The sequence below is a fragment of the Pongo abelii genome, chromosome 9 (assembly GCF_028885655.2).
Source record: "Pongo abelii isolate AG06213 chromosome 9, NHGRI_mPonAbe1-v2.0_pri, whole genome shotgun sequence".
Classification (NCBI taxonomy): Eukaryota; Metazoa; Chordata; class Mammalia; order Primates; family Hominidae; genus Pongo; species Pongo abelii.
Genome location: NC_071994.2, coordinates 11840179 through 12053730, shown reverse-complemented (window position 1 = coordinate 12053730; position 213552 = coordinate 11840179). Strand labels below are relative to the sequence as shown.

At 49.0% G+C, this 213552-nt stretch overlaps 17 protein-coding genes, 2 long non-coding RNA genes and 10 other non-coding genes across 66 annotated transcripts; 7 read left to right on the top strand and 22 right to left on the bottom strand.

The window, feature by feature from the left end:
- Positions 1–2913: 2913 nt before the first annotated feature.
- On the bottom strand, positions 2914–5568 carry UBXN1 (UBX domain protein 1). 2 transcript variants are annotated; one of them, XM_002821653.4, is made up of 9 exons: positions 5277–5568; positions 5101–5154; positions 4906–5012; positions 4751–4820; positions 4334–4525; positions 4188–4239; positions 3927–4043; positions 3221–3413; positions 2914–3053 (listed from the first exon to the last, which is right to left on the bottom strand). In XM_002821653.4, the coding sequence occupies exons 1-9, from the start codon at positions 5333–5335 to the stop codon at positions 3004–3006; spliced, it is 894 nt and encodes a 297-aa protein (XP_002821699.2). In that variant the 5' UTR covers positions 5336–5568; the 3' UTR covers positions 2914–3003. The 2 variants fall into 2 exon arrangements, with proteins under 2 accessions (XP_002821699.2, XP_024111532.1); XM_024255764.3 differs by lacking the exon at positions 2914–3053 and having other exon boundaries at positions 3117–3413; positions 5277–5505.
- Positions 5569–12450: 6882 nt separating this feature from the next.
- On the bottom strand, positions 12451–16203 carry LRRN4CL (LRRN4 C-terminal like). 2 transcript variants are annotated; one of them, XM_009246239.4, is made up of 2 exons: positions 15394–16203; positions 12451–14561 (listed from the first exon to the last, which is right to left on the bottom strand). In XM_009246239.4, exons 1-2 carry the CDS (start codon positions 15461–15463, stop codon positions 13840–13842), a joined length of 792 nt encoding a protein of 263 aa, XP_009244514.3. In that variant the 5' UTR covers positions 15464–16203; the 3' UTR covers positions 12451–13839. The 2 variants fall into 2 exon arrangements, with proteins under 2 accessions (XP_009244514.3, XP_002821700.2); XM_002821654.5 differs by having other exon boundaries at positions 15477–16203.
- A 105-nt stretch (positions 16204–16308) lies between these two features.
- On the bottom strand, positions 16309–33985 carry BSCL2 (BSCL2 lipid droplet biogenesis associated, seipin). Of its 9 annotated transcripts, none has more exons than XM_054523753.1 (12): positions 33890–33985; positions 30206–30421; positions 28416–28732; positions 27174–27255; positions 20632–20775; positions 18736–18870; positions 18449–18546; positions 17344–17485; positions 17139–17205; positions 16851–16931; positions 16676–16756; positions 16309–16585 (listed from the first exon to the last, which is right to left on the bottom strand). In XM_054523753.1, exons 2-12 carry the CDS (start codon positions 30290–30292, stop codon positions 16419–16421), a joined length of 1401 nt encoding a protein of 466 aa, XP_054379728.1. In that variant the 5' UTR covers positions 30293–30421; positions 33890–33985; the 3' UTR covers positions 16309–16418.
- On the top strand, positions 30208–32310 carry GNG3 (G protein subunit gamma 3). Its single transcript, XM_002821648.6, has 4 exons — positions 30208–30444; positions 30797–31022; positions 31405–31504; positions 31787–32310. Exons 3-4 carry the CDS (start codon positions 31406–31408, stop codon positions 31913–31915), a joined length of 228 nt encoding a protein of 75 aa, XP_002821694.1. The 5' UTR covers positions 30208–30444; positions 30797–31022; position 31405; the 3' UTR covers positions 31916–32310.
- A 1705-nt stretch (positions 33986–35690) lies between the features above and the next one.
- HNRNPUL2 (heterogeneous nuclear ribonucleoprotein U like 2) lies at positions 35691–50240 on the bottom strand. The gene is made up of 14 exons (XM_002821647.5): positions 49641–50240; positions 47314–47449; positions 46939–47015; positions 46611–46750; positions 45845–45935; positions 45633–45745; positions 45151–45414; positions 44854–44976; positions 44335–44463; positions 43090–43258; positions 40055–40255; positions 38931–39004; positions 38567–38674; positions 35691–38445 (listed from the first exon to the last, which is right to left on the bottom strand). Exons 1-14 carry the CDS (start codon positions 50176–50178, stop codon positions 38365–38367), a joined length of 2244 nt encoding a protein of 747 aa, XP_002821693.4. The 5' UTR covers positions 50179–50240; the 3' UTR covers positions 35691–38364.
- A 315-nt stretch (positions 50241–50555) lies between these two features.
- TTC9C (tetratricopeptide repeat domain 9C) lies at positions 50556–62125 on the top strand. Of its 2 annotated transcripts, XM_009246237.4 has the most exons (4): positions 50556–51762; positions 51849–52112; positions 58916–59098; positions 61772–62125. In XM_009246237.4, the coding sequence occupies exons 2-4, from the start codon at positions 51875–51877 to the stop codon at positions 61864–61866; spliced, it is 516 nt and encodes a 171-aa protein (XP_009244512.1). In that variant the 5' UTR covers positions 50556–51762; positions 51849–51874; the 3' UTR covers positions 61867–62125. The 2 variants fall into 2 exon arrangements, with proteins under 2 accessions (XP_009244512.1, XP_024111707.1); XM_024255939.3 differs by lacking the exons at positions 50556–51762; positions 51849–52112 and adding an exon at positions 56540–56719.
- A 12369-nt stretch (positions 62126–74494) lies between these two features.
- Positions 74495–81501, bottom strand: ZBTB3 (zinc finger and BTB domain containing 3). 5 transcript variants are annotated; one of them, XM_054524217.2, is made up of 3 exons: positions 81330–81501; positions 77523–78078; positions 74495–77273 (listed from the first exon to the last, which is right to left on the bottom strand). In XM_054524217.2, exons 2-3 carry the CDS (start codon positions 77619–77621, stop codon positions 75654–75656), a joined length of 1719 nt encoding a protein of 572 aa, XP_054380192.1. In that variant the 5' UTR covers positions 77622–78078; positions 81330–81501; the 3' UTR covers positions 74495–75653. The 5 variants fall into 5 exon arrangements, with proteins under 5 accessions (XP_054380192.1, XP_002821691.3, XP_024110874.2 ...); XM_002821645.6 differs by having other exon boundaries at positions 81334–81501; XM_024255106.3 differs by having other exon boundaries at positions 77797–78078; positions 81334–81501.
- Positions 81502–84812: 3311 nt separating this feature from the next.
- Positions 84813–90495, top strand: POLR2G (RNA polymerase II subunit G). Its single transcript, XM_009246228.4, has 8 exons — positions 84813–84984; positions 85119–85228; positions 86184–86343; positions 88954–89004; positions 89111–89176; positions 89424–89495; positions 90028–90061; positions 90279–90495. The coding sequence occupies exons 1-8, from the start codon at positions 84973–84975 to the stop codon at positions 90290–90292; spliced, it is 519 nt and encodes a 172-aa protein (XP_009244503.2). The 5' UTR covers positions 84813–84972; the 3' UTR covers positions 90293–90495.
- Positions 90496–94796: 4301 nt separating this feature from the next.
- On the top strand, positions 94797–110956 carry TAF6L (TATA-box binding protein associated factor 6 like). Of its 2 annotated transcripts, none has more exons than XM_063728105.1 (11): positions 94797–94953; positions 99265–99424; positions 99877–99963; positions 101471–101621; positions 101778–101828; positions 102394–102461; positions 105389–105463; positions 105608–105828; positions 106188–106320; positions 109875–110003; positions 110132–110956. In XM_063728105.1, exons 2-11 carry the CDS (start codon positions 99278–99280, stop codon positions 110909–110911), a joined length of 1842 nt encoding a protein of 613 aa, XP_063584175.1. In that variant the 5' UTR covers positions 94797–94953; positions 99265–99277; the 3' UTR covers positions 110912–110956. The 2 variants fall into 2 exon arrangements, with proteins under 2 accessions (XP_063584175.1, XP_024110873.2); XM_024255105.3 differs by having other exon boundaries at positions 94798–94953; positions 102367–102461.
- LOC129048581 (uncharacterized) lies at positions 94947–98362 on the bottom strand. Its single transcript, XR_008511020.1, has 3 exons — positions 98094–98362; positions 95551–95606; positions 94947–95473 (listed from the first exon to the last, which is right to left on the bottom strand). It is a non-coding gene; the product is annotated as an uncharacterized LOC129048581 (long non-coding RNA).
- A 17-nt stretch (positions 110957–110973) lies between the features above and the next one.
- TMEM179B (transmembrane protein 179B) lies at positions 110974–113866 on the top strand. 3 transcript variants are annotated; one of them, XM_002821641.6, is made up of 5 exons: positions 110974–111142; positions 112642–112829; positions 112911–113045; positions 113220–113298; positions 113505–113866. In XM_002821641.6, the coding sequence occupies exons 1-5, from the start codon at positions 111047–111049 to the stop codon at positions 113664–113666; spliced, it is 660 nt and encodes a 219-aa protein (XP_002821687.1). In that variant the 5' UTR covers positions 110974–111046; the 3' UTR covers positions 113667–113866. The 3 variants fall into 3 exon arrangements, with proteins under 3 accessions (XP_002821687.1, XP_054380189.1, XP_063584176.1); XM_054524214.2 differs by having other exon boundaries at positions 110999–111142; positions 113220–113318; XM_063728106.1 differs by lacking the exon at positions 112911–113045 and having other exon boundaries at positions 110999–111142.
- An 81-nt stretch (positions 113867–113947) lies between these two features.
- On the bottom strand, positions 113948–115654 carry TMEM223 (transmembrane protein 223). The gene is made up of 2 exons (XM_002821640.5): positions 115303–115654; positions 113948–114532 (listed from the first exon to the last, which is right to left on the bottom strand). The coding sequence occupies exons 1-2, from the start codon at positions 115616–115618 to the stop codon at positions 114240–114242; spliced, it is 609 nt and encodes a 202-aa protein (XP_002821686.2). The 5' UTR covers positions 115619–115654; the 3' UTR covers positions 113948–114239.
- A 100-nt stretch (positions 115655–115754) lies between these two features.
- NXF1 (nuclear RNA export factor 1) lies at positions 115755–129022 on the bottom strand. Of its 2 annotated transcripts, none has more exons than XM_024255103.3 (21): positions 128890–129022; positions 127348–127534; positions 127010–127163; positions 125770–125853; positions 125535–125639; positions 125332–125412; positions 125153–125222; positions 124920–125008; positions 124682–124789; positions 123967–124076; positions 122126–122162; positions 120900–120968; positions 120765–120820; positions 120050–120157; positions 119876–119934; positions 119650–119765; positions 119485–119527; positions 118515–118587; positions 117831–118013; positions 116216–116276; positions 115755–116093 (listed from the first exon to the last, which is right to left on the bottom strand). In XM_024255103.3, the coding sequence occupies exons 1-21, from the start codon at positions 128915–128917 to the stop codon at positions 116055–116057; spliced, it is 1860 nt and encodes a 619-aa protein (XP_024110871.2). In that variant the 5' UTR covers positions 128918–129022; the 3' UTR covers positions 115755–116054. The 2 variants fall into 2 exon arrangements, with proteins under 2 accessions (XP_024110871.2, XP_024110870.2); XM_024255102.3 differs by lacking the exon at positions 128890–129022 and adding an exon at positions 127642–128774.
- Positions 129023–130461: 1439 nt separating this feature from the next.
- Positions 130462–155504, bottom strand: STX5 (syntaxin 5). Of its 6 annotated transcripts, none has more exons than XM_003777732.5 (11): positions 155355–155504; positions 154423–154666; positions 151265–151335; positions 151047–151102; positions 150859–150929; positions 149123–149239; positions 148983–149039; positions 148737–148818; positions 148156–148262; positions 147863–147984; positions 130462–131232 (listed from the first exon to the last, which is right to left on the bottom strand). In XM_003777732.5, the coding sequence occupies exons 2-11, from the start codon at positions 154645–154647 to the stop codon at positions 131175–131177; spliced, it is 966 nt and encodes a 321-aa protein (XP_003777780.2). In that variant the 5' UTR covers positions 154648–154666; positions 155355–155504; the 3' UTR covers positions 130462–131174. The 6 variants fall into 6 exon arrangements, with proteins under 6 accessions (XP_003777780.2, XP_002821683.2, XP_009244501.2 ...); XM_002821637.6 differs by having other exon boundaries at positions 130462–131194; positions 155355–155503; XM_009246226.4 differs by having other exon boundaries at positions 130462–131194; positions 154423–154514; positions 155355–155465.
- On the top strand, positions 131190–149229 carry LOC129048580 (uncharacterized). Of its 2 annotated transcripts, none has more exons than XR_008511018.1 (5): positions 131190–131577; positions 142979–143096; positions 147429–148030; positions 148552–148689; positions 148972–149229. It is a non-coding gene; the product is annotated as an uncharacterized LOC129048580 (long non-coding RNA). The 2 variants fall into 2 exon arrangements; XR_008511019.2 differs by having other exon boundaries at positions 147429–147527; positions 148972–149129.
- On the bottom strand, positions 139573–139674 carry LOC112135590 (U6 spliceosomal RNA). The gene has a single exon (XR_002916853.1). It is a non-coding gene; the product is annotated as a U6 spliceosomal RNA (small nuclear RNA).
- A 215-nt stretch (positions 155505–155719) lies between the features above and the next one.
- Positions 155720–156312, bottom strand: TEX54 (testis expressed 54). Its single transcript, XM_054524215.1, has one exon. It carries the CDS (start codon positions 156221–156223, stop codon positions 155777–155779), a length of 447 nt encoding a protein of 148 aa, XP_054380190.1. The 5' UTR covers positions 156224–156312; the 3' UTR covers positions 155720–155776.
- On the bottom strand, positions 156312–164082 carry WDR74 (WD repeat domain 74). The gene is made up of 11 exons (XM_002821634.5): positions 163434–164082; positions 163249–163355; positions 163041–163162; positions 159355–159430; positions 159089–159235; positions 158825–158926; positions 157822–157922; positions 157671–157726; positions 157187–157332; positions 157013–157069; positions 156312–156532 (listed from the first exon to the last, which is right to left on the bottom strand). The coding sequence occupies exons 1-11, from the start codon at positions 163495–163497 to the stop codon at positions 156353–156355; spliced, it is 1158 nt and encodes a 385-aa protein (XP_002821680.2). The 5' UTR covers positions 163498–164082; the 3' UTR covers positions 156312–156352.
- A 1513-nt stretch (positions 164083–165595) lies between these two features.
- Positions 165596–165786, bottom strand: LOC112135682 (U2 spliceosomal RNA). The gene has a single exon (XR_002916930.2). It is a non-coding gene; the product is annotated as a U2 spliceosomal RNA (small nuclear RNA).
- A 9916-nt stretch (positions 165787–175702) lies between these two features.
- Positions 175703–179690, bottom strand: LOC100937762 (uncharacterized). Of its 7 annotated transcripts, none has more exons than XR_002916715.3 (10): positions 179113–179547; positions 178819–178902; positions 178572–178622; positions 178199–178231; positions 177704–177750; positions 177487–177519; positions 177238–177276; positions 176784–176824; positions 176523–176548; positions 175703–176394 (listed from the first exon to the last, which is right to left on the bottom strand). XR_002916715.3 is itself a non-coding variant. In XM_063728104.1 (9 exons), the coding sequence occupies exons 1-7, from the start codon at positions 179673–179675 to the stop codon at positions 176816–176818; spliced, it is 363 nt and encodes a 120-aa protein (XP_063584174.1). In that variant the 5' UTR covers positions 179676–179690; the 3' UTR covers positions 175703–176394; positions 176523–176702; positions 176784–176815. The 7 variants fall into 7 exon arrangements, 3 of the variants coding, with proteins under 3 accessions (XP_063584174.1, XP_054380182.1, XP_063584172.1); XR_010141717.1 differs by having other exon boundaries at positions 176523–176824; positions 179113–179155; positions 179279–179547; XR_010141718.1 differs by having other exon boundaries at positions 176523–176824; positions 178572–178654.
- LOC112135618 (small nucleolar RNA SNORD22) lies at positions 176619–176744 on the bottom strand. Its single transcript, XR_002916876.1, has one exon. It is a non-coding gene; the product is annotated as a small nucleolar RNA SNORD22 (small nucleolar RNA).
- Positions 177034–177104, bottom strand: LOC112135615 (small nucleolar RNA SNORD31). Its single transcript, XR_002916873.1, has one exon. It is a non-coding gene; the product is annotated as a small nucleolar RNA SNORD31 (small nucleolar RNA).
- On the bottom strand, positions 177349–177418 carry LOC112135614 (small nucleolar RNA SNORD30). Its single transcript, XR_002916872.1, has one exon. It is a non-coding gene; the product is annotated as a small nucleolar RNA SNORD30 (small nucleolar RNA).
- LOC112135610 (small nucleolar RNA SNORD29) lies at positions 177590–177654 on the bottom strand. The gene has a single exon (XR_002916868.1). It is a non-coding gene; the product is annotated as a small nucleolar RNA SNORD29 (small nucleolar RNA).
- LOC112135619 (small nucleolar RNA SNORD22) lies at positions 177847–177971 on the bottom strand. The gene has a single exon (XR_002916877.2). It is a non-coding gene; the product is annotated as a small nucleolar RNA SNORD22 (small nucleolar RNA).
- On the bottom strand, positions 178301–178375 carry LOC112135611 (small nucleolar RNA SNORD28). The gene has a single exon (XR_002916869.1). It is a non-coding gene; the product is annotated as a small nucleolar RNA SNORD28 (small nucleolar RNA).
- Positions 178696–178768, bottom strand: LOC112135612 (small nucleolar RNA SNORD27). Its single transcript, XR_002916870.1, has one exon. It is a non-coding gene; the product is annotated as a small nucleolar RNA SNORD27 (small nucleolar RNA).
- Positions 178979–179055, bottom strand: LOC112135613 (small nucleolar RNA SNORD26). The gene has a single exon (XR_002916871.1). It is a non-coding gene; the product is annotated as a small nucleolar RNA SNORD26 (small nucleolar RNA).
- Positions 179691–179696: 6 nt separating the features above from the next.
- SLC3A2 (solute carrier family 3 member 2) lies at positions 179697–211746 on the top strand. 7 transcript variants are annotated; one of them, XM_024254480.3, is made up of 12 exons: positions 179740–180073; positions 193643–193735; positions 194451–194543; positions 203893–204321; positions 204768–204941; positions 205818–205909; positions 207363–207431; positions 207538–207596; positions 208082–208262; positions 208370–208513; positions 210994–211077; positions 211190–211746. In XM_024254480.3, exons 1-12 carry the CDS (start codon positions 179962–179964, stop codon positions 211550–211552), a joined length of 1893 nt encoding a protein of 630 aa, XP_024110248.1. In that variant the 5' UTR covers positions 179740–179961; the 3' UTR covers positions 211553–211746.
- The last annotated feature ends 1806 nt before the right edge of the window (positions 211747–213552 follow it).

Sequence of the window (213552 nt, the reverse complement as noted above, 5' to 3'; positions counted from 1 at the left end):
TGAGGGGATGAAATAAGTGGGGTCAAAGCCCCACAGCCTAGTCAACGAAGTTGCTCCTCTTTTGTCTATCCTGTGGTTCCCAAGCAAGACTGCAATTGAAAAAAAGGCTGCTGTTATTAAAGTCAGAACACCAAATAAAGCTTTTTTTTTTTTTTTTTTTGAGACAGACTTTCTGTGTTGTCGCCCACGCTGGAGTGCAATGGAGCGATCTCAACTCAATGCAACCTCCGCCTCCCGGGTTCAAGCGATTCTCCTGCCTCAGCCTCTCCAGTAGCTAGGACTACAGGGGTGTGCCACTATGCCACGATAATATTTGTATTTTTAGTAGAGACAGGGTTTCACCATGTTGGCCAGGCTGGTCTCGAACTCCTGACCTCAGGTGATCTGCCCGCCTTGACCTCCCAAAGTGCTGGGATTACAAGCATGACCCACCGTGCCTGGCCCCAAATAAAGCTTTCTAACACTGGTGTGTAAACCCAGATATAAGTATTGGTGCTCTTGTCAGCTGCTGGAACACGTGTTACATGTGATCTTTACAGAGTAACTGTGGCCTCTTTCCTAGCCCAGGAAGGAGAGGAGTCAGGTGCAGTTTGACAGGACACCAGAGTGGGGTGATCAGCAGCCAGAGGGACTATCATAGAGAAGCTCATCAGTGCTTCTTGGTTGGTTTTAAAAAGCAGAAGCGCCAACATGGTGAGACCCTGTATCTACTAAAAATACAAAAATTAGCTGGGCATGGCGGCACGTACTTGTAGTCCTAGCTACTCGGGAGGCTGAGGCAGGAGAATCGCTTGAACTCAGGAGGCAGAGGTTACAGTGAGCCAAGATCGTGCCACTGCACTCCAGCCTGAGTGACAGAGTGAGGTGTTGTCTCAAAAAAAAAAAAAAAACCCTTTTAGCCCAGCATTTTGGGAGGCTGAGACAGGTGGATCTTGAGGTCAGGAGTTCAAGACCAGCCTGGCCAACATGGTGAAACCCCATCTCTACTAAAAAATGCAAAAAATTAGCTGGGTGTGGTGGCGCACACCCAGGTACTCGAGACGCTGAGGCAGAATTGCTTGAACCCGGGAGACGTTGGTTATAATGAGCTGAGACTGTACCACTGCACTACAGCCTGGGAGCTAGAGCAAGACTCCACTTCAAATAAGTAAATAAAATTATCCTTTTAGTAGCTAACGCTTAGTGGGGACTTATTAGGTACCAGGCAGTATGCTAAAGCATCTTATACCAGCATTATGTAACCCTCATGACAATCCCAAGAAACAGGCACTATTATCCCTATTCTATTAAGCAGCTGGGTTTTCTGGGTGAGATGTGAAATAACTTAAATGACATCACTAAGGTGGCAAAGCTGAAGGAAAAGTATAAGAAGGATGTTGCTGACTATAAGTAGAAAGGTTGGTTTGATGATGCAAAGGGTCCTGCTAAAGTTGCCTGGAAAAAGGTGGAAGAGGAAGATGAGGAAGAGGATGAATAAAGAAACTTTATCCGGCCAGGCACAGTGGCTCAAGACTGTAATCCCAGCACTTTGGGAGGCAGAGGCGGGCAGATCACCTGAGGTCAGGAGTTCAAGACCAACCTGACCAACAAGGTGAAACCCTGTCTCTTAAAAAAAAAAATTAGCTGGGCGTGGTGGTGCATGCCTGTAATCCCAGCTACTCAGGAGGCTAAGGCAGGAGAATCGCTTGAACCCAGGAGGCGGAGGTTGCAGTGAGCTGAGATCGCTCCATTGCACTCCAGCCTGGGCAACAAAAGCAAAACTCCGTCTCAAAAGAAAAAAAAAAAGAAACTGTTTATCTGCCTCCCTGTGAGTACCTTAAGAGTAGGGGAGCCCCATAATGGACACATCTCTTATTTGAGAAGTATCTGTTCCCCTCATTAGGCTTAATTACAAAATTTGATCATGATCATATTGTATAGTCTCTCAAAGTGCTCTAGAAATTGTCAGTGGTGGCTGGGCGTGGTGGCTCACGCCTGTAATCCTAGCACTTTGGGAGGCCGAGGTGGGTGGATCACCTGAGGTCAGGAGTTTCAAACCAGCTTGGCCATCATGGTGAAACCCCATCTCTACTAAAAATACAAAAAATTAGCTGGGCATGGTGGTGCACGCCTGTAATCCCAGATACTTGGGAGGCTGAGGCAGGAGAATCCCTTGAACTCAGGAGGTGGAGGTTGCAGTGAGCCAGTACTGTGCCACTGCACTCCAGCGTAGGTGACAGAGCAAGACTCCATTACAAAAAAAAAAAAAATTCTCAGTGGTTTACATGAAGTGGCCATGGGTGTCTGGAGCACCCCAAAGCTGTATCAAAGTTGTGCATATTTACAAACATTTTTAAAATGAAAAGGCACTCTCGTGTATAAAAAAGCAGCAGGCCAGGCGCGGTGGCTCATGCCTGTAATCTCAGCACTTTGGGAGGCCGAGGCAGGCGAATCACAAGGTCAGGAGTTCGAGACCAGCCTAGCCAACATGGCAAAACCCTGTCTCTACTAAAAATACAAAAAATTAGCTGGGCGTGGTGGCGGGTGCCTGTAATCCCAGCTACTAGGGAGGCTGAGGCAGGAGAATCGCTTGAACCTGGGAGGCAGAGGTTGCAGTGAGCTGAGACTGCGCCACTGCACTCTAGCCCGGGCAACAGTGCAAGACTCCGTCTCAAAAATAAAAATAAAAAAGCAGCAGCAGCTGGGCTTTTATGTTGTCTTACCATAGGAGTAAAAGGTGCCATCCAATGTACTCTCCACCCCTTTTAGCACCTCTCCTCCTCAACTTCCCCAGCAGTTAATCAGACCCAGAGATTAGAAATAAGTGTCTTTGTTGGAAACTAAAGATGAAGAAGAGGGTCTACTGTTCCCTTTTAGCCTCTTCCTCTGCCTTAGTTTTGTCCCTCCCAGCCATTCAGGAAGGAGTCAGGCATGTACAGAACTCAGGGTCTATTTATTAGGAAGAAGATGTCAGTGCTTTATCAAAGATGAAGGGGTCACAGAGGGACGATGGGACAAAGGCCCTCAGCTGGGACATTTCTTGGCCACAATGAGAACAGCAGAAGGCACAAGTCCTGAAGATGGAAGAAAACAGGCATGAACCACAAGGATACTTGGTTTTTGCTCCCAAAATTCCTGGCCTTGCACCACGTTCACAAAGCCCCTTCTCTTTGCATCCCTCCTTTTCCTAGGCATGCCTCCCTACTCCCCCAGGTCCTGGTTTCTAGTCTTGCAGCCATACCCAGCTCCTGCAGAGGCCGCTCCATGTCAGCTTCTGAGAAGGCCCGTCTGGGGAAGCCACTGAGCAATTGCACAGGGTCCTGGCCCCCACCTGGTTCCTCCCCACGGTGGAGCTCCACATAGAGCCTCACGGCTGCCAGCTGTTCCCGGGCCCGGAACGTCTGGGTCAGTGAGGTCCCATCTGGCAGCCTGACCTAAAGGGCAAGGGAGATACTCAGTATTGTGGGCATCAAAACTGAATGAGGTGCCCAAGTAAGGAAAAGAGCTAAAGCTGGCCCCCCCTTCTTCTTAGACTGAACAAGCACAACTACTATTTAAAGCATCAAATGAACAGCCACTTAGGCTCCGCTTTACTAAGTGTGGATGAGAGACTCCCAGCTCTCTCACAACCTAAAAAGACAAGGATAAGATTATATAAAAGAATCTGGATAAATACCACATCACCAGATAGCTGCATAATAAACCAAATAAAAACATGAACAAGTAAAAGGGTAACTGCTGAGTAAGAGGGAGGTATGGGTTTAAATACCACTGGGGCAGGTGAAATTTGATACCTTTCCCAAGAGTAGAGATAGGATTTCAAAAGTCATTTACAAAGAAGGGAGAGATTTGGCAAAGGGCACATTAACTGAAAAAAAGCTCTGAGCTGGGCACCTTAACAGGCAACAAAGGGGTACCAAGAGCAAGATAGGAATCAGAATCAGTACCTGTATGCGACACTGGTCATACTCCCGCTTGTTGGGAGGCTCCTGGCTGGGAGAAGAGGGAACAGGACCTGGCTCTGGTGCCGGTGGGGGTGGCTGAGAGCCCACACTGCCACCATACTAAAGGGCAAAGTAAAACACTCAATCAGGTACTCACCCATCCTCAAGTGAAACATCATATAAGCCCATGCTTTGCCTCTGAAGCTGGAACAGATTTACTAACCTGCCCGCTCCATTACCCGTGGCGTCTTCTCAGTCACCTACCTTCTTGGCTCTCTCTGCTTTGTCCCTCTCGATCTTTTCTCTAACTCTTTGTCTGAAATGTAGACAAGAAGAAATTAGGTCAGACATCAACAAAGCAAATCTTGATTTCTTTCTCATCTCCTATCCATCATTTCCACTGCCCAGACCTGGCTGCTAACTCCTCGGCCTTTTCCCTCCGCCTCTCCTCAGCAGCCCGGCGCATCTCATCTTCCTGTAGCCGCTGTCGTGCTGCTGACAACTCTTGCCCTTGTCTCCTGCGCTGCCGTTCCCGTTCCAATGCCTCCCGTTCCTCTCTCTCTTCACGCTCCCGCTGCTTCTGGGCCACCAGCTCCAACATCCTGTGTTGCCGAGGGAAAACAGTTCAAGAGAAATGGACAGAGTGGGAAGGTGCAAAGTTTACAATAAACAAAATTAGGCGACACATATCCCAAAGTAGATTAAAGAAAAGGAAAAGAAAATGCCAAGAAAGAGGAAATGTGGAAAGGTCAAGGTTCTTTGACCAGACGTGTACTGGGGAGAGGTGGAAGACGACTCTCAGAGATGTGAGATTGTTGTTACTGTACCTCTTAGTCTGTTCCTGTCTTTCCTCTTCACTCAAAACGGGTTTGCCTTCTCCGGCAGCAGAACCAGATCCTACAAACAAACAATCGGTATTATTATCCCTTCAGATTCTCCTCGGACCCTCCTGAATAATCACACCGTGACCCTCAGTCAGGACCTTCAAGGCCGCCTTGCTCTGAGGAAGTGGGCTCCCGTCCCAGGATATGTCCAAGGGGAGTCTCTAGAGGCTCGTCCACATCTGGGTCGTCTTCGTGCTCCATCAGCCTGGCAGGGAAAGTGGGCGGGGAGGTTAGCTTTGAGGCTGCCCCTCCCGCCAGCCCCCAATTCTCCGCCACCCGGGACGAGCGCTCACCAGTCCATCGCAGCCTCGATGCCCTGGTTCCCTGTGAGGGCCAGAGCCTTCTCCCTGGGGGCAGAAACACCATGAATAGCGCCCACGAGCCATGGTGACGGTCAGGCTGGGGCAAAGGCCGAGACAGGTCCGCGGCCCCCCCACCCCCGCAGGCCGGGGTTGGGGAACTCCCTTACGCGCGTCCCCTGGGGAAGCCCATCTCGATGAGACTCTCAAGAGCCGTCAGCTCCGCCATGGCGCCGACACCGCCGCTTCCGCGGGGACCTGGTGTGTAACGAGGGCGGGAAGGGTCAGCGCGAGGCAACCCGCCCTCGACGCCCGCGGACGGGCGCTCGCTCTCTAACCCGGCTCTATAGCAGCCGGGAATACAGACGAGAAGAAAGCCGAGGGGAAGCGGAAGTGCCGCATCTGTTTGGGTCACGTGGGGGCGGATGTCGACGGGTGCCGCTGAGAACCAGAAAACTCTTGGCCCTGTTGCCAGGACTTTACGTGGGCGGTAACAGGGAGGCAACCCACCAAGCCAAGGCGCCTGGCTGCTGTGGGGAAGAAAGCTGGTGCGGCTCTGAAACCCGTGGGCGGAATGAAGCCAGTTCCCGGAATTTCATCCTGCTTCACCCTCCTTAGAAATTGGAAGGAATATGGTCCCTTAGCGCAACGCTCTGGGAAGTTCTTTGGCAATGTTTGCCAGGAGCCGAAGAAATGTGCTTGCTCTTTGGCCCACTCATTCTCTTTAGGGAATTGAGCCATCCTCTGCCTGACTGCCAAGGGGATTTTTGCAAAACACAATGATCTAGTCCTGTCCTCACCTCCCTGCTTAAAACTCTGTGACACTTCCACCATCTAGGACAACTTGGTTTTTTTTGTTTGTTTGTTTGTTTGTTTGTTTGTTTTTTGAGATGGAGTTTCACTCTTGTTGCCCAGACTGGAGTGCAATAGTGCAATGGCGCGATCTCGGCTCACTGCAGCCTCCGCCTCCCGGGTTCAAGCATTTCTCCTGCCTCAGCCTCCCGGATAGCTGAGATAACACCACGCCCAGCTATTTTTTTTTTTTTTTAAGAGGGAGTCTCGCTCTGTCGCCCAGGCTGGAGTTCAGTGGCGCGGTCTCGGCTCACTACAACCTCCGCCTCCTGGGTGCATGCGATTCTCCTGCCACAGTCTCCTGAGTAGCTGGGATTACAGTCCCGCGCCACCATGCCCGGCTAATTTTTGTATATTTAGTAGAGACAGGGTTTCGTCATGTTGGTCAGGCTAGTCTTGAACTCCTGACCTCATATGATCCACCTGCCTCGGCCTCCCGAAGTGCTGGGATTACAAGCGTGAGCCAACGAGCCTAGCCATTTTTGTATTTTTAGTAGAGATGAGGTTTCTCCATACTGGTCAGGCTGTTCTCGAACTCATGACCTCAGGTGATTCACCCACCTCGGCCTCCCAAAGTGCTGGGATTACAGGCGTGAGTCACCACACCCAGCTATTTTTGTTTTTGAGACAGGATCTGGCTCTGTCGCCCAGGCTGAAGTGCAGTGGTACGATCTTGACTCACTGCAACCTCAGCCTCCTGGACTCAAGCGATCCTCCCACCTCAGCCTCCCAAGTAGCTGGGACTACAGGCACATGCCACCACACCCGGCTAATTTTTCTTTTAGTTTTTTTTCTCTCTCTCTTTTTTTTTTTTTTTTTTTTTGAGACAAAATCTCACTCTGTAACCCAGGCTGGAGTGTAGTGGCACGATTTCAGCTCACTGCAACTTCAACCTGCCCCGGGTTTAAGTGAGTCTCCTGTCCAAGTAGCTGAGATTATAGGTGGCTGCCACCGTGCCTGGCTAATTTTTGTAGTTTTAGTAGAGACAGGGTTTCACCATCTTCACCAGGCTGGTCTTGAACTCCTGACCTCATGATCCACCCACTTCGGCCTCCCAGAGTGCTGGGATTACAGGTGTGAGCCACTGCGCCCGGCCTAATTTTTCTATTTTTTGTAGAGATGGGGTTTCGCCATATCGGCCAGGCTGGTCTCCAACCCCTGAGCTCAAGTGATCCACCTGCCTCGCCCTCCCAAAGTGCTAAGATTAAAGGTGTGAGCTACCATACTCGACCATCTGGGACAACTTAAATGCTAGTGGTCTGACTTCCTTCTGCCCCCACCTTGGCTTTTTTTGCGGGGAGGGGGGTTAGAACCCCCTCTCAAGTGGAGATCACAATAGCACCTACTTTGGTGCCTGGCAAGGCAGAGTATGTAAATGCTGGCAGTTATTGTGCACTTTCATCACCCACCACTTGAGGGCAAGCTGTGCGTATTGCAAACCAGACTTCACCCTCCTCTTGGCCTGTGCACCCACCAGTCTCTGCCTGGGATGTCCTGTCTCTTCACTTAGTAAACTAACTCCCAGGAGTTTTTCAGGATTCAGGGTTTGCCTTCTAAGAAAAGCCTGCTTTGACCACTGCTCTCTGCCTTCCAGCTACAGTATTTAACCCATTAAGCATTTATCCCCGCTGCTGTGAGTCATTTTTGATTACTTTGTGCTCCACCACTACCCGGGCTGTTAGATTCCTAAAAGTGAAGCTCACTTTAAATGTTTATTAGAAGGTAGAGTAATGATGACAATAACAGTTACTGATATTGATAATATATGCACTAGAGACGTGTGTGTGTGTGTGTGTGTGTGTGAGACAGGGTCTCACTTTGTTGCCAGGCTAGAGTGCATTGGTGGGATCTCGGCTCACTGCAACCTTTGCCTCCCAAGCTCAAGCTATTCTCATGCCTCAGCCTCCTGAGTAGCTGGGATTACAAGCACCCGCCACCACACCGGGCTAATTTTTGTATTTTTTAGTAGAGAGGGGGTTTCATCATGTTGGCCAGGCTAATCTCGAACTCCTTACCTCAGGTGATCCACCTGCCTCGGCCTCCCAAAGTGCTGGGATTACAGGCGTGAGCCACCGTGCCCAGCCTACTAGAGACTTTTGTATGATTAATCCATATTTAATCATCACAACAATCCCTATGATGTAGAAACTATTTTTAGTCACAAAAAAACAGACTCAAAGCTAGGCATGGTGGCTCACGCCTATAATCCTAGCACTTTGGGAGGCCAAGGCGGGTGGATTACCTGAGGTCAGGAGTTCGAATCCAGCCTGGCCAACATGATGAAATCCCATCTCTGCTTAAAAAAACATAAAAATTAGCCGGGCATAGTTGCAGGCACCTGTAATCTCAGCTACTCAGGAGGCTGAGGCAGGAGAATTGCTTGAACTGAGGAGGCGGAGATGACAGTGACCCGAGATCGTGCCATTACACTCCAGCCTGGGCAACAAGAGTGAAACTCTGTCTCAAGAAAAAAAAAAAAAAAAAAAAAAAAAAACAGACTCAGAAAGATTTTTTTTGGCCAGGCACGGTGGCTCACGCCTGTAATCCTAGCACTTAGGGAGGCTGAAGTGGGCAGATCATGAGGTCAGGAGTTTGAGACCATCCTGGCTAACACGGTGAAACCCCGTCTCTACTAAAAATACAAAAAATTAGCCAGGCGTGGTGGCACACACCTGTAATCCCAGCTACTTGAGAGGCTGAGGCAGGAGAAGCACTTGAACCTGGGAGGCGGAGGTTGCAGTGAGCCGAGATTGTGCCATTGCACTCCAGCCTGGCAACAGAGTGAGAGGCCATCTCAAAAAAAAAAAAAAAAGGAAAGGTGGTTTTTGTTTTTTTTTTCTTCTTGAGACAAGCTCTGGCTTTATTGCCCAGGCTGGAGAGCGGTGGCACAATTTTGGCTCACTGCAATCTCCTTCTCCCAGGCTCAAGCCATCCTTTCACCTCAGCCTCCCAAGTAGCATGTACCACACCTGGCTAACTTTTGTATTTTTATTATAGTAGAGGTAGGGTTCTGCTATGTTGCCCAGGCGGGTCTCGAACTTGTGAGCTCAAGCCATCCCCTGCCTTGTGCTGGAATTACAGGCGTGAGCCACCATGCCCAGTGCTGGAATTACAGGCATGAGTGCTGGAATTACAGGCGTGAGTGCTGGAATTACCGGCGTGAGCCACCATGCCCAGCCAAGATGAGATAATTTACCTAAAGTCACAAAGTAAATAACAAAACTAGGATTCAACCTAAGGCAGTGTGTGTTCTCTAAACCACTATGCTATGTTGCCTCTCCACGGTAGAGTGACAAGCATGGGCTTTATTTTTTTATTTTATTTATTTATTTTTTGAGACAGAGTCTCCGTCTCAAAAAATGTAATAAATAAATAGTAATAATAATGAGATAGTATGACCTCTCGTTATTTGTAAATAAATGAATGCTAAGGAAGGCCAGGCACAGTGGCTCATGCCTACAATCCCAGCACTTTGGGAGGCTGAGGCGGGCGGATCACGAGGTCAGGAAATCTAGACCATCCTGGCTAACACAGTGAAACCCCGTCTCTACTAAAAATACAAAAAGATGGGCATGGTGGCAGGCGCCTTAGTCCCAGATACTCAGGAGGCTGAGGCAGGAGAATGGTGTGAGCCCAGGAGGCGGAACTTGCAGTGAGCCGAGATTGCGCCACTGCACTCCAGCCTGGGACACAGAGAGAGACTCCGTCTCAAAAAAAAAAAAAAGGAAAAAAGGCACAGGGTATTCACTGCAGTGTTATAACAAGTGTATTCTGGATAACATATGTATTCTTTTTTTGTTTTTAAAGACAGAATCTCACTCATTGCCCAAGCTGGAGTGCAGTGGCACGATCTCAGCTCACTGCAACCTCTGCCTCCCGGGTTCAAGCGATTCTCCTGCCTCAGCCTCCCAAGTAGCTGGGATTACAGGTGCCCACCACCACACCCAGCTATTTTTTGTATTTTTAGTAGAAATGAGGTTTCACCATGTTGGCCAGGCTGGTCTTGAACACCTGACCTCAAGTGATCTGCCCACCTTGGCCTCCCAAAGTCCTGGGATTACAGGTTGAGCCACTAAGCCCAGCCAGGATAACAGTATTCTAAATTTATTCTAGAGGTTCTATAATAGAATAAATTTTTTTTTTGAGATGGAGTCTCACTCCATAGCCCAGGCTGGAGTGCAGTGGCGTGGTGTCGGCTCACTGCAACCTCCGCCTCCTGGGTTCAAGCAATTCTCCCGTCTCAGCCTCCCAAGTAGCTGGGACTACAGAAGCCTGCCACCACGCCCAGCTAATTTTTGTATTTTAGTACAGATGGGGTTTCATCTTGGTCAGGCTGGTCTCAAACTCCTGACCTCAGGTGATCCAGCCGCTTCAGCCTCCCGAAGTGCTGGGTTACAGGCATGAGCCACCAGGCCTGGCTTTCTTTCTCTTTCTTTTTTTTTTTTTTTGAGATGCAGTTTCACACTTGTTGCCCAGGCTGGACTGCAATGGCGTGATCTGGGCTCACTGAAACTTCTGCTTTCTGGGTTCTTTTTTTCTTTTCTTTTTTTTTTTTTGAGATAGAGTCTCGCTCTGTCGCCCAGGCTGGAGTGCAGTGGCGCGATCTCCGCTCACTGCAAGCTCCGACTCCCGGGTTCACGCCATTCTCCTGCCTCAGCCTTCTGAGTAGCTGGGACTACAGGCGCCTGCCACCATGCCCGGCTAATTTTTTTTGTATTTTTAGTAGAGACGGGGTTTCACCGTGTTAGCCAGGATGGTCTCGATCTCCTGACCTCGTGATCCGCCCACCTCAGCCTCCCAAAGTGCTGGGATTACAGACATGAGCCACTGCACCCGGCCCCGCCTTCTGGGTTCCAGCGATTCTCCTGCCTCAGCCTCCTGAGTAGCTGGGATTACAGGCATGCACCATGCCCAGCTAATTTTGTATTTTTTAGTAGAGACAGGGTTTCTCCATGTTGGTCAGGCTTGTCTTGAGCTCCCGACCTCAGGTGATCCGCCAGCCTCGGCCTCCCAAAGTGCTGGGATTACAGGCATGAGCCACTGCGCCCGTGCTGATTTTTAAATTTTTTATACAGTTAAGGTTTTGATATTTTGCCCAAACTGGTTTTGAACCCCTGGTCTCAAGTGATCCTCTTGTCTTAGCCTCCCAAAGTGTTGGGTACAGGCATAAGCCACTGCACTGGGCCATATTATTCAGTATTAATTGAAATTTGTATGTGTTACTTTTATCTTTTTAAATTTTTATTTATTTATTTACTGTTTTTGAGACGGAGTCTTGCTCTGTCATCCAGGCTGGAGTGCTGTGGCATGATCTTGGCTCACTGTAACCTTCACCTTCCTGGTTCAAGTGATTCTCCTGCCTGAGCCTCCCGAGTAGCTGGGATTACAGGTGCCTGCCACCATGCCCAGCTAATTTTTGTATTTTTAGTAGAGGCAGGGTTTCGCCTTGTTTGCCAGGCTGGTCTTGAAATGACATCAGGTGATTTGCCCTCCTCAGCCTCCTCCTCGGCCTCCCAAAGTGCTGGGATTACAGGTGTGTGCCACTGCGCCTGCCTTATGCGTTACTTTTTTTTTTTTTTTTTTGAGATGGAGTCCTGCTACGCCGCCCAGGCTGGCGTACAGTGGCGTGATCTCGGCTCACTGCAGCATCCTCCTCCCAGGTTCAAAAGATTCTCCTGCCTCAGCCTCCTGAGTAGCTGGGATTACAGGCACATGCCACCAAGCCCAGCTGATTTTTTGTATTTTTAGTAGAGACGGGGTTTCACTGTGTTAGCCAGGATGGTCTCGATCTCCTGACCTCGTGATCTGCCCACCTCGGCCTCCCAAAGTGCTGGGATTACAGGCGTGAGCCACCGCACCTGGCCCATGTGTTACTTTTATAATTAAAAAAAGTTATAATGGCCTGTAATCCCAGCATTTTGGGAGGCCCAGGGGGGGTGAATCATTTGAGCCCAGGAGTTCAAGTCTAGCCTGAGCAAAATAGACCCCCCGTCTCTATAAAATATATACATATATATTATTTAAAAAGTTATAATTTCCACACAGGTGAGGATTATACTGTGTAGTAACACAAAACAGACTTTTCTACATTCACTTAATTAAAAAAAAAATTCAAGGCCGGGCACGGTGGCTCAGGCCTGTAATCCCAACACTTTCAGAGGCCGAGGCGGGCAGATCATGAGGTCAAGAGATCGAGACCATCCTGGCCAACATGGTGAAACCCCATCTTTAATAAAAAAATACAAAAATCAGCTGGGCGTGGTGGTGCGCACCTGTAGTCCCAGCTACTCGGGAGGCTGAGGCAGGAGAATCAGTTGAACCCAGGAGGCGGAGGTTGCAGTGAGCTGAGATCGTGCAACTGCACTCTAGCCTGGGCAACAGAGTGAGACTCCGTCTCAAAAAAAAAAAAAAAAAATCAGAAGTATGTATATTACTCTGAAAAATGGGTGTGTGGACAGTGACTTGAAAAAAATCATAAACAATAAAAATTACTTCCTTTTAAAAGTCCTTTAATGTTGTTATAGCGGATATGCAATAAATACAAATGGAGGGAAAAAGGGAGGGGGAAATTCCTTGGTATTACTGTCATTTTTGTTTTGTTTTACCTAGCAAGAATATAAACTTATTCTCAAAATCCCACTGAAGCCACTCACAGTGACAGAGCCGTTTTGAGGGTGCATGACATGGATCAACTAACTACAAGCAATGGGCCAGTGGCCTGATTTGTAAGGCCCACAAACTAAGAATGGTTTTTACATCTTTTTTCTTTTTCTTTTGAGAGGGAGTCTTACTCTGTCGCCAAGGCTGGAGTGCAGTGGCGCGATCTCTGCTCACTGCAAGCTCCGCCTCCCGGGTTCACGCCATTCTCCTGCCTCAGCCTCCCAAGTAGCTGGGACTACAGGTACCCACCACCATGCCTGGCTAATTTTTGTATTTTTAGTAGAGACGGGTTTCACCATGTTAGCCAGGATGGTCTCGACCTCCTGACTTCGTGATCTGCCCGCTTCGGCCTCCCAAAGTGCTGGGATTACAGGCGTGAGCCACCACGCCCGGCCAGTTTTTACATCTTTAAAGAAGGGTGTCTGCCTGGGCACGGTGGCTTATGCCTGTAATCCCAGCACTTTGAGAGACGAAGGCGGGTGGAGGACCTGAGGTCAGGAGTTTGAGACCAGCCTGACAACATGGTGAAACCGCGTCTCTACTAAAAAAACACAAAAATTAGCCGGGCATGGTGGTGGGCGCCTGCAATCCCAACTACTTAGGATGCTGAGGCAGGAGAATCGCTTGAACCCAGGAGGTGGACGTTGCAGTGAGCTGAGATGGCGCCATTGCACCCCAGCTTGTGTGACAGAGGGAAACTCCTTCTCAAAAAACAAAAAAACAAAACAAAACAAAATAAAAAACAAGGGCGTCTGGCTATGTTGCCCTAGCTGGACTGGACTCAAACTCCTGGGCTCAAGAGATCCTCCCATTTCAGCCTCTGGAGTAGCTGCTACTATAGGTTCGCATTACTATGTCGGGTGGTTTTTACATTTTTAAATGGTTACAAAGGTCATATAAGTACCCACATAATAATATCCTCCATTTTATCCTCTTAAACCGCAAAGGTTACATTATTTATTATCTGGCCGCTTAAAAAAAAATTGGGGGCCCCTTTCTATTCCTTCCCAGACCTCAGCCAGGAAACAAAGCGCCAAGTACCGGACCTAAACAAGCGCTCAGCCCGGAGAACCATGAGTCCGCCGTGGCCCTGGAGCCTGGGGCTGGCTCCCAGCTCGCCGTCCAGCCCTCCCTGGAGGCACCGGGTTTTCCTCTTTCCCGGGGGCAGGGCTGAGCGCTCCAGGTGGGGCTGTCTGTGCCCGAGATGCCCCCAGGCCCCTTTCAGAGCGCCCCTGCGGCTCGGGCGGCGGCTCGGCGCGGGCAGCCCCAGCGATCGCGCAGGCAGAAGTGCCACACCAGGGCGGCACAGCTCAGCAGGGCCAGGGCCGTGCCCACCCCGACGGCCGCGTGGACCAGAGTGCGGGGGTTGGGCGGCACCGCAAGGCGGCTGCAAGGCCCGAAGGCAGGGATGTCGGCCCCCTCGAGGCCCTCTCCTCCAGCCTGGGGCACGCGGCTTGCCCCGGCCTCGTTAGCGGCCACTACGCAAACGACATAAACGCCCCCTGGCTTCAGCCCCTTCAGTTCGGCTCTGCGGACCGTAGCGTTCAGCGGGGGCCCCTTCTGCGCAGCCTCGCTGCCGTCCCAAAGCAGCAGCCAGTAGTGGAGGACCGGGGAGAAGGGGGCACACCAGTGGACCACTGCACGGCCCTCTTCGGCCGCAATGCGCACTTCTCCCATGCGCGGCGGGTCGGGCGGCTGGGCAGGGCTGGAGAGTCCTGGGCACAGGCAGGCCGCCGGCCCGGCCCTCTGTAGCTCCTTGCAGGGCACCTGCAGGTGTCGGCAGTGGTCGTAGTCGCAGGGGACAGCCGGCAAAGGCGGCCACGCCGTCTCAGTCTCATCTTCCTCCTCTTCTTCAAAGTCTTGAGGGGCCAAGGGCTGAGCTCTGGGAACCAAGGAGGTCACGGCCAGGAGCCACAGAAGGCAGGGAGAGCCCAGCATGGAGACTGGAAGGGAAGGGATGGATAGATAAAGCCTGTTCAGCCCAAAAGCCTGCCATGCCCTCTGCCTGGACACAATCTCTGGAGACAGGAAAATGCAACTGGGGAGCAGAAGAGGAAAGAAGTTGGAATGAGGCAGACACACTCATTTGTCAACCAACTTCTGAGTCCAGGCTGTGTGCTTGGTTTCAGACAAAAAATAAAACATGATCTGACACATGAGACAGATGCATGATCAGCATGTGTTAAGTATTAGAAACAGTTAATGAATAAACAAAGTACTGAGGGAGAGAAGAGGAGGAAATGATTTACTTAGCCCAGGGAAGAACGGTAGGATATTTACTAGCTGCCACCCAGAGAAAAGATTTAAGCAAAGCAAGTAACAAAGCTGGGCCCCTAGGCTAATGCCTATAATCCCAACACTCTGGGGAGGTCAAGGCAAGAGGATTGCTTGAGGCCAGGATTCCAAACCAGCCGGGGGAACACAGTGAGACCCCATCTCTACAAAAATTAAAAAGTATTTAAAAATTAAATATTAAAAAATTAAAAAACATTAAAAATATACTGCACATGCCTGTGGTCCCAGCTACTCAGGAGGATCACTTGAGCCCAGGAGTTCAAGGCTGCAGTGAACCATGATCGCCCCACAACACTCCAGCCTGGGTGACAGAGACCTCAACTCAACAAAAACATGTATCCGTCAGTGACACAGGCAAAAACCCAGAAAGGAGACAGAAATGAGAAAAGAGAACAGAATGGAGAAATATTGTAAGCACAGCTGCATTTTTTTGAAAACAAGAGAGAAAAAAATAGGGACGCTGGAATCCTCCCTCCCCACCTGCTATCTGTGCAAATCCTGTCCAAGGAGTCCTGGCCCCTGCATGCCTCCCTCCTTCTCTCTGGCCCATAGCAGCTCCTCACCAGTGGGTAGGCCTTGATGCAGCGGGAATCCACCAGCTGACGTCTGTGGGTGTTAGGCTGAGGGATCCCCAAGATCCCAGGCTGTGCTGTCAGGTTGTATCTTCAACTTCAATGCTGTTTGGCTGGAAGCTTTTATAACCTTCGACTGTGATGTCACCACCTAGCTCCCCTCCTCCTCCCCCCACCTCCCCGGTGATTGCCAAAAAAGAGGGCTGCTCCCTTCAGAGGGACTGAGTCACGGGGCCAGGGATGGGGAAAGCCACATGCAATGATTTCAGTTGGAGCCCCAGGATGCCTGGGTTCTGGAAGGGGAGTGGAATGTGGAAAGCAGGCAGGAGCTTAGAATCCGAAGGCTGAAGTCATTCGAAGGGATGGGGAGGGGAACATAGGAGGCGGCCACCTGGCTGATATTAGAGGAAAACAGCTGCGAACAGCACGGGCCTGAGCTGCAAAATGCTGTTTTGGTAAAAATCATACCACATCCATGGCAGTCATTTCCTGTCTTCTGCCTCCCAGTGGAGAAAGGAAGGGAGGGGTGCAGAGGGGGCCAGAATGATGTCTCCCAGCTCTGCAGACCTGCCCTACACCATCCCCCTCCTCTGGGGGAGATGAAAGTCACATGCAGGGAGTAGGAAGCTTGCTAGGGGCCAGGATAGCTTCTCCCTCCTTGGACTTCCTAGGCTTATGAATGGAAACATCTGTGCTTAAAATAGCCCAGGTCTGGAGTTCTTCCCCTTGACAAGAAGACCTCCCCTCTAATGGCGGAAAGTGAGAGATGCCTGGGGGACACAGGGTTTTCAAACGGCCCTGAACTCATTTCAGAGTCAAGGAAGAAGCTGACACAAAATAGTTTATTGAAGGAAAAACTTCAATAAAGGGGAGTTTTTAGGGAGAGGAGTCAGGTGGGAAAGTGCTGGAATGTGAAGAGTCTGCCCCTTTTCTTCAGGAACTAGAGCAGGTGGGGCGCTGTCGGAGAGCACCCCCAGCGGGTTCAGAGCTGCCCAGAGTCTCTAGGACAGGGGCAGAAGCAGAAGCAGGAGCAGGAGCAGGAGCAGGAGCAGGCAGGTTGGCCTCCGTCAGCAGAGCTGCATCTTCCCAGGAGCCTGAACCTGGGCCAGGAAAGGGAAAAACAAAATCTCGAAGGGGATATTAGATTAACCGGGGGCCCCACCCAGGTCATGCTGCAGGACGCCCCTCACCATCACTGGCCTCAGGCTCTAGCTCCTCTTCTCCACTCAGGGGCTGCTGATCTGGTTTCTCCTCCTCGGACAGCTGACCCTCTGCAGCCAAAAGGGGAACGCAGGGGTCAGACCCAGACACTGAAGGAGAAAGCCAAGGAGTCAGGAAAGAGAGAGTGTGGCGGCTGCGCCATACCTGTCCCTGAGGGATCTTCAGGGCTCTCACCATCCTCTGTAACATCTGATTGCGGAGTTGACTCCTCCTGGCCTTCAGGCCCTGTACCTCCAAAGCGGGAGAGGACAGGTTAGGGTTAGGGTGGCTGTGCCTGGACGGCAGTGCCAACCTCACCTTCCTCGCCTTTCCTTTGACCCTTGTCTCAGTCGGTGATACCCTAAGCCTCATACTGGATGAAGCAGGGACTCCCTCTGGCCCAGCCCAACTCAACCTAGCCCACCTCAGCAGCTCCCCAGCCAACACCTTTACCTGGCTGATGAGCAGAGATCCTTCGTTGGACTTCCTTCTGGGAATTGTCTCTTTTTCGGATGTTAACCTGTGGAGGAAAAACTACTGAGCAGCCAGGACCGACTTCCCTCACTAACAATCAGGGCCCTCATGCCCTAACCCCCAACATACCCCTGACCTCCCACAAAGATCAAAGGGACAAAAGGGGGTCCTTGCCCCTTTCGACCTGCAAAGAGAAGCGGTGTCGGGGCCAGATGCCCCCCCACACCCACTGCATGTAGCTGAAGAGCACGATGACGCTGAGGAAGGTGAAGTTGCTGGCGACACCTATGAAGGCGCAGGTCATCGGGAAGTTGTATAGCAGGTATCTGAGGCAGGAAGTAGGGAAAAGAAGGGAGTAGCAGTTAGCAAAGAGCACCAGCCTTCTCATGTCCCAGAAATAATTTCTAGGGCAATTCAAGTGAGTTTGGTTACAGCCGGCTCTGCCGCCCCTGCCTCCCACCCACACAGTTCCCAGAACCTGCTATACCAGGTTCTAACAAAGGCCAAGGACCTTGGGAAGTCTCCTGTGGGAGGGCCATAGGCCACAGCCTCAGTGTTGCCTGTCTCTCAAGAGTCACCCCAACTCTTGCTGAGCCAACAGTTCAAGACAGTAGCTCTAAACTCTGTCAGCCCATCAGCCATCCTCAGGGTGCTTTAAAAAATTCTGCTCACAGGCCGGATGCGGTGGCTCACACCTGTAATCCTAGCACTTTGGGAGGCCAAGGCGGGCAGATCACAAGGTCAGGAGATTGAGACCATACTGGCTAACACGGTGAAACCCCATCTGTACTAAAAAATACAAAAAAAATTAGCCAGGTGTGGTGGCGGGTGCCTGTAGTCCCAGCTACTCAGGAGGCTGAGGCAGGAGAATGGCGTGAACCCGGGAGGCAGAGCTTGCAGTGAGCCGAGGTCGCGCCACTGCACTCCAGCCTGGGCAACAGAGCAAGACTGCCTCTCAAAAAAAAAAAAAAAAAAAAAAAAAATTCTCCTCACTTGGGTGGAGCCCTCAGCCCTGGATTTCTGGGTGGATGGCAGGGCGGAGGGAAGATGAACAGGGATGATGGAGGGTTGGGGGGGCAAAAAAAAACAAAAATTAAAAATTCTGATGCCTAGACAAAAGTTCCCCAGGGAGCTGATAGGCCAATATGTGGCAGCTTTGAGACCCTCTGGTCTATGTGAAACCCAACTCAGCTCTGCTCTGTAAACCCATTACCTCTGCTTGGGACCCTCTTGGTGGAAGGTTAGCCCCCGTGAGACTTGCCCAAGGTTCACTCCAGTTGGCCCCTCACCTGAGCCCAGTGAAGTGTGCGTGGATGCGGAGGTAGGCTCCATACAGCTGGATGCGCTTGCTGTGGATCTCAATGATCGCTCCAGTGGTCGGCACATACTGTGAGGGGGTGGGGTGAGGGTGGTGTCAGGCCAGGGCCCTACTGCTGGCATTCTTACCCGCCCCATCTGAGCCCCACTTCCAGCCTCTCAGTTGTGATGTCTCCTGAGCCTGGAGGCTCCTCAGGTAGAATCCTGGGCTAATGGGAGGGGGCATCTCCTAGTCACAGAGCTCGTTCACCTCACTCACCGAGTTCTCTCTATAGTCTGCGTAGAGTTCCACCTCCAGCAGCTGCTTCTGCTCTGCAAAGCCAAACAGCAGAAGGCTAGAGAAGACCAGCGTGTCCAGCATCTGGAGCAGGTCTGAGCGGTAATGTAGCATCACCTGCCGGGGGTGGGAAGCAGAGGCTGGGGACAGGTGCACACCAGATCCCCATGACCCTACCTACCCCTCAACCACCCCTGAGTAGTCTATGAAGGCGGCTTCTTCCTCAGGTCCCTGGCTCCCTCACCTTCACTTCCTACCCCTCAGTCTTCATCCAACCATTCCAATTGTTTGAGTACCTCTCTACCTACTCAACCACACTCTATCATAGAGCAAAGTCCCCTCCTTCCAAGAAACCTTCCTAGATTAAGCCCAACACTGTCTCCGATTTGCCTTTCCCACCAAGTAGTTCTGTAATCCAGTATGGGATCTAAGTCCCAGCTCACCGTCTGAAGCTTTCCCCCCACCATGCAGACATTAGGAATTTGCTTCATGATGAGGTTGTGTTGTTAATTAATGGAAGAATAGAGTCTTAACATTTATTAGGCCAGGTGCGGTGGCTCACACCTGTAATTGCAGCCCTTTGGGACGCTGAGGTGGTTGAATCATTTGAGATCAGGAGTTCGAGACCAGCCTGGTCAACATGGTGAAACCCCCCACCTCCACTAAAAATACAAAAATTAGCCACGTGTGGTGGTGAGCACCTGTAGTCCCAGCTACTTGGGAGGCTGAGGCAGGAGAATCGCTTGAACCCAGGAGGTGGAGGTTGCAGTGAGCCGAGATCACGCCACTGCACTCCAGCCTGGGCGACAGGGCGAGATCTCTGTCTCAAAAACAAAAAAACATTAAACAGCCACTATGTGCTAATAGGAATTTTACATTTCCCCATTGAATCCAAACTAGTCTTGCTATGAGGCAGTTACTATCATACCCATTTTATAATACTTTATACCCAAGAAGTCAAGTCAGGTGACCCACAGCTAGCTTGTTTCTGAATGAGGACACAAGCCCATGTCTGTCTGGCTCTAAAGCCTGTTTTCTGAGAGCAGCTCCACTCTTCACACTTAATCCCAAAGCTGGGCATGCTCATGAGATACCTGGGGTGTTTGGCAAAGGTTTCTGGTTTCGTAAGCTGATTCCTTTCTTTTTTTTTTTTTTTTAAGACAAAGTTTCGCTCTTGTTGCCCAGGCTGGAATGCAGTGGCGCGATCTTGGCTCACCACAACCTCTGCCTCCCGGGTTCAAGCAATTCTCCTGCCTCAGCTTCCTGAGTATCTGGGATTACAGGCATGCACCACCATGCCCAGCTAATTTTGTATTTTTAGTAGAGACGGGATTTCTCCATGTTGGTCAGGCTGGTCTCAAACTCTGGACCTCAGGTGATCTACCCGCCTCACCCTCCCGAAGTGTTGGGATTACAGGCGTGAGCCACTGTGCCCGGCCTTGATTCCTTTCTTTATCCTGATGTGTCTGTGACCTCAAAGCCAAGGGTGTTTTCTCCTGCAGAATCCATACCCAGACATCCTTTTTTTTGAGACGGTCTTGCTCTGTTGCCCAGGAGGGAGAACAGTGGTGCAATCTTGGCTCACTGCAGACTCAACCTCCCAGGTTCAAGCGATTGATCCTCCCACCTCAGCCTCTAAAGTAGCTGGGACTACAGCCGTGTGCCACCATGCCCAGCTAATTTTTTAAACTTTTTTTGTAGAGATGGGTTTCGCCATGTTGCCCAGGCCGGTCCTGAACTCCTGGGCTCAAGTGATCTGCCTGCCTTGGCCTCCCAAACTGCTGGGATTATAGGCCTAAGCCACCACACCCGGCCCCCTACCCATTCTGATCCTGCCATCTTCCTCCACACCTTCTCAGACAGGCCATGAACACTTACCGAACGCGAAGAAGTGGAGATGATTCGGCCACCTCTGGTGTAGCAGGAAATGGTGACCAAGAACATGCCCAAATCTTGATTCACAGGGGACTCTGGCAGCTCAAGCTCTAAGGTAACACGATACGGCTGTCCATACATCAGCACCTGCCGAAGGCAGCCCCCATTTCTTTTAAAAAAAATTTTTGTTGAAAATGTACTGTCCCTATTCCACCTCCCTCTTAGCCCCTCAACACCCCCAAATACTTGGCCACAACCCTCTTGGGTAGCCTAACAGGCCTTTCAGTCTGTCATCCCAAGAAGGTGCTGCCCGCTTCTGGTGGCTAGAGCCTCTCACGTCCAGGTCTTGGGTATCCTGTTGGCTCTCCTGAATCAGACTGGCTACCCTGTTCCCAGAAAGGCTGTGTCACGTTTGTTTTCCAAAAGTGAACCATCATGTTGCCAACTGGGCATCTGTGACTCTGGCCTATGGGCCGGTGAGGCTGTCCCCAGGGCCCCAACCTGCCCTCTCTTACATTATTAATTAATCAAGCACTGACAGTGCTCAGTCTCCCCAGCCAACTCTGGCGCAGTCATCCTCGCTCCAGATCATCTTTCTCCCATTCTAGGTCCCTTATCTTGGTTCTGTTGGTAGCACCCCAAGACTCAAGAGTAGGAAGGCTTCTTCACAGGGATCACCCTCAAGAGGTTAAAGATTTGCCACCAAACATGCACTAGTTTTTCCTATTAAAGCTTCTGTTTTTAATCAGAGGTAATGGGTTAAAAAAAAAAAAAAAAAGTTAGCCAGGTGTGGTGGCTCATGCCCGTAATCCCAGCACTTTAGGAGGCCGAGGCACATGGATCACCTGAGGTCAGGAGTTCGAGACCAGCCTGGCCAACATGGTGAAACCCCGTCTCTACTAAAAATACAAAAATTAGCTGGGCGTGGTGGCAGGTGACTGTAATCTCAGCCACTCAGGAGGCTGAGGCAGAAGAATCGCTTGAACCCTGGAGGCGGAGATTGCAGTGAGCTGAGATCACGCCATTGCACTGCAGCCTGGGCGACAAGAGCAAAACTCTGTCTCAAAAAAAAAAAAAAAAAAAAAAAAAGTTGGAAAATACTGCTCTAGCCCATAGTGAACTACCTCCATAACGTGGGTTCAGCCTTGGGGGTGCTTTCAGTGTTTATCACTAAGGCAATGGTTGAAACCATTGATAGGTGCCTTTCTTTGTACCTTCTTATTTCCAGTCAGAACTATCTGTTGGCCGGGCGCGGTTGGCTCATGCCTGTAATCCCAGCACTTTGGGAGGCTGAGACGAGTGTATCACAAGGTCAGGAGTTCAAGACCAGCCTGGCCAGGATGGTAAAACTCTGTCTCTACTAAAAATACAAAAATTAGCCAGGCGTGGTAGCAGGCACCTGTAATCCCAGCTACTCGGGTGGCTGAGGCAGAGAACTGCTTGAACCCGGGAGGCGGAGGTTGCAGTGAGCTGAGATCACGCCACTGTACTCCAGCCTGGGTGACAGTGCGAGATTCCGTCTCAAAAAAAAAAAAAACCAAAAAACTATCTGTTGAAGAAAATGGATTCCATGAGATTCCTACCCCCTGCAGAGACCAGATGATTAAGCCAGTTGCTTCATAAACTTTTTTGTGTGTGTGTGTGTGAAGACAAGGTCTTGCTCTGTCACCGGCTGGAAGGCAGTGGCATGATCATGGCTCACTGTGCCTGGAACTTCTGGGCTCAATCTATCCTCCTGCCTCTGCCACCTAAGTACCTGGGACCATAGGGACTATAGGCACATGCAACCACACCCAACTAAAATTTTTTTTCTTTTTGGAGAGACTGGGGTTCTTGCTTTGTTGCTCGGCCTATGAATTCTTCCCCTCAACCACTCCCCCAGTCTATTAATTCTTTTCTTTTTTGAGACAGGATCTCGCTCTTGTCACCAAGGCTGGAGTGCAGTGGTGTGATCACAGCTCACTGCAGCCTCAACCTCCTGGGCTCAATTGATCTTCCTGCCTCAGCCTCCCGAGTAGCTGGAACTATAGGCATGCACCACCACACCCAGCTAATTTTTTATTTTTTTGTAGAGACGGGGGTCTCATTATGTTGCCTAAGCTGGTCTTGAACTGCTGGACTCAAGCAATCCTGCCTTGGCCTCCCAAAGTGCTGGGATTATAGATCTGAGCCACTGCCCTTGGCCCAAATTCTTTGAAACATTAAAATAGGTAGTTCTCTTAGCCAGGTGTGGCGATGCATGCCTGCAGTCCCAGCTGCTGAGGAGACTGAGGCAGGAGGATCCCTTGAGCCCAGGAGTTTGAGGCTACAATAAGCTATGATTGGGCCACTGCACTCCAACCGGGGTGACAGAATGAGACCCCAACTCAAAAAAAAATAATAATCTCCTCCAAAGGGATCCACAGAATTTAATACTAAAACCTTGTGAATAAATCCATGCCGGCCGGGCGCGGTGGCTCACGCCTGTAATCCCAGCACTTTGGGAGGTGGAGGCAGGCGGATCATGAGGTCAGGAGATCGAGACCATCCTGGCTAATATGGTGAAACCCCGTCTCTACTAAAAATACAAAAAAATTAGCCGGGCATGGTGGCAGGCGCCTGTAGTCCCAGCTACTTGGGAGGCTGAGGCAGGAGAATGGTGTGAACCCGAGAGGCGGAGCTTGCAGTGAGCCGAGATCGCGTCACTGCACTCCAGCCGGGGCTACTCCGTCTCAAAAAAAAAAAAAAAAAAAAAAAAAAAAAAAAAAAAATTCCATGCCCTTGTCCACATTTGCCTGCTTGATGGGCAGATTCTCCCCCTTCTCTAACATTCCCATGTAATATTCACCCTTCCTTGAAAGATCCGCTTTGGGCCGGGCACAGTGGCTCATGCCTGTAATCCCAGCACTTTGGGAGGCTGAGGCGGGTAGATCACCAGGACAGGAGTTCGAGACCAGCCTGGCCAACGTGGTGAAACCCCGTCTCTACAAAAAAAAAAAAATACGAAAATTAGCTGGACGTGGTGGCATGCGCCTGTAATCTCAGCTACTCAGGAGGCTGAGGCAAGAGAATCACTTCAAGCCAGGAGGCAGAGGTTGCAGTGAGGCAAGATCACACCAGTACACTCCAGCCTGGGCAACAGACAGAGACTCTGTATCAAAAAAAAAAAAAAAAAAAAAAAAAAGATCCGCTTTGAACATCATCATCTCCACGGTCTTAGACTATCCCAGACAACACTGATCTAATTCTTCACAAATTCTTCTGGAATGCAGAATCCACATCCTTTTTTTATTTTCTTCCTTTTTTTTTTTTTGAGACGGAGTCTTACTGTGTCGCCCAGGCTGGAGTACACTGGCATGATGTCGGCTCTCTGTGACCTCTGCCTCCTGGGTTCAAGCGATTCTCCTGTCTCAGCCTCCCAAGTAGCTGGGACTACAGACACACGCCACCACGCCTGGCTAATTTTTGTATTTTTAGTAGAGACGGGGTTTCACCATGTTGGTTAGGATGATCTCAAACTCCTGACCATGTGATCTGCCTGCCTTGGCCTCCCAAAGTGCTGGGATTACAGGCGTGAGCCACCGTGCCCAGTCAAGTCATTTATTATTTTTTAACCATAGAAGCAAACTGAATAAATGTCTTTATAGAAGATTCTAGGCCAGACGTGGTGGCTCACACCTGTAATCCCAGCAGTCTGGAAGGACCAGGTGGGAGGACTGCCTGAGCCCAGGAGTTTGAGACCAGCCTGGGCAACACAGCAAGATCCTATCTGTTTTTTTTTTTTTTTTGAGACTGAGTCTCGCTCTGTCACTCAGGCTGGAGTGCAATGGAGCGATCTCAGCTCATTGCAACCTCCACCTCCCAGGTTCAAGCAATTCTTATGCCTCAGCCTCCAAAGTAGCTGGGACTACAGGTTCATGCCACCACGCCTGGCTAATTTTTGTATTTTTAGTAGAGATGGAGTTTGACTGTGTTGGCCAGGCTAGTCTCGAACTCCCGACCTCAGGTGACCCACCTGCCTCCTCAGCCTCCCAAAGTGCTGAGATTACAGGCGTGAGCCACCACACCCAGTTATAATCCTAACACTGTGGGAGGCTGAGTCGGGAGGACCACTTGAGCCTAGTAGTTTAAGACAAGCCTAGGCAACATAGTAAGACCTTGTCTCTACTAAAAATTAAAAAAAAAAAAAAAAAAAGTCAGCTGGGCATGGTGGCACACACCTATAGTCCCAGCTACTTGGGAGATCACTTGAACCTGGGAGGTCAAGGCTGCAGTGAGCCGTGATCGTATCACTGCACTCCAGGCTGGGCGACAGGGCAAAACCTTGTCTCAAAAAATAAAATAAAACCCCAGACTCTATAGGTTATGCTCCTCCCTTCAAAGGTGTGACATTCTATCATTACATCAGTTTCCTCCCAAGTACCACTTTTGAAAAATAACTTCAGGCTGGACATGGTGGCTCATGTCTGTAATTCCAGCACTTCGAGAGGCTGAGGTGGGCAGATCACCTGAAATCATGAGTTCAAGACCAGCCTGGCCAACATGATGAAACCCCGTCTCTATTAAAAATACAAAAATCAGCTAGGTATGGTGGCATACACCTGCAACCCCAGCTACTCGGGAGGCTGAGGGAGGAGAATCGATTGAGCCCAGGGGGCAGAGGTTGCAGCGAGCCGAGATCGTGCCATTGCACTGTAGCCTGGGTGACAGGAAAGAAACTTCATCTCAAATAAATAAATAAATAAAACTTCAGGCTGGGTGTGGTTGCTCACACATGTAATCCCAGAGCTTTTGGAGGCCAAGGTGGGTGGATCACCTGAGGTCAGGAGTTTTAGACCAGCCTGACCAGCATGGTGAAACCCTGTCTCTGCTAAAAATACAAAAATTAGCCAGGCATGCTGGTGGGCGCCTGTAATCTCCGGTACTCAGGAGGCTGAGGTGGGAGAATCGCTTGATCCCAGGAGTTGGAGGTTGCAGTGAAGCGAGATCGCGCCACTGCACTCCAGCCTTGGTGACAGAGCAAGACTGTCTTCAAAAAAACAAAACAAAACAAAACAAAACAAAAAACCTGTCCTTTATCAGAGGCTTCTCTAGCTTGCCTACTATAGAGGGCCCAGTCCCCATATGCATTTCTCAGGGTTCCCAGGTTTGTTGACGTCACACTGGCATCTGGCCAGTCCTCTGGCACAGTACCCTTTGTAAAGACAGGATGCACATATTTGACAACAGTTTCATAATTTTATATAAATGCTTTCAAAACTCTTGGGTAGATGCCCATCTTATTCCAATGTAATAGCTGATTTGTTCATTTAGGTCTAAAACATTGCTTACTTCACCTAGCAGATATTGCTTACTTTACCTAGCAGATAAATAGATCATACTTCACCTGATACAGATGGTCCTCAGTTTACCATGGGGTTACATTCCGATAAACTCATCTAAGTTGAAACTATCACAAGCTGAAAACGCATTTAGTACACCTAACCTAAAGAACATGATAGCTTACTTAGCCTAGCCTACCTTAAACATGCTCAGAACACTTACATTAGCCTACCTATAGTTGGTTACAATCATCTAACACAAAGCCTATACTTACAATAAAGTAGTGAATATCTCATGTGATTTATTGAATACTGTACTGAACGTGAAAAACAGGCTGGGCGCGGTGGCTGACACCTATAATCCCAGCACTTTGGGAGGCCGAGGCGGGCAGATCACAAGGTCAAGAGATCCAGACCATCCTGGCCAACATGGTGAAATCCCATCCCTACTAAAAATACAAAAAAATTAGCTGGGCGTGGTGGCGTGCTCCTGTAGTGCCAGCTACTCGGGAGGCTGAGGCAGGAGAATCTCTTGAACCCAGGAGGTGGAGGTTGCAGTGAGCTGAGATTGAGTCACTGCACTCCAGCCTGGCGACAGAGTGAGACTGTCTGGAAAAAAAAGAAAGAGAGTGAAAAACAGAATGGTTGTATAGGTACCTGAAGTACAGTGTCTATGGAATATATGTCGCTTTTGCACCACAGTAAGTTGAAAAATTCTTCAGTTGAATTATCGTTAAGTCAGGGACTATGTTGAGAGAGAATATTTCTAAACCTGCTGCAGAAAGATCCATCAATACACACAATTAATTTTAATTTCTTTTCCTGCAAAGCCTTCCTCTTAGTCTCCTTTTTTTTTTTTTTAAGATGGAGCTTCATTCTTGTTGCCCAGGCTGGAGTGCAATGGCGTGATCTCGGCTCACCGAAATCTCCTCCTCCCGGATTCAAGTGATTCTCCTGCCTCAGCCTCCCAAGTAGCTGGGATTACAGGCATGCACCACCATGCCCAGCTAATTCTGTATTTTTAGTAGAGACGGGATTTCTCCACGTTTGTCAGGCTGGTCTCGAACTCCCAACCTCAGGTGATCTGCCCACCTCAGCCTCCCAAAGTACTGGGATTACAGGCGTGAGCCACCGTGCCCGGCTAGTCTCTTATTACTCAATTCCTTCTCTCTAGGCCTTTCTCAAGTCTTCCTATTTTGAGTCATCAAAGCTCTAATGAAACCTCTCTCTAGTTCCCATACTCACCCGATCACGTCCACCCTTAGTCAGCGAGACATTGGCAACAGGGAAGGAGCAGAGTGAGGTGGTGGAGGAGTCACAGTCGGTCCTAAATGAGAATGGAGGAGGATACTCTGCTAAGTTAGTCTTACCAGTCCGTCCATACACCTTCTTGGCCCCCTAGGGCTCCCTCCTGCCCGCCTCCCTTCTCTCAGAACAGGCACCCTTCTCTCTGTTACAAAGATGAAGAACCAATGTGGCCAGGAGATTCAAAATACCAGAAGATTATTTCATTCTCTTCCTATGACTTCAGAGTATGTCCTCTCATTAGAGCAGATATTCTTAGATGGGAATCTACAGATACTTAAATAGTTGCATACTTCAGTGTTTATAAAGACTTAAGGAGCTTGATAAAAATGTAAATTCCAGGGCCAAGCAGCGGTGGCTCACGCCTGTAATCCCAGCACTTTTGGAGGCCAAGGAGGGCGGATCACCTGAGGTCAGGAGTTTAAGACCAGCCTGACCAACATGGAGACACCCCATCTCTACTAAAAATACAAAATTAGCCGGGGCGTGGTGGCGCATGCCTGTAATCCCACCTACTCGGGACGCTGAGGCAGAAGAATCGCCTGAATCTGGGAGGCAGAGGTTGTGGTGAGCCAAGATCACGCCACTGCACTCCAGCCTGGGCAACAGAGCGAGACTCCATCTCAAAAAAAAAAAAAAAAGAGAGAATTTGGCACTTGGCAGGGTTTGTAAAATGAGAAGGAACCTAAGGGGCCAGTCAAGATGCAAGACTCTCTGGGAGGCAAGTTTATGCACCTACTCATCTTATGTTTCCATAATCTCTATTGTGCAGCCGACTTTCAGGGACTGAGAGGCAGTAATGTAAAAAGCAAACTGCTGCTTTCCTAATAGCTCCTCTACTGAAAGCCAGGTTGGTTCTGCACTAAGGGTTGAGTTGGCTCAAAGTTCTACATTAGCCCTGAGAGAGGGGTGATCCAACCAAAATAGAATTGATCCTCATAATGATAGAAGTGGATTTTTTTTCCTTTTTTTTTTTTTTTTACCCAGAATTCAGTAATCAGAGGTAGAACTAGAACCCTAGCCCTGGCAACCCAAATCTAGCCTTGGGCTGTGAAAGTTGAGAGGCCCTGGAAGCACACCTGGCTCCAGTTTTCATCTGTAAATGAGGGGATTGAACTGAATGAGCTCCAAGGGCCTTACAACTCCCATAGGACTCCTCTATTTTGACAGAAGACCCCTCACCTGTAGTAGAAATGCACGGGGCTGAGGTGGCTGACTGTCGGCATGTAGGAATAGTAGAAGGAGCCATAGAGGAAGACAGACACCCAGAGCAAGAGGAGGATGGTGCAGAAGAGCACCCCAAACTGCAGCAGCAGCCTGCGGGCACGGCCTGCCAAGACTTGGCCCACCTCCTGGGCCCACAGTAAGGCAGGTACTGGAGGATCGTTGACCATGGCCGGGAGAGCAGGGTGTCTGGCCCCAGGTTCAGGCCTTGCGTTCCTAGCTGCTCTGCCACCTGGACGCCACCCCTGGCCATGGGATGCAGCAGCTGGTGGTTCCTGGAAAGGGGGGGGGGAGGGGGAAGAGTGACTCCTTTCCCCAGGGAGGTGGGGATAAAAAAGCTTACCGGACTGGCTTTGAGGAACGAGAGATAGCAGGATAGCAAAGTCATTGTTTCATATATATGGCCTTTCTCCAAATGATTATGCCACTCAGCCAATTATCCCTTCCCTTTCCTCCGCTGTGTTCCCTCCCGCCCAGTGCTAGATCTCCTCAGTGGAATTCCTTCTCCAGTCATTTGATGCTGGGACGAACCACCTTGATACTTATTCACAGCTATATAACAAAGAATAAGCACCTTACAATTCTTAGAGCTTTACACACACGGTGATACTGAATCCACACTGCTAGGCAGCTGCACGGAGAGAATGTGCGACTTGCCTAAGGTCGCACGGCCAGACTCGAAACCAGTAGCCTAAGAGTAGCCACAATTGCTTCCCGAGTTTCTCCTCTCCGCCTCGAGCTGAGCTCGCTCCCCGACACGGCTGCGCCCCACGCCAGGCGGAGCGCCCTGCAGCCAACCGCCGCTTCCCGCCAGTCCCCTCCGGCTCGGGGGTGGGCAAAGCGCCCGGAGCCCCTACCTAATAGTGCAACCATGGAAACCAGCCCGCCGGCTGCCACACGGCGGCCGACTCACCAGCCTCGCCCGCTGCTAGGGTAACCGTGAGAAGGAACTTCCGGCTCCCGGGGAAGTCCCGCCCCTCTCCGCCGGCCGCTTTTGTAGCCCTGGAGGCGGGGCTTCGGCCCAGGGCGGGGTCCAGCGCGGCGGGGCGGAGCCTTCCCAAGCTACGAGGCCGCTGTCTCCTCGCGCTCGCCACTGGCTCTCTCTGCGGCAGGTTTCCCTCCGGTTACCGTGACCAAAGGGGAAAGACGGCTGCTTCCCTGCAGGCCCCAAGATGTGCCCCAGGGGATGCGCTGATTGCAGCCTCCGCTCGGCCCTCCCTCGAGACTGCAATCACAGCCCTCCATGCACACCTTCACCACAGGCCATTTCACCCGCGAAGCGAGCGAGTGAGGCGGTCATCCAGCTGGCGCTGATTTTTATCGCCCACAGCTCCTAGGACCTGTAGGCATCTAAGGCGGGGGCATTCGCCTAGAGCATGTTGCAGTCTGCGGCAACCTGGGCCTCTTGCGTTGTTGCGCAGGCAGATTAGTCCCCTGTTCCCAGCGTGGTAGCATTGTGGACCTCCTCTGACCCTAACTGGATGCACTCTCCCTCAGAGTCCCCACAGCACATTATCTAGACTAGCTTTTGGCAGTCTTCTATTTTGTAGATGTCTAATCACTCCAGATAAAGTCCTTCAGAGGGCAAGGCCAGTGTTGTGTACATCTTTGCACACTGCTGCGGGCGTGGGAAGTAATCTATTCAAAATAAATGAAATTCTTAAAACCAATCCACCCCCCCGCCCCCTTCACACCAGCCCACCTATTTCCAGTATATTTCTGCTGACTGTCCCTACAAGGGCCCCTACCTCCTCTTTGTCCGGTCCTTTGATCTGGTCTCCGCACACCTCTTTTTCCCCAGCTTCCTCCTTTTGGTCTACCTTTTCCGTAGACATCTTCCTGACGAGCCTCTGTTGACGCTGGATCTTCCACTGAGTCACTTGTGGCTAAAACGTGAAGTGGCGATCCAGACGCTGATACCTGTGGCGCATCACATTTTCCTGGATATGGAAAATGGAGGGTCCCTGGGAGAGAAACGGAGATTCAGGTGCTGAGTGCTGTGTCAGGGTAGAGGGAGGAAGGGAGGAGGGGGGCGACTGCCCAGCTGATGTCAGATTTTCAAATGAGCAGGGTCCCCCGCAGCCAGTACAGACTCCACTGCAGGGGCCGTCATAGGCCCAGACCACCCCATTTGAGAGGGGGAGTCAGCCTTGGCCTCAGCTCTGTTGGGGAGGGCTCTAGCCCAGACTCAGGATGCCTGCAATGGGGGAGGGGCAGGCAGTGAACCAGCGACAGTGGGGATGTGCGCAGGGATGCAGTAAGCTAGGCTCCCCCACTGGCCAGGCAGTTGGTATGCTCCAGGATCTGAGCAGCTCCTTCTAGCATCCTTCATCCTTCAGGTACCAGCCATCCAGACAGTGCTTGAGCTGCAGAAACTGAGACCAGCCCTCGACGGACCTCTGGCCTGGCCCTCCCCAGGGGCCTCCTTCCCTATAGTCACTGCTTCTGCATCAGATACTTTCAGCTGCAACTCCCTACAGGGTGGGGCACCCATTTCAGGCAGAAGGTTTTGGTACCCTCCACTGACCCTACACCCAGGGCTGCTACTGCCGCTTGTGGCTTCAGGTGAGTAAGTAACGGCCTGTTTTTCTCCGTTGGGGCTCACTGGAGCAGATAGGGGTGATGTGCCCTCCTCATCAGGGTTGGTTGAGGTCTTCAGAGCTGGGAACACACATGGTTTGAAGGGCTGAAAAGCCTTAAATCATTTGTGTAAGGTTTAATGATCTGTGGCCCAGGCCATGAGGGAGTTTGGGGAGCACCTCATCCCACCCTGTTTTTTCCATGAGGAATACAAGGGATGAGACAGTCCACTGGAGGAGGTGGAGGAGGATAGGAGGGGAACAAAATATTGGGGTAGGACCACAGCCTTGTAAAGGTTGGTGTGGAGTGAGCATGGAGGGGGGCCTCCAGCTGAGACTGTGCTCTGAGAGGTCCCTCTTTTTTCCAGGATGAAAGGTGAGACCCCGGTGAACAGCACTATGAGTATTGGGCAAGCACGCAAAATGGTGGAACAGCTTAAGATTGAAGCCAGCTTGTGTCGGATAAAGGTAGGTGGGACCCTGGCTGGCTCCCATTAGTTGGCCAGGCTGTGCTGTGCTGCAGGTTCCCAAAGCTCAAGATAAGAGATGCGTTCTTTCCTTCACTCCCCGAGGTCAGGGGAGGAGTCTGGGGCTCTGTAGAGAGAGCTGTCCCCAGGCCTCTGTGGGGGATGAGGGAGAAGATAGTGGTAAGGAGCCCTGGAGATGGCAAAAGAGAACCCATTTGGGGAGGGAGGCTGCAGTCCCCTTCAGAGGTCCTGGCTAACAATACCCCTCCTGGCTGTGTCCCAGGTGTCCAAGGCAGCAGCAGACCTGATGACCTACTGTGATGCCCACGCCTGTGAGGATCCCCTCATCACCCCTGTGCCCACTTCGGAGAACCCCTTCCGGGAGAAGAAGTTCTTCTGTGCTCTCCTCTGAGCTCCCCTGTCCCTTCTCACAACTCCTCCCTTTTCCCTCTCCTGGGCCCTTCCTTAGGTCAATAATTGTCGTGAGCCCTTGAGGCTCCTTCCATCCCATCCCTAACCCTTGCCCGACCATGTGAGGTTATCTGAAGCACAAGGCCCACCCTCACCTATCTGTCGACCCCATTTCCTACCACCTTTGTGGCCGACCCCAAGCACCCCACAGATATGAGGCACCCTTTGCTCCACCCACAGCAGGGCCCCGTCAGACTCTGCCAGCGTCCTGCCCGCTTCCCTCGGTGACCTGCTCAGACAATGGAGAGAGGGATGGGCCAGGTTCTTGCTCTCAGTCTCACCTGGAGCTACTGGGAGGGTAAAGCCATTTGAAGAATAAAGTCATCCAGAGCCTCAGGACAGCTCCTGTGTTAGAATTCTTGGGGGGAGAGGATCATCAAGCAATAGATCTGCCATACCCAGGGAACACGGCCAATCAAAGCAAGCTAGACATTGTCAAGGATCGGAGATCATCGGGGTCGGGGGATGGTGGGCGCGAGAGCGCGTCCACGGTGTAAGAATTAAGTACAAAAGACGCTCAAGAGGCTGCGAAGAGCAAACACACACACACAAACGTGCAACGAAGCCAAGTTAAAAGGTAAACAGGCCGAAGAGGGTGGATTTAGGGGAGGGTGCGGGAGTGCAGTCGTACAGCAGACAACTCTTAGAAGGGTAGGGGCGGAGCTTGGCTTCAGTTACCGCGACTGGAGCCTATTTTATACCTAAGATGGCTGCGCCCACAGCCGCTCCCATTCCAAGATGGCCGTACCAACATGGCGGCCCCCACGTCACGGAGTTTACCGTACAGGGCTTCTCTTAAAATGGCGGCCTCCAGGCAACGGGCGTTCTCAATATGGTCCCTTCCGCCCTCTTCTGGTCTCAAAATGGCTGCCCCTGCCCTCACCAAGCCCGGGCCCGCGCCCTGCAACCCCGAAATCTGGATTTCGATGTCCTCCCGATTGAGCCGAAGGCACACGGGCGGCCATAACCAAGAATCACTAAACAAGGGGACCCCAGGAAGCACAGCGTGGCCGACGCTGGTCGCGTGGATCTTGCGAGGGAATCTAGGTTTCTACATCTTGCCAAGAAAGGAGAGGCTCCTTTGGGGCAGAAATATTAGCGGCAGGTGGTTAACCCCCGGCGCTGTCTGTCTCAGTGCACCGCTCCTCAGTTGCTTCCTGGTCTTCCCAAGAGCTGGGTAAGCCTGAAGTTGCTCAGTTTGGGTTTCCTAGTAGAACTGGGGCTTGTTTTTCCTTTCATTTTCCCCTCAGGCCGGTTCAGCCACATCAGCCAGAAAGCAGTGGCCCCACCCCTAATGTGCCTTGCAGGAGTCCAGCATGCTGTCTGGGCAGGGACCAAACTTAAGGCTTAACATGTCATGGTCATCGCCAGGACTCAAACATGGAGGAGGTTTACGAACACCAGAATGCCTCCTAGAATCTTTTCCTTCCAAGGGCGCACAGAGCCGAGATGGGACCAGGGCCAAGGCAAAGAACGTAACAATCCCAGTATGTGTGCTCCTCCTAGAGTCAAGGTCCCCTAAACTCAGAAGGACGCATCCTTCCCAGGAAAAGCTTAGGCTGGCTCCTGTTTTGTGCCTGGATATACTTCGGGAAGGGAGGCTGCTTTGAAATAGTAGGGACAGCTCATTACCTCCAGCTTCCAGGCATCTTTGCACAGAAGACAGCAAAGTGGAGAGAAGAAACCAAAGGAAGAAAGGTTGTTATCACCAGCAACTGAACTTAGCCTCCTAAAGATATCTTCATGAATTCCCGGGACACCCCATGAACATGGGTCACCTTAAGGTGTCCCAAGCAACTTTTTACTGTTGATGGAACTTCTGAGCTCTAAGAAGTCCTGGAGATTTTCTAATTAATTCCCTCATCCTAGAGATGAAGAAACAGGAAAAGTTTGCCCTCCTGGAGTGGGACCCTACCCTCATTCTGTTGCGGAGGAGCCTCAGTTCCTTCTTGGTACGGTGAAAATTCCAGGAAGGATCAATCATGTCCGTTTTAATCCCTGTATCCTGACAATGGCACGTATCAGGCACCCAAATACCCAATGAATGGATTGTACTGTACATACTTAAATGGCAAATGCAGCATGGCAGGGGCCAAGCACCTTGCCTCCCTCGTCCCCACTGTATCACGGTGTTGGGCAAATTCCAGGGGAGTAAGTGAAATTTTCCACAACAGCTCAGACATGGTAAAAACAAAAAAAAAAAAAAAAAAGTGTTTAATAAATGTAACCTTGATTTTTAAAAAAGCCTCTGTTCGGCCGGCCGGGCGTGGTGGCTCACGCCTGTAATCCCAGCACTTTGGGAGGCCGAGGCAAGCGGATGATCTGAGGTCAGGAGTTTGAGAACAGCCTGGCCAACATGGTGAAACCTCGCTCTACCAAAAAATACAAAAATTAGCCAGTGTGGTGGCGGGTACCTGTAATCCCAGCTACTTGAGAGGCTGAGGTAGGAGAATAACTTGAACCCGGGAGGCAGAGGTTGCGGTGAGCCGAGATCGTGCCACTGCACTCCAGCCTGGGCAACAAGAGCGAAACTCCGTCTCAAAACAAAACAAAACAAAGCGCCTCTCTTCAATTTTTCTGCACACTCAATGTTCCTACCCATCAGATTATAACTGCATGGTTGCAGCGCTAGTTGGGAAAATGGGGTTTAAGCAGTAACTAGAGACCAGGCATCAGCTATGATTAACCACTTAAAAAAATGATTAATTAGCTCTAACAGCAACTTAAATGTCCTAAAGAATAGATGGCTACCAAAATTAAGGGTGGCCTTCAGGGTACAAAGCTGTAAACCTGGGTATCTGAATCCGTGTCACAGACAGAGGATAGGAATTAGAGCAGTATCTACATCAATACTACTACCTCTTCAGAACACTGGATGTCATGAGCCTGTGGTAGGCTCAAGACCCTGACCACTTATTAGGATCACTTCAGTGCTAATAATGCAATGGTGACTGGGAGCGGTGGCTCACACCTGTAATCCCAGCACTTTGGGAGGCCGAAGTGGGGAGATCACAAGGTCAGGAGTTCGAGACAAGCCTGGTCAATATGGAGAAACCCTGTCTCTACTAAAAAAAAAAAAAAATTAGCTGGGCCTGGTGGCACACATGTGTAGTCCCAGCTACTCGGGAGGCTGAAGCAGAAAAATCGCTTGGACCCAGGAGGCGGAGGCTGCAGTGAGCCGAGAGCATGCCACTGCACTCCAGCCTGGGTAACAGAGCGAGGCTCTGTCTCCAAAAAAAAAAAAAAAGCAGTGGTGCCGTTGTAAATTTGTTACCGTCTCATTCTCCAAATTCACTGGAAAATAACCCCCATCAAACTTCTGTTGAATGAGTGGGCTTTCCCCCTAGCAGTAATTATTCAATATACTTATTTGGCTCCACAATGGAACTTTACATTTAACTTCGAGCATCCAACTGGTTTTTGTATAGGCCAAATACAGAGGTCATGAGTTATAATTTATTTTCGTATACTTCAATGGCTCGACTCTTGGCCTAATAGCAAGCACTAAATAGACTAATTACCCACCCATGTCAACTGAGTGCATGGCTGGCTCCCAAGTGAAGGCACGGTAGAATAGGGAGGGAACGGCAGCCACCATGCAAGAAGAGAGTCCTCCTTGGTTGGAGCCCATGCAACCTGAGAAAGAGGCATTAAAAAATGAATAAATAACCCAGTGACACCCTCCGCCCCAGTCAGTGCAGCCACAGGAGATAGGGTGAATTCAATCCAAACGGTTATTTATTCTAAAACTGGATGCTACTTTGCCTACATTTTCGCCAGAATGGTGTAATGAGAACAGGGGAGGAAAAAGTTACAGATGTAAACAATGACACAGTTACATTTTTTTTTTAAATGGTAAAACCCTTTTTTACTGGCCACTTCCAAGAATGCTTTACAGGTTGTGCAAAAACATTTACAGGCTCCATGTGGTGTTTTTCTCACAAGCTTTCCTGTCTACAACCACAACAGACGTCTGATAAAACACTAAACAAGTCTTCTAAGGAAAACAAGGCTAGGGATTCCTCTGGTTACCATAATCCACATTTTCCCCCTTAACATAGTTTTTCATAATAAAAAGACAGAAACAAAACCCAGACATCTACTGTTGTTGCAAATGATCTCTTGGACTAAACCAACAAGGATGTGGCAGTTTCACTTTCTACCCACCTAGAAAAACAGTTTTGTAAAAAAGATTACTTTCTAGTGTCAAATATCAACAGTGAGTACCTCCCCTAACCCCTGCTGGAAAAAAACTCAACTTGATTTAGTTTAGTCCCCTTGCCCCTGAGGGCCCTAGCATCCCCACCCATGTCACAGACTACAAGAAAGATGCTATTTGCTGGACTAAACATCTGAAAAGGGGTGGCAGCCACTGCCTCAGGAAATTCAATTTTCTATTATAACATAATCTTGCCCTAAGGGAATTTCTTTGGGCTCCAGTTTTTACCTCCTTGCCTTGACATTATAAGCAAAGCTTTCTCAAACTCCCTTAATAATAATACAAAGTTAATGTGTTACAGAAAAATTCATGCAATCACTCCACTGCCACACACAAATCCATTTGAGGACACTGCAGGGAAGCAGGTGCCAAGAGAAAGGACATGACTGAGTAAGCAAACTTATCTCCTACCAGCCCCATTCCAGCCTTAGGGTCAGAGGTATTTGGGCGGAAGGGTGTGTCATGACAGACAGGGACACTAGAGGCCAGAATAAGGGTCTGTACACCTGAACAAGGGCTGCAGGGCAGTAACAGTGGGAGGGAGGAGGAGAGGAAGACCAAATCAGCACACAATTTTAAACAGAGAACTGCCCAGGTGAGGAAATGGAAGTGAAGCATTTTCTAGTGGCACAACCCAGATTTTCTCACTAGGAAGTGCTGCAGTATGTGGTGTCTGCTGAGTAAGCTCTCGGCTGACAGTGCTGAGCAAGAAGATGAATGAAAACTGAAGCTAGACATTGAAAGGGCATTCCATATCCCACCCATATTCTTGAACCCAGCAACCTACAGCTGTCTATCAAGAACTGGGAGGGTATTGGTAAAGTCACAAATGAAACTATCCCAACTGAAGTCTCTTGGCTAGAGGCCTCTCTGGGGACACACAGGGAAAGCACCCCAAAAGGAATTTTGTATCTAGAAGTCGGGAAGGGGTGCTCCCTTTCACACGCACATTTACACACGTTCACACTCACACTCTTCCCAAGGTTCAGCAGCCCCACTGAGCTGCCTCCCACCCCCCCACCACCCTCCCCTCTTCTATTCATTCTCTACCTGTGTATCAAAAAAACCAGCAGGGCACGAGCCCTCCACACTGTAGAAAATAGTTGCTAGTTGCTATTCTCAGCACCTGGGCCTGGGAGCCCACAACACAGGATTCACCTATATACATATCCCGCTGCAGTGAAAAGAATCCTGCTGTGTTTTCGTGTGAGCTGAAACCCTGAGAAACGTTCCTTCTCTCGCACTGTAAGAGGACAGACACTCTAACAGGGATGATTTCAGAGACCTCCCACCTCTCTCAACCTTGGAAGACAGAGACTAGAGACTGGCAAATCACAATCTTTAGGCTGAGGGCTGCAATCCCATTCTCCCCAAGATTTTATGGGAATTAATCAATGGGTCTATAGAGGGGGCAGGCTATTCTGCTCGGCAATCAAGGACAGTCCCCAGGCTTTCTTGGCCTGGGAATCCTGTATAATAGAACCACCCACTGGCAGTCTCCATGCCTCAGCCAAACAGCACAAAGGCACAGGAAAATGGAGAGTTGGGACGCTGCAAGCCTCCCAGCCCACCAGACCACATATCCCAAAAGGGAAAGGTCGGTAAAGAAAATACAAACGGTTAGTTGGTGCAAGTGATTGATAAGAGCCAATCGTTTATTTTCACTGCCCCAGTCACAAGCTCTCCCTCTGTCCCCACTCCTGCCTCCTCCTACCTGCTGTGGAGAGCACCCTCGCGCTGCCTCCCCACCCTCCCCACACCACCTCATCACTCTCCTTTACTTGGCTGCCAGTCCAGCTGCCTCAGAATGTCAGAAGGGTGCCATTTTCAGTTCTTTTCCTGTCTGACTGCAGGGTATAGAACAGGCAGCCCTAAGTGCTGCTTTCTGCGCAAATGTTTTTTGATTACAAATCTCTAACTAGGTTTGAAATGTTTTATAGAATAAGACAATATTCTTTTCAACAAACTTTAAAAAAAATGTACAGTTTTGTTGTTTGTTTCCACCTCCCCCCTCCCCCACCCCTGCTTGAGCACCCTCCCGCCCCACCGCCCCTCCCCGGCAGCTCAGCCCCACCCCGACAGCCCCTGTTTTCCTTGGTTGTGTTTTGTGGGGGTGCCTGGCACCCCCAGAGATTCAGCTTCATGGCTGACAGGTGAGCATGGCAGGGGCTTCACCGATACCCTTGGTAACCGTAGTAATTCCTGTAGTATCGGTCTCTGTCCTGCGGGTGGTGGTAGTAGTAACTCTGCCACTAGAAGAGAGGGGAAACCCCATCACTTGGAGCCAGAGCTGGCTGAGGATGAAGAGGCACAACATTCATCCTTCTGCTCCTGCCCCCCTTCACCCTGTATCTATCCCAAGAAGATACTCACATCCCGATTGTATTGTCTGTAATAGTCTCTGTATCTGTTGTACTCATAATCTCGCCCGTAAAATCGATCATAGTCTCCCCTGTATCGATCATAGAAATTACGGTAACCCTGAGAAAGGAAAAGAAAAAGGAGTGAAGATTTATGGGTTTTTGGCAGCATGACCCACTGTGACCCCCTTTTAAATGGGACACATCTTAGCTCGATATTAGAAATTGGTTTAATTTTCCCATAGTAAATCTTCCAGAACATATCAAATGGGCAAAACCCTAAGCCCTAAGAAAACAGGCAAACCACTCTGCTCCCCCAAGCCAACAGAATGGCTCTCACAGCCCAGAGTGAGGAGCAGAAGGAGAGCTGCACTCACCCCTCTGTTTCCAGGCTGCCCCCAGTACTGCTGCCCGTAGGCCCGGTTGTCGTAGCCTCGGCGCTGCCCGCCCACTGGAAGAGAAATGGAGAGCGCGCTCAGACAGCTGGCATGGGGTCCTGGCTCCACATCTGGGTGGAAATCAAAAACTTGGAGCCAAAGGCAATTCTGGGGGAATATGAGGCCTGCTTCGGCCAGGCTCACACATGTTAATTAAAGCACCAGCCAGGAGCTTTTAAAAAGTCTGAGGGGGGAGGGCAGAGGAACAGAGACACAAGAAAACCAAGCTACTTTGTTTCTGAAGCTCCCCAATTCCTGCAAAACATTTAAGATGGCAAAAGGATACATGGCAGACTTAGAAACATAAGGAAAAACTGCCATTCATAGAATCAGACTTTCAGCCCTGGAAGGGATTTCAGATATCATATAACCCACACCTATCATTTTATGCAAAAGAAACAAAGTCTCTGTAATCAGCTCCTCAAGGGCAGGAACTGTCAGCATTTACAGTACCTAGCACATAGCAGGCACTCGAAAATTCTGCTGACTGAACAGTTACACACACATATACACACACATTTTTAAAGAGCAGTGAATGCACACTGGGGTTTTAACTGACAAACCAGACATTCAGGGGGAAAATTAATTCTACTAATAGCCTAACTTGCTTGGTTAACTTCTTCCCCCCAACAAAAAACACTGAATAAAGCATTCACTTTCTTGTGAATCGAAATGACAGAGGAGCAAGAAAACTGAAGATGAGAATTTGATTTCACTGCACAAATCCTTCAGATAGACAGGAACAGTGACACTGGGAACGCATATGTTAAAATGAAAACTAGACAGATGAGAAAGCCCAAAGCATTGCTTTTCAAAGAAACAAATACTTTTGTGAAAAGTAACTTTTTTTAAAAAGAGGATTTTTTTTGTTGTTGAAGAATTATGGAAAAAGCACAAGAAAAAGGCAGGGATAAAGAACACAGGAAGAAATAAGCTCCATGAAGAAGGCACTTCCGTATTGTTAATGACCTGACTTGGTTTCCTTGGCCTTCCCTTGCACATCTTGCTGTACTAAGCACAAAGAATGGACTGAAGCAGGGGGCTGGCAGGTCCCCAGCACTCACCATAGCCTTGGCCCCGGCTTCGGTTCTGCCGGTTACGCTTGTTTCGGTTGTTTCGGCGATTTGTCCGCTTCTCGGAGGGGGGCAGAAGCTTCCTTGCCTCCTCCTTGTACTTAGTGACAATGGGCTGAGCTTCCTCCTTCTCCAGCTCCCCATATGTCACCTCATCCATATAGTCGCACTTTTCAGGCAAAGAGAAGTTGGCTATAAGAGTAAGAGAGAAGCTTGTGGGCCTGAAAAGTGCATAGATGGGTAAGAACTCATTATGAAAACTCTACAAGAAGCATATGACTTTCTACGCCTCACCTATTACTGCACAAAAATGTGCATCATACCCACTCGCATCTAAATAATGACATTAACTTTTTCTGCTCTAAGTTTTCCCTAAATTGTAACAGACCCAGGCAAAGGGCTATGTAGATTTACAAGTTCTTAAGTGATCTATAATAAATTAGGAGTGAACTGGGTTAAAGTTTCTCATCAGGACAGAAGCAGGTAACCAGAGGCTAAAAGTAACTGAGAAAGTTCTGGTGTTGGTCAGATAAGATGCTAAGAAATAACATTTTAAAGAGACTCAGTGATGGCCGGGCATGGTGGCTCACGCCTGTAATCCCAGCATTTTGGGAGGCCAAGGCAGGCGGACTGCTTGAGGTCAGGAGTTCGAGACCAGCCTGGCCAACATGGTGAAACCCTGTCTCTACTAAAAATACAAAAATTAGCCAGGCATGGTGGCAAGTGCCTGTAATCCCAGCTACTCGGGAGGCTGAGTGCCACTGCACTCTGGCCTCGCTGACAGAAGAGAGACTCAATGAAAAACTGACCCAAGCCTAAAGGCATCTGCTCATCTATACAAGGAGAAGAGAAGACAAAAGTACAAGGGCTCTCATTTACCACCTGTCCATGATAGGCCAACATATCTGCTGGTCTCTGGACGTCAACTTCAGAAGCTGAGTCCCAGTGGAAATTCAGTTCAATGGGGCTCTCATGATTCTTGGATGAATCCAGTTGGCCCTCAATTTTATAAAACTGAGCTACATTTCTCTGAGTGCCTAAGTATGAGTTATGGACTGGCATAGTTCATTCTCAGTAAACTCTGAGGATCTGGCTCATAGGTGTGCAAACCAGTTCCCATGCCTGGGGATTATCAGAATTTGAAGAGCAAGCAGTTGATAGAGTCAGTGGGATGTCAGGAACTAAAGGCAGCAAGGGGAAAAAAAAATCACGTTTTAAGGGAATAGGAGGAGGATCAATCAAAATATTAATAATTAATATTAATATTTCTTGTGTAGACATTACTCTCTCTTATGTATTGCATTACAGACTTCAGCCAAATTAACAAACAAAACACAAACATAACGTGATACCAGAAATCAAGTTATACCAATGAGATCATTCACTACAACTGCCATATTTTAATCTGAACCATAATAATCTCTCCCTGCGGCCAGGCGCGGTGGCACACACCTGTAATCCCAGCACTTTGGGAGGCCGAGGCGGGCAGATCACCTGAGGTCAGGAGTTCGAGACCAGCCTGACCAACATGGCGAAACCGTCTCTACTAAAAGTACAAAAATTAGCTGGGCGGGCACCTGTAATCCCAGCTACTTAAGAGGCTGAGGCAGGAGAATCGCTTGAACCTGGGAGGCGGAGGTTGCAGTGAGCCGAGATCGCGCCACTGTACTCCAACCTGGGCGACAAGAGCGAGACTCTGTCTTAAAAAAAAAAGCAGAATAAGAAATGTAGACGAACAGTAGATGTACCAGAAATATTTACTTAACAAATAACTGATTCTCGGAAGGCTCTCCCTTGATCCCTTGAGTTTAAATTACCCTACGGTCACTATTTCCCTTTTTTTTTTTTCTGAGAGCGAGTCTCGCTCTGTTGTCCAGGCTGGAGTGCAGTGGCACAATCCCAGCTCACTGCAACCTCTGCCACCTAGGTTCAAGCAATTCTCTGCCTCAGCCTCCCGAGTAGTGTGATTACAAACGCCCACCACCACGCTCGACTAATTTTTTTTTGTATTTTTAGTACAGACAGAGTTTCACCATCTTGGCAAAGCTGGTCGTGAGCTCCTGATCTTGTGATCCACCTGCCTCAGCCTCCCAAAGTGCTGGGATTACAGGCGTCAGCCACCGCGCCTAGCTATTTCCCTTTCTGTATCTTTTTCAAAACGAGCCAAGGCGGCTGGGCACAGCGGCATACGCCTGTAATCTCAGCACTTTGGGAGACCAAGGCGGGCAAATCACCTGAAGTCAGGAGTTCCAAGACCAGCCTGGGCAATATGGCGAAACCCCATCTCTACTAAAAATACAAAAATTAGCTAGGCATGGTGGCACATGCTTGTAATCTCAGCTACTTGGGAGGCTGAAGCAAGAGGATTGCTTGAACCCAGGAGGTGGACGTTGCAGTGACCTGAGATCACACCACTGCACTCCAGGCTGGGCAAGAGGGTGAGACTCTGTCTCAAAACCAAACCAAAACAAACCAAGAAAACAATGAAGCAAAATTATTGCTTCTCTCTGCTGATTCATTTATCTACAAGGGCTCACAACCATTAAGTTCCTCTTCAGATTTATATTTTAGATGTAGAGTGTCACTCTAGTTGCTAAGAGGCCTCAATAAGGTGTGCACTGACCAGGGATAAGATCTCTTTAACTTGTACAATTTTAGCCCACTGCTATGGTTTGAGTTATGTCCCACCAAAGTACAAGTGTTGGAAACTTAATCCCCAATGAACAGTGTTGAGAGGGTGGGACTTTTAATGTGATTTGGTCATGAGGATTCCATCCTCATGAATAGATTAATGCCATTATTGTGAAAGTGGCTTTGTTATAAAAGCAAGTTCTCTCACATGCGCCCTCTTGCCTTTTGCCCTCCTGCCATGGAATGATGCAGCAAGAAGGACCTCACCAGATGCTAGTGCTATGCTCTTGGACTTCCCAGCCTCCAGAACCATAAGGGAAATAAACCTCTATTATTTATAAATTACGGTCTATGATATTCCGTTATAGCACCAAAAAATGGACTAAGACACCCACCTTTCATCTCCAGCATTATAGATTCAGGCACATCATCTCCCTCTACTTCCTTCCTCAACTCCAGCCTCTTCTTCCAATCTTCCTCATTAGGGACAACCACCACCACTTTCCGAGAGAAGGTCTTGAACAGCAACAGCTTCCGCCGTTGGCCAGAATTGTACACATTACACTAAGAACAGGAGGAATAACTGATGTTTAGTAAGAAAATTATCACTCAGATTTAACCAAAAGAATCGGTATCAGCTGGGCACGGTGGCTCACACCTGTAATCCTAGCACTTTGGGAGGCCGAGGTAGGCAGATCATCTCAGGTCAGGAGTTCAAGACCAGCCTGACCAACATGGTGAAACCCCATCTCTACTAAAATACAAAAATTAACTCGGCATGATGGTGGGTGCTGTAATCCCAGCTACTTGGGAGGCTGAGACGGAAGAATCGCTTGAACCCAGGAGATGGTGGTTGCAGTGAGCCGAGATCGCGCCACTGCACTCCAGCCTGGGTGGCGGCTGAGCAAGATTCCACCAAAAAAAAAAAAAAAAGGCCAGGGGTGACAGCTCATGCCTATAATCCTGTAATCCCAGCACTTTGGGAGGCTGAGGCAGGTAGATCACGAGGTCAGGAGATCAAGAGCATCCTGGCTAACACGATGAAACCCTGCCTCTACTAAAAATACAAAACATTAGCCAGGCATGGTGGCGAGCACCTGTAGTCCCAGCTCGGGAGGCTGAGGCAGGAAAATAGCATGAACCTGCAAGGCGGAGCTTGCAGTGAGCCGAGATAGCGCCACTGCACTCCAGCCTGGGCGACAGAGCGACACTCGGTCTCAAAAAAAAAAAAAAGACTCAGTATCTTTGATAACTTAGACACGAGATGAAGGGTCAATACACATGATCTTCTTTAACTTTTCAAACTACATGACAGGTATTATCCTGTTTTGCTCATCAGGGAAACTGAGGTTCAGAGAGGATAAGGGACTTATCCAAGATCACAAACCAGAATGTGGTGGAGCCAGGAATTCAAATGAGTTCCAACTCTTTCCATTGTCTTTATTACATGTTTTATAGCCTGGATCCATATATTTTCAGGTAAAAACACTAATTAGGGGTACCTCTGAGTTCAAAAAACATTGCAACCATAACACACAAGCAGATGGTCATAATTACGTAAGCTGACTCTGTTCCTTAATTCAGTCTCTCTTTATATACACACCCCACCTTGACTCTAGGCAATTTTATCAGATTAATACCTGATCAAGAATAAAGTTCCTCTTTGTCCGGGAAGCAATCTGGACCAGCTTACTAAGGCACTGGGAGGCTTGCTGAACTAAAAGGTCTCGGCTTTTGGGGTCCATCTCTGGCTCCTCGAGACCCTTCATCTGATTAGTTTGAGAGAAAAAAAAAAACAAAAACACAAGTTATATTGCAAGTTAGAGCCCAAGAGTTATTGGTAAATGTCACCTCTTCAAATACTGAATCTATGATATCACTCTATTCCTATTCTTCAGTGCTGTGAATGTTGTCCATTTCCTGCAGTAGTCATTTCTATCTAGTCTTAACCTGGATGTATTTCAGACCTCATCTGCTTTCAGAAATTTGACAACACAGCAAAGAAAAAAAAATCAATCCACCTAAAACACATAGAGAAAAATGTCATTTCTCTATTTATGGGACCCTTGTTCTCAGACACTTGAGACTAACTCTCCATTAAAGATAGGTTAGAAGAGTCTCCAAATACTGTATCTGACAAATCCCCAACAGCAACTTACCCTCATTTGATTGAGCACAGTCTCAGCTCCCAGGACATTGTATCTTTTCTCAGGGTTTTCTTTTGCATATTTCAGTGCCCACTGGGTCTTTCCAGATCCGGGTAGTCCCACCATTAGAATTACCTGCAAAAAACAGAACCAGAAATATAATGAAAAATAAATGAGGGTCATGTTTATCAAATCCAATTTAAGAACATCCTCCCATTCCCATTTGGTAACGCTCTGAGACCTTGAAGAGCATACGCACCCACCTCTGCAAAGCATACAACCTCAGTGTTTGTATACTGTTTGGCATACCTCACATTCCTCTATGGTCTTGGGAGGGACTGCAGTGCGTACACGCTCCTCAACAGGCACAGCATGAATGAACACAAACTCTTCTGGTGGTGGGAAGAAGGGCTCCTCCTTCTGACCAAAGTTTAATTCTACAACACAATTTTTGCAGAGGACATGGGGTAGAAGGGCCCGGTCTGCCAGGGAATCCTTGTTGATCCAGAATGCCACACCTAGGTCTTCTCCATTCTTGGAGAAGGAAAGTTCTACTTCTTCAGTCTCAAAATTCTACAATGACAAAGGACAAGAGCACTTATTGGCTGACAAGCCTTCGGGTTGATTAAACTTTACAATTTATTCTTTTTTCACACAGACTGCTGCACAATGTAACTAAGCGAGCCACACATCACATGCATAAAAGCCAGCAGTTGATGGGAAGCACAAGTGAATTCCTAGTGCCCTCTATCCACTCCTTGTTATGACCCACAACTTTCAGGGGCACTTACAGCAAAGCAGCCAATAACATCATTCTCCCCAAAAGTCTGGCCAAATTCCTCAAATTGTCCATTTTCTGCCTTGAGTCCTCGTCCATCAAAACCGTAAGAGAATTCATCTTCACCTAGAACAGTCAACAAATTAGTTACCTACAGCCAGACTTCCCATAGAGTAAGCAATATGGTAGTAAACACTAATGAGGAACTTAAAGAGATAACTTTACCAAGCTGTGGACGGGAAAAATCAACAGACCACCCAACTCGAAGGAGAGAGACCTCTGTGCAGCCTTCTTTCATTGGGAGATTCTGGGTTACCTGGCCAAGTCAGAAAGGCAACTATTAGATATCGTGACCAACTGAGTAGCAAACTCTGAGTTAGAAAGACAAGATTTTTATACAAACTGAAAACGACAATTATCTCAACATCAGAATAACAGTCACTGAATTTAAAGCCACAGGGATCAATTTCTTGGTTACTGAAACTAAGGTTCTTATTAAAGAACAGTGCTTTTACCTACCTGCACTAATGAAAGCCTGACTAGACAGAAGTCCAGTATACATAAGTAGTAGTTTAATGAATAAATGAACGGTCTTTTTAAAAAAATCTTTTTTCCCCGGCCAGGTGCGGTAGCTCATGCCTGTAATCCCAGCACTTTGGGAGGCCAAGACGGGCGGATCACCTGAGGTCGGGAGCTCAAGACCAGCCTGACCAACATGGAGAAACCCCATCTCTACTAAGAATACAAAATTAACCAGGTGTGGTGGCGCATGCCTGTAATCCCAGCTCCTCGGAAGGCTGAGGCAGGAGAATCGCTTCAACCCAGGAGGCAGAGGCTGTGGTGAGCCGACATGGTGCCACTGGACTCCAGCCTGGGTAACAAGAGCGAAACTCCGTCTCAAAAAAAAAAAGATAATAATCCTTTTTTCCCCCCTCTAAGAACCGTAAGCATCCAGTAATAAATGAATGAATTAATGGTCTTAATGAGCTACCTTTGCCTCAAAGCAGACTTTTCCCTTTGTCACTCCGTAAGTACTCCTTGCCCCAGACCAAAGGGTGGGGAACTTCTCTGAGAAAAGTGGCTGCCCTCCATAGCGGTCTTTGCTCACTTGAAAATGCAGATCCGAGGTATCTATAAAGAAAGAAACACTCAGTTTACTCCAATGTCCAATACTTGTAAGCCACCAACAGAGCATAAGTATAGCCAGTTGTTGTAGTGGATACAAAGTCTCATAGAATTTATAGGCTATGAAGTTTTAATCTCCAAAATCACTTTTAGGAGATTAGTTAAAAACCACAGTCTGTCTGCCTTATACATACACGTGTCCAGGTTCACAAGAGTTTGATCCTCCTCCTCATCTTTTGCCTCTTCTTCAGGAGGCAGTGGAGACTTTGAGCTATATATGTAAGATAGAAAAGAAACACAATGTAAACAAAGCCCTCTTCTTTGAGGGTTGTGTGTATGACATTATGTCCATTTTAAACTATCAGTGAATATCAAATCCCAGCAGACAGCTTTTTTCAATAAATGAGAAAGGGCAATAGGAGTTTCCATAGTAGATGCAATCTAAAACTCATGCCTATAAAAACCTATTCCATTTTGAATCCACCCTCCTTCCAGTCTCTCCAGTCAATACCAGGTATACCAAAATCAGAGCAGAGACTCCCTTCAAGGAAAGGGACTGTTTCCCTCACCGGCTGTGGTAAGCCTCCTCTCGGAATTCATAGTAAGCTCGGCCATGTTCATCCTTCTCATCCCGCTGTCTCTTTACCCCCCGCCGCTCACCATCTGAGCCTGCTGGTTTTGACTTTTCACTATCTTGGTCATCTCCTACAAAAACGAGGGAAAGAAAATCAGCAGTTTTCATACTGGAGTGTAGAATAAGCTTACAACTAATAGACACTAACAGGGAATCTGAGAATCTGTCTGATCAAAACAGCCAGGTTATTCCCACTACATTCACATAACATTTTATTTCTAAAGATCAGCTTTCTGTCATTGGCTGTGATTTTATTTTTAAAAAAAGGGACATTATGGGCTAATTACAGTCAAGCAGTAGATAAAAATTGGACAATTTTTGCATTCTAAATTTATCCACTTAAATCAGGTCAAACTTGCAGATTTTCCCATCAATATGACATAAAAAATATGCTCTAGGTCTCTAAAAAAACTTCAAAGGTTAATTTAATTTTGACTCGTCAGATCTAGATTTAAGGTAGTAGTTAATACATATTTTGTATCACTTTTCCACAACTTCATGATACAGAAAAGTCTCAATTTTTTTTATTTCCCTTTCCTGCATTGAAATGCACAGCCATCCATGGCTTTATTCATGTGGCAAATGGACTCAAGTGCATTATACACAGCTGTATTTTTATCAGGGACTTCTACTGAAAGTTGCAAGAGCAAACCACTAAGTCATAAGAGATCCATAAATAATACCGCATCTAGACTGCACATAATTTGGGGCAGAAAGGTGTTGTTGTATATTTAGCAACTTCTCTACAAGAGGAAAAAACCTGGAGTTTTTCCCTAGGCTTTTGTATTTTGCAACACTAGGAAGGTTTTTAATAATAATTTCTTTAAAGCAGTCTTTTATCCTTCAATATGTATATTTTTTGAGATGGAGTCTCGTTCTTTCGCCCAGGCTGGAGTGTAGTGGCGCGACCTCGGCTCACCGCAACCTCCGCCTCCCGGGTTCAAGCCATTCTCCCGCCTCAGCCTCCCAAGAAGCTGGGATTACTGGCACCCGCCATCACGCCCGGCTAATTTTTTGTATTTTTACTAGAGACAGGAGTTTCACCATGTTGGCCAGGCTGGTCTCGAACTCCTGACCTCAGGTGATCCACCCGCCTGGCCTCCCAAAGTGCCAGGATTACAGGCGTGAGCCACCACCCCCAGCCTATCCTTCAATAATTTTTTTATCTGTTCTTTGGGATATACATAAGTCAAAGGTTAGGTAATGGGATTTTTGCTCCAGGACACAGGACAAACAATCTGCAAGTTGCACGTGATTGTTGTACAATGGGTTCCGATTATACCATGACTCTCCGTAGTGGCCTAAAAAAATTACTAACAAAAGAACTAAGGCCACCCACTTTATAGTAAGACTTATCCTCCCTACTGGGACACACACTGTTATGGATCAGTTCTAACCATCCAATCACTTCAAAAGAAAGGAGAAAGGTCACTAACTCCCTGGGGCGATTCTACAACACACCTCTTCCACAAGGTTACTCAACGGACCCACCAGCACCTCAATCAATACCATTCAGGAACCGAGGGACCTGAAACGTAAAAGGCTAGCACCAGATGTTCAGCAAATCTACAAACATGCCCATCCACGGACTCAGTGCGACAATTAAAATTTAATCATAATCCAAGCAAGATAAAAACCCTGGCCAAGTAACGTTAACTAACTCTAAATGCACTAGATTAAGATTTTCTCTTCACTGGTTAACTATTAAACTCGACACTGTTACACCAGAGGCTTTCCCCTACAGCTCAAAGAGGAGCAAGGTTGGATTTTCAGATTCTCTGTGGCTCAAGCTCTGGTAACATGCTTTTAATGGAGCGGACTTTGACGGACTTCGATTTTTGCTTAACATTTTTACGGCGAAAAAGTTAGTCAGGTAGCCCAAAGGCCTGACCCTCTAACTGTGGGCCTAGTTCTGCATGTAATCCCCAATTGCTTAGCACGTTCTCAGCTAAGAAAAATACAACAAGCACCGTGGGAGACTGTTCCACAGGTAGTTCACAAGCAGTTCGCATGCAAAATCACTCACTGCCATCCACTATCACCAAAGAACCAAGTTAGGCAGGAACCTTCCTCCTGCAAAGAGTAGGGCCACGAGAGGCGGCCTAACCCCTCAGAAAGGCGGGTAGAGAATGAAAAGAGTTCCATCAAATGGCACTTTGAGGCAAGCGAGAACAAGGACTCGGACCCTGCGGTGCAGGGCGGGGTGCTAGATCAGGGGCGCAGCCGGCAGGTTGGAGCCGGGCTCGGCTGCCAGCTCCTCACCCTGTTCCTCGGCGGCCTTGTCACCCGGCACCTCGGATCCCGGCGTCTCGTCCCCGCTCCGCTCCTCGGGTTCGTCTTCCTCCCCCTTGCCGGGGCCCTGCTCTTCGCCACCATTTACCCCGCCTGACCCGGCCGTGGCCTCCGCCGGCTTCTCAGAAGCATCTGGCTCGGCCGCGGCCTCCATGGCTGCCGCCTCCGGGGGCTCCGGCGGCGGCTGCGCGGCCTGACCCAAGGCCTGAGCAGGGGGTGGCTCCTCGTCCTCGTCCTCAAGCAGCGCCTCCTCGTCCTCCTCCTCCTCCTCCTCGTCCTCCTCCTCGTCCCCGCCCGGGCCGCCGCCCGACGCGGCCACAGGCCGAGGCTCCGCCTTGCAGGCCCCGCCGGGCCCGGCCCCGCCGCCGCCGGCCTCGTCCTCGAGCATCTCGGCGTCCAGCGCCTCCTGCAGCCGCTGCGCCAGATCCACCTTGAGGCCGCGCGAGTCCAGGCCCCGCCGCTGCAGCTCCGACCGCAGCTCGGTCACTTTCAGCCGCTTCACCTCCATCGCCGCCGCCGCCTCCTCCGCCTCCCGCCGCCTCCTCCCCTGCGAACCGTCGACCGAGTCCGACCGCGCAGGCGCCGCCGCCGCCGCCGCCCGCCTCCGCCTCACGCGCCAGCACTGAGCCCGCGCGAGCGAGCGCACGCACGCAGGAGCGGAGGCCGCGCACGGTCCCACTGCGCAGTGTTTGCTTCTCCTTCGTCTGCCCTCCCACTTTGGGCTCACGGAGCCCAAAACAACGCAGCGGGGAGCTGTTTCCCCTCCAGGCCCTCGGTTCCCCAGCCGCGGGCAGGCGCGCGCGGAGGACGACGGAATTCCTCCCGCTTCCTCCCGCCCCCTGGCGTCCCCGGGCCAATCGCCGCCGGTGCTTTTATCGCGCAGCCGCAGTGGAGTCCAAGACGGGCAAGGCTGGCTGCGGCTCAAGTGCCTCGTAGCACGGAAGCGTGTGTGCGCCGGTCTTTCTGTACTTTCAGCTGGGGGGTTCTGCGCAGCCGCCCGGAGCTCCCCGATGCCATGCCCCTCCCACCACCCTTACTTCCGTCTGACTTCCAAGTGCTGTGGCGTCTTAGAGGTCGCTAATCTCTTTTCCCTATTGTCTGTGCTTGCAGCAGTAATGACAAAAAAAAGTCAGAAGAGAATGTGTTGCAACACGGAAGCCTACTAGCAATTGTTTTTCTGGCTAGGAAGCAAAACGGCTCCCGAGAACGAAAAAATACTGTAATTCGGACCCTCCTTTTTTCTCAACGCCTCAACTTCTACCCAGCAACAGAGGCCCTTGACCTCGCCCTTTTTCTCTTATTGGACAACTTGAATCGTCATTTGCCGTTCCGATTGGTCATCCGTGATCGTCCGGATTTTTCCAATTGGCGAAGTTGCCAGGGGTTTGTTTTTTTTTTTTTTTTCTTCCAGGTTGGTCCGCTGAGGAGGCGGGGTCGTATCTGCGGGATTATTTTTCCGGAGCCTCTTCTGATTGGGTGGTGTGGCGTAATGCGCGCGACCCTTCAAGATACTAAACTGTACGCATATTTGACCCTTTCCTCTCCTTGCTCCTGCTGGTAAATCGAAGCCCAGGAGACTTCCAGGCTTGGGCATCTGCAGAGGGCGAGGAACTGGTCGCGGCACCGGGTGGGCTTGCAGCTGTGACGCTTATGTGGACACCTCAGTCTCGCTAGTGGTTCACCTCGGCTTCCCAGTTTATTTACTGACGTCAACAAATAAATGTTGAATAAGGAAGAAGAGTTAGAATTGCTTCAAGCCCCTGGAGTTTTAGCACTAGTCCCGCCCACTCCGTTCTACTTCCAGGTCGGGGAGGGGGCGGGTCCAATAGAAAGGCGGAAGCCAGTGTCCCCGGCGTTCTCACGCCCGCAACAATTCCTGAGTAGGGCCTTGCTTGAGTTCTTCGGAAAGTCTCCTCACCTCCACATCGCCTCTTTAGGAAGTCACTTAATGTTTGGCTTCGTTATTCCCACATCCCCTTCCTAACTACTTGCCTGCACTTCTTGAGAAAAAGACTGCAGAAAGGAGAGGTGGGGCTGTGAGTAGAAACAAGCAAACCGCAGGTCCCTGTTGGGGGATCCTCCAGGAAGAAGGGTAATTTTCTGCCTCCTTAAATTGGCTGCTACAGTCAGTTATTTTGCTCCCAACCCCAGAGCTTCATTTGCTCCTTCACTTCCCAGTTCCGCAAGAACCGTGGGCGACAGTTATGGAGAAGCGTCTGCAGGAGGCTCAGCTGTACAAGGAGGAAGGGAACCAGCGCTACCGGGAAGGGAAGTACCGAGATGCTGTGAGTAGGTACCATCGAGCTCTGCTTCAGCTGCGGGGTCTAGATCCGAGTCTGCCCTCTCCGTTACCTAATCTCGGACCTCAGGGCCCGGCCCTCACGCCTGAACAAGAAAACATACTGCATACCACCCAGACAGACTGCTATAACAATCTAGCTGGTAAGAACGGGGCTAAAGGGTGGCTAGAGAGCATTAAGACAGGAACATGAACATCTGTGAACATTGGGGGAAAAAAACGCTTTTTTTTTTTTTTTTTTACTGTCATCCAGTTATTCTGCCATGAATAGGAATAATCTGCCAATCTGTGCGGCTGTAATTAAGTTGCCATAGAGGAGGGCTTTTCAGACTTCACCTGGGAGAGTTTGTTAAAACACAAATTCCTCGGCCCCATCCCCAGAGATTCGGATGGGTCTGACGTGGGGCCTACCAGTTTGCGTTTCTTTATTATTTTATTTTATTTTATTTTATTTATTTTTTGAGATGGAGTCTCGCTCTGTCTCCCAGGCTGGAGTGCACTGGCGCGGTCTGGGCTCACTGCAGCCTCCCCGTCCCGGGTTCAAGCAATTCTCCTGTCTTAGCCTGCCCAGTAGCCGGGACTACAGGCGCTCGCCAGCCACTATGCCCAGCTAATTTTTTTTTTTTTGAGACGGAGTTTCGCTCTTGTTGCCCAGGCTGGAGTGCAGTGGCGTGATTTCGGCTCACTGCAACCTCTGCCTCCCGAGTTCAAGCGATTCTCCTTCCTCAGCTTCCTGAGTAGCTGGGATTACAGGCATGCGCCACCACGCCCGGCTAATTTTTGTATTTTTAGTAGAGATGGGGTTTCATAATATTGGTCAGGCTGGTCTTGAACTCCTGACCTCAGGTAATCCACACGCCTCCACCTTCCAAGGTGCTGGGATTACATGCGTGAGCCACCGCACCCAGCCCCAGTTTGCATTTCTAACAGCCTTCTGGGTATTGCTGATAGCTTTAGGTAATTTTGCATGCTATAGGGAAAAACTATTCTTAAGGTCAGGCCATTGTTTATTTAAGGGACATTTAATATTTGTGAAACACGTTCATTTCTTTAGCTGGTAGTTTAGATCCCTTATATTTAGTGGGTCGTATAGCTTTTCCTCATTTTTCTTTTTCTTTTTCTTTTTTTGAGAAGAGCTTCGCTCTTGTCGCCCAAGCTGGGGTGCAGTGGCACGATCTCGGCTCACTGCAACCTCCTCCTCCCGGGTTCAAGTGATTCTCCTGCCTGAGCCTCTGAAGTAGCTGGGATACAGGCGCCTGCCACCACGCCCGGCTAATTTTTTGTATTTTTAGTAGGAACGGGGTTTCACCATGTTAGCCAGGCTAGTCTGAATTCCTGACCTCAGGTGATTCGCCCGCCTCGGCCTCGCAAAGTGCTGGGATTACAGGCATGAGCCACTGCACCCGGCCCAGTAATTTTTATTTATTGAGTGCCTATAACATGTTGGGCAGTCATTTATAGATATCTGCCATCTTCACAAAACTGCAAGGATTATCACCATTTTACAGATAAGGAAATCAGATCCTGTCACTGCCTGAAACACCCCATTGGCATCTCATCACACTTAGGAGAAAATCCAAACTCACCTCGAGGTCCCAGAACCAACTAGCTCTTTTATTTTTTTTGAGACTGAATTTTGCTCTTGTTGCCCAGGCTGGAGTGCAATGGCACGATCTTGGCTCACCGCAACCTCCGCCTCCCGGGTTCAAGCAATTCTCCTTCCTCAGACTCCCAAGTAGCTGGGATTACAGGCATGTGGCACCATGTATTTTGTATTTTTAGTAGAGATGGGATTTCTCCATGTTGGTCAGACTGGTCTCAAACTCCCAGCCTCAGGTGATCCACCCACCTCGGCCTCCCAAAGTGCTGGGATTACAGGCGTGAGCCACCACGCCTGGCCTTATTTTTTATTTTATTTATTAATTATTTTTTTTCAGACGGTGTCTCACTCTGTTGCTCAGGCTGGACTGCAGTGGCGTGATCTCGGCTCACTGCAACCTCTGCCTTCCAGGTTCAAGCGATTCTCCTGCCTCAGCCTTCCAAGTAGCTGGAATCACAGGCATCTGCCACCATGCCTGGCTAATTTTGGTATTTTTAGTAGAGACGGGGTTTTGCCATGTTGGCCAAGCTGGTCTCGAGCTCCTGACCTCAGGTGATCCGCCCACCTCGGCCTCCCAAAGTGCTGGGATTATGGGTGTCAGCCACCATGCCCTTCCCGAACTGGCCCTTTTATACACTTAATGTTCAAAGTACATTTCCACCTTCACGCTTTGTAGGCTGTTTTTCCAGCTAGAATGCCCTGTACATTGAATGACACTTATCCAGATTTGGACTCAAAAGTTGATTCCTTAGAGAAGCCTTCTGTAGCTGGTGCAGTGGCTCACGCCTGTAATCCCAACACCTTGGTAGGCCAAGGAGTTCAAGACCAGCCTGGGAAACGTGGCGCAACCCGGTCTCTACAAAAAATACAAAAATTAGCCCGGCATGGTTGTGCTTCTCGGTAGTCCCAGCTATTCTGGAGACTGAGGTGGGCCAATGTCTTGAGCATGGGAGGCCGGGGCTGCAGTGAGCCAAGATTGGGCCACTGCCCTCCAGCCTGGGCGACAGAGCAAGTAAGACTGTGTCCCCCCATTCCTCCTACCAAAAAGCCTTGCATAAGCAAACAGCACTCTGACTTCATTCATTCTCTGTCCCAGCGTAGTTTTATTTTTCTTAAAGCACTTTTTTTTTTTTTTGAGACAGAGTCTTGCTCTGTCACCCAGGCTGGAGTGCAGTGGCGTGATCTCACCGCAAGCTCCGCCTCCTGAGTTCATGCCATTCTGCCCCAACCTCCCGAATAGCTGGGACTACAGGCGCCCGCCACTACGCCCAGCTTATTTTTTTTTGGTATTTTTAGTAGAGACGGGGTCTCACCTTGTTAGCCAGGATGGTCTCGATCTCCTGACCTAGTGATCCTCCCTCCTTGGCCTCCCAAAGTGCTGGGATTACAGGTGTGAGCCACTGCACCTGGCCAGCACTTTTTTTCTTTTTTGAGACCAAGTCTCACTCTGTCGCCCAGACTGGCGTCAGTGGCACAATTCTGGCTCACTGCAAGCTCCGCCTCCCGGGTTCACACCATTCCCCTGCCTCAGCCTCCCGAGCAGCTGGGACTACAGGCGCCCGCCACCACGCCTGGCTAATTTTTTGTATTTTTAGTAGAGACGGGGTTTCACCGTGTTAGCCAGGATGGTCTCGATCTCCTCACCTCGTGATCCGTCTGCCTCAGCCTCCCAAAGTGCTGGCATTACAGGCGTGAGCCACTGCGTCCAGCCTCTTAAAGCACTTGAAAAATTAATTTACTTGGGCTGAGCACGGTGGCTCATGCCTGTAATCCCAGCACTTTGGGAGGCCGAGGTGGGCGGATTACCTGAGGTCAGGAGTTCAAGACCAGCCTGACCAACATGGAGAAACCCATCTCCACTAAAAATACAAAAAAATTAGCCAGGTGTGGTGGGGCATGCCTGTAATCGCATCTACTTGGGAGGTTGAGGCAGGATAATTGCTTGAACCTGGGAGGCAGAGGTTGCGGTGAACCGAGATCACGCCATTGCACTCCAGCCTGGGCAACAAGAGCAAAACTCCGTCTCAAAAAAAACAATTAATTTACTTGGGCCAGGTGCGGTGGCTCACGCCTGTAATCCCAGCCCTTTGGGAGCCCATGACAGGCAGATCATGAGGTCAGGAGATGGAGACCATCCTGGCTGATATAGTGAAATTCCATCTCTACTAAAAATATTTTAAAAATTAGCTGGGCATGGTGGCGGGTGCCTGTAGTCCCAGCTACTTGGGAAGATGAGGCAAGAGAATCGCTTGAACCTGGGAGGCGGAGGTTGCAGTCAGCCAAGATCGTACCAGTGTGCTCCAGCCTGTGCAACAGAGGGAGACTCCGTCTAAAAACAAACAAACAAAAAAATTCATATACTTGTTTCTTGTGTATTCCTCCACTTTTTTTTTTGAGACAGAGTCTCACTCTGTCACCCAGGATGGAGTGCAGTGGCGTGATCTCGGCTCACTGCAACCTCTGCCTTCCGGGTTCAAGCGATTCTCCTGCCTCAGCCTTCCGAGTAGCTGGGATTACAGGCGCCCACCACCAAACCCGGCTAATTTTTTTGTATTTTTAATAGAGATGGGGTTTCACCATGTTGGCCAGGCTGGTTTTGAACTCCTGACCTCAAGTGATCAGCCTGCCTCAGCCTCCCAAAGTACTAGGATTACAGGCATGAGCCACTGCACCTGGCCTCAACCTCTTTAATCATCAAGATGACTGCCTTGCTCCTCTCATGCTCTGCTTCTAGCTCAGTGACTGGCACATGGTCAATGCACAAGAACTGGTTGTTGAATTAATGAGCAAGGGTGATAGATTGGTTGACCTCTGAGGAAATAGCTAAGTATAAACTCCAGCCTGGGCAACAGAGGGAGACTCCGTCTAAAAACAAACAAACAAAGAAATTCATTTACTTGTTTCTTGTGTATTCCTCCACTTTTTGTTTTTTTTTTTTGACCACTTGGTGGGGATGTTGTAGAAGGGATACAGACATCAGCACAGGCCCTTTAATGTGCTCATCAGTGCTGATTCTTGGTCTTTCTCAGCACCATGATTTAATAATACTATGTTTAATTCCCACAGTTGTGAAATAGGGAGTGTGTTTCCCTTCTTAGTCGTAAAAAGGCAGAACATTGACCTGAATTGCCTGAATTGACTCCTCCGCAGGTTTGTATTTCAAGGTCTCATTAAGTCATCCAAGAGAATAGTGAAGTTATATACTGTATTGTTATTGAGAATGATGATTTTGGAGTTAGAGAACATTCAAATTTCATATTCATTCCACCTAGAACCTGTAAGATCTTGGACAAGTTACTTCTCTGAGTCTTGATTTCTTCATCCACTAAATGAAGATAGTAACACCTATTTAATAGTGTAGATGCGAAGATTAAACAAGACAGTTTATATCAAGCACATAGCACAGTGCTTGCCATTTCCTGACAATTAATGGCAACCATTATTAACAAAGCTGCAGTATAAGAACTGTGGTGAAATGGGGGATTCAGGACATAGAGCCTTAGGTAGAAGAGATACAATGAAGGTTTGTTTTTTAAAAAATTATAATTTATCTAATTTTTTTTTTTTTAAGATGGAGTCTTGCTCCATAGCCCAGGCTGGAGTGCAGTGGTACAATCTCGGCTCACTGCATATCTAATTTTATATAAAAAATTAATGGGTCCGGGCACGGTGGCTCATGCCTGTAATCCCAGCACTTTGGGAGGCAGAGGCAGGTGGATCACAAGGTCAGGAGTTTGAGACCAGCTTGACCAACATGGTGAAACCCCATCTGAACTAAAAAGACAAAAATTAGCCAGGCATGGTGGTGAGCGCCTATAACCTCAGTTACTCAGGAGGCTGAGGCAGCAGAATCACTTGAACCTGGGAGGCAGAGGTTGCGATGAGCCAAGATCACGCTACTACACTCTAGCCTGCGTGACAGAGCAAGACCTCCATCTCAAAAAAAAAAATAATAATAATGGGGGGCTGGGCAGGGTGGCTCACGTCTATAATCCCAGTACTTTGGGAGGCTGAGGCGAGCGAATCACCTGAGGTCAGGAGTTCAAGGCAAGCCTGGCCAACATGGTGAAAACCCATCTCTACAAAAATACAAAAATTAGCTGGGCATGGTGGTGTGTGCCTGTAATCCCAGCTACTTGGGAAGCTGAGGCAGGAGAATCACTTGAACCCAGGAGGCGGAGGTTGCCGTGAGCTGAGATCGCGCCATTGCACTCCAGCCTGGGCGACAGAGCGAGACTCCGTCTCAAAAAAAAATAGGGTCTCAGCTGGGCATAGTGGCTCATGCCTATAATCCCGGTACTTTGGGAGGCCAAGGTGGGCAGATCACTTGAGGTCAGGAGTTTGAGAACAGCCTGGCCAACATGGTGAAACCCCATCTCTACTAAAAACACAAAAATTTGCTGGACATGGTGGCACATGTCTGTAATCCCAGCTACTTGGGAGGCCGAGGCAGAAGAATTTGTTGAACCTGGAGGTTGCAGTGAGCCAAGATCATGCCACTGCACTCCAACCTGGCTGATGAGTGAGACTCTGTCTTAAAAAAATAATAATAAAGAATACATTTGTTATTCGGAATACACTTCTTATAACACTGCAGTGAATACCCTGCCAAAAAAAAGGGACAGGGGAGGGTGTCACTATGTTGCCCAGGCTGGTCTTGAACTCCTGGGCTCAAGCGAATCTCCTACCTCAGCCTCCCAAAGTGCTAGGATTGCAGCATGAGCCACCATGCTCAGCTGAGTTTTAAATAAATTTTAAAGTATGTTTTTACCAGCTTTATAGCCAAGCCTAACTCGGTACTAAATGTGTAGCAGAAAATCAGTAAATATTGAAGTAGATTACAAGATATGTGAGTTTTTTGTTGTGTTTTGTTTTGAGACGAAGTTTCGCTCTTGTTCCCCAGGCTAGAGTGCAATGGCACAATCTCAGCTCACCGAAACCTCTGTCTCCCAGGTCCAAGCAATTGTCCTGCCTCACCCTCCCAAGTAGCTGGGATTACAGGCATGCACCACCACACCTGGCTAATTTTTATTTTCAGTAGAGACAGGGTTTCTCCATGTTGTCAGGCTGATCTCGAACTCCTGACCTCAGGTGATCCACCCGCCTCGGCCTCCCAAAGTGCTGGGATTACAGGCATGAGCCACTGCACCTGGCCGATATGTGAAGCTTTTATTCACTGCTGCATCCCCAGAGTGTAGAAGAGTGTCTGGCATATGGGAGACACTTTAGCATTTGTTGACTGAATGTTGTTGTTACCACCCTGTTCGGTACTGTCTTGAGCTGGCCAGTGGAACCTGGTGTAACGAGCCCCTCCTCCCTCTTCTCTCTTTTCATTTGGCCCATTAGCCTGTCTCCTTCAGATGGAGCCCGTGAACTACGAACGAGTGAGAGAATATAGTCAGAAAGTCCTGGAACGACAGCCTGATAATGCCAAGGCCTTGTATCGGGCCGGAGTGGCCTTTTTCCATCTGCAGGACTATGACCAGGCCCGCCACTACCTCCTGGCTGCCGTGAATAGGCAGCCTAAAGGTAAGCGAGAAGGGCTTTGAAATGGTAAAGACAAAATTGTCTTGCTGGGGCGGATCTGTGGAAAGGGGGTTTTATTTTACTTTGCCAATGTATTATTTTCAATAAGTAATACATTCACATGATTGGGAATTCAAACTGAAAAAGTATACGATGAACAGACCTTTTTCCACTCTTGTGTTCTTGTCTCCACAGAAAAGCAGTATTATTAGTTTCATGTGTAGGGGGTTGATGCTTAATCAGGCATACACAATATATATGTTGATATGTCTGTTTCATATATATATGTATGCCTATTTTAATATATAAATATATATCAATGTGCTTTTATTTATAAATATACATAAATATATATATAAAATAGGCAGGCCGGGTGGGGTGGCTCACATCTGTTATCTCAGCACTTTGGGAGACCAAAGTGGGTGGATCACCTGAGGTCGGGAGTTCGAGACCAGCCTGACCAACATGGAGAAACTCTATCTCTACTAAAAATACAAAATTAGCCAGGCATGGTGGCGCATGCCTGTAGTCCCAGCTACTTGGGAGGCTGAGGCAGGAGAATTGCTTGAACCCAGGAGGCGGAGGTTGCGGTGAGCCAAGATCCTGGGCAACAAGAACAAGACTCTGTCTTTAAAAAAAAAAAAAAAAAAAAAGTGTTGTTTTTCTGGGCTGGGTACGGTGGCTTACACCTGTAATCGCAGCACTTTGGGAGGCCAAGGCGGGCAGATCACCTGAGGTCAGGATTTCAAGACCAGCCTGGCCAACATGGCGGAACCCATCTCTACTAAAAAAAATAAAAATACAAAAATTAGCTGAGTGTGGCCGGGCGCAGTGGCTCACACCTGTAATGCCAGCACTTTGGGAGGCCGAGGCAGGCGGATTACGAGGCCAGGAGATCGAGATCATCCTGGCTAACATGGTGAAACTCCGTCTCTATTAAAAATACAAAAAATTAGCCAGGCGTGGTGGTGAGGGCCTGTAGTCTCAGGTACTCGGGAGGCTGAGGCAGGAGAATGGTGTGAACCTGGGAGGCGGAGCTTGCAGTGAGCTGAGATCCAGCCAATGCATTCCAGCCTCGGGGACAGAGGGCGGCTCCGTCTCAGAAAAAAAGAAAAAAAAAAAAAAAATGGGCGTGATGGCAGGCCCCTGTAATCCCAGCTACTTAGGAGGCTGATGCAGGGAGAATCGCTTGAACCCAGGAGGCAGAGGTTTTGGTGAGCCGAGATTGTGCCAACCGCACTCTAGCCTGGGCGACAGAGCCAGACTCCATCCCAAAAGAAAAAACAGTGTTTTTCAAGTTCCTTTCCTGGTCTTTAAGAGTGATTGGAGGCTAGGCATGGTGGCTCATGCCTATAATCCCAGCACTTTGGGAGGCCAAGGTGGGCAAATCATGTGAGGCCAGGAGTTCGAGACCATCCTAGCTAACATGATTAAACCCCCTTTCTAGTAAAAATACAAAAAATTAGCTGGGCGTGGTGGCGGGCGCCTGTAATCCCAGCTACTCGGGAGGCTGAGGCAGGAGAATAGCGTGAACCCGGGAGGCAGAGCTTGCAGTGAGCCAAGATCGCGCCACTGCACTCTAGCCTGGGAGACAGAGGGAGACTCCATCTCAAAAACAGAACAAAACAAAACAAAAAAACAGTGATTGGAATAGGATGTGTGAATGCCAACAAATACACTTGATAATTCTCATTCTGCCAGTTCTCCAAATGGGGTCTGGCCTTTGGTTTAGCTATCATTTTTATCTTTTAGCTCAGCTAACCCCAGGTATGACCTAGAAAAAGGGCAGTCCTGCTGAGAGAGAATTTGGGACTTACTTTGTTTCCAAGGCAAAAAGGATATTGCGAAGCAGATGAGAGACTCATTTCTGTGTTGGTTGGTTGAGCACTGAAAATTGTCTCCCTTTTGCATTCTGGCTTACAATAGCCACTGGATGCTAGTAGCAGTCACCAAATGTATAGCAGTGCAGTAAAATCTCATCTAAATGAATGAGAACGCCATTATGAATTCATAAAGATATAAAATATAAGCCATTTGTTCATGTTTCTCACCATCAAATACATAAATTAACTGCCACCTATATGAATAGTATTTTTAGAGGCTCTATTTTAATGATAATTGCTTCATCGCTCTTGCTTTCATTATGAAATTAGCAACCAGTGTCCAGGCGTGGTGGCTCACACCTGTAATCCCAGCACTTTGGGAGGCCAAGGCGGGTGGATCACGAGGTCAGGAGTTCCAGACCAGCCTGGCCAACATGGTGAAACCCCATCTCTACTAAAAATACAAAAATTAGCTGAGCATGGTGGTGCATGCCTGTAATGTCAGCTACTCAGGAGGCTGAGGCATGAGAATTGCTTGAACCTGGGAGGCGGAGCTTGCAGTAAGTGGAGATCCCATGCTATTGCACTCCAGCCTGAGTGACAGAGCGAGACTCTGTCTCATAAATAAATAAATAAATAAATAAAAATTAGCAGCCAGGACGGAGATTGTTTTTTTCAATTCCAAATGTTGTTAATTAATGAGATTTACTATTGCATAGAATGGTTGCGATATATTCAGATCTTGGAGAGATTTTAAAATGGGAGCATGTTGACATTCTCTCCTGCCACAAGGTATGATTATGGTCTTAACTGACTCTAACTGTTTCTAATTGCTTCTCCATCATCTTCCAAGATGCCAACGTCCGGCGGTACCTCCAGCTGACACAGTCAGAACTCAGCAGCTACCATAGAAAAGAGAAGCAGCTCTACCTGGGCATGTTTGGTTAACAAAGAAGAAAGATGCTCCTCCAGTTGAACTTAGGTGGACCATTAAACATGCATGAAGGAGAAACCTGAGCCTCAGCAAGAGAAATTAACCCTATACCTCTGACCCAGATGGATTTTTGTTCCTAGTTCTGCACAAACTTCACTACTTAGACAGTCTGAGTCTTTTTCTGTCTATCCATCTGTTTATTTCTATACCTTTCAATACATGTTATTGTTGCAGATATTTGGCTTGAGAAATATAATCAGAAAACATACATCACCTGTGGGTGGAATTAATCATATCTCTGGTATAGATTTTTCATGACAGTGTTGTTAGATGTACTTATATACAGAGGCGACGGCTTGCAGAGAATGACATAGTAAGGATAGGCAGAAAGAAGTGTCTTCCTTTAGTTTTTCAGAAGCCCAAACCAAAGTGGGAAATATGGCCTGGCGCTCTAGCTCATGCCTGTAATCCCAGCACATTGGGAGGCTGAGGACTGCGGATCACCTGAGGTCAGGAGTTCAAGACCAGCCTGGCCAACATGGTAAAACCCTGTCTCTACTAAAAATACAAAAATTAGCCTGGCAAGATGACGCACGCCTGTGGTCCCAGGTACTGGAAACTAGACAATTATAAATGGGCCACGCTGGGCATGGTGGCTCACGCCTGTAATCCCAGCACTTGGAAGGCAGAGGTGGACAGATAGCTTGAGTCCAGGAGTTCGAGACCAGCCTGGGGAACACAGTGAAACCCTGTCTCTATAAAAGATGCAAGGATGGCCGGGCGCAGTGGCTCAGGCCTGTAATCCCAGCACTTTGGGAGGCTGAGGCGGGTAGATCACAAGGTCAGGAGGTTGAGACCATCCTGGCTAACACAGTGGTCTCTACTAAAAATACAAAAAATTAGCCGGGCGTGGTGGCGGGCACCTGTAGTCCCAGCTACTCGGGAGGCTGAGGCAGGAGAATGGTGTGAACCCAAGAGGCGGAGCTTGCAGTGAGCCGTGATCGCGCCACTGCACTCCAGCCTGGGCAACAGAGCGAGACTCCATCTCAAAAGAAAAAAAAAAAAAAAAGATGCAAAGATTAGCTGGGCCTGGTGATGGTCACCTGTAGTCCCAGCTATTCTGGAGGCTGAGATGGGAGGATTGCTTGAATCTGGAGGGCAGAGGTTGTAGTGAGCCAAGATCCAGACACAGCACTCCAGCCTGGGTGACAGAGTGACATGTCTCAATAAATAAATAAGCCCAAATATACTAAAGTAACTTTTTGTTTTTTGAGACAGAGTCTCACTCTGTTGCCCAGGCTGGAGTGCAGTGGTGCCATCTTGGCTTACTGCAACCTCTGCCTCCCAGGTTCAAGCGATTCTCGTGTCTGAGCCACCCAAGCAGGTGGGATTACAGGCACGTGCCACCACGCCCGGCTAATCTTTTTGTATTTCGTTTTTAGTAGAGACATGGTTTTGCCATGTTGGCCAGGCTGCTCTTGAACTCCTGGCCTCAAGTGATCCACCCACTCGGGTCCCCAAAGTGCTGGGATTACAGGTGTGAGCCACTATGCCCGGCCAAAAGTAACCATTTTGTTTAATTTTTTAATTTTTCTTTTAATTTTAAGTTCCAGGATCCCTGTGCAGGATATGCAGGTTTGTTACATAGGGAAACGTGTGCCACGGTGGTTTGCTGCACCTATCAACCCATCACCTCGGTGTTAAGTCCAGCATGCATTAGCTATTTTTCCTCATGCTCTCCCACCCCCCGCCACAGCCCCCGTTAAATTAATTTCTTATTCACCTTAATATTCCACACACATTCAGATTCCTTATCCCCTACAAAAATATTTGCTATTTTGTCCTTGCTATTTCTCATACTTAGATCATTAATACACTATATTTATTTTTTCATTAAACTATTTTAAAACCTTTGGAGTAAAGCATTTAAGTATTTATTTAATAAACCCTTCAGACCTCATGCCAAAGAAAACACCTAAGTGAACATTTTAAATTTTAATAGGTGCATATCTATAGTATCCTCATTTCTCTAAAAAAAAAAAAAATAATAAGACCATCCTGGCTAACACAGTGAAACCCCGTCTCTACTAAAAATACAAAAAAAAAAAACAATTAGCCGGGCTTGGTGGCACGTGCCTGTAGTCCCAGCTACTCCGGAGGCTGAGGCAGGAGAATGGTGTGAACTCAGGAGGTGGAGCTTGCAGTGAGCCAAGATCACGCCACTGCACTCCAGCCTGGGTGACAGAGAGAGACTCCGTCTCAAAAAAAAAAGATTATCACATCTTCTAAAAAACATACATACTAGCCAGGTATGGTGGCTCAAGCCTGTAATCCCAACGCATTGGGAGTCTGAGGCGGGTGGATCACTTGAGGTCCGGAGTTCAAGACCAGCCTGGCCAACATGGCGAAACCCCATCTCTACTAAGAATACAAAAATTAGCCAGGAGTGATGGCAGGTGCCTGTCATCCCAACTGCTGGGGAGGCTGAGGCGGGAGGATCACTTGAACCTAGGAGGCGGAGGTTGTGGTGATCTGAGATTGCACCACTGCACTCCAGCCTGCGGCAGTGAGACTGTCTCAAAAAAAAAAGAAATATACATAATAGAGCAAAATAAAAACAAATCTGTCCTTTACCTGTCATCTCATATTTTGCAAGGGCTGAGGTCCTCACAGAGAAGAGAAACAGGCTGGGCGCGGTGGCTCATGCTTGTAATCCCAGCACTTTGGGAGGCTGGATCACCTGAGGTCAGGAGTTTGAGAACAGCCTGGTCAACATGGTGAAACCCCATCTCTACTAAAAATAGAAAAAATTAACCAGGTGTGGTGGCGCGCACCCTGTAACTCCAGCTATTCAGGAGGCTGAGACAGGAGAATCGCTTGAAACACAGGAGGCGGAGGTTGCAGTAAGCAGAGATCACATGCCACTGCACTCCAGCCTGGGCAACAAGATAAAACTCCATCTCAAAAAACAAAACAAAAATGAGGAAGGGCATTTCTTGCTTAGTGCCTTTTAAACACCTGATAGAACTCTCTGGAAGCTGTGTTGGATATGGGTGCAAGTTGCAGTATGGTGCAGTCCTGGCTCAGTAGGAGGCTCCATCAACCAGGAGCCCCTTTGTTATTCTGTTTCTGTTTTTTCATGGTGGATAATGTCTATGATGTTGTGGGTACTACATAGATGAGACTATATATAGCACAGCCTCTACCTTTATAAGTGGTGGCAATAAGCATGTGATTAACCGTCATATAACCACAGAGCAAACAGATTTCAGGGAAAAAAAAACATATACTTTAGTCCTTTATCAATAACACCCCCTTTCTCAATGGGCTAGACTCCTCTTTGTTCTTCCCTATACCTTTAAAGAACACAACCATCAGCTTACAAGAAAAACTTTTCCTAAGTCCAAGGATAGGAGAGGCGCAGTGGCTCACCCCTGCAATCCCAGCAATTTGGGAGGCCAAGGTGGGTGGATCACCTGAGGTCAGGGGTTCGAGACCAGCCTGACGGACATAATGAAACCCCATCTCTACTTAAAAAAAAATACAAAATTAGCCAGGTGTAGTGGCATGTGCCTGTAATCCCAGCTACTCAGGAGGCTGAGGCAGGAGAATCATTTGAGCCCAGGAGGTAGAGGTTGCAGTGAGCCAAGGTCATGCCATTACACTCCAGCCTGGTCAACCAGAGCAAAACTCTGTCTCAATCAATCAATCAATCAATCAATCAAGTCCAAGGACAGAACAAACAAAAGTAAAATACCTTATTCCTCTTCTAAGCTTCTTAAATTGCTAGGCCTAGGTTTATTGACAAAATATTGTCATGATTGCATGTTTTATTTGCTTTACAATGGTTTCGTGTTCTCATTTTCTTTTTATTTCAAACACTTGATGTTACAGTAAGCTATCTTCTGCATCAATGAGGAAAAAATAAAACTGGTATTTAAAAATGCATTTTAGAAATTTGTTGCACTGGTCGGGCATGGTGGCTCACGCCTGTAATCCCAGCACTTTGGGAGGCTGAGGTGGGTGGATCACAAGGTCAGGAGATCGAGACCATCCTAGCTAACACGGTGAAACCCCATCTCGGCTAAAAATACAAAAAATTAGCCGGGCGTGGTGGTAGGCACCTGTAGTCCCAGCTATTCAGGAGGCTGAGGCAGGAGAATGGCGTGAACCCGGGAGGCAGAGCTTGCAGTGAGCCAAGATCGCGCCACTGCACTCCAGCCTGGGCTACAGAGCAAGACTCCGTCTCAAAAAACAAAACAAAACAAAAAAAATTTGTTGCACTAATCCTTTCATTAGTGCTGCTAAGAGATAGCACAGGGTCAGGCTTACATTTGCGTTTTTATTGAGAAGCCCAGCTCCTAATGGAAATCTTAATGAACAGGGAAATGACAAAGGCAGTCTGAGGCAGGTCTTGAGGACGTCCTCAAGGTCCTGAGGGAACCAGCCAGAGAGTGCCTCAATCTCTGTATTCCGAAGTTTGTGGAAGGAGAGGCTGCACACTTTATCAGTCCTTGTTTCCACAGAGGATTTGAAGATTTTGAATGAAGAAAAAGCATTCATGGTGAATGTGAAGGATTATACACCTTGGCACATGAGGGACAGTGTTTCCCAAACTCATACCCACCACCTTCACAATGTTGCCAAAACCACTCACTACCTGTACTAATTAATATATATGGATGTGTGTAGAAATATATATATATATATATATAAAATTATTATTTTTTTTTGACAGTCTGGCTCTGTCACCCAGGCTGGAGTGCAGTGGCACAATCTTGGCTCACTGCAACTTCCACATCCCAAGTTCAAGCAATTCTGCCTCAGCATTCCAAGTAGCTGGGATTACAGGCATGCGCCACCATGCCTGGCTAAATTTTTTTTGTATTTTTAGTAGATACGGGGTTTCACCATGTTGGTCAGGCTGGTTTCAAACTCCTGACCTCAGGTGATCCACCCACCTCGGCCTCCTAAATTGCTGGGATTATAGGCGTGAGCCACGGAGCCCAGTGTATTTTTTTTTTTTGAGACGGAGTCGCACTCTGTTGCCAGGCTAGAGTGCAGTGGTACGATCTTGGCTCACTGCAACCTCTGCCTCCTGGGTTCAAGCGATTCTCCTGTGTCAGCCTCCCAAGTAGCTGGGACTATAGGCACCCACCACCATGCCCAGCTAATTTTTGTCTTTAGTAGAGATGGGGTTTCACCATCTTGGCCAGGATAGTCTGGATCTCTTGACCTCGTGATCTGCCCACCTCAGCCTCCCAAAGTGCTGGGATTACAGGCGTGAGCCACCACTCCCGGCCTATTTTTTTTTTTTTTTTTTTTTTTTTTAGAGACAGGGTCTTGCTCTGTAGCCCAGACTGGAGTGCAGTGGTGTGATCATAGCCTTGAACTCCTGGGCTCAAGGGATCCTCCTGCATCAACCTCTTGAGTAGCTGGGATTACAGCTTGAAGCACCTCGCCTGGCCCTAAATAAAAATTTTTAAAGGAACCTTTGGACAGAGGAATATGTTAAATGAAACTATGGGGATGTAAGCAGCAAACTCCAGACCCTTAAACCGTAAAACAACCCCAGCTTCTTCAACAAATAAATTGCAAGGAAAAAGGGAAGGGAAACCTAGTAAAACTTAAGGCCAGGTTCAGTGGCGCAAGCCAATGATCCGAGAACTTTGGGAGGCTGAAGGGGGCAGATCTTTTGAGCCCAGGAGTTTGAGACCAATGTGGGCAACATGGCAAAACCCTCTATCTACAAAAGATAGAAAAATTAGCTGGGACTAGGGTGCATGCCTGTAATCCCAGATATTCAAGAGGCTAAGGTGGGAGGATCACTTGAGCCCAAAAGGTTGAGGTTGCAGTGAGCTAAAATTGTGCCACTGCACTGAAGCCTGGGCAACAGAGTGAGATCCTGTCTCAAAAAGAAAAAGACAGTTAAGAGACATCAATCAAATAAATGCATGACACTGCTTTGGATTCTCATTGGGAAAAAGAGAAACTTGATTAAGAATTATTGTTGGGGCCGGGCGCGTGGCTCACACCTGTAATCCCAGCACTTTGGGAGGCCGAGGCGGGCTGATCACAAGGTCAGGGGATCGAAGACCACAGTGAAACCCCGTCTGTACTAAAAATACAAAAAGAAAAATTAGCCGGGTGCGGTGGCGGGCGCCTGTAGTCCCAGCTACTTGGGAGGCTGAGGCAGGAGAATGGCGTGAACCCAGGAGGCAGAGCTTGCAGTGAGCCGAGACCGCACCACTGCACTCCAGCCTAGGCAGCAGAGCGAGACTCCATCTCAAAAAAAAAAAAAAAAAATTATTGTCGGAGCCGGGTGCGGTGGCTCATGCCAGTAATCCCAGCACTTTGGGAGGCCAAGGCAGGCAGATTCTGCGGTCAAGAGATCAAAACCATCCTGGCTAACACGGTGTAACCCCGACTCTACTGAAAATACAGAATTAGCAGGATGTGTTGGCGGATGCCTGTAATTCCAGCTACTCAGGAGACTGAGGCAGGAGAATCGCTTGAACCCAGGAGGTGGAGGTTGCAGTGAGCCGAGATGGCGCAACTGCGCTCCAGCCTGGGCAAGAGCAAAACTCTTATCTCAAAAAAAAAACAAAGGCCGGGCACGTTGGCTCACGCCTGTAATCCCAGCACTTTGGGAGGTCAAGGCGGGTGGATCACGAGGTCAGAAGATCGAGACCGTCCTGGCTAACACAGTGAAACCCCATTTCTACTAAAAATACATAAGAAATTAGCCAGGCGTGGTGGCGGGCGCCTGTAGTTCCAGCTACTCGGGAGGCTGAGGCAGGAGAATGGTGTGAACCCGGGAGGCGGAGCTTGCAGTGAGCCAGAATCGCGCCACTGACTCCAGCCTGGCCAACAGAGTGAGACTCTGTTTCAAAAAAAAAAAAAAAAGAATTATTGTCAATTTTCTTGAGTGTGATAATAGTATTTAGTCTGCTGAAATTGCTTGCTGATGAAATTGCAGAGGGCACTGTACAGCACTTCATATCACTTGACCCAATACACAAAAAAACTCAGGAGTCTGAAGTGGGAGAATCACTTGCGCCTAGGAGTTCAAGAGCACCCTGGGCAACATAGACCCCATCTCGAAAAACTAAAATAAGTGGCCGGGTGCGGTGGCTCACGCCTGTAATCCTAGCACTTTGGGAGGCCGAGGCGGGCAGAACACGAGGTCAGGAGATCGAGACCATCCTGGCTAACATGGTGAAACCCCATCTCTACAAAAAATACAAAAAATTAGCCAGGCGTGGTGGCACACGCCTGTAATCCCAGCTACTCGGGAAGCTGAGGCAGGAGAATGGCGTGAACTTGGGAGGTGGAGCTTACAGTGAGCCGAGATCGTGCCCCTGCACTCCAGCCTGGGCTACAGCGCAAGACTCCGTCTCAAAAAAAAAAAAAAAAAGAAAGAAAAAAGAAAACTAAGTCAGTTTATAGCTCACAAGCACACATTCTCAGTATGAAACTTAATAGGCTGGGGCCTGGTCCATACTCCTATAAAGGGAGACAGATTTTGGCTCAGTCTAAGGAAATCCAACAACTAGGACACCAACAATAGGTTTCCTTTGGGAAAGAGTTTTTTGGGGTTTTTTTTTTTTTTTTTTTGAGTCGGAGTCTCTGTCATCTAGGCCAGAGTGCAATGGCGCGATCTTGGCTCACTGCAAGCTCTGCCTCCCAGGTTCACGCCATTCTCCTGCCTCAGCCTGCCAAGTAGCTGGGACTACAGGCTCCCACCACCACGCCTGGCTAACTTTTTGCATTTTTTGTAGAGACAGGGTTTCACCGTGTTAGCCAGGATGGTCTCGATCTCCTGACTTCGTGATCCGCCTGCCTCGGCCTCCCAAAGTGCTGGGATTACAGGCGTGAGCCACCGTGCCCGGCCGAGGTTTTTTTTTTTTTTTTTAAGACAGAGTCTCACTCTGTAGCCCAGGCTTGAGTACGGTGGCACGATCTCAGCTCACTGCAACCTCCACCTCGCAGGTTCAAGTGATTCTCCTGCCCCAGCCTCCTGAGTAGCTAGGATTACAGGTGCCCGCCAGCACTCCCGGCTAATTTTTGTATTTTTAGTAGAGATGAGGTTTCGCCATCTTGGCCAGGCTGGTCTTGAACTCCTGACCTTGTGATCCACCAGCCTCAGCCTCCCAAAGTGCTGGGATTACAGGTGTGAGCCACCGTGCCCGGCCTGTTTTTTTTTTATTTAAAAAAATTTTTTTTGAGATGGAGTTTCACTCTGTTCCCTAGGCTGGAATGCAGTGGTGCGATCTTGGCTCGCTACAACCTCTGCCTCCCAGGTTCAAGCAATTCTCCTGCCTTGGCCTCTAAGCAAGTAGCTGGGACCACAGGTGTGTGCACGCCACCACGCCTGCCTAATTTTTGTATTTTTAGTAGAGACAGGGTTTCACCATCTTGGCCAGGCTGGTCTTGAACTCCTGATCTCCCAATAATCTGCCCACCTCTGCCTCCCAGAGTGCTGGAATTCCAGGCGTGAGGTGCCATTCCCGGCCTCAAGTGGGGGTTTGATAACAACTGGCAAAAGGAGGATTCAGTGTTAGACTAGAAATTAGATGAGCTGATCCCCAGGAGCCTATGGTTCCTTGAATCCATGAATGGGAGCATTAAGACCAGTGGAAATGAGAAAGAATTACTGATCACATCTCTACAAATTGTCATAAACTGTTCCTACCATTCAGCAGATAAACTGAGGCCACAGGCTGGGTATGGTAGCTTATGCCTGTAATCCCAGCCATCACTGCACTCCAGCCTGGGTGACACTCCAGCCTGGGTGTCTAAAAAAAAAAATCAAACTAAAAAACTAAAAAAAAATAATAAATAAAATGAGGCCGGGTGTGGTGGCTCACGCCTATAATGCCAGCACTTTGGGAGGCTGAGGCGGGACGGATCTGAGGTCGGGAGTTCCAGACCAGCCTGACCAACATGGAGAAACCCCGTCTCTACTAAAAATACAAAAAAATTAACCAGGTGTGGTGGCGCAGCCTGTAATTCCAGCTACTAGGGAGGCTGAGGCAGGAGAATCGCTTGAACCCAGGAGGCGGAGGTTGCAGTGAGCCAAGATTGCGCTGAGCCAAGATCATGCCATTGCACTCTGGCCTGGGCAACAAGAGCGAAATTCCGTCAAAAAATAATAATAATGAGGCCACAGTGGCTGTAACTGTGATAGCTACTGCTTTACATATCTTGCAGGCTGGGCATGATGGCTCATGCCTGAAATCCCAGCACTTTGGGAGGCCAAGGCAGGTGGATCGCTTGAGCCCAGGAGTTTGAGACCAGCCTGAGCAACAGGGCAAAACGTCGTCATCTCAAAAGATACAAAAATTAGCCGTGTGTGGTAGTGCACGCCTGTAGTTCCAGCTGCTTGGGAGCTAGAGGGGTTGAGGCTGCAGTGAGTCGTGATAGTACCACTGCACTCCAGCCTCGGAAACAGGGAGACCTTGTCTCAAAAAAATAAAATAAAATAAAATAAATAAATAAATAAAAATATTGCAAATTGCTGACTGCCACCTGCAAGAAAGCATGCCCTTTATGCTGGATATTGAAAGCAAATGCTTGCTTCTCAGGAGAATCTCACCAGGAACAGAACCTCTTTAGCTAAGTAGTACATGTGATCAATACAATGGTTCCTGTGTTCCCCAGACTGTCTGGAGAGATTATCTACATCAAAATTGTCTACACATGTAGACCATTTATTATGCCTTGATTTTAAGAACTGATGTTCTGGGACAACCAGTTTTTGTTTTTTTTTTTCTGCTTTGTGTTTCTGTTGAAATTGAGATATACAGACCATAAAATCCACCCTTTTAAGGGCAACTGATTCATAAAGGCATTTTGATTTGATATTTACTCTAGGGAAGACTTTTGAAAAGGTGTTCTACCCAGCTAGAATAGCTTTTATTGTATTTATTTATATCTTGCCTTGTTTCATCAAGGAATTAAAGCAGTAATGTACTTGCATAAATAAAATTAGGAAGCATTTGAAAGATAAGCTAGAAGGTTATTTCAACACAAAGAATGTGAAAGAATGTGGAATTCACTCAGCAGAAAAATGTTAACCATCTTTTGCTTCCCATATGTCCTAGTTAAGGAGCTTTCTTTAGCCACATGGCTGCTCACCTTTCTGTCCTTCCTGTAACTCAAAAATAGTCACTTGCTGGTAAGGGTTCACAGTGCTGAATATGACACAGACTCAAAAAGAGAGAAAGAAAATTCAGAATATTTACTTGTCATTTTCCCCCTTTTCCTTTTTTTTTTTTGAGATGGAGTCTCGCACTGTCACCTGGGGTTGGAGTGCAATGGCGTGATCTTGGCTCACTGCAACCTCCACCTCCCAGGTTCAAGAAATTCTCCTGCCTCAGCCTCCCGAGTAGCTGGGATTACAGGCGCCCGCCACCACGCCCAGCTAATTTTTTGTATTTTTAGTGGAGATGGGGTTTCACTATGTTGGCCAGGCTGGTCTCCAACTCCTGACCTCGTGATCCGCCCGCCTCGGCCTCCCAGAGTGCTGGGATTACAGGCGTGAGCCACCGCACCCAGCCTATTTCTGTTTTCCTTCCTGCTTTATTTGCACTCATGTCCTTATGTACCAAGAAAAAGTTTGTAGGCAAACCTCTAGGCCCTCCTACAGCACAGGCAGGGCCAGACTCCTCACACATTCCTAGAGCTCTTTTTTGCCCCTATCCCATGATGACACCCCAAACTCCCATTTCTTTGCTATCGCCACTGTCAGTAACCACCTGCGTGACCTTAGGTGAGTAACCTAAACGTCCCTAGAGTGTTGTCGTCACACTTTTCAAGTGAGGGAGTCAGACAACATGAACTGTAAGATCCTCTCATCCTGAGTTTCTTGCTTTAGGTTTTGCAAGCACCCATCATTGCCACAGCACCTCAGACCCTCAACCTCCCGCCACTAATCAGCCACTATGGGCCTTAGTGTTTCCTGCCTTTCAGTTTCTCATCTTCAGAGAACTCAATTCATATCTACAACTTGTAGGCAAAAATTTCAAATCATCAATACAGTACCTGTTCTATCAACAAAAGGTCTTTCAGTGGGGAAAGCAGAGGTAACAAGGGAACAAAGCCAAATACACAAAAGGACAGAAAAAGAAAACAACTTATAGTTCTTGGTCAACTACGTTCAACTTTTCACTATTATTATTATTTTATAGTGACGGGAGGCCTCACTATGTTGCCCAGGCTAATCTGTAACTCCTAGCCACAAGCGATCCCTCACCTCAGTCTCCCAAAGTGCTGGGAGAACAGGCATGAGCCACCCCAACAGCCCTTCAATGTTTTTTTTTTTTTTTTTTTTTGAGACAGTCTCACTCTTGTTGCCCAGGCTGGAATGCAATGACGCGATCTCGTCTCACTGCAGCCTCCGCCTCCCGGGTTCAAGCAATTCTCCTGCCTCAACCTCCTGAGTAGCTGGGATTACAGGCACCCACCACCAAGCCTGGATAATTTTTCTTTTTTTTTTTTTGAGGTGGAGTTTCAGTCTTGTCGCCCAGGCTGAAGTGTAGTGGCGTGATCTCAGCTCACTGCAACCTCTACCTCCTGGGTTCAAATGATTCTGCCTCAGCCTCCCAGGTAGCTGGGATTACAGGCACCCACCACCACTCCTGGCTAATTTTTGTAGTTTTAGTAGAGATAGGGTTTCACCATGTTGGCCAGTCTGGTCTTGAACTCCTGACCTCAAGTGATCCGCCCGCATCGGCCTCCCAAAGTGCTGTAATTACAGGTGTGAACCACCGTAGCTAGACAATTTTTTTGTGTGTTTTTAGTAGAGATGGGGTTTCACCATGTTGGGCAGGCTGGTCCCCTCGGCCTCCCACAGTGTTGGTATTACAGGCATGAGCCACCGCACCTGGACGAAACAATGTTTTTAACCAGTATAGCAGGCAGGGTGTTTGCAGTGGCAAGCCAAGTTCAAATGCTGGCTTGCCCCTTAACTAGCGTCTGTGACCCTGAACAAGTTAACTTTGATTTCTAAGTCTCAGGTTTGTTTATGAACAACAAACAAAACAGGAAGTGGACTTCATACCTCCTAACATTGTTGAGGATTAAATGAGTATTTATACGAAATGTCTGATATAGCCCAGAAGACGAGCTCAACTGCAATAATAAATCATAATTGTATAAGCTTCCTTAATTTGTACACTTTTCCTAAGGCTACATCGCCCTCTGCCTGTCCCACTTTTTTCCTCATGAGCAATCTGACCCCCACCCCTACCCCAAGTACAGATGTGACATTCCAAAAAGAACTGAAGGAGAGCCGTGGCTCTCGCCTGTGATCTCAGCACTTTGGGAGGCAGAGGTGGGCGGATCACGAGGTCAGGAGATCGAGACCATCCTGGCTAACATGGTGAAACCCTGTCTCTACTAAAAATACAAAAAATTAGCCGGGCGTGGTGGCGGGCGCCTGTAGCCCCAGCTACTAGGGAGGCTGAGGCAGGAGAATGGTGTGAACCAGGGAGGCGGAGCTGGCAGTGAGCCGAGATTGCGCCACTGCACTCCAGCCTGGGCGACATAGAGAGACTCCATCTCAAAAAAAAAAAAAAAAAAAACTGAAGGAGAGGTATGAAAGCATGCAGGGTTTTAGAAGAAACCAGCCAACACCAGTTCAAAGAAATACTTTCATTGCTAGCTTTATGTTCCAGAACATACAGTGAGAAGCGATTACACCTCAGGAAAATTCCCAGTGCCCTTGGAGAGAGCTGACATATGCTTTGCCCCATAAAGTCCTGCTTATCTGGCTGGGCAAAGAAAAGGGTAGGAGGCTGAGCATGGTGGCTCATGCCTTTAATCCCAGCACTTTGGAAGGCCAAGGTGGGCGGATCACCTGGGGTCAGGAGTTTGAGACCAGCCTGGCCAACATGGTGAAACCCTGTCTCTACTAAAAATACAAGAATTAGCTGGGCATGGTGGCGTGTTCCTATAATCCCAGCTACTCAAGAGGCTGAGTTAAGAGAATGGCTTGAGACCTGGCGCGGTGGCTCAAGCCTGTAATCCCAGCACTTTGGGAGTCCGAGGCGGGTGGATCACGAGGTCAGGAGATCGAGACCATCCTGGCTAACACGGTGAAACCCCGTCTCTACTAAAAAGTACAAAAAATTAGCCAGGTGTGGTAGGCCAAGATCGTGCCACTGCACTCCAGCCTGGGGGACAGAGCAAGACTCCATCTCAAAAAAAAAAAAAAAAAAGAGAATCACTTGAACCTGGGAGGCAGAGGTTGCAGTGAGCTGAAATTGTGCCACTGCACTCCAGCCTCAGTGACAGAGCAAGACTCTCTCAAAAAAAAAAAAAAAAAAAAAAAAAAGGCGGCTGGGCGCGGTGGTTCATGCCTGTAATCCCAGCACTGCGGGAGGCTGAGGCGGGCAGATCACGAGGTCAGGAGATCTGTCAGGAGATCGAGACCATCCTGGCTAACACGGTGAAATCCCGTCTCTACTAAAAATCAAAAAAATTAGCCGGGCATGGTGATAGGTGCTGTAGTCCCAGCTACTCAGGAGGCTGAGGCAGGAGAATGGCGTGAACCCGGGAGGCTGAGCTTGCAGTGAGCCAAGATCGCGCCACTGCACTCCAGCCCGGGTGACAGAGTGAGACTCTGTCTCAAAAAAATAAAAAATTAAAAAAAAAAAAGAAAAGGGTAGGAACTTTCAGCCTGGGCAGAACCTTTATTCTTGTCACCCAGCAGGGGTGATAAGATGCCACCAACCTTCTGAGCTGCCATCTAAGGATGGTAAGAGCAGCCTAGCATCAGCTTATGCTCCCTTAGATGTTAGTTTTTAGGGCCAAGTACAAAATCTTTGGGTGGCCCTCCACCACTGCTGATCTGTCTGTCTGCTGTTGGGGAGCCAGGGAGAGGCTGCACCCCTAGAAGGGGTCCCACTTCTGGATCTGGTTTGCTGCGTTTGGCCAGGTCCTCGTTGTGAGCCTTGCGGATGTGGCGGTAGAGGTCCCCTGACTGCGTGTAGCTCCGCAGGCAGTAGCGGCACTCGTAGGGTCGCTCACGTGTGTGCACCGTGGCATGTCGCCGTAGTGTGTAAGAGCATGAGAAGGTCTTCCCACATGTCTTGCAGGTGGGAACATCCTCAGTAAAAACCCCAAAGCTTCCTGGAGCTGCTTCATACTCAGAAGACAGGTAAAGTGGCTCATGCAGGGATGCGGGTGCAGGCAGAGGTGAAGTCACCAGTCCTCGATGATACTGCCCTGCACCTGGCAGCAGATGGTAGGGTAGATGAGGGTCTGTTGGCAGGAAGTGGTCACTTGGCCCCACCTCCTCCAGTCCTGCTGCCCCTGGGTCTTCAAAAGCCTCTGGCTGGGAGGGCTGTCCCCCATACACTGCTCCTCCAGATGGGAACGCTCTCTCAGGACCCTGAGGCTGTTCATCTGACACATCAGTCTCTTCATCAGAGATCACAATAGCTTCAACTTTCACCTGGACCAGCTCAGCTTCAGCTGGGGCTGGAGCCTGGGATGGAACTGGAGCTGAGACAGGGGCTGGGGCTGACGCTGGGGCTGAGGCTGGGGGATAGAAGCCTTGCAGTGGTCCTCCAGGATCCTTTGGTTCCACCACCCTCAGACTCTCAGGACCCACATCAAGAGATGGCAGTGGCTCCAATGAAACTGCTGGGATGCCAGAAGAGAAGTAGTTTGCAGGAATGGTCTCAGTGGAGCTACTAGGGCTGGCAAGAGAGACATCAGCCACTGGTGGATGAGGTGCCCGCAGATGTGGTGCGTCAACCTCCATGCCAGGCTGTGTAGTGTCAGCCCCACTAGACATTGGTGGCTCATCTGGAGGACGGACAGTAGGTGAGGGAGCAGCAGAGCCTTTCCATTCCCCTTTGCCCCAATGGCCTGATGTCTCAGCAGATGCCAAGGAAGGCTGGGGGCCACGGGAAGTACTAGACAAAAACTCCAAACTAGGAGGCTGTGAGTTGGTTTCCTCCTCCTTCTTGGTACTGTCTGCCTCTGCCAGGGCCCGGGCTTGAAGCCGCCGCTTACACACCTTGACGATGTCATTCATGTGCAAGTAGCTGGCAGCTGCCAGCACATCCTCCACAGGTGTATCCCCTCTCAGGGTCAGCTGGCCAGCATACATAAAGTCCAGAAGCAGCCCAAAGGCTGGGGCTGTGACAATTTCATTGTGAATACACACCAGATCCCTCTTGTCCAATTCCCGCTCCTTGTAGAAAAGCTGGAAGAATGGGCTGCAGGAGGCCAGCACAGCCCGATGGGCCAAGAACTGGGTACTACCCACCATCACGGTGCAGTCACAAAGGAAACCCTGGGACCGCTGCTCCCGGAGGCTCTGCAGCAGCTGCTGACTGTGTTCTGGGAACTCCATGGTACCCCACGAAGGAAAGGGGGCCCAAAAAAGGTCCCCACCAGTGGCTCCCTGAGAAAAAAGGACAGTGAGTTAAGACAGGTAACCTCCCCAGCAACCTTATCAGCCCTTAACTATCACTTTCCACTCCAAAACAATCGCTTAAGTTACTGCCCTTCTTTCTCCTAGGTCACACCCAAAGCTCTCCCATTAGCTCCGCCCACCTCGGCCTAACCTTAGAACAGGCCCCACCCCCCGCCCGATAAGCCCTGCCCCCGGAAGTCCCGCCCCTTAGCCGCCCTCCGCTTCCTTGATGCCCACCCGGTAGCGTCCAACGGCTCCACGAAGTAGAGATCTTTTTCGCTCCCAGGCCTTGCCAGGCGATGCCTCTACGCCCCACTTCGGGAAATCCCTAAGCATCTCCCTCACGCATTCCAGGAGCTAAGGACTCCCAGGGTGGGAACTAGCAGAGAAAGCTGATCCCTCTCCCACCACCGAGCAGCCACAGGGCGAGCTCCGCCCCTTCCCACCTTCTCAGCTTTAATTGGCTTAAGATTGCCCTCCCCTGTCACGGATTGGTCCGCTCTCCACTAACCATCCTCCCTCTAACTGCCGTCTGCAATTGGGTGCTCGCCGCCATCGCTTTTACAGTCAGGCGCTGGATTGGGTGGCGCTCCTGTCCTCAACTTTTCCTCCTCGTCCCGCCTTCCTTGCCTCCGAGCCCTCAGGATTGGCTGAGCTTCTCCTTCTAGCTAATCCAGCAGGCAGGAGGTACCCGGCTCCGAGTCGCTGAACGCGGCGCTCTCCTGGCGAGGCCGGAGGTCTGGAACCCTGCAGTGTCGGACCCGAGCTGACAGCGCGCCACTCCCGCTACAGGCTGACAGGGAAAAAGAGAACCAACTAGGCCAGGAGCAGTGCTTCACGCCTGTAATCCCAGGACTCTGGGAGGCCGAGGAGGGCGGATCACTTGGGGTCAGGAGTTCGATACCAGCCTGGCCAACATGCTGTAACCCCGTCTGTACTAAAAATACAAAAATTAGCAGGTCGTGGGGGCGCGCGCCTGTAGTCCCAGCTAGTGGGGAGGCTGAGGCAGGAGAATCACTTGAACCCGGGAGGCGGAGGTTGCAGTGAGTCAGGATCGTGCCACTGCACTCCAGCCTGGGCGACAGAGCAAGACCCTGTCTCCCCACCCCCCCAAAAAAAAAGAACCAACAGGTGACTGTGGGCAATAGCTACACGTCCCTGAACTGCGTTTGTCTCTTGAAGGTCCCTTCCTCTCAAAAATTCTAAGATTTGCCGGGTTCGGTGGCTCACGCCTTTAATCCCAGCAATTTGGGAGGCTGAGACGGGTAGATCACTTGAGGTCAGGAGTTCAAGAGCAGCCTGGCCAACATAGTGAAACCCCATCTCTACTAAAAATACAAAAATCAGCTGGGCATGGTGGCGCGTGCCTGAAATCCCAGCTACTCCGGAGGCTGAGGCAGGAGAATCTCTTGAACCCAGGAGGCAGAGGTTGCAGTGAGCCAAGATAGCGCCACTGCACTCCAGCCTGGGAGACAGAGCAAAACTCCATCTCAAAAAAAAAAAAAAAAATTTTAAGATGCCCTACTGCTCCACTCCTCCAAGCTAAGTTTCCGGGGCTCCCGGCTCAGTGATGGCGTGAAAGAACTAGCAGCTACAGGTATGATGTCGTGGTGTCCCTAGCCTGGACTCTACAGTCAATTTACAGTTGACAGGATAGAGTGTTCTTTGTTTCCAGAGCGTGCTGGGCAGGTGCTGGTAGGAAGGGTAAGAATGGGGTCAGGGCCATAAAATGTCCCAGGACAGGAGAGAAGAAGCAAAAACCGTGTCTGCTTCTCAAGAAATCTTTGAGAGTCCCTACACACCCAGAGGAAAAGTCTATAAGTTGGGAGTCACTGATAACTGCCCCGTCTGACCCAGGTAGTGTTACTAGCGGAGTAAACTCGGTGCCCTAATCCTCACTCCTTCACCCACCACCCTAAGCATCTCTACTTTATTCTGCAGTCAGGCCCTCCAATCAGACCTAACCAGAATTAGGGAGAGTTCATCTATACAACAAACTTGTGCTACATACATTCAGGATATGTTGGCCTTAGCTTGAGATCAGGCCTCTTCAAGACTGTGTTCATTCTTACAAGCCATACAGTATTTACTGTATAGGAATTAAAACTAAGAAATGGGCCAGGCACAGTGGCTCACACCTGTAATCCCAGCACTTTGGGAGTCCGAGGCGGGTGGATCACCTGAGGTCGAGAGTTCGAGACCAGCCTGACCAACATGGAGAAACCCTGTCTCTATGAAAAGTACAAAAATTAGCAGGGTGTGGTGGCGCATGTCTGTAATCTCAGCTACTTGGGAGGCTGAGGCAGGAGAATCACTTGAACTTGGGGGGCGGAGGTTGTAGTGAGCCGAGATCGTGCCATTGCACTCCAGCCTGGGCAAGAAGAGCAAAATTCCATCTCAAAAAATAAAGAATAAATAAATAATAATAATAAAAATATAAAAATTAGCTTGGCACCTATAATCCCAGCTACTTGCGAGGCTGAGGCAGGAGAATCCGTCTCAAAATATATATATATATGTTTTTATATATACATATATAAATATAAATATATAAATATATATAAATGTATATATATGTATATGTTGTAAATAGAGACGGGGGACTCTCTGTGTTGCCCAGGCTGGTCTTGAACTCCTGGGCTCACGTGATCCTCCCAGCTTGGCTTCCCAAAATGCTGAGATTACAGGTGTCAGCCACCAAGCCTGACCTTTTTAATTTAATTTTCTTTTTTTTTTCTTTTTTTGCATCTTGCTCTGTTGCCCAGGCTGGAGTGCAGTGGGGTGATCTTGTCTTATTGCAGTTCTGGCCCCTCAGGTGATCCACCCACTTTGGCCTCCCAAAGTGTTGTGATTACAGGCATGAGCCACCTTGCCTGGCCTCATATATATTTATATTTGTTTGTTTGTTTGTTTTGTTTGTTTTGAGACAGTGTCTCCCTCTGTCGCCCAGGCTGGAGTGCAGTGGCATGAACTCGGCTCACTGCAAGCTCCGCCTCCTGGGTTCATGCCATTCTCCTGCTTCAGCCTCCCGAGTAGCTGGGACTACAGGCTCCGGCCACCACGCCCAGCTAATTTTTTGTATTTTCGGTAGAGACGGGGTTTCACTGTGTTAGCCAGATGGTCTCGATCTCCTGACCTTGTGATCCGCCCGCCTCTGCCTCCCAAAGTGCTGGGACTACAGGCATGCACCACCACACCCGGCTAATTTTGTATTTCTAGTAGAGACGAGGTTTCTCCATGTTGGTCAGGCTGGTCTCAAACTCCCAACCTCAGGTGATCCACCCGTCTCGGCCTCCCAAAGTGTTGGGATTACAGGCGTCAGCCACCGCCCCCAGCATATATATATATATATGTATTTTTTTTTAAATAGAGATGGAAAAATAACTCTTTACCAAAATCAATAAATATGTCATGAGAATAATGGCATTGTTTTACAGAGGGGTTGCGGGGAGACACCGTTTTTCTCTCCTCTCACACCACCACAACAATCAACAAAGAAGGCTTCTGTGTGACCAAATGTGTTGGTTTTTTCCCCAGTCCACAAGCAAGCGATTCCAGCTGAGTGTCCTCTTGTTTAATGCCAACACTGTCTACCTGGAGATAACCTCAGATCTCAAAGGTTTAGGGCGCAGATCCGAAGACCGCCGTCCCCACCGGCCCCCCAGTACTAGTTTCTTTTCTCTCCTTTTTTCTTTTATTTCTTTTATTTTCCTTCCTTTTCTTTTCTCTTTTCTTTTCCTTTCTTTCTCTTTCTTTCTTTCTGTCTCTCTCTTTCTTTTCTCTCTCTTTCTTTTCCCCTTTTTCTTTTCTTCTTTCTCTCTCTTGTCTCTCTCCCTTGCCTCCCTCCCTCCCTTCCTTTTTTTTTTTTTTAAATCAAACTATTGTTTACCAGACATGGCCCCTGACTTCTGATGCCAGTCAAAAGCCCCAGGCTGTTTTCCCTGTGTGCCTCTGACTGACCAACTGTAAATCTAGGCCCCCACAACTCCACCTGGGCTTGGTTAACTTACTAGGGTGGCTCATAGAAATCAGGGAAACACTTACTTACGTTTACTGGTTTATTATAGAGGCTATTTCAAAGGATGCAGATGAAGAGGTGCCTAGGGTGAGGTATTGGGGAAGGGATGTGGAGCTTCTGAGCCCTCTTCCAGTGTGCCACCTTCCAGGAACCTCCAGGTGTTCAGCTATGTGGAATCTCTGAACCCAGTCCTTTTGGACTTTTGTGGATGCTTCATTATGTAAGCATGACTGCTGAAACCATTGGCCATTGGTGATCAACTCCACTCTCCAGAAGTTGGGGGTGGGCTGAAAACCCCAACCTTCCAATCATGCCCTGCTCTTTATGGTGACCAGCCCCCATCCGGAAGCTACCTGGGGCCTGCCAGCCATCAGTTAACATTAGCATACCAAAAAAATCACTTTAGAGATTTAGGAGTTGTATGCCAGGAAATACGGTCAAAGAAATGTATATTTCACAATATCACACTGTTTCGATAGGAGACAGCTCGATTTTCACATTGGCTTCTATTAGCTATTAGGATATATTGTTTTGATTGAAATACAGGAAGAAAATTTGGTCTCACACAGACATGTAACTAGAAGAGCACTTCACCAATCCCCTGAAAGTTTCTTTTGGGGACCACAATTTCAGAATTGCTGTTCTGAGCTTTCAGTCTACATGCACACACTTTGAGGAGCAGACACAACAATCCTTGTCATTGCTTTGGTGTCTTTTTTATCCAAAGTTTCAGCCTCAGACAGTAGAGTTTACAGTAGTGAAGAATGCGACTTTCCCAGGTGTGAGGGCTCACACTTGTAATCCCAACAGTTTGGGAGACCAACGCAAGAGGATCACTTGAGGCCAGAAGTTCAAGACTAGCCTGGTCAACAGAGTAAGACCCACATCTCTGCAAAAAATAAAAAATTAGCCGCGCATGGTGACCTGTAGCTGGGGAATGCAATGCGCACTCCAGCCTGGCAGCCTGGGTGACAGAATGAGACCCTTTCTCAAGAAAAAAAAAAGGTGGGGCCAGGCGCAGTGGCTCAGGCCTGTAATCCCAGCATTTTGGGAGGCTGAGGCAGATGGATTACCTAAGGTCAGAAGTTCGAGACCAGCCTGGCCAACATGGTGAAACCCGGTCTCTACTAAAAATACCAAAAAAAAAAAAAAAAAAAAAAAAATTAGCTGGGCGTGGTGGTGGGCGCCTGTAATCCCAGCTACTTGGGAGGCTGAGGCAGGAGAACCACTTGAACCTGGGAGGCGGAGGTTGCAGCGAGCGGAGATTGCACCACTGCATTCCAGCCTAGGCGACAGAGTGAGACTCCAACTCAAAAAAAAAAAAGAAAAAAAGAAAAAAGAAAAAGAAAAAGGAACACAAGCTTTGGAGCAGGTCAGCTATTCATACCCAAATACCTCCCCTTAATCTTTTTCGGGCTCATTTATAAGGTAGGAATAATAATAGTATCAGTGTCAACCTAAAATAATCCGACGGGTCAGAACCTAATTTAGAGTTTTTTCAAGTGTGAAGTATGAGGATGGAACACCTGGAAACACCAACTCCAGAAGAATGGAGTCAGTGTTGTGAAGTAAGAAAGTTAAAATTTCATTTATATAGGCAAGCACACATGACTTTTTAGCAGGATTACATTTTTCACGGAAGATTGGTACATAGTTATAGCAATTTGGTTGGCTATAGACAATGTTTCTTTTTGGGAAGAGTACATGTAACTTTTTTTTTTCCAATTTTTTTTTATTTGGAGTTTCGCACTGTTGCCTGGGCTGGAGTGCAGTGGCTAGATCTTGCCTAACTGCAACCTCCGCCTCCCGGGTTCAAGAGATTCTTCTGCCTCAGCCTCCAGAGTAGCTGAGATTACAGGCACCTGCCACCACACCCCGCTAATTTTTTGTATTTTTAGTAGAGATGGGTTTTCACTATGTTGGCCAGGCTGGTCTTGAACTTCTGATCTCATGATTCTCCTGTAACTTTTTTTTGAGAGGGAGTCTTGCTCTGTCTCCCAGGCTGAAGTGCAGTGGAGTGATCTCGGCTCATTGCAATCTCCGCCTCCCGGGTTCAAGCAATTCTCCTGCCCCAGCCTCCCCAGTAGCCGAGTAGCCAGGATTACAGGCATGAGCTACCGTGCCCAGCGCATGTAACATTTTTTAACAGAGGATGAAATAGTCATGGATTTCCTCCACTTCAGCCTGGGCGACACAGCAAGACTCCGTCTCAAAAAAAAAAAGAAAAAAAAAAAGAGTTAATCTATAATCTGAGAACAGAAGTTGTAAACTATATGTGACTCGCAGTCATATCTCTCTCGAGGCTTAAAGTGTTTTTTGGGATTCCAATAGCTTTTAAATTTTTTTTTTTTCTTTGAGACTCCGTCTTGCTTTGTCGCCAGGCTGGAGTGCAGTGGCGCGATCTCAACTCACTGCAACCTCCGCCTCCCGGGTTCAAGCGATTCTCCTGCCTCAGCCTCTTGAGTAGCTGGGATTACGGGCACGTGCCACCACGCCCGGCTAATTTTTTATATTTTTAGTGGAGACGGGGTTTCGCCATGTTAGCCAGGATGGTCTCAATCTCCTGACCTCATGATCTGCCTGCCTCAGCCTCTCAAAGTGCTGGTATTACAGGCGTAAACCACAGCGCCCGGCCTAAATTTCATTATTTTCTGTAGCTTCTTGGCCTTTTGGCTAAGGCTCATGTACATTTTTTTTTTATTTCTACACCAATTTCTGTAGATTATTATGAGAATTAAGGAAGAGAATTATATAAAGCACTTAGCACAGTGCCTGGCATCTAGGAAGAAAGTAGTAGGTGGTAGAATTTATTTATTTATTTAATTTATTTATTGAGATGGAGTTTCGCTCTTGTTGCCCAGGCATCTAGGAAGAAAGCAGTAAGTGGTAGCATCTATCTATCTATCTATCTATCTATCTATCTATCTATCTATGTATCTATGTATCTATCTATCTTATCTATCTATCTATCTATCTATCTATCTATCTATCTATCTATCTATCTATCTCTATCTATCTATCTATGTAATCTGTCTATCTAATCTGTTGAGATGGAGTTTCGCTCTTGTTGCCCAGGGTGGAGTTCAGTGGCAAGATCTCGGGCCGCCTCCCAGGTTCAAGCAATTCAGACAGTTGCCGGCCGGGCGCGGTGGCTCACGCCTGTAATCCCAACACTTTGGGAGGCCGAGGTGGGTGGATCACCTGAGGTTGGGAGTTTGAGACCAGCCTGACCAACATGGAGAAACCCCATCTCTACTAAGAATACAAAATTAGTCAGGTGTGATGGCACATGCCTTTAATCCCAGCTACTCGGGAGGCTGAGGCAGGAGAATCACTTGAACCCGGGAGGCGGAGGTTGCAGTGAGCCGAGATCGCGCCACTGCACTCCAGCCTGGGCAACAGCGGTAGACTCCGCCTCAAAAAAAGAGTTGCCGTTTGATGGCCGGGGGGCGGGGATGAGGGGCGGGGCTTGGTGGTTCTCGCCCACGACGGCGAGGCCCAATCAGACCCGCGGAGCAGGTGGAGTTCCGCCCTCGCGGAGGAGGTGGAGTTCCGCCCTCCTCGTCGCAGCAAGCGCGGAACTGGAGTTGCGGCGTCTAATTGTGTTTCCGGTGGATTCCCAGGGGCTGTCGGAGGTGTGGACTCTGCCGGCCTACCTGCTCTGGGAAGATGTTCTATCATGTGAGCAGGGCTCAGGGTGGCGGCAAGGGCTGGGTGGAAAGGAGGAGCAAGGCCAGGCGCCGGCGCGAGGCTCCCCTTGTCGTCCAATAACCTCCCAGCGCCTGGCCTGGTCGCCATCCCACTTTTCTCCGCAGATCTCCCTAGAGCACGAAATCCTGTTGCACCCGCGCTACTTCGGCCCCAACTTGCTCAACACGGTGAAGCAGAAGCTCTTCACCGAGGTGGAGGGGACCTGCACAGGGAAGTGAGTGCCGAGCTCACCGCGCCGCCAGATCGTTCGATGCGCACACGGGGCTCTATATCTGCAACCCCTCCCCAACTCCTACTCGTTCTGCCACCCACTCTGGGGACCCTTCTGCCCTCTCAGGCAGCCAGTTGCTTCCTGCTTTGGGTTCCCAGGGCGCCCTCTGCAATGCTGGACAATAAGACTTTCTTCTCTCAGCTGAGATTGGTCATTCATTTACTCCTCAAACATTTTAAAAACCCTTGGTGTGTGCCAGGACCCGTGTTGGGCTCAGAACAAGGTAGAATGGGAACAAGATAGAATGAGGCCAGCCCTTGTGGAGCTCACAGTGTAATCATTGTTCGTGTGTCTGCTCTCCCTCTGTCATTCTGCTGGTTTTCTCTTATCCCCTGTGCCCAGGGACCACTCACTCTATGTATCTTCTGAATGAATGACCAGAAAAAGCAGATCGAGAGTTTGGGGGAGGAAGGAAGTAGACTGGGACTTGACCATCTCTGGACTTTGCACAGAGGGGCCTCTCTTGATATTAATGAGCTGGGACCTAGCTCAGGGCAGTGGAGTACTTGGGCCTCCAGCATCAGAAAAACCTGCAGGAACATGCAGATTCCTGAGCCTGCTTATTCCCTACAGAATCAAGACTCTCTGGGGCCCACCTGAGAATCTGCATTTTAAGAAGATGATTCTCAGGCATCCCGAAGATTGAGATCTGTTGTCTCAAGGACTCCAGTCTTCTTGGACATTTATTGTGAAATTACCAGAACAGCATTCGGTCTTATACATACTGATCTCTATTCTGTCTTCTTTTGGTCATTAAGCTCTCTGGGAGCAGAGGTGCTATCTACTTGTCCTTTTGCTCTCCCCAACCCTACCCCCAAGAGCTCAGTGACTTTTTTTGCAGATGTCTTTAGAGGCTCTTGGACACACAATGTCTTCCTGTTTCTCATCCTCCTTGCAGGTATGGCTTTGTAATTGCTGTCACCACCATTGACAATATTGGTGCTGGTGTGATCCAGCCAGGCCGAGGCTTTGTCCTTTATCCAGTTAAGTACAAGGCCATTGTTTTCCGGCCCTTTAAAGGGGAGGTCGTGGATGCTGTTGTCACTCAGGTCAACAAGGTGAGACCATACATCGGGGAGGCAGTGGGGTAGTCTCTCGGAAGATCTGGGTTGGGTTCTGGCTCCACTTCATAACTCTGTGCCTTTGGCTAAGTCACTTCACTTCTTTTTTTTTTTTTTTTTTTGAGACAATTTTGCTCTGTCGCCCAGGCTGGAGTGCAGTGGTGCGATCTTGGCTCACTGCAACCTCTGCCTCCTAGGTTCAAGTGATTCTCCTGCCTCGGCCTCCCAAGTAGTTGGGACTAAAGGCACGTGCCACCATGGCCGGCTAATTTTTTTTTTTTTTTTTTTTTTTGAGACGGAGTCTCGCTCTGTTGCCCAGGCTGGAGTGCAGTGGCGCGATCTCCACTCACTGCAAGCTCCGCCTTCTGGGTTCACGCCATTCTCCTGCCTCAGCCTCCCAAGTAGCTGGGACTACAGGCGCCCACCACCACGCCTGGCTAATTTTTTGCATTTTTAGTAGAGACGGGGTTTCACTGTGTTAGCCGGGATGGTCTCGATCTCCTGACCTTGTGATCCACCCACCTCGGCCTCCCAAAGTGCTGGGATTACAGGCGTGAGCCATCGCGCCCGGCCATATTTTTTTAGTAGAGATGGGGTTTTTCCATGTTGCCCAGCTGGTCTCGAACTCCTGAGCTCAATCTGCCCACTTTGGCCTCCTAAAGCCCTAGGATTACAGGTGAGCCACCACGCCTAGCTGTCACTTTACTTCTTGTGTTGCACTTTTTTTTTTTTTTTTTTTGAGGTGGAGTCACACTCTGTCACCTAGGTTGGAGTGCAGTGGCGCGATCTTGGCTCACTGCATGCTCTGCCTTCCGGGTTCACGCTATTCTGCCTCAGCCTCCCGAGTAGCTGGGACTACAGGCGCCAGCCACCATGCCTGGCTAATTTTTTTTTGTATTTTTAGTAGAGATGGGGTTTCACCGTGTTAGCCAGGATGGTCTCGATCTCCTGACCTCGTGATCCACCCACCTCGGCCTCCCAAAGTGCTGGGATTACAGGCTTGAGCCACCGTGCCTGGCCTGCACTTTCAAATTGTATGGTAATCTTGCCCTGCCTGACTCAGAGGGCAAGGGAGTCAGTATTAATAGTCGTAACAATAAAAGCCTGTGTTGATTGAGTAGTTACTGTGGGCCAGGTGATGTGCAGAGACTCACAATGACTCTAAAAGGTGGGGGTTTTTTCTTTTTTTTTTTGAGACGGAGTCTAGCTTTGTTGCCAGGCTGGAGTGCAGTGGCACAATCTTGGCTCACTGCAACCTCCGCCTCTGGGTTCAAGTGATTCTCCTGCCTCAGCCTCCCAGCTAGCTGGGACTATAGGCATGTGCCGCCATGCCCAGCTAATTTTTGTATTTTTGGTAGAGATGGGGTTTCTCCATGTTGGTCAGGCTGGTCTCGAACTCCCGACCTCAGGTGATCCACCTGCCTCAGCCACCCAAAGTGCTGGGATTATAGGTATGAGCCACCATGCCCGGCCAGTGGGTGCTTTTTACCGAAGCTGAAGCTTAGAAGGAGTTAAGTGTACTGGCCAATGTCATGTAGCCAACAGGTGTTCAAATCTTGGACTAACACGTCCCAGGCCTAAGCTCTTTAATACTTTAAAATGAAAGCTTAGGCTGGGTGCAGTGGCTCACATCTGTAATCCCAGCACTTTGGGAGGCTGAGGTGGGCAGATCACCTGAGGTTGGGAGTTCAAGACCAGCCTGGCCAATATGGTGAAACCCCATCTCTACTAAAAATACAAAAATTAGCCAGGCATTGTGGCATGTGCGTGTAGTCCCAGCTACTCAGGAGGCTGAGGCATGAGAATCACTTGAACCTGGGAGGTGGAGGTTGCAGTGAGCTGAGACTGCATCACTGCACTCCAGAGTGGACAACAGAGCGAGATTCTGTCTCAAAGTAAATACATAAATAAATACAAATGAAAGCTTAAAAAAGAAAAGGGCTGGGTGCGCTGGCTCACACCTATAATCCCAGTGCTTTGGGAGGCAGAAGTGGAAAGATTGCTTGAGCCTAGGAGTTTGAGACAGCCTGGGCAACATAGCAAGACTCTGTCTCTACAAAAAGTTTTTAAAAATTAGCCTACCATGGTGGCGTGCACCTGTGGTCTCAGCAACTTGGGAGGCTGAAGTGGGAGGATTGCTTGAGCCCAGGAGTTCAAAGTTACAGTGAGCTGTGATCGCACCACTGCTTTCCAACCTGGGCAACAGAGTGAGACCCTGTCTCAAAATTTGAAAAGCAAAAAACAAAAACACAACACTTGAGGGGACAAAGAAAAAGCAAGATCACTCTTCTGTTTTTTTTTTTTGAGACAGAGTCTTGCTCTGTTGCCAGGCTGAAGTGCAGTGGTGCGATCTCAGCTCACTGCAACCTCCGCCTCCCGAGTTCAAACGATTCTCCTGCCTCAGTCTCCTGAGTAGCTGGGATTAGAGGTGCACGCCACCATGCCCGGCTAATTTTTGTATTTTTAGTAGAGACGGGGTTTCACCATGTTGGTCAGGCTGGTCTCGAACTCCTGACCTCGTGATCTACCTGCCTCGGCCTCCCAAAGTGCTGGGATTACAGGCGTAAGCCACCGAGCACGGCCGTAAGATCACTCATTTTTTTCTAGGTTGGACTCTTCACAGAAATTGGGCCCATGTCTTGCTTCATCTCTCGACATGTAAGTCTGGGCACACTGGGTGGGCCTGAGGAAGAGAGATACCCATTCATTACCATCTATTGAAGCATCCATTTAAAGTGCTAACCTAATCTCACTTTCCTTCCAGTCCATCCCTTCAGAAATGGAGTTTGATCCTAATTCCAACCCACCATGTTACAAGACAATGGATGAGGTGAGTGGACAGAAAGAAGTCAGGGAGAGGAGGAGAGAATCAGCCATCCTGAGGGAGAATATTGGCCTGGGGATGGCTGAGTACAGATGGTCCCCGAATTACCATGGCTTGATTCGTGATTTTATGACTTTACGATGGTGCGAAAGTGATGTGAATTCAGTATGTCCCCGGGCTTACAGTGAAGTGGTTGTGATGTAACCTCTCATAAACTGAGGAGCATCTGTACACTGTTCCCTCCTCTCCTCAGGATATTGTGATTCAGCAGGACGATGAGATCCGCTTAAAGATTGTGGGGACCCGTGTGGACAAGAATGACATTGTGAGTCTTTTCCCCGCCTCTCTACCTATACCAGGTTGAGCTGAGAGCTGTCGATTTCTTTTTTTTTTCTTTTTTCTTTTTTTTTTTTTTTTTTTGAGACGGAGTCTTGCTCTGTCACCCAGGCTGGAGTGCAGTGGCGTGATCTCGGCTCACTGTAAGCTCCGCCTCCCGGGTTCACACCATTCTCCTGCCTCAGCCTCCCGAGTAGCTGGGACTACAGGCGCCCGCCACCACGCCCGGCTAATTTTTTATATTTTTAGTAGAGACGAGGTTTCACCGTGTTAGCCAGGATGGTCTCGATCTCCTGACCTTGTGATCCACCCGCCTCGGCCTCCCAAAGTGCTGGGATTACAGGCGTGAGCCACCGCGCCTGGCTGAGAGCTGTCGATTTCTTCCCACCCACAGTTTCAGGGGGTTCTATGCTCTTCTGCCAGGAAGAAGGGATGGATGGGCAGAAGGCCTGGGGCTGCAGGGTTGAGGTTGGTTCTGTACTCATCTTGGCTTCACTTTCTTTTTACCATCTTTCCTGCAGTTTGCTATTGGCTCCCTGATGGACGATTACTTGGGTGAGTGCCTGCTCACAGGTGCTGGGGTTATTGCCTGGAGAAGGGATGTGTGGGGGTGGGGAGTAATATAGGATTCAATGCCCAAATCAGAGAGACAGAAGAAACTTTCATGCTGCCTGCTTGAAAGATCCAGGACATGTGCCTTGGGATGAGAAGTACATGGTTGTGGCTACCCTAAATTCCGGTTCTAACTGATATGCTTTTTCTGGTTTCGCAGGGCTTGTAAGCTGAGCCTGGTGGCCTCCTACCCTTGGTCCTACTCTAGGAAGTGTGATTGTCACACTTACCATGTTGTCCAGAGGTCCAGTCTGGCTGCTGTTGTGGAGGCAAGGAAGGCAACTCATCCCAGAAGGCATCTGGTGCTTCTTTTAGCTTAGCTACTGCCTCCTGATTTTTCAGTATGTGTTCTAAGTATAAAAAGTCCTTGGTTCTCATGGAAGTGTTATCTTTTTTTTTTTTTTTTTTTAGCAGGAACAATAACTCTTTAAAGAGGCTGTGGAGTTGGCTGCTTACTAGCCCCTCTTTTTCTTAGACTGATGCCTCTCCTAGCCTCAGCCACCCAGGGGAGCTGACTAACCCATTTGTCCAGGTTTAAAGGTGACCTCACTGAAGTCAAGGCTCTGATGTTGGGTCTTTGGCTTCCAGCAAATGATACCATCATTAGTGGCATTCTGAGTCCTGATCTAGTTCCAGAGTGTTTGCTCTTCTCCTGCCCTTAAAAGTAAGCAAGAGCATAGTTGGGAAAGGAGGGAGAGGAGACAGCAGACAGGGAGAGATGAACAAGAGGCTAGTAATGACACAGACTGTAGGATCTCAACACAGCCCTTCCTAAGTTGGGTATATAAACAACAGTATATCACTGTACTAAACTGAACTGAAGATGTAAAAGGGCTCAGAATCTAGTTAGGGTAACATAAAAATGTATGAAATGCCTATAGGATTAAACAAACATGCCAATTTTCCCTGACACTATACCTCTGCAATACTATTTGTCTACCTTGGAATGCCCTTTCCCAGCTTGTCCATTTCCTGTCTACTAATCTATGAAATCTCATTTCAATTATTATTATTTTTTCTTTAACTTTCTTTGACTTCCCTGGGAAACAGAGCTCTGTAGCAGAAAACAAGAAAGCATGGTATTTGGATTGATACAGAGCTGGTTTAAGTCTTAGCTGGACTCGAGAGGATAAGGGCTGAGGGCAGGTGAATTGCTTGAACCCGGGAGGGGGAGGTTGCAGTGAGCTGAGATCCCTCCACTGCACTCCAGCCTGGGCGACAGAGCAAGACTTCATCTCAGAAAAAAGAAAAGAAAAGAGTCTTAGCTGCATGACCTTCTGTTTCCTCATTATAAAATGGGCAGCAAACCCTCTTTGGAGGCTGCTGTATCAGACATCATATGTTCAAGTGGCTGGCATAGAGCCTGGTCCATGATGGGCACTCAACTTTTAATTATCATAATTATTATATAATGCATCCCAAAGCCAGTGCAGTGGTGTGTATCTGTAGTCTCAGATACTTAGGAGGCTGAGGTGGGAGGATCACTGGAGTCCTGGAGTTCTTCCCAAGTTCTCAAATAGGGGAATAACACCAAGCCTGAAAGGAAGAAATTGAGGGACAGACAAGCAGCTCATGGATCCTAAGCATGTGGGTGCTGGTGAGGATGTAGGGTGTGGCATCGAAAAGGCTGGCACTAATTAAAAAAAACAAAGGAAAAAAAAAAGAAAAGCCTGGCACTCTAGTGGGGAAGGGAAGAGGTGGGGATGCCCTGGAGATGATTTCCAGAACTCTTCTGAGCCTTTTTTTTTTTTTTTTTTTTTTTTGAGACAGAGTCTCACTCTGTTGCCCAGGCTGGAGTGCAATGGGACAATCTTGGCTCATCGAAACCTCCGCCTCCTGGGTTCAAGGGATTCTCCTGCCTCAGCCTCCCAAGTAGCTGGGATTACAGGCATGTGCCACCACACCCAACTAATTTTGTATTTTTAGTAGAGACAGGGTTTCTCCATGTTGATCAGGCTGGTCTCGAACTCCCGACCTCAGATGATCCGCCCGCCTTGGCCTCCCAAAGTGCTGGGATTACAGGCGTGAGCCACCGCGCCCCACCTCTTCTGAGCTTTTAAGGTTGGTACTAAGGGATTCTGAAAGTTACAGCCTCCTAAAGAGGTCACAGGCTAATAGTGTATCATGTGCTTGGCAACATGTTAAATCCTTTACACACATTTCTGAATCTTCACAACAGTTCCATGGAGTAGATTTCGTTATCCCGCTTTATAGTTGATGAGACAGGTCAGACAGGTGAACTAATATGCCTAAGGTCACACAGCCAGTGAGCTGTGACTTTTTAAAAACAGTCTGGGCCTGTTGTGGTGGCTCATGCCTGTAATCCCAGCACTTTGAGAGGCTGAGATGCGTGGATCACTTGAGGTCAGGAGTTTTGAGAACAGCCTAGCCAACATGGCAAAACCCAGTCCCTACTAAAAATACGAACATTAGCCAGGTATGGTGGTGCGTGCCTGTAATCCCAGCTACTCAGGAGGCTGAGGCAGAAGAATCACTTGAACTGGGGAGGTGGAGGTTGCAGTAAGCTGAGATTGCTCCACTGCATTCTAGCCTTAGCAACAGAGCAAGGACTCTGTCTCAAAAAAAAAAAAAAAAAAATTGGCCGGACATGGTGGCTCATGCCTGTAATCCCAGCACTTTGGGAAGCTGAGGCGGGCGGATCACAAGGTCAGGAGTTCAAGACCAGCCTGGCCAACATGGTGAAACCTGATCTCTACTAAAAATAAAAAACTTACAGCACTTAGCCAGGCATGGTGTTGGACACCTGTAATCCCAGCTACTCCGGAGGCTGAGGCAGGAGAATCATTTGAACCCGGGAGGCGGAGGTTGTAGTGAGCCAAGATTGCGCCACTGCACTCCAGCCTGGGCGACAGGGTGCTACTCCATCTCAAAAAAAGGAAAAAAGAAAAAAGTCTGATACCAAAGCCATCATAGTTCTTGCCAGGCATTGGGTGCGTGGAGCGAGCCACCTTTCTCCCATCTGTGGCCATGGAGGTCTCACTACTGCCTTCCCTGGTCCGTGCCTCCACTTAGATTGGGAGCAAATGAGCTCCAGACAGGTTGGATACAGGTTCACTACATCTAATAGGTCCCTGGCAGTCCCGGTCTCCGTCCCATCTTCTAGTGTCTCCAAGGTTGCTGATGGCTGTCCAGAACGGTAAACCTAAGCAAGGAGGTCTGCCAGCTGCCCAGGTCTGGCTAAGCTGACTTCAGGCTCAGTCAGACCTTAGAGGAGAGCGCCCTCTCTCTTTCCCTTAACGCACAGGTGGGCAGACACTTGAAACCACTTCTAATATGGTTCTGAATATGAGTGGAAGAGACTCAGCAGGGTGACATTCTCCTTAGGTGGGTTTGCCGTGGCAACCACAGTCGCATCCATCTGGCTTTGCCTGCTCGGGTCCCAGGGGATTTTCCTTTCCAGCGGCAGCAGCATCTAACCCTGAGAAGGGGAAGGGAGAAAATGTGTACATTCATGCTCCCTTGTAGAATACTCCCGCAGTTCACTCAGTGCGAACTACCCCATCTTGGGTGAATCTAAAGGAATTCACTGTATGCCTTGTGACATATGAGAGAAAGAAAGTTTCTCTTTTTCTTTTTTTTTTTGAGACGGAGATTCACTCTTGTTGCCCAGGCTGGAGTGCAGTGGCAAGATCTCGGCTCACCACAACCTCCGCCTCCTGGGTTCAAGCAATTCTCCTGCCTCAGCCTCCCGAGTAGCTGGGATTACAGGCATGTGCCACCACACCCGGCTAATTTTGTATTTTTAGTTGAGATGGATTTTCTCCATGTTGATCAGGCTGGTCTCGAACTCCCGACCTCAGGTGATCCCCCGCCTCGGCCTCTCAGTGTTGGGATTACAGGCGTAAGCCACCGCGCCCGGCCGGGAAAGAAAGTTTAACCTCCAACTCTGCCAGGGACTCTCACAGACATTAATCTACAACAACCCTGTGAAGTGCGCATTATTACCCCGTATTAGGTAATTTGCCCAAAGGCAGTGTCAGACTTTTAACCCAGCTCGGTCTGATTCCAAATACCATCCTTTACTCACTAAGCCCACTGCTTATCAATTAAGAACTGCCCAAGTAGCTGCTATCGCAGTGGGAGTTGGAGAAAGAGAGCTGTCAGCGTGCGTGTCCAACGGTCATGCAAGGCGAGGTAGGCCAGGGCTTGTATTTGGTTCACAGGCGTGGGGAGAATGCGAAGTAGGTGCAGAAAGAACAGAACCCTGGAGTCCGGAGCTTGCACGGGATGTTCGGCCCGGTTTGAAGTCCCTTCTGCCTGCCGAGAACACCTACCGAGAGCCCCATCTATCCCTTCAGGAAGGGGAAGTGGCATGTGATGTTGGGGAGGTAGGCCGGGCAGGAAAACTAAGCCAGACACCAAAATCTAAAGCTTTGCTGCAGCCGCGAAAATGCGGGTGCTCAGAAACTCGCCAGCAAACAAGACAAAGAAAATCAAAACGCTGTCTTTGAGACTGTTTATTTCCTCGTTACTATTGTGGTGGTAAAAAAATAAAATATGCTTATTAAACGTGTGTTAAAACACAATACACACCTACTCGCAAACGTAGCAAGAGAGGTTGCTTTAAGAAGCGGGAATCTTCAGCGTCACGTGACCGCCGGTCTCTACAGTCTGTTCACACTGGCCAATCAGGAGCCAGGAAGCCTCCTGGAGGGCCGGAAACTTTCCAAGGCGCCCGCCGACTGGCTGTACTGGGGAGGGCGGGGTCGGGGCCCCGAGAGAGGGAATGAGTGTGAGCTCGTGAGTGGGCGCCGCCACCACCGCCCCCGCCGCCGTCGTCTCGGTAGCAGCCTTCGCCACGCCGGGGTCTTCAGGTGAGCAGGCCTTGCTCTGGTCCAAGGACTCCCCATTCCCGACGCCGACCGCTTGCTTACTCACCAGTCTTGGAGCCCGCTCCGCGGGGGCCCGCCCCCTTGGCTGACCACGTGACCCAAGTTCAGTGACCCCTGACCTCCTCCCCCGCGCCCCCCTCCCCGCTCTGGGCTGGGCGATGTGGGCGAGGCCGGGTGGGAGGATGGGCGTTGCCGAGGCCCGGCCCGCGGAGGTCAGTTCCCACGCCTCCTCTCCAGCGTGACTAGTGGCTGAGGATGCGGAGGAGAGGAGGCTGGGGAGCGGGAGTCTTTGGTCACAGTCTAGACTTCGTGTGCGGTCATATAATAGGGAAACTCCCTCCGTACCTTTCGCGCTGGTGGACTAAATGCTCCCATTTTACAGATAGGGAAACTGCAGCTTCACAATGATCTATTGGCGGGTCTAGGGTCACCGAGGGGTGGGTCTCCAACCCATGTCTTTGGGGTGGGATCCAGGCCTTGTTCCCCACACAGCTGGCGGCTCCTGAATGCGGTATAGAGTAGAGATTAGGAGCAAGGGGTTGAGTCCCTGATCCCCCTCCCTACTTACTCAGTGCTTACTTCATGATCTTGGAGAAGTCATGGAACATTTAACCTCTGAGGTTTGATTTCCTTGCCTGTGAAACAGACGAAATACATAATAATATCTTATTATTGAGAATATAGTGAAGTAATCCATATAAAGCACTTAGCTGTGTCTCAGGCATAGTACAGTGATATTCGTGGCTGGGCGCGGTAGCTCACGCCTGTAATCCTAGCACTTTGGGAGGCCGAGGCACCTGGATTGCCTGAGCTCAGGAGTTCGAGGCCAGCCTGGGCAACACGGTGAAACCCTGTCTCTACTAAAAATACAAAAAATTAGCCGGGCATGGCGGCGTATGCCTGTAGTCCTAGCTACTCGGGAGGCTGAGGCAGGAGAATTGCTTGAACCAGGGAGGCAGAGGTTGTAGTGAGCCGAGATCACGCCACTGTACTCCAGCCTGGGTGACAGAGCGAGACTGCGTCTCCAAAAAAAAAAAAAAAAAAACTCGTCGGGCCAGGCGCGGTGGCTCTCTCCCGCCTGTAATCTCAGCACTTTGGAGGCCGAGGTGGGCGGATCACCTGAGGTCAGGAGTTCCAGACCTGCTTGGCTACCATGGCGAAACTCCATCCCTACTAAAAATACGAAAATTAGCCGGGCGTGGTGGCGCAGGCCTGTAATCCCCGCTACTCAGGAAGCGGAGGTTTTAGTGAGCCGAGATCATGCCACTGCATTCCAGCCTGGTTGACAGAGTGAGACATCAGACATCATCGCCAAAAAAAAAAAAAAAAAAAAAAAGAATAGTTCTTCTTTCTTTCAGAAGATCTTTTTTTTGTTTGTTTTTGGTTTTTGTTTTGTTTTGTTTTGTTTTGTTTTGAGACGGAGTTTAGCTCTGTCACCCAGGCTGGAGTGCAGTGGTGCAATCTCGGCTCACTGCAGCCTCTGCCTTCTGGCTTCAAGTGATTCTCCTGCCTCAGCCTCCTGGGTAATTTTTTGTATTTTTAGTAGAGACAGGGTGTCACCGTGTTAGCCAGGATGGTCTTCATCTCCTGACCTCGTGATCCGCCAGCTTCGGCCTCCCAAAGTGCTGAGATTACAGGCATGAGCCACCATGCCCGGCCTATAATTAAAATTTTTTTTTTTTTTTTGAGATGGAGTCTTGCTCTGTCACCCAGGCTGGAGTGCAGTGGTGCGATCTCGGCTCACTGCAACCTCCACCTCCCGGGTTCAAGCAATTCTTCTGCCTCAGCCTCCCGAGTAGCTGGGACTACAGGCGCGGACCACCATGCCTGGCTAATTTTTGTATTTTTAGTAGAGACGAGGTTTCACCATATTGTCCAGGCTGGTCTAGAACTCCTGACCTTGTGATCCACCTGCCTTGGCCTCTCAAAGTGCTGGTATTACAGGCGTGAGCCACTGCGCCTAGCCTACAATTTTTTTTTTTTTCTTGAGACGGAGTTTTGCTCTTGTCACCCAGAATGGAGTGCACTGGTGTGATCTCGACTCACTGCAACCTCTGCCTCACGGGTTCAAGCGATTCTCCTGCCTCAGCCTCGCAAGTAGCTGGGATTACAGGCATGTGCCACCACGCCTGGCTAATTTTGTATTTGTAGTAGAGATGGGGTTTTTCCATGTTGATCAGGCTGGTCTCGAACTCCTGATCTCAGGTGATTCGCCTGCCTTGGCCTCCGAAAGTGCTGGGATTAGAGGTGTGAGCCACCGGGCCTGGCTACAAATTCTTATAACTGGTTTGAAGGCAGAGTGCAAGGACATTGGAGCATCTAGGAAGACATCCCTGAGCAAGTGACATTTGAACTGAAATCTAAAGGAGTGAGTAGCAGTTCACTAGACAAAGGGATTGGGGGTGGAGGACAGGGAGGAGAGAGTTCCAAGTGGAGGAAGCAGTGTTCAAAGGTCCTAAAATAGGTGTATTTGAGGAACTGAAAGGACACAGGTGGGAATGCAGAACACAAGAAAGTAAGAGATAAGAGGTAAGAGGTGTTGCAGAAGTAGGCAGCACATTCAGAGCCTCCAGAACCATTGTTCAAGTTTGTTCTTTATTTCTTTTTTTTTTTTTTTTTTTTTGAGATGGAGTCTTGCTCTGTTGCCCAGGCTGGAGTGCAGTGGCGCGATCTCGGCTCACTGCAATGTCCGTCTCCTGGGTTCACACCATTCTCCTGCCTCAGCCTCCCGAGTATCTGAGACTACAGGTGCCCGCCCCCAAACCCGGCTAATTTTTTGTGTTTTTAGTAGAGATGGGTTCACCGTGTTAACCAGGATGGTCTTGATTTCCTGACCTTGTGATCTGCCCGCCTCGGCCTCCCAAAATGCTGGGATTACAGGCGTGAGCCACCGCGCCCGGCCCAAATTTGTTCTTTATTTCAAAGACAATGGTGAGCCATTGGGAGGAGTAGCTGCGCAGAAGCCACATAGCTGCCCATTGGATGTAGGGACCTGGACGTCACTGGTGACCCATTGATCCCCTGCCAGAGGAGTAGTGGGGGCAGTGCCTGGGTGGGTCATCCTGGATCTGGGCCTTCCTGTCTGAGGTGTTGATGCGTCACTTTGGCGCATGTGAGCCTACCTTCTCGTTATGCTGTGCGTTGTTGGAGTGAGTCATCAGCTGCTGTTTTTGTCGGGTTCTTATCGTGCCATACCCTGTGAACAAAACAGGTTCCTGCATTTAGGCGTTGCAGCCAAACTGGGGAAGACCAAACACATAGGCAGAAAGCCCAGCTACTATCCAGCCTGGCCAACATGGCGAAATCTTGTTTCTACGAAAAATACAAAAATTAGCTGGGCGTGGTGGCACGTGCCTGTAATCCCAGCTACTTGTGAGGCTGAGGCAGGAGAGTTGGGGGCAACAAGAACGAAACTCCGTCTCAAAAAAAAAAAAATAAATACAAACATTAGCCAGCCAGGCGTGGTGGCAGGCGCCTGTAATCCCAGCTACTCAGGAGGCTGAGGCAGAGAATTACTTGAACCCGGGAGGCGGAGGTTGCAGTGAGCTGAGGTTGCGCCGCGACACTCCAGCCTGGAGCCAGAGTGAGACTCCGTCTCAAAAAAAAGACAGGGTAATGTATAAAGGAAAGAGGTTCAACTGACTCACAGTGCTGGGGAGGCCTCAGGAAACTTACAGTCATGGTGGAAGAGGAAGCAAACATGTCTTTCTTCATGTGGCTGTAGCAGGGAGAAGTGCCCAGCAAAAGGGGGAAAAGCTCTTTATAAAACCGTTAGATCTTTTGAGAACTCACTATCAGGAGAACAGCATGGGGGAAAATGTCCCCTTGATTCAGTTATCTCCACCTGGTCCCGTCCTTGACACGTGGGGATTATTAAAATTCAAGGTGAGATTTGTGTGGGGACACAGGCAAATCATATGAATCATCTCATTTTCACAGCAACCCTGTGAGCTAGAGCGGGCAGGAATTATTGTGCCTGTTTTACAGTTTAGGACACAAGGGCTCAGACTCATGAAGGCCTTGGCCAAATTCACATAGAAAGTGACAGGGCAGGAACGGGACCTAGTTCTGTGAACCCCAACGCTTTGGACTTCGTCTAGCTTCACGGTTCTTGACCCACTGGCCAGTCTTTTTCCTTCTCTGAGCCTCACTTTCCTCATCTGGGTACTCAGAGCTCCTTGTTTAGAAACTCCAGAGCACGAGCAGCAAGGCTGGTGTGGAGGGTCTTGGGTCACACTCCTGGGCTCTCCGGGAGGCTGGGCAGCTTTTCCAGTCTTCATTCTCCACTCCCAGCTCCACCGGGGCCATGTCAGAGCGAGAAGAGCGGCGGTTTGTGGAGATCCCTCGGGAGTCTGTCCGGCTCATGGCGGAGAGCACGGGCCTGGAGCTGAGCGATGAGGTGGCGGCGCTGCTCGCAGAGGACGTGTGTTATCGTCTGAGAGAGGCCACGCAGGTACACTCCCCTCACCCCCTGATACCTCCAACTTTCCTTGTTTCTGCCTTTTTACTAACCTCCACCCTCGCTGATTTATTCAAGTGTACACTGGGTGCCTGCTCCATACGACAGAGACAGTCCATGCCTTTACAGAGCTCTACTTGTAGCTGTCTGGGCTTCCAGCAGACAAAGCGCTTGCCAGGCATCTTCCCATGTGCTCCTCACAACAGCCCCGTTGGGCAGGCAGAGCGGGTGGATATTCACATTCTGCACATGAGAAACTGAGGTGTTGACAGAAGATGTGACACCCGGGGGTGTTTTTGTACAGGAGCAGAGACGGAATCTAGGCTTCTGATCGCTAAGCGTGGTCTCCTGTTTGCCTTCTCTCCAGTCTGGCCCACTTCATTTGGGGTTTCCCACGCCCCCTGCTCCACATCCTTTGACTCTGGTTTTTGTTCCCTCCCTCCCAGAATAGCTCTCAGTTCATGAAGCACACCAAACGCCGGAAGCTGACGGTTGAGGACTTCAACAGGGCCCTCAGATGGAGCAGCGTGGAGGTGAGTGGGGTGCAGGCCACAGAGGGCTCAGGTGTCATGAGGCCACTTCCATGTCCAGTTCAGGGCTGGCGATGTGGCGAGACATTAAGACCAAATGCTGCCGGGCGTGGCAGCTCATGCCTGTAATCCCAGCACTTTGGGAGGCCGATGTGGGCAGATCACTTGAGGTCAGGACTTCAAGACCAGCCTGGCTAACATGGCGAAACCCCTTCTTTACTAAAAATACAGAAATTAGCTGGGCCTGGTGGTACATGTCTGTAATCCCTGCTAGTCGGGAAACTGAGGCATGAGAATCACTTGAACCCAGCAGGCAGAGGTTGTGGTGAGCTGAGATTGCATTCCAGCCTGGGCAACAGAGCAAGACCCTGTCTCAAAAAAGAAAAAAAAAGAGGCCGGGCACAGGAGCTCACACCTAAAATCCCAGCACTTTGGGAGGTGGAGGCGGGCAGATCACGAAGTCAGGAGTTTGAGACCAACCTGACCAACATGGTGAAACCCCGTTTCTACTAAAAATACAAAAATTAGCTGGCCGTGGTGGTGGGCGCCTGTAACCCCAGCTACTCAGGATGCTGAGGCAGGAGAATCGCTTGAACCTGGGAGGCAGAGGTTGCAGTGATCTGAGATTGTGCCACTGTACTCCAGCCTGGGTGACAGAGCAGGACTCCATGTCAAAAAAAAAAAAGAAAAAAAAAAACCACAAAAATTAGCTGGGTGTGGTGGCGGGCACCTGTAATCCCAACTACCTGGGAGGCTGAGGCAGGAGAATCGCTTGAAACCAGAAGGTGTAGTAGATTGCAGTGAACTGAGATCACGCCACTGCATTCCAGCTTGGGCGAAAGAGCAGAACTCTGTCTCAAAACAAAAAAAAGAAAAAAAAAGACTAAATGCACACATAAGGGAAGCAAGACCCTGATAGCAACAGCAGACCAGGTGCTAAGCCCAGCCCACCTGGGCTGTGTGTTCAGAAAAGAGGGAGAGGAGGCCACTGGGGGCCCAGAGGTTAGAGAAAGCTTTTTGGAGGAGGTGGGACTGGAGCTGGCCCTTAAAGGGTGGTGAAGAACTTGAGCTTGGCTTAAACTAGGCCAAGAGGACAAGAAGGCATTCAGGCTAAGGGAGGAGCCTGAGCAACAGTGTGGGTGTTAGGGCCTCGTGGTGTGGTTTTTCTGGAGCGGTGAGTTGAGAGAGGAAGGCTATGTTTAGAAGACATTAGTGAGTTTTCAAAGTTGAGTGAGTGTGAATACGGCGGACCAGTGCTTGGTGTGGGGCTCAGGACCCTTCCAGTTATGGGAGTAGCGACAATGTTCTCTCCCTTGACCCAGGGAGCACCGGATGCTCCAGGCAAGTCCCCAGTGGTGGCTCTGAGCCCCAGGCTTCCACCATTTTTCTTGGGACTTCTGGACTTCTGCAAACATGGGCTCTCTGCTCTGGTCAGTGGAGCCTCATCCTGGATCCTGACGCCTGCTCCCTCCCTGGATTCAGGCTGCTCTCCAATTCCCTTTTTCCTCAGGCTGTGTGTGGTTACGGATCCCAGGAGGCACTGCCCATGCGCCCCGCCAGGGAGGGTGAACTCTACTTTCCTGAGGATCGAGAGGTGAACCTGGTGGAGCTGGCCCTGGCTACCAACATCCCCAAAGGCTGTGCTGAGACAGCTGTCAGAGGTGGCTGCCGGGGTCCTGCATGGGTTGGGGATGGGAGCTGGGCCGTGAAGAGAAGTGGTGATGGGCTGGCTGGTGGAAGAGGCAGAACTTGGAGGGGTAGGCGGTACTCTAAGGGGCAAAACACTAGGCTGACACATCTCTCTGCACTGCTTCTAGTTCATGTCTCCTACCTGGATGGCAAAGGGAACCTGGCACCTCAAGGATCGGGTAAGGGGTGATGTAGGAAACAGGCCCTTTGGGTGAATTTTCTCCCTTAGGTTCTGAGGGTGGTGCCTATGTGCCCCCGAGTCTGCATCTAACATGTGTTTGCCCATGCCTGCCTTGTGCCATGGTCTGAGTGGGCGCTGGGCTCTGCATGGAGGGCTCAGAGTTGGAGATGGGGGCCCAGACCTGTAACTAGTCATGATGCAGCATGTTGGATGCTAAGACGAAGTCTGGGCAGCATGCTTGGGCGGTGTTTCACCCCCAGGGTATGCTGAGCAGAGCTTCACAGAGCCTGAAGCTCTCAGGAGTCCGTCTGGCAAAGGGTGGGTGGAAGACAGGACAGAGCACAGAGGTGTGCGGAGCCTAGATGGTCAGGGCTGAGCAGGCTTTAAGAGCAGTGGGAGTCTCTTGCCCTGGTTGTCCTGTCAGAAAGGCTTCTTGTGGATGTGTGTGGGGATGGTGGTTGAGCGGGAGGAGGCTGGAGAGGCCAGGAGAGGGCCAGCTCTCCACCTGTCCCTGCTTCCTGCCTGTCCTCTGGCAGTGCCCAGTGCTGTGTCTTCACTGACAGATGACCTTCTCAAGTACTATCACCAGGTGACTCGTGCTGTGCTAGGGGATGATCCGCAACTGATGAAGGTGAGCGAGTGGGCCCAAGTTGGGGCACAAAGTTGAACTTGTAAATTCTATGACCTTTTTTTTTTTTTTTTTTGAGACAGAGTTTCGCTCTCGTTGCCCAGGCTGGAGTGCAATGGCACGATCTCAGCTCACCGCACCCTCTGCCTCCCGGGTTCAGGCGATTCTCCTGCCTCAGCCTCCTGAGTAGCTGGGGATTACAGGCATGTGCCAGCATGCCCAGCTAATTTTGTTTTGTTTTTTTTTTGAAACGGAGTCTTGCATTGTCACCCAGGCTGGAGTGCAGTGGCGCGATCTTGGCTCACTGCAAGCTCCGTCTCCTGGGTTAATGCCATTCTCCTGCCTTAGCCTCCCGAGTAGCTGGGACTACAGGCGCCCGCCACCATGCCTGGCTAATTTTTTGTATTTTTAGTAGAGACGGGGTTTCACTGTGTTAGCCAGGATGGTCTCGATCTCCTGACCTTGTGATCCACCTGCCTCAGCCTCCTAAAGTGCTGGGATTACAGGCGTGAGCCACCGCGCCCAGCCTTATATTTTTAATAGAGACGGGGTTTCAGCATGTTGGTCAGACTGGTCTGGAACTCCCGACCTCAGGTGATCCGCCCGTCTTGGCCTCCCAAAGTGTTGGAATGACATGCGTGAGCCACTGCGCCCGGCCTAATTCTATGAACATTTAAATTTTTATTTATTATTTTAATTAAAAAAATTTTTTTTTTTTAAGATGGGGTCTTGCTCTGTCACCTAGGCCAGAGTGCAGTGGTGTGATGTTGGCTCACTGCAGCCCCTGCCTCTTGGGTTCAAGCAATTCTCCCACCTAAGCCTCCCAAGTAGCTGGGATTACAGGGCGTACCACCATGCCTGGCTAATTTTTGCATTTTTAGTAGAGATGAGGTTTCACCGTGTTGGCCAGGATGTTCTCAAACTCCTGACCTCAGGTGATCCACCCGCCTCCGCCTCCCAAAGTGCTGGGATTACAGGCTTAAGCCTATATATATATATACATATATATATATATATATTTTTTTTTTAGAGACAGGGTCTCACTGTGTTGCCCAGGCTGGTGAAACTCCTGCCCTCAAGCAATCCTTCCTTTTGGGAGGCAGAGGTGGGCGGATCACTTGAGGTCAGGAGTTTGAGACCAGACTGGCCAACATGGTGAAACCCCATCTTCACTAAAAATACAAAATTAACCGGGTGTTGTGGTGGGTGCCTGTAATCCCAGCTACTCGGGAGGCTGAGGCAGGAGAATCGCTTGAACCCAGGAGGCAGAGGTTGCTGTGAGTCAAGATCACGCCACTCAGGTGGATCACCTGAGGTCAGGAGTTCAAGACCAGCATGGCTAACATGGTGAAACCCCGTCTCTACTAAAAATACAAAAATTAGCCACGTGTGGTGGTGGACGCCTGTAATCCCAGCTACTCAGGAGGCTGACGCAGGAGAATCGCTTCAACCCGGGAGGCAGAGGTTGCTGTGAGCTGAGATTGTGCCATTGCACTCCAGCCTGGGCAACAAGAGCAAAACTTCATCTCAAAAAAAAGATTGCGCTGCTGCACTCCAGCCTGGCTGATAGAGCGAAACTCGGTCTCAAAGAAAAAACAAAAAAGTAATACTAGTACATGTTTACTGTAGATGTACATATAATATAAAAACATAGAAAGAAAAAGAAAGTGGCCAGGTGTGGTGGTTCACGCCTGTAATCCCAGCAGTTTGGGAGGCCGAGGTGGGTGGATCATGTGAGGCCAGGAGTTCGAGACCAGCCTGGCCAACATGGTGATATCCCGTTGGATATCTACTAAAAATACCAGAAAATTGGCTGGCCTTGGTGGCGTGCGTCTGTAATCCCAGCTACTCACGAGGCTGATGCAGGAGAATCGCTTGAACCTAAGAGGCGGAGGTTGCAATGAGCCGAGATCGAGCCACCGCACTCCAACCTGGGCAATAGAGTGAGACTCCATCTCAAAAAAAAAAAAAAAAAAAAGGGCTGGGCACGGTGGCTAACGCCTGTAATCCCAGCACTTTGGGAGGCCAAGGTGGGCGGATTGCTTGAGGCCAGGAGTTCAAGACTAGCCTGGTCAACATGGCGAAACCCTGTCTCTACTAAAAATACAAAAATTAGCTGGGCGTGGTGGTGGGCGCTTGTAATCTCAGCTACTTGGGAGGCTGAGGCAGGAGAATTGCTTGAACCCAGGAGGCAGAGGTTGCAGTGAGCCGAGATTGAGCCACTGCACTCCAGCCTGGGCGACAGGGCGAGACTCTGTCTCAAAGAAAAAAAAAAGAAAAAAGAAAAAGAAACTGAAAAGTCTATTCTTCCACCTACTTTTTTTTCTCTGTATCAACTATGATTACTCTCATAAAAACCTAAGTGTTATTATATTAAGCATCTGGTTTTATAGATTGCCTTTCTCAGTTAAAAATATGTTGGACGGCCGGGTGCGGTGGCTCACGCCCGTAATCCCAGCACTTTGGGAGGCTGAGGCGGGCGAATCACGAGGTCAGGAGATCGCGACCATCCTGGCTAACATGGTGAAACCCTGTCTCTACTAAAAAATAGAAAAAATTAGCCGGGCATGGTGGCGGGTGCCTGTAGTCCCAGCTACTTGGGAGGCTGAGGCAGGAGAATGGCGTAAAGCCCGAGAGGCGGAGCTTGCAGTGAGCCAAGATCGTGCCACTGGGCGACAGAGCGAGACTCCATCTCAAAAAAAAAAAAAAAAAAAGTTGGACATTCAGGTTGTATTCAGGGCCATATGCAGGTATATGTGAATGAGTTTCCGTAGGTTACATTTATAGAAATAGAATTGCTAGATCAAAGAATATGAACATTTAAAATTGTAAAACATGAATAAGGTGATACACTGTCTTCCAGAAGAATACCGCATTCATGTTTTACAATTTTCTGGTGGATCCAATGCAGTCTGGGCCCTTCCTTTTAGGTTGCACTCCAGGACTTGCAGACGAACTCCAAGATTGGGGCGCTCCTGCCTTACTTTGTTTATGTGGTCAGTGGGGTAAGTGACCAGGCTGGGACAGGGAGAATGTTTTGTAAGGAAGAGATGACCCAGCAGGTGTAGGGCTCATGGCAAGTGCTGTCACAATGGTGGGCTCCTGCCTGTCCCCTCATGTCCCTGTAAGCTACCCTCTTCTCCCAACAGGTGAAATCTGTAAGCCATGACCTGGAGCAACTGCACCGGCTGCTGCAGGTGGCACGGAGCCTGTTTCGTAATCCACACCTGTGCTTGGGGCCCTATGTCCGCTGTCTGGTGGGCAGTGTCCTCTACTGTGTCCTGGAGCCACTGGCTGCCTCCATCAACCCCCTAAATGACCACTGGACTCTGCGGGATGGGGCTGCCCTCCTGCTCAGCCACATCTTCTGGTAGCCACTGGGCCTAAACCTGAGGGTGGGATTGCTGCAGAACCAAGTGGGTTGGGGTAAGAAAATGGGGCGAAGCCTCTGGCTTTGAGGGTCTATGAGAAAATGGGGAACCTTTTCCCTAGGAGCATCCTAGCTGGTGTGCTGTGACACACTGGGATTCTGAAAATGGATTACAAATACGCCAAGGTATTGGTTCTTCAGCCCTCAGGTCCTAGGCCAGTCACCCCTGGCAGCCTTCTTCACTTAACCCCAGCACGCCCGAGTGTGCTGTACAGATGCTATTCTCTTTGTGTTGTCTTGTGCCCTGTTGGGTGGCACCATGCCTCATTCCCCTCCCTAACTGAATGGTGCTCCCACAGGACTCATGGGGACCTTGTAAGTGGCCTCTATCAGCATATCCTGCTATCCCTGCAGAAGATCCTGGCAGATCCTGTGCGGCCGCTCTGCTGTCACTATGGAGCCGTGGTGGGGCTGCATGCTCTTGGCTGGAAGGTGAGCACCCTGGCCTTTCTCACAGACAGAGCCGTAAGAACTCCCATTTGTGTTAGAAAAATAGTACTTGTGCGTCTTTGTCTCCAAAATGGTGTGTGCCTGCCACTGCCATGTATTGAGTTCTGGCCTTAGGCCAGGCTCAGTGATAGCTTGACTTTCTGAAGGTAAATGTCTTATCCTTTCGAAAGTCCTGTATGGCAGATACTGATGTCCCCACATTTTATAAATTCCTGCCCGTTCTATATTATCACATTAAGAAATACCTTCAATTCCTGTTGTATTGAGCATTTTACACATGAATAGATACTGAATTTTGTCATACCTTTTTAGCATCTGTAGACATTATCAAATGATTATGCGCTTTAAAAATTAGGTGTTGGCGCCGGGTGCAGTGGCTCACGCCTGTAATCCCAGCACTTTGGGAGGCCGAGGTGGGCGGATCACAATGTCAGGAGATCAAAACCATCCTGGCTAACACGGTGAAACCCCGTCTCTACTAAAAATACAAACAATTAGCCGGGCGTGGTGGTGGGCGCCTGTAGTCCCAGCTACTCTGGAGGCTGAGGCAGGAGAATGGCGTGAACCTAGGAGGCGGAGCTTGCAGTGAGCCAAGATTGCGCCACTGCACTGTAGCCTGGGCGACAGAGCGAGACTCTGTCTCAAAAAAAAAAAAAAAAGTTTGGTGTTGCCACTGTGATAATATTAAGAGGGAGGATCTTTTTTTTTTTTCTGAGACGGAGTTTTGTTCTTGTCTCCCAGGCTAGAGTACAGTGGTGCGATCTCAGCTCACTGCAACCTCTCCCTCTTGGGTTCAAGCAATTCTTCTACCTCAGCCTCCCGAGTAGCTGGGATTACAGGCATGTGCTACCATGTGCACCTAACTTGTATTTTTAGTAGAGAGGCAGTTTCATCATGTTGGCCAGGCTGGTCTCAAACTCCTGGCCTCAAGTGGTCTGCCCGCCTCGGCTTCCCAAAGTGCTGGGATTATAGGCATGAGCCACCACGCCCAGCCGATTATGCGGTTCAATATGACAAGTTCTATTCTGTTGATATGCTAGGTGTATTAATGGATTCTTCTGCCGAACCACTTTTGTATACCTGGAATAAGTTCTATTTGTTGCTTTTGAGATTTTTGTTTTTTTGAGATGGAATCTTGCCTAGATGGTGCCACTACACTCCAGCCTGGGTGACAGAGCGAGACACTGTCTCAAAAGGAAAAAAAAAGAATATATATATATATATATATGATATATATTTTTATTATTATTTTTATTATTTTATTATTTATTTTATTTTATATATATAAAAAATATATATATTTTTTCCAGACAGAGTCTCGCACTGTCGCCCAGGCTGGAGTGCACTGGTGCAATCTCGGCTCACTGCAACCTCCACCTCCCGGCAGTGATTCTCCTGCCTCAGCCTCCTGAGTAGCTGGGACTTACAGGCGCGCACCACCAGGGCCAGCTAATTTTTGTATTTTTAGTAGAGACGGGGTTTCACAGTGTTGGCCAGGATGGTCTCGATCTCTGGACCTCGTGATCCACCCGCCTCGGCTTCCCAAAGTGCTGGGATTACAGGCGTGAGCCACCAGCACCTGGCCATATATATATATATTCTTAATTTTTTTTTTTTTTTTTTTGAGAGGGAGTCTCACTGTGTTGCCCAGGCTGGAGTGCAGTGGCGCCATCTTGGCTCACTGCAAGCTCCGCCTCCTGGGTTAACGCCATTCTCCTGCCTCAGCCTCCAGAGAGTAGCTGGAACTACAGGCTCCCGCCACTATGCCCGGCTAATTTTTTGTATTTTTAGTAGAGACAGGGTTTCACCGTGTTAGCCAGAATGGTCTCGATATCCTGACCTCATGATCCGCCCGCCTTGGCCTCCCAAAGTGTTGGGATTACAGGCGTGAGCCACTGTGCCTGGCCTGTATTCTTAATTTTATCATCAATTCATATTGGATTTTTATCAAATGGTTTTTCTGCATCGTTTGAAATGATCCGAAGGCTTTTCAGCTTTTATTTTCCAATGTTATTACAGATTTCCTGATAGTAAACAATCTTTATAGTTCCATGATACACTAAACTAGGTCATGGGATAGTCGTAAAGAAAAAAATCCAAAACTTTTATTTGACTGTAATGCATTTTAATTTACTTGTGGGTCTGCTAAATTTTAAAAGGGTTTATATTCAGGAGTGAAATTAAACACGTTTCCTCTCATGTACTATCTTTGTCTGGTTTTAGAATCACGGTTATACTGGCCTTATAGAATGACGTGGGGAGTATTTCTTTTTTATTTTTACTTTAATAAGATTTAGATCATCTTTTTCTTTTCTTTTTTTATTTAATAGAGATGAGGTCCTCCTACATTGCCCAGGCTGGTCTCAAACTCCTTGGTTTAAGTGATCCTTTGGCCTTCCCAAAGTGCTGGGATTACAAGCGTGAGGCACTGCACCTGGCCCATCTTTTTCTTGAGTGTCTGTAGACTTTTGTAAATTCTGGCATGGTATTTTCTTTCCTTTTTTTTTTTTTCGAGACGGAGTCTCACACTGTCACCCAGGCTGGAGTGCAATGGCGCGACCTCAGCTCACTGCAACTTCTGCCTCCTGGGTTCAAGCAATTCTCCTGCCTCAGCCTCCCGAGTAGCTGGGATTACAGGCGTCCACCACCATACCTGGCTAATTTTTTGTATTTTTAGTAGAGACGGGGTTTCACTATGTTGGCCAGGGCTGGTCTTGAACTCCTGACCTCTTGATCCGCCTGCCTTAGCCTCCCAATAAGTACTGGGATTACAGGCGTGAGCCACCGCGCCCGGCTGGTATTTTCCTTATAGTTAATTTTTTTTTTTTTTTGAGACGGAGTCTCACTTTGCTTCCCAGTGTGGAGTGCGGTGGTGTGATCTTGGCTCACTGCAACCTCCGCCCCTGAGTTCAAGTGATTCTCCTGCCTCAGCCTCCCAAGTAGTTGGGATTACAGGCGGCTGCCACTGCGCCCGGCTAATTTTTGTATTTTTAGTAGAGACGGGGTTTCACCATCTTGGCCAGGTTGGTCTTGAACTCCTGACCTCAGGCGATCCACTGGCCTCGGCCTCCCAAAGTGCTGGGATTACAGGCGTGAGCCACAGCACCTGTCCAATCACAGGATTTTAAATTGTATAATCAGAGTCCAAGTCTCTGGTTGGTTGTTTTTATGCAGATTGTTTGAACTGAGTCTCGGTTTATATCTAAGTGAAGCCAGTACTTGCCTGATGTATAGGGTAGCAGTATGCAAACTAAATTTTGGAGTTGTCAGTAATGAGCATTATTTGGCACACAGGGCAGTGATATTGGGTATACTTTTTATCGTCTCCCTTTGTACCTTATCTTTATTCCCAATGCCTAGCTTAGGTATACAGTAGGTTCCAAATAAATATATGGCTGAATATGCCAATCAGGGAATTTAGGAGGATTGAGCCCTGTCTAGGATCAGAGATAAAGGTAGGTCTTTCATGAGAAAGGGTCCTTGAGAGGGAATAAGTGTCAAAGACATGCTAACTGCATTCCTTCTCTTCCTTCCAGGCAGTAGAACGAGTCCTGTACCCACACCTGTCCACCTACTGGACAAACTTGCAGGCTGTGCTGGATGATTATTCAGTATCTAATGCCCAGGTCAAAGCAGATGGGCACAAAGTCTATGGAGCCATTCTGGTGAGTACCGTACCCTTCCAGCCTCCCTTCCCTGCATGAGCTTAGCAGCCAAGCAGGCTTACTTTGGAATATTTGATGGGCCCAGGTTCCTTGAATTTTTTGCCTATCTTAGTCCTCGGCTCTTACAGGTGGCCGTAGAGCGACTGCTGAAGATGAAGGCCCAGGCAGCAGAGCCCAATAAGGGTGGCCCAGGTGGCACGGGGTGCCGGCGCCTGGACGACCTGCCATGGGACAGCCTTCTCTTGCAAGAGTCGTCCTCCGGGGGTGGTGCAGAGCCCAGCTTTGGGTCCGGCCTCCCGCTGCCGCCAGGGGGCGCGGGGCCGGAGGACCCTTCTCTTTCGGTGACCCTGGCGGACATCTACCGGGAGCTCTACGCCTTCTTCGGTGACAGCTTGGCCACACGCTTTGGCACCGGCCAGCCTGCACCCACGGCTCCGCGGCCGCCCGGGGACAAGAAGGAGCCGGCGGCAGCCCCGGACTCGGTACGGAAGATGCCGCAGCTGACGGCAAGCGCCATGGTCAGCCCGCACGGCGACGAGAGCCCCCGGGGCAGCGGCGGAGGTGGCCCCGCGTCGGCCTCTGGGCCCGCCGCCTCTGAGAACAGGCCCTTGCCGCGCGTGCATCGGGCGCGCGGGGCACCCCGGCAGCAGGGCCCCGGGACCGGCACCCGCGACGTCTTCCAGAAGAGCCGTTTCGCCCCGCGCGGCGCCCCGCACTTTCGTTTCATCATCGCCGGGCGGCAGGCTGGGAGGCGCTGCCGCGGGCGCCTTTTCCAGACTGCCTTCCCCGCGCCGTACGGGCCTAGCCCGGCCTCCCGCTACGTGCAGAAGTTGCCCATGATCGGCCGCACCAGCCGCCCCGCCCGCCGGTGGGCGCTCTCGGACTACTCGCTGTACTTGCCGCTCTGAGTCAGTGGCTGCTTCGTTCCTTGTAAATAAATCCCGCCCCCGGAAGTGACGTCTCCACATTCGTGGGTCGCGCCGGATAAGGTGGGCTTTGGGCGGGTTGCTGCTGCAGCGGCGCTTCCTAGTGGTCAGGGCGCCATGGCGCTGCCCTGGCTGCAGCGCGTCGAGCTTGCGCTCTTTGCTGCCGCTTTCCTGTGCGGGGCCGTGGCGGCCGCGGCGCTGACTCGGACCCAGGTGCGGCTGCGGGGCGGGGTCAGGTAGGCGGGGGAGCTGGCCGGTCTTGACATGGCGAGGCCACTGTCGCTTTCCGACCGGGCTTGCTGCTGCTCGGAGCCGGTGGACCTGGTGAGGCACGGCTGGCGCCGGCCTGTACCTGAAATGCAGCGAGGCTAATCGCGCTTTGTGGCTTCTCCTGGCCAGGTCATACTTCGAAGTTGTCCCCTCGCCAAAGGGACGGGTCAGTAGCGTCTTAAAGCACTAGGTGGAGTCGGGTTTCGTGGCTCCTGCTGCACAGCCTTACTGTGGTTCTGAAACAGAAGTCGGTGCAGAACCTGCGTCCATCCGTTAAATCAGAAGCCATTTGTGCTGAGCTTTGTCGAGAAATAAAGCGTAGTGTAGTGGAGATGATCAAGCTGCCACATGATTGTAGCACAGTGTATTAAATGAGATGTAGAAAACGCTGACGTAAAGGTAGAAACCAATAATTTACATCGTTTACCCCAGCCAGGTAATCTGGTTAGTAAACATGGGTTCATTTAATGCCTATAAAGTAGGCACTAGTGTGCCTATTTTACACCATGAGAAAACCTCAGAGATCCGCCGGGCGCGGTGACTCACGCCTGTAATCCCAGCACTTTGGGAGGCCGAGGCAGGCGGATCACTTGAGGTCAGGAGTTCGAGACCAGCCTGGCCAACATGGCAAAACTCTGTCTCTACTAAAAATACAAAAATTAGCCGGGTGTGGTGGCTCATGCCTGTAATCCCAGCTACTTCGGAGGCTGAGGCAGGAGAATCGCTTGAACCTGGGAGGTGGAGGTTGCAGTGGGCCGAGATCGTGCCACTGCACTCCAGCCAGGGTGACGAGGGAAACTCCATCTCAAAAAAAAAAAACCACTGGCCGGGTACGGTGGCTCACGCCTGTAATCCCAGCACTTTGGGAGGCCGAAGCAGGCGGATCACGAGGTCAGGAGATCAAGACCATCCTGGCCAACACGGTGAAACCCCGTCTCTACTAAAAATACAAATTAGCTGGGCGTGGTGGCGGGTGCCTGTAGTCCCAGCTACTCAGGAGGCTGAGGCAGGAGAATGGTGTGAACCCAGGAGGCAGAGCGTGCAGTGAGCTGAGATGGCACCACTGCACTACAGCCTGGGCAACAGAGGGAGACTCCAGCTAAAAAAAAAAAAGCACCTCACAGATAGTTATTTGTTGAAGGATATACAAGGCCTGGGTTTACTGTAAGGTTTCTGCACAGAGACCAGAACTTCTGAGGCTTCTCTGAAGCTCATTGTATTCTATATTCATTGCCTATTTTCTGATCCTTCTGGCCACTGCAGGTTTGATTACCCAGCAGGCCCTCTTCATCAATATCCCTGTCCCAGAAATAGGAATTGATGGTGCACAAATAACTTCCTGGAATGCAGGACCATTCCTAGGTTATCACTAACACCCTACCAAGAGACTGTATCTAGAGGCATTAACCTGAAATCTAGGACTCAGCAGCTTCTCTCCACAGGGCTCCTTCAGTGGTAGATGTCCCCTGTATGGTGTGGCCACCCTGAATGGCTCCTCCCTGGCCTTATCCCGTCCCTCAGCACCATCCCTGTGCTACTTTGTAGCTGGGGCCTCTGGCCTCTTGGCCCTCTACTGCCTCCTGCTTCTGCTCTTCTGGATCTACAGCAGCTGCATCGAGGACTCCCACAGGTGACTGCCTAACCCTGAGGGCCAGGGGCTGAGGTAGGATGAGCCTCGCCTCCACCACAAGGCTTGTTCTCTTACTCTCAGAGGTGCTATAGGGCTGTGCATTGCACTGGCCATCTCAGCTATAGCCATCTTCCTGGTCTTGGTGTCTGCCTGTATCCTTCGATTTGGCACCAGGTCTCTCTGCAACTCCATCATCTCCTTGAACACTACAATTAGGTAATGGGAGAGGGAGGGAAGCCTGGCTGGGGCTGACTACCTTCCCTCTGCAGCGGGGTCCTATAATTTCCTTTTATCCCCATCAGTTGCTCTCAGCTCACAGGGCACTGGGCACAGGTGTGCCTCGGATATAAACTATCCTGCTTTCTCACAACTGTCTCTTTGACCTCACAGCTGTTCTGAAGCCCAGAAAATTCCATGGACACCCCCTGGAACTGCTCTGCAGTTTTACTCCAACCTACACAATGCTGAAGTGAGACCCAAGGATAGAAGGAAAGATTCACATAAGTATCTGTAGCTGTGTGGGTGCTCACCAGTGTATTGTGAGCTTGGCTCACCAGTGAGAGGAGCTGAAGGGATTGTCAGCTTAAAATTCAGCAGTTAAGAGTGGTGTGTGGGTGGGAAGGACTGGATTTGAAATGGTCCCACTCTTGACAATCCTGTCCCTGTCTCCCACAGACCTCTTCTTGGGTGAATTTGGTATTGTGGTGTGTGGTCTTGGTGCTCCAGGTCGTGCAGTGGAAGTCTGAAGCCACCCCATACCGGCCTCTGGAGAGGGGTGACCCTGAGTGGAGCTCTGAGACAGATGCTCTCGTTGGGTCACGCCTTTCCCATTCCTGAAGAATAACCAGAGTGCTTCCTGCAGCCGAAGACTCCATGCCCAAGTGCCTGTAATCCTCCCCCACAAGGCCCTGTTTATGTTGGGAGTCTTAGTTTTCCTTTCGGCGGGGGGTGGTGGGGGAACGTAATGACAGGCCCCCCCTCCACCTCTTCCTACAGCTGTTTTTGTACCAAAATATTATATTACTGTCTTCATCTTAGTAGTGAGTTTTTGATGTTAAAGTACAACTAGATAGGAGGAAGGAGTGAAGGCTAAGCAGACATGGATTGAAACTTAGAGGTACTGTCAGGCAGCTGCCCTAGGGATGACTGCTCCTTTATTTATTAATGAATCTTGACCACCTTGTGTGACCCTGGTTGTTACTCCATTCTAAGATTGGCGCTTTTTTTTTTTTTTTTTTTTGTAAATAGAGACAAGGTCTCGCTGTGTTGCCCAGCCTGGGCTCGAGCAGTGCTCCTGCCTCACTCTCCCGAAGTGCTGGGATTACAACAGGTGTGAACCAACACACCTGGCTCCCCAAGGTTCAGTTTTTATCCTCCTCTTGGAGAGGTGAGTGACTTGAGGTCATTTCTTCACAAGCTCCGGTAGGCACCCACAGTATTGTCAAAGAGTTTTGTGTTAGGGAAGTGTCCGGTTTTGTCCAAGAGGAAATAGAAGCGTCGGCCTTTGACTTTCAGAGGTAGCATGGCAGGGACTTCACCCCGGTGGGCCATGCAAGATACCTGCTTCAAAGGAACTGTGAAATGGGCCCCCAAGCCAAAGGGGGCATGAGTGGTGAGGGTCACCTGCTGCCCTCCAGCTCGAAGCACCACTGAGCGCACAGACCGGAGAGAGAAGAGAAGACCAGCACCGAGTACGACGGCTCCTGCAGGAAGGGCAGAGACTGGGGTGAGGGGTTTTTACTGGACATCTAAGTACTGACCTTTCCAGTGCCCTCTGAATAAGAAATTTGTGGGATGAAAGTAGTATTTACTGAGCGCTTTTTTTTTTTTTGAGACTGAGTCTCACTCTTGCCCAGGCTGGAGTGCAGTACTGAGCTCCTGTTATACCCAAGAACCCTGTTATTCATCCCAACAACCTTAATAGATGTCCGTTTCCATTTTAATGGGAAGATGAAGAGCTTTAAGGACCTTGCTCAAGGTGGCAGAGTGAAGGGCAGCCCTCAGCCTAGGCTATGACAGGGCACAGCGCTCGGAGACATCAGTGTTTCGCTTTTTTTTTTTTTTTTTTTGAGACGGGGGTCTCGCTCGGTCGCCCAGGCTGGAGTGCAGTGGCGTCATCTCGGCTCACTGCAACCTCCGCCTCGCAAGTTCAATTGATTCTCCTGCCTCAGCCTCCCGAGTAGCTGGGACTACAGGCGCTTGCCACCACGCCCAGCTAATTTTTTGTATTTTTAGTAGAGACAGGGTTTCACGGTGTTAGCCAGGATGGTCTGGATGTCCTGACCTACTGATCCGCCCGCCTCCGGCCTCCCAGCATGTGAGCCACCGCGCCCCGCCAGTGTTACGCATTTCTGTGGAGTAAAGCCCGCCCGCCACTCTTGGATAGGGAGTCCCTGACTCTCCCTGCCTGTATAGGGAAGGTCGTGTCCCGCCACCCCACGTTGTCATAGTGGGAAGCCAACCCACGTCTTACCGATGGCGCCGCAGCCGACGGCCAGACCGTAGCGCCAGAGCGCGGAGCGCAGGTCGAAGGGGCCACGATTTGGGACCTCCGCATCCAGAGGCTGCACCGGGACCGGGGGCCGGGACACGGCTGCCACAGCCATGGAGGCCCAGAAGACGCCCTGGCCCGCGCAGAACAGCCCGAGGATGGTGAAGAAGCGGCCTCGATCATGCTCAAAGAGCAACACATCCCGTTGCAGCGTCGCGCCTTGCAGGGGCCGGCAGGTGGGCAGGGGCCGCATCACGGCTAGCAGCCCCGCGGGCCATAGCCTCCAAGGCGCCGCCATTACCAGCCAACTTCCGGGGTGGGGCTTCCCGCCGCAGAGCCGCCTTCCGCCCTCCCTGGGCGCCCCCGCTAGAGGGCCCGCCCCCCTCGCTCAGGGCCGGGAGGAGACAACCAATCCAGCACGCAAAACACGAAATACATCACTGTTTTTATTAAAAAGTAAGGAGGTCCTGGGGTTAAGTACACAAAGCACCTAAGTCCTTCGGGTAGTTTAGTGTCAGTTCTACAAAGTAAGCTTTGGCTTCCTGGCACCAGTGAGGCTCAATCTTCTGAAGTCTTCCAGAAGGCAGGCGAGGAGAGGGATCAGGCAGCCCTCCCTCCCTGGGTCACAGTCACGGGGCGGCCTCGGGCCAGACAGGAGGAGATGACAGACGACAACCAGACGGTAATATCCAAGGACTATTTACAGGGGGGCTGCTTCTGAGGCATGACTACGATCACTTCATGAATGCCACTTCGGGGATCTCGCCCTTGGCCTGGAGAAAAATGAAGGTCAGTAGAGGCAGGCCTACCCTCCCCACTCAGCAACCCCAGCTAACCTGACCTCCTGGAGGCCCAGAGATCCTAGTCTTTTTGCCACTGTATTTCCAGACCTTACCTTGAGATGAGTGAAGGCCTGGGCAGATCTGGTGTAGTCCCAGTTGTTGTCCTGAAGGCACCTGGAGTGGAAGAACAGGCAGCTCTGTAAGAACTCTGACCCCTAAATCCCACTTGAAAGTCCACTCCATAAAAGCACGCAAGTTTGCCAACAAATATGTACATTCTTATACATCCTTGCACTATTTATACAAATGAGAAATTAGTAAAAGTCCAAATGTTCTACCAATGGCTTCTCAAAGCTAAGGAATATGAAATAGCTGTCAAGAAGCCCAAGATAGTTTTTACAGTGGTAGGGAAAGATGTTCATAGTATAAATGAAGAAACTAAGTTGCAGAACAGTATATGAAAAGGAATTTCCATTTTACCTTTAAAGTTTTTTATGGTAATTTATGCACAGGCAAATTTTTTATAGACTATCAGGTTTGTATTTTTCTGTTTTTTTTTTTTTTTTTTTTTTTTGAGACCGAGTCTTGCTCTGTCACCAGGCTGGAGTGCAGTGGCGTGATCTTGGCTCACTGCAACCTCCGCCTCCCAGGTTCAAGCAATTCTCCTGCCTCAGCCTCCCAAGTAGTTGGGACTACAGGCGTGGACCGCCAAGCCCCGCTAAGTTTTGTACTTTTAGTAGAGATGAGATTTCACCATGTTGTCCAGGATGGTCTTGATCTCTTGACCTCGTGATCTGGCCGCCTCAGCCTCTCAAAGTGCTGGGATTACAGGTGTGAGCCACTTTGCCCGGCCAACTATTAGGTTTTTTTAAGCAGCCAAAAGTTTTGTCTTTTAAAATTTCAAGAGCCCAGGCACGGTAACTCACACCTATAACTGCAACACTTTGGGAGGCCTAGGTGGGCAACATGGCGAAACCCCATCTCTGCAAAGAAATATAAAAAAATTAGCCGGGTGCTGTGGCCTATGCCTGTAGTCCCAGCTACTCAGTGGCTGAGGTGGGAGAATCACCTGAGCCCTAGCAGTTGAGGCTGCAGTGAACTGTGATCACACCACTGTACTTCAGTCTGGGCATCAGAGTGAGACCCTGTCTCAAAACAAACAAGCAAGCAAATAAAAATTTGGCTGGGTGCAGTGCCTCACACCTGTGATCCCAGCATTTTGGGAGGCCGAGGTAGGCAGATCACAAGGTTAGGAGTTCGAGACCAGCCTGGCCAACATGGTGAAACCCCGTCTCTACTAAAAAAAAAAAAAAAAAAAATACAAAAATTAGCCAGGCATGGTGGCGTGCGCCTGTAATCCTAGCTACTCGGGAGGCTGAGATGGAAGAATTGCTTGAACCCGGGAGGCAGAAGTTACAATGAGCCAAGATCGCACCACTGCACTCCAGCCTGGGCAACAGAGCAAGACTCCACCTCAAAAAAAAATAAATAAATAAAATAAATAAAAGGTGGCACATGGCTATAGGCCCAGCTACTCTGGAGGCTGAGGTGGGAGGATAGCTTGTGCCCAGGAGTTAGAGGCTACAGTGAGTTATGATCACCACTACACTCCAGCCTGGATGACAGAGCAAGAACTTGCCTCTAAAAAAAAAAACTGTCAGGAGCTCTCATTATTTACTACTAGCCCTACTTCAATTCACCCCCATCCTACACATGCCCAGCACTCACTTCTGGGACCACTCGAGGTTCATGCCAGACTGGGTAGAGAATGCTTGCAACATTTCCTGCTGCTCTGGAGAGAGGGTGGGCACTGGGCTGGAGGAAGGCGTGGGTGCAGGCATAGCGAAGGCTCTTTGGATCTCGTCAGAACTGGCATTCCGCACAAATAGCTCGTCGTTTACAATACATAGCCTTGAGGACAAAGAGCACTTAAAAAGTTAGACAGATAGATAACGTCATCCTCCCAACATCGTTCCTATTCTCTGATTCTTTCAATATCCACAAGGTCCCCCTCCCACTCTTAGCTATTGTCACCTTTTATCATTTATCCCCTCCCATGGAATCAATATTTGGAAGGATTATCTACCACCAAACACACTAGAGTTCTCCCAACCCATGGACTTTAGCTTTTTTTTAATTCATCCTCACAACAAACTTAGGAAGTGAATATTGTTACATGAATTTTCAGATGAGGCAGCAGCCTACTTGCTAGAAGTGGTGGAGCCAGGATGAAAACCCAGACGGTACAATTCCAGAGCCAAGCTATTAACTGGCTCTTACCTACTATGTTAGCTTTCTCTGATTTCCTGTTGCCTTTCTGAAATCACCCCAAAGACTGACTCTACCCTCCAGTTACCACGCTGTTGGCCATGGATTAGGACTGGTATCCAATGTGAAAAGCAGAATACTTACCCTGAATTGCTAGCAGGAACAGCAATGAACGTCCGGGTGAAGGCTCGCAAAGAATCCCGGGACTTTCCGTCCACTGCAATGAGAACAGCAACGACACCTTAGGGTCAACTAGTGCTTTATGTTTACAAACAGCTTCTTGAATCATGGTCTTCGTTGATACAAAGAATCCTAGCAGGTCAGAGAGGGATGATTAAATATATAAGGGTGTAAGGGAAGCAGAGGTGGGGTGAAGGGTCAGGTCAGAAAGGACAATAGTAATAACTACGGCTGGGCACGGTGTCTCATGCATATAATCCCAGCACTTTGGGAGGCTGAGGTGGGCAGATCACGAGGTCAAGAGATCGAGACCATCCTGTCCAACGTGGCGAAACCCCTTCTCTACTAAAAATACAAAAATTAGCTGGGCGTGGTGGTGCGCACCTGTAGTCCCAGCTACTCGGGAGGCTGGGGCAGGAGAACCACTTGAACCCAGGAGGCGGAGGTTGCAGTGAGCCAAGATTGTGCCACTGCACTCCAGCCTGGTGACAGAGTGTAACTCTGTCTCAAAAAAAAGTAATAACTACTAATCCACTGATAGCATCTGTATGCCAGGCCCCAGGCCAAGCACTTTGTAAGTCACTTCAGTTTACTTCCTACAGCACCACTATGAGATGGCTATTACTTACGCCATCTTACAAATAATGAATCTGTCTTGGAGGTAATGTTACTTGTCCACAGCCCCGCACAACCAAAACTAGGATGGAAACTAAGAACTGCCTGACTCCAAAGTCCTCCTAATCCCCAGGCTTTTCCCATATCCAGACAGGACAGGTGGAGAGGTAGGCCAAGCTAAGATGGCTTGGGGTCAGAATGGGAGAAGGAGCTCAAAAAGAAAATGGGAGAGAAAGTAGCTGGGAAGCTAAGAGTGCTGAGGAAAATTCCAGCTGGGGGTGGGACCATGCTACAAACTCAGGACTCTAAAGATTCTTACCTTCCTTGAAGACTCCATTGACAGAAAAACACAGCAGTGTGCTCTGAAAGAGAAGCAGCATCAGGTACAATGTACACTTCTCAGGGCCTGAGTGCCCCCCCTTGCCTATTAAATGCCACCCCCACCCCAATTCTAGACTTCTGTCAGGCACAAGCAGGAGCTTACTGTCTGGGCGCTTATGTCTACCACAAAGGAATTGACGTCGTGCTGGGTTTTGGGCAACTCATTGAGGAAGGCAACAACATTGAGACGCGTGTGCTTCAGCAGCCGGAACCGCAAGGCTGTGGGTAGAGGAAAAAGCTCAGTGGTGCTGCCACACACTCCTGAGTTCTATGACTGATTCCTTCCCATGCCCTTTTCCCATCATATTTTGTTCATATCACACACTTACTAGGGTCTTTAAGCTTCTTCACATTTCTGCTATCCTTGAAATACTCGGCCAAGCTGCTTCTGGGGAAATAAAAGGAATGGACATGGTGTTCAGAGCAGTGCTGCCAGCAGGTGCTGCCCTGTATCTGCTGGGAAACCCAGTGGTCCCGGGCAGATTCTGGGATGTGATACTAACCGGGCAGGGTTCTGAGGAATGAAAGGAATGCTCAGGGAACAGCAGGCCCCATCATGGTAGGCATCCAGGAGCCCTTGCCGGTCTCCAGAGTCGTAAATTGCATAGTACCTATGGGAAAAACAAAAGAGAAAGTATGGGCTCTGTGGTCTACAGCCATAAAAGGACCCAGTAGCTCCCAAGAGTGAGTTGTGGCCGGGCATGGAAGCTCATGCCTGTAATCCCAGCACTTTGGGAGGCTGAGGTGGGTGAATAGCTTGAGCCCAGGAGTTCGAGACCAGCCTGGGCAACATGGCGAAACCCTGTCTCTACTAAAAATACAAAAAAAATGGCTGGGTGTGGTGGCTCACGCCTCTAATCCCAACACTTTGGGAGGAAGAGGCAGGTGGATCATGAGGTCAGGAGTTGGAGACCAGCCTGGCCAACATAGTGAAACCCCATCTCTATGAAAAATACAAAAATTAGCCAGGTGCGGTGGCACACACCTGTAGTCCCAGCTACTGGGGACGCTGAGGCAGGAGAATTACTTGAACCCTGGGAGGCAGAGGTTGCAGTAAGCCAAGATCACACCATTGCACTCCAGCCTGGGTGACAGAGTGAGACACTGTCCCAAAAAACAAAACAAAACAAAACAAAACAAAAGATTGATGTGTGCCTGGGTCTGCCCACCATTCCCCCTCAACCTCGGGGTGGGGAGGGGGGACTCTGGGATACTTACTGTTGCAGGAAGTGCAAGACCAGACTCTTCAAGTTTTCTGTTCCAAAATAGCTTCCCTGAAATGAAACAGGTATTACGAACATGGAAGCAGTATTCTCCCCACACACAAGTTCTTACTCTATCCATGCTTCCTACCTTGCAGGGCGGTAACGTCGTGGGGGCTTCAACATCAAAGGCAATTGGTGGGGGTAGCTCATGGCCATCCTGTGGAAAGGAAGTAAAAGTTGACAGTGTAGACTGGGCACAGTGGCTCACACCTGTGATCCCAGAACTTTGGGAGGCCGAGGCAGGCAGATGGCTTGAGCCCAGGAGTTTGAGACCAGCCTGGCTGGACAACATGGCAAAACCCATCTCTACCAAAAAAAATACAAAAATTAGCTGGGCGTGGTGGTGCGTGCCTGCAGTCCCAGCTACTTGGGAGGCTGAAGTGGGGGGATCACTTGAGCCTGGCAGGCGAAGGTTGCAGTAAGCTATGATTGCGCCACTGCACTCCAGCCTGGATGACAGAGCCAGACCCTGTCTCAAAAAACAAAACCAACAAAAAAGAAAGTTGACAGTTTAAACCAGAGAGAAAAAGGCTGGATGCATAAGTAGACTGAAGAACTAAGAGAGAAGGGTCAGAAGTAAAGTGTAAAAGCATCATGAAAAGTATCCAGGAATCCAAGCTGGGCGCAGTGGCTCACGCCTATAATCCCAGCACATTGGGAGGCCAAGGTGGATGGATTAGTTGAGGTCAGGAGTTCAAGACCATCCTGGCCAACATGGTGAAACCCCCATCTCTACTAAAAATACACAAAGAAATTAGCCGGGCGTTGTGGCACACGCCTGTAATCCCAGCTATTCGGGAGACTGAGGCAGGAGAATCGCTTGAACCCAGGAGGCAGAGGTTGCAGTGAGTCAAGATTGCACCATTGCACTCTGGGTAACAGAGCAAGACTCCATCCAAAAAAAAAAAAAAAAAAAAAAAAAAGGGCCTGGCGCAAGTGGCTCAGGCCTGTAATCTCAGCACTTTGGGAGGCCGAGGTGGGTGGATCACCTGAGGTCAGGAATTCGAGGCCAGCCTGGCCAACATGGTGAAACCCTGTCTCTACTAAAAATACAAAAATTAGCCAGGTGTGGTAGCACATGCCTGTAATCCCAGCTACTTGGGCTCAGGAGGCTGAGGCAGGAGAATTGCTTGAACCTGGGAGGCAGAGGTTGCGGTGAGCTGAAATCATGCTGTTGCACTCCAGCCTGGGCGACAAGAGTGAAACTCCGTCTCAAATAAAAAAAAAAAAAAGAAAAAGAAAAAGAAAACTATCCAGGAATCCTTGTGAGTGAGAGATACTGTGCTTGTTAGAATGAAAAAATTATGGACTTACCAGGCGTAGTAACTTGGGAAATCGTTCGCGAATGGCGCTGTCAAGAACGGGACAGAAGTGAGTGATGCTTCAGAGCCACCGTGCCTCCTGGGCTGCTCTAGGAGCAAATATACCAAACCCGAGGGACAGCCCATCCCATCCTGCTCATCCCTCCACTCCCTCCCAGCCTGTGCTCAGGGAAAAATGGCCCCCACTCCCCACCTGACCCGGGGCACCCAGACATGTACTGCCTTGAAGGTTGTCTCTTTTCTCTCTGCCTGACCCTGAGTGTCAAGGAGCAGTACTCCAAGCCCAGGCTTTAAGCCCAGGACCTCTTTCCCCTCCCTGCCCCCCTTACCTTCCACCTACTCACCTGTGCAGCCCCGGGAGGAGGGAATGGGGTGGGAGCCCAGGGGCTCCGCTGCCTCACCAGGTATCCATCAGTTCTGCCAGGTCTGGCCTTGGCCAAGACCCAAACACACCACAGGGATGGCACAGGATGTTGGGGCAGGGAGATGAGCAGGTGGGGCTCAGGAAGAGGAGAGGCAAAGGAATAAGAAAGGAAAGGAAAAGGAGGAAAAAGAGAAAAAGGCAAGATGGGGCAGGGGCAAGGGAGAGATGGGGAGGTATAGGAGACAGAGATAAAAAGGAAAGAGAAAGCAGAGAAAAAGGGAAAGAACTACAGGCAAAAAAGCATCTAGAAAAATGAGGGAGAAAAGGGAGAAAGACACCCTGACACAGCCCTTTCTTTCAGCTGCCCCATCCCTGTGGTCCAAGGTAGAAACAAGAAACAAATCCTCGCTGTGGTGAGTGGGCACTTGCTGCTGGCCAGGTCTCTGTCTGCTACCTGGGTCCCGATCTGAGCTGGGCGTGGGAAGCAAAGCAGCCATGGGGGCAGGAGACTCCCTCATAAGGTGTGAGGGTTCAGGCCCCTGCAGGATTGTGGGGGTGAGGGTCCATGCCCCACCTCTGTTGCCCCCAAGTTCTCTCCTGATGGCCCCTCTGCGACTGTGCCTGTCTTAGGTTGTTCCTTCCCTGAGGAATCTTACCCGTCTCTGGCTAACCAGCCATCCACCGGGGCCAAACAGGGTGATGTGCAGTGTGTGAGTGAGGGAGAGGCAGCGCCCCCTAGAGGGTCAGTTCTCTGTCTCCTTGGTAGCCTATGCCCCCGTGGCCTCCACGCCCAGCACCTGCCTTGGGATTCCCTCGCCTTCTGGCGGGGCCCCAGCTCTGGTCACATCTTGGGGAACCCAGGTTTCTTCTTCAAGGAGAGCCCAGCTCATAGCACTGGGCAAGAGAGACAGATTGCATGCCACCAGCCCCTAGGAGGCCTCAACCTCAGCATGCACAGCAACAGCCCTGGGCAAGTGGATCCTGAGCAAACAGTCCCTCTTGGCGCAAGGGCAAGAGGGGCCATCACAGTACAAAGGAGGGAAGGCCCATCTCAGTAGGAAGTCCCAGGTGGGGAGGGCTTCCTCAACCTATGGACACCAGGCTCTTGGCACAAGGCAACCCCATCTATAGGGTACGTACAAGATACCCTCTGGTTACAGTAGAAAGGGGAGATGCCTTTCCTGGAACAACAGGGTAGGGAGATTCTAGAAAAGGTTGTGTTCAGGAAGAAAGAGAAAGGCCACAGATCCAGCAAACAGACAGTCAGGTCAGAAGAGAAGAGAGAAGATCTCAGGACAAAGCTGGAAGACATAGACAGACCAAAGTGGGGAGCACGCGATCCTCCCAAAGGACAGGTGGTTCCAGCTCAGGGCTGCACATCTCCGCAGACGGGCCCTGGTCAGGATGCATTAGCTCAGCCTCCCAGGGGGTGAAGGTCCCCAGGAGGGGAGACACAGGCTACAACTGACCTGATGTAGGTGGACTGGTCTCGGAAGGTGTCACAAAGGGAGTTTCCATCGAGCCAGAGCTCTTCTAGCTTCAGCCCCTTTATCTTGTCCAATTCCCGCTCAGACTTCAACTGCAAAGGGTGGAAGGAAAAAAGGGAGGAGACCCTGGTGAAGACAGCCAGCTGGCTCCCCATACTCCCAGTCCCTACACTTAGCTCTGAGATCTTTTTTAATCTTTTAAAAATTTTTTTCTTTTTTTTTGGGGGGGACAGGGTCTCACTCTGTCACCCAAGTTCAGTGCCGTGGCATGATCATAGTTCACTGCAGCCTCAAACTCCTGGACTCAAGAGATCCTCCCACCTCAGACTCCTGGGTAGCTAGGACTATAGGCATGTAACATCATGCTCGACTAATTTATTTTTTAAATTAAAAAAAATTTTTTGAAACAGGTTGCTTAGGCTAGAATGCAACGGCACAATCATAACTCACTGCAGCCTTGAACTCCTGGGCTCAAGCAATCCTCCCACCTCAGCCCCCGGAGCAGCTTGGACTAGAGGCGTGCAAACTCCTAGCCTTAAGTGATCCTCCTGCCTTGGACCCCCAAAGTGTTAGGATTACAGTCGCAAACCAGCACATCTGGCCTGAGTTCTCTCTCTTGCCTCTTGCCATCACCGGACAAACTCTCTACACCCTCTACCCACCCCTTCAAAAATATAGCTGAGCTATCAATTCTCACTTCATTTCCAGAAAGGTTTAGGATCTTCAGGTTGGGCACCTTCTGAACAATGCTAGACATGTCATCCAGCCTGTATAGCCTGTTGTTGCTCAAGTTCAAGGACAATAGCTGTAAGGAGAAAAGAGTTTAGAAGAAGCACCACCACCACCAAGTGGATCAGAGACAAATCTGCCCTCCAGCCACTTCCCATCTAACGCACCCTGCTTCCTCATGCCTAATACTGGGCCAAAGGCTTTACCTCAGGGATGTTCTCTTCAATGATCCTCAGGGTAGCTGCCATACAGCTTCTGCGATTCAGGACAACGTCAATGTTCTGGGACACCAAATCTTCAGGAAGCAGAAGGGAAGGAAAGGGAAGACTGAGAGGGTTTGCCCATGCCAGCATTAGCAGTAAAACATCCTCAAACTTTCCCTCCCTGACAGATCCCACCTTGTCACCACCTATCTGAGAACTACTGCTGTCAACCATACCTGGGTCTGAACGGAGGCCCTTGAGGTCAAGGGCTTGTTGGGAGCCATCATATCGTTTGCTCATGATCAGCTACAGAGGAAAAAGAAGGGTTTAGTGGTCACTGGGTTTGTGTGTGTGGGGTGAGGGTGTGAGAAGTGGTAAGACTGGGTTGGAAACATCTAATTTGAGCCTGCCTCACCTTTAGCTGTTCTACTTGTTCTGGCTTCAGTTCATTCAGTATAGTGTGGGGTGGAGCAGAAGGGTTGATGATGATAGATATCTGGAGAGAAGACACAAAGGGCAGAGAAAACTCTAGGGAAGCCTAAGCCGCAAGACCAAGACCCAGTCCCTGCTCTGAACACCAACCTCCACCTCCAGCCAAGCCAGGCCCTTTAAACATACCCTTCGGTTCTCCCGATCCAAAATCTTATAGTTGACAGCCTTCAATGCAGAGGCAGTACTGGCGTCTTCAACGAAGAACTGGGCCCGTGTATTCTCATAGTGAAACTGCAAGAGGAAACAGAAGCATTACACTGGGAGTCCAGAGCCCTTGGGGAGGGGCATTACACTGGGAGTCCAGCTTGCCCCTTCGCCATCCCTGGTGCCTGGCCAGCCAGCCACTCAGGCCTTCTCTTACCTCAATAGGGGTGAAGGGCACACTGCACTTGCTCTGAATCATGCTCAGGAGCCATGCCTTGTCATACTTTCTGCCATAAGGAATCTAGAAATGAGAGAAAGAGAAAAGAAGGGAATGATAAGGCTGAATAGCAGACCCAATACGATGCCTTTTATACCTTCTACCAAACTTTAAAAGACTATCTAAAGAAAGGACCAGTACTAGGTTTTCTACTTGAGATACACATAGATTCTTTAACTAACTCCATTCTGTCTACTTACACTTCCTATTTTTTCCTAGTAACAGGGCCTCACTCTGTCACTCAGGCTGGAGTGCAGTGGTGCGATCATAGCTCACTGCAGCCTTCATCTCCTAGGCTCAAGCGATCCTCCTGTCTCAGCTTTCTGGAGTAGCTAGGACTACAGGCATGTACTACCATGCCCGGCTAATTTTAAAATTTTCTGTAGAGAAGGGGTCTTGCTGTATTTCCCAGACTGGTCTTGAACTCCCAGCCTCAAGTGATCCTCCACCTCGGCCTCTCAAAGTGCTGGGATTACAGGCATGAGCCACTGTACCCAGCCCATTTACACTTATAATCCCTCAAAAAAAAAATCAATTTTATTTATTCTAAAGGTTCCAAGATATTATTTATACCTTGCCTGCCCCTCAGAGAACTCCAGGGACTCCAAGCCCCACACTCAGCCTGAGCCAAATGAAGACATCCAGAGGAATTACTCCCTCCCCCAACCACAATTTTCATATTTCTCTTCCACCCCTTCTCTGAACCTGCTCTAAGGTGTTGGAAGATACTGATTCCTAGGAGAAAAGATAGATACTTGACTGTGGAGTAATCAGCTGACAAGAATAATTTTTGGGCCGGGTGCAGTGGCTCATGCCTATAATCCCAGCACTCTGGGGGGCCAAGGCGGGAAGATCATGAGGTCAGGAGTTCGAGACCAGCCTGGCCAATACAGTGAAACCCCGTCTCTACTAAAAATACAAAAATTAGCTGGGCGTGGTGGTGGGTGTCTGTAGTCCCAGCTACTCGGGAGGCTGAGGCAGAAGAATAGCTTGAACCCGGGAGGCGGAGGTTGCAGTGAGCCGAGATCACGCCACTGTACTCCAGCCTGGGTGACAGAGCAAGACTCCATTTAAAAAAAAAAAAAAAAAAGAATAATTTTTGTGGAATAAAATTAAACATCTCCACTCTCAGCGTGACCTCCTATCTCTACTGTACCATCTACTTTCTCAAAATACTCACTGTAATCTTGAACCAGTTCTTTGAGGTCCCATCCTGGCTGGTGCCAGCCCCTCCTCTCTCTGGAGGAGCTCTGTCTCTCCGCACAGTAACATGAATGCGATCTCGATCATGCCAAGCATCACCCCGACGGTTAGGTCGGGTGGTATAGGGGTTGCTGTGGGTAAGCAGAGAATAAAATGAGCATAAATGCTAGGAAAGTCTTCTCAAAGACCTTCCTGCACTGTTAGTGAGACTACAACTAAGATTGCAACAGGTGGGAAAGGAAATGACATGGACAGTAAAAGGGCCATATAATCTCATGAGCCACTAAATTCAAACCAGACCAACTGGTCACTCACTATCGTACTCGGGGACCATCCTGAGCGTCACTCATTGCCACATCTCCATCATCTTCCTCAAGGCGGGAAGACCGAATACCAGAACCGCCTCTTCCAGACCTACGGTTTCCTTCACCATATTTCCACCGGAAGGGACCCCGGCCTTTCTTCTTTCTTTGAGGGAAATTAACGCGTTCATCATCGTGTTCTAGAGTTAGAAACAGGAACACAGATTAGAAGTAAGTAACTGGTCCGGCTTGGTGTGGCAATCATAATTTCTAGTACGCTGAATGAACTATTGGAAGAGATACATACTAACTACAGAGGCCATCTCCATGCAAACTCCGCTGCCTATCCACAGGAAAGAACCCTCTCTGTGGGAGGGCAGCATCAGGGAAAAGTTACTGGAAAACTGTGTAGGGCTTTTGAAAAACGAAGTAGAAACTGGAATTAGAGAGAAGCAGGATGTAGAAACGTGAGACCCAAAAGTGTAAATGAACACAAATCAGACCTCTGAAAGCCACCTGAAATCTGCCACTCAGTACTTTGTCTATACAGTACAGATGCCAGTTACAAATATGACCAGTCTAAGGATCCTCTAAAAATTCTCCTTGTTCTCAAATTGCCACTTTCAAGTTTTGTGAGGAGCTCTTCGTTTCCATGGCCAGAAATGTCCTTTAACTCAGGAGACAAATTCTAGACTCAGGCTCTAGTGGCAGTGCCAGGCTAGGGTGCTTAACCAGGGAACCTGGAATGCTCTCCAGGAAGATGACCTTCTGATTCATGCTGTGTAGGACTGGCGTCTTAAAAAAGGTCCCTAACTCCCAAAAGAGGTCTGCCTAATACCGAGCACTCTGTAAACAATGAATCTCAACAAATGACCCTAGGGAAAAAGAACATAGAAGACGCAGCTAACATTCACTGAGAACTTTCTCCAGTGCCGGCCACTATGCTTCAGGCACTTGATAGGAGGAATGATCTCATTTCCCCTCCCCACACACACTCTTAAGAAATACTGTTGTTATTCCACATTAAGGGGGTGGAAAACGAGAGTTTTAAATTCACGGTTTCAACCTCCACCACGCACTCCTAACTACTACAGAGAACTAACACCCAGTGTAGTGTTCAGACTAGAATATCCACTTGATGTGTAAGTCTCGAATATTAAGCCAAAGCCCAGGCCCGAGGGTTCAAGACCGACTGGACGCAGTAAAAAATAGGGCACCAGGGCAGCCGACGAGCAGGGCACTAACTCACATTAAAGGAAGAGTCAGGCCGCCAAACCGAACTGACAGGCATCAACCACCCACAAAGTTCAAAGGAATCCCGTCACCCTACCCCCGAGCCATCCGCTCCGAGCCGCAGGTCCCCCAACACCAGGATTCCAGCAGGAATCCAGGAGTCAACAACTCGGGTGTCCACCTCGAGTGCCCGGCCCCCGCGCGCCGCTCCCCGCGGACGCCGGGCCCCTAGCGGCCTCACGCCCCGGGGGCTGAGGCCTAGGCCGGCGCCGCCCACCCGCGCCCCAGATAGCCGGTTCCCGACCCGAAGACCAGCACTTACCGCTGTACGACTTCCCCTCGTCCGCCATGCCACAGCGAAGAGCAAGAGATGGCTCAGGCACTGGCCGCTACGCCGGCAAACGACCGAACTCCCAAGCGCTCAGGAGCGAAGTGCCCCTACGCCGGGCGCCACCGCATTTATATACAGCAAAGCACGTCGCGCGTCGCTGACGTCCCAGGCTGTGGGCGGTGCCGCCGCCCGGAGACAGCACCACCCCCCTGCGCATGCGCACACTTAAGGCCGTCGCGCGAGGGGCGGTGCCTGGCCCTCCACGCCCCGCCCAAGGCCTGAGCTTACGGAACCCGGGCTGGCAGCCAGCATGTCCCCGCACCTTTTCATCTGTCCGCTGACGCTGCCCTGGCAGCTTCAGAGTTAGTGCTAGAGCAGAGTGCTGCCGCTGCAGCCCAGAACTCAGCGAGGAAGGGGGCCGCACAAAGGGCTTCAGAGGAATGGAGACCGCGCCTCCAGGTGGGAGTGATGGCTCAGACCCTTACCGGAATCTAGCCAGTGTTTCAGCTCGGCTCCTTGTCTATGCCTCGCTTTCTTCGCCTATAAGATGGATTAACAAATCACGAAGTTGAGAATTAGAATGTGAGCTCGAACGCTGACTAATTAATGGCTTTTTTTCCTCGAGGGCTTGACTCGGCAGGTACTATGCCTGGCACATACTAAAAACTCAACATATATTTGTGAAATAAATTTCTGTTTTATGAATTTCCCCCACCCCGCCCTGAGTTGCTGAGTCAAATGAGACGACATCTGTCAGGGGTTAGGCGAGCATTGTCTTCACAGACCTTCCATCAATGGCGTCCCCTACTAGAAACCCATCGTGTCAACGGGGCAGACAGTGAAGCTCACCAGCAGTGGCAACTTGCTGGAGATGCCAAGGAGGAGGACATTTTAAAATATCAGGGCATTGGGCTCTCCTAGACCCCCAAAAGCACCACCACCAGCCCCTGATTGATTGTTGTCTCTATAGCTTCAACTTCCTTTGGAATGTATGAGACGGGCACTCGAGTGACCTCAGAATGTGGTTGTGAGTCTCGGTCAGGAAGAACAAAGCACATTAATCTCCCTGGACGGTGGGTATTCTGGGCAGGTGTCTCCTCCATTCTCTGTGACTGGCTTTGATTTGGTGAAGTGCTTGGAGGGAATCAAAAGCCTCAACTGGAGTTGGGAACAAATTCTTCACCTTCCATTCCTGGCAGCAGGCAGAGCTTCCGCCTCGCTTAGCTCAAGGAAGAATTACGGCCAAATAGTTGGAGGATACAGATGAAACAGGTCCAAACACTGCTTGAGATAGTTCTGGAAGTTGCCACCAATCAGGGACCCCCTCTGGGATCCTGCTCCCCTGTGTGAAAGGAAGTTTCCACGCTAATGAAGTGTTGCAACACTTGGTTCTCCCCTGCCTAGAGGCAGCTGTGTGTCAGAGCCCAAAACAGCCTGCGTCAGCAGTGATACCTGGCAGAGCCATTAGCCCAACCCTTTCAGTTCTGGTACTGGGCAGTGGGCTCTCTCCACTCGCTGCCTACGCCCTTCGACGCTCCCACCCAGAAATGATGACATGGCTAGTGAGGCTGACAGTCTTGCTGTAATTGGGAGAAAACGGGCTGCAGCACATTTGGCAGATTGAGAGTCACCAGCAGCCAATGTCGGGGGTTGTGCAGGCAGCTGAAGGGCTCAGGGCTCCCTGCCTCACATGGTGAAAGAGGAAGAAAGAGGTCAATTGGGAAAATTGGTCCCTGGGGCTGCTTCCTCTCTTCACTCACAGGAAGGTGGATAAGGGCATCATCTCCCTTTGCTGCCAACACTTCCTTTGGGAGAGGCTGGAGAGGGTTTATAAAAATCTCCTAGTGGAAACAACCTCCCCCACTGGCCCCCAGCTGGCCTCTGCTCCCTTCCAGTCACTTCACAGTGGAGTTCAAATCTAGAACCCTGTGTGTTTCATAGGCCTGAGGGTGGTGGGGGAAAACAGGGTGGCCAGAGGCAAGGGGTGGGGGATCAGGGGCAGTGGCCATTCTTAGCAGTTCCAGGGAAACAGGGCCTTTCTCCCAAGTACCCTGCACAGGCTCAGTGGCAGCACTGGCCACTTGCCTTCCCAGGAAGGTCCCAAACCCCCACAGAGTGCCTCATAGTAGAGAGGGTTCAAGCAAGGAAGACCACAAAGATGATGAAGAAGACAATGAGGATGAGGAAGATTTTGACCATGAGCCACCGGTTGGAGGTGACTGACTGGAAGTACTTGAGGATCTCTGAATGGGCGGCCTCAACGTCCAGCTGGGCTCCTAGCACGTTCTCGTCGATCCTGGGGACAAGGCCGGGAGAAGAGGAAACAAAAGGACACTGGATTAAAAAGAATGCTGTTGAAGTCCATTTATTGACATGGAAAGATGGTCACAATATGATCCCATTCTTATATATATTTGTGTAAAGAAAAGACTTTGGAAGGATACTATAAACAAGTTATTTCTGGTTTGAAAACCAACTCTGCCATTTATTAGCTTAAGACTCTAAGTTAGTCTAACTTCAAGCTTCATTTTCCTCACCGGCAAAATGAGGATAACCCAAACCCTACCTTCTCTCAGGCTACTGTCAGTCTTCAATGAGTTAGTATAAAGTCCCTAACCCCCAAGAGCCCCGGAAATGTCAGTTACAATTTTTGCTCGTCAGTATTTACATTTTTATCTGGTGAGTATGTATTATATTTATTGTAAGGGGAAAAATGTTCACAGATCATTACAGTCAGGAAATCATGGTTCTGAGTGAAAAAAGAAAACGTAATGACATGGACAGGAAGTCAGGGGATAAAAAAAGCTCTATGGCCAACCATGGTGGCTCAGGCCAGTAATCCCAGCACTTTGGGAGGCTGAGGTGGGCAGATGGCTTGAGCTCACAAGTTTGAGACCAGCCTAGGCAACATGGCAAAACCCCATCTCTGCAAAACATACAAAAATTAGCTGGGTGTGGTGGTGTGACCCTATAGTCCCAGCTACTCGGGAGGCTGAGGTGGGAGGATAGCTTGAACCCAGGAGGTTGAGGAGCTTGATGCTGCAGTGAGATTGTGCCACTGCACTCCAGCATGGGTGACATAGCAAGACTGCCTCGGGGGAAAAAAAAAAAAAACCACCAAAGAAAAAAGGTATATGGACCCTAGTTTTGGCCAGGCTGTAATCCCAGCACTTTGGTAGGCCCAGGCAGGAGGATCACTTGAGCCTAGGAGTTGGAGACCAGCTTGAACAACATGGTAAGACACTGTCTCTATTAAAAAAAAAAAAAAAATTAAATAAGTATATCAGAGGATGTGAGTAGATTACATGCAAATATGATAAGATTTTATGGGACTTGAGGATGCATGGATTTTGGTTTCCTCTGGGGCTCTTGGAGCCAATGCCCCATAATACCAAGGGATGAGTGTGCTTAGTCTGATAGTTAGCACCTTGAACAAGTGATTCAATTGACATCAGCAGTAAAGGGATAATCTCATCAAGTGCCTACTAATGTAATCATCGCAGCAAAAGCATTTAACCTAATTTAATCAATGTTAGATTTAATTTAACATTGAACAAAAAAAGTTGATGTCATGAAAAATAAGACAAAAGGCACACTGAAGACACATCAAATACAAAATGTGAATCTTCCTGGGTCTTAAATTGAAAGAAAAAAAAAATAAAAACTTTTGTTTTAAATATCAGATGGGGGCCGGACATGGTGGCTCACGCCTGTAATCCAGCACTTTGGGAGGCCGAGGCAGGCCGATCATGAAGTCAGGAGATCGAGACCATTCAGGCTAACACGGTGAAACCCCATCTCTACTAAAAATACAAAAAATTAGCGAGGCATGGTGGCGGGCACCTGTAGTTCTGGCTATTCGGGAGGCTGAGGCAGGAGAACGGCGTGAACCCGGGAGGTGGAGCTTGCAGTGAGCCGAGATCGTGCCACTGCACTCCAGCCTGGGTGACAGAGCGAGACTCCATCTCAAAAAAAAAAAAAATCAGATGGGGAAACGTGAACATGGGCTGATAACTGGATCATGTTGGAGAACTGTTAATTTTCTTAGCTTGAAAATGACATTATAGGCAGGGCGTGGTGGCTCACACCTGTAATCCCAGCACTTTGGGAGGCCAAGGTGGGTGGATCACGAGGTCAGGAGATCGAGACCATCCTGGCTAACATGGTGAAACCCCGTCTCTACTAAAAATACAAAATATTAGCCAGGCGTGGTGGCGGGCGCCTGTAGTCCCAGCTACTCAGGAGGCTGAGGCAGGAGAATGGTGTGAACCTGGGAGGCAGAGCTTGCAGTGAGTGGGGATTGCGCCACTGCACTCCAGCCTGGGAAACAGAGCAAGACTCCGTCTCAAAAAAAAAAAAAAGAAAAAGAAAATGACATTATGGCTGTTCAGGAGAATGCCTTATTCTTAGCATGCTGTAGTATCTAGGGATAAAACAGCATGAAATTTGCACCTACTTTCAAATAATTTGGCAAAAGAAAGAGGGGAAAGGCTGAGCATGGTGGCTCACGCGGATAATCCCAGCATTCTGGGAGGCTGAGGCGGGCGGATCACAAGTTCAGGGGTTTGAGACCCGCCTGACCAACATGGTGAAAACCTGTCTCTACTAAAAATACAAAAATTAGCTGGATGTGGTGACGTGCTGTAACCCCAGCTACTCAGGAGGCTGAGGCAGGAGAACCACTTGAACCCGGGAGGCGGAGATTGCAGTGAGCTGAGATCTCGCACCACTGCACTCCAATCTGGGTGACAGAGCAAGACTCCGTCTCAAAAAAAAAAAAAAAAAAAAAAAAAAAAGAGGAGAAAAAAAGTGATAAAATGTTAACAATTGGTGGCCAGATCTGGCCCATGCCTGTAATCCCAGCACTTTGGGAAGCCAAGGTGGCTGGACTGCTTGAGTTCAGGAGTTCAAGAACAGCCTGGAGAATATAGGAGACTCTGTCTCTACAAAAAAATTTAAAAATTAGCTGGACATGGTGGCATGCACCTGTTATCCCAGCTACTGGGGAGGCTGAGGTGTGGGGATCACTTATGCCCAGGTGTTTGAGGCTGCAGTGAGCCATTATTGCGCTACTGCACTATAGCCTGAGTGACAGAGTGTCACCTTGTCTCAAAAGAAAAGAAAAAAACAAACATGAAAACAAAAAAAGTGAGTGACTACAGGTGAAAGGAATATGAGTGTTTATTGTGCTATCCTCCCAACTTTTCTGTAGTTTGAATATTTTATGAGGTGAAAAGGAAAATGACTGAGCAACATTAGATCAGTGGTTTTCACACCTTAGGAAAAATAAGAATCACCTGTTGAATTCTCAAATATAAAAATTCTCAAGTGTCACAACCAGAAATTCTAGGTTGGGGCCCAAGAATCTGCATCCCAAAACACTTCAGACTTAAATCAGTGGTTTCTAGAGCAAGTGCTGAAACCCAGATCCACTGGCATGCAGGGAGGAAGCATATGAATGTCTACACATATTTTAAAGATTGCATCCTTTCATAAATTTATTTTGTATATGGCTGCCCATAAATTCTACTTCCTTATTTCCCTTTTATGCTCCAACATACTGTAAAATTGCTAGTGAACCAGTCCACTGAAAATACTGGCACTGATCCAATTAATTCAAGCCCCTCCTGACTCAAACACATCCTTACCTCAAACTTTCTTTCCCAGGAGCAAGGAGAAATAACCACTCCTTAAAATTCCTCTACCCCAAGTTCTAAGGACACATTTCTCTCTCTGCTTTCTTCTCTCATCTTCCTCAACCTTCCTCCTCAGTCTGGCCAGATTCTTCCCTTCTCTACATATCCCCTGACTACATGGGGGATCTGTCCTGACCTTTTTTTCACTTTACCTAGTCTCTGGGTGGTCTATGCCCAGGGTTTCACCAAGAGGCCACTGTCCTAAGTCCTTACCTCTAGCACTGCCTTCTCTTCCAAACATCAGAACATGAAATGCCCTACTAAACTTTGTCATTTAGCTGTCCCATGAAGTCTGAGGCACTCAGCACATCCAGAACAAACCTAATTCTCACCCAGCATCAATCCACTTGCTTCTTCTTATGTTCTCTCCCTGATACCGAATTTCTTGCTGTGACACACAGGTCATCTGTGACCTGGCCTTGCCTCTCACCACTCCCCTAGCCATGCTGAATAATTCTGCACTCCTGAATCTACCAAGTTCTTTCTCATTTCTGTGCTGTTTTTTCCTCACATGGAACAGCTTCTCCTTTCCCCTTTTTGGGCTGGCATTCCCTTCAAGTCTTAGCTTGGTATCACTTCTGCGAAGGCCCCTAGGCCCCATCTAGGAGCAGTACCTACTCTGAGTTCTCTCATCCCCTTTTTTTTTTTTTTTTTTAATAGAGACGGGGTCTCTGTGTTGCACAGGCTGTCTTGAACTGCTGGCCTCAAGTAATCCTGCCTCAGCCTCCCAAAGTGCTAGGACTACAGGGATGAGCCACCGCACCCAGCCTCATCCCCTTCTCTTTTTGCCCTATCATACTGAGCTGTCACTGTCAACTTATGTCTCTCCTACTAGTGAGCTCCAGGAGGACCAGAATGGTCTTTCACCCTTTTATCCTCAGACCCAGCAGGATTAGCTCACAGCAGCAACAAATGTTTGCTAAACCAATGAGCAAACACATGCTAACAGTGAAAAATACTTATGACACTGTTTCAAGGAAGACTAGAATGTAAAGTTGCCTATATGCTATAACTTTATTTTAGATGTATATAGATTGAGGAAAGAACTCAAATATCTTTTTTTCTTTTTTTTTTTTGAGATGGAGTTTCGCTCTTGTTGCCCAGGCTGGAGTGCAATGGTGCGATCTCAGCTCACAGCAACCTCTGCCTCCCGGGTTCAAACCATTCTCCTGCCTCAGCCTCTGGAGTAGCTGGGATTACATGCATGCGCCACCATGCCCGGCTAATTTTGTATTTTTAGTAGAGGCGGGGTTTCTCCATGTTGGTCAGGCTGGTCTCAAACTCTGGACCTCAGATGATCCGCCCGCCTCGGCCTCCCAAAGTGCTGGGATTACAGGCGTGAGCCACTGCGCCCGGCCCTCCATATCTTTTATAATTCTGTTTCTCTGACTCTACAATAACATTCTTTTTTTTTTTTGGAAACGGAGTCTTGCTCTGTTGCCCAGGCTGGAGTGCAGTGGCGTGATCTGGGCTCACTGCAAGCTCCACCTCCTGGGTTCACGCCATTCTCCTGCCTCAGCCTCCCGAGTAGCTGGGACTACAGGCGCTGGCCACCACACCCGGCTAATTTTTTTGTATTTTTTTTAGTAGAGATGTGGTTTCACCGTGTTAGCCAGGATGGTCTAGATCTCCTGACCTCATGATTCGCCCGTCTAGGCCTCCCAAAGAGCTGGGATTACAGGCGTGAGCCACCACACCCAGACTTAATATTCTAATGTTCAAAATACAACATAGCTCAAGGAGCTATGGTGTTTATGGCCTAACTCTGCAAGGGGTTCCCTAGGTCTCAGCTGAAATAGATAAAAATCAGTCAATTAGGCCGGGCGCGGTGGCTCACGCCTGTAATCCCAGCACTTTGGGAGGTCAAGGTGGGCGGATCACGAGGTCTAGGAATTCGAGACCAGCCTGGCCAATATGGTGACACCCCCATCTCTACTAAAAATACAAAAATTAGCCGGACGTGGTGGCTCGCGCCTGTAGTCCCAGCTACTTGGGAGGCTGAGGCAGAAGAATCATTTGAACCCAGGAGGCGGAGGTTGCCACTGCACTCCAGCCTGGGTGACAGAGTGAGACTCCGTCTCAAAAAAAAAAAAAAAAAAAAATCAGTCAATTATTAGCCAGACATGGTGGCGCATGCCTGTAATCCCAGCTACTTGGGAGGCTGAGGCAGGAGAATCGCTTGAACCTGGGAAGCAGGGGTTGCAGTGAGCCAAGATCGTGCCACTGCACTGCAGCCTGGGTGACAGAGTGAGACTGTCTCAAACAAACAATAACAACAACAAAAATCAGTCAATTCTCCTGACTCTAGGATCAAGACAGCTGTACTCACAGTACCTTATAAATGGCTGGTGCTCAACATATAGTAGTTGAATAAACAAACTTTCTTTTAATCAGTGGTTCCCAAACCTGGATGCTCATCAGAACCCCCTATGGAATTTGTAAAAATGAAGCTGCCTGAAAGCCCACTCCATTCACATCTCTCGAATCAGAATCTCCAAGTGTTTTCTTTTACCTTGGCCAATTAAATGTGTGAGGCTGCTTGGTGGATTGATGTTCAGAAACCGGCTTTATACAAATGTAGGTGCTCACTCAGTTTCACATGATCAACAACGTAGGGTAAAAGCACTCTGCTAGATACCGTGGGGAATAAAGATCAATCAGGGTTGGACCCCGGCTAAAGGGATAAGAGCAAGTGGGCAGGAGTGGATTCCTAAAACCTCCTACACCTCCTCTCCCCTATCCTCTCCTCTACTGGCTTTTCTTCTTAATAAGCTGAGAAGACTAAAGTGGTCTGAAGATAAATGCCGCTCCACCCCTAGCATTGCTACGATAGCCTCTGTCTTCCCACCTATCGCCAGCTCCTCTTAGAGCCAAGCCTCGATTTATGCCCTGGAGCCCACTTCCTTTCACCTTCTCAAGGACATCATTTCAAGAATTCTCCCATCTTTCTCCTATATTATCATTTTTAAATTTATCTGTTGCATCATTCCCATTGGCATGCAAACATACCTTTATTTTTTCTCAGCCTTTTAAACCCTCTAGGCTCCCACCAGACATATTTGAACAACTTGAGCACTCACAATAATCATTGCCCTAACTAATAATAAGACAAACAATACATTAAAACCTATAATTAAAGCCTATAGTGATGCTCAGAAAAGAGAAAGAATTTAATTAATTTACTTGAGATGGAGTTTCACTCTTGTTGCTCAGGATGAAGTGCAATGGCACGACCCTGGCTCACTGCAACCTCCACCTCCTGGGTTCAAGCAATTTTCGTGCCTCAGCCTCCCAAGTAGCTAGGATTACAGGCATGCACCACCACGCCCTAATTTTGTATTTTTGGCAGAGATGGGTTTCACCATGTTGATCAGCCTGGTCTTGAACTCCTGACCTTAGGTGATCCACCCACTTCTGCCTCCCAAAGTGCTGGGATTACACGTGTGAGCCACCGCACCTGGGACTCTTCCTTTTTTTTTTTTTTTTTGAGATGGAGTCTCACTCTGTTGCCCAGGCTGGAGTGCAATGGTGCGATCTCGGCTCACCCAACTTCCGCATCCCGGGTTCAAGAGATTCTCCTGCCTCAGCATGCCAAATAGCTGGGATTACAGGCATGCGCCACCACACCCAGCTAATTTTGTTTTTTTTTGTTTTGTTTTGAGACGGAGTTTCGCTCTTGTTGCCCAGGCTGGAGTGCAATGGCGCAATCTTGGCTCACCGCAACCACCGCCTCCCGGGTTCAAGTGATTCTCCTGCATGCGCCACCACGCTCAGCAAATTTTGTATTTTTAGTAGAAACGGGGTTTCTCCGTGTTGGTCAGGCTGGTCTCCAGCTCCTGACCTCAGGTGATCTGCCCACCTTGGCCTCCCAAAGTGCTAGGATTACAGGTGTGAGCCACCATGCCTGGCTTTCTGATTTAATTTTTAAAAAGCTATTAAACAGTTTGGGGACAACTGGGAAAATGTAAACACTCACTGGATATCACATAATATTAGGAAATAGTTAATTCTAACAGATCGGATAACTGGGTGTCTTTTTTTTTTTTTTTTGAGATGGAGTCTTGCTCTGTTGCCAGGCCAGAGTGCAGTGGTACGATCTCGGCTCACTGAAACCTACACCTCCCAGGTTCAAGTGATTCTCCTGCCTCAGCCTCCCGAGTAGCTGGGACTACAGGCACGCACCACCATGCCCAGTTAATTTTTCTGTTTTCAGTAGAGATGGGGTTTCACCATGTTGGCCAGGATGGTCTTGATCTCTTGACCTCGTGATCCACCCACCTCGGCCTCCCAAAGTACTGGGATTACAGGCATGAGCCACCGCGCCCAGCCAACTGGGCGTGGTTTTTATTTTATTTATTTTTTATTTTTTAGGACAGAGTCTCGCTCTGTCATAACACTCACTGGATAATACATAATATTAGGAAATCATTAATTTTCACAGACATAACTGGGTGTTTTGAGAGAGTATCACTCTGTTGTGAGTGACACTCACTGAATAATACATAATATTAGGAAATCGTTAATTTTCACAGATAGGATAACTGGGTGTGGTTTTTTTTTTTTAATTTTTTGACACAGTCTCGTTCTGTAGCCCAGGCTGGAGTGCAGTGGCACAATCTCGGCTTACTGCAACCTCTGCCTCCCAGGTTCAAGCACTTTTCCTGCCTCAGCCTCCCAATTAGCTGGGACCACAGGCATGCACCACTATGCCCAGCTAATTTTTGTATTTTTAGTAGAGACGGGGTTTCTCCATGTTGGCCAGGCTGGTCTCAAACTCCTGACCTCAGGTGATCCGCCCACTTTGGCCTCCTGAAGTACTAGGATTACAGATGTGAGCCACTGCGCCCAGTCCGTTTTTTATTTTTTTATTTAATTTTTAAATTTTATTCTAGTTTCAGGGGTACATGTGTAGGTTGGTTCTATAAATAAATTGCGTCTTGGGGCTTGGTATATGTATTATCTCATCACCCAGGTAATAAAAAATACGGGAAGCTTCACAAATTTGTGCCATCCATGTGCAGAGGCCATGCTAACCTCTGTATTATTCAAATTTTAATATATATCCTGCTGAAGTGAGTACGGGATGTGGTTTTTAAAGAGAATTTGTGTATTCTTAGGAGATGCATGTTAAAATATTTAAAGATTAAGTATCATGATATCAGCAACCTACTGTGAAATGGTTCAGAAAAATAAAGATAAAGCTAATCTGGCCAACTGTTAACTGTTGAATGTAGGTTGCAGCTATATTAATGTTTATTATGGTTCTTTCAACTTACTGGTAAACTTAAAATTTTTCTTTTAAAAAATTTTTTAGAGACAGGGTCTCACTCTATTGCCCAGGCCGTAGTACAATGGCACCATCATAGCTTATTGTAACCTCCTACTCCTAGACTTAAGTGATCTTTTCCGCTGAGCCTCCTAAATAGCTAGGACTACAGGCACGTCACCATGCCAGGCTAATTTTTCATTTTCTTGGAGAGATAGGGTCTTGCTATGTTGTCTAGGTTGGTCCCGAACTTCTGGCCTCAAGCGATCCTCCCGCCTTGAACTCCCAGAGCACTAGGATTACAGGTGTAAGCTACTTTGCCTAACCCCCAAATTTTCATAGAAAAAAACAAAAAAAGAAAACTTCTGATTAACTTCCTCCTATCAGCTATTACTTCATTTCCTTTCTCCATTTTGAAGCAAAACTCTTAGAGCTGTCCATTCTCCATCCTGGCTAACATGGTGAAACCCGCCTTTACTGAAAAAAAAAAAAAGGAAGAATTAGCTGGGTAAGGGTGTGGTGGTACATGCCTGTACTCGGGAGGCTGAGGAAAGAGAATCGCTTGAACCCGGGAGGCGAAGGTTGCAGTGAGCCGAGATTGCGCCACTGCACTCCAGCCTGGCGACAGAGCAAGACTCTGTCTTAAAAAAAAAAGAAAGAAAGAAAGAAAGAGCTGTCTATTCATCTATTCCTACTCTTTCTAATTGCTCTCTCTCATTCTTGTTTGTTTTTCTGTTTTGAGACAGAGTCTTGCTCTGTCACTCAGGCTGGAGTGCAGTGGCGGGATCTCGGCTCACTGCAACCTCAGCCTCCTGGGGATGACAGGCACACACCACCACGCCCAGGTAATTTTTTGTATTTTCAGTGGAGATGGGGTTTCACCATGTTGCCCAGGCTGGTCTTGAACTCCTGGCCTCAAGGGATCCACCTGCCTCAGCCTCCCAAAGTGCTAGGATTACAGGCAAGAGCCACCATGGCTAGCCTCATTCTCTCTTAAACGCCACTGCATTCGAGCTTTTGCTCCCATCCCTCTATTGAATCTGACTCAAAGTCACCAACGACATCTACATTGCTGAATCCAATGACTATTTCTCACTCCTCGAGGCTCTGCTTCCAGTAATGCCTGGGTACCTCCTATTATACCAATCATTCCATAAATTACATAAACCACAGAGGTAATACAAAAAACAATGATCTTAGTTCAGCCAAGTTAACTGCCTGTGAAAACAAAAAAGTCAACATTCTTTATAGAAACATAACATAATCCAGAATCTTCATAATATATCAATTATAACACGCACGATAAAATCCTCAATTAGTAGATATACAATGAAACAGGGAACTGTGACCCATACAGAAAAGGCAATTAATGGCACTATCCCTAGAATAATCCAGATGATGAGAATTAAATTTTAAGGCAGCTATTATAACTGAGGGAAAATATGCTTGTACTCACTAAGAAGGTAGTAAATCACAGCAGAGAAACAATCTCTAAAAAAGAACCAAGTGTAAATTTGAAACTGAAAATTATCTAAAAAAATTCACCAAATGGGCTTAACAGCAGATTGACCTGAAAATATACATACAATAAATATAAATTTATTATATAAGACATGTATCTGGAAACATATATATGTATATATTTCCAGATGGTAAGGACAGAGGCAGAAAAATGTTTAAAGTAATAATAGCCAAATACTTCCTAAATTTAAAGACAAATTTACACATAAAAGAAACTCAGAGGCTGGGCGTGGTGGCTCACCCCTATAATCCCAGCACTTTGGGTGCCCGAGGTGGGCGGATCACCTGAGGTCAGTAGTTTGAGACCAGACTGCCCAACATGGCAAAACCCCATCTCTCCTAAAAATATAAAAAATTAGCCACGCGTGATGGTGGGCACCTGTAATCCCAGCTACTCAGGAGGCTGAGGCAGGAGAATCGCTTGAATCCAGGAGGCGGAGGTTCCAGTGAGCCAAGATCGCACCACTGCATGCCGGCCTGGATGACAAGAGCGAAACTCCATCTCAAAAAAAAAAAAAAAAAAAAAAAGACATGATAGGGCCAGGTGCTGTGGCTCATGCTGTGATCCCAGCATTTTGGGAGGCGGAAGTGGGAGGATCACTTGAGGTCAGGAGTTCAAGACCAGCCTGGCCAACATAGTGAAACCCCATCTCTACTAAAAATACAAAAAAAAATTAGCTGGGTATGCTGGTGGGTGCCTGTAATCCCAGCTACTCAGTAAGCTGAGGCACAAGAATCGCTTGAACCCAGGAGGTGGAGGCTGCAATGAGCCGAGATCGCACCACTGCACTCCAGCCTAGGCAACAAGAGCAAAAACTCCGTCTCAGGGAAAAAATAAATAAATAAATAAATCTGTATGAGCCAGGCACATCGGGAGGTCAAGGTGGGAAGATTTCTTGAGCCCAGGAGTTTGAGACCTGCCTGGGCAACATGTGAGATCCTCATCTCTACCAAAAAAAAAAAAAGAAAAAAAATCAGCCTGGTGTGGTGGTGTATGCCTGTAGCCCCAGCTACTCAGAGGAGGCTGAGGTGGGAGGTCAAGGCAGCAGTGAGCCATGATCGTGCCACTTGCACTCCAGCCTGGGCAAGAGAGTGAGACCCTGTCTCAGGAAAAAATAAAAAGTTAAAAAAAAAAGAAAAAAACAATTGTATATCCAGAATTCTATATCCAGAGAAAACATCCTTCAAAAATGAAGGTGAGGACAGGCGCGGTGGCTCACGCCTATAATCCCAGCACTTTGGGAGACCGAGGCAGACAGATCACGAGGTCAGGAGATCGAGACCATTCTGGCTAACACGGTGAAACCCCGTCTCTACTAAAAATACAAAAAAAATTAGCCAGGTGTGGTGGTGGGCGCCTGTAGTCCCAGCTACTCGGGAGGCTGAGGCAGGAGAATGGCATGAACCCAGGAGGCAGAGCTTGCAGTAAGCCGAGATCGCGCCACTGCACTCCAGCCTAGGCAACAGAGTGAGAGACTCTGTCTCAAAAAATAAAAATAAAAAAAAAAAAAGAAGGTGAAAAAAGTTTAGTTTTGATTTAGTGAAAAAGATTTCAGTTTTCAGATGAAAGAAAACTGAAAGAAATTGTTGTCAGCAGATCTCCACTACAAAAAAAATACCAAAGGAAGTGCTTCTTCAGGATAAAGGGAAGAGATACCAGCGGGAAACTTAGATCTATTCAAGGAGGAATGAAGAACACTGAAGATGGTAAATATGTGAGTACTATTACCATGTCTTCCTCTTAATTTCTTTAAAATACATTTAACTTTTTAATACTTTTTTTTTTTTTGAGACAGGGTGTTGCTGTCACCCAGGCTGGAGTACAGTGGCCCAGTCTCTGCTCACTGCAACCTCCGCCCCCGGGGCTCAGGAGATCCTCCTGCCTCAGACTTCCCAGTAGCTGGGACCAGGAAGTGCACCACCATGCCCAGCTTGTGTTTTTGTTTTTGTTTTTTGAGAGTTTTGCTCTTGCTGCCCAGGTTGGAATGCAATGGCACGATCTCGACTCACTGCAACCTCCGCCTCTAAGGTTAAAGTGATTCTCCCACCTCTGGCTCCTGAGTAGCTGGGATTACAGGCATGTGTCACCATGCCCAGATATATATATATATATTTTTTTGTATTTTTAGTTGAGATGGGGTTTCACCATTTTGGCCAAGCAGGTCTCAAACTCCTGAACCTCAAATGATCCACCCGCCTCAACCTCCCAAAGTGTTAGGAATACAGGCATGAGCCACCGCTCCCAGGCCAGTAAGTGGAGATGTTGAACAGGAATATGCATATATGGAGTTTAGGAGACAGGTCTGGGATGGAGATTAAAATATGGGCAGAACTGGCCGGGCGCGGTGGCTCATGCCTGTAATCCCAGAACTTTGGGAGGCCGAGGCAGACGGATCACAAGGTCAGGAGATCGAGACCATCTTGGCTAACATGGTGAAACCCTGCCTCTACTAAAAATACAAAAATTAGCTGGGTGTGATGGCGGGAGCCTGTAGTACCAGCTACTCAGGAGGCTGAGGCAGGAGAATGGCGTGAACCCGGGAGGTGGAGCTTGCAGTGAGCCGAGATCGCGCCACTGCACTCCAGCCTGGGTAACACGGCAAGACTCTGTCTCAAAAAAAAAAAAACCACACACAAAAAAACGGCAGAATCTGTCCAGGTGTGGTGGCTCACATATGTAATCCCAGCACTTTTGGAGGCCAAGGTGGGAAGATCACTTGAGGCCAGCTGTAATTTTTAATAAGGTTGGATTTAGGGCTGCCATTTTACTATTTTCTTTTCTTTTTATTTTTTTTTGAGATGGAATCTCGCTCTGTTGCCCAGGCTGGAGGGCAGTGGCGCGATCTCAGCTCACTGCTCCGCCTCCTGGTTCACACCATTCTCCTGCCTCAGCCACCCAAGCAGCTGGGACTACAGTTACCTGCCACCACGCCCGGCTAATTTTTTGTATTTTTAGTAGAGATGGGGTTTCACCATGTTAGCCAGGATGGTCTCGATCTCCTGACCTCGTGATCCGCCTGCCTTGGCCTCCCAAAGTGTTGGGATTACAGGTGTGAGCCACCGCGCCCGGCACTATTTTCTATTTTTCTCTTTTTTGTTTCTCTGTTTATCCTCTCTTGTCCTTCTTTTGAATTAATTGAAATTTTGATTAAAATTCTATTTCCATTTCAATTTGGTTGTTGCTCTTCTTGCTATATGTTATAGTCGAGTTTCTGTTTTATTTCAATGGTTGCTCTAAGTATTACAATATACCTTATTAACTTTTCACAGCCTACTTCACATAAACTGTCAAAATCGGCCAGGTGCGGTGGCTCACACCTACAATCCCAGCACTTTGGGAGGCCGAGGCAGGCAGATCACAAGGTCAAGAGATCAAGACCATCCTGGCCAACATGGTGAAACCCTGTCTCCACTAAAAATACAAAAATTAGCTGGGCGTGGTGGTGGGCGCCTATAATCCCAGCTACTCGGGAGGCTCAGGCAGGAGAATTACTTGAACCTGGGAGGTGGAGGCTGCAGTGACCTGAGCTGGAGCCACTGCACTCTAGCCTGGCAACAGAGCAAAACTCCATTTAAAAAAAAAAAAAAAAAAAAAAAAAAAAAAAAAACCTGTCAAAATCTTGAAACCCTCTTGCTTCATCCTTTATTCTACAGTTAAATTTGTTGCATCTACGTACTTTACAAATCCCAGAGTACACACTATTATAATTTTTGTTTCAAAGTTAAATGTGGCCAGGCGCGGTGGCTCACATCTGTAATCCCAGCACTTTGGGAGGCCGAAGTGGGCGGCCTGCCTGAGGTCGGGAGGTCAAGACCAGCCTGGCCAACATGGTGAAACCCCAACTCTGCTAAAAATACAAAAATTAGCTGGGAGTGGTGTGGGTGCATGTAATCCCAGCTACTCGGGAGGCTGAGGCAGGAGAACTGCTTGAACCTGGAGGTGGCAGTGAGGCAAGAGGTGCCATTGCACTCCAGCCTGGACAAGAGTGAAACTCCACCTCAAAAGTAAATAAATAAATAAAAATAAAATTAACGCCGGGCATGGTGGCTCATGCCTGTAATCCCAGCACTTTGGGAGGCTGAAGTGGGCAGATCATGACGTCAAGAGATTAAGACCATCCTGGCCAACATGGTGAAACCCTGTCTCTACTAAAAATACAAAAATTAGCTGGGCGTGGTCTCGCGCACTTGCAGTCCCAGCTACTCAGGAGGCTGAGGCAGGAGAACCACTTGGACCCAGGAGGCAGAGGTTGCAGTGGGCCGAGATTCTGCCACTGCATTCCAGCCTGGCGACAGAGTGAGACTCCATCTCAAAAATAAAAATAAATAAATAAATACATGCATAAATAAATAAAGTTAAATGTATTTGGCCAGTTGTGATGGCTCACACCTGTAATCCCAGCACTTTGGGAGGCCAAGGTGGACAGGTTACTTGAGGCCAAGGTGGACAGGTTACTTGAGGCCAGGAGTCCAAGACCAGCCTGGCCAATGTGGCAAAACTCTGTCTCTACTAAAAATACAAAAAGTAGCCTGGCATGGCGGTGCACACCTGTGGTCCCAGGTACTCGGGAGACTGAGGCATGAGAATCACTTGAACCTAGGAGGTGGAGGTTGCAGTGAGCCAAGATCGTGCCACTGCACTCCAGCCTGGGCGACACAGCAAGGCTCTGTCTCAAACACAGAAAAACTAACCCCTGCAATGGCTCCCTATGTCACTCAGAGTAAAAGCTAAAGCCTACCAATGGTCCTAAGAGGTCTCACAGGTCCCCTCCGACCACACCTTGTACAACTCTCTTCCTCACTGATCCCAGCTGCAGTAGTTTCTGCTGTCCTTTAACTCATCAGACATATTGTCACCTGCAGGCCTTTGCCAGGGTCTATGTAGCTAATTTCCTCACCTTCTCCCAAGTATGATGCCACCTTCTTAATAGGGCCTACCTCCCTCCAAACCTGGCACTCCTGATTAGTTTATCCTGTGTTGACTGTCTTTTTTTTTTTTTTTTTGGCATTTACGACTTTTTTTTTTTTAACATACTATTTATTTATTATGACTTTTTCACATCTATCTCCCTATTAGGATACACGTTCCACAAGGGCAAGGATTTTGTCTCTTTTGTCCACTGCTATATTCCCATAACTGACTGACTAAATGCTAAGCACCACAGAGAAGGAGCAGATAAAACCTCTTGTAGTAGCAGGAGGCACCAGAGGAACAGAGAGGCCAGCCCATTGTTGGGCCTCTGCCTACATCCCTCCAGTACACCCTGTACTTCTCTATCCCTGTTCATTACTTTCTAGCCACGCAGGCCTTCTTGATTCTTCCTATGGTGAGACTGTCCCATCACAAGGCTTTGCTCTAGCTGTCTCCTTGGCCTAGAACACTCTCTCTTCTTTGCCTGGCTGGATCCCTCTTGACATTCAAGTCTCTGCTTAAATGTCACGTCTTCAGAGCAGCATTCCCTACCACACAATCTGATATACCTACTTAGTCACGTTCTTATTTTTTTTGAGATGGGGTCTCGCTCTGTCACTCAGGCTGGAGCGCAGTGGTTCCATCATGGCTCACTGCAGCCTCGACCTCCCATGCTTAAGTCATCCTCCCGCCTCAGCCTCCCAAGTAGCTAGAACCACAGGCACGCGCAACCACGTCCAGCTAATTTTTTTATTTTTGTAGAGATAGGGTTTTACCATGTTGCCCAGGCTGGTCTCAAACTCCTGAGTTCAAGTGACTGTGTGGACCTCCCAAAGTGCTGGAATTACAGGTGTAAGCCACCGTACCCATCCTTTACTTTCTTAACCCATCGTCCTATTTTAACTCTGTATACAGCCTTTATTACTCCCTGAAATTTTGTGGGTCAATTTTTTATTTTTATTTTTTTGACACAGAATCTGGCTCTGTCACCCAGGCTGGAGTGCAGTGGCACGATCTTGGCTCACTGCAACCTCTGCCTCCCAGGTTCAAGCCATCCTCCCACTTCAGCCTCTCAAGTGGTTGGGACTACGGGCCCGTGCCACCATGCCCAGCTAGTTTTTGTATTTTTTTGTAGAGACGGGGTCTCACTTTGTTGCCCAAACTGGTCTTGAATTCCTGAACTCAAGTGATCTGCCTTGCTCAGCCTCCCAAAGTGCTGCCTATGGGATTACAGGTATGAGCCACCGTGCCAGCCTTGTCAGTTCTTTTCCACAGCTGTCCTCATCTGCCCTATCAAATTCCATACACTTACACATGCTACAAAGCAGCTCCAGACAGACTTTACTGTCCTACTTGCCACTGTATCTCCCGCACCTGCAACAGTGTCTCACATGAACAGGTACTCAATAAATACTTGTTGGGTGGATGGAAGCAGGTGAACTGGGTCCCATGGGTGGGCAGAATTCACTCTATCTTCCAAAGGGCATCAAGCAGTCCCTGGGGACTTTAAGATGCCAATCCACGGGGAAGAGAAAGCTCCTCTGTTTGGGGCGAGAGAATGTGTCTCACCTCTGAATGGTTTCCTCTTGTTCCTTAACCATGTGTGCCAACTGCTGAAAGATGGAGCCCAGCTCAACAATTGTCGACTCAATGTTCTGCATGGTGTCTGCCCGACTCTGGATGTAGGAATCCTTCAGGAGAGGGAGAGAGCACATGAACACCATCAGCTTCTTCAGGGTCAGACCTGCATTTTTACAACCCTCCCAGCTTGCTATTCTGCCCATGGCACACTCCAAACACTCTCTTGGGAACCACAGAGGATAATGGAGAAGCTGATTCTCCCTAGTTCAGAGCCTGGGTACCTGCTCGTCAATGAGCTGCAGCTGCTGGCTGGTCCGAGAGTCCATCATGTCGATGGCGACATCCTTGGAGGCATGGGACTCTGCCCCCAAAACCACAGCACCACCCCCTGGGGGAGAAAACAGGATGTGGCACACCTTAACAGTGAAAAGCAAGTTCAAAGCCCACATGCTCTGGGTTTGAATCCCAGCTCTGGCACTTACTAGCCTTGTGACCCTGGACAGGTCATTTAACCTCTCTGAGCCTCAGTTTCCTCACCTGTAAAATGGGGGATAATAATAGTTGCTTTCTCAAAGGGTGGTTGTGAAAATTAAATGAGAGAATGTGAATAAAGGTAAGTGTACAAAAAAAATTAGAAATTATCATTATTCTGAATATAACTGAATTCACCCCAACAGTGAGAATGTGGGAGTCTAAATGTGGATCACAAATCTCAACCATCTGATTCGGCCTCTGAGAGATAAAGCCTAGAAAATTCCTTGACCCTCCACTCTCCTACCCAACCCGTGCCTTTAGAGGATGCCATCACAACCAGAGTAAGTAACCTTACCTCCCGGGGCTTCCCATTTTACCTGTGACTTACCCAGGTGGTTAGGGGCAAGGGGCAGGGCTGACACAGGTGCCCGGGAGAACTGCTCTCTCCGGCTCCTCTGCTGCTTCAGGTTCTGGGGTTGGGGAAAAACGCAAAGGACCTGAAGCCACTAGAAAGCAGGCGTGTTAAAGAGACTCCCACCACTGGCCCCACGACCCTGTAGAACGTGTCCCTTCTTCATTTCCCTGTTGGATCTTTACCCCCATATTCCCACCCTCCTACGCAGATGGTTCTCACCTCTGTCCTCACTTCTAAAACCGATTTGAAGTCATTGGACATAGAAGCCAGTTTCGACTAGAAGAAAAGGAGAGAGGGTCAACCAAAGAAGACTCCACATTCTTCCCCTTTGCCTCCCTCCCTTCCTCCCCAGGTCCCACCTGCAAGGAGACCACAATGGTGTTGGAGTGGGTCTGCAGGTGCCGGCCACTCTGGCTGCCCTTGGCCCTCACGAAATCCTGGAGCTGAGCAATTTGTTTGTTGAGGCTATTGATGTCCTGATAAAAGAGTCCACGGAAAAACAAAGTATTAGCCAAGGAGTCCTCAGTCAGCATCTCTCACGATGGCCATCTCTGGTAGGAAAGGCAAGGTGGAAGTTACTAGCCAGAGTGACAGTATCTCAGACAGTCCGACCAGATGGGCCTGCTAGGATTTTCCAAGGTCTAGTGTTTGCTCTGGCTCAGTCCCTGCAGAGAAGAGCTAGAAAGAGGCAAAGTAGGCCTTCATCCATTTGTAAATAACTTGTTTACTCCTCTAGCCTACTGCCCTGCTCCATTCTGTGAGGCCATGCTCTTGGCCACAGAACCCTTTCAAAGGCCAAAATCTTGGGTCTAGGGCATGACCAATAAAGCCCCCGGACAGTACTCAGGAAAAGGGAAGAGTCAAAGGCACTGTAGTTTCGAGAGGCATCAACAGAACTATTTTCATACACACAATTCCTCAGTGGCTAATGTCTGTAAACCCAGCACTTTGAGAGGCCAAGGCAGGCAGATCATGAGGTCAAGAGATTGAGACCATCCTGGCCAACATGGTGAAATGCTATCTCTACTAAAAATACAAAAAATTAGCTGGGTGTGGTGTCGCGCGCCTATAGTCCCAGCTACTTGGGATGCTGAGGCAAAAGAATCATTTTGAACCTGGGAGGTGGAGGTTGCAGTGAGCCTAGATTGCGCCACTGCACTCCAGCCTGGCGACAGAGTGAGACTCCGTCTTAAAAAAAAAAAGTTATTATTGGCCTGGCGCGGTGGCTCATGCCTGTAATCCCAGCACTTTGAGAGGCTGAGGTAGGCGGATCACCTGAGGTCAGGAGTTTGAGACCAGCCTGACCAACGTGGAGAAACCCCGTCTCTACTAAAAATACAAAATTAGCCGGGCACGGTGGCATGTGCCTGTAATCCCAGCTATTCGGGAGGCTGAGGCAGGGGAGTCACTTGAACCCAGGAGACAGAGGTTGCAGTGAGCTGAGATCGCACCACTGTACTCTAGCCTGAGCAACAGGAGTGAAACTCTGTCTCAAAAAATAATAATAAATAAATAAATAAAATAAAAGTTACTACTACAATCGAGTGCAGTGGCTCACACCCGTAATCCCAGCACTTTGGGAGGCCAAGATGGGCGGCTCACTTGAGGTCAGGAGTTCGAGACCAGCCTGGCCAACATGGTGAAACTCCATCTCTACTAAAGATAAAACAATTAGCCAGTCATTGGTGGCGGGTGCCTGTAGTCCCAGCTACTGGGGAGGCTGAGGCAGGAGAATCGCTTGCACCTGGGAGGTGGAGATTGCAGTGAGCCAAGATCACACCATTGCACTCCAGCCTGGGTGAAAGAGCAAAACTCTGTCTCAAAAAAAAAAAAAAAAAAAAAATTATCCAGGAATGAGGGCATGTCCCTGTAGTCTCTACCACTCAGGAGGCTCAGGCTGGAGGACAGCTTGAGCCCAGGAGTTAAGAGCTGCAATAAGCTAGGTCACACCACTACACTCCAGACTGGTCAATACAGTGAGACCCCCTCTCTAAAAAAAGAAACTTGCTCTGGGTCCCCATGGCAATGGAAAATGACAGGAAGACAGAAGTGATCTGATTGGAATGCTGGGCTCTCCTGATGGCTAGCAGCTCACCTGTTTGATGATATATGTTAGCTCTTCAATTTCCACTGCTTTATCATCAAAGAGGGACTTGCGCTTTGCCACTACAGAGACAAACAAGAAGCCACAACGGGTGAGGTCAAGGACAAAGCTCAGGAAATATAGCCCTCAGCCCTCTTTGATTTACTGCCCCACTTCTGAAAGACCCCAAGAACACTCACAGATTGTCAGCTTCTCCAGCTTGGCAAATGTGTTGCTAAGGTCTTTCCCAATGCGCCTGCAAATGACCACTAGTGAGACTGTGGGAAAGGGCGGGAGGCCTTTTCCCACATAAGCTCCAGCACAACCAATCCCAGACTTCACAGCCAAGGCCACTGATCGCAAGTCTACTTTTCTTCAGACATTATATCACCCCACCAGAAAGCTTCTCCCAACTCACTTGGCCATGAGGGTGAATTCACTGCGTTGTCGGACAGCACGCAAAGCCGGCTTATTTGTCTGGATTCCATTCTGAAAAGCAATGGCAGGAGGTGACAACTTTAGTCCTCCCTTCCCCAGTTCCAGCTTTCACTCTTCCTGAGATGTCCGCTAACCTATCTCTAGTACTGGTGGCATCCATCAGATGATCTAGATTTATGAGTGGTAGTTGTTTAGAGTCCAGATTTGAAGAGCAGGTAGACCTGAGTTCAAATATTGACTCACCACTTACTAGCTGGGGGATTTGGGGCGAGTTACTTAAAACATTCTATATCTCTACTTCCTCTTCTATAAAATGAAGAAAATCCACACATCTCCTATTGTTGCTAAGGTTAAATAACAAAAAGGCTGAAAAGTACTTCAGTCAACTACCTGGTACATAGTAAGCACTAAATAAATGGTATCTAGTATTGCCATTCTATTCCTCAAGTCAGGAAATCAATAAGGATGATCGCAAAGCTCTTGGAGATCATATAGAAGAGCAGCTTTACCATGAGCTGAAAAACACTTCTTTATAACTTTTCTATTTTTGAGACAGGGTCTCACTCTGTCTCCCAGGTTGGAATATAGTAGCATGATCATAACTTACTGCGGCCTCGACATCCTGGGCTCAAGCGATCCTCCAACTTCAGCCTCCCAAGTAGCTGGTACTACAGGGCACACCACTACACCTAGCTAATTTTTAACTTTTTGTAGAGATAGGGTCTTGCTATATTGCCCAGGCTGGTCTTGAACTCCTAGGCTCACGCAATCCTCCCACCTCAGCCTCCCAAAGTGCTGGGATTACAGGTGTCAGCCAGGATGCCCAGCCATCAGTAAAAATATTTAAAAATACAGTTACTGGGTGGGTGACAGAGCGAGACTCCGTCTCAAAAAATAAATAAATAAATACAGTTACTTGGCCGGGTGCAGTGGCTCACGCCTGTAATCCAGCATTTTGGGAGGCCGAGGCGAGCAGATCACAAGGTCAAGAGACAGAGACCATCCTGGCGAACATGGTGAAACCCCGTCTCTACTAAAAATACAAAAATTAGCTGGGTGTGGTGGCACCCGCCTGTAATCCCAGCTACTTGGGAGGCTAAGGCAGGAGAATTGCTTGAACCCAGAGGCGGAGGCTGCAGTGAACTCAGATCATGTCACTGCACTCCAGCCTGGCAACAAAGAGAGACTCTGTCTCAAAAACAAACAAACAAACAAAAAATGCTTACTCGGGTCCCACTGGGATTGTTGAAAAAAACACATCCGGCTGGGCGTGGTGGCTCACGCTTGCAATCCCAGCACTTTGGAAGGCTGAGGTGGGCAGATCACCTGAGGTCAGGAGTTTGGGACCAGCCTGACCAACATGGAGAAACCCCGTCTCTACTAAAAATACAAAATTAGCCAGGCGTGGTGGCACATGTCTATAATCCCAGCTACTTGGGAGGCTGAGGCAGGAGAATCACTGGAACCCGGGAGGCGGAGGTTGCAGTGAGCTAAGATCGTGCCATTGCACTACAGCCTGGGCAACAAGAGCGAAATTCCCATCTCAAAAATAAATAAATAAATAAATAAATAAAAAGCACTCCCAAATTTTTTTTTAAGAGGAGCTGAGTACAGTGGCTGACACCTGTAATCCCAGCACTTTGAGAAGATAAAGCAGACGGATCACTTGAGCCCAGAAGTTCGAGACCAGCCTGGGCAACATGGTAAAACCCCATCTCTACTAACAAAACAGAAATTAGCCAGACGTGGTGGCACATGCCTATAATCCTAGCTACTGAGGAGCCTGAGGCAGGAGGGTTGCTTGAGCCCGGGAGGGCAGATGTTGCAGTGAGATGAGATAGAACCATTGCACTCCAGCCTTGGTGACAGAGTGAGACCCTGTTTCCTAAAAACGAGAGAGAGAGGCCGGGTGTGGTGACTCATACCTGTAATCCCAGCACTTTGGGAGACTGAGGAGGGCAGATCACCTCAGGTCAGGAGTTCAAGACCAGCCTGACTGACATGGTGAAACCCCATCTCTCCTAAAAAAAAATACAAAAATTAGCCGGGCATGGTGACGGGCAGCTGTAATCCCAGCTACTCGAGAGGCTGAGGCAGGAGAATCGCTTGAACCCAGGAAGAGGAGGTTGCAGTGAGCCGAGATTGCGCCACTGCACTCCAGTCTGGGCGACAAGAGTGAAATTCCTTCTCAAAATAAAAATAAAAAAAAAAAGAGGAAGACACTGGGCCTCGCTCAGCCTTCTAAGTAGCTGGGACTACAGGCACATGCCACCACGTCCAGCTTTTTTTTTTTTTTTTCCTTGTAGAGACAGGGTCTTGCTTTGTTGCTCCTGCTGGTCTCTAACTCCTGGCCTCAAGTGATCCTCTGGCCTAGGCCTCCCAAAGTGCTGGAATTACAGATATGAGCCACCACATCCAGCCCTAAGTGATTTTGATACAAATTACTGATCTAGGGCCAGGTGTGGTGTCCAAACCAACCTGGGCAACATAGTGAGACACTGCCTGTACGAAAAAATTTTAAAATTAGCTGGGTGGTGCATCCATGTAGTCCCAGCTGCTCAGGAGGCTAAGGAAAGAGGATCCCTTGAGTCTAGGAGTTCCAGACTGCAGTGAGCTATCATCATGCCACTACACTCCAGCCTGTTGACCGAGTTGAAAAACAGATCTCAAAACAAAACAAAAACAACAAATTACTTACCTAGAAAATGTCCCTAATCTTACAGAGATAAAAACTAAGATGTAACTACATTAACTAATTTTCTCATGGTTACAGAGCAAACTTATGGTAGAAGTATATTGGAAAATTCAAGGTGCATGTTTCTCAGCTAAAGTCTCTTCCTAGAACTTGTTCCTTATTCACACCAATTATATTGCAGCCAAGTAGTCTCTGAAGTACTCCCTCCAGAATAGCAATCCTGCCCTCCAAGGGATTCCTCATAAAAAAAAGTCTAAGTCCTTGCCCCTAGTTAGCCAGCCAACCTCTTCTCTGTTGCTTATAGCAGACCCTATAGGCCCCATCCAAGCCTATCAGTTCCATCAGGTACCCCCCAAAATTACTTCAGTTAACAGTGGTGGAGCACAGTCCTTCCTAGATTTGAGTAAGGCTCACTCCTCGCCTTTTCCACTCCAGGTCCTTACCTGACGGGTCTGCAGCGACTTGCAGGCAGACAGAAACTCCTGGGTCCGATCCCGGCAGGACATGGTGTCGGGAGGGGGAGGGACGAGGGCCACTGGGGGGGGCAGAGGGGCGATGTCGCTGCTGCTACTGCCAACAGTTGCAGGGGACAGGACCTGTGTCTTTGAGAGACCCAGGTAGACACCCTGATCCGTGTTCTTAGACCCGTAGCGTTTCCGCGGGATCATTGAGACGCATAACCTCGGACTGTTGTGGAGGGGAGAGTGTCATTCCCCAGGCAGCTTCTTTCCCCAAACTCCCCCGCCTCACTCCAATCAACAGATCCTCGAGCCCTTTCTGCACTTCTCATGGACTTTCGTGCCCAAGACGCTCGCAAATCCTGGGGCGGGCTAGCAGCGGAAAGGGCCCCGCTTTTCCCCTGTCCCAAGTCGAACCCGCTTCAGATTCTTCTTCCAACTTGGCTCTGGCGGCCAGAGCGCGGGCCGGGTACCCTGAAGCAGAGACAGGGCCAGAGGCAACCCCGTGGTCCTGAGACTGAGGCCCGGCCCGTGTAACTGCCCCGGGCCCTAACCCAGCCCCTTCGTTTCCGCGGTTTCCTTCGGCCCCTCAGGGAGGGCCGGTGACGGACCTCCAAAGACCGACACACTTCGGTGGGCGGAGGGGGAAACCTCTGGGTGTTTATTTGAAACAGGAAGTCCCACCCCCCGCCCAAGGTCCGCCTTCTGGAAGACTTCAACCACTCATTAGCTAAGGCCGACGTCTCTCTCAACAGAGGCTTTCCTGATTGGACGGCAAGGAATTCGCTCGCCCGGAGCCGGGCCGGCAGGACTTGCCCGCTCGCCCGATTCCCTTCCCCCCGTCAGTCGTCGCCCCCGTAAAACCACTGCCCCAGAGCTGACACGGCGGCCAGATCTCCTCTTAAAGCGAATCTTACCTCCCCTCTGCCGCCTGCCGCCGCCGCCACTTCCAATCTCCCCGGCCGTCACTGCCTCCTCCCCGAGCACTGAAGCCGCCGAAACCCGACCAAAGACTGGAAGCGGCCACGTCACCTACACGTAACCCCACCCCCAGTGACGAGGGGGCGGTCCCACGCATTTCAAGCCCGGCGACTCGAAAGACACGCCCCACACCCAAACGCAAGAGCGATCCCGCCCTCCCATTGGCTAAGGCGCCACCGTGACCCCGCCCCAGAGTACTACAGCAGGCGCTCAGGGGGCTGGGCCCGCCTCCGGGAAAGAGCCTTAAAGAACCAGCTGCCCGGTGGTGTCCGCGCCCAGTCCCCCAGAGTGGTCGTGCAGGTACACGTTGCAAATTTTATTCTCTGGAGGTTGGGGCGGACTGAGAGCAGGTCTGGGGTCATCCCTTCTCCGGCTCCTCCTGGTTGCCTTCTCGGATCGGACTCTCCTGCTTCCGAATCTGGTCTGATTGCCTCTTGCTTGGGCGCGAGGAGCCCCGACGACTGAACGTGGATAGTCGCCGCCACAGCACGGTGATCAGAAGGCTTTCGTTCGACTTGTGAGTCGGATGGTCCGGGGAGTTCAAGTCGATACCTTCGGCGCCTGAGGGGACGACGAGGCCTCTGAGCTCACCTCTACCCTCGGGAAGCCCCCTCTCACATTCCCTGGGCCCTCTTTGTGTGTCTGTGGTCTCATCTTCCCTGCCGTCCTCAGACTCTGCTTCCTTGGACTGCTCATCAGACGTCTCAAAGTCCTTGTCTTGGCAGCAGCCCATGGCCCCGCGTGGCCCTGGACTCCGTGCCACCCACGCCAGCCTGCCTGCCTCCAGGCCCGGCTTTTGTGACATCAGATATCCCGTCGCCCCAGCTCAGGCAGCCCCCACCCCAAGCTACCCCTCATTCCTTTCTCCCATCACAAAAGGCTCAGGGTCATGGTGGGTGTTCAGCAGTTTATTTACAAAGTGGGCACAGGGGCGTCAGGGGCTGGTGGACCCAGGCCGCTTCTTCTTTCTCCGTCTCGTTTGGAGAGCTCCTTGGGTCTGCTCCAAATCCGAGAGCTTCCGCTTGGCAGCTGCCTCCAAGGATGCCCAAAGTTCATCTGTCTCTGTGTCTTCTAGGGGCACCTTGTTGGGTTCTTGAGGCTCTTGGGGCTCATCCTGGTGAGTGGGAAGAAAGCTTAGGAGTCAAGGGGGCCGGGCACGGTGGCTCCCACCTGTAATCTCAGCACTTTGGGAGACCAAGGCAGGAGGATTGCTTGAGCCCAGGACTCAACGACCAGACTGGGCAACATAAGGAGACCCCATCTCCACAAAAAGAAGTTAAAAAAAAAAAAAAAGAAAAAAGAAAAGTAGTCAGGGGCACAGGGACAAACCCACAGGGAAGGAGACCCTTGCTGAGAAAGAATCCCTCTGGGTACCACCACCTTTATTCCCTGCTCCTAGAAAGCAACCCCATCCATGCTGTTGGCAATAACCCTCTCAGGATTTTAACTGTTAATGCCTCTCAGAGAAATTAAGTGACCAGGCAGGTAAACAGATAGTCCCAGGTCTGCATTCCAGCTGCCTCCTTTTCCTCTCCATAGGGAGGTCCTCACGTCTATGCCCTCGGCTCCCACATTCCCGGGCCCAACTGCTCACCTCCCAGTTGTCCCTGCCTGACAAGAGGAGGCAGTTCAATTGAGACTTGAGATAAACCTGCAAAAGATGAAGGGCCTTAAGGAGCCAGGCATGCTGAGACAGAAACATGAACGGGGTGCACAGGAGGCGGGGCCTCCACAAGACCATGAGTTGGGGGTGGGAGAGACGACTTACCTTATGCTCCAGACCCCGTGGATTCTGGATCCTGTGTATCCTTAAGACTCTGTCCAAGCCACAGGAGGCTAGTAGAGGCTTTGAAGGGTGGCACTGCAACCCACGCACACTGCCTGCCAGCCCCTTCAGACAGCCCAGTAGACGCCCTAGAGAAGGGGGGAAGCATCCATGATAACTGGCTGGCCAATAACCAACCATTCATTGTTTCCTGTTCCAATCACTTTCCATTTCAACATTTAATCTGCAACAAAACCCTGAGACTGGAGCTTCTACTAATATTTCCATTTCGCAGGTGAGGAAACTAAGGCACAGGGAGTTGAAATAATTAGTTTAAGGTCATACAGCTTTTAGGGAAACCAGGATTTGAACCCAGGCAATCTGGCACCTGAATGAGGCCTCACTGGCCCCACTGCACCACTTTAGAGGGAATCCTGACCCTTCTCCCTGCTCCTTCCTTTCCCCCAACGTACCCTAGTCCACTCACCTTGCCGAAGGTCAATTTCTGCCAGCTGCCCATGAGTGTTTCCCACAATCACTGAGCTGAGGATGAGACCAGAGGCAAGCGGGGTCAGCAGTAACCTCCTGGAGCCCTTCCCAAGCCCCACCCTCCCACCCCTTCCCCTCTAAACACTCACTTGCCTCCCGGAGTGAGGGTCATGGCTGTCAGTGGGTACTCTCCATAGGTGGTCTCTAGGACTGGCCGGCGCTGGGGGGATGCTGGATCATAGACACGGACCTAGAGGAAGGCTGAAGCATCACAAAAGTATCCTCACCCTGCACCTACCCTCTGGCATCTCTGCATCCTCACCCCCTCCCTGCACACTGCTTTCTTATTTGTGATCCACTCCCAAAAACTTTCTCATCTTAGATGTATGCCTCTTCTCTGAGCGTCAGGGTGTCAGGAGAGCTGCTTAGCAGCATAAATGGAGAGAGCTGAGGGGAGAGGTCCCCTAGGTTGGAAGTGTGTGAGCATTCCATCCCCCCATACTCCCATCTAGGGGAATGGAGGGACAGAAAAGCAAGTTGGTCTAGTAGTCAGTGGGTGCTAAATTTCAAGCAGAGGTTAGCCTGAATGAAGGAGGAAAGAGGATGCCCTCATATGTGTTTTGAGCAGAGGCATATGACCAAGATCAGACTTCAATGTGCAGAAGCAAAGGAAACAGGACAAATACAGTGACTCAGCCCCGCCCGTGTCTCAAGACCTCAAATGAGACAAGCCATAAAGATTCCCCATTCGGGCCCTTCATGTAAAGCTGAGGAGCTGAGGCCAGAGATGGGAGGCTCAGGCCTGGGTCCCAAAGCAAATCAGAGAGGCTGCATCAGGACCAGAACCCAGTTCTCTTAACACCTAGCCCAATGTCCTCTGACACCTGCACCCTATAATTCCCACAGTGAAGGGGATCCACTCTCCTTTCCTCTCTTCCAGGTGGGAGGAAAACAGGCATAGTTCAGGAAACTCCACCCTAGAATACAGCAGAGGAAGGTCATGGGCTCAGGGACAGGGTTGGAACAGATAGGGAAGCGCTTGCTCCTCTGAGCTCAGAATGGTGAGAAGGGCAGTTGTGCCAAACCATGGGGGCCATTTCTCCAGGAGGCTGCTTTATCCCAGGAGAAGGGAGGGGTGAGGTGACACCTTACCTGGTGGTACCCTGTGCAGGTGACAAGCTTCTGTGATCCTGGGAGAAACTGTATGTCCTGGTCCCAGATGGGAACCCGCAGGTCCAGCCAGTCATTCCGCACCTGGTGGGGTGGGCAGTTGGAGGACAGGGCTATGGGGGGCTCGATGTGCCCCTCTTTTCAGCCCCCCTTCGCCCCCTAAGTCCATCTAGTCTCTGATGCATAGTCAATGGCCTCAGCCTCCCTCGACTTCAGGAACAGCTCCTTCACACTCTTGTCACTCACGTTCTTGGCCCTGAACACAGGTTCCTCAGAGCCCTGCAGGTCCCATATCTTCAAAGCATTCTCCTTCCCACCTGTGGCAACCACATGGGGGTGTGCTGGGTCTTGGCGCATCCTACACACCCCAGGGCCCACTCTCAGTTCCAGGAGCTATAAAGAATGGGAGATAAGAGTCCGTTCCAGAGTCCTTAATCCTCCTTTCCCCAGCGTGATCATTAGGCACCTACCCCAGCCCACCTCCCCCAACCATCAGGGCAGGGGAGCCTCACTGGGTCAGAGGATGTGTCCTTGTCCTTGTCATGCCAGACTCTGAGAATCCCAGAATCCACACATGTGATGAGGGTGCTGCAGAGAAAGAATAGAGTTGGGATTTTTTAAGTGCTTAAACTCCTTGTTCTAATCTTTCTCTCCTCCTCACTACTACAGTTGACTAATGTTTAAAGAAAAAAAAAAAAGTATAAAAGGATTCTCTAGGCCCCAAACTCATATCAACCAGATTCCCTACTAACAGTCCAGTTTAGAAGGAAGCCTCTAGGTCACTGGGCTCTAGGCAGGGCTTGACAGCTTCCAGCTTCCTCATCTGTTCATTCAACTTTCTCAACAGGGTGAGGGTTTACCAAGTGAGGAAACACAAGCGCTGAGAAACTAATTTGCCACTCAGCTATGTTACAACCACAGCTAGAAATCAACTGTGTAATATTCCAGAGTGCTTTTGCTGTTCACAGCTGTGTCTAGCACCTGGCCGTACTGGTTTATCTGAATCCTGAGTTGCTTACTAGGGCTGGTCTGAATTTAGGGTTTGGTCAAAGTCAAACACCAACTTCTTGTGTTCCTTGCTCTGAGTTTCAGGCACTAAATGTCAGTCTCTTGCTTAAAATATCCCTCCCAAGAAGTCCAAGCAAGTGTCTCCCCAGGATCTGCACAGCCTGTGCCTATGTTCTTTCTCACACCTGCCAACCTTCCCCAGCTGGGTTCAGGCTCTTTATTGACTTGCCTGACCTGTGGCAAAAGTCTCCCAGTTGCTGTCTCCAATCCATCCTCCATACTCCTACAGGCTCCCAGTGCTGACTATGGTACTTCCTATTCAAAAACTGATAACTTGGCCAGGAACAGTGGCTCACGCCTGTAATCCCAGCAGTTTGGGAGGCCGAGGCAGGCAGATCACCTGAGGTCAGGAGTTCCAGACTACCCTGGCCAACATATAGTGAAATCTTGTCTCTACTAAAAAATACAAAAATTAGCTGGGTGTGGTGGTACATGCCTGTAGTCCTAGCTACTTGGGAAGCTGAGGCAGGAGAATTGCCTGAACAAGGGAGGTGGAGGTTGCAGTGAGCCAAGATCATGCCACTGCACTTCAGCCTCAGCGACAGAGCAAGACTCCGTCTCTCAAAAAAACAAGAACAATAAATGAATAACTCACCAACACCAATAAAAGTGCACATCTCTCAACCTACCACTTAAAGCCCTTTACATTTAATCCCAACCTAATACAGTATCCATCTTGTATTAAAATGCTTCCTTGGCCGGGTGCAGTGGCTTACACCTGTAATCCCAGCATTTTGGGAGGCTGAGGTGGGCGGATTGCCTGGGGTCAGGAGTTCCAGACCAGCCTGGCCAACATGGTGAAACCCTGTCTCTAATAAAAATACAAAAAAAACTATATACCCAAAGGACTATAAATCATGCTGCTATAAAGACACATGCACACGTATGTTTATTGCGGCACTATTCACAATAGCAAAGACTTGCAACCAACCCAAATGTCCGACAATGATAGACTGGATTAAGAAAATGTGGCACATATACACCATGGAATACTATGCAGCCATAAAAAATGATGAGTTCACGTCCTTTGTAGGGACATGGATGAAATTGGAAATCATCATTCTCAGTAAATTATCGCAAGAACAAAAAACCAAACACCGCATATTCTCACTCATAGGTGGGAATTGAACAATGAGAACACATGGACGCAGGAAGGGGAACATCACACTCTGGGGACTGTTGTGGGGTGGGGGGAGAGGGGAGGGATAGCATTGGGAGATATACCTAATGCTAGATGACGAGTTAGTGGGTGCAGCGCACCAGCATGGCACATGTATACATATGTAACTTACCTGCACATTGTGCACATGTACCATAAAACCTAAAGTATAATAATTAAAAAAAAAAAAAAAAAAAAAAAAAAAACTTAGCCTGGTGTGGTGGCGGATGCCTGTAATCCCAGCTACTCAGGAGGCTGAGGCAAGAGAATCGCTTGAGCCTGGGAGGCGGAGGTTGCAGTGAGCCGAGACTGTGCCACTGTACTCCAGCCTGGGCAACAGAGTGAGTCTCCGTATATTAAAAAAAAAAAAAAAAAAAAAAAAAAAATGCTTCCTTGTTCTCAACTTCCAAATCAAATGCTATTTATCTTATTTATGTACCCTGTAACATGCCCCCAGTCCTTGGCCTCTCCCAGGCAGTACCCTCTTTCTAGAATACCCTTATCCCCTTCTCCACCAGTCAAAATTCTATCCATCCCTCAAGACCCAGTTCAAACATCCAGTCCCCCACAGAGGCTTTCCAGACCTCACCTGTCACAATTACCACCACCAAACCTATGCAGCCTGCTTCACAGCCCTCTTTCATCATCTTTGGAAGAAAGCAGGGCCAGTAATCCAACCACTTGGCACCTTCCTAATCTTTGCTTTCAGAGCTACATCACCTTGTTGGTGGTTGAGCTCAAGTTGAGCCCAGGAGTTTGAGACTGGCCTGGGCACACAGTGAGACCCCATCGCTATAAAAAACTTAAAAATTTAGCTGGGCAGGGTGGCACCTGCCCGTGGTCCCGGGCACTCAGGAAGTTGAGGCGGGAGGATCATTTGACCCCGGGAGGTTGAGGCTGTAGTGAGCCATGAATGCACCACTGCACTCAAGCCTAGGTGACACAGCGAGGCTCTGTCTCAAAAAATATAAATGAATTAATAATGAATTAATGAATGAATGCTTAAAACTTTTTTTTTTTTTTTTTTTTTGAGATGGAGTCTTGCTCTGTTTCCCAGCCTGGAGTGCACTGGTGCGATCTCTGCACACTGCACCCTCTGCAGGACGGATTCAAGTGATTCTCCAGCCTCAGCCTCCCAAGTAGCTGGGATTACAGGCATGAGCCACCACACCCGGCTAATTTTTGTATTTTTTCAGTAGAGAAGGGGTTTCACCATGCTGGCCAGGCGGGTCTTGAACTCCTGACCTCAAGTGATCCGCCTATCTCGGCCTTCCAAAGTGCTGGGATGACAGGCATGAGCCACCACACCCAGCCTTGCTTAAAACTATTAAATGACAAGCAGGCACAATGGCTCACGCCTGTCATCCCAGCACTTTGGGAGTCGGAGGCAGGTGGGTCACCTGAGGTCAAGAGTTCGAGACCAGCCTAGCCAATACGGTGAAACCCCGTCTCTACTAAAGATACAAAAATAGCCGCGCGTGGTGGCAGGCGCCTGTAATACCAGGTACTCGGGAGGCTCAGGCAGGAGTATCGCTTGAACCCGGGAGGCGGAGGTTGCAGTGAGCCGAGATCACGCCACTGCACTCCAGCCTGGGCAACAAGAGGGAAAACTCCGTCTCCAAAAAAAAAAAAAAACAAAAACAAACACACACACACAAAACTATTAAATGACTTGCCCATGGTTACTTAGAGGTTTATAATGGAGTCAGGTGAAAAACCTTAGAGGAGGAGAACTTTTTGAAGGCAGAAATTTTACCGGCAGCCCCTGTACTTCGCCCAGTGCCTGGAATTCAGTAGGTGTTCAATAAATGTGTGTTACAGGTATGAACTACATAAGGCAGAAACCCAGGTCCCTGTCACCCATTCAAAGCCGTGTCACTAAGAGTTTGTCTGTCGCCATCATTCCAGTATCCTCAGGGAGCATCAACGCTCTCCCTTCGGCCCTGAGTTTAGCGAGGGGATTGGTCTTACCCGTCGGCCTGGGCGAGGCCACGGAACGTGCCCTCCCCTCCCGGGCAGTGTCTCTGACCCTGGAATATGCCATCCTCGGTGCTGAAGTGCTTCACCGTCCTGTCCGCGCAGCCCACCAGGATCTGCGGCAAAGAAGGGCAAGATGGCGAGGAGAGCGAGGCTGCGGCGCCCCAGGCCCCCAGCTCCGGCCCGACCAGCGGCCACTCACCTGGGTTTCGCCGCCCGTGCCCCAACACAGGGCGCTCACTGCCTCCTCCCGCCGCGGCTGTCCTCCGGCCGTGAAGTTCGCCGCCTGTTTTCGCTGAAGATTTACCCCTGAGAGACGAGGGCGTCAGTCACGCCAGGGGCGCGAGTGCACTCCTGCACTTCCCGACGCCCAAGCCTGCCACCCACCTTTCAAGATCCCAGTCTCGGTGCCGACCCACACATGGTTCCAGCGCGCAGCAGCAGCCGCCATGACAAAGCCTGGAAGCAGACAGTTCGCACTTCCGGCGCAGCGTGTGCGTCACCAGCGGGCGTCGAGTCTGATGCAGCGTAGTGTAGTTGCTGGAAGTTTAAAGAGCCGAAAGAGTAAAGCTTCCCTGCTTGTTTTGCTTTACGAAAATGAAACCAGGAGGTGCTTGTTTATGTAGATCGGAAGAATACATTGATCATTTTGCACTTGGGGTGAAAAGCACCTTTCCTGGACTGCGTGGCCGGGTCAAGCCAGCCCTAGTCTGTCTCCCGGCTCCATTATGTAATATGTGTTCTGGAGTGTTAGACAAGAAACAACAAACGATTTAAGAAAAGATTTAAGAAACACTTTAGAAACGATTCAAATCATTAATGATGTGTGGGGCTTCGTTCTGGAATATAAGTCATAAAAGAAAGATGAGAAAAGGAAAGGAAACCGACGATTTTTTTTTTTTGAGAGAGCTTCGCCCTTGTTGCCCAGGCTGGAGTGCAATGGCGCGATCTCCTCTCACCTCAACCTCAACCTCCGCCTCCCGGGTTCAAGCGATTCTTCTGCCTCAGCCTCCCAAGTAGCTGGGATTACAGCTGGTATTACTAAGCCACCGCGCCCGGCCTCGTTTACTCTTTAAGAGGCGGACAGCCGGGCGCGGTGGCTCACGCCTGTAATCCCAGCACTTTGGGAGGCCGAGGCGGGCGGATCACGAGGTCAGGATCTCGAGACCATCTTGGCTAACACGGTGAAACCCTGCCTCTACTAAAAATACAAAAACAAAACTAGCCGGGCGTGGTGGCGGGCGCCTGTAGTCTCAGCTACTCGGGAGGCTGAAGCAGGAGAATGGCGTGAACCCGGGAGGAGGAGGTTGCAGTGAGCCGAGATTGCGCCACTGCACTCCAGCCTGGGCGTCAGAGACTCCGTCTCAAAAAGAAAAAGAAGAAAAAAAACAAAACTAAAAGTACTCTGTGCTATGCTACATGAGAAATGCAGAGAAACTCATCGCTCAGTAGAAATACAGTAATAGCGCATGCGTCAATAGGAGAGGGAAGTCGCTACTTTACCTAGAGATTAACACAGAAAAGCAACAAATTACCAGTTTACAAGTAAACCCTTTATCTAACGCGAAGATTTATTTATTTTTTGAGATGGAATCTTGCTCTCTCAGGCTAGAGCGCCCGCCACCAGTCCTGATTCACTTTTCTTTTGGTTTTTTAGTGAAGACGGGATTTTTCACACCATGTTAGTCAGGCTGGAATTACCCAATCCGCCCGCTCCAACCTCCCGAAGTGCTAGGATTTCACTCGTGAAACCCCGAGCGCGACCTAGGTTTAACACATCAAACGCGAAACCAGGCTGGGCGCGGTGGCTCACGCCTGTAATCCCAGCACTTTGGGAGGCCGAGGCGGGCGGATCACGAGCTCAGGAGATCGAGGCCATCCTGGTTAACACGTTGTGAAACCCCGTCTCTACTAAAAATACAAAACAGGCCGGGCGCGGTGGCTCACGCCTGTAATCCCAGCATTTTGGGAGGCCGAGGCGGACGGATCACAAGATCAAGAGATCGAGACCATCCTGGCCAACATGGTAAAACCCTGTCTCTATTAAAAGTATAAATATTAGCTGTGCGTGGTGGCGGGCGCCTGTAGTCCCAGCTACTCGGGAGGCTGACGCAGGAGAATCGCTTGAACCCGGGAGGTGGAAGTTGCAGTGAGTTGAGATCACGCCATTTCATTCCAACCTAGGCGACAAAACAATACGCCATCTCAAAAACAAAAAATAGAAATATAAAACACTAGCTGGACCGAATGGCAAGCGCTTCCGTAGTCAGAACTACCCAGAAGACCGAAGCAGAAAAATTTGAGACAACACGGTGATACTGAAGCAAAAAAGTTATTTGAGACAACACAGTGATACTGTTTTCCATCCTCAGTGATGAAACAAAGCTCGACCTCAACAAAACACACAGACGCGAAAACACATCTAATGTCTAATTCAGCACACGAACAATACGAACACATAACAATAACACAACCGAACAGTTATAAACACTTTTAATTCCGTCATTCAGTTAAAGTCTTTCATTAAACCGCAGTTATTCCCCGAAAACGGGGTGTGCACCGTTCCTGGAAGTACTGCAATACCAGGTCGATGCGTGGAGTGGACGGAGCAAGCTCCTACTCCATCTCCTACTTCCAAAAATCCATTTAATATATTGTCCTCGGATAGAGGACGTATCAGATATTAAACTGATAAGAACAGATACTACACTTGATCTTAGCCAAAAGGCCGAGAAGCGATACTTCTACTCTTGCCGCCTCGGTGGCCTTATCCTTCCCATCTTTTGAACGGTTATGGTAACTGTCTAGGCATTAAATGTTAAATTATCTCCCAATACATTATAATTCCGAAACACAGTTTTCATTATTCTTTCTTTATAGTGGTGGCTATATCTTGGAAACAGACCTATTTAAGCCTCCTCTACTCCTTCTCCCGCCTGCTCTCTGCTCAGTTTGTTTTGCATAAACCCGCCCCTTTCGCTTTTTTAGGATCCTGGGATTGGTCCACACACCAGTCGTGATTTCAATGCCCGCGTGGCCTCCTTTTCCCCGATTGTGGCGTTAGTGTCCCATCCTAGGGGTTTTTCGGCTCTCCAGGGGGCAACGGGACAGTGCTGCAGGTGGCGGCGCCCCTCTCCAGGACCTTTCTTGGGAGAAGCCGCGGCGGGGTGTCAAAGCACAGGTTTTGGAGTCCAAAAAAGGAGGTTGGGCTCCCTGCTCTCCAGTTCCTGACTTAATGGCCTGAGGCTTGGTACTTAGGCTCTTGTTTCCTTCCCATTTAAACGGGGAAATGCTGACACTCAGTCTCCGGAGTTTGTGAGAACTGAGGACATAGGGGCGAGGCACGACCCGCACCTTGCATTTGCACTGTCCACCAGCAACCGTCTGGCCCTTCACTGAGAGGGAAAGATGCCCTGAGAAAGCCATTTCGGAGGCTCCTGATCCTCAAACCCGGGATCCCGCGGTGGGAGAAAGGTGCTGACGCCTCAGCCCCGATGTCCTCCGACCCACGCACTCCTTAGAGTTACTTTCAGGCCGACCAGCAACGCGGCAAGGCATCCTACCCGGAAGTCCGACCAAGAAACCACAGGGCCTCTCCTCGAAGGCAGAGGCAGAGTCATTAGAGGACTGGGGCGAAGGAGGAGGAGGAGAGTGTAGGTAAAATTGAAATGGAGCGATTTTTTTTTAATCGATCAAAGCAAACCCGCCAGAATGAAAGGGATTAATATGAGGCCCTGGCTGAGAAGGGACTTAAGGTCTTGCTTTCTTGGAAGCTCTGTTAATATAAACGTGCATCGTTCTGTTGGAAACCCCTTAACCTGAGTTGGAAATAGAGGCGGTGTCTTTGCATCAAAGTGTCTTGCATGGCTGAGATCCTCCAGGCAGGAGTGGGGCATTACATTCTCACTGATAAAATGTCAACCAGCAAAGCTTCTGATAATCTATGATTTTATGACACTGGTATTAGTAAAAGAAATTTCTACAAGTTCTCATAAGTAAACCCAGAGCCTTCAGAGAGGTGCCACATCAAGAGAGTAGTAGGCAGGGGGCCGGGCGTGGTGGCTCACACCTGTAATCCCAACACTTCGGGAGGCCGAGGCGGGTGGATTACTTGAGGCCAGGAGTTCGAGACCAGCCTGAGCAACATGGCAAAACCCCGTCTCTACTGAAAATACAAAAAGTAGCCAGGCATGATGGTGCATGCCTGTAGTCCCAGCTACTTGGGAGGCTGAGGCATGAGAATCGCTTGAACCTGGGAGGCACAGGTTGCAGTGATCTGAGATCATGACACTACACTCCAGCCTGGGTAACAGAGCGAGACTGTCTCAAAAAAAAAAAAAAAAGAGGCCGGGCGCGGTGGCTCACGCCTGTAATCCCAGCACTTTGGGAGGCCGAGGCAGGTGGATCATGAGGTCAGGAGATCGAGACCATCCTGGCTAACACGGTGAAACCCCGTTTCTACTAAAAATACAAAAAATTAGCTGGGCGTGGTGGCGGGCGCCTGTAGTCCCAGCTACTCGGGAGGCTGAGGCAGGAGAATGGCGTGAACCCGGCAGGCGGAGCTTGCAGTGAGCCGAGATTGCGCCACTGCACTCCAGCCTGGGCGACAGAGCGAGACTCCGTCTCAAAAAAAAAAGAGGATAGAAAGCAGAATAATGCCCTCCCCACCCCAAAGATGGTCAGCGAGAACCTCTAAATGTGTTACCTTACATAGCAAAAGGTACTTTGCAGATATTATTAAATTAAGGATTTTGAGATGGCGAGATTTATCCTGGATTTTCTGGGTGGGCTCAGAGTAATCACAAATGTCTTTATAAGGGGTAGAGGGAGGCAGGAGAGTCTGAGTGATGCAGCCTGAGGAAGATTTGAGCAGCCAGGGCTTGCTCTGCAGATGGAAGAGAGTCCTCAGCCAGGGAGTTGTGGGCAGCAGCTAGAAGTTGGAAAAAGCAAGGAAACAGATTCTCCCATGTAGCCTCCAGAAAGCAATGCAGCCTTGTCATTACACCTTGATTTTAGCCCATTGAGACTCATTTTGGACCTCTGGTCTCCAGAACCGTAAGATGATACATCTGTTTTGTTTTTGGCCACTGAGTTTGTGGGTAATTTGTTACAACAGCAATAAGAAACGAATACAGGGGCAATAAGAAACTAGTACAGGGGCAGGGTCCAGGGCCTCATTCCTGTAATTCTAGCACTTTGGGAGGCCAAGGCAGGAAGATCACTTGAGGCCAGGAGTTCGAGACCAACCTGGACAACATGGCGAACCTTGTCTCTACAAAAGTACAAAAATTATCCGGGTGTGGTGGCACGCGCCTGGAGTCTCAGCTACTTGGAAGACTAAGGCAGGAGGATTGCTTGAGCCTGGGAGGTTGAGGCTACAGTGAGCCGTGATCACACCACTGCTGTACTCTGGCTGGGTGAGAGAGGGAGACCCTATCTCAAAAAATAATAAATAAATAAATAAAATGAAATAAAAATTTAAAATTCATGTTTTATTTTCATGAAACTAATATACCTTAAATTGTCAACTAGTGTTAAAAGACTTATATAAAAACAGTAGTTGCCTGTGTCCTGCCTCATTTTACACCCTACTTTTATTTTATTTAATACTATTTATTTTATTATTTTTATTTATGTATTTATTATTATTTTTTGGAGACCGAGTCTTGCCCTTGTTGCCCAGGCTAGAGTGCAGTGGCGCCATTCAGCTCACCACAACCTCCACCTCTCGGGTTCAAGCTATTCTCCTGCCTCAGCCTCCCAAGTAGCTGGGATCACAAGCATGTGCCACCACGCCCAGCTAATTTTGTATTTTTACTAGAGATGGGGTTTCTCCATGTTTGTCAGGCTGGTCTTGAACTCCCAACCTCAAGTGATCCGCCCACCTCAGCCTCCAAAGTGCTGGGATTACAGGCGTGAGCCACTGCGACCGGCCTTATTTTTTGTTTTTTATTTTTTTAATTTTTAAAGACAGAGTCTTGCTCTGTCACCCAGGCTGGAGCGCAATGGTGCAATCATGGCTTACTGCAGCCTTGACCTCCTGGGCTCAAGTGATCCTCCCACCTCAGCCTCCTGAGTAGAGTAGCTACGACTGCAGGCACGCACCACCATGCCCAACTAATTTATATGTTTTTTGTAGAGACAGTGGTCTGTTGTCCAGGCTGCTCTCAAACTCCTGGCCTCAAGTGATCCACCCGCCTGGGCCTCCCAAAGTGCTGAGATTACAGGAGTGAGCCACCATGGCTGGCCTAAACTTTTTTTTTAGAGGGAGTCTTACACTGTTGCCCAGGCTGGAGTGCAGTGGTGCCATCTTGGCTCACTGCAACATCTGCCTTCCAGGTTCAAGTGATTCTCTTGCCTCAGCCTCCTGAGTAGCTGGGAATACAAAGGCACACATCACCACACCTGGCTATTTATTTATTTATTTATTTTGAGCCAGAGTCTCACTCTGTCGCCCAGGCTGGAGTGCAGAGGTGTGATCTCAGCTCACCGCAACCTCTGCCTCCCAGGTTCAAGAGATTCTTCTGCCTCAGCCTCCTGAGTAGCTGGGATTACAGGCACCCGCTACCACACCTCGCTAATTTTTTTTTTTTTTTTTGAGACTGAGTCTCACTGTGTCGCCCAGGCTGGAGTGCAGTGGCGCGATCTCGGCTCACTGCAAGCTCCGCCTCCCAGGTTCACGCCATTCTCCTGCCTCAGCCTCCTGAGTAGCTGGGACTACAGGCGCCCGCCACCACACCTGGCTAATTTTTTGTATTTTTAGTAGAAACGGGGTTTCACCGTGTTAGCCAGGATGGTCTCGATACAGCCACAGCGCCCGGCCTGTATTTTTTTTTTAGTAGAAACAGGGTGGAGGCCGGGCACGGTGGCTCACACCTGTAATCCCAGCACTTTGAGAGGCCGAGGAGGGCTGATCACTAGGTCAGGAGATCGAGACCATCCTGGCTAACACAGTGAAACCCCGTCTCTACCAAAAATACAAAAAATTAGCTGGGTGCGTGGTGGCGGGCGCCTGCAGTCCCAGCTACTCGGGAGGCTGAGGCAGGAGAACGGTGTGAACCCAGGAGGCGGAGCTTGCAGTGAGCAGAGATCGTGCCACTGCACTCCAGCCTGGGCGACGAGCGAGACTCTGTCTCAAAAAAAAAAAAAAAAAAGAAACGGGGTTTCACCATGTTGGTCAGGCTGGTCTCGAACTTCTGAACTTGTAATCTGCCCACCTTGGCCTCCCAAAGTGCTGGGATTACAGGCGTTAGCCACCATGCCCGGCCTTTTTTTTTTTTGTATTTTTTTTTTTTAGTAGAGACAGGATTTCACCATGTTGATCAGCCTGGTCTGGACTCCTAACCAAGTGATCCACCCACCTAGGCCTCCCAAAGTGCTGGGATTACAGGCATGAGCCACCGTGCCGAGCCTCTAAATTGTTTTGTTTTTTTGAGACAGAGTCTCACTGTGTCGCCCAGGCTGGAGTGCAGTAGCATCATCTCGGCTCACTGCAAGCTCCACCTCCCAGGTTCACGGCATTCTCCTGCTTCTGCCTCCCAAGTAGCTGGAACAGGTGCCTGCCACCACGCCCGGCTAATTTTTTTGTGTTTTTAGTAGAGACGGGGTTTCACCATGTTAGCCAGGATGGTCTCGATCTCCTGACCTCGTGATCTGCCCGCCTCGGCCTCCCAAAGTGCTGGGATTATAGGCGTGAGCCACTGCACCTGGCCTGTTTTTCTTTTTTTTCTTTTTATTTTTTAATATAAAGATGGAGTCTTGCTATGTTGGCCAGGCTGATCTCAAACTCCCAGCCTCAATCTATCCTCCTTCCTTAACCTCCCAAAATGCTGGGATTACAGGCTTGAACTAGGGCACCTGGCCGTTTTTTATTTTTCTTTTTTGAAGACGAGAATGTTACAAACTTTTTTTTTTTTTGAGATACAGTCTCACTCTGTCGCTCAGGCTGGAGTGCAGTAGTGCGATCTCGGCTCACTGCAACCTCCACATCCTGGGTTCAAGGGATTCTTCTGCCTCAGCCTCTGAAGTAGCTGGGATTACAGGTGCACACCACCACGCCCGGCTAATTTTTTGTATTTTTAGTAGAGACAGGGTTTCACCACGTTGGCCAGTCCGGTCTCGAACTTTTTACCTCAGGTGATCTACCCGCCTCGGCTTTCCAAAGTGCAGGCTTGAGCCACCGTGCCCAGCCTCATTTTTATTTTATTTTTTAATTTTTTATTTCTTTTTTTGAGATAGAGTCTCACTGCAACCTCTGCCTCCCAGGTTCAAGCAATTCTCCTGCCTTAGCCTCCTGAGTAGCTGGGACTACAGGTGCCTGCCAGCATGCCCAGCTAATTTTTGTATTTTTAGTAGAGATGAGGTTTCACCATGTTGCCTAGGCCGGGTTTTTCATTTTTATTGCATCCTCCAAATCTGAGAATTTATTGAATGCTTTCCCCAAATCAATGCATATTTGCCTTACACAATTTTGCATACAATTTTTGGGGGGATTCTTGGAGCCCTGCTGAAGCCCATTCAATTAATCTACACACTAACAACCATAGCCCCAGAGAGACAGGGGAACCTGACTGAAGGTGTCCAAATATCTGATAAAAGGCCGCAGAAATCCAGAAAGGGCTGGCCAGACATGAAGGAACAGGATCTAGAGGTCCTTGGGCCATTGTGGGCAGCCCTGGTGAAGGGCTGACCAGGAGGATCTTTGGCTCCAGGACTTAAGTGGCTAACCTGGGCCCATATTCCCTCATGGTTTTAAGAGTTAAAGAAAGAGGAAAGACAGTGGGTGTGGTGGCTCATGCCTGTAATCTCAGCACTTTGGGAGTCTGAGGAGGGCGGATCACTTGAGATCAGGAGTTTGAGACCAGCCTGACCAACATGGAGAAACCCCGTCTCTACTAAAAATAGAAAAATTAGCCGGGCATGGTGGCATATGCCTGTAATCCCAGCTACTCAGGAGGTCGAAGCAAGAGGAGAGAATCACTTGAACTCAGGAGGCGGAGGTTGCAGTGAGCTGAGATTGTGCCACTGCACTCTAGCCTGGGCAACAAGAGCGAAACTCTGCCTCAAAAAAAAAAAAAAAAAAGGAAAGAAACACCAAATGTGGCTTAACAGTCAAAGACAGGTTTATTTCTCTACAATAAATAAACCTGAAGGGGCTTCTGTCCAATTTTGGTCAGGAGCATTCCCTTTTTTTTTTTTTTTTTTTTTGAGATGGAGTCTCTCAAACTCCTGACCTCAGGTGATCCGCCCACCTCAGCCTCCCAAAGTGCTGGGATTACCAGGCGTGAGCCACCGCGCCCAGCCCAGGAGCGTTCTCTCTTACAGACTAAGAGTATGTATTGGTTTTAGGGTGAGGGGGCTTATCACAAGCTTGGAATGTTTCTGTGTTGGGGAGAAATTTATGGTAGGGTTGAAATGTCTCTGGAGTGGAGGTTATCTCGGGGCTGGCATGTCTCTGGTCGGGGAGGGGTTTGGAATGTTTCTGGATGGAGATATCATTTGTGGTTTATGGTCATGGTGACTTTAGCCATTAGGTTGATGCCCTTTGGATTTAGGCAGTTTTTGATCAAGGTGAACTTAAAATGACAGTGCTTGTCCAAGATGGCAATACTCGTGCTCTGTCAGTGGTGACTCTGGCTTGGAGTTGGGCAGGTCCTGGGAAAGAAACATTGGTGGCTGGGTGTGGTGGCTCACACCTGTAATCCCAGCACTTTGGTAGGCTGAGGTGGGTGGATCACCTGAGGTCAGGAGTTCGAGACCAGCCTGGCCAACATGGTGAAATCCCCTCTCTACTAAAAGTACAAAAGTTAGCCAGCATGGTGGCACACACCTGTAATCCCAGCTACTCAGGAGACTGAGGCAGAAGACTCGCTTGCACCTGGGAGGTGGAGGTTGCAGTGAGCCAAGACCGTGCCACTGCACTCCAGCCCAGGCAACAGAGCAAGACTCGGTCTCCAAAAAATAAATAAATAAATAAAAATACAAAAGAAACACTGGCTTACCTGTTGGCCATCACCCTTACCCTTGCTAATTTTATCTGCTCCCTGGTTATCTAGGAATTAGCTTTGACCTCCTGGGCTCAAGCCACCCTGTCAAGTACCTTAGCCTCCCAAGTACCTAGGACTACAGGCATGCACCACTATGCCTGGCTAATTTTAATTTTTTGTAGAGATGGGGTCTTGCTATGTTGCCCAGGCAGGTCTTGAACTCCTGGCCTCAAGCAACCCTCCTGCCTTCACCACCCAAAGTGCTGAGATTACAGCCATGAGCTACCATGCCTGGCCAGGAATTTGAATTTTCTCCCTCTATTCACACTCTGCTGAAATGTCCCATGTAGGGCCCTGGCTTTCCTTCTCTCTGTTCTCTGGTGATGACTGACTCCAGGTCTCTAACCTGGAGGCCGAGGCGGGCGGATCACCTGCGGTCGGGAGTTCAAGACCAGCCTGACCAACATGGAGAAACCCCGTCTCTACTGAAAAAAAAAAAAAAAAAAAAAAAAAAAAAAATATATATATATATATATATATATACACACACACAAAAATTAGCAGGGCATGGTGGCGCATGCCTGTAATCCCAGCTACTTGGGAGGCTAAGGTAAGAGAATCGCTTGAACCCGGGAGGCAGAGGTTGCGGTGAGCAGAGATCCTGCCATTGCACTCCAGCCTGGGCAATAACAGAGAAACTCCGTTTCAAAAAAATAAAATAAAAAGCATAATTTGGCTGGGTGCGGTGGCTCCCACCTGTAATCCCATCACTTTGGGAGGCCAATGTGGGCGGATCATGAGGTCAGGAGATCGGGACCATCCTGGTTAACACAGTGAAACCCCATCTGTACTAAAAATACAAAAAAGTAGCCGGGTGTGGTGGCATGCGGCTGTAGTCCCAGCTACTCAGGAGGCTGAGGCAGGGAGAATGGCTTGAACCCAGGTGGTGAAGTTACAGTGAGCCAAGGTAACGCCACTGCATTCCAGCCTGGGTGACAAGAACGAGATTCTACCTCAAAAAAAAAAGGCACAGATTTGGGAGGCAGGCAGATCACTTGAGGTCAGGCCTAAGCCTGGCCAACGTGGTGAAACCTCTACTAAAATACCAATAACTAGCCTTGCTTGGTGACAGGTATCTGCAATCCCAGCTACTCAGGGGGCTGAGGCAGGACAATCACTCAATCCAGGTGGAGGCTGTAGTGAGGCGAGTTGGCACTACTGCACTCCAGCTTCAGACTCCATTGTCCCCTGCTTCCCCCGATATCGGCGGACCTGCCCCGATAATCACGTAGGTTCTTTCCTATTTTCCTAAGCGTTGGCTGGCTTGAGAAATAAAAGGACAGAGTACAAAAGAGAGAAATTTTAAAGCTGGGTGTCCAGGGGAGACATCACACATTGGTAGGATCTGTGATGCCCCACAAGCCACAAAAACCAGCAAGTTTTTATTAGGGAGTTTCAAAAGGGGAGGGAGTATACGAATAGGTGTGGGTGACAGACATCAAGTACTTAACAGGGTAATAGAATATCACAAGGCAAGTGGAGGCAGGGCAAGATCACAGGACCGAGGCGAAATTAAAATTGCTAATGAAGTTTTGGGCACCACTGTCATTGATATCCTATCAGGAGACAGGGTTTTGAGATCAACCGGTCTGACTAAAATTTATTAGGTGGGAATTTCCTCTTCCTAATAAGCCTGGGAGCGCTATGGGAGACTGGAGTTTGTTTCACCCCTGCAGTCTCAACCATAAGAGACAGGTACGCCCCAGGGGGGCCAGTTCAGAGACCTACCCCTAGGTGCGCATTCTCTTTCTCAGGGACGCTCCATGCTGAGAAAAAGAATTCAGCAATATTTCTTCCATTTGCTTCAGAAAGAAGAGAAGTATGGCTCTGTTCTGCCCGGCTCACCGGCGGTCAGTTTAAGGTTCTCTCTCTTATTCCCTGAACAATTGCTGTTATCCTGTTCTTTTTTCAGGGTGCCCACATTTCACATTGCTCAAAAACACATGCTGTACAATTTATGTAGTTAATGCAATTATTACAGGGTCCTGAGACAATATACATCCTTCTCGGCTGACAGGATTAAGAGATTAAAGACAGGCATAGGAAATCACAAGGGTATTGATTGGGGAAGTGGTAAGTGTCCATTAAATCTTTACAATTTATGTTTAGAGATTGCAGTAAAGGCAGGCATAAGAAATTACGAAAGTATTAATTTGGGGAACTAATAAATGTCCATGAAATCTTCGCAATCCACGTTCTTCTCTCATAGCTTCAGCTGGTGCCTCCATTAGGGGTCCTTGACTTCTCCCTTCAACACCCCAGGAAGAAACAGATTTGGGCTGGGTGTGGTGTCTGTAGTCCCAGCCCCAGCTGCTGGTTAAAGTGAAGTAGGTTTGCTTAAGCCCAAAAACTTGAAGCTGCAGTAAGCTTGTGATCATGTCACTGTACCCTAAGACTGGGCAAGAGGGAAACTTAAAAAAAAAAAAAAAAAAGATGGATGTTCTACTCAGATCAGGTTACTCATTTAACACACTGCCTATCAGGCAAACCCTGTCAGATGTCCTTTCGAGTTCCAGGTACTTGAGGGTGCATGAGAGGAAAGCCAGTTTCCCATGGAAATTTACACACTGATGCTAAGAGACACATACACACAAAAAAAGTAAACAGGACTATGTAATCAATCATTTTATTATTTTCATTAACCAACACAGCAACACAAATTGACAGCCAGTCCTCAAGGGAACCTTTTTTGAAGTGAAGAGCAAGGCACTGAATGAGCTACCTACACGGAACATAGTATTTGCAATATGCAAATGGAGACCTAAAGGCTCATGATGGGAATAGAAGGTGGCTGTATACAGAGAAACAGAAACGAAGTGGAGTTATGGGAAGCTCAATCACAATTGGCAACAAGCTAGGTCAGTAGTTTACCAAACTGGTCATCTATGCAGTGCCTGAGTTTGGGTTCTGGGCCTTGATCATGTAAGAAAGGCAGCAAAGTCTGGGTGCCACTAATCATACCTGCAATCCCAGCACTTTGGAAATCTGTGGTGGGAGGATCTCTTAAAGCTAGGGCCTTGAAACCAGCCTTGGTAACAAAACCAAGCCCTTGTATCTAAAAAACAAAAGGGCAGGTAGATTCCACAGAAATAATGTTGCAGGAAGGGGGTGATAAAATACAGAAATGTGATACATAGCAAACCCTCAACTGCTATGTTTCATTGGCTCCCAGTGTCTTAATCTGTGTCTGCTAACACTTTAAGGTACATCTGAAAGACCCCCCAAATCCAGAAAGCTTTTCAACAGCTAGGTTGTCCAAGGACTTGGAAAATTCAACTTCTGATGTCCTCCAAGACAGATTCCTGCAGAGGAAAAAAAAAAGTTCTTATTGGATTGGAAAATACAAATGTACACAATATTTAACACTATGTAACCTAGAAGCAAAAGGTTGCTATTATAAAACCAGTTAAATATTTAAACAGATACCTACCATTTTTTATACACCTTTCCTCAGACCTGGAAAAAATAAAACCAATGTTTTCAACAAGTGATGATTACTCCCTTTCTCTGTATAGAAATCTTTATCATCCCTCAGACAGTTCCTTCTGGAACAAATCTTCCTCTTCTCCCCCAGCCAGTCCCAGTGGGTTCACCTTTACAGGCTCTGGGACTAGGACAGAGAGTAAGACATGTGAAAGTTTCTTCATTGGGAATTTTTAGCATAGTCCACCTTACATTTAGGTTTACTCACCTGTAACTTCAGCCTGGAGTGAACAGAGACACCTAGTTTTCCTGCAAAATCAACAAAAAAAAATGTAGTCTTGAGAGACTTTCATTCTACAACACATTTTACAATCTCTCAATTATATCTGTTGCTTGGCAGAAAGAAGTTTCAGGGCACATTTTATAGGAAATGCTACTTAGCCCAAGAACTTCCTATTGGCTGTAAAGCCTCCTCAAATAACTTGCAATTTTTAGAACATGTCGCTGGAAGGCAGGCTCACAGCTCAGAAAATACCTTTCAGTCACACATTGATCAGACTGGGGCGGTATTCAACTCATCACTGGTGAGCAGAGATCAAAGACTTTGGGTTAAGCCAGTTATGTCTGTATACATTCACCCAGACCACAGTGCTATCACACACAAAAATCACAGAAAATTTTATATAGCAGTTATTGACGGTAACTATTGCAAAGCCATTTACCTCAAACTCCTCTTGGGCTTTAGAGAGAAGGTGCTGGCCCTGAAAGGAGGAAGACCAAGTCAGTAGTGCTTCTCATATCCTGCATTATGTTGTTCCCACCCATCATTCTTAGAAAATCAGATTTCAGAGTCTCAACAGCAAGTCATCAGCCGAACGAGATTCCATGTAAGTCATCACAAACACAGACCTAAAAAGGCACTTTTTCCTACCCTATATGCTGAATGCATTGAATACAGTGAAATTACTCACCTTTGAGCCAAGCAGGTTATTGGTTAGTAGTACCTAGAGAAAAACAAAGCTGTGGGTGAAAGATTCCTCAGACATGGTTACCCCCCACTCCCTGCGTTCTCCAGTTTCTCAGGTGTTCATGTATTTTCACTGTCAGTCATAGTGAGCTAGTTTGATTCATCATAGAAACTGCCTACTTGGTGGCATGAGCTGTAAGGAACAAAAAATATCAACTAACCTCTTAGCTCTGAAGGCTTTTCAATGGTATATAGCAACAAGCTGCTCCTGAATCAAAAAATCATTCAATTAGCTAATTATGCCAAATAGCCCAAACTATTTTAGTTACAGTTGCTAATGGACAAGCTAAGGAAAGGTAACCAAATGCCTCAGACAGTTCCTTATGGAATAAGCTCTCATGCCCTCTTCAAATTAACCCTGGTGAGTTCACAATTACTGGTTCCCAGGCTAGAACAGGGGTAAGGTAGCATGTTTCCTTCTCATTGGAGCTGAATCCTGGAAAACTACAACTGACAAGCATTCGTCTGACACCGGGCAGATCAGTGGGCATCTATCTGAGAGAAAAAAGGGGAGGTCTAGAAACATCACTACAGAGAACAAGAGGAACCAGAAAACTTTATGGGTTAAGCAGGCTTTGGTAACAAATGTAACAAATATCAAGATGGCTAAGTTATCTATTAGATAATAGGCCCATAGAATTCGAAAAACAACTTACTGTAAGATAGAGGCAGACTGTCATCAGAAATACCTGGAAAGGAAAGCAAATTAGTTATTTTAAGGTATTAGGATGGAATGAAGCTTATTCATAAACAACAACTGCCATCAGAACTCTAACATGCTATTAACTTTTGTACCTCACAGAACATCAGCTTATCAATTCAAATCATCTGACAGTAACGTGATCGATATATGGATGAGGGTAACAGCACACCCTTACAAGAACTGTAGTACCGGGTTGCGATCTCCCTCCCCAGAAAATCATTTCAAGAGGAACAAGATGGAAGGCGCCAAAAAACAATATTGCTTCCGCCGGCCACTTGTTTTCCTGTGAACATTTAGAGATGACATATACCAATTTGGATAATTACCTGTATTCACCCTGGGAGGCAGCTGAATTCCTCAGGATAGATTATGAGATGCTGTAGACAACAGAGGAAGTCATTTTATGTACCTAAAAATAGTCATTCAAAGACCCCTTAAGACCTCTCTCTCACTTCTCAGTAGTAAGATGACATCACTTGATAAGTTCAGCCATATGCTTGTCATTTTGTGTTCATCATGGAGTGGTTATCTAGCAAGGTCTCCTCTATAAGTGCATAAACCATGTACACCTACCTGGAACATTACTGTAACGCTGGCTTTGCATAAAGATGGGTCTTGTCCCATTCCTTCACCTGTAAGCTCTTGTGGGCTGAACATCTGAAAAAAATAACACCCTTCACTAACACCTCAGACAAATCAATAGGGCCCTGACATTTGTTGCGTACAGTACAGTGCTACTCAGAATTTTTTGTGTTTTCTCCACTAATCCATCAGAAAGAGAGAGTTCAGTTCGTAAAATCATCCCCGTAGCAACTTCCACACACTCAACGAAAGAGCAGAGATTAAGAAATGGCCGTAAGAACTTACTGCAACAACAGAGCTCTCTTCGATTCCAACGTGCGCGTAAACCCTGCAGACAGGAGCCAAATAAGACATTAGGTCAACACAGGTTATTTCGAAAACACTATTTTCTGAACAGACAGCTAAGCAGGAGGCTTGCAGGACCCATCTCCTCAGAGGTACTTATCCTCACGGAGCTCAGTACAGGTCTGTGAAAAGGTCCTCATCATAGGAAGGGGGACCTGCACGGCCCGCCATCGCCATTTTGTCCTTCACAAAGCACCGCTGCTACTTTTAAGCCTCGAGGCCACGCACAAGACCTTATCCGCCAGTCACCCTGGCCAGACAGCTACAACACAGAAGGCATAGTGCGTGCTATGCTATGTTCGCACAATCGCTCAAAAGAAAATAAAACAAAAAGACAAACCACAAAAGAGTAACAGCTATAAAGCCCACAGAGGCACTTACCAAGAGCAGTAGAAAAATGAGAACGAATTTGGCACAGAGAGACGATTAAATAGCATCCCGCAGAGGCCCACGGGATTTGGGGGCGGGGCTACGGCGAGCGCACGCGCACACGTTGACCGCATGCGACCCCGGGGAGTTGTGGGTAGAGAGTTCCAGGGAAGGAGGGCGTAGACAAAGCGCTACCTGAACTTGCGGCGCGAAAAAGGCGCGCATGCGTCCTACGGAAGCGTGCTGGCTCACCGACCGCATTGCGGCTTGGTTTTCTCACCCAGTGCATGTGGCAGGAGCGGTGAGATCACTGCCTCACGCCGATCCTGGACTGACGGTCACGACTGCCTACCCTCTAACACTGTTCTGAGCTGCCCCTTGCCCCCACACACCCCAAACCTGTGTGCAGGATCTGCCTCCATGGAGCTACAGCCTCCTGAAGCCTCGATCGCCGTCGTGTCGATTCCGCGCCAGCTGCCTGGCTCACATTCGGAGGCTGGTGTCCAGGGTCTCAGCGCGGGGGACGACTCAGGTACTGGATCCCGGGCTAAGCTCGGGAGGAGGTCCCCTTTGGTGGGGCCATTTCGGGAAAGTAAGTCAGGGCGTAAGTGCTCCACTGAAGACAGGATCTGATTTTTTCCTAACTGGTCACCTATGTCCTGTCTTCTGGTGCGTTTTCTTTAGATCTTGGACTACTACGGGCCAACATTAGCTAACATTTATGGAGCACCGTTTTAAGCGCACTATATGAATCGATTAACCCACCAAAATCCCAAGAGCTAGGTAGGATGACAACCTCCATTTTATTGATGGGGAATCCTAAAGAGCTCCGGCGGTGCTGCCTGCTGCAACTCCTGCCTGATCAATATGGTTGCAGTCAGCTATAGACTGTTTTACCGAGACCGGACAGCATTAGTTCAGTCGTTTGTTGTAAACATCTACGTATACAAGCACAATTCATAAACATTTTTTTTCTTTTTTTTTTTGAGATGGAGTTTCGCTCTTGTTGCCCAGGCTGGAGTGCAATGGCCCGATCTCAGCTCACTGCAAGCCACCACCCGGGTTCAAGCAATTCTCCTGCCTCAGCCTCCTGAGTAGCTGGGATTACAGGCGTGCGCCACCATGACCGGCTAATTTTGTATTTTTAGTAGAGACGGGGTTTCTCCATGTTGGTCAGGCTGGTCTTGAACTCCTGACCTCAGGTGATCCGCCTGCTTTGGCCTCCCAAAGTGTTGGGATTACGGGCGTGAGCCACCGCGCCCGGCCAAACATTTTTTTTTTTCAAGAGGGAGGCTTGCTCTGTCTCCCAGGCTGGAGTGCAGTGGCGGGATGTCTGTTCACTGCAACCTCCACCTCCCAGGTTCAAGCGATTCTCCTTCCTCAGCCTCCTGAGTAGCTGGGATTACAGGCTCCCGCCATCATCATGCCACGCTAATTTTTGTATTTTTAGGAGAGATGGGGTTTCATCATGTTGGCCAGGCTGGTCTCGAACTACTGACCTCAGGTAACCTCCAGCCTCAGCCTCCCAAAGTGCTGGGATTACAGGGGTGGGCCACCACACTCGGCCTGGCTCAGCATTTTGGGAGGCCAAGGCGGGAGGATCTCTTGAGCCCAAGAGTTCAAGACCAGCCTAAGCAACATAGTGAGAAACCCATACCCATCTCTACAAAAAAAAATAGAAAAAATTAGTCAGGAGCGGTGGTGCATGCCTGTAGCCCCAGCTGCTTGGGAGACTAAGGTGGGAGGATTGCTTGAGCCCAGGAGGTTGAGACTGCAAATGAGCTGTGATCAAGCCACTGCACTGCACTCCAGCCTGGATGACTGAGACTGACCCTGTCTCAAAAAAAAAAAAAAGAAGTGGGACAGATAAACTGGAAAATCAAGATGGCCCAGAGTAGAAAGACAAGGCTGGGGAGGTTGTGTGTGGGAATGGCAGTTGGGAAATGCTTTATAGAGTGTCTGGGCCTGAAAGGGTAGAAAGACTTGGGAGGGGAATTCCAGTTAAAGAAACAACTGGAGCACAAGCTTGGTGCTAGAAAAAGAAGAAAGTGTGTAGCTATAATTCATGAAAGATGGGCAAAAGGGGAGTATTAGAATATAAAACTGGGAAGTATTTCCTGGGGAAAGCCAGATAAGCAGGACCTTGAATGCAAAGCTAAATCATTTGAATTATAGATAGAAAAAAAAACCAGGGAGAGTTTTTAAGTAGGAAAGTGATAAGACATTGGGGGATAAGATGGAGACAAGGGCATTAATTAGATTGCCATAGTAGTTTAGGCAAGAGGATTCAATATTAACAAGTGTAATGGCAGTGGAAGTGGAAAAGAGGGGATTTAGGTTAGGGGTCTCCAACTCATGTACAGAAATCAGCTAAGTGATGTAGGTAAGTGAAATGAACTGAATTGGGACTCTGGTGAACTGGGCAGCCCTTTCACAGCTCCAGATGATTGTTGCCTTGCGACAATACTGTCTCTGTGTGATCAGATAGTCAGTTTTCAAAAGAATCCAGAAGTCCAGAATTGTGTATTTACCCACTTTAAAATGTTGAATTTAAAATTTTTTGGCCGGGCGCGGTGGCTCATGCCTGTAATCCTAGCACTTTGGGAGGCGGAAGTGGGCGGATCACCTGAGGTCAGGAGTTAGAGACCAGCATGGCCAACATGGTGAAACCCCTTCTCTACTAAAAATACAAAAATAAGCCGGGTGTGGTGTGGGCGTGGTGGCAGGCGATTGTAATCCCAGCTACTTAGGAGGCTGAGGCAGGAGAAGCGGTTGAACCCGGGAGGTGGAAGTTGCAGTGAGCCAAGATCACCCCACTGCACTCCAGCCTGGGGGACAAGAGCGAGTCTCAAAAACAAATAAAAAACCAAAATATGCCCGTGGGCCAAAGGTGGCCTTTGATTGTGAGTTTGCAACCTCTTGGGAGTGACATAGAATCTACTAGAAAAGAGGGCATTTAAAAAAAAAGTAGGCTGGGTGGAGCGGGTCACGCCTGTAATCCTGAAGGGGGCCAGCCCCTCCACACCTGTGGGTATTTCTCGTCGGGTGGGACGGACGAGAGACTGAGAAAAGAAATAAGACACAGACAAAGTATAGAGGAAGAAAAGTGGACCCAGGGGACTGGCGCTCAGCATACAGAGAACCCGCATTGGCACTGGTCTCTGAGTTCCCTCAGTATTTATTGATCACTATCTCTATCATCTCAGCCAGAGGGATGTGGCAGCACTATAGGGTAATGGTGGGGAGAGGGTCAGCAGGAAAACATGTGAGCAAAGGACTCTGTGTCATAAATAAGTTTAAGGAAAGGTGCTGTGCCTCAATGTGCACCTAGGCCACATTTATGTTTGACTTTACACAAACATCTCAGCGCAGTAAAGAGCAGTATTGGCCGGGCGCGGTGGCTCACGCCTGTAATCCCAGTACTTTGGGAGGCCGAGGCGAGCGGATCACGAGGTCAGGAGATCAAGACCATCCTGGCTAACATGGTGAAACCCCGTCTCCACTAAAAATACAAAAAATTAGCCCGGTGTAGTGGCAGGCAGGCGCCTGTAGTCCCAGCTACTTAGAAGGCTGAGACAGGAGAATGGCGTGAACCCAGGAGGCGGAGCTTGCAGTGAGCCGAGATTGCACCACTGCACTCCAGCCTGGACGACAGAGCCAGACTCCGTCTCAAAAAAAAAAAAAAAAAAAAAAAAAAGCAGTATTGCCGCGGGGCGCGGTGGCTCATGCCTGTAATCCCAGCACTTTGGGAGGCCGAGGTGGGTGGATCACGAGGTCAGGAGATCGAGACCATCCTGGCTAAGATGGTGAAACCCCGTCTCTACTAAAAACACACAAAAAATTAGCTGGGTGTGATGGCGCGTGCCTGTAGTCCCAGCTACTTGGGAGGCTGAGGCAGGAGAATGGCGTGAACCCTGGGTGACAAGCCGAGACTCTGTCTCAAAAAAAAAAAAAAAAAGCAGTATTGCCGCCAGCATGTCTAACCTCCAGCCATAAGGCGGTTTTCTCCTATCTCAGTAAATAGAATGTACGATCGGGTCTTATACAGAGATATTCCGTTCCCAGAGACTAGCAGGAGACAGATGCCTTCCTCTTATCTCAACTGCAAAGAGGCCTTCCTCTTTCACTAATCCTCCTCAGCACAGACCCTTTACGGGTGTCTGGGGGACGGTCAGGTCTTTCCCTTCCCATGAGGCCATATCTCAGGGCTGTCTCAGTGGAGAGAAACCTTGGACGATACCCAGGCTTTCTTGGGCAGAGGTCCCTGCGGTCTTCCGCAGTGCATTGTGTCCCTGGGTACTCGAGACTGGAGAATGGCGATGACTTTTACCAAGCATACTGCCTGCAAACACATTTTTAACAAAGCACATCCTGCACAGCCCTAAATCCATTAAACCTTGTGTCAATACAGTGCATGTTGCTGCGAGCACAGGGTTGGGGCTAGGGTTACAGATTAACAGTGTTTCAAGGCAGAATAATTTTTCTTAGTACAGATCAAAATGGAGTTTCTTATGTCTTCCTTTTTCCACATAGACACGGTAACAGTCTGATCTCTTTCTTTCCCCCACATAATCTCAGCACTTTGGGAGGCCAAGACAAGCAGACTACTTGAGCCCAGGAGTATGAAACCAGCCTGGGCAACATACGGAGACCCGTCTCTACAAAAATAAAAATTAGCTGTGTGTGGTGGTGCATGTGTATAGTCCCAGTTCCGGGGGAGGCTGAGGTGGGGAGGATTGCTTGAGCCTAGGAGTTCAAGGCTGCAGTGAGCTTTAATTGTGCAACAAATAGAGACCCTGTCTCAAAAAAAAAAAGAGAGTTTCACTCTTGGTCACTGTAACCTCAAACTCCTGGGCTCAAGCAATCCTCCAGGCTGAGCTGGGACTACAGGCACGGGCCACTGTGCCCAGCTAATCTATTTTACTTTTTGAATAGACAGAGGTCTTGCTGTGTTGCCCAGGCTGGTCTCAAACTCCTGGGCTCAAATGATTCTCCAGCCTTGGCCTCCCAAAACAATCCCTAGGTAACAGACTCAGTCTGGCTTCCTGGCTCTGGCTTCTTCCCTTCTAGTTCATTCTCCACACTGTAGTCAGAGTGATCTTTACGAATAAAAACTCTGGTCGGTCGGGCACAGTGGCTCATGCCTGTAATCCCAGCACGTTGGGAGGCCTAGGCGTGTGGATCACTTGAGGTTGGGAGTTCGAGACCAGCCTGACCAACATGGAGAAACCCCATCTCTACTAAAAATACAAAATCAGCCAGGTGTAGTGGCACAAGCCTGTAATCCGAGCTACTCAGGAGGCTGAAGCAGGAGAGTCGCTTGAGAAAGGCGGAGGTTGCGGTGAGCTGAGATCGTGCCACTGCACTCCAGCCTGGCCAACAAGAGCAAAACCTCTCAAAAAAAAAAAAAAGTCTGGTCAGGTCCCACTTCAGCTCACAATCCTTCAGTGCCTCTCCATTGTCTTTAAGCTATAGCCCAAATTGATCAATACAGCCATTAAGAAGTGCTGCTAGGCCAGGCGCGGTGGCTTGCCTGTAATCCCAGCACTTTGGGAGGCCAAGGCGGGCGGATCACCTGAGGTCAGGAGTTCAAGACCAGCCTGGGCAACATGGTGAAATCCCGTCTCTACTAAAAATACAAAAATTAGCTGGACATGTTGGAGTGTGCCTGTAATCCCAGCTACTTGGGAGGCTGAGGCATGAGAATTGCTTGAACCTGGGAGGTGGAGGTTGCGACGAGCTGAAATCGCACCATTGAACTCCAGCCTGGGCGACTCTGAGTGAGTCTGTGTCTCAAAAAAAAAAAAAAAAAAAAAAGCCCTTCTTCTGACAGGGCCAATGGCTCACACCTGTAATCCCAGCACTTTAGGAGGCCAAGGTGAGAGGGTCCCTTGAGGCCAGAAGTTTGAGACCAGCCTGGGCAACAAAGTAAGATGAAACCCCCATCTCTACAGGAAAAAAGCCCTGCCTCCCTATCACCACCCCTCCCCCAAGCCTAATCTACCCCTTCCCACCCACAGTAAACTCCCTGGGGTTTGATTTTATCTGGGTAAATCATCCTGCTATCTCTATTGTCTAGCAGAATACAATTCACAAATAGGACTCAATATACATTTATTAGTTACCTCTATAAGTTTTTTTCAGTTTGCCTCTTTATGTTGGGAACGCTGTAAATTTTTAAATGATCTTTTCTCAGCCAATTTATTGACTGTCCTACCTTACCAAATGATTTTGCTCTTAGAGAGGTCTGGAGAGTGTTTGTTCAAGGAGCAACCCTGCCCCCACCTGGCAGCAAGAGGCACTGCCTCAATTAATAGAGGAGAAGGATATGCAAATAACCAGTGCTTGGCAGGGAACTGGTAGAGACGTGACAGTGGAGAAAAGGTTCAATTTCTTTTTGAGATGGGGTCTTACTCTGTCACCCAGGCTGGAGTGCAGTGGCGTGATCTCAGTTCACTGCAACCTCTGCCTCCCAGGTTCAAGTGATTCTTTTGCCTCAGCCTCCTGAGTAGCTGGGATTACAGGCGCCCGCCACCACTCCCAGCTGATTTTTGTATTTTTAGTAGAGACGGGGTTTCACCATGTTGGGCAGGCTAGTCTCAAACCCCTGACCTTAAGTGATCAGCCTGGCTCGGCCTCCTAAAGTGCTGGGATTACAGGCTTGAGCCACCACTCTGGGCCTCAATTACTTTTCTTTTTGAACCAGAATCTCACTCTGTCACCCAGGCTGGAATGCAGTGTGTGATCACAGCTCACTGCAGCGTTGAACTCCTGGGCTCAGAGGATCCTCCCACCTCAGCCTCCTGAGTAACTGGGACTGTAGGCACGTGCCATCACACCCAGCTAATTCTTTAATTTTTTGGAGTGTGACAGTGCCTCACTATGGTGCCTAGGCTCGTCTCCAACTCCTGGGTTCAAGCGACCAAATTGCTGGGAAACAGGCATGAGCCACTGTACCTGGCCCAAAATAAATAGAATTTCCTGGGTTGTGGAGGAGTGTGACATTGAGGTGGTCTTCCAGGGAAGAGGTGCTTTTACAACTGTGGTGGGTAACATGGGTATCTGGGCTACCTGCTCATGCAATGTACTAATGTTTTCTGGTTCTGCTTTCAGCTTCATCATGGATGTACCATTTCCATCTTTATATCTGACTAAAGGGTCTGTCTGACTTTATGACTTGATAGGTCTGACAAGACCCAATTCATAGTGGGGCAGTTCTGGATGCTTCATAGTCAAGCTTTCCAGTAACAGCCCTGACACTGTTTCTCAAAAGGCACCTACTTCCCTGCTTTGGACAGCTTGGCCTTGCTCCAGAATCTCAGGGACTTGCATTGTGCTTTTTCCATGGGACCTTGCCATAAGTTCTACACTGAATCTTTTTTTCACTACTGATACTTTGAACCCCCAGGATCTGCTGGATTGCATGGCTTAAGTGTGCATTGCATCCTAGACTTGATGCAGAGCCCTTTCCTGCTCAGAGTTTGAGTGGGCTGGAGATATATTTCTAAGTATGGATGTGATAGACACCACACCCATGCATCCTTTTTGTCTTTGATGGTGGCACTGATCTCTGTCCCTCCCCAGGATGTGATACTGCTTTTGATTTACTATCACGGCTGAAGAGAGGGAGGGGTTTTAGAGGTCTTTTTGTCTGTTCCACTATCATAGGTCTTACCTCTTAGGCCAAGGACCCAATGTGATTACTTCAACTCCTAAGTATATCAATCCTGTTAAATACTTGGGTTTTTTTTTTTGAGAATGGAATGTGCTGGCTTGCAGTGGCGCCACCTGGGCTCACTGCAACTTCCACCTTCCGAGTTCAAGCAATTCTTGGTCCTCAGCCTCCCAAGCAGCTGAGGCTGCAGGCGCGCACCACCACGCCTGACTAATTTTTTTTTTTTTTTTTGAGATGGAGTCTCGCTCTGTTGCCCAGGCTGGAGTGCAGTGGTGTGATCTCAGCTCACTGCAAGCTCTGCCTCACGGGTTCATGCCATTCTCCTGCCTCAGCCTCGTGAGTAGCTGGGACTATAGGCGCCCGTCACCACATCTGGCTAATTTTTTGTATTTTTAGTAGAGATGGAGTTTCACCGTGTTAGCCAGGATGGTCTCGATCTCCTGACCTGGTGATCCGCCCGCCTCGGCCTCCCAAAGTGCTGGGATTACAGGCGTGAGCCACCACGCCCGACCGCTAATTTTTTTTTGTGTTGAGACAGAGAGTCCCACTCTGTTGCCCAGGCTGGAGTGCATTGGCGCAATCTCAGCGCACTGCAACCTCCACCTCCTGGGTTCAAGCAATTCTGCCTCAACCTCCCATGCCCAGCCCCCGTTTAAACACTTGGAACTGAGGAAATGACTAGTGATGGGTCCATGGACAAGCAGACTTACTATGAGTTAGTAAGTTTTGGCTAGGACTTCAGTTACTGCCTGACACCTGTAAGTCCCCACTGTAATGTGGGGATAATGATGATGCTTTGGGTTTCCAGGTCTCAATGTCAGCTCAGATCTTGTGCCCAAAATCCTCAAAGTGTTTAGGCATTTCCTAAACACTCAGTTATCTGAGTAGGTGATATGTTGACATTCTCCCTTTTAGAAGGAGCTGGCAGAACCGTTACAGTTTTAGGATCCTTTCCTAGGGATTTGTGTACCTCTTCAGTAATTGAGTTTTGGATGTGAAAGTTGGTTCAGCCAGGTGCGGTGGCTCATGCCTGTAATCCCAGCACTTTGGGAGGCTAAGGCGGTCAGATCACTTGAGGTCAGGAGTTTGAGACCAGCCTGGCCAATGTGGCGAAACCCCGTCTCTACTAAAAATACAAAAATTAGCTGGGCATGGTGGCGTGTGCCTGTAATCCCAGCTACTAGGGAGGCTGAGGCAGGAGAGTCCCTTGAACCCTGGAGGTGGAGGATGTTGCAGTGAGCCTAGATCGCACCGCTGCACTCCAGCCTGGGCAACAGAGCAAGACTCTGTCTCCAAAAAAAAAAAAAAAAAAAAAAAGTTGGCTTAGATCCAGGAGCTGAATTAAGGATTTTGACTGTTTATTGTGGTGATTGCTTTAGCTGCCTCTTCCTCCTCTATTCTTGCCTTTTTCTGTTTGTAGATGTGTAGTAGCATCCTTTTTGGCCATCCATATATTTTTCCCCTAAGGATGCCATACTCTATTGTATCCACAACTCTGTGAGTCAAACTCCCCATGGCTACCCCTGCAACATTGACAGTTTTATGGTAGTTGCATATTTCTGGCTTTTGGCAGCTAAGCAGTGCTACCTGGCCTCTGTTATGTGTTGGGAGATACTTCCCCGTATATCTTGAGTAGCTCAGCTCTGTGACTGCTTCTCCTGTCATCAGCTGGGGACTGCTCAGAAGCCACCACTGAATTTCTAAGTGATGCTGATGCCCACCGATGTCACCAGTATATTCCTGATGGTCTTGTAAATGTGTCCTTCGGGTCTTTTCTTGGAACACCATTCTCTGGTCTCACATAGTACAGTACAGTATGTATATCTATTCCAGCGTGCCCACTTTTTTCAGCCACTTTTTTTTTTTTTTTTGGATAGAGTTTTGCTCTTGTCGCCCAGGCTGGAGTGCAATGGTGTGATCTTGGCTCATTGCAACCTCTGCCTCCTGGGTTCAAGAGATTCTGCCTCAGCCTCCCAAGTAGCTGGGATTACAGGTGCCTGCCACCATCCCCAGCTAATTTTTGTGTTTTTAGTAGAGATGGGGTTTCACCATGTTGGCCATGCTGGTCTTGAACTCCTGACCTCAGGTGATCCACCCTGGTGGGTATGTTAATTGTGGTAGTTTCTTTGCTTTTTTTGGGGGGAAGGGGTGGGGGGTCTCACTCTATTGCCCAGGCTGGAGCTCAGTGGCACAATCTTGGCTCACTGTAACTTCTGTCTCCTGGGTCCAAGCTATTCTCGTGCCTCAGCCTCCCAGGTAGCTGGGATTACAGGTGTGTGCCATCAAACCTGGCTAATTTTTGTATTTTTAATAGAGATGAGCCTTCACCATGTTGGCCAGGTTGATTGCAAGCTCCTGACCTCAGGTGATCTGCCCTCCACAGCCTCCCAAAGTGCTGGGATTACAAGGTGAGCCACCGCATCTGGCCCTGCTTTTTTGGTCTGTGAGCCAGAATAGTATCTGTTGTTATCCTCTAACATCTCATCAGTTCTGTACTTGAGGATACTTTATCAGGTGGATTTTTGGAACAGGGAGATTGAATAAAAACTTAAACTTGCTCATCCTTTTTACAAGTCAATATAGTATTGCATTACCTCCGTGAATGCTGTGGTTCTCCCTTTTAGAGTAGATGTCAGTTAAAATTCAGACTGTCGCATTCCACCTTATCTTTTGGTTTCTGGAAAAAACTTTAAGGTGAATCTGCTATTTCTTTTTTCTTTTTCTTTCTTTCTTTTTTTTTTTTTTTTTGAGATGGAGTTTCTTGTTGCTCAGGGTGGAGTGCGATGGCCTGATCTCGGCTCACCGCAACCTCCGCCTCCCAGGTTCAAGTGATTCTCCTGCCTCAGCCTCCTAAGTAGCTGGGATTACAGGCATGCGCTACCACGCCCGGCTAATTTTTTGTATTTTTAGTAGAGATGGGGTTTCTCCATGTTGGTCAGGCTGATCTTGAACTCCTGACCTCAGGTGATGCGCCCACCTCGGCCTCCCAAAGTGCTGGGATTACAGGTGTGAGCCACCGTGCCTGACCTATTTCCCTTTTTTCTTTTCCTTTTTCTTTTCTTTTTTTTTTTTTTGAGACAGAGTCTCGCTCTGTCTCCAGGCTGGAGTGTAGTGGCCCGACCTCGGCTCACTGCACTTTCCGCCTCCTGGGTTCGAGCTCTTCTCCTGTTTCAGCCTCCCGAGTAGCTGGGATTACAGGCGTGCACCATCACACCCAGCTAATTTTTGTGTTTTTAGTAGACACGTGGTTTCACCATGTTGGCCAGGATGGTCTCGATCTCCTGACCTTTTGATCCGCCCGCCTCTGCCTCCCAAACTGCTGGGATTACAGGTGTGACCCACCGTGCCCGGCAGCTTCCCTCCTTTCTTTAAATTTAATTTAATTTTAAAAATTAAGATGTTTGTCTCACTATGTTGCCCAGGCTGGTCTCAAACTGTTGGCCACAAACAATCCTCCCACCTCAGCCTTTCAGAGTGCTGGGATTATAGGCATGAGCCACCATGCCTGACCCCTTTTGTCTTTAACATGTTTTTGACACATTTTGCCTATCTTTTATGTCCTGGTTCTTTCAGATTTAGTCATTTCTAGTATTCTAGTTAGAAATTTTCTACAAATTATTTTACAAATGTTCTACAAATTATTTTTCAAAAAAAAATTTTTTTTTGAGACAGTCTCACTCTTGTCGCCCAGGCTGGAGTGCAATGGCATGATCTTGGCTCACTGCAACCTCTTCCACCCGGGTTCAAGCGATTCTCCTGCCTTAGCCTCCTGAGTAGCTGCGATTACAGGCTCCTGCCACCACGCCCAGCTAATTTTTGTATTTTTAGTAGAGACGAGGTTTCACCGTGTGGTCCGGGCTGTTCTCAAACTCCTGACCTCAGGTGATCTGCCTGCTTTGGCCTCCCAAAGTGCTAGGATTACAGGTGTGAGCCACCACGCCTGGCCTATTTTTCAAATTTCCAAATTTTTACTACTATAACCAGTGCTGCAGTGAAGTCTTTTATATATTGCTTTGTGTACATGTGTGAGAGTTTCTCTAGGGTATGAATCTAGCTAGGACTGTTGGTGGGTAAAAGGGTATTTTCATTCTTTTTTTTTTTGAGACGGAGTCTCACTCTGTCGCCCAGGCTGGAGTGCAGTGGCACGATCTCCGCTCACTGCAGCCTCCGCCTCCCAGGTTCACGCCATTCTCCTGCCTCAGCCTCCCGAGTAGCTGGGACTACACGCCTGGCTAATTTTTTGTATTTTTAGTGGAGACGGGGTTTCACCATATTAGCCAGGATGGTCTCAATCTCCTGACCTCGTGATCTGCCCGCCTCGGCCTCCCAAAGTGCTGGGATTACAGGCGTGAGCCACCGTGCCTGGCCAAGGGTATTTTCATTCTATAGGCGGTTGCAAATTGCTCTCCCAGACCGGATGTACCAACTAATGTTGCCACTTATGCAATTTGTATCCTCCTAATCACTTAGTTTAGTCAGATGTTTTCGTATTGCCAATCTGATGGACGTGAAATTCTATTTTCTTGCCATTTTAATTTGCACTTTCCAGATTACTAATGAGGTTTTGTAATCTTTACCATTCTTTTGTATATCTAATTTTGTGAATTGGCTTTTTTTTTTATTTTGAGACAGTCTCATTCTGTCGCCCAGGCTGGAGTGCAGTGGTGTGATTTCAGTTCACTGCAACCTCTGCCTCCCATGTTCAAGTGATTCTTCCACCTCAGCCTCCCGAATAGCTGGGACGACAGGCGTGCACCACCATGCCCCGCTAATTTTTGTATTTTTAGTAGAGACAGGGTTTCACCATGTTGGCCAGGCTGGTCTCAAACTCCTGACCTCAAGTGATCCACCCACCTCGGCCTCACAAAGTGCTGGCATTACAGGTGTGAGACACCACGCCTGGCCTGAATTGGCTATTTCTATTATGTGATTAGAACAGAATTTCTATTTGGTGAGCCGGATGCAGTGGCTCACATCTGTAATCCCAGCACTTTGGGAGACGAGATGGGCGGATCACAAGGTCGAGACCATCCTGGCTAATACGGTGAAACCCTGTCTCTACTAAAAATACAAAAAATTAGCCGGGCGTGGTGGCGGGCACCTGTAGTCCCAGCTACTCTGGAGGCTGAGGCAGGAGAATGGTGTGAACCCAGGAGGCGGAGCTGCAGTGAGCCAAGATTGCGCCACTGCACTCCAGCCTGGGTGATAGAGCGAGACTCCATCTCAAAAAAAAAGAATAGAATTTCTATTTGGTGATTTTTTTTCTTGATGATTATTGGGCTTTTTCTTACTGGTTTTTAGTGATAATTTTTATGTTTCATCTACTTTGTTAGTTGTATTAGTTTCAGATAGTATGTCCTCTATTTGTGGCTTGTCTTTTCAGTTTGTTATGGCAAGTTGTGATGCATAATTTTTTCTCTTTTAATGTTGCACAATTAATTTGTCTTTTTCTTCATGATTTATTCTTTTGTGTATTTTTTTTTTTTTTTTGAGTTGGAGTGTTGCTCTGTCGCCCAGGTTGGAGTACAGTGGTGCGATCTCAGCTCATTGCAACCTCCGCCTCCCGGGTTCAAGCTCTTCTCCTGCCTCAGCCTCCTGAGTAGCTGGGATTACAGGTGCCTGCCACCACGCCCAGCTAATTTTTGTATTTTTAGTAGAGACAGGGTTTCCCCATGTTGGCTAGGCTGATCTCTGGCCAGGCTGATCTGGAACTCCTGACCTTGTGATCTGCCTGCCCTGGCCTCCCAAAGTGCTGGGATTACAGACGTGAGCCACCGCACCTGGCCTCTTTTGTTTCTTCTTTAAAAACTCTTTCCTTATCCTGATGTCAGAAAGATATTCTTATTTTCTTCTAAAATTTTATTTATTTACTTATTTATTTATTTTTTTTGAGACAGAGTCTCACTTTGTCGCCAGCCTGGAGTGCAGTGGCGCGATCTCAGCTCACTGCAACCTCTGCCTCCCAGGGTCAAGCTATTCTCCTGCCTCAGCCTCCCAGGTAGATGGGACTACAGGCGTGGGTCACCACGCCCAGCTAATTCTTGTATTTTTAGTAGAGATGGGGTTTTTTACCATGTCAGCCAGGATGGTCTCGATCTCTTGACCTTGTGATCTGCCTGCCTCGGCCTCCCAAAGTGCTGGGATTACAAGTGTGAGCCACCGTGCCTGGCCTATTTGATTACTTAGAATATAATTTTGTGATTGGTGTGAAGCAGTGATCTAATTTTAGTTTTTTATAGTGCCATTTGGTAAATAGTTCATTCTTTTCCCAGTGATTATATTATCTCTGTCATATTGTTTCAAGTATGCATGAGTTATTTTTAGCCTCGTTTTCTGTTCCTTTGGACACTTGCCCATCCCTGTGTCTTTAGCATACTATGATTGTTACTTTATATATTATTATTATTATTATTTTTTTTTTTGTAGAGTTGGGGTCTCACTGTGTTGCCCAGACTGGTCTCGAACTCTTGGCCTCAAGTGATCCTCCTCCCTCAGCTTCCCAGAATGCCGAGATTATAGGTAATTATTATTATTATTGTTATTATTATTATTATTTGAGACGGAGTCTTGCTCTGTTGCCCATGCTGGAGTGCACTGGTGCGATCTCCGCTTACTGCAAGCTCCGCCTCCTGGGTTCCAGTGTTTCTCCTGCCTCAGCTTCCTGAGTAGCTGGGACTACAGGCGCCCGCTACCACACCTGGCTAATTTTTATATTTTTAGTAGAGATGGAGTTTCAGCGTATTGGCCAGGCTGGTCTCAAACTCCTGACCCTGTGATCCGCCTGCCTCGGCCTCCCAAAGTGCTGGGATTACAGGCGTGAGCCACTGCACCCGGCCTGATTACAGGTAATTATTACTTTAGCAGATAACATGCCTGCTGCCTGGTAGGGCTTGTCCTTTTTTTTTTTTTTTTTTTTTCGGTATGAAGTCTTGCTCTGTTGCCCAGGCTGCAGTGCAGTGGCGTGATCTTGGCTCACTGCAACCTCTGCCTCCCAGGTTCAAGCAATTCTCCTGCCTCAGCCTCCCAAGTAGCTGGGATTTCAGGCGCCCGCACCATGCCTGACTAATTTTTTGTATTTTTAGTAGAGACGGGGTTTTGCCACGTTGGCCAGCCTGGTCTCGAACTCCTGATCTCAGGTGATCCGCCCGTCTCAGCCTCCCAAAGTGCTGGGATTACAGGCATGAGCCACTGTGCCCAACCATACTTTATATATTATTATTATTATTATTTGTAGAGACGGGGTCTGACTGTGTTACCCAGGCTGGTCTTCAACTCTTGGCCTCAAGTGATCCTCCTGCCTCAGCTTCCAAGAATGCTGAGGTTACAGGTAATTATTATTTTAGCAAATAACATGCTTGCTATCCGGTAGAATTTGTCTTTAAAAATATGATTTTTTTTCTTTAAAGATATCTTTACTATTCTTGGCCCTTTTCTCTTGCACATGAATTACAGAATCATCTTACAAAGTTCTCACCACCAGATATTAAGATTTGTATTAGAATTGAATTTGGATTTTTAGATTGTTTGGGGAGCACTAATTTCTTTATGACATCAAATGTTTATTTTATTATTATTATTATTATTATTTGAGATGGAATCTTGCTCTGTCGCCCAGGCTGGAGTGCAGTGGCGCGATCACGGCTCACTGCAACCTCCGCTTCCTGGGTTCACGCCATTCTCCTGCCTCAGCCTCCCAAGTGGCTGGGACTACAGGCGCACGCCGCCACGCCTGGCTAATTTTTTTTTTTGTATTTTTGGTAGAGACAGGGTTTCACCATGTTAGCCAGGATGGTCTCGATCTCCTGACCTTGTGATCCGCCTGCCTGGCCTCCCAAAGTGCTGGGATTACAGGCGTAAGGCACTGCACCTGGCCCTCAGTTTTTTTTAAAAAAAAGAATTCATTAGCTGAGTGCAGTGGCTCACGCCTCTAATGCTAGCACTTTGGGAGGCAGATCACTTGAACAGGAGTTTGAGACCAGCTTGGACAACATGGCAAAACCCTGTCTCTACCAAAAAATACAAAAATTAACCAGGCATGGTTGGTTGCATGCTCCTGTAATACCAGCTGTTCAGGAGGCTGAGGTGGGAGGATTGCTTAAGCTGAGGAAGTCAAGGCTGTAGTAAGCCAAGATCACACTACCGCACTCCAGCCTGGGCAACAGAGAGAGACCCTGTCTCAAAAAAACCCAAGAAACAGAAAACAGAATTTATCTTTAGTTTCTCTATAGTCCAGCCACCTTTTAAGAGACTTGGTGTTGAAATTAACCAATTTTTTCTTTCTTTGAGACGGAGTTTCACTCTTGTTGGCCAGGCTAGAGTGCAATGGGTCGATCTCGGCTCACTGCAACCTCTGCCTCCCTGGTTCAAGCGATTCTCCTGCCTTATTCTCCCGAGTAGCTGGGATTACAGGCATGTACCACTACACCTGGCTAATTTTGTATTTTTAGTAGAGACGGGGTTTCTCCATGTTGGTCAGGCTGGTGTTTAACTCCTGGCTGCAGGTGATCCGCCCGCCTCGGCCTCCCAAAGTGTTGGGATTACAGATGTGAGCCACCGCGCCTGGCCTAACCAATTTTTTAGTTGCAGAATGAGTGATATTTCAAATTCAGTTTTCTATTACACCATACCATAGTCTAAATATCTACTTCTCAATATTTTATATTCTCTTTTTACCTTATTGATTATAAAATATATATATATTTTTCAGACAGGGTCTCGCTCTGTGGACTTTGCTGGAATGTAGTGGTGTGATCTCAGCTTACTGCACCCTCAACTTCCCAGGCTCAAGCGATAGCTCCCACCTCAGCCTCCCGAGTAGCTGGGACTACAGGCATGTGCAACCATACTCAGCTAATTTAAAAAATTTTTTGTGGCCAGGTGCGGTGGCTCACGTCTGTAATCCTAGCATTTTGGGAGGCCGAGGCGGGCAGATCATGAGGTCAGGAGTTCGGGAACAGCCTGGCCAACATTAGTGAAACCCCGTCTCTACTAAAAATACACAAATTAGCCGGGCATGGTGGTGGGCCCCTGTAGTCCCAGGTACTCTGGGAGGCTGAGGCAGGAGAATCACTTGAACCTGGGAGGCGGAGATTGCAGTGAGCTGAGATCACACCACTGCACACCAGCCGGGGTGACAGTGCGAAACTCTGTCTCAAAAAAAAAAAAAATTTGTACAGACAAGGTCTCACTATATTGCCCAATCTGGTCTTGAACTCCTGGGATCAAGTAATGCTCCTACCTTGGCCTTGCAAAGTGCTGGGAGTACTAGGTGTGAGCCATCACGCCCGGCCAGCTAATTAAAATCAAACTTTTTTTTTATAGAGACACGGGGTCTTGCTACGTTGCCCTGTCTGGTCTCAAACTTCTGGGCTCTAATGATTCTCCCATTTTGGCATCCCAAAATTACAGATGTGAGCCATGGCACCTGGCCAGGCTCATCAGTTATTTGTTTTTTTGTTTATTTCTAATTTTTATTTTAATTATTTTAGACCAGATCTAGCTCTGTTGCCCAGGCTAGAGTGCAGTGGTGCAATCATAACTCACTGTAGCCTCAACCTCCCGGGCTCAAGTGGTCCCTCCTACCTCAGCTTCCCAAGTAGCTGGGACCACAGGTACTTGCACCATGCCCAGCTAATATATATATATATATATATATATATATATATATATATATATTTTTTTTTTTTTTTGGAGAAAGAGTCTCAGATAATTTATGTAGATCTTCCCTCTGCCCAGAGATACAGAGTTTAACTCTGTACTTTTTGAGTGCGGGCTGCGCTTAGTGACTCTCTTCCTCAGAGTGTGATGACAAAGTTTTGGGTCAGGGGAGGGAGAAAATGAGGATGCAGTATTGTGTGATCATGACTGCAGAAACAGCTGGTGTTGGAGGGCCTCAGTGATCATTTTAAGGTCTCTTATTGCTACTTAGCTTTTTTGATGAGACTAAGTATTCTGTCTCTGATCAGTTGAATATCTGATGTCATTAATCCAAGGATAGTATGTTAAAAGTTCTACCCCATATTTTCCACATACTGACCTGCTATTTTTCTGGTGTTTATCTTTTAGTATTTGGTTGCATTTGAGAGAATGGCTTGCTGCAATGTTGTTCATTTGTCTAACTTACTTGAATAGTGGATACTTTTCAGATGGTTCATTTATTTCTCTTCTCCTAAGAGATGGCTTTGGTTCTCTATTTCTTTCACTCTTTCTGGCTTTTATCCCCACTTTGCATTCGTCACGCTTTACTAAGACAACCCTGACAGTTCTCTTCTTTAGCAGCCAGTGTCCCTCCTATAGGATTCATAGTAACAATTGATAGTATTCTGACATCGGTTCTTCAGATAGTAGCTGCGAAGTGAACTGCTTTGGTTGGAGTCTCTTTCTCTGCTTTAATTTCAGCCACGCCTTGACTTCCAAATGCTCAATTCCTCACTCATCTTTCCTTTTTCTTTTCTTTTTTTTTTTTGGAGATAGAGTCTTGCTCTGTCACCGAGGCTGGAGTGCAGTGGTGCAATCTCAGCTTACTGCAACCTCCGCCTCCCAGGTTGAAGCGATTCTCCTGCCTCAGCCAAGTAGCTGGGATTACAGGCACCTGCCATCGTGTGTGACTAATTTTTGTATTTTTAGTAGAGATGGGGATTTGCCATGTTGGCCAAGCTGGTCTCGAACTCCTGACTTCAAATGATCTGCCCGCCTCATTCTTCCAAAATGCTGGGATTACAGGCATGGGCCCCCACAGTGGCCTCATTTTTCAAATGGCTAAAATCTTCAAGATTTCTGGCTGATTGGTATTTTAGAGGCAGCTTTGATGTTTTGTTTCTGGGTCTTTGGAATAGAGTCTTGGGCTTTGGAAGATTTATGGAGGCTGTTGGACAGAGACAGTCTCCTGAAGAGTTTCTAGCTATCCTCCCATCTTCTCTTTGCCTTTAGAAATCCTTCTTAGATGTGGCCAGGCGCAGTGGCTCATGCCTGTAATCCCAGCACTTTGGGAGGCCGAGGCGAGGGGATCACGAGATCAGGAGATAAAGACCATCCTGGCTAACACGGTGAAACCCCGTCTCTATTAAAAATACACACAAAAAAATCAAAATTATCTGGGTGTGGTGGCAGGCACCTGTAGTCCGCAGGAGAATAGCGTGAACCTGGAAGGCAGAGCTTGCAGTGAGCTGAGATTGCACCACTGCACTCCAGCCTGGGCGACAGAGCTAGACTCCAGCTCAAAAAAAAAAAAAAAAAGTCCTTCTTAGTTGTTTTTAGTTGTTTGTTTGTTTTTCGAGATGGAGTTTCGCTCTTGTTGCCCAGGCTGAAGTGCAATGGCATGATCTGGGTCCATTGCAGTCTCTGCCTCCCAGGTTCAAGCGATTCTCCTGCCTCAGCCTCCTGAGTAGCTGGGATTACAGGCAGCCACCACCATGCCCAGCTCATTTTTGTATTTTTAGTAGAGACGGGGTTTCACCATGTTGGCCAGGCTGGTCTCAAACTCCTGACCTCAGGTTATCCGCCCGCCTCGGCCTCCCAAAGTGCTGGGATTGCAGGCATGAGCCACTGCGCCCAGCCTGTTTGTTTGTTTTCAGATAGGGTCACCCTGTCAGCCAGGCTGGAATGCAATGGTGTGATTGTGATCACAGCTCACTGCTGCCTCAACCTGAGGGCTCAAGTGATCCTCCCACTTCAGCCTGCTTAGTAACTGGGACCACATGGGTGAGCCACCATGCCTGGCTAATTTATTAATTTTTGTAGAGGTGGGGTCTCCCTATGTTGCCGAGGCTGGTCTCAAACTACTGGGCTTAAGTGATCCTCCTGCCTTGGCTTCCCAGAGTGCTGGGATTAAAGGCATGAGCCGCTGTGCCTGGTCAATCCTTTTTACATGTTTGAGGAAAAATAAATGTCCTGTTTTCAGGCTAGATCAAGTAATAATCCTCATGTGTTAGGAAGCATGTGACATGGATTTTTGCAGCAGAGGGTTAGAAAGGAACTTTCTTTATATACTTGGCCCTCTGCATTTCAGGGCTCCACCGCCATCTGCCTGTCTGGGTGTAAAGTGGACCTTATTGGCATCTGGGCTGCCAAACTGCTTTTTTTCCTTTGCTTTGCCCAGCCTTCTCTTGAAGGCTAAATTCTTGAAAAATTATATTCTTTGCATTCCTATAGTAAATATTAAGCTTTATATCAACACATATGGCAGGATCTGAGGCTCTCTACTCACCTCTGGTCCCTTTCTCTAGTCTTTTCTCTGTAGTCTTTTTGTTTTCCTGTCCTCCATCTCCTAATTTATTAGTTTTATTATTATTTTTATATTATTTTTTTGAGACAGAATTTTGCTCTTGTTGCCCAGGCTGGAGTGCAATGGCGCAATCTTGCCTCACTGCAACCCCTGCCTCCTGGGTTCAAGTGATTCTTCTGCCTCAGCCTCCTGAGTAGCTGAGATTACAGGCACGCACCACCATGCCTGGCTAATTTTTGTATTTTTAGTAGAAACGGGGTTTCACCATGTTAGCCAGGCTGATCTTGAATTCCTGACCTCAATTGATCCGACTACCTCAGCCTCCCGAAGTGCTGGGATTACAGGTGTGAGCCACAGTGCCTGACAGTTTGTTTTATTTTGGTTGAACAGTTCCAAGTCTCAGTTTGTTTTCCTGCAGTAACAGGTTCATCTTGATATGATACAGTGTTATTTAAATTCCTTTTCATTTTCCTGCCTTTGTCTTCACATGCTAGTTTTTTTCAGTTGTTTCTTTTTTCTTTCTCCTTTTCTTTTTTTTTTTTGAGAGATAGTCTTGCTGTGTTGCCCAGGTTGCAGTGCAGTGGTGCGATCTGGGCTCACTGCAACCTCTGCCTCCTGGGTTCAAGTGATTCTCTCACCTCAGCCTCCGGAGTAGCTGGGATTACAGGTGCCCACCACTACACCTGGCTAATTTTTGTATTTTTAGTAGAGACAAGAGTTTCACCATGTTGGCCAGGCTGGTCTTGAACTCCTGACCTCAATTGATCTGCCTGCCTTGGTCTCCCAAAGTGCTGATTACAGGTGTGACCCACCATGCCTAGCCTGTTTAGTTGTTTCTAAGAAGGGAGATATTGGTTTTGATTGACATAGTTCATCCACTTATTTACCAAACGCTTGCGAAGTGCCTACTATGTGCTGCCTCCGAAAAGGCAGGTTCATCGACAGTAGCACAAGGCTCCTGCCACTTGTCTTCAAGGACAAAGAGACATCCAGACAAAGAAATGTAATAAACAAATGGGACATGATTGTAGCAGAGGCAGATGCATGGTGGAGGGAAAGTAATTTTGTCTGGGGAGTTGAGAAAAGCTGTCACTTGAGCTAGATCTTGAATGAATAGGAACTCATGAGGTTGAGTGGGCAAACAGGAAGGGCCAACAGCAGAGGTCTGGCATGTACAACTTGCAGAGGCCTGAAAAAGCCTGGTGTGTTGTGAGTCTGGCAGGTGTTTGAAGGCTGATGTGGCTGGAGGGTAGTGCCTGTGAAGTGGGTAGTGGCTGATAAGATTAGAGAGGCAAGCTGTTATCCTCTTTATGCATGCAGAAGGAATTGACTTCAGGCTGGGCATGGTGGCTCATGCCTGTAATCCCAGCACTTTGGGAGGCCGAGGCGGGCAGATCACCTGAAGTTAGGAGTTCAAGTCCAGCCTGGCCAACATGGTGAAACCCTGTCTCTCCTAAAAATACAAAATTAGCCGGGTGTGGCGGTGCACGCCTCCTATAATCCCAGCTACTGGGGAGCCTCAGGCAGAAGAATCGCTTGAACCTGAGAGGCACAGGTTGCAGTGAGCTGAGATCGCACCACTGCACTCCATGCTGGGTGACAGTGTGAGACCCTGTCTCAAAAACAAAAAAACAAAAAACAAAAGGAATTGACTTCAGCCATTTGGAACCATGACGGTCTGTGAGTGAGATACTGTGTCATGTTGGACCATCTCAAAGACAGCTTCTGACCCCACAGTTCTCAACCTTGTTCTTATTTATTTTTAGAGACAGGGTCTCGCTCTGTCTCCTAGGCTGGTATGCAGTGGTGCCACCATGGCTCACTGCAGCCTCACAAACTCCCGGACTCAAGTGATCCTCCTGCTTTTGCTTCCCTTGAGTGTTGGCATCTCATGGGACTCCAGGGACACATCACCAGTTACAGATGATAATTTTTTTTTTTTTTTTGAGACGGAGTCTTGCTCTGTAGCCCAGGCTGGAGTGCAGTGGCATGATCTCAGCTCACTGCAAGCTCCGCCTCCTGGGTTCACGCCATTCTCCTGCCTCAGCCTCCCAGGTAGCTGGGACTACAGGCGCCCGCCACCATGCCTGGCTAGTTTTTTTTTTTTTTTTTTTTTTGTATTTTTAGTAGAGACGGGGTTTCACTGTGTTAGCCAGGATGGTCTCCATCTCCTGACCTCTTGATCCGCCTGCCTCGGCCTCCCAAAGTGCTGGGATTACAGGTGTGAGCCACCACGCCTGGCCTTTTTTTTTCTTTTTTGAGACAGAGTCTCACTCTGTCACCCAGGCTGGAGTGCAGCTGCGCAGTCTTGGCTCACTGCAACCTTTGCCTCTCGGGTTCAAGCGATTCTCATGGCTCACCCCTCCAAGTCTGGGACTACAGGCGTGTGCTACCATGTCCGGTTAATTTTTGTATTTTTAGTAGAGATGGGGTTTCACCATTTTGGCCAGGCTGGTCACGAACTCCTGACCTCAAGTTATCCGCCAGCCTCAGCCTCCCAAAGTGCTGAGATTACAGGTGTCAGCCACCACACCTGGCCTGTTAGTTTTTTTGAGGCAGAGTCTTGCTCTGTCACCCAGACTGGAGTGCAGTGGCCCATTCTCGGCTCACTGCAACCTCTACCTCCTGGGTTCAAGCGATTCTCATGCCACAGCATGAGAAGTGGGATTACAGGGATTAGTAGGTGGGATTACAGGTGTGAGCCACCACACCCAGCCAGGCCCAGATAATTACAAAAAATTTTTTTAATTTATTTAGAAATGGGGTCTCACTATGTTGCCTAGTCTGGTCTTAAACTCCTGGCCTCAAGCAATCCTCCCTCCTTGGCCTCCTAAAGGGCTAGGTGACAGGCATGAGTCACACTGCGCCCAGCCTTGAGCTTTTGTGCTCGAGATATAGTCCATTCAGAACCTCTGGTTGGCACTTCTTATCTGGCACACGCAGGGCACCTTGGATCTCTTATCATCTTTGAGCACTGGTCTGAACCCACTTGCTTGCCTTCTCCCAGGGGCTGCCCCGTGCACCCCTTGTTCCTAGGGTGGGGATGGGGTTGGATGCCTGGGGCTGCAGAGGGGACAAGGAGAGGATGACCCTTTTCTCTATGCTATTACTTCAGATCTTGGCTTTTGCTTTCTTCCAAATACACAGCAATCTTGGCTTCCAGCCTAGGTGGGAAAGGGAGAAAGAACCGATTTCCTCCAGCTCCTCTCTGAAAGTAGCCCAACTGGCACTGTTTAGGAACAAGGAGTTCCTGAGAGTGTTGGCACCCCACGGTGTTGATGTCCAGTAGTTCCCTGCTGTGAACCCTGTCTCTGCCCCACTTCAATCCAAGGACCCTGTGGAGGTAATTCTAGAGGAAATTCTAGGCTCCTTCAAAGCCTCTGCAGTACCAGCTGCCTCCAAGGCCTAACATAGTGAAGTGATAGGGAGACAGGACCTTGTGGGAGTCCCTGCAAGGTGGGTAAGAGTCTGGCCATGGCATCTTCTGGTCTATTCTAGAAAAAAGGTGGATGCCTCTGAGACCTAGCTCTGTTATGTTCATTACAGCCCTATCAGTCTCTTCTGGATGTCTGATTCCTAGCTGCCAAACATCCAGGTGCTAGCAGCTGGGGGTGGGGTAGGATAAGAAGGGGGGTGTCTACCTCAACCTTCCTGCCCAAACCATTCATTTTAAAGTACTGTGAAGAAGACTGGATTAGTGTTAATTCAATAAAGTTAACAAAGCAAAGTATTGTAGTGAGTACACAATAAATAGTTGCTGCATGAGGAATTTCTTGAAATGAATTCAAGATGAGTCTTGAAAAACAAGTGGGAGTAAGCCGTGCACGGAAGCAGAGGTCTAACGCCAAGTCCCAGAGGCCTGAGAGGGCAAGCCTTGGTAGGGGAAAAGGCAGAAGTTGTGACTGGCTGCCTCTGAGAGTGCAAGTAGCCATGCAAAGTTGGGAAAACCAGAGGGTGGCCGGAGGATGGTGTTGGAGGATAGTGTTGGGGTAGTCACTAGCCTGCCGCAATGGAAGAAGTGGGGCGTTTGGGGGCGGTAAGGCCTAAAGGGCACTGGAGGGGCCTCGGGATTTGGGGGAGGATCACAGGCCTAGTCCACTTAAAGGTGGCTCCATGCCAAGCCGTCCCAGAATCAGGTTGAAAGAACGTTAGGGTTAGAGAGGTTGGAGATGAGAAATTGGACGACGCAGGAAGTACTGTCGGAGGCGTGTTCCTGACTTTACTACCCTGAGCCGCCCACGGCTGGGGCAGTCCCCGAGGTTCCACCTTAAGGGGCGGGCCGGGGCGGGGCTCCGCTGCCCCTTCCCAGAGGCCGCGCCTGCTGCTGAGCAGATGCAGTAGCCGAAACTGCGCGGAGGTACAGAGGCCGGGGAGAGCGTTCTGGGTCCGAGGGTCCGGGCAGGAGTTGAGCCACCATCTGACCGCAAGCTGCGTCCTGTCGCCGGTTCTGCAGGCACCATGAGCCTGGACACCGAGGTGGATATGAAGGAGGTGGAGCTGAATGAGTTAGAGCCCGAGAAGCAGCCGATGAACGCGGCGTCTGGGGCGGCCATGTCCCTGGTGGGAGCCGAGAAGAATGGTCTGGTGAAGATCAAGGTGGCGGAAGACGAGGCGGAGGCGGCAGCCGCGGCTAAGTTCACGGGCCTGTCCAAGGAGGAGCTGCTGAAGGTGGCGGGCAGCCCCGGCTGGGTGCGCACCCGCTGGGCACTGCTGCTGCTCTTCTGGCTCGGCTGGATCGGCATGCTGGCGGGTGCCGTGGTCATAATCGTGCGGGCGCCGCGTTGTCGCGAGTTACCCGCGCAGAAGTGGTGGCACACGGGCGCCCTCTACCGCATCGGCGACCTTCAGGGCTTCCAGGGCCACGGCGCCGGCAACCTGGCGGGTGAGTGCAGCGCGCCCCCGCCCCGGGTGCCCCCGGTTGAATCTGGGGGCCTGCACCGACCCCCTCCCCTGTCCCCAGACGGATCTAGATGGTTCTCCCCTCCATCCGGTACCGACGACCGTTCCCCCTTCCCCCACCCCCTCCCCGGCACATTGTCCTTCCCTCCTTTCTTTGAAGAAAGCCGACCCGCCCCTCACTCTGTCACGAGGGTGGGTGACTCAGCGTCCTCCCTCCCCGCGGCGCCAGAAGCCAGTTGCAACCGGTTTCTGAAGTAATGTGCAAGACTCCTTACATCAGCTTCTCTGAGTCTTGTGATTCAGACTTGCCTCCCTCTCTCCCTTTCTCCCCTCTCCCCGTCCCACCCTTAGGCTCTGGGAGAAGGGAGACTGGGGAGGTCAGGGGCCTCTCAGAGGGGCCTCACCTGTTAACCCAGCCCCCCATTTCAGGTCTGAAGGGGCGTCTCGATTACCTGAGCTCTCTGAAGGTGAAGGGCCTTGTGCTGGGCCCAATTCACAAGAACCAGAAGGATGATGTCGCTCAGACCGACTTGCTGCAGATCGACCCCAATTTTGGCTCCAAGGAAGATTTTGACAGTCTCTTGCAATCGGCTAAAAAAAAGAGTGGGTGTCCTGGGGTTCCCAAGGAAACAGCTAGAAAGGACTTGGCCAGAGGAAAAGTAGGATAGAACTTTTGTCTGGTTTCCTCCTGACTGGCTCTGAGTTTTCCTAGGACAGGTAGAGGGGAGATTTGTTAGTCTTCAGCCTAAAATGGATTTGTCCAGTCGTTTGGGGGCTTTCTACTTGTCTGTGGAATCTTGAGCAGGTCATTTAACTTCTGGGCTTCAGTGCCCTTATTTGCAAAATGTAGATATTTACTAAACGAGTGGTTTTAAACTTGTAAAACAGTAGTTCTTTGGGGGGGGTGGGGGTGGGAAATCCCAAATATTGTTTTACGACTCGATATAGACACATGTTTAAAAAGGTTCACTTTGGGAGTGGGGAACACAGGGGCCACTTCTCTGCACTATAAACTTTCTGTAAACTTTCTGCCTTCCAATATCTTTTTTTTTTTTTTTTTTTTTTTTTTTTTTGAGATGGAGTCTCACTCTGTCACCCAGGCTGTAGTGCAGTGGAATGATCTCAGCTTACTGCAGCCTCCTCCCCCGGGGGTTAAAGCGATTCTCGTGCCTCAGCCTCCTGAGTAGCTGGGACTACAGCCATGTGCCACCACACCCGGATAATTTTTTTATTTTTAGTAGAGACGATTTTCACCATGTCGACCGGTCTGGTTTTGAACTCACCTGGCCTTCCTTCCAATATCTTAAGGCCTTTCCTTGCTCACATCTGTTTCAATGGAATGAATTTTGCCAGGGTTCAAATTCAAGCTTTTGTACCAAATAATACGTAGGAAACATTCAGTGACTTGCATTTGTGATTTCCTTATTTCCCCTTAACTCATAGACTGTCTCATGACTGCGTCTCCCTCCATTGTTTTAGGCATCCGTGTCATTCTGGACCTTACTCCCAACTACCGGGGTGAGAACTCGTGGTTCTCCACTCAGGTTGACACTGTGGCCACCAAGGTGAAGGTGAGTGTTGGAGCTGATGGCTGGTGGAAGTCAGATGCTGAGGCTGGGATGGTCTTTTCACAGCAATCCCTGTAGACCCAGCCTGGCTCCAGCTGAGGGTCCTTTTGCTCCTTGGGGCCAAGCAGGAACGCCTCCTCCTATAGCCAAAGGATAGGCCAATAGCACACCTGTTTTTCTTGTTCCTTTTCTGACCTCTTATTTTTCTTATTTCCTTGACTGAGGATGAGACAGTGCCAGGAAGGGACCTTCTCAGACATCAGTCTGGAAGTTTGATTTTTCTTTCTTTTGGGAGAGGAAGCCCTTTCTCTGTGAGAATCCTGTCCTGACTGGTTTCCCAGTTCTTGTTTGATGTGTTTGGAATAGAGCCCAGTCTGAAATTATAAGCACTGGGGTACTCCTATGTGTCTGGGACTGTGCCAAGAATTTTATAGATGTTTTCCAATTCCCCGTATAACCATACAAGGTATCTAATTTGCCATAGGCTCAAATCTGTACCCAGTAGGCTAGGAGTAGGGCTTTGAATGTCACCCTAGCTCCTGATGTCTGGGTCCTAGGACACTGACCTGTTCAGAATGGGTAGAACAAAGATGGAAGCAGATACTGACACTGCTGGTAGCTGTGATTCTAAGATAGAATTCTGGACTCCCAGCATTTGGGTAGGACCCCGGGATCATCCAGTTTGGGCCTTGCCAGTTACTAGGGGACCCTTTAAAAGTTGCTGATGAGGGAATGTTTTTGGATGGTTTGGCATGAGGGGCGGTACCCTCAGATGGAAATGGAGACCAGAGGAGAGAGTACATGGCCCAGAGAAAGGGAAGAAAAGGAGAGTGGGGGTGAAGTTCCGCAGTGTGTGCAGGACTGCCAGGATTCCATTCAGCAGCACTGGCCTCTTTTCAAATCTAAACTGCCCTGGGGCTATGCTTTGAATTTCAATCTTTCATCCTTGGCCTTGCTCTGAGCGGTTATTGTACTCACACCTTCCCCAGGCCTCAGGAAACTGGGAGAGGGGGGATCTTGACTGACATTTTAGATCCTGTCTGCTGCTCACTGATTATGACTGTGGACACGTCTCCCTGCTTCTCTGGGTCTGTTTCTTCATCTCTAAAATAGGTATGCTAACATTCCAATGCTAAGTGTTAAACGAAGTTATGTTTATGGACATACCTTTTTCTGGGGCCTTTTCTGTGGCTTTCAAAGTTGAAGCTGTGTGATTTACCAGAGGCAAGAATAGAGAACTAAAATGCTGTAGCACTAAGAAAATCGTGAAAGGGTAGAGCTGGAGGGGTCCAAAGGCTAAGCCTTTGTAGTGCAGGTGGGGAAGACCCAGGCAAGGCACAGGACTCTCCGCAGCAACCGGGGAAGTGTGTGGTGGGTGAGGTTTAGTGTGGGCTGGAATTTTCTGAGCCTTTGCCCGAGAACTGATGTCTGTCCTCTATTCTTCTGCCCCCTGTAGGATGCTCTGGAGTTTTGGTTGCAAGCTGGCGTGGATGGGTTCCAGGTTCGGGACATAGAGAATCTGAAGGTGAGTTCCCTTTCCACATTAGGGACAAAGCTTGGGCGAGAACAGAGGGACTCAGCTAGAGCCTAGTAATATTCTCTGGTCCTTGATTCTGCTTTTTTCTTTTTAGGATGCATCCTCATTCTTGGCTGAGTGGCAAAACATCACCAAGGGCTTCAGTGAAGACAGGTGGGTGCAGGCGCCATTGTGCTGACTCAGCTCCATTGTGGGAACCCCTCAGTGGAATGCTAGGCCTAAGAAGGGGGGATTCCTAGTCTAGAGAATTTTCTTTACCTTTATTCTTTCTCTCTTCTTTTTTTTGCTTTTTTTTTTTTTTTTTTTGAGATGGAGTTTTGCTCTTTTTGCCCAGACTTGGGTGCGATGGCGCGATCTTGGCTCACTGCAACTTCTGCCTCCTGGGTTCAAGCGATTCTCCCGCCTCAGCATCCCAAGTAGCTGGGATTACAGACGTAGGCCACCACACCTGGCTAATTTTGTATATTTAGTAGAGATGGGGTTTCTCCATGTTGGTCAAGCTGGTCTCGAACTCCTGACCTCAAATGATCCACCCACCTCGGCCTCCCAAAGTGTTGGGATTACAGGCGTGAGCCACTGCGCCCGGCCCCATTCTTTCTTTCTTATATTAACCATGACCCCCTCCCTCCCCTCGGTAGGCTCTTGATTGCGGGGACTAACTCCTCCGACCTTCAGCAGATCCTGAGCCTACTCGAATCCAACAAAGACTTGCTGTTGACTAGCTCATACCTGTCTGATTCTGGTTCTACTGGGGAGCATACAAAATCCCTAGTCACACAGTACTTGAATGCCACTGGCAATCGCTGGTGCAGCTGGAGTGTGAGTACCACGCTGGTGGGAAAGGGGGCAGATGGGAGAAGAAAGGGTTGTTGGGAGACAGAGGCAGAGGTGGGTTATGGGGCTCACTGGAGTGTCTCTCCCTGTAGTTGTCTCAGGCAAGGCTCCTGACTTCCTTCTTGCCGGCTCAACTTCTCCGACTCTACCAGTTGATGCTCTTCACCCTGCCAGGGACCCCTGTTTTCAGCTACGGGGATGAGATTGGCCTGGATGCGGCTGCCCTTCCTGGACAGGTACTGCTTGCTGTCTTTCTGTCACAGGGAGGTTGTTTATCCATCTTACAATGATGATTCTGGGGATAGCGGCAGATAGACGTGATCCTTGGGGTGAAAATGTGTTTGATTCCTAGTTAGTAGCTGAGTGGCTATGTGGCTTTGGGCAAATTATTTTACCTTTCTGAATTGTGTTCATCCGTTGTGTTACTGCATTTCTTGAAGGGTGGTTAGGATTAAATGAGGGCATGTTTTTAATGGTAATGCCTGGTACCTGGCAGATGTTTGCTATGGTAGCCACCATTCATTTATTCATTCCTTTATTCTTTGGACAGTGGGTACTGTGCTAGGCTCTGTGCCCTCAGGAGCTCATAGTTCAGCGAGGGAGCCAGACAAATAAGTGGAGAAGTACATGGCAGTGGCTGGGCACGGTGGCTCACGCCTGTAATCCCAGCACTTTGGGAGTCTGAGGCGGGTGGATCACTGGAGGTAAGGAGTTCGAAACCAGCCTGGCCAACGGGGTGAAACCCAGTCTCTACTAAAAATACTAAAATTAGCCAGGCGTGGTGGTACACACCTGTAGTCCCAGCTACTGAGGAGGCTGAGGCAAGAGAATCGCTTGAACCAGGAGGCAGAGATTGCAGTGAACTGAGATTGTGCCACTGCACTTCAGCCTGGGCGACAGAGGGAGACTCCTTCTCCAAAAAAAAAAAGAAAGAAAGAAATACATGGTAGGGATACTACTACAAAGGCATTTACTAGCATTAGACACAGGGTTACTGTTGATGCCCGACTTTTTTTTTGTTTGTTTTTTTGTTTTTGTTTTTAAGACAGCATTTCCCTATGTCGCCCAGGCTGGAAGTGCAGTGGCATGATCTTGGTTCATTGCAGCCTCCGCCTCCCAGGCCGAAGTGATCATCCCACCTCAGCCTCCTGAGTAGCTGGGATACGTACCATAGATAGGTGCGTGCCATCATGCCCAGCTGATCTTTTTTTTTTGGAGACAGGGTCTTGCTCTGCCGATCTGGCTGGATTGCAGTGGTGCGATTATGTCTCACTGCAACCTCTGCCTCTTGGGTTCAAGTGATACTCCCGCCTCAGCTTCCCGAGTAGCTGGGAATACAGGCGCACACCACCATGCCCAGCTAATTTTTGTAGAGACAGGCTTTCACTATTGTTGCCCAGGCTGGTCTCCAACTCCTGGGCTCAATCGATCTGCCTGCCCTGACCTCCCAAAGTGCTGGGACTACAGGTGTGAGCCACTGTGCCTGGCCACAGCTAATTTTTAAAATTTGTAGAGGTGTGGTCTCACTATGTTGCCTAGGCTGGTCTCAAACTCCTGGGTGCAAGTGATCCTCCCACTTGGCCTCCCAAACTGCTATGATTACAGGTGCAAGCCACTGCACCCGACCATCAGCATGATGTTTATAGAACCAGTTATTCATTTGTTTTCACAGATGTTTATAGAATAATTTCTATCTGTTACACTGAGGATACAGCATTGCACAAGAGAGCTGGAGGTGGTTAGATCATTAGATATGCATAAATAAAACGCCAGCTGCTGATCAGTGCTATGCAAAAGAAGGCAGGGTAAGGAGCCTAGAGACTAGGGGATGATGGGGCTTGTTTTATAGAGAGTAGCCATAGGAGACCTGGTAAGATAACCAAGCAGATACCTGAGGGAAGTGAGAGAGCTGGCTGGCAGCCATCTGGGAGCTCCTGGCTGAGGGGCAACAGTGTATGTGTGAGGACCCTGAGGTGGGAGCCTGCCTCACTCGTCCAGTAGAAGTTAGCCAGGCCGGGCGTGGTGGCTTATGCCTGTAATCCCAGCACTTTGGGAGGCCAAGGTGGGTGGATCACCTGAGGTCAGGAGTTCGAGACCAGTCTAGCCCACATGGTGAAACCCTGTCTTTACTAAAAATACAAAAAAATTAGCTGGGTGTGGTGGTGTGCACCTATGGTCAGCTACTTGGGAGGCTGAGGCAGGAGAATTGCTTGAATCCAGGAGGCAGAGATTGCAGTAAGCCAAGATCGTGCCACTGCACTCCAGCCTGAACAGAGTGAGACTCCGTCTCAAAAAAAAAAGTTAGCCAGACAAGAGGTGGGGAGATTATATATTGGTGAGGATGGGAATGGGAAGAGGGATACGGGACAGTGGGCCCAGGGCTTTTTTTTTTGAGACAGGGTCTCACTCTGTTGCCCAGGCTGGAGTACAGTGGTGCAGTCATGGCTCACTGCAAGCTCAAATTCCTGGGTTCAAGTGATCCTCCCTCCTCAGCCTCCCCAGTAGCTGGGACTATAGGGATGTAACACTACACCCAGCTAATTTTTTAAAATTTTGTAGTAGAGATGAGGGCTCATTACGTTCCCGAGGCTGGTTTCAAATGCCTGGGCTCAAGCGATCCTCTTGCCTTTACCTCCCAGACTGCTTGGAATTACAGATGTGAGCCAGCATGCCTGATCCCAGGCCTTTTTAAAGTCCTATTTTCTCTGCTTTTCAGCCTGTGGAGGCTCCAGTCATGCTGTGGGATGAGTCCAGCTTCCCTGACATCCCAGGGGCTGTAAGTGCCAACATGACTGTGAAGGTAAGAGTTCTAGATGGGTAGAACCTGACCAGTGGAGGGTGGGCTGGGCTTGTAGAAGTCTGTACCCAGGGGAGCCCCTCATGCGCTTCTGCTGTGTTTTTATCATTCTTAGGGCCAGAGTGAAGACCCTGGCTCCCTCCTTTCCTTGTTCCGGCGGCTGAGTGACCAGCGGAGTAAGGAGCGCTCCCTACTGCATGGGGACTTCCATGCGTTCTCTGCTGGGCCTGGACTCTTCTCCTATATCCGCCACTGGGACCAGAATGAGCGTTTTCTGGTAGTGCTTAACTTTGGGGATGTGGGCCTCTCGGCTGGGCTGCAGGCCTCTGACCTGCCTGCCAGCGCCAGCCTGCCAGCCAAGGCTGACCTCCTGCTCAGCACCCAGCCAGGCCGTGAGGAGGGCTCCCTGCTTGAGCTGGAACGCCTGAAACTGGAGCCTCACGAAGGGCTGCTGCTCCGCTTCCCCTATGCGGCCTGACCCCAGCCTGACATGGACCCACTGCCCTTCTCCTTTCCTTCCCAGGCTCTTCGGCTTCTGATTTTTCTCTTTTTTTTCCCTTTTTTTTTTTTTAAAAAACAAAAACAAAAACAAATAAACCGTTGCAGATTATAAGTGAACCCCCAAGTAGGGTGTTTTCTGCCTTCAAATAAAAGTCACCCCTGCATGGTGAAGTCTTGTCTTCCCTCTGCTTCTCTCATAGCAGGGATTTCTCTCCTTCCTCCCCTCCTATGCGTCTGCTCCAACTCCTTCATTATTTATGTAGGGTCCAAGGGCCAGAGGAGAGGGGGGCCTCCCAAAGTCAACAGCATGGAGGTGTCAGGGCTGGGAAAGCACCCATGCCTCACCCACACTGGGCCACGGGGCTTTCTGGACATCTTGGGTCTTGCCGACTCTTAACTTCATCTCCTTCAGCAAAGGGCTCTAGCCAAACATAGTTTTCCTGTTTTTGCAGACTTGGCCTTTCACGGAGAGTGGGGGTGGGATGGTCTGGCTTTTAAAAGGTATTTCTAAAGGATACTAGAGGTCATGCATTCAAGAATTTGTTGAACACTCAGCACGTGCCAGAAACTGTCCCTGTTCTGGGGTCACAGCAGGGAACACAGTACAGAAATTCCTGCCTCCTTGGGGCTCATACTCTTGTGGGGAGCAAAGGAAAAAGAGACAGCTGTTGCAGTGCGGTGGATATGGTGACAGTGTTTTTATGGAGGAAAAAGTAAAGCAGGAAAGGGGTTTCAGGGTAGAGGGGGCCAGAGGAGGCCTCACCAAGGAGGTGACCTGTGAGTAAAGGCCTAATAAGTGAGGGAGTTCACCTGGTGAGTATCTGGGGAAGGGGCTTCCTGGGACTGAGGGGTGGGAGCCTGGCTGATGTGAGTGAGGGAAGGAGTAAGGGATGAAGTCTCATCGGCAAGGAGTGGGCAGATCATGACAGTTGTAATAAGGTGGTCACGTAGGGTGCAGAGAGTTTGGCAGCCTACATGGTTGGAGGTCATGGTCCCCACAAGTCTGTCTTCACTTCAATACCAGCTGCAAATTCAGGGGTCCCCACGACCACCTTTAGGTAGGTAATAGACTAGAGTGACTCAGAACTAAGGAAGGTATTGGGATTATGGTTTTATTACAGCAAAAGCATACCCAGAGCCAGCCGAAGGATGAGAGAGGCCTGGGGCAGGGTCTGGGAGGGAGCTACATAAGAAGCTTCCTGCTGTCTTCTTGCAATGGAGTCCTGGTACCTCTTCCCAGCCATGATGGAGGTATAACCAGAGAAGCTCACTTGATCCTTGGGTGTGCCGAGTTTCCCTTGGTGCTTAATCACATAGTGCTGTGTGGCTGACCTTTAATCTTCATCCCCTGTGAGAGCTTTGGGCTAAGGCCTTTAGTTGTCTCCATTTCCCCCAGAGGTTGCCTGTTCCAAAGCTCAGATCGTAAATCACATGTATCACTGACACTCCTGTTAGTCAGGACATTCCATGGGTCTAGAGGGCACTTAGCAGTAGCTGAGGGTAAAGGCCAGACTTCCAGGTAAGAATTCTTCACTACACATAGGGTCTGAGGGAGTGGAATGGGAGTTGTTGAAGGGTTTTGAGTGGAGTGACATGGTCTCGCTTGGAATTTAACAGACTCACTGGCTATTACTAGCCAGCAAGCAGGGAGGCCAGTTAAAATGGTTTGTGCCTGCAACCTAGAATACTTTTAAGGATGGTAGTAGTGGAGGTGGTAAGAAGTGTTTGGGTCCTGAGTTTCTTTTTTTTTGAGACTCGCTCTTGTCGCCCAGGCTGGAGTGCAGTGGTGCGATTGCTGCAAGCTCCGCCTCCCCGGTTCACGCCATTCTCCTGCCTCAGCCTCCAGAGTAGCTGGGACTACAGGCGCCCGCCACCACACCGTCTAATTTTTTTGTATTTTTAGTAGAGATGGGGTTTCACCGTGTTAGCCAGGATGGTCTCGATCTCCTGATCTCGTGATCCGCCCGCCTCGGCCTC

Coding starts and splice junctions, on each gene's coding strand:
- UBXN1 (XM_024255764.3), bottom strand. CDS start 5,335: ATGGCGGAGCTGACGGCTCTTGAGAGTCTCATCGAGATGGGCTTCCCC. Junction 4,526..4,750: donor AGACAGGAACAGACTAAGAG/GTACAGTAACAA, acceptor TCGGCAACACAG/GATGTTGGAGCTGGTGGCCC. Junction 4,044..4,187: donor AAGCAGAGAGAGCCAAGAAG/GTAGGTGACTGA, acceptor TTTGCCCTTTAG/TATGGTGGCAGTGTGGGCTC.
- LRRN4CL (XM_009246239.4), bottom strand. CDS start 15,463: ATGGGCCAGAGAGAAGGAGGGAGGCATGCAGGGGCCAGGACTCCTTGG. Junction 14,562..15,393: donor AGGATTTGCACAGATAGCAG/GTGGGGAGGGAG, acceptor CTTCCCTTCCAG/TCTCCATGCTGGGCTCTCCC.
- BSCL2 (XM_009246230.3), bottom strand. CDS start 30,292: ATGTCTACGGAAAAGGTAGACCAAAAGGAGGAAGCTGGGGAAAAAGAG. Junction 18,547..18,735: donor CAGACTATAGAGAGAACTCG/GTGAGTGAGGTG, acceptor ACCCCCTCACAG/TATGTGCCGACCACTGGAGC. Junction 17,206..17,343: donor GACACCGCTTCTCTTTGCAG/GTCGAAAGGGGC, acceptor TTTCCTCCACAG/GTTAACATCCGAAAAAGAGA.
- GNG3 (XM_002821648.6), top strand. CDS start 31,406: ATGAAAGGTGAGACCCCGGTGAACAGCACTATGAGTATTGGGCAAGCA. Junction 31,505..31,786: donor CCAGCTTGTGTCGGATAAAG/GTAGGTGGGACC, acceptor GCTGTGTCCCAG/GTGTCCAAGGCAGCAGCAGA.
- HNRNPUL2 (XM_002821647.5), bottom strand. CDS start 50,178: ATGGAGGTGAAGCGGCTGAAAGTGACCGAGCTGCGGTCGGAGCTGCAG. Junction 46,751..46,938: donor TCTTGTGAACCTGGACACGT/GTATGTATAAGG, acceptor CTTTCTTTATAG/ATACCTCGGATCTGCATTTT. Junction 39,005..40,054: donor AAGCCGGGGCCAAGGCTATG/GTGAGTGCTGGG, acceptor TTTCTCTTCCAG/TGGGCGGGCAGCGCCGAGGC.
- TTC9C (XM_009246237.4), top strand. CDS start 51,875: ATGGAGAAGCGTCTGCAGGAGGCTCAGCTGTACAAGGAGGAAGGGAAC. Junction 52,113..58,915: donor CTGCTATAACAATCTAGCTG/GTAAGAACGGGG, acceptor TTGGCCCATTAG/CCTGTCTCCTTCAGATGGAG. Junction 59,099..61,771: donor CGTGAATAGGCAGCCTAAAG/GTAAGCGAGAAG, acceptor TCATCTTCCAAG/ATGCCAACGTCCGGCGGTAC.
- ZBTB3 (XM_054524217.2), bottom strand. CDS start 77,621: ATGCTTAGGGATTTCCCGAAGTGGGGCGTAGAGGCATCGCCTGGCAAG. Junction 77,274..77,522: donor GAGCCGTTGGACGCTACCGG/GTGGGCATCAAG, acceptor CTTTTTTCTCAG/GGAGCCACTGGTGGGGACCT.
- POLR2G (XM_009246228.4), top strand. Junction 85,229..86,183: donor GAGGGGACCTGCACAGGGAA/GTGAGTGCCGAG, acceptor TCCTCCTTGCAG/GTATGGCTTTGTAATTGCTG. Junction 89,005..89,110: donor CTTGCTTCATCTCTCGACAT/GTAAGTCTGGGC, acceptor CTTTCCTTCCAG/TCCATCCCTTCAGAAATGGA.
- TAF6L (XM_024255105.3), top strand. CDS start 99,278: ATGTCAGAGCGAGAAGAGCGGCGGTTTGTGGAGATCCCTCGGGAGTCT. Junction 105,829..106,187: donor CTGCTCAGCCACATCTTCTG/GTAGCCACTGGG, acceptor GTGCTCCCACAG/GACTCATGGGGACCTTGTAA. Junction 106,321..109,874: donor TGCATGCTCTTGGCTGGAAG/GTGAGCACCCTG, acceptor TCTTCCTTCCAG/GCAGTAGAACGAGTCCTGTA.
- TMEM179B (XM_002821641.6), top strand. CDS start 111,047: ATGGCGCTGCCCTGGCTGCAGCGCGTCGAGCTTGCGCTCTTTGCTGCC. Junction 112,830..112,910: donor TGCATCGAGGACTCCCACAG/GTGACTGCCTAA, acceptor TCTTACTCTCAG/AGGTGCTATAGGGCTGTGCA. Junction 113,046..113,219: donor TCCTTGAACACTACAATTAG/GTAATGGGAGAG, acceptor TTGACCTCACAG/CTGTTCTGAAGCCCAGAAAA.
- TMEM223 (XM_002821640.5), bottom strand. CDS start 115,618: ATGGCGGCGCCTTGGAGGCTATGGCCCGCGGGGCTGCTAGCCGTGATG. Junction 114,533..115,302: donor CGTCGGCTGCGGCGCCATCG/GTAAGACGTGGG, acceptor CCCTTCCTGCAG/GAGCCGTCGTACTCGGTGCT.
- NXF1 (XM_024255102.3), bottom strand. CDS start 127,717: ATGCTGCCCTCCCACAGAGAGGGTTCTTTCCTGTGGATAGGCAGCGGA. Junction 125,640..125,769: donor TGCCCTTCACCCCTATTGAG/GTAAGAGAAGGC, acceptor TTCCTCTTGCAG/TTTCACTATGAGAATACACG. Junction 120,158..120,764: donor GTCTTGCACTTCCTGCAACA/GTAAGTATCCCA, acceptor TTTTTCCCATAG/GTACTATGCAATTTACGACT.
- STX5 (XM_002821637.6), bottom strand. CDS start 154,647: ATGATCCCGCGGAAACGCTACGGGTCTAAGAACACGGATCAGGGTGTC. Junction 150,930..151,046: donor GCTGGAGAAGCTGACAATCT/GTGAGTGTTCTT, acceptor TTGTCTCTGTAG/TGGCAAAGCGCAAGTCCCTC. Junction 131,195..147,862: donor CAAGAGGAAACCATTCAGAG/GTGAGACACATT, acceptor CCTTGTCCCCAG/GATCGACGAGAACGTGCTAG.
- TEX54 (XM_054524215.1), bottom strand. CDS start 156,223: ATGTCACAAAAGCCGGGCCTGGAGGCAGGCAGGCTGGCGTGGGTGGCA.
- WDR74 (XM_002821634.5), bottom strand. CDS start 163,497: ATGGCGGCTGCTGCTGCGCGCTGGAACCATGTGTGGGTCGGCACCGAG. Junction 159,431..163,040: donor GGCCTCGCCCAGGCCGACGG/GTAAGACCAATC, acceptor CTTTCTCTGCAG/CACCCTCATCACATGTGTGG. Junction 157,333..157,670: donor AGAAATTGACCTTCGGCAAG/GTGAGTGGACTA, acceptor CCCCTTCTCTAG/GGCGTCTACTGGGCTGTCTG.
- LOC100937762 (XM_063728102.1), bottom strand. CDS start 179,675: ATGCGGTCAACGTGTGCGCGTGCGCTCGCCGTAGCCCCGCCCCCAAAT. Junction 178,903..179,112: donor AAGAGAGCTCTGTTGTTGCA/GTAAGTTCTTAC, acceptor TATTTTTTTCAG/ATGTTCAGCCCACAAGAGCT. Junction 178,232..178,818: donor GCGTTACAGTAATGTTCCAG/GTAGGTGTACAT, acceptor TTTCCTTTCCAG/GTATTTCTGATGACAGTCTG.
- SLC3A2 (XM_024254480.3), top strand. CDS start 179,962: ATGGAGCTACAGCCTCCTGAAGCCTCGATCGCCGTCGTGTCGATTCCG. Junction 180,074..193,642: donor CAGCGCGGGGGACGACTCAG/GTACTGGATCCC, acceptor TTTTTTTTGTAG/AGTTGGGGTCTCACTGTGTT. Junction 204,322..204,767: donor CGGCGCCGGCAACCTGGCGG/GTGAGTGCAGCG, acceptor CCCCCATTTCAG/GTCTGAAGGGGCGTCTCGAT.